Raw genomic sequence first — 244421 nt, forward strand, 5'->3', positions numbered from 1 at the left:
CACGCACGAGGGATTAACAACGCCTAACGTGCTGACACCTCAAGTCAGGCTGGAGCCAGCACAACCGCCGTCACTGATGCAATCACCGCTGGTGCTACGTAGATCACAGCGACGGACTCGACCGCCTGATAGACTTAACCTGTAAATATACTTGTTTTAAATATTGTCAGTCACTTCACCCCGCGGGACTCTTTTTTAAAAAAAGAAGGGGTGAATGTGGTAAACAATGTATATATATTGTAACTGGGTTAACTGTCTGGACACGCCCCTCTGCTGACTGCGCCTGTGACTCCTCCCACAGGGTCCTATAGAAAGGTGTTTCGCCTTCCCCCTCCCCCTCAGTCTGGGGGCAGACACTCACCGTGGAGGTCATATTGTACAGCGAATAAAAGCCTTTCGGTATTTTACCTACCTCAGTCTTTTGGAGTTATTGAAGGTGCTTCAAAACTGACCTACAATTCTCCTATTAGCTACTCATAAAGCAGCAAAGAGGAAAACACCTGCCTCTGGTTGAGAAATTTGGCCTCCTGCTTTCAGCAATAATCTTTTGTCATCTCTATGGCTTCACTTCCTTCTCTGCAAATTAACGCCAGTTTGGTTTCTCTCATTCTCAGTTCTAGTAAAGCATCTCAGTCTTGAAACTTTTACTCTGTTTCTGCTTCCACAGATACTGCCTGACCAGTGGAGTGTTTTGAGCATTTTCCATTTTAATACCATGAGGATGCCTGCTACTGATTTGACTTGTTTTTGCACAGTGGGTGGCATATTTTCCAGTCCTCAGGAAACCCAGTAACTGAGGGAGGTGAGGACACTTAAGGAAGGAAGAGGGATGATTTTATAGGAATCTTTTGTGCCAAGGAGGAGCAGAAGCAATTGTTTTTGCCATCTGCCCTTCTGCAAAGAACTCTCTCAATACGAAGAACACTGAATGTAGACCTGTATTATTGTAGAGATTTGCTGAGAACATCCACAAGGAAATGAATCTCCAGGTTGTAAATGGTGACATATATATACTCGATCATAAAATTTACTTTGAAATTTGAACTTTGAGCTTCCTCTTTATCAGAGGACAGAAAACAAGGGAAGTTCTGAGCAATGGACTTCCGAAGAATTACAGTGAATTTGTCAGAGGATTTTAAAATAATGGGTCATTTTCATACAGTTTAAATTAATGGAACTATTCATAACAGCAGACCAGATAACCTAAGGTGCCTGTCAAAAGAGCTAGAAATGACTAAGTAAATATTTCAGGGCTACTGCCCTGCACTTACTGGAATGTTTACAGAAGATTTAATGCTGAGATAACAGTTGAAAGATGGTAGTTCAATGCTGATTACTTTCTATTCTGACATTTCCAAACCCTCTGGCAAGTCTTGGCAGATGAAGTACATACACAGGACAGAAACATGCTACTTGATGGTTTGAATGGGATTAGTGGAATGGACATTACTGAATATAAAACTGACAATCACCAACATAAGAATTGTTACAAGATTTAAGACTGCACTGTGCCTTTTCAAACCCAATTGTAATTCAGGAATATTTAAATACATGAATCAAGGGTTAAGATTTATGTTCTAAGTGGCTTATTTAAGAACATATCAGGCAATATAAAGGTCACTGGGTCAGACAGCCCATGATAGTTTGACTGATAACCCTCTGGAATTTTGGCTCTGATAAACATTGGATCAAAATTCCACATTCCACATTCCGAAACAACAGGCTGTGCGGCTCAGGAAGCTGAATTAGGGATGTAATTACAAAGCAAATATAGGACAGTTAGTTGAATATAATGCTCTGTGAATATATTTGATCATACTTATGTAAATTAAGATACAATGAGAATTTGCACTTAAGCACCTTATTATACTCTGAATTAGATCTGGGCAGTTTATGAATTGATACAACATAAATGCATTACTTCAGTCTTTTCTACCAAATAATTTTGTGCAATCATCATTAAAATTCAACTGAATAGAGCAGCATGAATAAATGGTATAATTCATGTTTTCCATTAGTATAATTTCCCCCGTAATAGGTGATACTTCAAACAGGCTGATGTAATGCATGGTACAATTAACAAACAATGACACACACAAAATTAAAATAAATAAAATCTATTTCCCTACATTATATTAGTGACCACGTTTCAGAGTTACTTCACTGAGTAGAAAGTGCCACAGCCATTCTGTGTTTGTGAAATATACTGTTGTCACATGAACTAAGTCACCGGAGAGAAGTATTGATAGATATGAAGTAGTCCCTTTACTCGACAAAATCAGACACCACAGGCATCAGGTGGAGACCCTTTCTGAGGTAGAAGGTCTGCCTGACCCAACAATACACAACATTTTATATGCTAAAGATCAAAGGACAATTCCATATTTACAACACACACAAAATGCCGGAGGAACTCAGCAGCCCAGGCAGCATCTATGGAAGAAAGGAAGTAGTCGACGTTTCAGGCCGAGACCCTTTGGCAGAACTGGAAAAGAAGACGAGGAGTCAGAGTAAGAAGGTGGGAGGGAAGCAAGAACCACAAGGTGGTAGGTGATAGGTGAAGCCAGGAGTGGAGGAGGGGTGAGGTAAAGAGCTGGGAACTTGTTTCGTGTAAGAGATAGAGGGCTGGAGAAGGGGAATCTGATAGGAGAGGGTAGAAGGCCATGAAAGAAAGGGAAGGGGAGGAGCACCAGAGGGAGGTGATGGACAGGTAAGGAGATAAGGTGAGAGAGGGAAATGGGAATGGGAAGGAGGGGCGGAAAGACAATTACTAAAAGTTGGAGAAATCAATATTCATGCCATCAGGTTGGAAGCTACCCAGCCGGAATACAAGGTGCTGGTCCTCCAACCTGAGTGTGCCCTCATCGCGGCAGTAGAGGAGGCCAAGGACTGACATGTCAGAATGGGAATGGGAAGTTGAATTGAAATGGGTGGCCACTGGGAGATCCCACGGACTCACAGGTGAAGTGTTGCTTCACCTGGAAGGACTGCTTGGGACCCAGACTGGTAGTGAGGGAGGAGATGAAGGGGCAGCTGGTGTGGTACTTAGTCCACTTGATGCACAGTGCCGGGGGAGATCGGTGAGGAGAGATGAATGGAGAAGGGGGGTCATGTAGGGAGCGATCCCTGCAGAATGTGGGAAGTGGGGGGGGGGGAGAAAGATGTGCTTAGTGGTGGGATCACATTGGAGATGGTGGAAGTTATGGAGAATTATGTGCTGGATGTGAAGTCTTGTGGGTTGGTAGCTGAGGACAAGAGGAACCCTGTCCCTGATTTCCCCTCCTCTAGCCTTTTATCTCTTTCACCAATTGAGTTTCCACTCTTTACTTCACCCTTTCCCCTCTCCTGGCTTCACCTATCATCTACCACCTTGTACTTCTTCCTCCCCTCCCCCACCTTCTTACTCTGACTTCTCATCTTCTTTGTTCCAGTCCTGATAAAGGGTCTCGGCCTGAAATGTCGACAGTTCACTCTTTTCCACAGATCCTTCCTGACTGCTGAGCTCCTGCAGCATTTTGTGTGTGCTAATTGGATTTCCAGCACCGGCAGGTTTTCTCTTGTTTGTGATCCATATTTACAATGCTTCCATTAAACTACACACCACCCTTACAGCTCCCGCTTTGTTCCCACATGACAGACGCTCAAATGACACCCAGATAACGAATTTAATCAACATTGCCTGGTCTTCCAGTTAACTGTGATTCACAGTCCTCAGGAACCCATTGCTCAGAGCTGCATTTTGGATGTAATCCGCACTTCATATTCGGATCTGAAGACGGTGGCTGAAGTCAGTTGCTGAAGTTATTTGCTATATGTGCTAACGCCAAAAATCCTCTAACATATATGATTGCAAATCCTTCTACTCTTTCGATTAAGTCTGTTTGTCATCATGCAAAGGTGCCACAGTGGGCACAATCGTAGTGCAAATGCACCAGTTTGAAAAGTGAGTTGTACTTCATCTCAAACTCATATGGCTAATATCAAAAATAAAAGAATAAAAGTACATTGCAACAGGAGAAGAGCTTTAAAACAAAATTTTAAAAGTAAATAGTTTCAAAAATGCCCCTTATTAATTAAAGTGGTAAAGAGGCAAAACTTTGATTAATTTAACTGAGAATTTGTTTATCATAATGAATAAACATTCCAGGCTATAGAACTATCTCAACACTTACTTACTTAATACTATATAGAAAGAAGTATCTCACTCCACTACACCCATGCTGATTCCCATTGGACAATATGCAGTGCCGACTCAGCAAAGCACAAAATGTCTTCATGTCAAAGAGCTACATATGGGGTTCAGCCAAGTACAGCGCCCACACCAAGGTGAAGCTGTACCAGAGCTGTACGGGTCAGAATGCTGGCGCACGACAGAGAGCGACCCTGCCAGGCTGTCGTCATCCCACCCATGAGCCTTCAGAAGATCCTCCATATTTTCTGGCCAAGAAAGATCTACAACCATGTCCTCGTCCTTCAGTGTCATCGAGAGAACATGGCCACAACCATCATGAGGAAATGTTGAAGATGGATTGGGTATGTAATGAGTAGAAAGGCCAAAGCCACCATCAAGACAGCACTTCATTGGACCCCTGAAGGGAGGAGGAAGAGTAGGAGAACAAAGCTAACCTGGCACCATACTTTAGTGGCAGAAATGAAGGCTCTGAACCACACCTGGCTGGCCCACAGAGAAGATGGCCAAGAACGGACGGAGATAGTGGACCTCCATTGCTGCCCTAAACGCCAGTGGCATAACAGGCAATGAGAAAGTACTGTAAATGAGACTCCCATTGGAACTATTCCATTAGTCTGATTTTCCTTTTATTATCCTGCAACTTTGCAGTTTGTTTCTCCTCACATACCCATTGGTTCTTTGGTCACTGCCCTACACCAGGGTAACATACAGTAGCTAATTAACCTACCAGTTATCTTGGGATTTGAGGGTAACTGTAAACTCCACACACAGCACAGCCATGGTCAGGACAAAATGCAACTCACTGCAGCTGTGAGGTAGTTGCACTAACTGTAGAACTAATGCAAACATTAAAAGAATGAATTAGAAAATAAATAAATTATTTTTCTAGTAATATTAATAACCAGTTGCATAGGAAAAAAAAAGTAAAATACTTTTCGAAACATTTCAAAATAAACCTGTTAGTCTCTTGGCAGCCAGAAGAGGCAGCTTAAATGTTCAGATGTTGTGCTCTTCCGCCCTCTAGTGCTCATTTACAGCTTTTCCACTGGAGAGGGATGCATAGACAGTGATTTAGGAGCCTAATCAAAAAACATCAGACATCTTCTTATAGCAGGATAAACTCCCTTGTAGGCTAGAGAAAAATAAATTTTCTTTCAATATCTAAATATTAAAAAGGCCTCTCAAGTCAGTTCCACTGTCAAGTAAGTTCGTGCTGGTGTGATTGTAATCTAAACTCTTATGTCCCTATCCACCCACTCACCTTTCACCTTTCACGTCAATTATCTAGTATGACACTCTGCCATAAAAATATTTGAAGATGCTTTTACTGCATTTTGAATATGAGAGTCCCAAAGGTTCATTGCCCTCAGAGAGAAGAACTGACTTAATACTGGTCAGACCCCACTTGGAGTACTGTACTCAGTTCTGGTCACCTCACTACAGGAAGGACGTGAAAACCATAGAAAGGGTGCAGATGAGATTTACAAGGATGTTCCCTGGATTGGGGAGCATGCCTTATGAGAATAGGTTGAGTGAACTCAAGCCTTTTCTCCTTGGAGTGACGGAAGATGAGAGGTGACCTGATAGAGGTGTACAAGATAACGAGAGGCATTGATCGTGTGGATAGTCAGAGTCTTTTTCCCAGGGCTGAAATGGCTAGCACGAGAGGGCACAGTTTTAAGGTGCTTGGAAGTAGTTATAGAGGAGATGTCAAGGGTAAGTTTTTATGCAGAGAGTGGTGAGAGCATGGAATGGGCTGCCGGCAATTGTGGTGGAGGCGGATACGATAGGGTCTTTTACGAGACTCCTGGACAGATACGTGGAGCTCAGAAAAATAGAGGGCTATGGGTAACCCTAGGTAATTTCTAAGGTAAGGACTTTCTCGGCATAGCTTCGTGGGTTGAAGAGCCTGTATTGTGCTGTAGGGTTTCTATGTTTCTATGTTTCTATTAATACCTTTAGTGAACCAAAGAGTAGAACACTGAGAACTTCACGACCTCTATCCATTTAGCTGATAATATGGGAATTTCCACATTTCCTGACATAATAAATTTCACATTTTCCCACATTAAACTCCATTTGCCAAGTCTTGTATTCATAGCACTTTTGCAGTTCCCTTCACTTACTCTGCTACTTTACCTTTGTATCATCAGAAAATTTAGTAAGCGTACTTCCAGAACTTTACTGTAAGTAATTATTATAAATTGTAAAATGTAACACTAACACCAAGTCCAGTGGCATCTTGCCAACCAGAAAAAATACGCATCATTGTCTATGGTCTGGCTTGGTTATTAACTAGACTAGAATATATGTTGTGTGTGTGGGGTGGTGTTTTCCCTGGGTGTTTCAACTCTGTGCATTCCTTGTATGGAAATCAGCTCGATTCCAGTCAGAAGAGTAAGTGATATGACCAAATTAGAGACTGGTTTGATTGACCTTGGGGGCAGAAGAAGGTAAATGTGGGGATGTTAACCCACAGCCCTAGACATCTTTGTATTGGGAGGGAAGGGTCTAGCCTTGAGAAGGACTTTGGGTGGCTGGGGAAGAACATTACTGCTACTCCTGGTTTACAGCTAATCTATTACTACTAAAGCACTTATCTTTTATTCAAAGTAGTTCTCACTTCTCTGCAACTGCTGTGTTTCCCGAATGTAGGAAATCCAGCAAAGCATAATAAACGGGCTAAGTCAACCAGTCTTACTAAAATGGTTAAATTGACAACCCATTCTTCGGATATATTAAATACCCGTTCCTTACGCATCCTCTGTTGTACTCAAAAGTGAGCAGATTAGAACTGGATTCAAGATTCAGGCTGTTTTTATAAATCTGACCTCTGACCCAACTCCAATTTGTCCTTTCTTTGGAGTTACTCATCAAATACAATATCTTGCAGGGATCTTAGCATGTTCATAAATAAGCAATCAATCTTTCTCAGACAATTTACATAGATATATATTTTTGGAACAGGTATGTTGGGGTGATTCTGATTACATGGATTAACATGCTGAGAAATTAATCTCTGATCAATAGTGTAACATTGTGGCATAGTAGCGTAGTGGTTAGCACAATGGTTTACTGCAACGGTGATCTGGGTTCAATTCCCACCGCTGCCTTTAAGGAGTTTGTATGTTCTCCCTGTGACCGCATGGGTTTCCTCCTGGTGCTCTAGTTTCCTCCCACAGTCCAAAGATGAATCAGTTGGTGGGTTAATTAGTAAATTGTCCTGTGATTGGGCTAGGATTAAATTGGGGGAATGCTGGATGGTGTTAATTAGTCACTGTAAATTGTCCTGTGATTAGGCTAGGATTAAACTGGGGGAATGCTGGCTGGTGTTAATTAGTCATTGTAAATTGTCCTGTGATTGGGCTAGGATTAAACTGGGAGAATGCTGGCTGGTGTTAATTAGTCACTGTAAATTCTCCTGTGATTGGGCTAGGATTAAATTGGGGGAATGCTCGCTGGTGTTAATTAGTCACTGTAAATTGTCCTGTGATTGGGCTAGGATTAAACTGGGGGAATGCTGGCTGGTGTTAATTAGTCATTGTAAATTGTCCTGTGATTGGGCTAGGATTAAACTGGGGGAATGCTGGCTGGTGTGGCTCCAAGGTCTGCACGGTCTTATTCTGCCCTTATCTCAGTAAGGGCAAAATAAAAATAGTGGGGTTTCCTCCAAAGTTTGGTTCATTGAGAACAATGGATTACGATTTCAGAAGCAGAGGAAAAGATCGAATACTAGTATATGTTAGCAATGGAGAGTAAAGAGACGAAAGAAGGCCCTAAACAATCTGCCACGTTGGTATCCGTGCTCTGTGAAAACATCACCCCTCTCACTTGCCCCAACCCCCATATCCTTCTGTTTATTTCTTCTTCATGTATTCATGAAAGTTGCTATGCAACTATGTTAATTGAAACCCTTTCCTGAATTTTATCCTACTCTCAGAGAATCTTATACTTTTGATATTATAATGCTGTTTGTCCATTGTTTATTCCATTTCTGATCTGACAGATTCAGGCAATCTTTCAATAAGTATCTCCATAAGCTGTACGACATGGCTGTTCGTGAGAATGATGCCACTATAATTGTCAGCAGATTCTGCATCTGAATAATTCAACATGGTGGAAGCACACAGCAACCTGAGTATCTCCAGTGTCTTCTGTTTTCATTTCAGATTTCCAATGTTTGGCTTTTTTTTGGAATCTGTTCAATTGCTCTATTTTAAAAGATGATAACACAAAAGAATGTATCCTGATGTTCTGCTTAAATGCTAACCTACAGTTGATGTGTGATAAATTATTTCCTTGGTGGTGCTCTAGTGTATCTGGCGATAATTACAGCAATGGTCTTACGAAAGATTAAACCCACATTTTCATCAAATTCTTCCCTGAGAAGGCATGTCCTGCATATCCAAATTTTTAAGACTGAGCCATTACTATAACTTAATACTATTTCAGCTTGAAGGCATGCATGATACAGTATTTAAACAGTGCACTGAATTTGAATTTTCAGAGCTCTTACTAGAAGTAAGAGATTAATACTCTTAACGTAGTGTTGCATGACCTAAGACCCAATTATAGCTACAGACATGGCAATGGTCCTTTGAGCTTATTGCTAAGTGACCTGAATTGCCCTGAAACAAGGAGCTGATCAATTTGTATCTCTCTATCAGCATAAAGTGTAGAATAGGCCCTTCCAGCCCTTTGAGCCATACTGCCCAGCAATCCTCTGATTTAATCCTAGCCTAAAAACAGGACAATTTACAATGACCCATTAACCTACCAACCGGCAGGACTGAGGGAGGAAAAAGGAGCACCTGGAGGAGACCCACGAGGTCACAGCGGGAGCGTACAAACTCCTTACAGGCAGCGACGTGTATTGCAGCTGGGTCACCTGCACTGTAAAGTGTCATGCTAACCACTACACTGCCGTGCCCATTGGACATATATACACATTTTCAGTCTGAACGATGTTTGTGTACCATACAAGTATCAATTATGTGTATAACTCATAAAACTCACTTTAAAATTATTCACCTCTATATAATCTGATGGCTTTTATGGCAGTATTTGTCCATACTCAGACACTGAGTTGGAACTTGCTTTTTGTATGTATAAGATGTGGTTCATGTTCATGCAGTACATTCTGCCTGTCATAATGTCGTTATTGGACTGAAACGTGTGCACACACTTTTCCTGTTCATTACTGTACCTGGTCAATAGTGGGGTCAAGACATAGATTCCCTACAGATGCTTCATATGCAGTATGAAATTACACAAAACTATTTATTCATGAGGCCTACTTCTTCTATCATAGTACAGCAGTGGTGAAAACTCGCTCTGCTATAAAATCTATCCATCATTTTGAAATTCTAAATTACACCACATTGATCAAAGAAGATCACAACAGGGCTGATTGATTTACATATAAACGGATTGTGCTGGGGGTTTTGGTAAATAGTATTGTTTGCTTTACCGCACAATTCTCCCAAAAGTATTGTGATCAAATAGCACAAATGATTAAGCTATTTCAAGCGTAAGTTACAGCCACTGCAATTTCTTTGTGATAGCTTTAAAATTACTGCAATAAGCCCCACAAGAAAGGCTAAGCTGACTAAGTACATGGATTAATATCAATGTGATTTAGTTATTTAAATTTTGAGTGATTTATACAGTAGCTATAGACACAGGAACAGCAGCCATCCGATTTCTGAATGGACATTGAACCCATAAACACTACCTCAATACTTTTTTGCACTACTTATTTAATGTAACTATTGTATATAGATGTATGCATATACTGCAATTCACGGGTTTTACTATTATCTATCGCATTGTACTGCTACCGCAAGAACAATAAATTTCACAACATTTGCCGATGAGTTAAACGCTTTGCAATTTTGGATGATTTATGCAACATATATTTTCTTTTCATCTAAATATCTGGGAAATGACTGTTACCTGTTTCCTTTTGGATATTTAGTTGGACTATAATTAAAACACCTCCACTTTCTTAGAAGCTCACGTAGATTAGACATGTCACCAAGACTTTGTCAAATTCTACAGATACACAGAATCCTAATTGGTTGTATCCCAACTGGTTGTATCCCAACCTGGTGTGGAAACACCAGTGCTCAGGAATAAAAAAGGCTGCAGAAATGGTACATACAGTCGAGTCCATCGCAGCCAAAGCTCTCCGTATCATTAAATACATTTACATACAGCCAAGTCCATTACACACATCCAGCCGAGTCCATTTTATATACATACAGCCGAATCCATTACACATATACAGCCGAGTCCATTACACACATCCAGCTGACTCCAATACACACATACAGCTGAGTCCATTACATACATCCAGCCAAGTCCATTACACATATACAGCCAAGTCCATTACACATACCCAGTCGAGTCCATTAAACACATACAGCCGAGTCCATTACACACATCCAGCCGAGACCATTATGTACATACAGCCGAGTCCATTACACACATCCAGCCGAGTCCATTACACACATACACCCAAGCCCATTATAGCTAAAGCTCTCCATATTATTGAATACATTTACATGGATTCCTGCCACAAGAAAGCAGCATTAATCATCAAAGACCCTCTGCCATCCATGCCATGCCCTTTTCTCGCTACTACCATCAGGCAGGAAGTACAGAAGCTTTAGGATTCCCAGCCCTGGGTTCAGGAAGAGTTATTACCCTGCAATCATCAGGCCCCAGAACTGGCATTTATAAATTCCCTCACCACCAGTCTGATCTGATTCTACGACTTTAAAGGACGTTTTACAACTCATGTTCTCACGGATATTTTCATTTGCACAATTGGTCTTCTTTTGCACATTGGCTGTTTGTCAATCTTTCTTTATGTATAGTTTTTGCTAAAACCCTATTGTAGTTCTTTTTTCCTATGAACGTCTGCAAAAAAAATATATTTCAATGTAGTACATGGTAACATATATACAGACTTTGAAAATAAAGTTTATTTGAACTTTGAAAGCAAAAGTTACTTTTCTTTCTCCACTTTCAGGTTGAATTGAGAAATTCTTCACTCTTGAATGAGTTACCTGAATTCTAGCAATAGATCACCCTTCTCTCAATCTTCATGGTCCAAATATCAAAATTAGTTAATGGTTATGCTTTTCAAAACAGTTATGTAAATTGCATGCTGTTGAGACAGGTTAGTATTGTTTTAGTAACCAGTTTTGGATGTGATATTTTCAGACTGGCTCTGGGTCTCAATAGGAACATAATGCATCTGTTTGACTGGACACCCCATTCCTGTTGCTTAGAATTATTTATGACCATAACATTTCAATCAAAGAGAATGAAAAAGTGAGAACCTTCCCTTAATCCTCTACTTATCAACAGGGAAGTAATTTAATTGGAAAAGATGTGAGTTAGCCCATTGCCTGCAGTGAGGAAAGGTAGGAGACAGCTCTTGGCATACACAACACAGGACAGAGGATGTGCATGAGACTGGAAAATGAAGATGAGCCAGTGAATTCTCATCTTTCATTGTATGTATCAGGAGACCAATAATTAAAAATTGCTGGGAAGATGTTTTGTTCACTTGTTTTGCTCTCTGAAGGTATTTGATTTCTCTTCACATAGCTGGAACAGCAGAACGAGTCCCTGCACGTAGGTGGTCCAGGACAGGGTGCGTTTCGGTGCTCTGAGCTGGGCTCAGCACATAGAAGCAATTAGAAAGAAGGTCTCTACATTCGTAGAAGGTTAAGGAGACTTGGCATGTCACTGAACTCTCAAATTCCTACTGTTCAGAGTATCACGGCCAGTTACGTCATAGTCTGATGAAACAATTCAAATGTGTAAGAGCAGGGGAATTTGCATAGTAGCCTCAGCCCAATACATCATGGACACATCCCTCTCTGCCATTGTAATACACTCCAAGTGCCGGAGGAACTCAGTAGGTCAGGTAGCATCTATGGAAATGAACAGATGGTCAACATTGCGAACTGAGACCTTCCCTCAGGACTGAGAAGAAAGGGGGAAGAATATTCCTGATGATAGTATCTACGTGAAATCTTGGCTCAAGAACACAGCATCTATCTTCCCACCATTCAGACCATGCTACTGCCAGGCAGGAGATCAGAAGCCTGAAGTCCCATTATACCAGATTAAAGAACAAATACTTCTCTTCAACTATTTGTTTCTTGAACCAACCTGCATAACTCCAAATACTACCTCTGAATAGTAACACTTCCTGCTACAAAAGACTTTTTTGTTCTAATTGTGATCTTCTTTTTATAATTTTGTATAATTTAGGTTTATGATCTTTTCGTGACTGTTGTGTCTCTAATGCTACGTGCCTGTGATGTTGCTGCAAGCTGCTCATTGCACCACGGTGCACAAGTGCATGACAATAAACTTGACTTTCAAGTATGGAAAGGGCAGATCTTCCAACTGAGAAGTTGCATGAATCCTTTGCTTCCTTCATAACTCACTTCATTTTAATGTTCTCTAACTTCTTAAAGCAAATAAAATATGTATAACTAGACAATGTATAATATACTCAAAAGTTCAGCATATTAATATTTCTATGAAATAACAACATTCAAAGTTCAAACATCAAAGTAAATTTATGATCAAAGTACATCATACACTACTTTGATATTCACTTTTTTGCGGGCTTTCATAGTAAAAACAAAGAAACACAATAGAACCAACGAAAACCTGCACACAAAACAAACATCCAACATGCAAAAAACAACAAACTGTGCAGATGCAAAAATAAAAAAAATAATAATAATAAGTAACTCAACAATAAATATCAAGAAAATAAGATGAAGAATCTTTGAAAGTGAAACTATAGGATGTGAGAACAGTTCAGTGTTGGGGTGAGTGACGCTGAGTGAAGTTATCCTCTCTGGTCCAACAGCCTGATGGTTGAGAGGTAATATCCATTCCTGGACTTTGTTGCGTGGATCCTGAGGCTCCTGAACCTCCTTTCTGACGGCAGCAGTGAGAAGAGATCATGGCCTGGATGCTGGGGGTCCTTGCTGATGGACGATGCTTTCCTGCAACAACACTCATTGTTAATATGCTCTACGGTGAGGAGGAGGGCTTTACCCGTGATGGACCTGGCTGTATCCGCTACTTTTTGTAGGCTTTTCCTTTCAAGGGCGTTGGCGTTTCCATACCAGGCCGTGATGCAACCAGTCAATATACTCTCCACTGCACATCTACAGAAGTTTGTCAAAGTTTTAGACAAAATGCTGGATCTTCACAAACTTCTAAGAAAGTAAAGGCACTGCCGTGCCTTCTCTTTAATGGCACTGCCGTGCCTTCTCTTTAATGGCACTTACATGCTGAACCCAGGGCAGAGCTCTGAAATGATAACAGGTAATGATAAATGATTCTTTGTAATGCTTCCACATACTGTAATTCGAGAAGAAGTTATAGTTTTATTCAATAGTATCCAGTGGTACTTGGATCAATTTGGATTTATAGATTACTTTTCATGTCCTGGACCAAAAAAGTTTACTGTTAATCTTTCCACAGCTGTCTTGCCATGTATTTCCAAATTTTCAGTTTTTATTTCAGATTCCCAATATCTACAGTTTTTTTATATTTAAATTTACATTTGTATTTTCTATGTTATTGTTTTTACGTATTTTATCTGGGTCAAGAGAAATCAAAGGTCTGTGTGAATTTTGTACTTGCTATATCTTTTAAATATTTCCTTTGAGGAATTATCTAAATTGAGCATTTAATATCTAAACAAAGTCACTATATTAGGTCTTATCAATAATTGTTAATTTCACTAACTGAGGCCTACTGACGGTCAGGGTCAACAAAGGATATTGTGTGGTGGCTGTCTAGATGATACATAAGCCAGGCCAGTACAGTATGGAGAACAAGTCATTACCCATACAGCAGCCTCTCTCTCCATTCAGCTGATGAATTCAAAGGAATGGCAGAGATTGATACAGTTTGGCACCTGCAGCATTGCAGGAGTTGCTAGTCAGTGTTTAATTCAACCTAGGATGGCCTCAGGGATACCAGCTCTGAAATGTTCCTCAGAGTTTACTCCCAAAGTCTCCCCCATGAGTGGGTATAACCACGAGGAAGCGGAGGTTTGAGATCAGTGTTCTCCTTCCAGATGAGCTGCCAACCATGGCTGACGAGCTCCATCTGCCTGAATAAAGGTGTGGAATTTTCTGAAATAAAACCTTCCTCACCTGCCCAAACCATCAGATTAATACAGCCTTCCATAACACCTGTTACTGGTTTCATTTCCTCTTTCAAAAAGAACAGATGACTCTAAAATTAAGGCTATCTCTTGTGATTATTTAAGCAGCAACATGTTTAGATTTTGACACCCCTTTCTCATTTATCACAGCAATCTCTTGTGTTTTAAACAGTCAAAAATAACAGTTCATGCAAAAGGTTTGTTTGAAGATTTCATCAATTGGAGACAGCTCAATCAAAGACTTTAATGCAATTAAGTCAGGTGAAAAATTCCAGGTGTAAAGAGATAATCAGATGATATTATCAAGTTTATCTTACAATTCTTTTCTAGATACTACTAATAATCTAATAATACTACATGATTTTCCTGCTCTCCCGCATTAACTTTGCCTTACATTTTGAATCTTTTCTCATCAGCCTCATGTCAAAGTCACATTGTAATTAACATTAAACATTATGAACAACCATTCACACCCTTTTTATCCAATTACAATATGTTGTGATCAAAGTTATTGTTTTTAAAGCAATTTTCTGCTTATATTGATCACACTGTCAAACAGGACCTCTGTAAGAGGGCTGGAGATTCCCTTCTTAAATGGAGATTGAACCCATGAACACTACCTCACTTCCATTATTTCTCTTTCTTCACTATTTTTAATTTAACTATTTACTTACTGTAATTGATCTACTTATTTATTTTTTCCCTATATTATCATGTATTGCATTGTACTGCAGCTGCTAAGTTAACAAATTTCACAACATAAGCCGGTGATAACAAACCTGGTTCTGATATCCTGGAGCAGTTTGTACCCGAAATGTAGTCTTTAGACCTCAATTTACAGTATGTGACTATATTGTTGGTGTTTGATGGGTTTAACAAAACTGCACAAGGTAAATGTAAAATATTTTTATTTAATAAAATAGTATAAAAACAGTTATGTTTTATTATCCTGCTTGGTCATGTTTTTATCTATAAATTCATATTTATGATTTTTGCAAATAAATTTTAGATCAAAGGTGAAGTACTTAGCACAAGTTTAGATGCATTTTGGGAAAAATAATTTGGGAAAAAGTACTTAATGAAAATAATGTAAAAGGAGTGGTTTTAAAAAGCTGTTCTGTCATCAAAATCTAAAGAATTTTTACAGAGTGCTTCCTATAGTTCACTTACAGCTCAATTTAAGAACCATTGAAAACCGATCAAAATAAAATCTATATACAATGTTTCAGGTGTCTACATTAAGTTTCTGAGTAAATCAAATACTCGTCAAATTTGAAAAATAATCATAATAATTGAAAGTCTGTGCAATTAAGAAAACTGGTCAGTTTTGTTTCCCCAGCCAAGTAATTTTCACAGCTGGGGAGTATGGCCAGTTTCTCATATAATTTGACCAATTTTAATCTTAAACCAGTGCGAAAGATCATGTGAAAAATGATCATGAGTCGTTTTGCCTTCTGCTTATTTATCTTCTAAAGATCCCTGCTAACTTCCACTGGCTTAATCATATAGGAGAGACCTGGTAGAATTAGGCAGACAATGAATAAGGATCATTGCCAATTCTACTTATTTGTCTGCAATGCATTTAAAGCATACCAATGCTGATGAAGAGCAAGGTAAATCAATTTTAGCATACCTAAGCCACTTTCAGTAATTTTTCTCCAAAAATGTAATTTTACACAAATATATATATATATTAAAAGGTCACCATTCCTAGAGTTTGTAGATGGCACCGCCCTACTGTCTAGCTCTAACTAATGGATGCAAGAGAAATCACTCTTGATCGTTAGTTCCACCATGCCAAGTGTAGATAAAACGAACTTGATGAAGATAAACTGCTCCAGCAATAGACCCATAGTGATGAGAGATATAACCCTTGGTGAAGTTACTTCCTTTGTCTACCTTGGAAGTGTTGTGAGTGTATATGGTGGAACGGATGAGGATGTCAAAGCCAGGATCAACAAGGCCAGAGTAGTTTTCAACATCTTGAAGAAAGTGTGGACATCCAAAGTCATATCAAGGAAAACCAAATTCAGAATCTTCAACTCCAGTGTTAAATCAGTGCTCCTATATGGCTTTGAAATATGGAGCTCAACAATGAAGACACAACAAAAACTGCAGGCTTTCATCAACCAGGGCCTGAAAAGGAACCTAAACATCAGATGGACTGATGAACAAAGTAACCAACCAGACACTGTGGGAAAACACCAAACAGGAACCGATAGAGATACAAATACGTAAACAGACATGAAGATCGTTAGGCCTCTGCTTGAGGAAGCCAACCAACCACATCCACATCACCAGGCAGGTATTAAAATGGTTTCCCCAAAGAAAGAGGAGAAAAGGGACGTCCAAAGAGTACATGGAGGAGAGACGGCGAGGCTGAAATTATTTGACGGGGACATTCCTGGTCTACTGGCTCAGAACAGAGAGTCATGGAGACAGGAAGTCATTGATGGCCTATGTCCACTGGGAGCTAAGGGCCCAAAAGGAAGAACAATAGAAGGCTAATGAGGCAAAAGGCAAGCACCAAGAGAACTCTGTCCCTGTTCTGCCTGGGAAGAGAGATAGGGTGAGAGAAGCTCAAGAAATAGAGATGTGGGTGACAGATGAATATTCCGTCAAACACAATGCCGTGGGGGGGGGAGTGGCATTCTGGGGAAAGCCCTTTATCCTGATAAAGGAAGACATCTCCCTGTGGTCCCCTCCCCTACTGCTCCCATCTGCTCTCCCTGCCTTCCTTACTTAGTGTTATATCATATTCCATTACATGCGGCACCCACCTGTCAGGCCCCAGTTTCTGTCACTACTTTCACTGTTCACTCCACCTGTCACTACCTCTCACCTCAATCCACCCTATTACTTGCCATTCCTTCCCCTTGCTTTATCACTCTGGCCATCTCCCCTCTGCTCTATCAGTCCAAATGAGGAGCATCAACTCTCCATTCCCCACTATAAAGGCTGCTTGAACTGCTGGGTTCCTCTTATTCAATTTTAATTTTTATTTTCCAGTTTCCATCTGCTTATGTCACCTTAAAAATATGTTGTTCTGTCTATTTCTGAGGCCTCTTCACCCAGCCCTTCTATTACCCCGTTCCCTTCCCTTTCACTTCTATTCAACGGTTCAATTGAATATCAGAGAATGTATACTGTATACAACCTAGAACTCTTACTCTTTGCAGACATCCACCAAACAAAAAAAAACTCCCAAGAATGAATGACAGAAAGATGTTAGATCCCTAAACTTCTTCCAATTTGTTCTCGTACCCTCCTCCACTCACTCATCACAGACACACAGTTCCCACTTGTCCCTGTTCCCCTCTCAGCTCCCATCTGTCCACAACACCTCTCCTATATAGCTCCTGCTCCACATTTGTTTTGTATCAGACTCTATCTCTGCCCTTTATTCCCTCCATGTATCACCTTCCAATCCCTGTCACCAATTCCATTCTTCCCTCCTCCATCAGCCTATAACATTTCTTCACTTGCATCCACCTATCACGTGCCAGCTCTTGCCCACTGATATACCAGCTACCTCCCCTAAACACTTTCAGCTCAACACAAAACATCAACAGATCAGTTCCTTCTATAGAAGTTGCCTGGCCCTCTGAGAATCTCCAACTTCATCTTCAGTAACAGTTTTAAACTGGCAGGAAGCAAATGTAAGCGAGGTGTCAGGAATTTCTTTGTGTGCTCTGAAATTTTCAAAAAAGTGAAAGAAACACAAAAGAAAAGCTTTAAAAATTGCTTAACAGTTAGATAATCTGACAGGCACAAGTAATTTTATCTGCACAGATGAACTATGAATGATTCTGCAGCCAGAAAAATGCTGTTGCTAATCTGGCTTTTCCACCGGAAAGGTGAACAAACATCTTCCTTTCAGGAATTCCTTGATTCTTTTTGAGGCTAGGTGTTTATTATGTTCAAATTTGAAATATTCCTGGTTAATGAACACAATTGAGCTAACAGAGGTCTTAACAGACATCTCTAGTATGTCTCTGAAACAGTCGACTGTCCCTGCGGGGCTCAGGGCAATCACCATCATTTCAGTGCCAGGAGAATGATGGCCTTAACGATTACTGCCCAATGGCACTGACTCCAACAGGCATAAAGTCATTTGAGTGCTACAGAGCTGCTTAAGATCGTTATTGGCAAATCCACTAGTGAAATGCAGCAGAATATTTTAAGATGTGGAACTTTTTTAACAATGATTATTGCTACATAAAATGCCTGCTTATAAACATAAACAGAAAACAGGAAAGTTCATTAATCGTCTTAAAATTGTTTTAAAAACACAATGAAATAAATCAGACAGAGAAAACACATTCACTTTAACAATTTATTTAATTAACATAGTCTTCGATTGTTCTGAAAATCTAAGGATTAAAACAAACTAGTCATTTTATTTTTGAAAAGGCAAGATTAATCATGCTCAGTCATATTTCAAGTTCATTTAATGCCACGAATTCCACTAAAGTTAAACACCAAGCAAAAGGTTACACCTAGAATTATATCACGCACGTTACCAACATGACTAAAGCAGCACCATGCTGTCGGCCTCGCCAATAAATGCACAGCACGTCATATTGCCTTGCGCACAGCAGATTCAAACGTCACGGATTTTCTGAAAATTCGGGCTGAAACCTTTTTAACAAAGATCAGTATTTCACAGTCATAGTCATAGCCATAGTCATACTTTATTGATCCCGCGGGAAATTGGTTTTTGTTACAGTTGCACCATAAATAATAGAGTAATAGAACCATAAATAGTTAAATAGTAATATGTAAATTATGCCAGTAAATTATGAAATAAGTCCAGGACCAGCCTATCGTCTCAGGGTGTCTGACCCTCCAAGGGAGGAGTTGTAAAGTATGATGGCCACAGGCAGGAATGACTTCCTATGACGCTCAGTACTGCATCTCGGTGGGATGAGTCTCTGGCTGAATGTACTCCTGTGCCCACCCAGTACATTATGTAGTGGATGGGAGACATTGACCAAGATGGCCTGCAACTTGGACAGTATCCTCTTTTCAGACACCACCGTGAGAGAGTCCAGTTCCATCCCCACAACATCACTGGCCTTACGAATGAGTTTGTTGATTCTGTTGGTGTCTGCTACCCTCAGCCTGCTGCCCCAGCACACAACAGCAAAACATGATAGCACTGGCCACCACATTCTGACAGCCATTCAACTGCTCATACTGGAAACAAGCGATTATAAATAAGAGCTTTGATCAGCGACCAATCTGGATGTCAGATGTTTGAGGGAAACAGATTCACTCAGGTCCACTGGCCGAGTAGAAAAAGGAGCAGTGGGCTGCGGCAGCATAATAGAGCTTTGACCAGCCACCAGTCTGTGTTTGAGATTGATTAGCAGGAGCAAATTAAAGAAAAGCAGAGGCAGGCGCAAGGGCTATTTTCTGAGTGGACAGAATCAGAGTGGTGATCCTGAGGCTTCGGCGAAGAGAGGTTTCAAACAGAGAAAGCAAAGAAAAGCTTTCGGTTAAGACTTTTCCCCTTCCTTTTGTTAAATCTGCTCAGCTAGGATAGTACAGATGCCAGGAAGGATAGTGGAATGCTGCTCTTCTGGGATGTGGGAAGGCAGGGAGACCTCTAGTGTCCCTGATGATGGGAAGTGCATCCAGCTGCAACTTCTAACAATGCACTTTAAGGAGCTGGAACTGGAATTGGATGAACTCCTGTTTCATATCTTCAGGCTTCCTTATGTTGGGGGCCTTGCTGACCGGGCTTATTGAGGTAGAGAAAGCAGGAGGAATGATGCATCACTGCCTGGCTGCGAGCTGACTATCAGCCATTTTAGCAAGCTCCCCACGGTCCTTCTCAGGTGCATTAGCGAGGGTGATGTGAATTTGATCAGGCATTTGCTACATGAAAAGTTCATTACAAATAAATCAAGGATGGTGATTTCCCACGAGAGACAGCATGTGATCTATTAGCTCTGAAGGCCTAGCATTGCCAAGGCCGGGCAAGCAGAGCAGCTGTTTGGCGCGCTCAGACTCCGATAGTCCAGAAGGCAGTGAAAAGTGAGTTTTCAGCAATCGATAGTTATCGTGTTTGGGCGGGTGTTCCAGTAGACTCACCACCTTTGCAGCCGTGGAGTTACTGAGCGAAGCTACCACCTACTAGAATTTGCTGTCAGCGGTGGAGATTGCTCGCAGAGCAAACTTGTATGAACCAAGCGACAGCATTTTGCTCCCAAAACTCCAGCAGTTTTAAAGTGACTGCATTAGCCAACATGTTCAATAACTCTGGAATCATCCTAGAGCATTGGGGTCACCATGTAGGTTTTCACAATTAAAACAAAGTGAAGCATTTTATGTTTAATGAAACCAGTAACACATTTTATTGAACTCCAAAACCTAAACAGAGAAGAGCACTAAAAACTCCTTATGTAAGAAACATCACATCAGACCAGGTGCATAAAATGAAACCCCAACTCAATGTTGGTGGTTGTGAATTATGTACATTTCCCTTACAGAGTACCCCTGAGGCCATCTCCCTCAACAACAGGTATATCACTGTAGGGGGTGTAGACCTTGCAGAGGAAGGTCACAGTGGTCATGTCTCTGGCACTGAGTCAGGCTATATGAGTCAGAAGGAAAGTGGGGGAGAAGAAGCACACTGTAGTGATAGAGGATTCGTTAGTTAGGAGAATGGACAGGAGGTTCTGTGGGCAAGATTCCCAGATGGTATGTTGCATCCCCAACCCTAGGGTCTGGGATACCTTGGATTGAATTTTTAGCATTCTAAAGTGGGAGGGTGAACAGCCAGAAGTCTTGATCCATGTAGGTACCAAAGACAAGGGTAGGACGAGAGACGAGGTTCTGTATAGAGAGTTCAGGGAGTTAGGTGCTAAGTTAAAGGGCAGGACCTCCAGGGTCGTGATCTTAAGACTGCTATCCATGCCTCATGCTAGTGAGGTTAGAACTAGGAAGAATATACAGTTTAATACGTGGCTAACGAGTTGGTGTAGGAGGGAGGGCATAAGATTTTTGGATCATTGGGCTCTCTTCCATGGAAAGTGGGACCTGTACAGAGGGGACTGTTTGCACCTGAACTGGAGGGGGACTAATATCCTAGTGAGAAGGTTTGTTGGTGCTGCATAGTGGGGTTTAAACTAGAGTTGCAGGGGGATAGGAACTAGAGTTAGTAGAGAGGTTTTGGAGGCAAAAGTTTATTAAGACCTCAGACAAAGTTAAGAATCAAAAGGTTGAGCATGGTGTGACTAGTGTCCTGAACTGTGTATATTTCAATGCAAGAAGTATCGTAGGAAAGGCAGGTGAGCTCAGGGCATGGATCTACACCTGGAATTATGATGCTGTAGCCATTAGTGAGACTTGTTTGCAGGAAGGGCAGGACTGGCAACTCAGTGTTCTGGGGTTCTGTTGTTTTAGACATGACAGAGTGGGAAGGGTTAAAGGAGCAGGGGAGGCATTACTAGTCAGGGAAAATGTCATGGCAGTGTCCAACAGGATAGACTAGAAAACTCAACTTGTGCGGCGTTATGGGTGGAACTGAGAAATAAGAAAGTTATGGCCACGTTAATGCAGCTATATTGCAGACCACCCAAAAGTCCTAGGGATTTAGAGGAACAAATTTGTAGAGAGATCGCAGACTGTTGCAAGAAACACGAGGTTGTTATAGTAGGTGATTTTGACTTTCCACATATTTTGACTGGGAATCCCATACTGTAAAAGGACTAGATGGGATAGAGTTTGTGAAATGTGTTCAGGAAAGTTTCCTTCATTAGTACATAGAAGTCCCAATGAGAGAGCGTGCGATACTGGATCTGCTAATAGGGAATAAGACAGGGCAGGAGACACATGTTTGTGTAGGGGAATATTTTGCATCCAGTAACCACAATGCCATTAGTTTCAAAGTAAGTATGCAAAGAGATAGGTCTGGTCCGTGGGTTGAGATTCTGAATTGGAGAAAGGCCAATTTTGATGGTATCAGGAATGACCTGGCAAGTGTGGATTGGGACAGGCTGTTTTCTAGCAAAGATGTACTTAGAAAGTGGCAGGCCTTCAAAAAGGAAAGTTTGAGAGTACAAAGCTTGAATGTGCCTGTCAGAATAAAAGGTAATGTTAATAATTGTAGGTATCCTTGGTTTTCAAGAGATATTGAGGCCCTGGTTAAGAGAAAAAAGGAGGTGCATAGCAGGTGTAGGCAAGTAGGAACGGGTGAGGTGCTTATGGAGTATAAGAAATGCGAGAAAACACTTAGGAAGGAAATCAGGAAGGCTAAAAGAAGGCATGAAATTGCCCTAAAAGACAAGGTGAAGGAGAATTCTAAGGGATTCTACAGAAGTGTTAAGAGCTAAAGGATTGCGAGGGGCAAAATTGGTCCTCTGGAAGACCAGAATTGTAATCCATATGTGGAGCCTAAACAGATGGGGGAGATGTTAAATGCATTCTTTGCATTTACTCGGGAGATGGATACAGAGTCTATCAAAGCAGATCAACTTCATGGACTCTGTATAGATTACAGAGGAGGGGGCGTTTGCTACCCAAAGGAAATCAGAGTGGATAAATCCCCAGGGCCTGACAAGATGTTCGCTCAGACCCTATAGGAGGCAACTACCGAAATTGCCAGTCTGACATCTGTTGTGGGAAAGTTATTGGACGGTATTCTAAGGGACCGGGTATATAAGCATTTGGATAGACATGGATGGATTAAGTACAGTTAGCATGGCTTTATATGTGGTAGGTCATATCTAACCAATCTTATAGAGTTTTTCAAGGAAGTTACCAGGAAAGTGGATGAAGGCAAGGCAGTAGGTACTGTCACATGGACTTTAGAAAGGCATTTAACAAGGTCCCTCATGGGAGGCTGGTCAAGAAAGTTCAGTCACTGGACATTCAGGATGAGGAAGCAATTTGGATTAGACATTGGCTTTGTAGGAGAAGCCAGAGGGAGATAGTAGAAAGTTGCCTCTCTGACTGGCCTGTGACTTGTAGTGTGCTGCAGGGATCGGTGCTGGGTCCTTTATTGTTTGTCATCTATATCAATGATCTGGATGATAATATGAATTTAATGCAGAGTCTGAGGTTTTGCTTGTCAATAGGACCAACTAGGAGAGGTCTTACACAGTAGGGCATAAAGAAGTGTGGCAGCACAAAGGGATCTGGGAATACAGGTCCATAATTCATTGAAACTGGTGTCACATGTGGAGAGGGTCATAAAGAAAGCTTTCAACACATTGGTCTTCATAAATCAATGTATTGAGTACAGGAACTGGGATGTTATGTTGAAGTTGTATAAGATGTTGGTGAAGCCTTACCTGGAGTATTGTCTACAGTTTTGCCTGCCTACATGAAAGGCGCAAGCAAGTTTGAAAGAGTGCAGAAATTTACAAGGATGTTGCCGGGTCTGGAGGACACAAGTTTAAGGAAAGATTGAATAGGTTAGGACTTATTTAGAATGCAGAAGAATGAGAAGATATTTGATAGAGGTATACAAAATTATGAGGGGTATAGATAGGGTAAATGCGAGCAGGCTTTTTCCACCGAGGCTAGGTTGGACTACAACCAGAGGTCATGGCTTAAGAATGAAAGGTGAGAAGTTTAAGGGGAACATGAGGGGAAACTTCTTCACTCAGAGGATCATGAGAATGTGGAATGAGCTGCCAGCACAAGTGGTCTAGGTGAGCTTGATTTCAGCGTTTAAGAGAAATTTGGATAGGTACATGGATAGTAGGGATATGGAGGGATATGGTCCTGGTGCAGTTTAATACGAGTAGGCAGTTTAAGTGGTATCGGCATAAGCTAGATGGGCCGAAGTGCTTGTTTCTGTGCTGTACTGCTCTATGACCCTAATAATAATAAGAATCGGTTCACCAGGAGATCAAGACCTGCCCAGAAGGTGCCACCTCAGTACTCCAGAACTGATCTGAAAGCATGGCCCGAGAGCACATTCAGAGAGGTGGCTCCCTGCGATTACCGTATTAGTATTGATGAATAAGAGAGATTGGTGACTGTTTGCACAGAAAAATGCATTGAGGTCATTATCGTGATTAAACACTACATTGTCAGGCAAACCAGAAACCATGGCTGATTGCAGAAGTTCGTGTTCTGCTTCGGGATCAGAAAGATGCCTTCAGATCGGCAGACAGGGTGACTCTAAGGTCAGCAAGAGCCATGCTCTTCTGTGCTATCTGGAAGGCAAAGTGTGAGTACGCACTGAAAAACTAGGTACCCTTGTGACACCAGGGACTTGTGGCATTGGTGGCAAGATATACAAACCATAACCGATCACAGGTCTACCTTGTGCATCAACGACAGCGACACCTCCCTTCCTAATATGCTGAAAGCTTTCTATGCATGGTTTGACCAATTGAATGATGAGACATCGAGGAAAGCCTCCTCTCTTCCTGAGGAACAGGAGCCCTGTCTGGCCGCAGCTTAGGTGAGGAGGATCCTAGCTGGGGTAAACCCCTGCAAAACTTTGGGGTTAGACAACGTAACTGGTCAGATGCTGAGGGACTGTACAGCCCAGCTAACAGAGGTCCTAACAAACTTCTTTAATATCTATCTGCAACAGTCCACTGTCCTTGCAGGCTTCAAGGCAGACTCCACCACTCTGATGCCCGTGAGAGTGATGGTAACTGGCCTAAATGATTACCGCCCAGTGGTATGAGATTCAACAATCATGAAGTGCTTTGAGTTGCTGGTAATGGAGCGTATAAAATCCCAGCGTCCAACTTCATTGGATCCTTTCCAGTGTGCCTACCATTCGAACCAGTGCACTGATTACGTCCTTCTACTCCGACCTGTCCCACCTAGAAAACGATGCCTCATACACCAGGATGTTGTTCGTTGACCTCAGCTCAGCATTTAACACGGTCATCCCTCAGAGGGACTTAACACCCCTCTCTGTAACTGGATCTTGGACTTCTTGACGGAAAGACCTCAGTCAGTGCAAGTTGGCAGCAACATCTCAAGTTCCATCATGCTAAACACTGATGCCTGCCACCCAGGGCTGTGTGCTCAGCCCACTGCTGACTCACGACTGCACTGCCGGATTCAGCTCACACCACATCAAGTTCGCTTATGATACTACAGTGGTTGGCCTCATCAGTAACAAAGGTGAGTCAGCATAGAGAGAGAAGGTACAGGGGCTTGTTACATAGTGTGAAAACAACAACCTGAGTCTCAATGTGGATAAAACAAAAGAGATGATTGGGGATTTCAGGAAGGCACAGGTTGACAACACCCTTTTGCACATCAATGACTCTGCCATGGAGTGCAGAGCACAAAGTTCCTTGGTGTGCACGTAAAAGACCCTCTAATCTGGATCCACAACACTGCCTCACTAGTCAAGAAGGCTCAGCAGTGTCTACACTTTCTGAGGGAACTGAGGCTTGGAAAGCTCCCCACCCCCATTCTAACAATTTTCTTCAGGAGCACCATCAATATCTTGTCTGGCTGCATCGTGTGGTACGGAAGCTGCAAGGCATCGGACTGCAAGACCCCACAAAGAACAGTAAAAACTGCCAAGAGGATCACCGGAGTCTCCCTTCCCCCAATTTGTGACATTTACCAGAAGTGTTGCAGATGAAGGGACCAAAGCACTCTTGAAAATCCCAACCACCCATCCCACAATCTCTTTGACCCACTATCATCAGGGAGGAGGTACAGGAGCATCAGGACTAGGACTGGCAAACTGGGCAACAGCTTCTTCCCTCAGGCTCTGAGACTAATGAATACCCTGCCACCACCGAGGTCTCATATCTTGTTACTAGGACAGCCAGCTGTTTACTGTTTATATATATATATATATATAGGCACACTATTGCTTGACTTGTTCACTTCGTCCTATAAGTTAGTTTTCATTCAGTGCACCACTTTCAGCTGGCACATTCAGAAGTTAAACGTGAGGGAAAATCTACCCAATGGCAGACAGCCCTGCCACATAGCTCATTACTTAACAGAAAGGAACAAGTATTTTGTATAAGATGACTCTTTATTCTTTAACTGCTTTATTTCATCCTATTATCCAAAGGGAACAAAACACGGTCAATGATTCACTTTCTTGCTGTAGCTTGAGGTCGCAGTTCCTCTGCTCCATGTGCAAACGGGCAATTTTCAGTGCTTCGAGGGCATCCATCAGGGTGGTTTACAAAGAACCAGCAGAGACGAGTCTTAAATGTATCTAATATCATTTTCCTTGCACCTGATATCTGCTTTCTAGTTTGTTTCGCCTTTGTCCAATCTCGAATCTGAACCTGACCATGGATAACTATGTATTGGAGAAAGAATAAAAGTATTTTTGTACATTTTCAACATACATCAATCTATTTTGTGTTCCGGTTGACATGCTGAATATAAGTAAAGTCCTACATTGATAAATCATAGTTCTTTTGCATAAATGTACTGTCTGTTGGATTCAAAAAGAACTAAATATAGCATATTTAGAGGTCTAAGAAACTAAGTGACTAAGACTGAATCATAAACACGATAAATTCTGCAAATGCTGGAAATTTAAAGCAACAGACACAAAATGCTGGAGGAACTCAGCAGGTGTGGCACCATCTATGAAAAAGAATAAGCAGACGATGTTTCCGACTGAGACCCTTCTTCAATCCTGAAGTCCGATTATTATTCATTTCCATAGATGCTGCCTGACCCGCTGAGTTCCTCTGGCATTTTGTGTGATTGAATCAACCTCACTATTCAATGGCATCGTCGATGCTGAGCTCCCACTATCAATACCCTGGGAGTCCAGAGACACCACTGGAACTTACAGTAACAGAAAGACAATATCCTACACCATAGACCAAAAATATAAGAGATAGGACCAGAATTAGGCCATTTGGCCTATCAAATCTGCTCTGCCTTATTTTAGTTATTGATTACTTAAAACTGAAAAATGTATGAAACAAAAAACAACAAATACAGGCTGCAGAAGATCTGATTTACGGAAATCCAGTGTTACACAAATTCTCCTGGACTCTGCTCTCAGGCATAGTACTCAGATCTCTTCACCAGGGGTCAGTGCAGGAGCTACACATAGAGAAAGCCACTGCCTTCTCCAAACTCTTCTTTGCGTAAAGTAAAATGTTACAAACCTTGAGGCACCACTTGTTGGCACACAGTTTAATTAAACTGCCAATAACCTTCTTGCTGATTAACACTATAATACAAATGCAGGCCCCCCCCACTCCCCCGATGAGCTTTCTCACCACCAGGTCCCATCTGTTGACCCTGCAAGGAGGCCTTCACCTCCACCCCCCAACCCTACCCCTACTTCTAACCCTTCACCTCCACCTCCCAACCCTACCCCTACTTCTAACCCTTCCCTCCACCCTGAACCCTATCCTTACTTCTAACCCTTCCCTCCACACCCCAACCCTACCCTACTTCTAACCCTTCCCTCCACACCCCAACCCTCTACTTCTAACCCTTCCCTCCACACCCTAACCCTACCCTAGTTCTATCCCTTCCCTCCATTCCCCAACCCTACCCCTACTTCTAACCCTTCCCTCCATTCCCCAACCCTACCTCTACTTCTAACTCTACCCTCCACACCCCCACAAATTTGGTCTGCATACCCCGACTCACAGCATCCATTTCCTGCATTAAACCCCTCTAACATTAAGCATAAGTAATAACTTTACCACCTTTATAAACCTAAACTTCATAACGGATGTAATGATGAGGAAGATCCCAAAGTGTTGTACCTAGATAATGAAGGCATGGGCCAGAACAAAGTGACAGGGTTGTATGATAGTGAATCTCCAGTAATGAGATTTACAAACACAAGAGGTCTGCTCCGGGGTTCGGCTCTGAGGACTCATTTTGGGTCAGAATGCTTTCGTTTGCTTCAATTGTTTGCATGGCTTGTTTTTTTCCCCTTTCTTTTGCATATTGGATGTTGGTCTTTTTACGTTTTTTTTCCTTTTGGATTCTTTCGGGTCTCTTGCCTTGTGGCTACTTGTAAGCAAACAAATCTCAAGATTGTATAATTTATGCATTCTTTGATAACAAATATACTTTGAATCACCTTCACTCTGCCTGGGCTGCACTCAGACAAAGAACTGCCACAGATCCCTTGCTGGTAAAACTGCTGCCACCTACACCTACCTTCCCTAGTCTATTTCTTGCAAAGTACCTGCTAAGGTCTGCTGCAGTTAAAGATTTCACCTTACTACTTTTTGGAGCAATTGTTCATTTTTGACTTACAGAAAATTTGGTTTATGTATAGAGAACCCTTATTTAACCTGGCATGCCCATGTAGAGAGTTGTTGTTAGTGACTGGAGGAAATGGCTTTGATGGAGAGTCAATAAAAAAAAATCAATGGCATCCTTTCATTATGTGAGCAAATATGAGACTTGAACAAGGTTAGGAAGAGAATTAATAAAGCTGCAACCCATACCTTCAAATACCTGACAATTGTTTCTTAAGAGAGTCTTCAAACCACCACACTCATTTTTTAATCTCTGTAATACGCTGCTGCCTAGAAGATCTGCTACATCCTTCAGCGGCAGGCTTCCTGTGGTAAAACATACAGAGGCAGAAACTGAGAGGAAGCAAGAAATTCTTATCTTTATATGGTGTTAATCATGACTTATGCCATTGCAATAGGTGAAGTTTTGAAAACAGTCACTGTTATGTCTAAGGAGTCTAGGGGCCTAACTTACAAACAGAAAACTTGCAAAAGTAGCAAAAGAATAACATTACACAATGTATTTGGGGAATTAATATTGACAAAGGCATAAAGATCTGCCCAGTTTTTCTTCAGACAGGGAGATGGAAGTATTTTTCTTCAGTCCTGCATCCAAAAGACAATGTATCCAACAGTGCAGTGCCTCCCTGTATCACAAACGCACACCTCTGGAACAAGGCTCAAAGAACATTCCCACCCCAAAAAAACTGTTAATGGCAACCTGGGAAAGGCAGTTTGTTATTTAGGCCGTGATTAAAATTGGAACTATTTCCCTAAAGACGAGACAACAATGCCATCAGTTTAATGGTCTGCATTCTACTGTGACTTTCTTTACCAAATATCATGCATTTTGTGAAATTTCTCATGTGCAGCCATTTGCTCTTTGCACTTTTAAAGAGTCAGGAAACCAATCATAATATGCTACCGATTTAAAAACACTTGTAGCCTATATGAAGTAATCAATATTTAAAATACTATTTTCAATTAAAAACTTTTTCCATCCCAACTACATCCCACACATAACAGATGACGTTTACAAGACAATATACTGGCCTATCAGAAAGACAGAATTACCAGTTACTACAATGGTTGATGAATGAATTAAAGCAATAAAATGAATTACTGCAATAACCATCATTGGAATCTCTGTTATCCAGAAAATCCAACAGAATCAAAGCAATTATAGAACAGAATAATGCTTAAGAACACAAAGTCCTACCTCCCTTGTTCCAATATGCTGTGCTGTATTCAACATCACCGTTTGCACAGGGGTCCTGATTTGTCTTCAAAAGTGCTTTAGCGACTTGAAGCACAACACAATCGGTGAAATCCCTAGGCAAAGAAGCACAATTCCTAATTTTTTGCACTTTCTCCCTAGGTTGGAAACCAGCCAGCCACTTGCTGGATGCAAATGAATCATCTTCAGCCTTGGTATCTAGTACCACAGAATGCTCAACATTGGAACAATGTGACACATCATGAGTAAATAAAGGAATTGCCTCACTAAAATGATTATCTTCTGTTCTCAAAGGATATCTTTCTCTAATATACAGTGTTCGTTCTTTATCCAATCTTTCTTCATTAAATTCAGGATACGTTCTTTGATTACCAATCAAGCAAACCTACAAAAAAAAAATGCAAATCAGGTAATATTATTGCTTTTCCAACTTGAAAGACACAATGAACAAGCTGCTTTTAAGCCAATAAAAATCCAATCAGATTCAGAACAGTAAATTTCTAGTCGAAGAGTATGGGTTGAACCAATTACAAACTATACAAATATTAAGGCAAGAATATATTGCTTTAAACATTTTGCTTGGCATTACAATGAATAAGGCATATATTGATAATCCATTTCTAAAAATCTGTCTTCTGCAGAGCCTTTTGAGCAAGGTTTGAGGGTCCAAAATGTCAGCATAGGCTTTCATATTAGTACTTCATGCTGATTGACTCTATGATCAGTGCACTCTCCCCAGAACGCACACTTTTTGAAAACATGCAAAGTGTGTTAATGGCTTCACAAATATCTTGCTTGGTGTGACTTGTACATTCCAATCTTTTTATTTTTACTTCACTGTTGTGCCTTCAACTTTCAAGATCTTGAGCTCCAGAATTATTTTCTTAAGCCTCTTCACTCCTGCCCGTCACTCTTAAAAACTATCCCTTTTGGTCAAGATCTTTACTCATCTTCCCTAAATCTCCTCTTGTAATATTCTGTGAACTGCCTAGGGATGTCCATGTTTCAATAAAGACATTACAGAAATAGAGGTTACTTCTGTTGTAATATGATTCTGCAAAGGCATGCTCAACACTAATAGAACAAAAAATGGAGCATTACTATTGAAGTCTGAAATTTAAGACTTCTGTGAGTAATTGCTCTAAAATACACAAAATATTTTACTGTTTTTAAATTACAAACACAAATCCATAACATTTACAAAAAGGGAATAATATTTCTCCGTAAATAATTTAGTCTACCCAATTTTCTTGGTATTCTGTCAGATTACACATCATTTGTAAACAAAATGTTGGTAACAGGAACATTATAAAAGCAGTGCATGGGATCTCAACAGTTCATTACTAAAAGATTTGGACTGAAAACGTCAAATAATAGGAGGAATAGGCCACTTGGCCCCTCAAGCCTGCCCTGCTGTCCAATATGATCTGCCCTAGTCCTTATCATTTCCTCTGTGCCAGTCCAGTTCCACATAGCTTTCAATTCCCAGGTCTTTCAAGAATGTACTGCATCAATCTCCTCTTCAAATGCCCCCAGTGATCGAGCCCTCACAACCCTCATAAGATTTGCCACCAGCAGCAAGAAACAAATTCCTATGCAGCTCAGTTTTAAATGTCCATCCCCTTATCTTGTAACGATATCCACTCATTTGAGATTCTCTCACTAGTGGAAACACCTCAACATTTATCCATTATGCCCCCTTTGAATCACATTTCTGATCATCCTCATTCAGCAGGACTACAAAGAATAAAGATCTAATACTTTTTAGCCACTGACATGTTTAGACTCTGTCAATATCACCATAAACATATTTGAAAATACAGAGAGAAGGGGGCAAGCCTACAAGTAAATTAAACACAACTATTTAAAATATTGTTTTGAAATATTTTTGCAAAGTAATGTCCTTTAAGCTATTCAAAAAATTAATATTCTATTATTGTTTAACAGTGTTTGTTTTTAATTTCACAAATAATGTTAAAATACTGTATTTAATTACTATTCCAAATGTGCAAACAAAATTAATAAGAAACTCCCAGTCTTTATATGGCATTAGTGCAATTTTGAAACATGCATATCAATTCTTTGAGAACTTTTGAAAACAAGTTCACCGCAATCATTTTGTAAAGTTCATAAAAACTCATTGATAAAACACAAACACAGTAATTACTTAAAGCTCATCCTTACCCGTTTTGTAGATGGAATCCGAAGACAGTCCTCCTCAACTTTAAAACCACAAACAGAACCCACTTCTGTAATGAAATTCAAATACGCTCGATACTGCGTGTTTGTGGTTTCCCTTCGACAGTATTTTCCATAGAAATCATAGAAGCAACACGGCAGAACAAAGTAGCAGCATGAATAGGAGGACCTGCAGCAACAATTAACCAAACTCCTCTAAGCCTTATACTTCTGCAAATGTGTTGAACACATATCGTACGTACTAATTATTAGAAAATAGGTGCAGGAGTAGGCCATTCGGCCCTTCGAGCCTGCACCGCCATTCATTATGATCATGGCTGATCATCCAACTCAGAACCCTGCCCCAGTCTTCCCTCCATACCCCCTGACCCCCGTAGCCACAAGGGCCATATCTAACTCCCTCTTAAATATAGCCAATGAACTGGCCTCGACTGTTTCCTGTGGCAGAGAATTCCACAGATTCACCACTCTCTGTGTGAAGAAGTTTTTCCTAATCTCGGTCCTAAAAGGCTTCCCCTCTATCCTCAAACTGTGGTCCCTCGTTCTGGACTTCCCCAACATCGGGAATAATCTTCCTGCATCTAGCCTGTCCAATCCCTTTAGGATCTTATACGTTTCAATCAGATCCCCCTTCAATCTTCTAAATTCCAAAGAGTACAAGCCCAGTTCATCCAGTCTCTCTTCATATGAAAGTCCTGCCATCCCAGGAATCAATCTGGTGAACCTTCCTTGTATTCCCTCTATGGCAAGGATGTCTTTCCTCAGATTAGGGGACCAAAACTGCACACAATACTCCAGGTGTGGTCTCATCAAGGCCTTGTACAACTGCAGTAGTACCTCCCTGCTCCTGTACTCGAGTCCTCTCGCTATAAATGCCAGCATACCATTCGCCTTTTTCACCGTCTGCTGTACCTGCATGCCCACTTTCAATGACTGGTGTATAATGACACCCAGGTCTCGTTGCACCTCCCCTTTTCCTAATCGGCCAGCATTCAGATAATAATCTGTTTTCCTATTTTTGCCACCAAAGTGGATAACTTCACATTTATCCACATTAAATTGCATCTGCCATGAACTTGCCCACTCACCCAACCTATCCAAGTCACCCTGCATCCTCTTAGCATCCTCCTCACAGCTAACACTGCCACCCAGCTTCGTGTCATCTGCAAACTTGGAGATGCTGCATTTAATTCCCTCATCCAAGTCATTAATATATATTGTAAACAACTGGGGTCCCAGCACTGAGCCTTGCGGTACCCCACTAGTCACTGCCTGCCATTCTGAAAAGGTCCCGTTTATTCCCACTCTTTGCTTCCTGTCTGCTAACCAAGTGGCAACCAAATACTGGAACTGTTGGGCAGTTATTTGCAATTAAGTCCTTATCGTTAGTTAATTAGAGCAAACAGGGATATTACAGCAGAGCAGAACTTTGGGTGTTGAGTCAGTCAATACACATTCTCATAATCTGATTCTGTGAAAATTTCTTTGCACTAGAAAAAGATTACCAGAGAGTTAGACTAGAACTTTAAAAATAATTCTGATTTTATACACTACTAAAAGCAGTGTTTTTACAGCATAAATTACTGCAAAAATAAATTTATTTATTCATAAAAGAAAACACATTAATAATTTTTTAATAAAAAATACTGTATTCAGGGCTGAAAACGGCTGCTACAAGAGGGCACAGGTTTAAGGTGCTTGGGAGTAGGTACAGAGGAGATGTCAGGGGTAAGTCTTTTACGCAGAGAGTGGTGAGTGTGTGGAATGGGCTGCCGGCGACGGTGGTGGAGGCAGATAAGATAGGGTCTTTTAAGAGACTTTTGGATAGGTACATGGAGCTTAGAAAAATAGAGGGCTATAGGGTAACTCTAGTAATTTCTAAGGTAGGGACATGTTCGGCACAACTTTGTGGGTCGAAGGGCCTGTATCGTGCTGTAGGTTTTCTATGTTTCTAAAATGGATAGTTACCTTGCTGCAATAACAGGAATCCATGGTGTAAGCTCATCTGAATGGTTGCCAATTAGCCAATCCACATCAGGAAAAAGGAAATCTTCACTTGGAGTAAAGGTACGTTCCTATTAAAAAAGCAGCAATTTTTAAAAATTTCAATCGTTTTTTCAGCAACCACAATGATCTACTGTATGAATTTTGCATTGTTGTGTGACATTGGAGCTTTGTCTGCTACCATGGTGGAACCTGCTGGTTTTTCAAGATCAGTATCACTCAGTTTTGAGAGCTGCTCCAACCACCGATGCCTAACCGCGAGAAACAGGTGAAGTACAAATTAGTCAGAGTGGGCATAAGGCTTGAAAGTTGTTGGAGCTATACTCACTCAGGCAAGTGGAGATTATTTGGTAACATATCCAATTTGTCGGCGTTAAAATGGCTAAATTTCATCAAGGAGTGCGTTTCCACAAGATGTACAGTTGCTGACCCACCCTTACAGCTACAATATTTAGGTGGCCACTCTGAGTTTCTGATCAATGGTAACTCCCAGGGTATCGATAGTGGACAACTTGGCAATAATAATGTCACTGAAAGTTCAGGTAGTAGATTAAAAATCTCTCATTGGACATGCTAATTACCTGGCACTTTCACCGTGCAAATATACTTACCACTCTATCCATCTATGCTGAAATGTTATCTAAGTGTTCCCCATTAAGGCATTGTCGGGTTTGGTTGCTTAGGGGTTGCAAATATATGCAGTCACCTATGTTATATAGACCCTCCACCCCCATCAGCCGAGAATTGGAGGAACAGTTGTGTAGACAGATTATAGAAAAGTGTACAAAACAACATCATTTTCACAGCATTGATTGGAATTCCCTTAATACAAGTAGCTTAGATGGGGCAGGATTTCTTCAGGGTTTCAAAGCAAGGTTCTTGAAACAGTAGGTCGAGAGTCCATCTACGGGAGACAACATACTGGATGTAGATTTGAGAAATGATCCAGTCCAGGTGACAGACCTGATGGTAGGTGAACACCTTGAGAATAGTGACCACAACTCATTAGGGTCTTAAGATAGTTATGAATAAGGATAAAACTGTGTCTTGCAGGAAGGTACTAAGTTAGAACAGGACTACTTGCGATAGGATAAAACAGGAGCTAAGAGGTTGTTGGAGTAGACTGTACAATTGTTATTACTTTGTAGTTTAACTTTCTTGTGCTTGTTTATATTTTAATATAATTACCTATGAAATATATTTTGATCAGTGTATTTTTTCGTTGCAGTTGTGGGTATTGCATCATTTGAATAGGGACTATCTGGTTGGTTAACTATTAAATCTATAAATGTGTATGGTATTTATTGCTGTTAACAAATTGGTATAAGAAAGCTAAATCACGCTGCCTCAGCCTCTTCGGTACCTTCACCTTCTCTCACTCCTACGCTCTGCATTCATTACTCTTCTTCCCTAAACCCTTTGTTCTCTTAGACCTTAATAAACAACATAAGCAACAAGTTTTATGCCTCATTCTTGACTTCTGAAGAACTTCTGATCAAAAACATCAGCATCCAATAATTTTGCCATAGTCGCAGGATGGTTGTGAAGATATTAAATCTCAGAAGAATCCCAAACAAAGTGGGAATTTTTAGTGCTCAAATTTTAAGAAGAGGCAAGATCTTCTTCATTTTCCAAATCGTCTGAGAAAGTGCCTGGTTCTTGCTTCAATACACCATCTAGTATAAGACTAAGAGTGAAGGAAAACTGTAATACATTGCTATTCTGAAAAAAAATCAGAACGGCACTGAAATTAACATTGTGCTCAAATTAAATTTGTACAAGCTGGTGGAGTACCTAAGAAATCTTCTAATTGTAATCTGGTACTTAAAAAAACATTTAGATTGCAATCAGTGAAGAAAATGTTCTCATTTGTAAACCAAAAATACTAATTACAATCCTATAAAGTCTGATTACATTCCACAAAGTTATGACTACAATCCTGAAATAGAAGTCCAAATGCAAGCTTAAAATAAAAACCCATTGCAATCCTAAAACAATATTTCAATTATGACCCAAAGAAGGTAAGTTTGATCATAATCCTGTGATATATCGATTGAAATCCAATAATATTTTGACGCAATCAATGATATTTTGATCGCCGTCCAAGTGATAAAAAGTGTTACAAGAGATTGAATTAAGACAATGACCAAAATCATAAATCTTTCTACAAAAAAGTGAGAGTTTGACCTTCAGTAGTTACATATGAACAGACGACAGGTTTTGAGTTCTTACCTGAATAAAATATTTAAATTTGTTAAGATTATTGAAAAACTCTAGATGAGATATACTATCAATGTTGAGTCTATTAAGACTCAATTATGCATGTGATAAGATGCAGAGAATGCCTGAGGGAAAGGAAAAATTGGGAAATGTGAGTTAAAGATACAAACAGTGCTCAGTTGGATTGAAAGTGTGAACGACTGAAAAGGTTATCTGAGCAGGTGAAGAAATTTACTGATCAATTGGGAAAGGAGAAACGTAATAAACTACAAAAACAGTATGATAGAGACAGTAAAGTGTACAAAGAGCAAATAACTGAATGAGAGAAAAACAATGTGATAGGTGTGATTGAATCAAAGAGAAGAGTGCGGAGCTAAGAAGCAAACTGAAGCAGTATCAGTAAGCTCAGCAGGGACCATTAGTGATCAATTCTGCCACTGATGCTTCTTCTAGGGAAACAGTTGGAGAGACCTTCGAGACAGCCCTACCATCCAAACTCCAAGGAATTACAGCATGGACATGACACAGACCCAACAGCAGTCTCCAGTGAGTGATGAAACAATTGAATAGGCAGCTCTGTCACAGCTTGCTCCAATAAACACCAGAGAGTGAAGTCATGCAGAACTGAAGATGAAACCTATGAAAGGAGACAGATGGTTTTCCATCAAAGAGCCGAAACAGAAAAGATTGATAAATGGTCCAAGAAAGCTCCACATCCTTAAAAAAAAATGTAAGTTTGAAGACTTGGGGAGCAACTTCTTCATTTTAACCAACATATACAAACTGCACCCACTGATGGCAACCAAATTTTAACTACTATATTGCCTTTTCAGCAAATCAGACAGCTGACTTAGAGAGTTGATAACAACATGGGAGATAATAAACAAAATGTACAAGATGGTTGTAACGCTATTAAGAGGTAGTTGCAAGAGCAGGCTCCAATATAGAGTGACTGGAGGAAAGTGTAGGTTGCAAGCAAAAGATTTCTGAGGATACTTCTGAGGAATGCTATGGGACAGAGTGGTTAAGTTATTCAGGAGTTCCAGGAATAAATGAATACAACATTGAGGATGCTACATATTGTCCCTTGAAGTCAACTTTTATGGATGGCTTGAAACCAGATACTGCCAAAAGCTGACAAAAATGAATTGGAGTGAAGTTGGTGTTCCATAGAGTGAGCCAGCGGAATGAGATACCGCAATCTGAGTAGGATTATTACAGGCGGGTCAGTAACCTGCTAAACAATAGCCACAGACCATGGGTCAACAGCCACAGCTGTTGGTAAGTCAACAGCCAACACCTATTTGCCATGTGTATCGCAGCAATCTTAGTCTGAGCCACACCTCCGAGGCCAATCCCCTAAACAAAATGCCACTTTTGTGGTAGGAAAGGACACTGGGCTGGAAGTTGTTGATAGAGGAAGCATGATGGACAACAGGAACAGGAATTTAATGTGGAGCAGAGTTAAGTGCTATATGGGAAAGGAACATATTGTACAGGTAATTAATTTTCATTCTTACCTCAAGGTGTGTCTGTGGACCATACTTGTCCCATATCTTCCGCTTTCTCACATCTATACCTCTACCAGGGTGCTGAAAGGGAAACGTGCAATATTTTTATTCAAACATTATTGCTACTATCTTCTTTGCACAGTATTCTTTCCTTTTTTGACAACAAAATCCCAGAAATTGCAGCTACACATTTTAGCAACAAATTTCACAACTCATGCCAGTGATATTAAATCTGATTCTGATTTAAAATTTCGAAAATAGTATTGCATAGAGCAATACTTAGAACTTAAAAGTGGTCATTCACAACAATAGTTTTGTCATTGCAGACCTAAAGCAGTTTCAGGGAATTCTTATGTCTAGATAAATTTCAGAAATATGTAATTACAAAATCAGAATACAAGCATTAAGGGATTTCAGCTCCATTATATCTCTTATTTAGTCTCCTCGCCAATACATCATACCACTTCCAATAACATTCCAAAGCTCTGACTTTAACTTGTTCTCTCACAAATCTGAGGCACTACTGATCTTCTGCCATACACTTACAATTTCAGAAAATTCTGTAGCTTTCTACCTCTACAGAATAATTGTAAAAGCTGTTAAACTTTATAGTGCTTCTTGAAGTTCATTCTATATTTTCCAGTCAGAAGTATGTGCGGATAAATTGGCCCAGTGTGTTACAATTTTTTTTTACAAAAAGCAGTAAGATCAGCCAAGTCTTTCTCAATTGAAAGAAGGCTGCATATACATGATGGCTTGACTCAAAGATACATACTGAATGTGAATAAATTTACACAACAGAAGTTTTTATGCACACTGGGACCCAAAGTTACTAATCCCAGTGTTTTATAAGAATATTTTAAAAATCATTTTTGTTTATCAAGATACACATTTTACTGTTCTATCAATGAATTATTTTTAAATGTACACAGCAAAAACAAGAGTGACTTATCCAGCAGTTTTTCCAGCTGTCATGAGATTCTTACAGGATGAAATTTACAAATACAAGGCAATGCTGCTGCCAAACCTTTACCACCGAGGGTCAAACCAGCTTGAGAATGCAAATTAACAAAAGGCAGATTTGAGTGAAAATTCAATTAAAAATCACTACTAAGAAGAACCTCCAGGAGGACCACAACCTTGTCATGGTTTGGAGGCTTGCGTGCCTCAATGATCCAGACAGCTATGTTGGCTGGAGTCAGGGCTTTATGCTTTGGCTCTTGGCAGGGTCACCCATGCCAAACAGGTCAAAGGGTAGAGGCCAGACTAAGACTGTTCCACCAGTCCTCCAGGTTCAGGGGTTCAACTCAGGGCTAACAATCCTGTCTGGTTAAAAAAAAACTGTTACGTAAACAGGAATAAAGATTCCTTCTACATCTGAGTGTGATAGTATTCCTGAGTCTCCACCCAGAACTTGCATGACCGACAGTAGTGAAAACCAAGAGGAAGCTACTACCACGATGAAGGAATCCTTGAACATCGCCAGAGATGGAAGACCTTCATGTTTGCCCTAAGTGCCCATAATGTGCAGTAAGTACTGAGAGGAAATTCAGGCAATGCAATCCATATAGGAAACTTGTCCTGTTGAACTTAACAGTGAGATAGGTGGCAGAATACTATTTTTACATGTGACAGATTTTCACTATGCTTCCAATTTGTACATAATTAACATAGAAACATAGAAAATAAGTGCAGGAGTAGGCCATTCGGCCCTTCGAGCCTGCACCGCCATTCATTATGATCATGGCTGATCATCCAACTCAGAACACCGCCCCAGCCTTGCCTCCATACCCCCTGACCCCCGTAGCCACAAGGGCCATATCTAACTCCCTCTTAAATATAGCCAATGAACTGGCCTCAACTGTTTCCTGTGGCAGAGAATTCCACAGATTCACCACTCTCTGTGTGAAGAAGTTTTTCCTAATCTCGGTCCTAAAAGGCTTCCCCTCTATCCTCAAACTGTGACCCCTCGTTCTGGACTTCCCCAATATCGGGAATAATCTTCCTGCATCTAGCCTGTCCAATCCCTTTAGGATCTTATACGTTTCAATCAGATCCCCCCTCAATCTTCTAAATTCCAACGAGTACAAGCCCAGTTCATCCAGTCTTTCTTCATATGAAAGTCCTGCTATCCCAGGAATCAATCTGGTGAACCTTCTTTGTACTCCCTCTATGGCAAGGATGTCTTTCCTCAGATTAGGGGACCAAAACTGCACACAATACTCCAGGTGTGGTCTCACCAAGGCCTTGTACAACTGCAGTAGTACCTCCCTGCTCCTGTACTCGAATCCTCTCGCTATAAATGCCAGCATACCATTCGCCTTTTTCACCACCTGCTGTACCTGCATGCCCACTTTCAATGACTGGTGTATAATGACACCCAGGTCTCGTTGCACCTCCCCTTTTCCTAATCGGCCAGCATTCAGATAATAATCTGTTTTCCTATTTTTGCCACCAAAGTGGATAACTTCACATTTATCCACATTAAATTGCATCTGCCATGAACTTGCCCACTCACCCAACCTATCCAAGTCGCCCTGCATCCTCTTAGCATCCTCCTCACAGCTGACACTGCCACCCAGCTTCGTGTCATCCGCAAACTTGGAGATGCTGCATTTAATTCCCTCATCCAAGTCATTAATATATATTGTAAACAACTGGGGTCCCAGCACTGAGCTTTGCGGTACCCCACTAGTCACCGCCTGCCATTCTGAAAAGGTCCTGTTTATTCCCACTCTTTGCTTCCTGTCTGCTAACCAATTCTCCACCCACACCAATACCTTACCCCCAATACCGTGTGCTTTAAGTTTGCACACTAATCTCCTGTGTGGGACCTTGTCAAAAGCCTTTTGAAAATCCAAATATACCACATCCACTGGTTCTCCCCTATCCACTCTACTAGTTACATCCTCAAAAAATTCTATGAGATTCGTCAGACATGATTTTCCATTCACAAATCCATGCTGACTTTGTCCGATCATTTCACCGCTTTCCAAATGTACTGTTATCACATCCTTGATAACTGACTCCAGCAGTTTCCCCACCACCGACGTTAGGGTAACAGCAAGCATTGTTAGCCTTGTCACCTCATTTCACAGTAAAATGCAATCCATTAAATTCAGTTTCACCTGGTATAGCTTGTTTCTCAATTTAGCAAATCAATTGAAGAACGAGTATTAGTATGTGTGCATAAACTTGTCAATAGACTACAAGATTAGTGACTTAACCCCAACACTAAAATTTCCTTAATTGACAAAAGTAAAAATAATTTATTCTAAAATTATGTTTGCCCTAATTATATGCATGGAACTTCAGGAACTATAGTAATAATAGGAGGCTCTATTGTGTGTCTTATACAGCAAGATATCTTTAAATAATTTTCTGATACAGATATCAAATATTATTGGTTCAAATTCATTTACCCCTTCATTAGTCAAAATATGGACCAGTAATCCATTTCCACATCCCAAATCTATAAAGGACTGTTTGTCAGTCCGGCCTTTCTTAGCACGCTCATCTTCCCAAAGAATCTGAAATACAAGTTAACACCATTTCACTTTTTGGAGGGAAGTGAACTATATTTTAGTGAAAATAAATCAAAATACTAATGTAACATTTTATGCTGCTATCATATTACATATGGCAGTAGAGAATGTCTTATCATCACCAACACAGAAAAATCAATCAAATAAAGTTCAGGATCACTAAATTGTACAACTGGAGAGAGAAACCTATTCATCTCTCAAGCCCATTTTTACATCATATCAGATCATGGCTCACATGTACCTCATCTACTTAATCATCATTACTCCAAATCATTGGAGGTCTGTAAAAAGGTAAAAACTATGACTCAAGTCTTGAAAATTTCCATTTACTCAGCACTCACAACCTTGAGCAAGTGTTCCTTTTGGACCAAAATATTTCTTCCAAATCTCTAAATGCAACAGCTGAATTTTAACTATGTTCCTTTTGTTCTGGGCTTCGCATTAGATATACAAACCCTCTGGACTCATATTATTGAACTTATTATTTTAAACTTACAATATTCATCAGATCATTTCTCAACCATTGAAACATACTGCAAAATAAGTATCAGTTAATGGAATTTGAACAACAAATAATTTGCTGGAAGAACTCAGCAGGTTGAACAGCAAACAAGAAAAAGATCTGCAGATGCTGGAAATCCGAACAACACACCCAAAATGCTGGAGGAACTTAGCAGGCCACGCAGCATCTATGGAAAAAAGTACAGTCGACGTTTCGGGCTGAAACCCTTCAGCAGGACTAGAAAACGAAAGCTGGGGAGTAGATTTAATAGGTGGGTGCAGGAGAGAGGGAACCACCAGGTGATAGGTGAAACCTAGAGGGGGAGGGATGAAGTAAAGAGCTGGGAAGTTGATTGGTGAAAGAGACAGAAGGCCATGGAAGGAAGAAAAAGGGGGGGGGAGGAGCACCAGAAGGAGGCGATGGGTGGGCATGGAGATAAGGTGAGGGAGGGAAAAGGGGATGGAGAATGGTGAAAGAGAGGGTGGTGGGGGAGGGTTGGTTGGGGGCATTACCAGAAGTGCGAGAAATCGATGTTCATGCCATCAGGTTGGAGGCTAACCAAATGGAATATAAGGTGTTGTTCCTCCAACCTAAATGTGGAACAGCATCTGTGTGAGGAAAGGAACTGTCAACATTTTGGATCAAAGCATCAGTACAAATGTAGGATTTCATCCAATCTACTGATTTCTTCCAGCAGATTGTTTGTCACTCAAGGTCCCAGCATCTGCAGTCTTTTGCATCTCTACGGAAACTGACCGCAAAATTTAGCCATTCAGATATTTTGCAGTTTATTTCTTCTATCGCACTTATTTCCTTTGTATGTCAAGGCGCTCAAAAGTGAACACACGGTGTATGATGTAGATCTGAACAAGCTAGATATGACTGAAATATAGTAACTGTTCTTCCATAAGTTCATGTCTGACCTGACAGAGTATCAATGATGCTCTTTGAAAGGGCACAACCCTCCTCCTCCATTGCGATCACACCTCAAGGAGGAGTAACATTAAAGACCCTCCCCATTTGGGATATGGCCTCTTCGTGTTACTACCATCAGAGAGGAGCCTCAAGACCCACACTCAACGTTTAAAGAGCAGTTTCTTCCCCTCTGCTATCAGATTGCTTGAATGGTCCATGAACCAGTGGTAACAAACCTGTTTTGAAGTGTGAAATTATTTTAATCTCTGGTGAGTCATAGGAAAATAATGCAGTCTGATGAAGTACGGATGTCACATTATTTCACTTTTAATGGTGTCACAGGAAACTAAAATCAAGTCTGAGCTAAATACATTTCCCAAGGGCAAGATGAGTTAAAAGTAAACAGAAAAATGTGTATTTGCTGACAGAAGACCATAAGATATAGGAGTAGAATTAGGCCATTCTGCCTATCGGGTCTGTTCTGCTATTCGGTCATGGCTGAAAAATTTATTTATTGAGATGCAGTGAGGAACAGGCCATTCTGGCCCTTCGAGCCACACTGCCCAGCAATCCCGGATTTAACTCCAGCCTCATCATGGGATAATTACAGTGACCAATTAACCTACCAACCAGTACATCTTTCATCCCTCTCAACCTCATTTTCCTGCCTTATCCCTGTAACCTTTGATACCCAACTAATCAAGAACCTATCACTTCTGCTTTAAACATCTCCAATGATCTGACCTCCAGAGCCATCTGTGGCAATGAATTCCACAGATTCTCTATCCTCTGGCTGAAGAAATTCCTCCTCATCTCTATTCTGAATGGACGTCCCTCAATTCTGAAGCTTAACACAGTGCAGGAACCACACCTCCATTCATCCAAATAGGGGGGAATGACTGTGGCACCAACTATTAAGAAATATACATTTTTGAATTAAGTTCAATAATATTTTATTTTAATTAACTAATTTTTAACAGTTTCATGAAAATATCTCTACAATTACACCTACTTGCTTAACACTGCATATATTCTCTTCCATCCTTCAAAAGTTATCCTCATAGTAGGCTTTCCTTATACTTTGTATCGGTTTCATATGAAGACTCTCTGAGATTAAGCACAGGATTTTCTATCTGACTCCTAATCCTGACAAGCACCAATCCCTAGCACACACTAAGGTATACATTATTACTATCATTGAACACAATCCCCTCCAAGACCAAGATATCCAAGTTTATGAAATACAAAATATTACCTTACCAATAAGTATGCTGCAATGGCAACATCTTCATAGACATATTTTTCAGGATTTGTAACTTCAGGCCAGATCTAATTAAAATTGAAACAAAAATATGTTAGGCGGGTGCCAATACAAAGCAACTTTAAACACTTGATAGATAGGAGTACACAGGATGGACTTATGATGTGCTTGATGTTGTGTCAATTCTTCAACTAAGCCCAAATTGCCATGCAAAACTCGTTAATATAAGCCAAAAACAGAAAATTACCCCTGAAGCAGCACAAGTGATGAGCTTAAAAGATTCTTGATTGAACAGACCATTCTCCAGAATCTCTGAGGAGAGTGATTGCCAGAAAATTTGGCTTTGTGCAACATTGACTTTGGTTCACTGCCATTAACTCTATTGATGCATGAAAATCTGTGATCTGCTGTCAGCTGAAGCCACACATTTGCCTTACTCTGCTTTAATGCCAATGATATATCTTAATAATTGCTTTGAAAAAGTACTACAGTAATACAGCCTCTTGCTTCTTCTCTCTTATGAAAATGAACATTGATAATCATAACATTTTGTACTCTTATGTGCTACAAGAAGAGTTCAGAAATATAAATCTCAGAGCAACTTTCAGTGTCATTTCAATTGAGTTATGTTCAGGAGGAGCCTCTATCTCTATTTCTATTTCTATTAGACAGAACAGAGATTTCCAGAATGGAAGACTTCTTTATGTTGGTCTACAAATTTGATGACATGTAAGTACATGCAGTAAGAGGGCTTATCAATTGGCTCAGCTTGATTCAGGAAAAAAATACATATGTCTATATCACAAAGAGCTTCAAATCACAACAAGCAAAGTCTTTGGAGGGTTCATTCCCGAAGATATTTGTGTTTGCTTTTTTAAAATTTATAGTTCTAGATTTGGTATAGTTTATATAGAGCATCTTCTTAAAGTATATATGGTGAATTTCAGTTAATTGGGCCATCGGTTAATAAGGGCAGCCACTTATTTGTAACAACTCCTAACAAAAAACTAATCAAAGACATAGCCAGGATTCCCATTGTTTATTTGGGGCATTATGTCATTTAATTGGGGCAGGATTCTGTTGCCGAACAGCATCTAACTAGCATCAGATGCATACACTTGTGTGGCTGTTAAGGCACACCACCATGCTTAGAGGAACAGGTTTTAAATTGTGTCAATTGCATGCACTTGTGTTCTAAATTTCTGTCACTGATAGATGATGAGAAATAGGCAGTAAGACAATTCAGAACTGTTGCGCTCACTGCAGTTTCAAGCATTCAGGCTTGGAGATGCCAGAAAAGCTAGGAGTGAAACATAGAAACATAGAAACATAGAAAATAGGTGGAGTAGGCCATTCGGCCCTTCGAGCCTGCACCGCCATTTATTATGATCATGGCTGATCATCCAACTCAGAACACCGCCCCAGCCTTCCCTCCATACCCCGTGACCCCCGTAGCCACAAGGGCCATATCTAACTCCCTCTTAAATATAGCCAATGAACTGGCCTCAACTGCTTCCTGTGGCAGAGAATTCCACAGATTCACCACTCTCTGTGTGAAGAAGTTTTTCCTAATCTCGGTCCTAAAAGGCTTCCCCTCTATCCTCAAACTGTGACCCCTCGTTCTGGACTTCCCCAACATCGGGAACAATCTTCCTGCATCTAGCCTGTCCAATCCCTTTAGGATCTTATACGTTTCAATCAGATCCCCCCTCAATCTTCTAAATTCCAATGAGTACAAGCCCAGTTCATCCAGTCTTTCTTCATATGAAAGTCCTGCCATCCCAGGAATCAATCTGGTGAACCGTCTCTGTACTCCCTCTATGGCAAGGATGTCTTTCCTCAGATTAGGGGACCAAAACTGCACACAATACTCCAGGTGCGGTCTCACCAAGGCCTTGTACAACTGCAGTAGTACCTCCCTGCTCCTGTACTCAAATCCTCTCGCTATAAATGCCAGCATACCATTCGCCTTTTTCACCGCCTGCTGTACCTGCATGCCCACTTTCAATGACTGGTGTATAATGACACCCAGGTCACGTTGCACCTCCCCTTTTCCTAATCGGCCACCATTCAGATAATAATCTGTTTTCCTATTTTTGCCACCAAAGTGGATAACTTCACATTTATCCACATTAAATTGCATCTGCCATGAATTTGCCCACTCACCCAACCTATCCAAGTCACCCTGCACCCTCTTAGCATCCTCCTCACAGCTAACACTGCCACCCAGCTTCGTGTCATCCGCAAACTTGGAGATGCTGCATTTAATTCCCTCGTCCAAGTCATTAATATATATTGTAAACAACTGGGGTCCCAGCACTGAGCCTTGTGGTACCCCACTAGTCACCGCCTGCCATTCTGAAAAGGTCCTGTTTATTCCCACTCTTTGCTTCCTGTCTGCTAACCAACTCTCCACCCACTCCAATACCTTACCCCCAATACCGTGTGCTTTAAGTTTGCACACTAATCTCCTGTGTGGGACCTTGTCATAAGCCTTTTGAAAATCCAAATATACCACATCCACTGGTTCTCCCCTATCCACTCTACTAGTTACATCCTCAAAAAATACTATGAGATTCGTCAGACATGATTTTCCTTTCACAAATCCATGCTGACTTTGTCCGATGATTTCACCACTTTCCACATGTGCTGTTATCACATCCTTGATAACTGACTCCAGCAGTTTCCCCACCACCGACATTAGGCTAACCGGTCTATAATTCCCCGGTTTCTCTCTCCCTCCTTTTTTTTTTCCTTTTTTTTTTGAAAATGAAAGAATTTCACTACTTAGGAACTACAAAGAATTTGAAGGTCTTCACAATCATCTTGAGTGTTATAATGAAAATGAAGATCTGGGTGATGCAATTGCCAAAAATTGTAAGAAGGCAGTCCATTCATGGTGCTTGCACTGATTTTGTTCATTTACAACCAATCAAAAGAACACAGCAGCCTGGATCTGTTGATAACTATTAGGCATTAACACGGTTTCATAGTACTGTAGCAGTATTGACAGAGGTCTAATTTGATCTGTATTTCATTTAAATACATATTCTGTTACTCAGTTAACCATGTTTGTCTTTTTTTATACCGTTTTACCTACTGCTAATAAGGCCAAAATATACTTGTCTTGATGTACCCCAATTAACCGGAATCCACTGTACTGCATTTCTCATTGAATGAAGTGGCAAATGACAATACCCCACAAAATTAATTCAGGTAAACGCACACCAAGGTTATCATTATTTTAATTTTTTCCTCAGATTCGTACCTTGACTATTTCTTTGTATTTTGCTTTCAAATTATGGTAATATTCACTATATTTTTCCACAGAAATGAGAGAAAGTGTGTTCTTAAAATAACTCTTCTTGCTCTCTGTGGACCATCTCACAATCTTTGTAAGCAAAACATCTGTAAGCCATGTTGTTTTAGGATACAAAATCCCATCTGCATCCCATTCTTCAGGGTACAATATGGAAACGGAAACAGACCTTTAACACAGGGTTTAAAAAGAACTGTTAAGCATTACATAAACACTAAAAATAACAGTTTTAAAACAGAAACAATCCAAAAACTCTACAGATGCTTACTGAAACATAGGCAAGTGTCTAGATACAGTGAAAGTGGTGGAGAATAGATAGGGCAAAGGAAATATCTCTAGTAGACTAAAGGCAGGGCTGCTGCGAGGATAGGTTAATGGAACCAGTTTGAGGGCGTGTAAAATTGTGATGTACTACATTGAAAACCTACAGAACAATACCAGCCCTTCTGCCCACAAAGTTGTGCTGAACATGTCCCTACCTTAGAAATTACTAGGCTTACCTATAACCCTGTATTTTACTAAGCTCCCTATACCTATCTAAATGTCTCCTAAAAGACCCTATCGTATCCGCCTCCATCACCATTGCCGGCAGCCCATTCCACACACTCACCACTCTCTGAGTAAAAAACTTACCCCTGACATCTCCTCTGTACCTACTCCCCAGCACCTTAAACCTGTGTCCTCTTGTGGCAGCCATTTCAGCCCTGGGAAAAAGCCTCTGACTATCCACATGATCAACACCTCTCATCATCTTATACACCTCTATCAGGTCACCTCTCATCCTCTGTCGCTCCAAGGAGAAAAGGCCAAGTTCACTCAACCTATTCTCATAAGGCATGTTCCCCAATCCAGGCAACATCCTTTAAATCTCCTCTGCACCTACAATTAGCATGTTAATGGAAGGGGAAAAAAACTGAGTCGTTATCACAGAAGAGCAACTTACAGCAGTGTGGAGGATTGGTGAGATCTTGGGGTGCATGTCCATAGTACACTCAAAGCTACTACGCAGGTTGACAGTGTCGCTAAGAAGGCGTATGATGTGTTGGCCTTTGTCAACTGTGGGACTGAGTTCAAGAGCTGTGAGGTAATGTTACAGCTATACAAGACCTTAGCTAGACCCCACTTGTAGTGCTGGGTTCAGTTCTGATCACCTCATTACAGGAAGGATGTGGATGCTATTGAAAGGATGCAGAGGAGATTTACAAGGACGCTGCCTGGATTGGAGAGTATGCCTTATGAGAATAGATTGAGCGAACTTGGCCTTTTCTTTTTGGAGCGACAGAGGATGACAGGTGACCAGATAAAGGTGTATAAGATGATGAGAGGCATTGATCGTGTGCCTAGCCAGAGGCTCTTTCCCAGGGTTGAGATGGCTAGCATAAGGGGGCATAGTTTTAAGGTGCTTGGAAATAGGGACAAGGGGGATGTCACAGGCAAGTTTTTTTACACAGAGAGTGGTGGGTGCATGGGGGTGGACACAATAGGGTCTTTTAAGAGCCTCTTAGATAGGTACATGGAGCTTAGAAAAATAGAGGGCTACGCGGTAGGGAAATTCTAGGCAGCTTCTAGAGTAGATTACATGGTCGGCACAGCATTGTGGGCTGAGGGGCCTGTAACGTGCTGTAGATTTTCTATGTTCTAAATGGCCATCGCTGATACACTGTTACACAGATATCAAACGTGCACCAAAAACTTCCACCAGGATTGCTTGTCTCCCCTAAGTTGCTGATTAAATCTAAGTGTTTTTATCAATCTACCACTGGGATTACAGAAGATTGGTAACCCTCCTAGAAGCCTATCCTTCTCTAACAACTATCATACAGTGTACAGTTGCAAGAAAAAGTTGGTGAACCCTTTGGAATTACTTGTTTTTTTGCATTAATCAATCATAAAATGTGGTCTGATCTTCATCCAAGTCACAATAATAGAAAAACAAATCTGCCTAAAAAATAACACACACTTGTACTTCTTGTCAACACCGAGTACACCATTTAAACAACTACAGTCTTTGTTCAAAAAAGTATGCAAACCTCTGGGGTAACGCCGTCTACAAAAGCAATTTGGAGTCAGGTGTTCCAATCAAAGAGATGAGATTAGAGGTGTGGGTTGCAGAGGTGTCCTGCCCTATAAAAAAGTCAGGTTACTGGCTGAGCCTGTTCTTTAAGAAACATCTGCTTATGTGCATCATACCTCAATCAAAACAACTTTCAGGGGTCCTTAGAAGAATTGTAGAGACGTATGAAACTGGAAAAGACTATAACGGCATTTCTAAGGAACTGAGTGTTCGGACAAATGGAAGAAACTCAATACTGTTGCTGCTCTCCCTAGGGGTGGGTGCCCTGCAAAGATCACACCAAGGGCACAACGTGCAATGCTGAAGAAGGTGAAAAAGAACCCAAGGGTAACAGCAAAAGACACGCTGAAATCTTTAGAACTTACTAAATTGTCTGTTCATGTGTCCACCATAAGAAAAACACTGAACAAGAATGGTGTTCATAGGAGGAGACCACAGAGGAAACCATTGCTCTCCAAAAATAAAAATATTATGCATATCTCAAGTTTGCCTTGGATGGTCCACAATGCTTCTGGGACAGATGAGACAAAAATTTAACTTTTTGGCAGAACTGCACACCAGTATGTTTGGAAGAAAAAGGGCAATGCATACCAACATCAAAACCTCAATGGCCAAGTCAGAATCCAGACCTTAACCCAATTGAGGTGCTGTGGCATGATCTGAAGAGGGCTGTTCATGCAAGGTATCCCAGAAATACTGATAAACCGAAACAGTTTTGTCTGCAGGAACGGTCTAAAATTCCTCCTCACCATTGTGCAAGTCTGATCAGCAGTTACAGAAAACGTTTGGTGGAGGCTATTGCTGCTAAAGGAGGCTCTACCAGTTATTAAATTCAAGAGTTCACATATATTTTCCACCCTGGACTGTGAATGATTAAACAACGTGTTCAATAAAGAAATGCAAAGTACAATTGTTTGTGTGTTATTAGTATAGGCAGATGGTGTTTGTCTATCATTGTGACTTAGATGAAGATCACACATTTTATGAGTAATTAATGCAGAAATCTAGGTAATTGCAAAGGGTTCACAAACATTTTCTTAAATATTAAAATGTTTGGTTATGAACTAAAGCCGTATGGTACGTAGTCTTTCAAGGTGAAGTACAAAATGCAATACGAGCAGAACATGCGTAGGTCACACCAACCAACAAAGCCCAAGCCCAGGATACTCAAAATTAAACTATTAGCATATTCAGTTAACTTATTTAAACTATTTAAATGGTGTTGGTTGTAGTAACTAAAAAACAAGCATGAAGACCCAACTGTAGATACTAGATTCTGGAGTAACAAACAATCTGCTGGAGGAACTCAGTAGGTCAAGCAGTATCTGTTGGGGGGGTGGGGGGAGAGGGTGAGTATATTGCATAGGAATTGTTAAATTGCCGACGTTTCGGGTTGAAACTATACATCAAGCCTGAGAGGGAGATGATCAATATAAAAAAAGGAGTGGTAAGACAATGAAGTATGAGAGAATTGGTGGACTTAGAAGGGGTGAAAGATGACAGACATGTTGAACCAGGCAGGAAAGGTAGGGTGGATTTGGGAGACAATGGCAGCTGGACGATGATGGAGGCAAAGAGGGAGATAATGATGAGAGGAAGGTGGAGTGAGGTGGGACAAGCAGAGGGTGAAGACTGGACAGAGATACTGGAGTAAGAAGCAGGAACACAACTTGTTAGCAGTGCAGAAATCTGATAAGTAAAGGAGTGGGGCCTATGGGTGAACTGTGAGTATCTGGAACCAGGATGGTTGATGATGGGGGAGCTGGCCACTGCAGGCAGAGCACACGCACCTAGTCTGCACTTGGTCATGTTGATGTGGAGGGGCACTGAATGCAGTAGATGAAGTTGAAGGAGATGCACGTGAATGTTTACCTCATCTGGAAGGGTTGCTTAGGTAACTGGGTGGTAGTGAGCGGAAAGGTGTAAGAACAAGTGTTACCCATGGTAGCTGAGGTTGTTTTTGCCTCAGCTCAAACAAAAAGGCACAATACAGTTGTCGAGAATTAAGACAAGATTAAATGACTACCTGCGGAGGCCCAAGAGAATGCAGATGCTTGAATCTAGAAGGAAAATTTGCTGGAGAAACTCAACAGACATTTTTGTTACTGAAGAAACACTACTACCAAGGATATCTATTTTCAATAAAATGGTATTTTTAGCCTTTGACTTCCCTTTTTCTGCAGTTCTGCTGTCTGGCTGAGAACTCACCATGATGATTCACCTCCTTTAACTTGCTGAAGTTTAAATCTGTATATATTGCTCTTCCTGAAGGAACAACTTTTTGCAATCTGCCCATCTACTGGTATAAATGTTGCTGTGTTGTTTAGGAAATCTGCAGTTGAGAAAAACATACTAAAAAATGGTTCAAGAACAAAAATGTATGAATATTAAATCACTTCAAAAACTGTTTTTTTAGGTGGTGCATTCAGTTAGAAACCTTCTTGTTTCGAAGCATTACTTTATATCCAGTTCGTTTGTTCGTTAAGGGCCACATTGTATGATGTGGGCGATCATGGTCTTTTCGTAACCATGATTATTCTTGGCAAATTTTTCTACAGAAGCGGTTTGCCATTACGTTCTTCTGGGCAGCAACTTTACAAGACGGGGGACCCCAGCCATCATCAATACTCTTCAGTGATTGTCTGCCTGGCTTCACTGGTTGCAAAACTAGGACTTGTGATAGGCGTCAGCTGCTCATACCACCATCTACCACCTGCTCCCATAGCTTTGCACGACCCTGATCTGGTGGCAGGGGGCTAAGCAGGTGCTACACCTTGCCCAAGGGTGACCTGTCGGCTGGCAGAGGGAAGGAGCACCTTATACCTCCTTTGGTAGAGATGTATCTCCACCTTGCCACCCAATTCTGTTAACTATTCTTCTATAAAATAACTGGAGCCATTTCTGCCCAGTGAACCTCAAGCCATTTAAAAATGAATGTTGTTTAAAAAAAAACTTAGACTATACTAACTGATGTTAATAATAAAACAAAATGTTCTGAGTTTGGGATCAAAATACATTGCCTGAGTAATGGATAGAGCAAAAGGTTGCATCAATTCCCCACCATTTCTGTTGGAAAATTCACATAAACAGTCTGCTCCTGACCAGACATATCAGGGATAAATTTTCCATTGATTTCAATACGAAGATATGGTGCCAAAGAGTGTATACGCACTAAAAGGTTCAGTCTGCTGTGGTCCACAAATTCCCTGTGGAGGTACCACTCATGTCCAACTTGGAAACGATAGCTCAACAACTGTCTATTGCTGGGGATAATGAAATGGAACACACTGGGGCTATCTTCAAGCTGTACACTTTGATAGTAAATGAACCTTTGATTCTGAGGTAATGACAGCATAGTTCTCTTTCGGAACAGCTTAGTTACAGATTACTTACAAGACAAAAGACTCGAAGGGCATGAGGATTGTCTAGGAAAAAAAAATCCAATTTTGTCTAGGTGGCAGTGTAAAAGATCAATTGCAATTATTGAAACGGCAGGGCAGCCACAACTTGATTGGCCTATTACTTCCCTTATTCTCATGTTGCCTTAGTTAAGTTTAGGTGGGATGAATATGTCTGCAAGTCTAAGATGCCAAACATAACTGCATCATCGTCACATTATGCAAGCATTATTTCAGCACCCCGCAATTTAAAGGAGAAAACAAAATTTATTCTGAAGTAGAAAGGGATTCTAATGGGACAGACACCCCAGGGGATAAAGAACTGGTGAACCAGGTAATCAGGACAGCACAGCAGCCTTAGTGGTTAGCACAATGCTTTACAGTACCAACAGCTCAGGTTCAATTCCTGCCGCTCTCTGCAAGGAGTTTATACCTTCTCTCCGTGACCATGCGGGTTTCCTCTGGGTGCTCGTTTCCTTCCACACACCAAGGACCGGTTGGTTGGTCATTGCAAATTATCCTGCGATTGGGCTGGGGTTAAATTGGGTGTTGCTAGGCACTGCAGCCCAAAGGGCTGGAAAAGCTTCTTTCACAAACAAGAAATTTGTAGATGCTGGAATTCCAGAGCAACACACACAAAATGCTGGAGCAACTCAGCAGCCCAGGCAGCATCTATGGAAATGAATAAACAGTCGAAGTTCCACACTGCATCTCAATAAATAACCCAAGATGATGGTGGGCAAGACAGGCAATCTCTGGAATGAACTGAGAGTTTTACCTCATTCTGATTTTCCTTATGTGCTTATGTATAGAAACCATACAAGTTCGTGAAAATTTTATTTTTAAGATAATATGGATGAAAAGGGCCAGCTTGGATCGAGCTCGCTTACTCATTCAACCCAGAGGCTACCTGCAGTTTGACTGCTTGCTGATCCTGGTTACATGTTGACGGCTCAGAAAAAGAACCAACTGGTCACCAGCCTCAGTCCAAGACTTTCGTGGAGGTCTCCACGAGTCAGATGAGATGCAATACTACCTATCTGATGGACATTTAAGACTGGAGACTAATCTGATCAGTCTCCCAGGAAGGGTGGACGGAAGAATTAGCACAACTTCACTCTGAATTGCGCCCACAAGGGTAACTGCGAATCAATGGGGAGGGGGGAATTCAGGGAGGAGGCTGTTCGCTCTCCCTAGCCCAGTCCACTCTACCTTGGAGAACTATCTCACTGCCAGTTGCCACCCCGCCTTTGGGAATGACAGTCCGCAACAGCACCTTGATCCGCCCGACGCCGCGGGGTACAAGCTCGTCCAGCTCCGGGGCCACTCCAGCGCTCAACCCCGGCAGCAGCTCAGCCACCACCGGCCCCAGCCCCACAACTGCGCCGCCGCTAGAGCAGGAAACCTCCCGTTCAGCTTCCAGCCGACAACCGCTCAGCCGGCGGTTCACAACCTGCGGCTTCAGTGTCCACACATCGACCGCGGTCCAGAAGCCAGCCGGGACCGAGGCACCAGCTGAACCTAGCGACAGGGAACACTCCATCATCGGCGCCACACGAATTACGTACTTCCGCTCGCGCAGCCATGTGACATTGAGAGGAAACGCTAATTGGTGGTTACTCTGAGTTTACTGCACGCTGCGGGGCGGAAGATATTGGGCCATTACAACTGAGACTGTTCGCGCAGCCACGTGACAGTGGCGCAGCCTGTCGCAGGTGGGAGTATCACGTGACATCTGAGGGAAACGCTGATTGGTGGCTAGTCCGAGTTCCCTCCACACTGAGGGGCGGAAGAAGCTGAGCCATTACAGCTGTCACTGTGAGGTGCTGTGCGGTGAGTAAAGAAAAGGTTACTCAAGGGCGGAGGGGAGTGCCAAGCTGCCAGCCGGTGTTCTGTAGCATCCTGGAGAGAGCTGATGCTCTAGAACTGGGAGGACTGATCATTGCAGTGAAGGAATTACTTATGAAACCAGGTAGATGGGGGAAAAAAATATCAGCCATGACTGAATCGTAAATAAGAGAAAACCTGCAGATGCTGAAAATCCGAGCAACCCACACAAACGGCTGGAGGAACTCAGCAGACCAGGCAGCTTCTGTAGGAAAAAGTACAGTCGACGTTTCGGACCGAAACCCTTCGGCAGGACTGGGAAAAAAAAGCCGAAGAGTGGAGTTTAAAAGTGCGGGGGGTGGTGACAGGAGAGAGAAACACCAGGTGATAGGTGAAACCTGGAGGGGGAAGGATGAAGTAAAGAGCTGGAAAGTTGATTGTTGAAAAAAAACAGAAGGCTATGGAAGAAAGAAAAGGGGGTGTGGAGCACCAGAGGAAGGCGATGGGCGGGCAAGGTGATAAGGTGAGAGAGGGAAAAGGTGACAGGGAATGGTGAGGGGGGTGGGGGGGCATTACCGGCAGTTAGAGAAATCGATGTTCATGTCATCAGGTTGGAGGCTACCCAAACGGAATATAAGGTGTTCCAACATCCCGAGTGTGGCCTCATCACGACAATGGAGGAGACCAGGAAAGGACAAATGGGAATGGGAAGTGGAATTAAAATGGGTGGCCACTGGGAGATCCCACATTTTCTGGTGGACGGAGCATTGGTGCTCAGCGAAGCGGTCTCCCAAACTACGTTGGGTCTCACTGATATACAGGAGGCCACACTGGGAGCACCGGACACTGTATATGACCCCAACAGACTCGCAGGTGAAGTGTTTGGGGCCCTGGATGGTAGTGAGGGAGGAGGTGTAGCACTTGTACTTCCAAGGATAAACGCCAGGAGTGAGATCGTGGGGAAGGACGAATGGACAAGGGAGTCTTGTAGGGAGTGATCTGCAAGGAAAGCACAAAGTGTTGGGTGGTGGGGGGGAGGGAGATGATCTTGGTGGTGCAATCCTGTTGAAGATGGAATTTTCGGAGAATTATGTGCTGGACGTGGAGGCTGGTGGGGTGGTAGGTGAGGACAAGAGGAACCCTGTCGAGCTGTAGTCCATCTCTTCAAAGTTCGACATGTTGAGCATTCAGAGATGCTCTTTTGCACACCACTGTTGAAACGTGTGATTATTTTAAGTTGTTGTTGCCTTCCTACCAGCCTGAACCAGTCTGGCCATTCTCTGACCTCTCTCATTAGAGCACTTTTGGCCACAGAACTGCTGCTCACTCAATCTTTTTATAATTTCTTGCACCATTCCCTGTACGCTCTGGAGACTCGTGCATGAAAATCCCGGGAGATCAGCAGTTTCTGAGATGCTTAAACACCCCATTGGGCACCAACAATCAATCTCTCCACAGTCAAAGTCACTTGGATCACATTTCTTCCCCATTCTGTTTGCTCTGAACAACAACTGAACCTCTTGACCATGTCTGCGTGCTTTTATGCATTGAGTTGCTGCCTCGTGGTTAGATATTTGCAGTAAGGAGCAGTTGTACAAGTGTACCTAATACAGACCACTGTATGTATCGTAATTTCTTCTGGAATCGATGGTTGGGCCATTGTTTCTGCTTGTCTTTATCACTCAAAGGAACATGTATTAGCTGTAAATCTTGTAATTTTTCCCCCAAGTAGTAACCATTCCTATTCCATTCTGGTACCCCTACAACTTCACCCTTTTTCGATGAAAGTATTTCTCCACATCTCAGCCATATATGGATTATCCCATATCTGTAAACTCTAACTTTTATTTCCAAACTTTCACACCAATGTGAATATCATTGAGGTCAGTACCACGGTATTCTAAAGGAGTAGGCTGAGCAGACAAAAGTCATGGTACATATTAGTACCAATGACATAGATAGGAAAATGGAGGCTGTCCTGAGTATAGTGTGTTGGGTAGAAAGTTGAAAAGCAGGACCTCCAGAGTAGTAATCTCTGGATTGCTGCCTGTGCCACATGCCACTGAGGGCAAGACTAGGATAACTTAACAAACGAATTGGTGCAGTGGGTGGGGTTTCAGATTTCCGGATCATTGGGATCTCTTCTGGGGAAGGTGTGAACTGTACAAAAAAGGACTGGTTACACCTGAACCTGAGATGACTAACATCGTTGCGGGCAGGCATGTTAGAGCTGCTGGGGAGGGTTTGAACTAATTTGGCAGGGGGATGGGAACCGGACTGATGGGGTTGAGGATGGGGCAGTTGGTGCACAGCCAGATGCAGTGTGGTAGAGAGATTGGGAGGAAGGACATGCAGATAATAGGACAAAATTGCAGTCAGTGGGATGAGTTGAAGGGAAATCTACAACAACAACAGAAATATCAGTGTGGGTAGAAGTGAGAAGCAGGAAGGAAGCAATACTCATTTGGGAGTATCCTTGAGATGCCTCAATAGCAACAGAGAAACCGAGGAACAGATCAAGAGGCAGATTTTAGAACATCTAGTCAAAAAGAAGGAACTACTTCAGTTAAGGTTCCGGATGCAAGGATCAAATAGAACTCTTGAGAGTTGCAAGGTAGCCAGGAAGGAGCTGAAGAATAGATTTAGGAGAGTTAGAAGGTGGCATGAAAAAGCCTTGGTGAGTAGGGTTAAAAAACGGCAAGGCATTCTATACATATGTGACGAACAGGAGGGTGGCCAGAGGGTAGGACCAACCAGGGATAGAACAGGAAACATGCCTGGAGAAGGGAGGGAGGTACTTCATGAATGCTTTGCTTCAATATTCACTAGTAAGAGGGACCTTGATGTTTGTGAGGACAGTGTACTGGAACATGCTGGTGTTAAGAAAGAGGATTGGTAGAACTTTTTTAAAAAAAAAAACAGTACCATAGGAAAGTCTCCAGGGCCGGACTGGATTTAACCCAAGTTATTACAGGAAGCGAGGAATCAGAATCAGGTTTATTATCACCAGCATGTGTCATGAAATTTGTTAACTTAGCAGCAGCAGTTCAATGCAATACATGATAATATAGAAAGAAAAAAATTAAAAAGTAAATCAATTACAATAAGTATATATATATATATATATAATACATTAAAAATAGTGCAAAAGACAAATAATATAAAAAGGGTGAGGTGGTGCTCATGGGTTCAATGTCCATTTAGAAATCGTACAGAAGAGGGGAAGAAGCTGTTCCTGAATCGCGGAGTGTGTGCCTTCCTGTACCTCCTTCCTAATGGTAGCAGTGGTCCTGGGTGATGGGGGTCCTTAATGATGGACACTGCCTTTTTGAGGCATCACTGCTTGAAGATGTTTTGGATACTATGGAGGCTAGTACCCAAGATGGAGCTGACTAATTTTACAACCTTCTATAGCTTTCGGTCCTGTGCAGAGCTGCAGCCTGTCAGAATGCTCTCCACGGTGCATTTATAGAATTTTCTGAGTATTTTAGTTGACAAACCAAATTTCCTCAAACTCCTAATGAAATGTAGCTACTGTCTTGCCTTTGTCACCTTCAGGTTCAGCTAGCTGTGTTAATCCAGGGAAGATAGCCGCCGGCCCAGTCAAACTTGAGAAATCTTGTTTGTGTGGATGCTGTGTGATGTGTTCCCCTGTTACAAATCAGTACCACAAAATAACAAACAGTACACAATATGTGATTAAACAATTGAACTTTATAGTTCTTAATTTGACTGTAGGGTTAGTAAAGAAAAACTGCCCATTTTAATGAAACAGTGTAGTGTGTCTAATGTGCACATTGGAGCTCACGGTTTCCCGTCTGGTTCTTCTCCATCGATTTCCTCCAGGTGTCGTTGACTACCGACCCCATTCCAAGTCTGCTCAGTTCTGCAGTCTGGGACCTCTCCGTTCTGGCATCTTCCCTCTCCATCTTCTCTCGAACAAAAACCCGCAAATTCCCTTCTCTCAGGCACACAGGAAAGAAAAACACTCCCCTCATTGGCCAGTGCACGTTCCAAAGCACCTGTTATCTCTAGTCATAACTCAAACACTGCTGCTACAGAACAACCATTACATTAGCAGTAAAACCTTTCCCAGGGTGTTACACTCTCCCCTTCCCCCCCACCAAATTTAGTCATGTCCTCGTGACTTTGAGATAATTTGCCAGCCCTTCCTGCAAAACACAAAGTCCAACCCGGGTGTAAAAGTGAGTGACATAGCTCCCCAAAGCATTAGGGGCCACATTCTGTTCCCCCGGTGCTATATAGGCCAGCCATTCCGGTGGTGTCCTGATCCTGTGAGTCCTCTATACCCTCTCATCTACCTCTTCATGTTCCAACACTACTGGGGATACTTCTGGTCTACCTGGCGAGGCCTCCCCCAGCCTATCACTCATGCTTACCTGCAACTCGACCCCTCTGTCCCTGGCTAAGTCCCACTTCATACTCTTCCAAGGTGGACCCAAACACTATGAAGTCATCCAGATACACCAAAACCTCAAGCAAGTTCATATCCCCCACCGTCTTATCCGTGACCCACTGGAAGGTTGCTGGGGGTCCCGATATACCCTGGGGCATCCTTTTGAACTGGAAGAATCCCAGTGGACATATAAATGCCATCTTCTCTTTGTAGGCCTCACTCATGGGGATCTGGTAATATCCACTCCTCAAGTCCAGCACACTGAACCACTTTGCACCACTCACGCAGGCCAGTGCGTCTTCAATCCTCGAGACAGTATACTGGTCAGGGATGATGTGGCTGTTTAGAGTCCTATAGTCCACACACATCCATACCTTCCCATTCTTCTTTCTGGCACTACTATTGGGGATGCATAAGGGCTCTTGGACTAAGTGATGATCCCAGCTTCCTTCAACTTCCCAAATGCTGCCGAGTGCCTTCCACCTCTGCAGGGGCCAGTCGCCGTGACCTCTCTCTGAACAGGTAACTTGGTCACCCAGATAGTGTGACAAGTGTTCTTGGAACAACCCACATCAAACTCATCAGTCGAAAAGACACCTTCCAGCTTCAACATCTTCTCTATCAACCCGCAGGAACTGGGGAGTCCCCGAAGTTGAATGACTCAGCGGTCAACTTTCCCTCCTTTTCCAATATTTTCTCCCTGGCTTGTCTCACAGGGACATTAGATTACCGTCACCGGGAACAGATGCGCCAGGGGCATCCCCCGCTTGAAGGTGACCATTCTCTTCGTAGTGTTCCTGACAATAACTGCCATCCTGTTTGCCTATACAACCGAGGGCTTCTGCAGTTCAGGACTCACCAGTATCCCAGCAGGAAATCCTGACTACCTCTCGTGGATTTCTGGAGCGTCCGCTAAGAGGGCCTCACCCTCAGGCACTCCGGGAAATTTGGGGGACCCCATCACTCTCACTACTTCCCTGGGCTGTACCACCATTGACTTCGACTGGGAGAACCACACAGTCCCTCATTTAAATTCGGTATCCAGCCTAATGCAGCCATGCACTTCCTCAAAAGCAGCTTGAAACCCCAGGTGCATGGACAATGTTCCCAGAAAGCTCTCGCCAGCCTTCTCCTTGCAGGCCCCCATGAGCCTCCTCACCAGAGGAATGTTGGTCCCCACCAGGACTGACATGCCGCCCTTCTCAGTGGGGTCTGGACAACCAGCACTAATGTATCAAGGACCTCGGACACTCCCACATTGACCTCTGAAAACTCCAGCTTCACTGACAAATAACCGTCGTATGGATAATCACCAACACTGAGACCCCATGTCGATGGTAAATGCATCAGATACCGATTGTAAAATGAATGGTACAGCAAAGTGACCTGTGACCCGGTATGAAGTATGGCCCTAGCATAAATACCCTCTGTCCATAGCGATACACTGGAGCATGTCCCCACTAAGCCTTCAGGAATAGGGTCTTTCACTTTTGAGGGTTCTTTGGCATATTGCTGGGAACGTACTCCCCCAGAGACACGAGACTAGGGGGTACCAGGACCTGAGGCTCTCATACTCCTCCTCCCCTTTAGGGGTGGCTGTTATTCCACAGAATTGGAATACCATAGCTGGGACTTTGAACCTGGGTATTTTTCCATTTATTCGCCAGAGAGGTAAGAGTGGATACTAACTCAGAATTCTCACTCTTCCCTGGGGGACAGGAACTAATTGGACATTCCAAATCCAACCACTCCTTCTCCTCACTCCTCAGAAACGATAGAACCCTGCCTTTGAAGTCTCCACCCCCAGCCACGGGAAACTCTACTTGTATGCAGCCTGCTCTGCTCCCGTTACATCAGCGCTAGTCTGCAGTAAAAGGATCTCTGTGCCCACCATTTTATCAAACCTCTGCCCTACTCAACATGCATGCATTAGTTACCGGTAACCCCCGTGAATGCACACCACCGCTCCACCCCGGCAGCATCCATACTAGCACAGACTTAAACACACAACCCACTAGTTCAATGCTCAGGGCAACCACACAGCAGCCTACAAATTCAATCCCGGACGAGCCCCCACAATTGTAACCCTCAGGTTCAGTCAGAGGTGTTAATCCAGGGGGAGACAGCTTCCGGCCTGGCCAAACTTGAGAGATTTTGTTTGGGTGGATGCTGTGTGATGTGTTCTGCTGTTACAAACCAGTACCATGAAATAATGAACAGTACACAATATGCAATTAAACGATTGATCTTTATAATTCTTAATTTGACTATAGGGTTAGTAAAGAAAACAAAAAGAAAAAGGACCCATTTTAATGAAACAGTCTAATGTGCACTGTTTTCCTGTCTGGTCATTCTGCATTGATTTCCCCTGGTTGGCAACCCCCCACCCCATTCCAATTCCGCTCAGTCCTGCAGTCTACAACTTCTCTGTTCTGGCATCTTCTCCTGAACCAAAAGACCGTGAATTCCCTTCTATCAGGCACATAAGAAAGGAAAATACCTCCCCTCATTGGTCAGCGCACATCCCAAAGCCCCCGTTATCTCTAGTCATACCCAAACACTGCAGCTACAGAGAAACCATCGCATTAACGGTGAAACCTTTCCCAGAGTGTTACACTTTCTTTATAGCTGCATCGATATGTTGGGACCAGGTTAGATTCTCAGAGATCTTGACACCCAGGAACTTGAAATTGCTCACTCTCTCCACTTCTGATCCCTCTGAGGACTGGTTTGTGTTCCCTTGTCTTACCCTTTCTGAAGTCCACAGTTAGTTCTTTTGTCTTACTGACGTTGAGTGCAAGGTTGTTGCTGTGATACCACTCAACTAGCTGGTATGTCTCACTCCTGTATGCCCTCATCTCCACCTGAGATTCTACCAACAATGTTTGTATCATCAGCAAATTTATAGATGGTGTTTGAGCTATACTTAGCCACACAGTCATGGGTATAGAGTAATGGGCTAAGCACACACCCCTGAGGTGCACCAATGTTGACCATCAGTAGTGCAGATAATATCACCAATCTGCACAGATTGTGGTTTTCTGGTTCAAAAATCAAGGCTCCAATTGCAGAAGGAGGTACAGAGGCCCAGGTTTGGTAGCTTATCGATCAGGACTGTGGGAACGGCGGTGTTAAATGCTGAGATAAGCTATAGTCAATGAACAGCATCCTGACCTAGGTGTCTGTATCATCCAGGTGGGCTAAGGCTGTGTGGAGAGCCATTGAGATTGTATCTGCCATCGACCTATTGTGATAGGCAAACTGCAGTGGGTCCAGGTCCTTGCTGAGGCAGGAGTTCATTGTAGCCATGACCAACCTCTTAAAGCATTTCATCACTGTTGATGTGAGTGCTACTGGGCGATAGTGATTAAGGCAGCTCACGCTACTCTTCTTAGGCACTGGGATAATTGTTGCCTTTTTGAAATAGGTAGAAACTTCCAACCGTAGCAGTGAGAGGTTGAAAAATGGGCTTGAATACACCCTCCATTTAGTTGGCTCATCTAGTAGTGAAGCATCGCTGCCACTCATGCTACTGGGTTTCGCTTTGGAGGAAGTAATGTCCTACAAACCGTGCCAGGGTAGATGTGCATCCAATGTAGCCTCCAATCTCGCTTGGAATTATTTCTTCACTCTTGAAATAGCCCTCCACAAGTCACACCTGGTTTTCCTTCACAGGCCTGAGTCGCCAGACTTAAATGCTACAGATATAGCCCTCAGCAGACGGCGAACCTCCAGGTTCATCCACGGCTTTTGGTTTGGGAATGTACAGCAAGTGTCCGTAGGCACACACTCATCCACACAGGTTTTAATAAAGTTGGTAACAACTGCAGTATGCTCTTCCAGATTCTAAGATGAATCCCTGATTACAGTCCAGTCCACTGATTCAACGCAGTCCTGTAAGTGCTCCTGTGCTTTCTTTGTCCATACCTTCTTGGTCCTCACTACTGGTGCTGTCTCTGCCTATACTCAGGGAGTAGAAATGCAGCCAGGTGATCAGACACTGATGTGCGAGCTGGGAATAGCACAGTAGTCAGTGTAACAGTGGTCCAGTGTGTTGTTTCCTCTGGTACTGCAACTGATTTGTTGTTGTGCATATGGATTTGAATAAGCCACAGTAGGGGAATTCAGAAAGTCAGGAGACATGGGATTCAGGGAGCCCTGTCTAGGTATCAAATTGACTTGCTCGTAGGAGGCAGAAGCTGGTAGGAGATGGGGAGTATTTTGCCTGGAGACTGGTGACTTGTGGTGTTCCATTGGGATCTGTTCTGGGACTCCTGCCCTTTTATAAGTGACTGGATGAGAACATGGAAGGGTGGGTGACAGGAAGGTCGATGGAGTTGTGGATAGTGTGGAGGGTTGTTATAGGCTGCAATGGGATGTTGACAGGATGCAGAGCTGGACTGAGAAATGACGGGAGGAGTTCAATGCGGAAAAGCGTGAGGTGATTCATTTTGGAACTTGAAGGTAGAGTACAAGGCTAATGGCAGGATTCGTAGTGTGCAGGAACAGAGGGATCTTGGGGTTGACCTCCTTAGCTCCTTCAAAAGTACCACGCATGTTGATAAAAGGTGTATGGTGTGTGTTGACCCACATTATTCAAGGGATCGAGTTGAATTGACTTTATTACTTACAACCTTCATATACATGAGGAGTAAAAATCTTTACGTTATGTCTCTGTCTAAATGTGCAGTTTATAATGAATAGTATTACAACAGGACAGTTAATATAACATAGAAATACAGTTGTGACAGCATGAATTAATCAGTTTGATGGCCTGGTGGAAGAAGCTGTCATGGAGCCTGTTGGACCTGGCTTTTATGCTGCAGTACCATTTCCCGGATGGTAGCAGCTGGAACAGTTTATGGTTGGGGTGACTCTGGTCCTCAGGGATCCTTTGGGCCCTCTTTATGAAACTGTCTCTGTTAATGTCCTGAATAGTGGGAAGTTCGCATCTACAGATGCGCTGGGCTGTCCGCACCACTCTCTGCAGAGTCCTGTGATGGAGGGAAGTACAGTTCCCAAAGCAGGCAGTGATGTAGCAATTGTGCCCCTGTAGAAAGTTCCTACGATTTGGGGGCCCATACCACACTTCTTCAACCGTCTGAAGTGGAAGAGGCACTGTTATGCCTTTTCACCACACAGCTGGTATGTATAGAGTTCCAGAGTTGCAAGGTAATGTTGTGGCTCTATAAAATCCTGGTTAGTCCACGCTTGGAGTATTGTGTTCACTTCTGATCACCTCTTCAGAGGAAGGATATGGAAGCTTTAGAGAGGATGCAGAGGAGATTTACCAGGATGCTGTCCAGACTAGAGGGCGTACCTTATGAAACTAGGTGAGCAAGCTAGGAGTGAAGGAGGATGAGAGGTGACTTGGTGAGAGGCGACTTGGTGAGAGGCACAGACAGAGTGGCTAGCCAGAGATGTTTTCCCAGGGCAGAATTAGCTAATACAAGGGGGTTGGAGTAAAGTATTGGGCAGATGTCAGAGGTAAGCTTTTTACATAGAGATTGATGGGTGTGTGCAACACCCTGCCAGGGTTAGATTGTAAAGGTACAAAGGAGCATTTAAGAAACTCTTAGATAGCAAAATGGAAGGCATACAGATCAAATCGTTACACAGTGCATTGAGACAGAACAAGGTAAAGTAATGCAGAATGAAGTGTAACAACTACAGAGAAAGTACAGGTGAACAATAAGGCACAAGTTCTTAATGAAGTAGATTGTGAGGTAAGGTCCATCTTAACATGCTAGGGAACCATTTAATGTTCAAAATTCAAGGCATATTTATTCTCAAAGTATGTATACAGTGCTTATTGAAAAGTATTCACACCCCTCCCCCCTGGGAAGCTTTCATCTTTTATTGCTTTACAACATTGAACCACAGTGGATTTAACTTGGCTTTTTTGACACTGATCAATAGACAAGACTTGTGTGTCAAAGTGAAAACAAATTTCTACACTTTGGTCTAAATTGGTTACAAATATTAAACACAAAAATAATTGATTGCATAATCGCTCACCCCCTTCAAGTCAGTATTTTGCAGATGCACCTTGGGCAGCAATTACAGCCTTGAGTCTGTGTGGATAGGTCCCGAGAGGCTTTGCAATTTTTCCCCATTCTTCTTTACAAAACTGCTCAAGCTCTGTCAGATTGCATGGGAATTGTGAGTGAACAGCCCTTTTGAAGTACAGCCACAAATTCTCAGTTAGGTTGAGGTCTGGACTCTGACTTGGCCACTGCAGGTCATTAACTTTGTTGTTTTTAAGCCTTGCTGTGTGGCTTTGGCTTTATGCTTGGGGTCATTGTCTTTCTGGAAAAGAAATCTTCTCCCAAGTCGCAGTTCTCTTGCAGACTACATCAGGTTTCCCTCCAGGATTTCCCTGTATTTTGCTGCATTCATTTTAGCCTCTGCCTTCACGAGCCTTCTAGGGTCTGCTGTAGTGAAGCATCCCCACAGCATGATGTAGCCATGCTTCACAGTAGGGATGGTGCGTTTTTGATGATGTGCAATGTTTAGCTTATGCTTAGTCTGATGGCCAAAGAGCTCAATTTTGGTTTATAGAACCTTCCAGCTGACTTCAGAGTCTCCCACATGCCTTCTGGCAAACTCTAGCTGAGATTTCATGTGAGTTTTTTTTTCTAACAGTGGGTTTCTGTTTGCCACTGTCCCAGAAAGCTGCGACTGGTGAAGCAACTGGGCAACAGTTGATGTCTCTCTCATCTCAGCCACTGAAGCTTGGAACTCCTCCAGAGTTGTCACAGATCTTAGTGGCCTCCCTCACCAGTCCCCTTCTTGCACAGTCACTCAGTTTTTGAGGACGGCCTGCTCAAGGCAGACTTACAGCTGTGCCACATTCTTTCCATTTCTTGATGATTGACTTAACTGTACTCCAAGGGATATTCAGTGACTTGGAAATTTTCTTGTATCCATCTCCTGACTTTTCAATAACCTTTTCACAGAGTTGCTTGGAGTCTTCACAGTTCAGTTTTTGCCAGGGTTCTGACTCACCAGCAGTTGAACCTTCCAGATACAGGTGTATTTTTACTACAATGAATTGAAACACCTTGACTGCACACTGTGATCTTCACTTAACTAATTATGTAACTTATAAAACCAATTAGCTGCACCAGTGATGATTTGGTGCGTCATATTAAAGGGGGTGAATACTTATACAATTATTCATGTTGTGCTTTATATTTGTAATTAATTTAGATCACTTTGCAGAGATTTGTTTTCACTTTGACACAAAAGAGTCTTTTTCTGTTGATTGGTGTCATAAAAAACCAGGTTAAATCCACTGTGATTCAATGTTGTAAAACAAAAAAACATGGAAACTTCCAGATGGGGAGGAATACTTTTTATAAGCACTGTATGTCACCATGCACAACGCTGAGATTTGTTTTCTTGCAGGCATTTATGATAGAACAAAAGAAAACAACAGAATCATTGGAAAACTATACACAAACCAAGACTGACAAACAACTGTGCAAATACAAAACAAATAAATAAATTTTACCAAGAACATGAGTTGTAGAGTTCTTGAAAGTGAGTTCGTAGGTTGTTCCAAGTTCAATGTTCAAAGTAAATTTATTATCAAAGTACATATTTGTCACCAGCTACAACCCTGAGATTCATTTTCTTGTGGGCATACTCAGTAAGTGTGGTATTTGGCGTGATGAAACATGAAGGGACAATACCCTGTCAATGGCAAAGCGCTTAACAGTGTTGATGTGCGGAGGGATCTCGGGGTCCAAATCCATAATCAGAATCAGGTTCATTGTCACTGACAAGTGTCATGGAATTTATTGTTTAGCAACTGCAATACAATGCAAGACATGAAAATTACTATAAGTTACAAAATAGTGTAAGGGGGTTTCGACTTTTATATTACTGTGGAGGCTGATTAAAATGGCGTCTTTGTTATGTTAATCTGGGGAATGCGGCTTTGTTGTGTTAAACGCTGAGAAAGTTTGCGCTAGCAGCTTGTTTTTCTTTAGAGTGTGATAAGAGAGTGCTATTAACCAATTGGGATAGTTGTTAAGGTTTTGGTGTATTTGAAGATACTGTATACGCGGGGTTTTGGGGCAGAAGGCGGGAGAGCGAGACAGAGGATGGACGATGTGCTGTGAGTCCGCTAACGGGGTTGGACCCCGAGGAGGGCATTCGGCGAGGAGACGGAGACGGACTCGTGTGGAGCGTCTGGTCGACCACCGTTGTTGGTCCCAGGCGGCCGGTCGAGGTGGTCCGAGGGGGTCGCAGGGTGAAGAAGAAGGTCCTTGGGCTCCAACTGTTTTTGTGCACTAAGAGATTGAACTTTGATAAGTGTGGCGCCTTTTATTTTCCTTTTATATTTTATTCTCTCTTAATTATATAGTTCCAGTAATATCTATAAACTGTAAATCATTTAATTGCATCTGGTGTATTGGCTGTTATTTGGGTGGGGTGGGGTACCTCACACAGCATCCACACAAACGAATTACCCAGTTTGCCGGGGCCGAGGCTGTTTCCCCAGACGACAGCGAGCCGAGCGACCCTGAGGGTGGCAGGGGGGAGCTACAGTAAGTATATAGTTCAAAAGACAAAGAACAAGGTAGTGCTAATGGGTTCATTGACAATTCAGAAATCTGACAGCAGAGGGAAAGTAGTAGGTGAGTGTGGGTCTTCAGGCTCTTGTACCTCCCACCTGATGGTGGTAATACAAAGAGACGTGTCCCAAATGGTGAAAGATCTCTAATTAAGCCTGCCACCTTCTTGAGGCACCACCTCTTGAAGATGGGGAGGGTTGAGCCCTTCCTTGATGGAGCTGTGGTGGATCTTCAATGCTTTGCAGCCTCTTGCGATCCAATGCATTGGATCCTGTCACTGATTAGTTTGGTACAACATCATGAGAGGAAGGACCTGTTCTTGTGCTGTACTGTTCTGTGTTCTATGGCATTCTATTTACGTAATTAATTCATCCTTCTTATTGAAAATGCTCTACCCATTGAGATGTGAAATCTTTACCTTTGCCTTTCATTATTCTTCGAACCCTAAGCATTATTTTGCAGTGTAAATCAGTTTTGCCTTGGATTTCTCTGCCTTTCACTTCTGCTTCTCCACTTGTTGTTTCTGTCTCCCTGCATAGGTTCCCCTGCTTGTCCATTTTAGTTTTATCCCCCCAAAAACACTAGCACTTCGTCAAGGACATCAGTCTCATTCTTGCCTAGGGTCACCACATCCAGTTTGTACTGGCGCTGCATCTGTCTATGTCCCAGTAATATGAATCCCTCTTTTAGCCATGTAATGGATGCCATCCAATGTATTTATCTACTGTATTTAGTTGGTACTGATTTACTTCACAATAGTTTAAAACACACTTGGACAAGTTACATGGATAGGAAAGGATTAGACAGAGGAATAAAGGCCAAACAGGGAACAGGGGCAAATGGGATTAGTTTAGTTGGGCACATTGGTTGGCGTGGATCAGTTGGGTTGAAGATCCTTTTTCTGTGCTCTGTTGTTCTGACTGTATGACTAGCTGGCTCTTCACCCTCCTTCTCCGCAGTGTGCTGCAGCCATGCAAACGCATCCTCTTGACCCTTCGGAAGTCATGTTACCTGGTCACGGAAAGAACTGTCTGCTTGCCCTTATAAATTATTTCAGCATCCCTGGCATTCTTTTGACTCCCCCTCCCCACCCCCTTTCCTGAGCAGCAGATCTTCCTGTGAACCTGGTACTGCTGCCTTCCCCGGAAAGCCGTTAATCCCAATATCCAAAGCAGTATATCGTTCGGAGAGGAGACGACAACCGTGAGTTCCTGCACTACAATTCAGTCACCTTCTCCTTTCCTGCCTGTACACTCATAATCTGTGTTGACATGACATCTTTAACTAGGCTATTCACAAACATTTCAGCACCATGGATGCACCGCAGTGAATCCACCGACAGTTCCTGCTCTGTGATGCATTTACCCAGTAGGTGTAACTGATACATTTCCTGCACGTGTTGGAATTGCCCCTGACGGGAGGATTAGCACATGGGTATGAGCTGTCCTGCTGTGATTTGCCCTTTAATTACTTGGGATTAAATTAAAGGCCACTATTTACACTTGGGGCTTACCTTACTCAAAGTATTCCCCACACACTCATTGGACATTTTCAGTCCCTGTGCCATTTTTTCCACTTTGATTAAATTCTCCCTGGGCCTCAGTTCTAGCTGTTTTTGAACTTACCAGGTCTCTGTTCCAATTCCTCTCAAACTCTTCAACCCTCTTTTCCTACTCCTCCCACGCGCTGTCCAAGCCTTGTTTCTGCCCATTTAAGATTCCCTAAGTTTTTGGTTCCATCCTTTTTAAATCTCCTGCCTTCTGTCCAGCTCCGAGCCTCTCAGTTCTCCTTCTACCTCGGTCAATGGTATCATACTGAACTGTAACTTAACATTCGAGACACGAAAGGCTGCAGATGCTGAAACTTGCAACAACAAACAATCTGCTGGATGAAATCTGTGGGGCAAGCAGCATCTGTGGGAGGGAAGGAATTGTTTGCATAGAGTCACTGTATCATCACTGAGTTGTCCCTATGGCCACAGATGTCAGTCTACCCTCCTGACAGAGGGTAGCCTAAAGTGGAGTTTGATGGTGAGGTGTCACAGGTTATGGAGAGATGTCAGCAGAATGGGGTTGAGAGGGATAATAAATCAGCCATGATGGAATGGCGGAGCAGACTCGATGGGCTGAATGGCCTAATTCTGCTCCTACATCTTATGGTCTAACTGATATCCTTATGCAATTGTTCTCTCCAACCTGATGACATGAATATCAAATTCTCCTTCTGGTTTAAAAAAAAATTCCCTTCCCCTCTCTGACTGGTTCCCTCTTCTCACCTGCCCACTACTTCCCCCGGTTCCCCTCCTCCTTCCCATTCTCCTGTCGTTTATTCACCTCCCCCATCAGATTTCTACTTCTCCAGCCCTTTATCTTTCACTCCAATGTGGCTTCACCTGTCTCCTTCTAGCTAGCCTCCTACCATCCCCCCCACCTTTTTATTCTGGCATCTTCCCCCTTCCTTCTCAGTTCTGAAGAAGGGTCTCTGTCTGAAATGTCAACTATTTACTCTTTTCCGTAGATGCTGCCTGACCTGCTGAGTCCTGGCATTTTGTGTGCGTTGCTCTGGATTTCCAGCGTCTGCAGACTGTCTTGTGTTTGTGATTGTTCTCTCCTTCTTCCTTCTCTCCTGTGCATTTGAACCATTTATGATGTCACGCTTCTAGTTTTGCTGCACTTCACCTTCACCTATACCCATAAGGAATAATCTCTTAGCAAGATGTACTGAGAAGCCACCTGGACTACTCGCCTGTGCTCCTAGTGTGCCTGGCAATCATCTATTCCATTTCTCTCCGCACAGTCTCAAACTTTAGTCTGACCATCTCCGAAAGGTATAATCCACAAAATTCCCATCCTTGCGGATCTGCTGCAGTGTTTCACACTGCTGCTCCTGCTCCGAAACTCAAGAGTTCAAATTGTGGCAGTTAGAGGTACTTCTTATATGCGCAGTTGTCCACAATTTTTCACATGGCACAGGATGCACATTTTACTTGGCTGAGGTGCTCTGCCATGCCTAATCTTTACTGATAACAAATTTGTCAGAAAATAACTCTCTAGTTGCACACTGGTCAGCTGCCTCACCTCTGCCAGTGTTACTTTTGTATTGGTCCCAGTATTGAGTTGCCTGTATATGAACCTTGCTCATCAACCCAGCGTCACCAACACCTTCACTTCATGGTCCGTGCTCTCCAATGGCTGTTGTGCTCAAATAAAAATTTCTTCTGATAATACCTGTAGACGCAAACATTCGGATGGCTAAAAACTCCAATCAACAAATACAGTTTTCACAATAATCTATTGTTCTTGATGCTTTATCATATAGCATGAACTCAGCTGCATAATCTCTGCTTCCGTTTATTCTTGAGAGAGAGCATCTATCTTTGTGCCTCTGCATTCTCTCTCTTTTTGTTTTCTAGCTGACTCCCATTCCTCTCCCTGCATTTTTCCACATTTTGGCTGTCCCTTTCGAAGGTTTAATATCGTGCCCCAACTTTCCTTCCTGTGGAATATCTCCAAAGCCTTCAACAGTACATAACTGCTTTCAGTAGGTCTTGCTGAAAACCTACTGAACAAAGTCTAACGACAAGGTACTGGGCTGACATTAATAAATCTAAATATGCTGTTACTTCCCTCTCTAAATCTTCAGAGATATAGAATCAGCTTCACAGTTCAATGCAGGCTTGTCTTAAATCATTCAGCTCAACCTACGCTCTTCCCCAGAGCTCAACACTCGTCTTCTCCACCAACATTCTCTACGCCACTCTCAGTTAACATACCATGAGCTTTAATGACATGTTCTCAGTGAAATTGAGTATCTTTTGAAAATATAATGAAAGCAACCACTTGAGGGAGCAGTAGGCAGCACCTCGTTTTGTGCCCAGTCTCTTACGAAGTAGAATTCGAATCTCCAACCATTTGAATGCTCCCATACACTACTGCTGACAACCTTAGGAATCAGGTTTTATCACTGGTGGTCAAATATAATGAATGGAAATTTAAAGAGGTTGAGACACCAAATTTGCACATTTACATGACAATATGTGATTTCATGTTTGGACATTCCCAAGATCATTAATATTCTATCAAGACCAAGAAATCTAAGAAATCTTACTGATTCTACTATCTTCTAGTGTGATTAGTTAAATTCTGGTGAATTGTTTGCAACATGTTTTTGGGAGACCCAAGAAAAATAGGAGAAAGGCAGATTCTGAAAATGGTGTTCAAAGTTCTTGGCAGACAGCCTTGGATTCCTGTTTTTCATTACTAGTTTTATCTTTCAGTCAGGGTGTGTATGTGTAAAATTCATGCTATCTATAGGTTGAGTAATTTTGGAAAGATATTAAGCCTGCATAACTGGAACATTATTTGAAGTAAACAGTTTAATAGCAAATTGGATTACTGTGTGACTCTTAATCTAATTTGGAGAAGTAGATCTACAACTTCGGTTAAAAGCTGACGGGACCTGACACTGAGTGGGTTTGATTTTGGTCAGATCAAATGAATATGCTGATAAAGCATTTGCATTTCAATGAGTCAGGCATTGCACTGTGTCAGTCTGGCTGAGTTCTTCTTTTCCCTTGGCATTGCAGTATGTGATTAACATTTGAAATTATTGTATTTATAATGATAATTGGGTCAGGCATGGAAAACATATGTAATTGGGCTCAGATTGACCTGCATAAAATTAGGCTTTAATTTTACACTTAGATTAATTAGCAGCTAATTCTGAAGCCAGAGCCCTAACACACTTAAGTCAACACAGATAAACTGAAGAAAATTTACTCTATGCTGGCCGACACTGGAATCTTCATTAAACCCGAGCAATTAGCTGGAATATATTTAGAGACCTTCAAACCATAACACTGATTCATAGCTATACTTTTTAGAGGAATAAATGTTCTGTAAGCCTGCAGAAAGCAAGGTTGTACATGTCATCCAGAGCTTACTGACACCTGACTTACATTCAGCCCGCACATACAAAAACCGTTTTGGAGAACCTGCGAAATATTCAGGTTAAGAACCGTTCACAGGAACTGCTGTAATCTGCCATAAACCTTGATGATCTGTGGAGTGTGATCTGTAGCCATTCCCCTGAATAATAAGTTTACCGTCCTGGATACTGTTGGCGGGGACGACCGACCAGGTGTGAGCCACGGTGGCAGGGCCTCCGGCACTGAGTCTGACCCTGTGGTGCAGAAGGGTGAGACGGAGAAGAGGAGAGCTGTCGTCATTGGAGACTCTATAGGCAGGGGAGCAGACAGGAGATTTTGTGGACGTGAGAAGGACACCCGCATGGTTTGTTGCCTCCCGGGTGCCAGGGTCCGGGGTGTCTCTGACCGGGTGCACGACATCCTGGTGCGAGAGGGAAAGCAACCAGAAGTCGTGATACATGTTGGGACCAACGACATAGGCAGGAAGAGGGATGAGGTCCTGAAGTGTGAGTTTCGGGAATTAGGCAGAAGGCTGAAGAACAGGACCTCAAGGGTGACGTTCTCAGGATTGCTGCCAGTGCTATGTAACAGAGATGGTAAGAATTGGAGGGGATGGCAGTTGAATGCGTGGCTGAGGAGTTGGTGCAGGGAGCAGGGTTTTAGATTTTTGGATCATTGGGATCTCTTCTGGGGAAGGTGGGACCGGTATAGATTGGATGGGTTGCACCTGAACTCGAGGGGGAGCAATATCCTTGCAGGTAGGTTTGCTAGCATGGTTCGGGAGGGTTTAAACTAATTTGCGAGGGGGATGGGACCCAGAGCGATAGAGCAGTGAAGGAAGTGCATGGAGTAAAGCCAGATCTAACATACAGAGAGGCTTTGAGGAAAGAGAAGCAGAATAAGCGGTGTAAAGACAGTAAGGTAGAAGGGCTGAAATGTGTGTACCTTAATGCAAGAAGCATCAGGAACAAAGGTGATGAACTGAGAGCTTGGATACATACATGGAATTATGATGTAGTGGCCATTACAGAGACTTGGCTGGCACCAGGGCAGGAATGGACTCTCAATATTCCTGGATTTCAGTGCTTTAAAAGGGATAAAGAGGGCGGAAAAATGGGAGGAGTGGTGGCATTACTGGTCAGGGATACTATTACAGCTACAGAAAGGGTGGGTAATGTAACAGGATCCCCTTTTGAGTCAATATGGGTGGAAGTCAGGAACAGGAAGGGAGCAGTTACTCTACTGGGGGTATTCTATAGACCCCCTGGTAACAGCAGAGATACAGAGGAGCAGATTGGGAGGCAGATTTTGGAAAGGTGCAAAAATAACAGGGTTGTTATCATGGGTGACTTTAACTTCCCTAATATTGATTGGCACCTGATTAGTTCCAAGGGTTTAGGTGGGGCAGAATTTGTTAAGTGTCTCCAGGATGGATTCCTGTCACAGTATGTGGACAGGCCGACCAGGGGGAATGCCATACTAGATCTAGTACTAGGTAATGAACCGGGTCAGGTCACAGATCTCCTAGTGGGTGAGCATCTGGGGGGCAGTGACCACTGCTCCCTGGCCTTTATAATTATCATGGAAAAGGATAGGATCAAAGAGGACAGGAAAATTTTTAATTGGGGAAAGGCAAATTATGAGGCTATAAGGCTAGAACTTGCGGGTGTGAATTGGGATGATGTTTTTGCAGGGAAATGTACTATGGACATGTGGTCGATGTTTAGAGATCTCTTGCGGGATGTAAGGGATAAATTTGTCCAGGTGAAAAAGATAAAGAATGGTAGGGTGAAGGAACCATGGGTGACAAGTGAAGTGGAAAATCTAGTCAGGAGGAAGAAGACAGCATACATGAGGTTTAGGAAGCAAGGATCAGATGGGTCTATTGAGGAATATAGGGAAGCAAGAAAGGAGCTTAAGAAGGGGCTGAGAAGAGCAAGAAGGGGGCATGAGAAGGCCTTGGCGAGTAGGGTAAAGGAAAACCCCAAGGCATTCTTCAATTATGTGAAGAAAAAGAGGATGACAGGAGTGAAGGTAGGACCGATTAGAGATAAAAGGTGGGAAGATGTGCCTGGAGGCTGTGGAAGTGAGCGAGGTCCTCAATGAATACTTCTCTTCGGTATTCACCAATGAGAGGGAACTTGATGATGGTGAGGACAATATGAGTGAGGTTGATGTTCTGGAGCATGCTGATATTAAGGGAGAGGAGGTGTTGGAGTTGTTCAAATACATTAGGACAGATAAGTCCCCGGGGCCTGACAGAATATTCCCCAGGCTGTTCCACGAGGCAAGAGAAGAGATTGCTGAGCCTCTGGCTAGGATCTTTATGTCCTCGTTGTCCACGGGAATGGTACCGGAGGATTGGAGGGAGGCGAATGTTGTTCCCTTGTTCAAAAAAGGTAGTAGGGATAGTCCGGGTAATTATAGACCTGTGAGCCTTATGTCTGTGGTGGGAAAGCTGTTGGAAAAGATTCTTAGAGATAGGATCTATAGGCATTTAGAGAATCATGGTCTGATCAGGGACAGTCAGCATGGCTTTGTGAAGGGCAGATCGTGTCTAACAAGCCTGATAGAGTTCTTTGAGGAGGTGACCAGGCATATAGATGAGGGTAGTGCAGTGGATGTGATCTATATGGATTTTAATAAGGCATTTGACAGGGTTCCACACGGTAGGCTTATTCAGAAAGTTAGAGGGCATGGGATCCAGGGAAGTTTCGCCAGGTGGATTCAGAATTGGCTTGCCTGCAGAAAGCAGAGGGTGGTGGTGGAGGGAGTACATTCAGATTGGAGGATTGTGACTAGTGGTGTCCCACAAGGATCTGTTCTGGGACCTCTACTTTTCATGATTTTTATTAACGACCTGGATATGGGGGTAGAAGGGTGGGTTGGCAAGTTTGCAGACGACACAAAGGTTGGTGGTGTTGTAGATAGTGTAGAGGATTGTCAAAGATTGCAGAGAGACATTGATAGGATGCAGAAGTGGGCTGAGAAGTGGCAGATGGAGTTCAATCCAGAGAAGTGTGAGGTGGTACACTTTGGAAGGACAAACTCCAAGGCAGAGTACAAAGTAAATGGCAGGATACTTGGTAGTGTGGAGGAGCAGAGGGATCTCGGGGTACATGTCCACAGATCCCTGAAAGTTGCCTCACAGGTGGATAGGGTAGTTAAGAAAGCTTATGGGGTGTTAGCTTTCATAAGTCGAGGGATTGAGTTTAAGAGTCGCGATGTAATAATGCAGCTCTATAAAACTCTGTTTAGGCCACACTTGAAGTATTGTGTCCAGTTCTGGTCACCTCACTATAGGAAGGATGAAGCATTGGAAAGGGTACAGAGGAGATTTACCAGGATGCTGCCTGGTTTAGAAAGTATGCATTATGATCAGAGATTAAGGGAGCTAGGGCTTTACTCTTTGGAGAGAAGGAGGATGAGAGGAGACATGATAGAGGTGTACAAGATAATAAGAGGAATAGATAGAGTGAATAACTAGCGCCTCTTCCCCGGGGCACCACTGCTCAATACAAGAGGACATGGCTTTAAGGTAAGGGGTGGGAAGTTCAAGGGGGATGTTAGAGGAAGGTTATTTACTCAGAGAGTGGTTTGTGCGTGGAATGCTCTGCCTGAGTCAGTGGTGGAGGCAGATACACTCGTGAAGTTTAAGAGACTACTAGACAGGTATATGGAATCCAAGGTGGGGGCTTATATGGGAGGCAGGGTTTGAGGGTCGGCACAACATTGTGGGCCGAAGGGCCTGTACTGTGCTGTACTATTCTATGTTCTATTTTAAGCATTTATGATTTGATATAACTTTCTAACGCCACCTTCTAGTCACTCCTCGCTCAATGAAGAATGCAGTGGTGCACATCAAGAGCAGCATCAGATACAGCAAGCCCATCCTGGTGAAGTTCAGGACAGACCATGTGTGCTGAATAACAGATTTGTATTACGGACAGAGTAGTGTTACACCTGTAGACAGATTTGGAGCTTTGAAGTTTTGCCACACCATATCCGGTCATGAATAATAGTAGTTGGTAGCAATGTGGTTATGTTATTGATTAGCAGGCTGCAATCTGGATCATTGATGCAGAGACGTGAGTTTGAATCCAATCATGGCATCTGAGAAGCTTAAATCAAGTAACAAAATATTGGAAATAAAAACATGCACAATAAGTATAAATATACTGCAATAGATCACTATAGACACCAATCTGTTTGATCCACGTCTTTCAGAGGAGAAAACACATGAGATTATATGTCTGGCCTGTGTGTAATTTCAGAACTGTAGTTGATTCTGAATCACATCCTCACTTCAGGAATAATTAGAGATGAGCAATAATTGCCAGTACTGAGAATGCCATTCATATTCAGTGAACAAAGAAATGTTCAATGTGAGGAGCAAGCCCCAAGAACATCCCCTCATTCAGAACAATGACAGTGCCGGTATGTGCGTCGAACAGATGAGATTGAAGTATTTCCATCAATTAAATTGAATTGACTTTATTTCTTACATCCTTCACATACATGAGGAGTAAAAATCTTTACATCACGTATCCGTGTAAATGTGCAAGTTATAGTAATTTATAATAAATAGTACGTACAATTGGGTAGTCAGTGTAACATAGAAATACAGTTGTGTCAGCATGAATTAATCAGTCTGATGGCCTGGTGGAAGAAGCTGTCACAGAGCCTGTTTATGCTGTGGTACCATTTCCCAGACGGTAGAAGCTGCAGCAGTTTGTGGTTGGGGTAACTCGGGTCCCCAATTATCCTTCGGGCCCTTTTTACACACCTGTCACTGTAAATGTCCTAAGTAGTGGGAAATTCACATCTACAGATGCGGTAGGCTGTCTGCACCATTCTCTGCAGAGCCCTGAGATATCTGTCATAAAAGCATATTGAATGAACCAGCTTGACCTCTGTTTCTGATCTTTACTATTACTGAAGCCAGCCTTCAGTCAACCCTGGAAACAAGATATTGAAAATTAGGGGAATGTACTGAATATGGAAATGTTCCTGAGAACGCTTGTGATAAAGCTCTATTTTCTGCTCGAAGTGCATCTTGGCCTTCTCTAATATTCAAGGTTGCTCTGATAACCAGCAAGTAATGTCGTACAAGGCAAAACATGCTCCAGTAACAGAAAGTCTGACTACTTATCCTTTCTTGCATTACTGATGTCAAGTTTTTCACTGAGAGCACACTAGGGGGTTTGTCAGTGGCCAGAAACTTAGGAGGACCACAAAGATTAATACTGTGGTTGGGAGAGAGGTCTGGGAGAGTGATGTCCCTCCTGACTCCAAAGCATTTTGATCATCCTGAAGGCACAAATTAAGTGTGGAACGAAACGTCTCCACTTGCCTGGATGGGCGGCTCATGGACAATGCCAGGAAGAGCTGTGCCTTAAAGGACAATGCTGCTTGGCCAGCATCCCATCTAATTGTGACACATTGTGAACCATCTGGAAGGTGCACTGCAGTGATCCCAAACTACTATTGATTACAGTTCATAATTCTGAAATCCCTTACCGAAAAATGCTATCCAACTCACTGCCCAGGCAAGCAGCTCATCGCTATCCTCGTGGGCAACTGGGGGCAGGCAACAGATATTTGTCTTCTCAGCTACACTCAGGGATGCTTTGAAAAGAAAGTGTGAAAAGCTATTTGGCTGGGTCAGAGCAAACACTTTTTCATCCATGTGTTTATCTAAGGGTCTCTTAAATGTCCCTGATATATCTGCCTCATCCACCTCCCCTGGCAGCAAGTTACACACAACTATCACTCTCAGTGTTAAAAAAAAACTTTTCTAAGTCAAAGTACATTTGTTGTCAAAGTTTGTATGGAATATACAACCCTGAGATTCATTTTCCCTACAGCCAGCCACAAAACCAAGAAACACAATGGAACCCATTCAAAGAAAACATCAAACACCCAACACACAATAAAACGTGTAAATGGCAAAAAATGAGCAAAAAACATAGAATATAAAATATCAACATCAAACCATTGAAACAATCTGGGAATGTTCATAAAGTTTAGTTCAGTTCAATTTCTGTCTCTTTCGTTGAGTGTATGCCGCAGAGCCAGTCCATCCCAATCAAAATTAGACAACATAGCAATAAAAAAAAGAGACTAACCAGGCACCAGAAACACATCATAACATGAACTACAGAGCCCAATGCTTGTCCAACCTTGTGAAATGCTTCACTAAAGCCCATTTACACCACATCCACTGCTCTGCCTTCATCGATTTGTTTTGGCATTGCCTCAAATAATTCAATCAGGCTCATGAGGCATGACCTGCCCTCGCAAAGCCATGTTGACTATACCTAATGAGACTATGCTTCTCCAAGTACTTATAAATCCTATTTCTAAGAATATTTGAATTGAATTGACTTTATTTCTTACATCCTTCACATATGAGGAGTAAAAATCTTTACGTTATGTCTCCATCTAAATGTTTTCCGCCACTGACATAGACTCACTGCTCTATAATTTCCAGGGTTTCCTGAACAAAGGAATAGCGTTTGTCACCCTCCAGTCTTCTGATACTGCTCCTGTGGCCAGTGAAAATGCAAAGATCATTGCCAAAGGTGCAGCAATCTCTTCCTTTGCTTTCCATAGTAACTTTGGGTATAATCCATCCGGTCCTAGAGACTTAGCTATTGTCATGTTTTTCAAAAGTTCCAGCATGTCAGCATTAAAAGAAGAGGATGTTTTATGCTGCCTCGCATTCACCAGTGAGAGAGACATTGATGAATGCTGAAGCAAGGTATCCAATAAAGACCTGCTCTTCCTCTGACTCCTGGCACGTTTCCACTTTATCCCTGATCGGTCCTACCCTCAATATAATTCACTTACTGTTCTTCACAGCAACAGTATGTAGAAAGCCTTGGGTTTCTCCTTAATTCTACTCACCATGGCCTTTTCATGTCACCTTTTAACTCTCCTAAATCCATTCTTAAATTTCTTCCTCCTTGTCACTCTAGACTTCCTAAGTCTTAAATATGCTTTTCTTTCGCTTGACTGGATGGTTCACATGGCTGAAGTGCTCCCTAAACAAGCTCCACATGCATTTCCCTGATTACATCTGCTCCCACATTCCTATCAAATAGCGTCTTAATCACTCCCTCATCAACTAAATACCTTTCCAAACTGTCTGCTGCTAACCCTGTCCAAGGCTATGGTAAATGTCAGGAAGTTGTGGTCACTGCTCCAAAATGCACACCCGCCAAAAGATCTGACACCTGACCAGATTCATTGTCTAGGACCAGATCTTGTATGACCTCTCCTCTGGTCAATTTCTCTACATGTTGTGTCAGGAATCTTGTTGGCAATTTTGTGTTTTTTTTTCGTCTTTCCAAAATCTATCTCCCGATCTGTTCCTGTGTTGCTTTTGCTGTTGAGGAGTCTGAATAATACTCCCAAATGAGTGTTGCTCCTTTCCTGACATCCAACAACACTGACTCAGTAGACAATTCCTCCATGACGTCATCCATTTCTGCAGCTGTAATAAAATCCCTGGTCAGCAATGCCGCTCCCCAACTCTTTTTACCTCTTTCCCTGTCCCTTTTGAAATATCTAAACCCAGAACATCCAGCAGCCATTCCTGCGCTTGTGACAGCCAAGTCTCTGCAACATCATAGTTCCATGTTCTGATCCATACTGTAAGTTTATGACCTGTGTTCCTCATATTTCTTGCACGAAAATAGACACACACAAATCAATCCAATTGACTGCATTTACAGTTGAAGTCAGAAGTTTACATACACCTTAGCCAAATACATTTAAACTCCGTTTTTCACAATTCCTGACATTTAATCCTAGAAACCATTCCCTGTCTTAGGTCAGTTGGGATCACTGCTTTATTTTAAGAATGTGAAATGTCAAAATAATAGTAGAGAGAATGATTTATTTCAGCTTTTATTTCTTTCATCATTTTCCCCAGTGGGTCAGAAGTTTACATACACTTTGTTAGTATTTGGTAGCATTGCCTTTAAATTGTTTACCTTGGGTCAAACATTTTGGGTAGCTTTCCACAAGTTTCTCACAGTAAGTTGCTGGAATTTTGTTCCATTCCTCCAGACAGGTTTGTAACTGAGTCAGGTTTGTAGGCCTCCTTGCTCACACATGCTTTTTCGGCTCTGCCCACAAATTTTCTATTGGATTGAGGACAGGGCTGTGTGATGGCCACTCCAATACCTTGACTTTGTTGTCCTTAAGCAATTTTGCCACAGCTTTGGAGGTATGCTTGGGGTCATTGTCCATTTGGAAGACCCATTTGCGACTGAGCTTTAACTTCCTGGCTGATGTCTTGAGATGTTGCTTCAATATATCCACATAATTTTCCTTCCTCATGATGCCTTCTATTTTGTGAAGTACACCAGTCCCTCCTGCAGCAAAGCACCCCCACAACATGGTGCTGCCACCCCCATGCTTCACGGTTGGGATGGTGTTCTTCGGCTTGCAAGCCTCACCCTTTTTCCTCCAAACATAACGATGGTCATTTTGGCCAAACAGTTCAATTTTTGTTTCATCAGACCAGAGGAGATTTCTCCAAACAGTAAGATCTTTGTCCCCTTGTGCACTTGCAAACTGCAGACTGGCTTTTTTAAGGCGGTTTTGGAGCAATGGCTTCTTCCTTGCTGAGCAGCCTTTCAGGTTATGTCGATACCGGACTCATTTTACTGTGGATATAGATACTTGTCTACCTGTTTCCTCCAGCATCTTCACAAGATCCTTTGCTGTTGTTCTGGGATTGACTTGCACTTTTCATGCCAAAGTACGTTCATCTCTGGGAGACAGAATGCATCTCCTTCCTGAACGGTATGACGGCTGCATGGTCCCATGGTGTTTATACTTGCGTACTTTTGTTTGTACAGATGAACGTAGTACCTTCAGGCGTTTGGAAATTGCTCCCAAGGATGAACCAGACTTGACATCATTTTCTGACCTCAATCCGATAGAAAATTTGTGGGCAGAACTGAAAAAGTGTGTGCAAGCAAGGAGGCCTACAAACCTGACTCAATTACACCAGTTCTGTCTGGAGGAATAGAACAAAATTACCGTGAGAAGCTTGTGGAAGGCCACCCAAATGGTTTGACCCAATTTAAACAATTTAAAGGCAATGCTACCAAATACTAACAAAGTCTATGTAAACTTCTGACCCACTGGGAAAGTGAAAGAAATAAAAGCTGAAATAAATCATTCTCTGTACTATTATTCTGACATTTCACATTCTTAAAATAAAGTAGTGATCCTAACTGACCTAAGACAGGGAATGTTTTCTAGGATTAAATGTCAGGAATTGTGAAAAAATGAGTTCAAGTGTATTTGGCTAAGGTGTATGTAAACTTCTGACTTCAACTGTCTGCCCTATCCACTACCTATCCTTCCCCACAGTCACGTTACACTATCTTTACACCAACTGCTCCATCCTCTGACCTAACATTCTGATTTCTATCCCCCCTGTGAAACTAGTTTGATCCCTTCACAACAGCTCGAGTGAACCTTCCTGCAGGGATATTGGACCCCGCGAGTTCAGGCATAACTCATCCCTTTCTCTCAGATCACACCTTCCCTAGAAGAGAACCCAATGATCCTAAAATCTGAATACTTGCCCCTTACACTGATACCTCAGCGATGCATTCTTCTGCATATCATCCTATTCTTATCCTCACTGGCATCTAGCACAGGCAGCAATCCCAGGATTACTACCCCTGAAGTCCTGCTTTTCAGCTTTCTACCTGGCTCCCTATATTCTCCCTTCAGGACATCATCCCTTTTCCTACCTATGATGTTGAGTTCCATGACTTCTGGCTGCTCATCCTCCCGTTTAGAATGTCGTAGACCTGAATGGAGAGAATGTACCACGTGGGAGTCTCTTTCATGACTGGACAATCTTCTGTCTGTTCCCCTAATTATTAAATCCCCTATCACCACTGTTGTCCTCGTTTCCTCCTTCCGTTCTGAGCCACAGAGCCAGTCTCAGTGCCAGAGACCTGGTTGCTGCAGCTTTCCCCAGTAGGTTGTGTTCCCCTTCCAAACAACTGAATCTAAAGTGGAATACCTGCTATTGAAGGGAGTGGCCAAAGGGGTACTCTGCCTATCCCCTTTCCCTCTCCTGACTGGCTCACAGCTACCTGCCTCCTGCAACTTGGGAGTGACTTACCTCCCTGTCGCTCCTGTCAATGACCTTGTCAGTCATGCAGCTGCAGATCCAGGTCCCTAACACACCCTGTAGGGAGCTGCACCCAGACAGATTTCCCACATCCTGCATGAGGAGCACACCAGTGATATGGGATTCATTCTCACTACTGTAACCAGGCACTAATAAAAAATTGGAAAAGTGACAGAAATCTCAACCTAGCCTCTGCTTCTCTCTCCAAAGTCTCTTGAACAAACACCTCAGTTCCCTGCTCTAACTCTGTCCCACTCCAACAGCCACTCACACAACAGCTGTTTGCTTAAACCTAACTTCTTTTTATTGGTCCTTGCCGAGTGCCTAATTAACCAGTCTCTGCAGGAACTCCTGACAGGCCCCAGTCACTGGTAATAATTGAATGTCTCTGTATATGAACCAGCTTGGCTACATTTCAAAGAACAGTCATTAATGACACTTATTATTACCCAATTGTGGTGCACTAGATGCATAATGCCACCAACAATGTCAACGTAAAATTTTAATTTCTATTACAGTGATATTTTTATAAAGTGCTGGGTATAGTTAGCAGGTTAGGCCACATTGATGGGAAAAGAGTTAAAGTCTATGGTTCAGATCCCAAAACCCTTTGTCAGAACTTGGAAAGGAGACAAAAGAAGCTTTACAAACTACTTACCTGCGATGTTGCCTGTGCTTCTCTTTCCACACTATTTTCTCTTATGGTTTTAGATATCCAGAAACTTCATTTTTTAATGTAAGCGACATTAGTAGTGTTCTTCAAGCTAATACAAATATTGGGTCTAGCACTGTGTTTAACTTAAACACTCTTTAAAGCTCCAATATTATTATTTACTTCAAATTATTTGTTGTTGTAGACTGACACACCTTAAAGCAGAGATGAGTGCTACCAATCCTCCAGAAAGTGATACGAAGGAAGATACATTTGATTTTCTGCTGCCGGATTTTCCCAAAGGTCCACTGGATTTATATCGGAAAAGGACTTCGTTTAATTGGAAGGAATTGTCTGTGTTTTGGGAAGGAGAAGAGGTTATCAGAGTGAAGGTAAAAGGATCCCAAGTAATAATTCCTGATCACACTTTGTCATTGTGCAGGATCAATGGGCAGAAAGCCTGCAGTGTGAACCAAGAGAGAAGATGTGGGTGAAGGAGCATGAATTCTGCCCACGTGTGACTTTAATCTTTAATCACAGCATTTAGTATGTATCTCTATCCTTCTTTTACCCTGAAGTCAACATGGTGGTTAATTAACTGGACTGGTAATTGAAAGGTATCTGGAAAGTAGAGACCGAATAGCAACTGTGAATATACAAAAATATGGAATGGTACGTTGATCAAATCACAAACAAGAGAAAATCTGTAGATGCTGGGAATTCGAGCAACACACCCAAAATGCTGGAGGAACTCAGCATGCTGAATAACCTGGTTAGTTCCTTCAGCATTTTGTGCGTGTTGCTCTAGATTTACAGCATCTGCTCTCTGTCTTTGCATCAGCATCTTTATGATTTTTTTCTGCAACCTCTCTGGATTAGACCATAGGATAGAGGAGCAGAATTAGGCCCATCGAGTCTGTTCCGCCATTTCATCATGGCTAATCGAATTTTCCTCTCAGTCCCAATCTCCTGCCTTTGTGCCCTGACCACTCAAGAATATATCATATTCTGCCTTAAATATACATAAAGACTTGACTCCCACAGCTGACTGTGGCCAAGAATTCCACAGATTCACCACCCTCTGACTAAAGAAATTCCTCCTCATCTCCGTTCTAAAAGAACGCCTCTCTATTCAGAGGCTCTGTTCTCTGGCCTTAGACTCTCCCACCATAGGAAACATCCTCTCCACATCCACTCAATCAAGTCCTTTTACCATTCGATAGGCTTTAATGAGATCACCCCTCATTCTTCTGAATTCTAGTGAATACAGACCCAGAGCTCTTCATATGACAAGACATTTAATCCTGGAATCATTTTCAACCCTCTGAACCCTCTCCAGTTTCAGCACGTTCTTTCTAAGGGGCCCAAAACTGCTCAGAATACTCCAAGTGAAGCCTCACCAGTGCTTCATAAAGTTTCAATATTATATCCTTGTTTTATATTCTAGTCCTCTTGAAATAAATGCTAACATTGCATTTGCCTTCCTCACCACAGACTCAACCTGCAAATTAACCTTTAGGGAGTCCTACACAAGGGCTTCCAAGTCCCTTTGCACCTCAGTTTTTTGTATTTTCTCTCCATTTAGAAATAGTCAACCCTTTCATTTCTTGTACCAATGTGCATGAGCATACACTTACTGACACTGTATTCCATCTGCCATTTCTTTTCCCATTCTCCTAATCTGTCTAAATCCTTTTGTAGCTTCTCTACTTTCTCAAAACTACCTGCCCCTCCATCTATCTTCATATAATCTGCAAACTTTGCAACCAAGCCATCAATTCCATCATCTAAATCATTGACATATAAAAAGAATTGGTCCCAAAACAGACCCTTGTGGAACACCACTAGTCACTGGCAGCCAGTCAGAAAAGGCTCCTTTTATTCCCACTCTTTGACTCCTGCCAATCAGCCACTGCTTTATCCATGCCAGAATCTTTCCTGTAACATGATGGGCTTGTAGCTTGTTAAGCAGCCTCATGTGACACCTTGTCAAAGGCCTTCTGAAAATCCAAGTACACAACATCAACCGATTCTCCTTTGGCTATCCTGCTTATTACTACTTCAAATAATTCCAACAGATTTGTCAGGCAAGATTTTCCTTTGAGGAAACCATGCTGACTACAGCCTATTTTATCATGTGCCTCCAAGTACCCTGAGACCCCATCCTTAATAATTGACTCCAACATCATCCCAATCACTAACTGGCCTATAGTTTTCTTTCTTCTGCCTCTCTCCCTTCTTGAAGAGTGGAGTGACATTTGCAATTTTCCAGTGTTTGAGAATCTGAATTTATAGTAACTTCACCCACTTCATGCAACCTGACATCTGGAACTTCCACCATACTGCTAGTGTCTTTCACAGTGAAAACTAATGCACAATACTTATTCAGTTCATCTGCAATTTCATTGTCCCTTATTACTACCTCCAGCATAGTTTTTCATCGGTCCAATATCCACTCTCACCTCTCTTTTACACTTTATGTATCTCAACAAACTTTTGATATCCTCTTTAATATTATTGCCTAGCTTACTTTCGTATTCCATCTTTACCTTCTTAATGCCTTCTGTTGGTTTTTAAAAGCTTCCCAATCCTCTAGCTTCTCACTAATCTTTGCTGTATTATATGCCTTCTCTTTGGCTTTTATGTTGTCCTTGACTTCTATTGTTAGCCATGGTTATGTCATCTTTCCTTTAGAATACTTCTTTCTCTTTGGGATGCATATATATCCTGTGCCTTCCGAATTGCTTCCAGAAATTCCAGACATTGCTGCTCTGTTGTCATCTTTGCCAGTGTTCTTTTCCACTCAATTTTGGCCAACTCCTCTCTCATGCCTCTGTAATTCCCTTTACTCCACTGTAATACTGATACATCTGACTTTAGCTTCTCCTTCTCAAAGTTCAGGGTCATTTCGCACATATTATGATCACCTTCCCCTAAGGGTTCTTTTATCTTAAGCTTTCTAATCCATTCTGGTTCATTGCACAACACCCAGTCCAGAATAGCTGATCCCCTAGTGGGCTCAACCACGAGCTGTTCCAAAAAGACATCTTGTAGGCCCTCCAAAAATGCCCCTTCCTGTAATCCAGCACCAACCTGATTTTACTAATTAATCCCAAACACTGATTGGTCGCTGGTCAAAGTTCTATTGCGCTGCCGTGAACCACTCCTGCTTTTTATCCTCGGGCAGTGGGCCTGATGGAAGTCCCCTCCTCTCCAAACTTCTGATGTCCAGACTGGCTGCCGAGTCACTCTCTCAGGCTTAATCACGTCATTCCAATAGTGTGACTGCAGCCTAAGCAATGTTTTAGACAACTGTAACAAAGCATCCCAAATCTTGTACTTGGTGTCCTGACTGTTGAAAAGAAGCTTGCAAAATAACTTCTTACCCATAATGTTACTTTCAGAAAAATATGGAAAAAAACGTGCTTGTAACCAAAGATCTCTCAGTTCAACTACACTCCTCAGGGCCTTGCCATTCACTGTATATGCCCTGCCCCAGTTTAATTTCCTAAATGCATCACTTTGCACTTGTCTGAATTAAATTGCATCTGCCATTTCTTTGCTCACTTTTACATTTGATCAATATCCTGGATGTAACCTTGTTGGTTACAGCTGGACAACAGAGATGTCACCTGCAAACTCTAGGTCATCAAATTGCTGCCACATCATCCACCGGATCCCATTTCATTTTTCACTCGTCCATTTTATAATCCAGTCTATTGCCAACAGGAACAGGAAAGGAGCCGTCACCCCAGTGTTGAGATTAAAGCTGTCTGACAGTTTTGCCACGTGTATGACTTTGCATGACACGTTTTAGGAATTCTTGACGATATTGATAAATTTCTGTGGTATTCCATAATGTTTCATAAGCTCTCATTGGGAGTTTCTGTCTAAGCTATCGAAGGCTTTCTCTTTATTGAAAACTTGACACAGACAGAAGTATTCTATTCGATTGGCTCTTCAATGATTATTCTTAAGCTAGCTATCTGTTCTGTGCAGTAGCGATCTTTCCTAAACTAGAATGGTTGGGGGGTGGGAATCAAATTAAAGAGGCTAGGCGTGAGGAGGTTAGTTCACAACAGGGGGATGGGAACCAATGCAGAGAGACAGAGGGGTGTAAAGTGAGGGTAGAAGCAAAAAGTACTAAGGAGAAAAGTAAAAGTGGCAGGCCGACAAATCCAGGGCAAGCATTAAAAAGGGCTAAGAGAGTTGTAAAAGAGCGCCTGAAGGCTTTGTGTGTCAATGCAAGGAGCATTCGTAATAAGGTGGATGAATTGAAAGTGCAGATTGTTATTAATGATTATGATATAGTTGGGATCACAGAGACATGGCTCCAGGGTGACCAGGGATGGGAGCTCAACGTTCAGGGATATTCAATATTCAGGAGGGATAGACATGAAGGAAGGGGAGGTGGGGTGGCGTTGCTGGTTAAAGAAGAGATTAACGCAATAGAAAGGAAGGACATAAGCCAGGAAGATGTGGAATCGATATGGGTAGAGCTGCGTAACACTAAGGGGCAGAAGACGCTGGTGGGAGTTGTGTACAGGCCACCTAACAGTAGTAGTGAGGTCGGAGATGGTATTAAACAGGAAATTAGAAATGTGTGCAATAAAGGAACAGCAGTTATAATGGGTGACTTCAATCTACATGTAGATTGGGTGAACCAAATTGATGAAGGTGCTGAGGAAGAAGATTTCTTGGAATGTATGCGGGATGGTTTTTTGAACCAACATGTCGAGGAACCAACTAGAGAGCAGGCTATTCTGAACTGGGTTTTGAGCAATGAGGAAGGGTTAATTAGCAATCTTGTCGTGAGAGGCCCCTTGGGTAAGAGTGACCATAATATGGTGGAATTCTTCATTAAGATGGAGAGTGACAGAGTTAATTCAGAAACAAAGGTTCTGAACTTAAAGAGGGGTAACTTTGAAGGTATGAGACGTGAATTAGCTAAGATAGACTGGCAAATGACACTTAAAGGATTGACGGTGGATATGCAATGGCAAGCATTTAAAGGTTGCATGGATGAACTACAGTAATTGTTCATCCCAGTTTGGCAAAAGAATAAATCAAGGAAGGGTGTACACCTGTGGCTGACAAGATAAATTAGGGATAGTATCAATTCCAAAGAAGAAGCATACAAATTAGCCAGAGAAAGTGGCTCACCTGAGGACTGGGAGAAATTCAGAGTTCAGCAGAGGAGGACAAAGGGCTTAATTAGGAAAGGGAAAAAAGATTATGAGAGAAAACTGGCAGGGAACATAAAAACGGACTGTAAAAGCTTTTATAGATATGTAAAAAGGAAAAGACTGGTAAAGACAAATGTAGGTCCCCTGCAGACAGAAACAGGTGAATTGATTATGGGGAGCAAGGACATGGCAGACCAATTGAATGATTACTTTGGTTCTGTCTTCACTAAGGAGGACATAAATAATCTTCCAGAAATAGTAGGGGACAGAGGGTCCAGTGAGATGGAGGAACTGAGTGAAATACATGTTAGTAGGGAAGTGGTGTTAGGTAAATTGAAGGGATTGAAGGCAGATAAATCCTCAGGGCCAGATGGTCTGCATCCTAGAGTGCTTAAGGAAGTAGCCCAAGAAATAGTGGATGCTTTAGTGATAATTTTTCAAAATTCGTTAGATTCTGGACTAGTTCCTGAGGATTGGAGGGTGGCTAATGTAACTCCACTTTTTAAAAAAGGAGGGAGAGAGAAACCGGGGAATTATAGACCGGTTAGCTTAACGTCGGTGGTGGGGAAACTGCTGGAGTCAGTTATCAAGGATGTGATAACAGCACATTTGGAAAGCGGTGAAATGATCGGACAAAGTCAGCATGGATTTGTGAAAGGAAAATCATGTCTGACGAATCTCATAGAATTTTTTGAGGATGTAACTAGTAGAGTGGATAGGGGAGAACCAGTGGATGTGGTATATTTGGATTTTCAAAAGGCTTTTGACAAGGTCCCACACAGGAGATTAGTGTGCAAACTTAAAGCACACGGTATTGGGGGTAAGGTATTGGTGTGGGTGGAGAATTGGTTAGCAGACAGGAAGCAAAGAGTGGGAATAAACAGGACCTTTTCAGAATGGCAGGTGGTGACTAGTGGGGTACCGCAAGGCTCAGTGCTGGGACCCCAGTTGTTTACAATATATATTAATGACTTGGATGAGGGAATTAAATGCAGCATCTCCAAGTTTGCGGATGACACGAAGCTGGGTGGCAGTGTTAGCTGTGAGGAGGATGCTAAGAGGATGCAGGGTGACTTGGATAGGTTGGGTGAGTGGACAAGTTCATGGCAGATGCAATTTAATGTGGATAAATGTGAAGTTATCCACTTTGGTGGCAAAAATAGGAAAACAGATTATTATCTGAATGGTGGCCGATTAGGAAAAGGGAAGGTGCAACGAGACCTGGGTGTCATTATACACCAGTCATTGAAAGTGGGCATGCAGGTACAGCAGGCGGTGAAAAAGGCGAATGGTATGCTGGCATTTATAGCGAGAGGATTCGAGTACAGGAGCAGGGAGGTACTACTGCAGTTGTACAAGGCCTTGGTGAGACCACACCTGGAGTATTGTGTGCAGTTTCGGTCCCCTAATCTGAGGAAAGACATCCTTGCCATAGAGGGAGTACAAAGAAGGTTCACCAGATTGATTCCTGGGATGGCAGGACTTTCATATGAGGAAAGACTGGATGAACTGGGCTTGTACTCGTTGGAATTTAGAAGATTGAGGGGGGATCTGATTGAAACGTATAAGATCCTAAAGGGATTGGACAGGCTAGATGCAGGAAGATTGTTCCCGATGTTGGGGAAGTCCAGAACGAGGGGCCACAGTTTGAGGATAGAGGGGAAGCGTTTTAGGACCGAGATTAGGAAAAACTTCTTCACACAGAGAGTGGTGAATCTGTGGAATTCTCTGCCACAGGAAACAGTTGAGGCCAGTTCATTGGCTATATTTAAGAGGGAGTTAGATATGGCCCTTGTGGCTACGGGGATCAGGGGGTATGGAGGGAAGGCTGGAGCAGGGTTCTGAGTTGGATGATCAGCCATGATCATAATAAATGGTGGTGCAGGCTCGAAGGGCTGAATGGCCTACTCCTGCACCTATTTTCTATGTTTTCTAAAGCCTGCATGTTGCTCCCTTAATGTTGTGCCAACAGCTTGTTGAAGGCATTGCAAAATAATTCCACTTACCACCTTTCTGACCTCAGACATTAACAATATACCTGTACCTCGGTAGTTTTTACAAGCTCTTGATTAATTGGGAGTAAATGTTAATAAGCAGAGACATGTGGAACAAGCTGGGTTTGCATTGAAATGGTAAAAGAAACAACTAATTTTTTTCTAATCTGTTATATCTGCTATTACAGCTCGAATAATGTTAATTTTGTTCTCCTTTTTTCCATTAAACAGAAAAATATATTTAGAGCTCTAGAAAACGATCCACTTTTTGCTCATCAGTCTGAAGATCTCTCTGTGGAAAAATATCGAGAGCTGACTTTCCTTCGCTGCAAAAGACTGTTTGAATATGACTTTTGCACCTTAGTAGAAGCGTCACAAAACCCTCTGAGGTTTCTTGCATTTACTGAATGTTTAAATATGTATGACCTCTCGCTCGGGAGCATGAATACTCTAAATAGTCAGGTGAGTAGACTGGAATAATTTGTCATTCTGTATGTACAAGAATAAAAAGCATGGTTGCAGCTTTTTTTTAAAACCACATTGTGTCCAGAGGGAAAAATGACACAAGTTAATGCTTCAGCAAATGAGTTAAAGGAATGTCAGAGGTTGGCATTGTTATGGAGGGTGAAGTGGGCGTTCTTGTTATACAGAGGGTAAAGATTTAGGATCAAATTTGTCATTAATATCAGAAATACAAGGATCTGCTCAGTACAAAAGTAGGTGTGGAGGAATGTGAAATGGAATAGGTTTTCAGTAGTCAAGGACTAAGGTTGCCATAGCTAGGGGTGGTAGTAGGGATTATCTCCCACGACCTATAAAGTGCTCCAAATGGCGTGCGACTCTAATAGCCTCTGATAACCAAGTCCAACTCTTGGCCTTCACGTGTGGACTAGCTACTAGGCCCAGCAGAACTGTTTCCACTGACAAGAGAAGTGGCCAAGGGGGACCGCCGGCGCCTCGAAACCAGTGGCTTCGGGCAGGTGGGGCTCATCAGCCTTGGAGGGCTGTCCACCTACGAGAAGGAAAACTCTAATTTTAAAACTCCACTGCCTTGCGGCCATACCCACCCATAGGAAAGGCTTTGGGAGTAAACCCCGAGGAAGAAATCTGAAGCCTGGGTCCTTAAGAAAGATTGATGTTTACAAATTCACTCTGGCAACCTCAGTGACGCTGGTGCCAAGCTGTATCAGTGCTTGCCCTTCCCTTGGATTACATCAGTGACATGGAGAGGGGGGACCCCACTGAATAGGCAACAGCAGGTTCTTCAAATCTTCCTGCCCAGGCTTGCGCCCTGGAGAGGACACAGTCCTTCAACGGCACAAATCCATCATCCCCTGGGATCAACGACTGCCTACCACCGAGTCAAAGAGGGATGCAGAGGCTTAATCTTCATTCTTTAACTGCAGATCATCAAAGATTGAATCTTGGACAAGCAGTCTCACAACAGGCAGCAAATGGGTTGAAGGGGAGTGATGAGATAAGAAAAGCTGTAATTATGTTCGGCCATCCATTGTCCTAAGGATGTCCTGAATGCTTTCGTATCTAATGAAGTACTTTTCAAAAAACTCTATGGAGCTGGGAATTGTATAGCAAAGGATAAATATGTAAACCAATTACTGTTTCTAGGGTAAGAAGTATATGGGTAAATAGCTAAAGAGATGGAAAAGTTATCCCTTACAAAGAGGTACACAGTGAGTGAAATTGTATTGATTTGGAAGCTCCAGGGGTCTGTACTGAGATCCCTCGTAGTGAGTAAAATGTCTGGTCTCAATGCTGCTAGATGCATTTAAAAATGGTTTTATGTTATATCGGTTCATAGTAGGATTTAGTAGTCGGATCTATAGTTCATGTTATGATTTGTTCTGGTCACTCATTTTTTTGTTGTATTTTGTGCGATTTTGATTGGGCCGGCCTCCAGGTAACAAATGGTGCAGTGCTAGACTGAACTGAAGTGAGCTGCACTGAATATGCCAAGACACTTTTGATAACTTTTGCAAGTTGGTGTTTTATATTCTGTGTTTCTTGCTCATTCTTTTTGCCGTCTGCGTGATTTGTTTTTATTTGCACAAGGGGATGTTTTTATTTGCATATGGGGATGGGGGGTGGGTAGTTGATGTTTCTCTTTGAACAGGTTTCTCTGGTTTTCTTTGTTCCATGGCTATCTGTGAGAAGGTAAATCTCAGGGTTGTATATTGCACATACAGTATACTTTGTTACCAAATGTACTTCGAATTGTTTAACCTTTGGATTATTTTGACAATCTACTCATTTTAAATTAGGTTGTAACATTTATTTCTATCAAAAGAAGAAAATAAAATGAGAAATGATTTCTTCTGAACTGTGTTCTGACCAGCATCTGTTTAAATTTTAGTTGTTTTTAGGTACCATTGTTGGTGCGGGATCTAATAGACATCATCAATGGCTACAAAAAATAAGTGATATGGAGGTAATGTCTTCGATAATTACAAGTTAGTAATTTTCTGAGTGTGGCTGAGAGACCACAAGACATAGGAGCAGAATGATGCCATCTGCCCCATTGGCTCTGCCCTGCCATTCCATCATGGATGAATTATTACCATCTCTACCCCATTCTCCTGCCTTCTCCCGACACCCTTACTGACCAAGAAATGAAATGAGAGGGGAGTGGAAGAGGGTGAGAGAATGGAGGGAAAAGGAGGTGTGAAGAAAAGAGCTGAGGAACTGGAGGGAGAGAAGAGGATAGCAGCGGAGAAGGGGGGAAGAATAGAGATAATGGATGAAGAAAAGCGATGGAAGAAAGGAAAATGGAAAGAGTAAGGCTGAGAAAGAAAGGGAAGGTGACAAGATAGAGAAAATGGATTGGATAGGGTACGATGGGAGAGAGAAAAGGAATGCAGTAGTCATTCCCTCCAAAGTGAGGGGAACGGACAGGAGGTTCTGTCAGCCTGATAGAGATACCCGCATGGTGTGTAGCCTCCCAGGCGCCAGGGTATGGGATGTCTCGCATCGGATGCAGAGTATTCTGAAAGGAGAGGTTGAACAGCCAGAAGTCTTGATACACGTTGGTACCAATGACATAGGTAGAAAAAGGGAGACGGTCCTGAAGAGAGAATTCAGGGAGTTAGGTAGGAAGCTGAAAAGCATCCGAGGGTAATAATCTTGGAATTGCTGCCTGTGCCACGTGCTAGCGAGTGCAAGAATAGTGCATATTAATGTGTGGCTGAGAGACTGGTGTAGGAGGCAGGGCTTCAGGTTCCTGGATCACTGGGGCCCCTTCTCGGGGAGGTACGACTTGTACAAAAAGGATGGGTTACACCTGAACCCAAAGGGGTCCAATATCCTAGCAGGCAAGTTTAATAAAGCTGTTCAGGAGGGTTTAAACTAATTTGGCAGGGGGATGGGAACTGGAGTGATAGGGCTGAGGAAGAGAAAAACAGAAGTAAACCAAAGATAGCGTGCAACAGAGATTATAGAAAGGATAAGCAGGAGATGAGCCATAATCTCACAGCCAGTGGGATGTGTTGCAGGACAATAGAGGCGTGGTGCATTTAAAACAGAAAGCAACAAAAAATGGACTGGAAGTGTTATATTTGAATGCGTGCAGTATAAGAAATAAAATGGATGATCTTGAAATTCAGTTACAGATTGGCAAGTATGAGGTTATGGCCATCTCTGAAACTTGGCTAAAGGATGGCTGCCATTGGGAGCTGCACGTCCAAGGATATACGGTGTATTGGAAAGATAGGTTAGAAGGCAGAGAGGGTGGTGTGGCCCTGTGTATAAGAAATAATATTAAATCATTAGAAAAGGATGACATAGGATCAGAAGGCGTAGAGTCTCTGTGGGTTGAGTTAAGAAATGACAAGGGTAAAAGGACCCTAATGGCAGTTGTATACAGGCCTCCAAACAGCAGCCGGGATGTGGATTACAAAATACAGCAGGAGATAGAAAAGGCATGTCAGAAGGGCATGTCAAGATAATTGTTCGGGATTTTAATATGAAAGTGGATTGGGAAAACCAGGCCAGTACTGGACCTCAAGAGAAAGAATTTGTAGAATGTCTAAGGGATGGCTTTTTAGAACAGCTTGTTGTTGAGCCCACTGGGAGATCGGCTGTGCTGGATTGGGTGTTGTGCAATGATCCGGAGGTGATAACAGAGCTTAAGGTTAAGAAACTTTTAGGGAACAGTGATCACAATATGCTTGAATTCACATTGAAATTTGAGGAGGAGAAACTAAATTCCAATGTGTCGGTATTTCAGTGCAATAAAGGAAATCACAATGGCATGAGAGAGGAACTGGCCCAGGTTGACTGCTAAGAGACATTAGCAGGAAGGACAGCAGAGCAGCAATAGCTGAAGTTTCTACAAAGAATGAGGGAAGTGCAAGACAAGATATATTCCAAATAAGAAATTTTCAAAGGGACACTACCGTGGCTGACAAGTGAAGTCACAGCCAAAGTAAAAGCAAAAGAGAGGGCATACAAGGAAGCCAAAGCCAGTGGGAAGATAGAGGATTGGGAAGCTTGTAAAAACTTGCAGAAGGAAATTAAGAAGGTCATTAGGAAGGAAAAGATGAATTATTGAAAGGAAGCTGGCGACAAATATCAAAGAAGATACTAAAGAGAGTTGAGGGTAGATATAGGACCAATTGAAAATGACGCTGGAGATATTGTAATGAGAAACGCAGAGATGGCAGAGGAACTGAATGCATATTTTGCATCAGTCTTCACAGTGGAAGACATCTGCAGTATACAGAACGTTTAAGAATGTCGGGGAAGTGAAGTATGTGCAGTGAAAATTATGACTGAGAAGGTGCGCAGAAAGCTTAATGGTCTGAGAGTGGATAAATCTCCTGGACCTGATGGAATGCACCCTTGGGTTCTGAAGGAAGTAGCTGGAGAGATTGCGGAGGTATTAACAATGATCTTTCAAGAATTGATAGATTCTGGCATTGTACCGGATGACTGGAAAATTGCAAATGTTACTCTGCTATTTAAGAAGGGTGGAAGGTAGCAGAATGGAAACTCTAGACCTGTTAGCCTGACATCAGTGGTTGGGAAGTTGTTGGAATCGATTGTTAGGGATGAGATTACAGAGTACCTGGAGGTACATGACAAGATAGGCCAAAGCCAGTATGGTTTCCTGAAAGGAAAATCCTGCCTGACTAACCTATTGCAATTTTTTGAGGAAATTACAAGCAGAGTAGACAAAAGAGATGCAGTAGATGTGGTGTACTTGGATTTTCAGAAGGCCTTTGACAAGGTGCCACACATGAGGCTGCTTAGCAAGATAAGAGCCCATGTAATTACAGGGGAGTTACTTGCATGGGTGGAGCATTGGCTGATCGGCAGAAATCAGAGAGTGGGAATAAAGGGATCCTGTTCTGTCTGGCTGCTGGTTACCAGTGGAGTACCATAGGGATCGGTGTTGGGACCGCTGCTTTTTATGATATATGTCGGTGATTTGGACTGTGGGGTTAATGGATTTGTGGCTAAGTTTGCCGACGATACAAAGATAGGTAGAGGAACAGATAGCGCTAAGTAAACAGAGAGCCTACAGAGAGACTTAGATAGTTTAAGGGAATGGACAAAGAAGTGGCAAATGAAATGCAATGTTGGAAAGTGTATGGTCATGCACTTTGGTGGATGAAATAAATGGGCAGACTATTATTTAGATGGGGAGAGAATTCAAAATGCAGAGATGCAAAGAGACTTGGGAATCCTTGTGCAGGATACCCTGAGGGTTAACCTCCAGATTGAGTCGGTGGTGAAGAAGGCAAATGCAATGCTGGCATTAATTTCTAGAGGTATAGAATATAAAAGCAAGGATGTGATGTTGAGGCTCTATAAGGCGCTTGTGAGACCACACGGAGTATTGTGCGCAGTTTTGGGCTCCTTATTTCAGAGAGGATATAATGATATTGGAGAGGGTTCAGAGAGGATTCACGAGAATGATTCCAGGAATGAAAGGGTTACCGTATGAGTAACGTCTGGCAGCTCTTGGGCTGTATTCCCTGGAGTTCAGGAGAATGAAGGGGGGATCTCATAGAAACATTCTGTATGTTAAAAGGCCTGAACAGATTAGATATAGCAAAGTTATTTCCCATGGTAGGGGAGTCCAGGGCAAGAGGGCACGGCTTCAGAATTGAAGGACATCCATTTAGAACAGAGATGCAGAGAAATTACTGTAGTCAGAGGGTGATAAATCTGTGGAATTTGTTGCCATGGATGGCTGTGGAGGCCAAGTCATTGGGTGCATTTAAGGTAGCAATAGATAGGTTCTTGATTAGCCAGTGCATCAAAGGCAGGGGAGTGGGGATGACTGGAAGAATTGGATCAGCCCATGATTGAATGGAAGAGCAGACTCGATGAGCTGAATTGCCTACTTTCGCTCCTATGGTCTTGTGAGAGAAGTGGTGAAGGGGAAAGATGGGACCACCAAGAAAGTGAAAGAAAAAAGAGGATGAGTAAGAAAAAAGAGGGGAGTGAGGGAATTGTGGAGAGGGTGTGGGGGTGGAAGAGAGAGACAGAGACATTAAGAGAGAGAGAGAAAATGAAAGGAACAGAAGTACAAAGGAAGGAAATGGGAAGATTAAGTAAGGAAATAACATGAAGGAAAGGAGGGGAAAGAGAAGGCACCAGGATAGGAAGATAGAGGAAGCAGTAGCGAGAGAGATGGGGTCACGGCACGAGTGGCTGAGTAAAAAGAGTTAGAGTGACAGGAGAGACCATCCCTCTGCTCTACTTCTCCCTCTTCTCTCCCCTCTCTCTTTGTCTCTTACTCCACCCCCCTCCCCTGCCTGTTTCTGTACTCCTGTTTCCACATTCTTCTCTCTGTTTGATGTTTGGCAATAATTTTAAAATATTTTGTAACATATTATTGGTCACTTCATTACACATTGATCCTATAATTTATTTCTCATTGTACGTAGATATTTGGATGCTTTGCGTTGACAGAGTTGAGCCATGGCAGCAATACCAAAGCAATTAGAACAACAGCCAAATATGATCCCGCCACTCAGGTTTGTAGCTCCAAAGGTGATTGACTACGTGCTTCTCAAAGTACCTTGCTTCCATTAATTGACCATTCTGGGTTTTATCTTTTATGATGGTGAGAGGAGACCTGCAGTAAGTGCTGCTAAGCAGTCTCTAATTTAGAGTCCTGCCAAAACCCTCCATGAACTTTGGCGTTAATGGTTCCACCTTCTAGCTTCAGATCAACTTCGCCACACATGTGGTCATGAGAAGTTGCTCGGTGGCATCAGCAATGGATGCTTTAATTGGCTGAATTTCACGGGTATTGACAGTGGTTCCAAATTGAGAAAGTCCAAAATTTCATCTAATGTACTATGATATCAAGCACACTCAGACTTGCAGACTGATTGTTTCAATCCTTTGGCAAATACCAGTCTTGTTTAATTCTTCAGTATTTTGCTGGGGACTCACCACTCAGATTCCATTTCAATGGGGATTTTAGAGCTTTGGCCTGTGATGAAGAGGAGAAAGCAAGTTGCAATGTTTAATCATTGAACATTACCACATTTTGATGAATTATGTGGTTTATATATTTTAGATTATTTTAATTTTTCTATATTTTAAATAATTTATTTAAATTGTCTTTAATTGCCTGCCTGAAACTTGTGTAAAAAAAATACTAGAAGTGTTTACAACAAGCAAAGTTCCCAATAGACCTTGCCATTTGTCAGAGGTGTTTTGGAAACAGGATCTCCTCACTGTGCCCCCAGAGGCAGTACTGCTTTCAGCTCTCCCGGGTGGAACCAGCAAAGCTGCACCCTGACTTGATATGTTCAGCGCTGGGAAAACAGTCATCATCCATCCCAGACAAGGAGGCCAGCCATTGAGACCTGGCACAAGAAGTCACTTTTCTCATTTTTAAAATCTTTTTTATTAATTATTATTAAAGATCAACAGAAAATATATTAAGGTAATCAAGTCAACATGTCATATACAATGAAGAATCAAATTACCAAATAACTGATAGAAGTCACTTTTCTGACCTGTTCATAGAATTGAAGAATTGTGCAATTGTAAAGGATTAAACATACAGAGAATAATGCTATATTTTATCTTGAAGGGGTAGAGAGGTGAAAAAGAGAGTTATCTATATTAATAAATTATTACACTGTACTCACAATTTAGAATATTCATGGCCATCAGTGTCTTGTCATAGTGTACATATTTAAACAATCAGTAAATACAACAAACTTCGTGCATACAAGGCAAGAATATAGAACATAGAAATCTACAGCACATTACAGGTCCTTCGGCCCACAATATTGTGCCAGCCATGTAATCTACTCTAGAGACTGCCTACAATTTCTCTACCACATAGCCCTCTATTTTTCTAAGCTCCACGTACCTATCTAAGAGGCTCTTAAAAGACCCTATTGTATCCGCTTCCACCGCTGCTGCCGGCAGTGCATTCCACACACCCACCAATCTCTATCTGAGAAACTTACCCCTGACATCTGCTCAGTACCTATTTCCAAGCACCTTAAAACTGTGCCCCCTCGTGTTAGACATTTCAGCCCTGGGAAAAAGCCTCTGACTATCCACACGATCAATGCCTCTCGTCATCTTGTACACCTCTATCAGGTCACCTCTCAGCCACCATCGGTCCAAGGAGAAAAGGCCTTAAGTGCGCTCAACCTATTCTCATAAGATATGCCCTCCAGCCCAGGCAACATCCTTGTAAATCTCCGAAGAAACAGTGCAAAATTTTTGAATTGATGTTGACTACACTCAGTAGTGTTCATTTATTTCTTAAACCATAGCACCATTGCCACTTGTGGCCTCCTCAAATGATACACCCTTTTAGTGTTTGAGGGACTTCCCCATCCAACTCCACACCCCTCCCCCGATGTGATGGTGGATTGTGGTCCTTGCCCACAAAGCCTTAGTGCATCTCCCCCCCCCAACATACTTCTGCAGCCCAAAATATGCCAGTCCACAGCATTCCCTAACAGTCATCTCTGTGGTTCACCTACAAGCTTCGAGCTGTCCAAATGGCAACTTTCACCAGGTTGAAGACCTTACAGCAGTAGTTGACGTCTGTCTCAGTTCATGCCTCTGGAAAGAGCCCATAGGTCAGAGCCCAGCATTACACAGGTGCTGAGGAGGCACTGAAACAAGGTGCTATGCGTCCTTCCCCACACTCTCTTAGCACGTCCGTAACGAGGTGTATGACCATGTCTTCGCTCCCACAGCCACCCTGATGACAGCATGTGCTAGGGACAGTATGTTCTCTGTATAGGATGGATCTGACTGAGTTGGTGAGTTTTGGTGATGAGGCATTCTTGGAGGAGTTTTCTCAGGAGCCACCTCACAGTATTCATGGACTCCCTATACTGCATTGTCTGTAGGACATTCTGTGCTGACCACTGCCTGATGGACTTTGGTTGAAAGTGTTTGCTTGAACGGACTCCCACAAAGGACTGGGACGTTGCACAGCAGTGGGGCCAGACCTGTCCACTGCAACACCAGGGATAGATCCAACCTCAGCCATGTAGTGACACTTGGTGCCCATATACTTTGGATCCACGTACAGTCTGATGCAGCTACACACAAAGGTGATCGTCAGGTTGAGGACTACTCTGGGTACATCATTACTCCCATTCCAGGAGGACTTGTACATCGTGACCCATCCGATTCATGTCACCCTGAACCCCCAGATGAACTGGATGGCTTTGCTGGTTACCAAGGCAGAGGAAGAGGGAAACGAGCCATGCTTGCATCAGGTACTGCTGCCCTGAGAGCCTTTCGGACTTGATGACCAAGTTCTTCCCAGTTGTTGGCTGTGAATGTCACTTCCACAGACCAGATTTTTGATTGATCTTTCTAATCTGCTTCTGCCGATATGTGTTACACACCTCAGCCCTTTCAAACCAAATCCCCAGCATCCTCAGGTAGTCAGACCTGGCAGCAAAAGTGGCGTTTGTTCAGTCGGACCAGTTGCCAAAGAGCACCATCTCACTGTTACCACCACTGACACTGGCCCTCGAAGCCAACTCACACTGGTTGCAGATGCTGATCATTTGGCGAGCTGACCGTGGATCTGAGCAGAAGACAGTAACATTGACCACAGATAGGTTCTAAGTAACGTGCTTGTACTGCCTAGCAAAACACTTCTCTTCCTTCCTGATGGATTTGGCAAAGAGTTTTATACAATACACAAAAAAACACAGGGGAGTGATCAACCCTGCCTGACTCCAGACTTATCTGCCTCCTTCCTGTTGACTTAAATTACATAATAGATATCAGTGTAGAGCACTTGAATCCAATTTCCATTTCTCTCCTCAAAACCCACTGCCCAGGACATGGTGTATTCTCACTGCTGTCATCAGGAAGCAGGTACAGGAGCCTCAGGACTCGCAACATCAGGTTCAGAAAAGGTTATTACCCCTCAAGCATCAGGCTCTTGAACCAAAGGGGATAACTTCACTTGCCTCATCATTGAAATGTTCTCATGACCAATGGACTCAATTTCAAGGACTCTTCATCTCATGTTCACAATATCTATTGCTTGCTTGCTTCACTCTCTCTCTCTCTCTCTCTCTCTCCACCTTCCGTCCCGCTCTCACTTGTCCCCCTCTCTCCCACCCCTCCCCCTTTCTCCCCTCCCCCTTTCTCCCCCCCTTTCTCCCCTCCCCCTCTTCCCCTCCCCCTCTCCCCCTCCCCCTCTCTCCCCCTCCCCCTCTCCCCCCCTCCCCCTCTCCCCCCCTCCCCCTCTCCCCCTCTGTCCCCCTTCCCCCCCTCTCTCCCCTCCCCCCCTCTCTCCCCTCCCCCCTCTCTCCCCTCCCCCTCTCTCCCCCTCCCCCTCTCTCCCCCTCCCCCTCTCTCCCCCTCTCCTCCTCCCCCTCTCCCCCTCTTGGAGAGTATGTCCATCATATACATTGGGGATATCCTGTCGAAGACATTCTCCTGGTCCAGGCTGACCAGAAGAAGGCAGGCATCTACCCCTATGTATTGCATGGAGATGATGGGATCTCTGAGCAGCACAGGACTGTCAGAGATAGCTGTTATCTGCTTCTGGGTCAGAGGTATCATTGCTTTGAGTACCTGTAAGAATAAGAGAACCAGACAATGCTCCACCTGTCTGCTGCCTGTCATGCTTGTGCTCAAAGTTTGAAATAGTTAACTGTTTATAGTCTTGTCCATGCAGTTAATAATGTTCATTATAGGGAAAACTATACTTAACGGTTTAATATAGCTTTTCCAGTTACCTGAAAAAGTACAAAGATACAGAAGAAAGAATAGCAGCAAGGTGTAATTTACTGGACTCATTTACTCTCTGTATTTCTGGTCTTTAATGACTTAATCCTGGTAGGTATGGAGTTGAATCAGGATTGAATGGGAATAGACAAGTTCTCTAATAGACATATGTAATTCAGGTTAATGTTGTGACTTGTGTGAGGAACTCTACTTCCAGAAATGAAACTTCTGTGTTTATTGGAAATGTGTTAATTAATAAATACTGTATTTTGAATTGGCATTTTGGGAAATAGTTTAGCAACAATTTGAGGGTTTTCTTAATTTCCTTCCCTTAGGGTAATGGAGATAGTAGTTATGGTTTTGGATTTCTAAGTCACAATATCTACATTTGAGGATTTTGAAAATCATCTAGGATATTTACTGTAATCCATAAATTAAAATATTACTGAACTGGATAACCTGAATGAATCCTTTCCACTTGTAACTTACTCAGAGTCATGGTGGATTCTGTCATTCAGCTTTTTAAGCAGAAGATGAAGACTTTTGAACAGCAAGTAGTTTTTACATAGTGCCTAGCAGCTTCAAGACTTTAACCACTTAATCCAATGATTTAAGCAATTAATACAAAAAACTGTGAATTTTGACATCTTAGATTTAAGGCTTCATCTGACAGAGATTTGGTTTTATGGGGTAATTTTCTTTTTTATGGAAAATATACACAAATAATATTACCTTAAGACCAAGGGAATAATTAAAGCTTGAATACAGTTTTTTTAAGGTGCATTCTGGGGGTTTGCTGCACTTTGGGAAATAAAGCTTTAATTGAGAACAATACTTCTCTTAATATTCCCATAATACTGTTCTATTATATTTCTTATTTTTACTTCTGGTATCTCACATGAGCTCCCTTTTGTTCCTTTTTCTTTGTAGGAGGAAGTTTAACCTGAGGCTCTTGAATCTCTTGCTGAAATTGTTTCTTTTGATCTGATAGTTTCCAGTCCAGTTGTGCTAAATTTCTTCTTAGTCTAGTGAAATCAGACTACCCCAAAACTTTTATTCTTATTTTGTTTTCATTCTTTTCAAAAGTGAATTAAATCAAATTGAATTATGATCAGCACCACAAAAAACATTTGGGTGGATATCCCTTCTTTCCCTGAAACTGAATCCATAATTTCCTTTGCATTACCTCCTGTTAGGCTTTGGACTTGCTACATACTGGCTGAAAAGGTAGACCTGAATGCAACAAAATAATTGCATGTCCTTTGTTTCTTTTACTTTGAATGCATCCCAGTTAGGGGTAATTGTTCAAACTTCTTCACCTCCCCCTGCTCATTACTGTTCCATTGCTTTTTCAATCATTATATATTTGGTCGTCTGTCTCCCAGGGATCCACAGTGCACAGTATGGTTGCTTTTGTTTAGTTTGGTGGTTCAGTGCAGCCATGCTTGATCTTTTCTCAAATCTCTCACTGGTTCATAAAGTTACCCCCTTTTCAGCTTGAATTTAATCCAAAAACCTTGAAGCCATGAATGTTTACATAACAATCCTGCATTATAGACTTCGAGAGAGGGAAAACAGAGGTCCATGAGTCAGTTCTGATCAGAGGTGGAGAGGGTTAGCAACTTTAAATTCCTGGGTGTTACTATCTCAGACGACCTGTCCTGGGCCCAGCACGCAAGTGCAATTGTGAAGAAAGCACAGCAGCATCTCTACTTCCTTAGGAGTTTGTGGAGATTCTGTGTGACACCTAAAGTTTTGACAAACATCTATTGATGTGTCGTAGAGAATGTATTGACTGGCTGTGTCATGGCCTGGTATGGAAGAACCAATGTCTTGAATAGAAAATCCTACAAAAGGTAGTGCACTCAGCTTGGTACATTGCGAGCAAAGCCCTCCCAACCATTGAGCACATCTACATGAAACACTGTCATAGGAAACCACAGTCATCATCAGAAATCCTCACCACCCGTGTCATGCTCTTTCCTCACTGCTGCCATCAGGTAGAAGGTACAAAAGCCTCAGGGCTCGCACCACCAGGTTCAGGAGCAGCTTCTACCCCTCAACATCAGGTTCTTCAATAGAAAGGGATAACTACACTCACTTGCCCCATTATTGAAGTGTTCCCACAACCAATGATCTCACTTTAGGGACTCTGTATCTCATTATCTCTTGTTCTATTTATTTATTGCTGTTTATTTATATTTGCATTTGCACAGTTTGTTGTCTTCTGTACTCTGGTTGATCCTTCTTTGACCCTGTTATAGTGACTATTCTATAGATTTGCCGAGTATGCCCACAGGAAAATGAATCTCAGGGTTGTATATGGTGATATATATGTACTTTGATAATAAAAATTTACATTAAACGCTCCTAAGCCTTTTTTGGTAAGGTGTTTCCATGTGTTTATCAGTGTGTTCTGTTAATATTTCCATATAGTGATATCAATGCATTTAATTATATACCATATTTTTCGCAATAATTATAAAGTTTTCTAATGACTTGCTAGTCCAAGTTTTAAAAACTTCTGGCACAGTTACATCTGGCTCGTTATTCTGTTTCTGTTAGGAATTTATCATCAATTCTCCTGACTCTGAAGCAGCCAAATTCTGGGTTGGAAACATGGGGAAAAATGGCACACATGCTGTAGTATTTGCACAGCTTTATACGGCTGATGGAGTTTGTCATGGACTTCATGCTTTTATTGTTCAGGTAAGGCTTGTGTTTAACACTGAATCCCATTCATAATTGTTTTTATGAAGCATTTGTATGGGTTGGCGATAACATCTTCTTCTCGCTGACAATCAACACAGGCACACTTCAATGGTGCATGATGAACTCATTGTTCTTCTCTATGTTCATGATTGTGTGGCTAGACATAGCTCAAACAGCACCTATAAATTCGCCCATGACACCACACTTGTTGGCAGAATCTCTGAAGATCCCTGTGCTTGAATGGGGGGGAGGGGTGAAACCAAGTGAGGGGGAAGACCAGAAGATGGGGAAGGGGGATGAAGTAAGAAGCAGGGAGTTGATAGGTGGAAAAGGTAAAGGGCTGTAGAAGAAGGAATCTAATAGGAGAGGGCACTGGGCCATGGAAGAAAGGGAAATTGGGGCACCAGAAGGAGGTGACGGGCAAGTGAGGAGAATGGGGTAAGGGGAATATTAAAAGATTCAAAGTACATTTGTTATCAAGCTATGTATGCGGTATACAACCCCAAGGTTCAGCTTCCTCACAGACAACCACAAAACAAAACTATGGAACCTGTCCAAAGAAAAACATTAAACCCACCCCCCCCCATCTGAAAAAAGATCATGCAAACACAACAAAATGCCTGGACTCTTCCGATTTTGTGTTTTGTATTCTGTGTTTTTTTTCCTCAATTTTTTTGTTGTATTTACATCATTTTTTTCAGATGGGGGGGGTTGGTTTGATGTTTTTCTCAATATTCGTTATCTGAAAGCTGCCCTGATTCAAAACCACCCAAAATAGCAAAAAAAAAAAAGGAGGTACCAGAAACACATCATAACATGAACTACAGAGTGCAATCCTCAAACCACGTTGATTAAACCTTGTCCAAGACCTGCAACTCTGGCACCATCCTCCACCAGCGACAAGGGAGAGACCATTCAAACACAGGGACCTTCCTTCAGTAGCAGCGAGTGAGAGTGAGAGGGAGACTGTCACACACAGATACCCTCCTCCAGCAGCAGTGAGCAACACCCACTCGCCATCCACACAGTCCTCTGTGCTTTAATCAGTGAGAAATGGAATTGATCGTGGGCTTGAACCAGACTTCCTGGCTTTGACGCTGCATACTTCGCTTGAAACAACTCCAGAGAGAGCAAAGCGCCAGATCTCTTAATCAGCCAGGAAAACACACCACAGGCTCTAACAACAGCAGAGCCACTTTTGAAAGAAAAAGAAAATGTGAAAGAGGCAGTTTCATGAACCGTCTGGAAGCTGTCGCCCTTGGTTGTGTTGTTCACTAGCACCATCTTCTTCTGGATATGCTTAGTTGTAGGATTCCGTTGTAGAAAGTGGAAGTTATAGAGAACGACGTGCTGGATGCAGAAGCTGTTGCTGTGGCTTCCCAATGATATCTTCTCCCTGTCCAGCTTCATTCCTTACATCTAGACTTGAGCATCCACCTCAGATTTATGACAATTAAGCAAAAGAAGTTTTCTTGAGTGCAGTTTAGTAATTCTGAAGCTTCACAGTAACTATACTCCAGGGAATACCTGCATAATTAAAATTCAGCACGAATACTGCCTTAGTGTTAATTGTATTTAAGAATCAGAATTAGATTTAATATCACTCGCCTATATTATGAAATTTGTTAATTTGACGGCAGCAGTACAATGACATACAGATAAATAAATATAATCGTTAAGTTAAAGTAAGTAGTGCAAAAAATCAGTAATAAAAAAGTAATGAGGTTCAATGTCCGTTTAGAAATCAGATGGCAGCGTGGAAGAAGCTGTTCCTGAATCACTGAGTGTGTGCCATCAAGCTCCTGTGCCTCCTCTGATGGTAACAGAGTGAAGAGAGCATGTCCTGGGTGGTGGGATCCTTAATGATGGACACCACCTTCCTAAGGCACTGCTCCTTGAAGATGTCTTGGACTCTGGTACCCATGATGGAGCGGACTAATTTTACAAGTTTCTGCAACTTACTTTGATCTTGTGCAGTACCCCGCCCCCAACCAGATGGTGATGCAGCCTGTCAGAATGCTCTCCATGGTACATCTGTAGAAGCTTTTTAGTGTTTCAGTTGACAAACCAAATCTCCTCAAACTCCTAATGAAACATAGCTGCTGTCTTGCCTTCTTTACAGCTGGATCAATATGTTGGAACCAGGTTAGATCCTCTGAGGTTCTAACACCCAGGGACTTGAAATTGCTCATTCTCTCCACATCTGACCCCTCTGTGAGGATTGGTTTGTGTTCCCTTGTCTTACCCTTCCCAAAATCCACAATCAGCTCTTTGATCTTACTAACAAGGTACAAGGTTGTCACTGCGCACCACTCAACTGTCTGGTACATCTCAATCCTATACGCCCTTTTGTCATCATCTGAAATTCTGCCAACAATGGTTATATTATCAGCAAACTTATAGAGCTATGCCTAGCCACGTGGTCCAGTCATGGGTGTAGAGAGAGTAAATCAGCGAATTTATTAAAAATATTTCCACAGGTTTGCTCGTTGGTATCCCCATTGATTAGTTTGTGGTCAAGAACAAAAAAGGTGAAATTTAATGTTGTTTCAAATATCTGTTCAGTACATTGCCATTTTTCCCCTTAATATAGTCCATATAGTTTTGTTCAATTATCTTTCTAAAATATAATCCCTTTACACAGTTGTGAGTTGTTTCAGTAGCTCTCCCCCACCCCACCAACCCCTGCTCTCCTGTAAGCCATATCTTTGTAATCATCAAAACAAATGTCCATATCTTGCAGAAGATTATTAGAAATCAACAATTAGGATTCTGTCGTATTACTGTATTGGTAGTATAATGGAATTCTTATCATAGCTCTGGGAGGGAGAAGAGCGAAGAAGGACAGACCATGAGAGGTAAGTCCCTGTCACCCACAGTGAAGCAGAATGCTAGGTTCAGGAAAACAATTCATCCAAATGACTTGTATAAACAGCGGCCTACATTGCCTTTCAATCTCTTAGCCTGGTTTGAACTATAGCATTGAATAGTCATTTTATAATCCTTTAGTCAGTTTATTTCCATAGACTTTTCTTTTATTGTATTTAGATCAGAGACCCCAAGACACTGTTTTCAATACCTGGAATAATAGTTGGAGATATTGGAAAGAAGATAGGATTCAATGGTGTGGATAATGGGTAAAGTATTGGTTCTATTTTTTTTCCAGTTTTAATATGAATCAATTTTCTTGAACTCTTTACATTTTTTGTCATAATTAAAATGAAATAATTACAACAAACTGATCACTTAGCATGGACAGTCTCATTACTACTTCAACTTTATGACAAAAGGGCAAATATAACTCACAGAAATAAAAAATCAAAATAAATTTGGTCTGTGTCCATCAACTAATGTGCACTTCTCACTTAACCTATCCAAATTAAAATGTAAATATGTTTTAAGTAGCTGGAGAATTAATAATGATTTGTATCTGTATAACATTTTTAACCCAAGATGCAGCAATATACTAAGACAAGCATGGGGAATGATGTTACAAAGGAGATACAGGAGAAAGTGGTTTGTTTTTAAAGAGCAGGTGGCCCAAGACCTGAGAGTAAATGCAAGTTTAAGAAGAGTGAAGAGCCTGAGACAGGGAGAGCATAGGCAAGTTTGGAAAGAGCAGGACGTCTGACACAGTGAGAGTGGAAGCTGGTTTTGAAGGCGTGGGGGATCTGAGATAGATAGCACATCCAGAGATCTGACTTCAGTTGTAAAAAAGCAAGGACCTCCAAAGAGCTGTCAATGGCAAGGTGTGACATCACAGGAAAAGGTTGAGTGACTTTGCTGTCTGTTCAGATTGAGGAAGAGTTTTAAATCTGGATCATTAGTATATCAATAGGGTACATATTTAACATAATTAAATGTAATTTATTTCATTAAGTAGAACAGAGACAGCTGGGCAGCAATGTGCTACAATTACAAATTATGGGAACTGTTGGATTCCACTATTGTTTACCATAATATCTGCAGCAGGCTTGGCTGCCTAGAGAACTTTGGCTCAGGGTTAGTAAGCAGGAGTTTGAGCTTCAGATCCTGCAACATATCTCGAGGGAGAGTTACCTGGACACTCTGTTCAAAGAGTCATGATTTTAATTTGTATATTGAATGGACTAGTCTCCTCTTGAAATTAATGCTAACATTAAATTTGCCTTCTTTACCAATGACTCAGTCTGCAAGTGAACCTTTAGAGAATCATTTTCGAGGGCTTTCCCTTTGTATCTCCAATTGCTGAATGATCTATCTGTTTAGAACAGTGGTTCCCAACCATTTTTATGTCATGAGCCTCTACCATTAACCAAAGGGTTTGTGGACCCTAGATTGGGAACCCCTGATTTAGAAAAGGGTCCATGCCTTTAAACCATCTACCAAATATACTTTCCTACGCCGTATTTCATCTCCTACATCTGTGCCCATTCACCCAATCTGTCTATGTCCTCCTGCAGACTCCCTGCTTCCTCTGCACTACCTGCCCCTCCAACTATCTTTGTATCATCCACTAACTTGGCCACAAAACCATCAATTCAACCATCCAGATCATTAACATATAATGCAAAAGAAAGCAGCCCCAACACCTGCCCCCTGCGGCACACCACTAGTCACTGGAAGCCCACCAGAAAAGGCTCCCTTTATTCCCACAGTATTAAAGACTTGGAGAAGGGGACAGCATGCGAGGCATCCAAGATCACGTTTGATAGGAAAAGAGGTGGAAGGGCATGCTACATTAGGGTTACAGAGACTCTTCAACAGGATATAGTCTACTCACTCAGTCTTGGCAGATGAGTATAATGTGGGTAAATGTGAGTTCATGCGCTGTTGTTAAATGAAACATAGGACAGATAATTATATATGGAGAGAGATTGCAAGTAAGTGAAATATAGGGGGACCTAGGTATTCTTGAGCATGAAGCATGAAAAAGTTTGCATGCAAATGCAACGTGTGGCATTTCTTACAAGGGTCTTAAGCTTAGAAACAATGAAGGATGTTGGTGAGATATACTTAGGGATATAACAAACAACAAGTAACTCATAGTAAATAAGTAAGCATGTTTATTTTCCTTGCAGCAAGGGAAGATTAACACCACATAATAGCCAGTGATAGCTTCAAAAAAGCAGATAGCATAATCACTCCTTCATACACAAGTGTTATCTGCCTGTGCCAGTTCAAAGACAGGGTGCATTCTGTTAGTCTGCTTAATTAGTGTACTTAGCATTCTTCCAGAAACCAAATTCGCCTGTCTTTCTGCAGGTTGTCATGTACTCAAGGTTGCACAAACACTTATCAGCAAAGCACTCTGGTACAATACAGGTTCCATTTTGTTACAGACAAAAATGCTATTTTGTTACTACATTTCCACATTCCTGCCTTTTTGTCATTTCATGACAACATTACATTTTACCAAACACAGCAATTGAAATATGCATATATCTGTATATAAAGCAATGATGCACTTTCAAAACCCTACCAAAATTCCCTTTTCTTCCATCTACTTCAATGTGTACCCATTTATTTCTTTAATATCCTCTTCTTTGTCCTTTTATTTCTCACAAAAATCATAAAAGAATAACAGCCATTATTATACTAATAGTTAGACCATAATACAGAGCAGTTACCCACCAACCTCCCAAGGACCTAAATCACCACCACCCACCTCCCACCATTCCTTTGTTCAAGAAAGGAAGCGCGGATAACCCTGGGAGTTATACACCGGTGAGTCTTATGTCAATTTTGGGCAATCTAATGGAGAAGACCCTTAGAGACAGGATGTATAAGCATTGGAGAAGATTGATTAGGGGTAGTCAATGTGGCTTTGTGAGAGGCAGGTCGTGTCTCACGAGCCTGATTGAATTCTTTGAGGAAGTGACAAAACAAATTGATGAAAGTATTGCGGTGGATGTGTATGCAGATTTTATTAAAACATTTGACAAAGATCCCCATGGTGGTCAGGAAGCATGGGATCCAAGGAAAACTGGCTGTGTGTGGATTCAGAATTGACTTGCTCACTGAATGCAGAGGGTGGTAGGAGATGGAGAGTATTCTTTCTGGACGTCGGTGACCAGTGGTGCTCTGCAGAGATCTGTTCTTGGACCCCTGCTCTTTGTGATCATTATAAATGACTTGGATGAGGAAGTGGAAGTACGGGTTACTGAGTTTGCAGATGACCTAGAGGTTGGTGGTGTGATGGATAGTGTAGCAGGTTGTTGAGGAACATTGACAGGATGCAGAGGTGTATGGGGTGTCAGGGAGGGGTAGCACCTCTGATGGGGGAACATGTTGCATCCTTTTCAAGGCGGTTAGTCCACCTTTGGTCCCCACCTGGCACTCAGCTCTCACCTGTGGCTCCCCGTAGCTGTTTGCATGCGACAGTGGCCACACCCCGGGCAACGGCTTCGACAAACCAGCTAAACCAGGCGAGGGTAGCTGACGGGTCTCAAACCCTCGGTGAGATAGGGAGTTGTCTATCCCAGCATGTGAAGACAGACTCTGGCGGATTGAGCGGACGAGACCAATGGAAGGTCTAACGGGCAAGAAGGCAGTTTCTGCAAGTGTTGTGGAACGTGTAGAGTAGAACAAGACACAGAAGACGTCCTGGTCATCCACTGCGCCTAGTCCCATCTCCAGTCGTCTCGACTCTTGTCTTGCCACTGGATCCAGATGGGAAATGGGAAGAGAGAGTGAGGCTGACGCTGCGTAACTTTCCCTCACTTAAATCCAAATCATGCGCTAGTCTGGACACCATCATCATCATCATAATGGTGTCGAGGTTTTCATCGACGATGACAATGGATGAACAACAAGCAGGTTGTTGAGAGACATTGACAGGATGCAGAGCTGGGCTAAAAAGTGGCAGATGGAGTTCAATTTAGAGAAATGTGAAATGATTCACTTTGGAAGGTTGATCTTGAAGGCAGTGGACATGGGCCACAGATCCATCAGCATTGCTGTGCGAGTTGATAGGCTGGTTAAGATTGCATACAGTGCGTTGGAGTTCAAGAGCCACAGGGTAATGTTACAGCTCTATGAAAACCTGGTGAGACCACACTTGGAATATTGTGCTCCGTTCTGGTCACCATATTATAGGAAGGATGTGGATTATTTTTGAGAAGGTGCAGAGAGGAGTACCTGGATGATGCCTAGATTAGAAAGCGTGTCTTAAAAGGATGGGTTGAGTGAACTAGTGCTTTTCTCTTTGGAGAGGTGGATGAATGGTGACTTGATAGAAGTGTAGAAGTTGGTAAGAGACATAGATCAAGTTGTCAGCTAGTGATTTTTTTCCCAGGGTGGACATGGCTAATGCAATAGGACATAACGTTAACATGTTGGGAGGAAAAATACAGAGGGAATGTCAGAAGTAGTTTTTCTTTAACACACAGAATGGTAGGTGCTTGGAACACACTGCCAGGGCTGACGTTAGAGACATACGTAGATAGGCACGTAGGTGAAAGAATGGATGTCTATGTGGTCTATGTGGAAGGGAAGGGTTAGATTGAACTTTGAGTAGGTTAAAGTGTCTTCACATCATCATGGATTGTAGCTTTCTGACAGTATCTCTTTTATTTATGTTTTTTTAATTTAAAGAAGGTGAAGATGTAGATGCACTGAGTTGTCAAGCAAAATAGATTCGCATGACATTTACTTGTCAACATTCCCACAGTTAAAAAAAAATTGGACAGGTGTCACTTAACTTCACAGGTGTGGTACTTGTGAGGGCAGAGCTTCACAAAGAAACTATTGGAGTTAATGTTACAATGCTCAATATAACCCCCATCACCACCAGCATCATTCCAAATCACAACATATAAATGGTCCGGCCATTAGCTCTTTGCAAATTGCCAATAGGAATATATTTCTCGCTGAACCCCATTGAGGTATGATGCATGTCAGGTGAATTCTTCAAGTGAGAACACAGCTAAATATAGTGAACTGGGAGGAAACAAAGAGGAAAATGAGATTGGCAAAGATTTTAAAAGTCAATAAAATTACATTTAATATGAAAGAGAGCTCAAAAATCTTTTGTCTTTTGTATATATAGTAAAACTCCTAATAATCCAGCATCTAACTGTTCAGAAGTCCTGATAGTTGAGCATTTGACTCACTAGTCAGTTCAAATGTGAACTGGGGATCTGGAGAGTGGGTGGTGTTTTCAGCCTGAACCCTAATATGCCGGAATGATCGGCTGTGTTTTGAGTGATTAAGGAACCTGATCTAGATTGATTGTCTCCCAGATTGCTAAGGAAGTAAGGGTGCAGATAGTAGAAAGGCTTGCCATAAACTTCCAACTTTCCTTAGACATTGGCAAGGTAGCAGGTGGTTTAAAAACAGAAATTATGACATTCTTTATTAAGAAAGTTTATAAAGAAAATAGACAATAGCAATTACAGATTAGCTAGTTTCAAACAGTGAGGTATGAGGTTGTAGAATTAGTAATTAGCAACCAAGGTCAACAAACATTTTTGGAAATTTGTGTTAATGTCAAGACAGATTTGTAACATCTGGATTGTTTGATTTGCTAAATCTGGATTCTTTGATTTGCTTAATTATATCTTTTAATGAAGTAATAGAAAACATGATAATATTTGATCCCGTCTTGGGAAATGGGCAAGGGGTGGGGGAGTATTTTGCGATCAGTGACAATAACCCTGGTAGCTTCAGTATCTTGAAATATTGACTTTCCCTATAGTCAAAGTCCTATTGGGGCAGAGGTCCCCAAACTTTTTTTATGCTGTAGACCAAATACCATTAAGCAAGGGGTTCATGGGCCCCAGGCTGGGGAAGGCCGATATTGATGGAATCAGACAGGAACTCACAAAAGTTGACTGGGAGAGATTGTTTGTATGTGAAAGGACAACGGGCAAGTGGAAGGCTTTCGAAAATGAAAAGAGTTCAGATGAGCATGTTCCAAGGCCAACACAATTGGGGAATCTTAGTGAATGATAGATATTATGGTCCTGGTCAACAAAAAGCAGGCAAAGGTCATGTGTAAGTAGCTGCGATCGAGTGAGTCACATGAGGTGTATAAGGGATATAGGGGTATACTTAAGAAATAGATTAGGAGGGTCAAAATAAGCCAAGCAGCATCCCTGGCAGATAAGGTGAAGCTGAACCCTGAAAGAATATGAAGAGTAAAAGGGTATCTGGGGAAAGAGTGTGGCACCTATGTGTGGCACGGAACAAAATGGGCAAGGTCTCTCATGAATACTTACTGTACTTATTTACTTTGGAGAAGGGCATGGAAGCTAGTGGGTTCATGGGAAGGAACATGAGAACATGGTTAGTAAGTTTAATATCGTGGACATATCCACATCAACATTACAAAAGAGATGGTGGTGGAGATCTTGAAGCACATGAAGGTGGATACATCTCTGGGCCTTGACCAGGTGTTTCCCAGGATAGCATGGGAAGCAAGAGACAAGAATGCTAGGGCCTGGACACAGACTTTTATATCTTTGTTAGCCCAAAGGGAATAGCAGGAAGCAACTGTTGTGCCTTCATTTAAGAGAGGCAGCAGGAATAAGACCAGCAGCTACACGCTGGTGAGCCTTGTATCATTTGTGGTATAGGTATTGGAAAGGATTCTGAGTGAGAGGATTTGTAAAGGATAGTCAGCATGGCTCTATGTGTGGGAAACCATTTTTCACAAACTTTTGAATTTTCTTAAAGAGGAGACCAAGAAGATTGATTAGACCGGGGTGGTACACCTTGTCTGTGTGGATTTTGGTAAGATCTCTGATGAGATCCCTCATGGTAGTCTAGACAAGAAGGTTAGAAGAAATTGACTGCAGTGTGACCTAGCCAGTCGAATACAACACTGCCTTTGTGGTGAAGAAGAGGGGGCAGTGAGGATTTTTTTTTTCCTTATAGGAGGCTGGTGACCAGTACTGTGCAGCTGGAACTGGTGTTGGGTCTTCTGTTCTTCGTCATATTACTTATGATTCGGATGAGAATGTAGGCATGATTATTAAGCTTGCAGGTGACATCAAAATTGGTGGTATAATGGACAGTGAAGCGCGTTGTCTAAGGTTACAGATTCAGATCAACTGTGAAAGTGGACAAGGGAATGACTGATGAAATTTAAGTCAGACAAGTTTGAAGTGAAGAACTTTGGATATTTAAACCAGGACAGACATAAATGGTGGTTGGCCAGTCCCTGGGAGGTTGAACAGAGAGGTCGTAGGGAGCACAGGTGGACAGGGTGGTGAGGAAGGTGTGTAATGAGCTTGCCTTCATTGGCCAAAGCATTGAGTATAAGAATGGGGACGTCATGGTATAGTTGTACAGTATGTTGATTAGGTCCACACCCGGAGTATTGTGTGTAGTTCTGATCACCACACTACAGGGATAATATCCTCAGCAGCCAGAGGATCGTAGTTGTGTTAAGAACTACCTGCAAAGATCATATCTGTTACATTACATGTTGGGGACTGTAACAATTTGACAGATATCAATAAGGAATTGCTGTGTTGAAGTGTACATTAGTCCCATTGCAACATTACACCCAATAACATTACTGTGTAAAGCTGGCTGTTGCAACTCTGATCTTTATGTAACTACAAAAACAGGGTTCTGATAACCTGCAGTGCAGTTTCATTGTCCACAAGTGGTATAGGGCAACTTCTAGATCTTTGCCTTCAGTAAGCACAAAAAAATTAGTTTCTTTCCTTATGGTGAACAAAACTCCCCCGCCCCTCTATTCCTCACTCTGACTTTATCTTCATCTCACCTGCCTATTACTTCCCCCGGGACCCCTCCTCCTTCCCTTTCTCCTGTTGTCCACTCTCCTCTCCTATCTGATTATTTCACCTCCAGCTTTTGACCTTTCCCATCCACCTGGATTCACCCCCTCCCCATCTTGAAGAAAGGTCTGAGCCCAAAACATCAATTGTCTACTCTTTTCCATGTATACTGCCTAACCTGCTGAGTTCCTTCAACATTTTTGTGTGCGTGTTACTGTTTTTTGATCATTTTTAACATGCTCAATAGGAGTAATTGGATATGCTTGTGTTCGAAGAATGTGCTCATTTTTTTCTTCTTTATTGAGGAAGGCAATGCACAAGATACTGATGTTGTCTTTGACACTGCATTATCATGATCAGTGAAAACTGACCACCAGCAAGTCAAATGTCATTGTGCCTCTGAAGTAGAAATGCACATTGACAAAGAATATTAAATGTGTGCAAGTATTCCCCCCACTGGTTATACCCTCCTGTGCATATTCAGCTTTGATGTGCAGTTCTGAATATGAAGCTGATATTCAAGCACACTTTCATCACCAATGACAAATTTCTACCCTACTGTGCATCCTCCTCATAATCTGTTCATTCAGTGTAATGAAACATGTACAGATAAACATGACTTTTACATAATTATTCTCTTGGCATCCATTGGTGAAATATCTCTTTATAAAGTATCTTCCATTTAAGACCCAATCACTAACATTAAAACATCTGTTCAGCCAGTAGATGTTGTAGTGTTCCATGGACTATTGTTGGTGTTGTTGATAAGTTGCAGAATCTTAATTTTCTAACCATTGTACAAATATACACTGGATGTTATCATAGAACTCAAGCAAATTTACTGCATATGAGACTGTCCAGTGCATTGAGCCTGGTCAAGTTGACCTTACCTTTCTGCATTGTCTGTAACTTTGAAGATTATGGATTATCGTGTTTGCAAATAGCAAGAAATGCACAGAAAATAGAAATATCTATTCAATTAACAATAAATAGTCCTTTACCAAAATGCAAACAACAGGAATTCTGCAGATGCTGGAAATTCAAACAACACACATCAAAGTTGCTGGTGAACGCATGGTAGCATCTCTAGGAAGAGGTGCAGTCGACATTTCAGGCCGAGACCCTTCATCAGGACCTTTACCAAAATGTCTGTTTTATTGCTGAGGGAATTAGCAAATTTGCAAGTTGGCAGGAGGAAACAACATTTTAAGGATTTCTCTTTTCCCAAATTGAAGTATTGCACATGTTGGGTTATATTTGAGCGCTATCTTCCATCTTGCAATTATCATTAACGAAAATTTATGATGGTACAATTTTATTCATATAGAGAATTTTATTAATAATGTTTGGGTCCCTGGCCCTTACAGTGGTTTGTATTTGGTTACATGGAATATTAATTTCCAGATGTCTACTTTATTTCCCATTGAAGTGAACTGTTCTTGTAGAGTATTGCATCAAAGAAGCATGTCAAAAAGAATTTCACAATATTCAGTTCAACCTTCTGCAGGTAGTCATATACTACTTAGGGAAAATATTTTCAGCTTTACCATGTCCACCACATGTTTAGTTTCTGCCAGAAGAAATTGCTGTTTGCTCATATGCATTCAAATTCCTATGAATTTACTTTTTGAGATTTTGTAAATAATAAAATGTAATAAAATACCCATAAAATAGTGACTGGCTGCATCACTATTTGGTGGTGGGGTGGGGCTACTGCATAGGATTGAAGTAAGCTGCAGAGAATTGTAAAATTAGTCGGCTTCATCATGGGCACTAGCCTTCATGGTGTCCAGGACACTTTCAAGGGGCATGTGCCTCAGAAATGTGGCTTCCATCATTAAGGACCCCATCAACTAGGACATGCTCTCTTCTCATGGTTACCACTAGGGAGGAAATACAGAAGCCTAAAGACACACACTCAACAATTCAGAAGCTGCTTCTTCGCCTCTGCCATCTGATTTCTGAATGGACATTTAACCCAAGAACACAACCTCACTACAATATATACAGATATTATAGGTGAAGTCCAAGTTGGAAGGGTGAACGATTCACCCTACTACAAACTCTCAGAAATATTTTATTTGTTTTTTTAAATAAAGTTTATTTCTTTTTGTAAAACAGTAGTTTAGTGGGAACAGCAAATTTCTATTTTACCAATAACAATTCAGCAAACTTGTCATTGCACTGGGTAGGAATAATGTTCCAGATTGAATCCAATGTTGAAGTTGTAGTTAAAGGACTAATAAAATTTAGAATACCCATTATAAGTCATCCAAATAGACTTTTCCCATTTGAAAAAAAGAATGGCAGTTACTGCTTCACTTTGAAATTTTATAATGCAGAAAAATATAAACTTTGTTTTGGACTCTCGTGTGATACTAGTGAAATAATAAATTTTGTTTCATAAAAATGGACTAAGCTGCTGACTGGATGTTTCCAGCAAGATGTAAGGCTCACATGAAGTTCTTTATTATACCGTATATTTAGCACTCATTTGATACGATTTGACGAGGCAAATTCCTATTGGTTATAAATACAGTCATCTGTTTAAATAATGAACATAAAGTCAATTCTCATTCTGAACTTGCATTTCTTTGTGGAAATCCCAGGTTCAGTGCAGCTATAGTTTAACCAAGCAACTACTTTGCTGATTTATGCTGCCAGCTCCCTAAATCTAACAGGACAATGCAAACTCTTAAGATTTCTCTGCTCTTGGTTTTGAAAATCTGGCTGCCGAGCAGTAAATGAGTAGGTTGAAAGGCTTGCTGAAAGAATGGAAAGCAGACAGCTTTATTCTATCTGATTCAGGAAGTTTAAATGCTCAGAGTATGTATGTTTTTACTTTTTAAGGTAATAATTTTAGTCTTTTTTAAAATACTTTTGTTACTCACTGTGACACTCACAAGCATTCTATTTTACAGCAACCTGAGAGCAATGCTATCAAGGCTTTTATAGAAGTGTAGTCAGCCAGTTCTGCCTGCAGAATACATGTGTTGTATTTCTTTAGCCCTTGCTGGGTAGTTGGAAGCCAGCCTTTCAAGAGCAGACTGAATCCAGGTCCAGTCTGGAAGAAACAGAGTGGCCCCAGTGCAGTTACATGCAAAACTTATGCTCAGCACAAGATCCAGCCTTTTAGCTCTGGTTTTGACGAGCGTAAACTTTCTTTACACATTTTGGGAGAATTTTCCTGAATTGTGCAGTGAATTCCCAACTAATTACAGTGCAAGTAATGCTGACAATATAAGAGCTCACGGATTTTAATTCAGAATCTTTCATATGATTCTGTTTTAACAGATTTTGTCTGTTCAACAATGTTCGAATTCCTCGGGAAAATCTGCTCAACAGAAATGGAGATGTGACACCTGAAGGAAATTATGTAACTTCGTCGAAGGTGATTCCTATTAAATTAATTATAGTCTGTAGTTTGTTATATTTCCTCAGCTCATATTGGCTTTCATTAAAAGCATTGATAAAGCAATCATGGATGACCATAGCTCCAATTTTCCATCTGTTGGCTCTGGACATCTACTGTACTCTTTATCGTGCTTAAAAGTCTCTTTACAATCAAGAATGGTATTTTAATGAAGGGTTCTCCAGTACAACAGGTTACTACGGCCAGCGAGGCTCAGTGCTTACATAAATAGTCACTGCTAAAGAGATTAGTCCCTTCACTTGAGTCTTGACAGGCTAATGTACAGATATGGCTTTTACATCTGTTAATTTTTATAAAGTAAATTTTGGAAACTTCTTTTTTCAATGGCCATAAAGTTGTTTTATCTACAGTATGTTAGTATTCTTGTGGCTCTCAGTGTGTATTGAAAGCATTGAAATAATTAACAAAAATATGAAATTGTACTACTTTTGGTTTCGGCCCAAAAGTGTCATCTTTTCATTCCTCTCAATAGATGCTGCCTGACCTGCTAAGTTCCGGCAGCATTTTTGTATGTGTCACTGTAGAGAAATGCTGCTGCTTCTGTGTATTCCTTCATTTACACTATCTAATTGGAACAGCTATCACAATCCTCATGGTTCATTGGTTTGGTTATTTGTACAGCCAATTAGCTTTGCTTGTCCATTTTCATCACACCTTCCACCTTCCCTGGAGTAGCTATTCTAACAAGCCATTGCCACTGCCAGCAACCACGCACGGTTGTTATCTTGTGTGATACTACAGTCAGTCTAGTCACAACATTCCACAAAGTTGAAGAAATGTGTTCGATCCTTTATTAGTAACTAGCAAAACATTCCATCTTGAAGTGATGCAATTAAACATAATTAAGCGCATGTTAAACAAAGCTCAACTGTAACTAAGCAGATTTAAGCTGTCAACAAAATAAATGACATCCGTTGGTCACCAGCTCCAAACTAAGCTGCCCAGCACAAAGCAGGAATACGTAACCGCTTTTACCATGCACCCCCCTCTCCCATGTGACTGGTTACCATAGTAAACACACGTCAAAGAATACAATGCAGATCAAAAACAGATAGATGGCTCCTACTTTCCCCTTCTCTCTGGCTTTACTGTATTATTAACTTTTCTCATGGGCTCTTCTGCTTTCCTTTGAACAGCTTCAAATCAAGACACTGTGCAGGGTAACTTATTGGGATGAAACCTTAGCACCCGGAGGAAACCCACACCAGCACGGGGAGTACATACAAGCTCTTTACAGGCAGTGGTAGGAATTGAGCCCAGGTTGCTGGTATTGTAAAGCATTGTGTTGACCACTATGCTACCGTGCCACCCCAATAAATTTAAATTGACAATTTAAATTATTACCAATTAATAAGTTTTTCTTGAGGGTAGTTTATTTAATTTTATTTATTGATTCTATTTGGTAATAAGGGCGGAGTAGGCCTTTCCAGCCTTTCAAGCCAGGCCCCCTAGCAATCCCACAACCCCGATTAACCTTAACATAATCTCGGAACAATTTACACTGACCAATTAACCTATCTGTTTTGTCTTTGGACTGTGAAAGGAAATCAGATCACCCAGGGAAAACCCTTGCATTCCACTGTGAGGTCGTACAGAGACTCCATATTGAGTGGCACCCGAATTGAACTTTGAACTCTGGAACACCCCGAGCTGTAATAGCGCCACGCTACCCACTACGCTACCGTGGCAACCAATGACTTAAAAATTCTTCCAGAAACTGCCATAGTTGTTTATATTCCTTATTTTCATCAGGACTCTAGTCATCAGTTTGGAGGACTGTCTTTCGGTAGAGTGGGAGTAATGGGAGCGGCTGTTGCACATCTTAAGCTCAGCCTGACAATTGCTATTCGCTACTCGGCAGTACGTCGTCAATTTGGGCCGACGGATCATGAAGAAGTACCCGTGCTTGAATATCAAGTGCAGGTATGTGACATATAATAATATTGTATGTACATGACATGTAATATAAGTGCAGATATGTGACATAATAATATTATAGGTACATGACATGTAATATAAGTGCAGGTATGTGACATATAATAATATTGTATGTATATGTAACTCTCGGTTCGGCTAGCAGCTTAATCTAGGGGAACACAGCCCTCGGCCTGGCCAAACTTAAGAAATCTTGTTTGGGTGGATGCTGCGTGATGTGCCCCCGTTACAAATCAATACCATGAAATAACAAACAATACACAATATGCGATTAAATGATTGAGCTTTATAATTCTTAATTTGACCATATGGTTAGTAATGAAACAAAAAAAAGGGCCCATTCTCATGAAACAGTCTAATGCACAATGTTGGAGCTCATGGTTCCGTTCATCTGTTCCCCGTCGACCTCCTCTGAGTGTAGCCAACCTTCGGACCCTTGCTCCAAGTCCACTCTGTCCGGCGGTCTACCAACTCTCTCCATTCACGTCTTCTCTCCTCATTGCTCCTCGGCAAAAGACCACAAAATCTCTGCTCCCAGACCCACAAGAAAGATAACATCCCTTTCATTGGATAGCACACAATCCAAAACACCATTATCTCTGGTCATAACCCGAACATTGCTGCTGCAGAGAAATCATTAACTTAGCAGTGAAACATTACAGCGTGATACATATACGACATGTAATATAAGTGCAGGTAACTGACATATATATGACATTTATAAGTTATTGAGTAGCCATTAACTGCAACATAACCAGAAAAATTGTGCCGTAGAAAACGATTCATTTCCCTTAGTTATTTCTTATTTCATAGAATATTCCTAATTAAAAAATGCTAACTAAATGCAAGTTGATGTTATCTTTACCACTGTTACATGAAGAATATAACACGTAAAATACATGTTATTAAATTTACCTATTGGATTTGAGGTGTATCTCATAACTTTTCATTCAGTCAATGAATAACTGAGCTTCATTTGCTGGAAGCTGACTGCACTTTCGTGGACTTGTCCCTTTATATGTATTCATGAGTGCCACTGGGTCTGTATGTAGGTGTTCAAAGTTCAAAGTGCATTTATTATCAAAGTGTTTATAAATTATGCAATCTTGAGATGCGTCTCCTTACAGGCAGCCACAAAACAAGAAACCCAAAAGAACCTATTAAAAAAAGACCCACTGCGCACAGAGAGAAATAAAACACAGCTCATGCAAACAATAAAAGCAAGCAACAGCACTCAGAGCAAAAGTGAGTCGGCAGACACGAGGCCTGGAGCAGGCCCAGAGCCTCAGCCTCAATTCCTCACACAGTGAAGCAACAGTGAGGTTGCAGAGACGAAGCTCAGAGCAGCTGGATCCGGTCACAGTCTCAGCCTCAGTGCCACAGGGAGCAGAGTAAACGTCAGGGAGCAGCGAGCAGAACTGGCTCCACCTTGCCTCCGGCCCAGCACCCAACGCAGAGTTTAGATTGTCCAGGCATCGATGTGTTTGCCATTTCAAAGGCATATACCCTGTCACATTGTTTCATTACAAAGCATCATCGACAGGAAACTTGGGAAAATGACAGGAACTGCATTATTTCTTTAAGATCGGACAATACTCCAGTCGTTCATTTGGTCATCACTCACAGCATGGAGTGTGCCCTTCCAGCCCTTTGAGCCAGGCCGCTCAGCAATCCCCCAATTTAATCCAACCTAAACACAGGGCAATTTACAATGACCAGTTAACCTACCAACCAGTACCTCTTTGGAGGAAACCAGAGCACCCTGAGGTAACCCACATAGTTACGGGGAGAACATACAAGCTCCTCACAGGCTGCAGTGGGAATTGAACCCAGGTTACTGGTACTGTAAAGCATTGTGCTAGCCACTGCACTACCATGCTGCCCCAATAAATTTAAGTTATTGCCAATTTAGTAGACAGTAGTTTTTCTTGACTCATATATATTGAGTGAAATATTTTCTTCTATTTCAGCAATGGCGTCTTATTCCCTATCTGGCAGCCACCTATGCATTGGACTTCTTTGCCAAGTCACTTTTCATGACCTGCGTTGAATATCAAATGAAAAACTTGATGAAGTGCAAGAGTACGAAACAGGTGATTATTCAAAGTTCAAAGTAAATTTGTTATCAAGGTACATATATGTTACCATATACAACCCTGAGATTCACTTCCTTGTGGGCATTCACAGTCGATACAAAGAAACACCAGAGAATCAGTGAAAAACTGTTCAGAAGAAGATGGACAAACAACCAGTGTGCAAATACAAAAAGAAAAAAAGACAATAATAATAATAAATAAATAATGACTAAATATCATAAGCATGAGATAAAGAGTCCTGGAAAGTGAGCCCATAGGTTTGGGAACATGTCAATGATGGGGTGAGTGACGTTGAGTGAAGTTATCCCCTCTGGCTCAAGAGCCTGATGGTTGAGGGGTAATATCTGTTCCTGAACCTGGTGGTTTAAGTCTTGTGGCTTCTGTAGCTCCTTCCTGATGGTAGCAGTGAGAAGAGAGCATGGCCTGAATGGTGGGGATTCTGCGTTCCTTGTAGGTGTGCTCATTGGTGGGGAGGTCTTTACCATTGATAGACTGGCGTATATTCACTACTTTTTATAATCTTTTCCATTTCAAGATCATTGATGTTTCCATACGTGGCTATAATGCAACCAGTTATTACACTCTCCAGCACTTACCTATAGAAGTTTGTCAAAGTTTTGGTTGACATGCCGAATCTTCACAAACTTCTAAGAAGATAGAGGCACTGCTGTGCGCTTCATCGCTACTTCTATTTATTCATGCCTGTTCCTCCATTTGTTTGATCATAGCTGATTTCTTACCTCTGACTACTTTCTTGCATTAAACATCTCTCCTCAGTTGTTATGATCTCAAAAAGGTATTAATTAATGTTATATTTGTTGGGAATACATAACGTTCTTCAGAAGATTTCTAATTTCTAATGGTGATAAGAACAATGTTTAATTGCAAAAGCATTCAACACAGAACAGTACAGAACACCACTATTAAACTAGTAATTATATGCCTAACTAAAGTAACTACTCTGCCTAAAGAATTCAATATAACCCCCCCCCCCCACCCCATTCTCTGCAAGTTCCTGTGGTTAAGAGTCTCTAAACACACTCAGTGATGCAGGAACAGCTTCTTCCCCGCTGCCATCTGATTTCTGAATGGACATCAAGCCCATGAACACTACCTCACTTATTTTTGTTTTTGTTTTTGCACTATTTATTTAACTTTTTACTACATAATATATTCACTATAATTCAGTATTTTTCCTCTCTATTACTATGTATTGCATTGTACTGCTGCTCCAAAGACAACAGATTTCACAACATATGCCAGTGATATTAAACCTGATTCTGATTTAGATTCTTATACACCTCCATTGTACTTGCTTCAGCACCACTCCCCAGCAGCACGTTCCAGTCACCCACCACTGTCCGAAAAAAAACATTGCCTCATATATTTCCTTCCAACTTACCCCTTCTTGTCTTAAATGTGTGCCCTCTCGTATTAGACATTTCAATGCTGGGAAAAAGATACCGACCATCTATCCCTCACATGATCTTATAAATTTCTCTCAAGTCTCCCCTCAGCCTGTGCTGCTGCAGAGAAAACAACCCAAGTTTGTCTAATTTCTCCTCGTTGCACATGCATGTATACCACTCTGCAGAGCGTCATCAGTTTAGACCAACGGGTCATGAGGGAATAGCAATACTTGAGTGTCAAGTGCAGGTATATGACCATTGTAAATTATTATAGAATAGCCATCAACTGCAACATAATTGGTATAAATTTAGCTGCATATGTTTAGGGAGCTGTGGACTTGGATCCTAAGATTACTCTGTACACCAACACTTCTAGGGGCCCTGACCTTAAAAGTGTATTTTACAAAGACGACTGCGCTGCCCGAAAGAGCGCTATATGAGGTCATTCTTAGCCTCTACAATGAGTCAACCTAGCTGAGAAGTGATGAGCTCCTCCTATTAGACTGTTTGAGGCAACTTATTTTTTATTCTTTCTTACTTCTTTTCTAATATTGGTATATTTGTATGTCTGTGCATTTATAATGTTACTGTGACACTAATTTCCTTTGGGATCAATGAAGTACCTATCTATCTATCTATCTTATCCTTGTACATTTGATCTCCAAAAGTGCAACACCTCACATTTGGCTGGAGTAAGCTCCATCTGCCATGTCTCCACCCATACCTGCAAGTGATCTATATCCCGCTGTATCCTTTGGCGATCTTCTACACTGACCACAGCACCAGCCAATCTTTATATCATCTGCAAACCTATAACTCACCCGTTCACATTTTCATCCAGGTCATTTGTATCTATCACAAACAGCAGAGGTCCCAGCATGGATCACAGTGGAACACTGCTAGTTAGGGGCCTCCAGCCAGAATCAGTCTTATCAACTACTATCCCACGTCTCTAATAGGCAAGCTAATTCTGAATCCAAGTAGTCAAGTCACTGTGAATGACATGCATTATAACCTTCTGCATGAACCTACCATGAGGCACCTTGTCAAAAGCCTTAGTAAAGTCCATGTAGACACACGTCTACCTGTATCAGTCATCATCATCACTTATTTTGCATTTGGTTTAACAACCATACATTAGAGCTGGTTATGATAACTTGGGTAAATGAGAAAACTCCCTGGTCCTAGAGAGGTCACTTCAATAGCATACTGTACCTTGGAGCCATCTTCAAGCATATCTCCACTAAATGGGTGAATGACTTTGGATGTGTGAGTGACCAGAATTTATCATTGGAATTCTTCCAGGATAACAAAGTCGGAGGGTTTTTGTCAAACCAGCCAATCATCTGTGTGTCAACATAATTAAAGAAGACTACGTTATCAGAAGAAATACAGTACTTTCAGTACTTTCATTGTGAGGAAAAAGAGTGCAGCACTTCCAATGGTTCAGCATTTTATTCCTCGATAACAGCAGACATTTCCACTTGGTCTTAAAAATGAACTGGGAAATGTATAATTCCATTAACGTTCTGTTGATAACGATAAGGGTACTAACTACTGTTGGGAGCATCGCCTTAATTTTCTATTAGTCCACTGTCCACCATTATTTAAAGAGAATCAGAATCAAGTTTAATATCACTTGCTTGCATTGTGAAATTTGTTGTTTTGCGGCAGAAGTACTTTGCAATGCATAGGGAGACTGGACAGCTGATTTTCTTCTGGAAACTTTTTCCACCTTTACTTGTTGCCATTGAGTAAGTCATTGATATCATGGGCACAAGATGATGCAAGTAAATTCAGTCTGAAGTTCAATGACTTCCATTAATTTGGAACACTCTCCATTCAACAGTATCTATAACGCAGTTCGATATTGAGTCTTGTCAGGTCTCAAATATCAAAATTTACTGCTGCATTTTGCATAGTTTTGCTACCTAAAGAGAAGTTGGAAATTTAGAGGAAGATGAAAAAGTCTTACATAAATCTTTGGCAAAATACTTTCAGTATTTAGAAGAAGGAAGCTATAACTTCTTCAGATTGTTAGACAAAAACTAGGTGGACTATGGTAAAATATCTGGACTTATCTAAATGATAGAGCAGATTCTCTGCTAAAGTGATCCAGCTGCTCGGCATTTCTTGTTTAAAAAATCATAAGTGATTACACATTTGTCATGCTTTATCTTCAACTTTAATTTTTATAGGTCGAGGTCGGTAAAGAAATCCATGCATTGTCCTGTGCAGCTAAACCTCTCAGTTCATGGACAGCTCAGCATGGCACTCAGGAGTGCCGCGAAGCTTGTGGAGGTCATGGCTACCTTGCCAGTAAGTGCTAGGTTGGTGCTATTTGTCAAAAGCATCAAAACATATGGTGAAGTGCATTGTTTTACATCATATCAAATCAGCAAGGTTTGTCTGAGGTCATATGGTGCCAACATAGCGTGTCCACAACTGGCTGACCCAACCGTATGTCATTGGAATGTGGGAGGAAACTGGAGCACCCAGAGGCGACCCACACGGTCACGTGGAGAACATACAAACCCCTCACAGGCCGTGGCAGGAGCCAAACCCCAATCGGTAATCGCTGTAAAGCGATGCACTAAATGTCATACTATTGTGATGCCCCGATATATATTTGCTAACATACTTAATAAAATCTAAGCAATGATAACAATTCAGACTTGAAATTACTGATACAGTTTGGCAAATATATCTTCATATGAAATATTTCTAAATTATTTCTAAAAAGAGACTGAAGTATAATAGTGTAGTGATATAATTTATCTTCATATCTGATTTCCATTGCAGTAAATCGTCTTGGGGATGCTAGAAATGACAATGACCTCACCTGTACTGTTGAAGGTGACAATAATGTCTTACTACAGCAAACAAGTAACTACCTTCTTAGCTGGATGAAAGATAAACAACAAGGTTAGTTTCATGTAATATCTTACTCATTGATTGCCTTTAATCCTCATAAAATGTTTTTTTATTTATTGTGATGCAGTACAGAATAAGCCCTTCTGGCACTTCAAGCAGTGTCACCCAGCAACCCCTGATTTAACCCTAGCCCAATCACAGGACAATTTACAATAACCAATTAACCTACCAACCGGTATGTCTTTGGACTGTGGGAGGAAACCAGAACACACAGAGGAAACCCACGCAGTCACGGAGAGAACGTACAAACTTCTTCCCACCGCTGCTTTGGAAATGTATATGAAAACTCTTTAGATAACTTCTACATGTATTAAAATAGGAAGATAGTAATGATCTCCTGATCGCAGAAAATAAATGCAAGAAAGTGATGTTAGCCTAGAAATTCTGGAAAGCAGACTCTAGTTTGACAGTACAGCAGGGGGACCTGGGTGCAGCAGAAGGTAGCAGTGACAATGCACCATATGGTCTGGATGCAGGTCAGTGAGACTCAGCAGATTAATAGTTCAACACAGACTAGGTGGTTTGAAAAGCCTGTTTCTATGCTGTGGTTTTCTGTGACTATAGATAGATCAGAGGTGGTGCTTTTGTTTGCATCCAAAGTTTGGGGAAGATGGATTGATGATTACAGAAATGATGAGGCTAGTGAGGGTGTGGGAAGAGGGTTTGCAGATAGCCTCTATGGGGGGCTATGGCCTATATTGGGTTGGGAGAACTTAAGCCTCGGCTTCAGTAAGTCAGATGTTGGGAAGATGGTAGAGATATTATGGGGGGGGGGGGGCACAAGCAAAGCAATTGGAGAAAATCAAGTGATTAGCAGTTTGGGTGTGCTGGATATCCTGGAAGTTGACAGTAACATTTGAGCTCTTGGAGATACAACTCCATCTCTTTCCTCCCTGACCTTACTCCTTTGCCCATGATCAGCCCCTGTCTCAACCCTCCCTTTTTCCTCTGTGTACCAGTTATCTTCCCACTCCATTCTCAGCCCTAATGCAAGGTCACAACACAAAACATGGTTGGATTCTTTCTCTCCCACCAATACTGTTCGACCTACTAAGTTCCTCCAGCAGTTTGTTGTTTGGAGCACTTGAGCATTCCTATAGTGGATAGGAATGCTTGTGTTTGACAGTTCAATATAACACCAGCTCAAGCAGCCATTTTGTCATATTAGATTAGATTAGATTATGAGGACACACAGTCCTCTTTTATTGTCATTTAGTAATGCATGCATTAAGAAATGATACAATGTTCCTCCAGAAAGATATCGCAGAAAAAAAGACAAACCAAGACTTAAAAAACTGACAAAAAACACATAATTATAATATATAGTTACAACAGTGCAAAGCAATACCATAATTTGATGAAGAACAGACCAGGGGCATGGTAAAAAGAAGTCTCAAGGTCTCTCAAAAATCCCATCATCTCATGCAGACGGTAGAAGGAAGAGAAACTCTTTTCCTGCCATGAGCTTCCAGTGCCGCAAACTTGCCAATGCAGCATCCTGGAAGCACCTGACCACAGCCGAATCTTGAGTCCGTCCGAAAACTTCGAGCCTCTGACCACCCCTCCGACACTGGAGCACCAAGCACCATCTCTGCTGAGTGCTTTGAACCCGGCCCCAGCAACAGGCAATAGGCAAAGCCGAGGATTTGGGGCCTTCCCCTCCAGAGATTCTCAATCGCACAGTAGCAGCGACAGCGAAGCGGGCATTTCAGAAGTTTCTCCAGATGTTCCTCCATGCTTCTCATGTCTGTCTCCATCAAATCAGGATTGTGCATGGTACCTATTTGACAAATACAGATATCTTTTCGGAGCGGCCGCGCACGCTGCGTCGTGCCACCATCTTCTCCTCCCCTCCATATAAATCTGACTACATCTGAAACTGTACGTTGCCTAAAAACAAGAAAATTGGTCTGAGACACCACAAATGCTTCAGTGAGAGTAAAATTTGGGTAACATTTTGTTTATAAAAAGGGCTGCAGAGGGTTCTAGACCTAGCCAGTTTCATCACAAGCACATCATGGACATCTTCAAAGGGTGCTACCTCATCCACCATTAAGGACCCTCACCATTCCGGACATGCTAACGGAGAGGAGGTGCAGGAGCTTGAAGACCCACACTCAGTGTTCTAGGAACAGCTTCTTCCCTTCTGTCATCATATATCTGAATGATCCATGAATCACTATTCCTCTCTTGCACCATTCATTTATTTATTGTAACTTCTAGTAAGTTTTAGGCTTGCACAGTACTGATGCCATTAAACAACAAACTTTGTGACAAACATCAGTGATAATAAGTGCGATGAGTTCTGGCCTTTGATGTCTGAGAGCTCTAACGAATGTAAAAAAGAAGGGACCAGAAACCTGACAAGCTAGTGAGCAGTGGAAACAGAGGCACATATCGAAGAGAAAGGAGAAGGAAGTGACGAGCGAGGCAATGATAACCAGCTAGAGAGTTATCAGAAAGGGCAAGATGCAGCTACACAGTCAGCTTAAGGGAAAATAATGAGATGAAATTAAAGTGTCTTCATTTCAACTTTCAGAGTTGGATAAACTAATAGCACAATAGAAATAAACAAATTTGATCTGAAAGTCATTACCAGGGATAAATCCCCAGGCAGGGTCTTGGCCTAAAACTTTGACTATTTCTTTGCCTCCACGGGTGTTGCTTGACCTGATAAGACCTTCCAGCAGCTTATTTGTTGCCACAGGGACTAGGCTACTAGTCGACCAAAGTGTAAGATTGAATGTTCAGGGCTATTTGCCGTTTAGAAACTGTAGATAGAAAGAAAAAGAGATGCAGTAGCCGTGTTAATAAAGAATGAGGTCATTGCATGTGGAACTTCTTTCCAGTACCAATGCTGTTGTGATTCCTTTAAACCCTGATGTATAACGTGATCTTAAATGCTCCCTTAGTGGAGTATGTCTTCTAAACCCACAAAATAAGTAGAGATTGCTGCCTTTCCCCATGAAAACTATCCCCCTCTCTAGCCCCCTTCCCTCAGTACTCTCCCCATATGTTTAAGCCTGTGTGCTGGCCGAAGTTGGTTAGATCTTGAAATATAGTTGTGTCAAAGCCTCAGATCCACTCCATTGCTAGATTGTCAGTGTTGATGAGCTTGGACCAATCAAGACTAGTTTGCCTAATTCTTTGGAAAATCTTATTACTTTTTAGAGAATGTTGTCATCACATCTCCTTTGCAGTCTGTCAACTTTCTGGAAGATTTCAACGTTATTCTTGGTCAAAAATTCACATCAACGACAGCAGAGTGTCTGGATTCTTCAGGTGAGTTGCCAAGTTTGTGAAAGGCTTGATTTTCAACCATGTTTGTTTGGAGAAAGTAACTGCAGTGAATTTCTTTTTTTAATTAAAAATGACCATGTTCATTATTATTGATACCAACCCTTTATCTGTTCCACCCGACCCTCCCAGATTTGTAATTCATCTCCCCCTCACCCACCCACCCACCTACCCACCTACCTCTTCACCTGGCCTCATCACCCGCCAGCTGTGCTTCTTCCCCTCCTCCACCTCCTTATTCTGGCTTCTGCCCCCTTCCTTTTCAGTCCTGATGAAGGGTCTCAGCCTGAAACATCAACTGTTTATTCCCCTTCCTGTCTTGCTGAGTTCCTTCAACATTTATGAGGAAATCTGCGGGTGCTGGAAATTCAAGCAACACACACAAAATGCTGGTGAAACGCAGCAGGCCAGGCAGCATCTATAGGAAGAATTACAGTCGACGTTTCGGGCCGAGACCCTTCGTCAGGACTACCGAAAGAAGAGATCTCTTCTTTCAGTTAGTCCTGACCAAGGGTCAGGGCCTGAAACGTCAACTGTACTTCTTCTAATAGATGCTACCTGGCCTGCTGCGTTCACCAGCATTTTGTGTGTGTTCCTCCAGCATTTTGTGTGAGCTGCTTCATATTCAGTTTTCCAGTACTTGCAGAATTTGTGTTTGGATTATTCCTTGTGTTATTGATTTCACGTCTTTCACTCTTTCACTCTTGATTAGTGAAGGAGATGCAAAGTGCTTGACCATTTCCCCTCTTACTGATGTCAGCCGCTTTTGCTTTTGATAGCCTTACAGGATGCTGTTTGATAGGCCAGACAGTTAAACATTGGAATAGTCATGTCTCACCCAGCAAGTGCATAGCTAAGGAGTTCCTCAGTATATTACCTGATATAATGGCAGCGATAGATAACATTACTGAGCTAGAAGCAGATGGTGGAATAGACATGTGGCCAAAAGTTCATCTTAACTTCAAATGAGGAAATTAAGCCTCAGAATATAGCCACCAAGAGCAGTAGACTAGTTGGATTTCATGGTGAGCACTAAAATTTACGGTGGTTAATGGAAAGAAAGACTGGATATTGAACAAGTGTCAGTGGTTTTGGAGAACGGAGAGGGAGGGAAGGGAATTAGTGATTGCCAGTGTTAAGAACAGCAGTCAGGAGGTACAACTGGGTGTGGTTCATGTACATAGAAACATAGAAAAACTACAGCACAATACAGGCCCTTCGGCCCACAATGCTGTGATAAACATGTCCTGACTTCAGAAATGATCTAGGGTTACCCATAGCCCTCTGTTTTTCTAAGCTTCATGTACCTAACCAAGAGTCTCTTCAAAGAACCTATTATATCCGCCTCCACCACCGTCGCCAGCAGCCCATTCCACACACTCACCACTCTTCTGCGTAAAAAAAACTTACTCCTGACATCTCTATACCTACTTCCAAGCACCTTAAAACTGTGCCCTCTTGTGTTAGCCATTTCAGCCTTCGGAAAAAGCTTCTGACTATCCACATGATCAATGCCTCTCATCACCTTACACACCTCTATCAGGTCACCTCTCATCCTCTGTTGCTCCAAGGAGAAAAAGCCAAATTCACTCAACCTATTCTCATAAGGCAATCTCCCCAATGCAGGCAACGTTCTTGTAAATCACCTCTGCATCCTTTCTATGGTTTCCACATCCTTCCTGTAGTGGGGTGACCAGAATTGAACACAGTGCCCCAAGTGGGGTCTGACCAAGGTCCTATATAGCTGCAACATTACCTCTCGGCTCTTGAACTCAGTCCCACTATTGATGAAGGCCAATACACTGTATGCCTTCTTAACCATACAGTCAACCTGCACAGCAGCTTTGAGTGTCCCCAAGATCCCTCTGATCCTCCACACAGCCAAGAGTCTTACCATTAATACTATATTCTGCCATCATATTTGACCAACCAAAATGAACCACTTCACACTTATCAGGGTTGAATTCCATCCAATATTATAGGAGTTCATTCATATGAAGAGGTGAGGGACAGCCTATGTACATTTCAGGAATTACCCTCAGTTGTCGCACTGGGCTTTACAGCTGTGGAATTAGATTGAGAGAGAACTCTTTCATTGGTTCTGTTCTTTCACCTGTGTTTTGGAGGATATTACAGAACCACCATTGTTTGTATCTTTCCTGTGCCTTGAGGACCCACTGAAGGAGTTCAGGTCTCAGAGGCATAAAGATCACTACTACCCGTCTATAGGAGATTCCATAGTCAGAGGAACAGAGACAGGATACTGTGGGCATGATGGGTATGTTGTCTCACAGGTGCCAGAGTCAGGGATGTTTCGGATCAGGTCAACAGCATTTTTAAGGGGGAGGATGAGCAGCCAGAAGTCTTGGCACATATTGGCACCAATGACATAGGCAGGAAAGATGAGGGGGTCCTAAAGAGAGATTTTAGGGAGCCTGTTAGAAAGCTGAAAAACAGGACCTCCAGGGTAGTAATCTCTGGATTGTTGCCCATGCCAGTGATGGTAAAAATAGGTTAATTTGGCAGATGAATGTGTGGCTGAGGAACTGGTGCAGAGGGCAGGGATTCAGATTTGTGGATCATTGGACTTCTTCTGGGAAAGGCATGACTGTACAAAAAGGTTGGGTTACACTCGAACCCAAAGGGGACCAATTTCTATGCGGGCAGGTTTGCTCAAGCTGTTTGGGAGAGATTAAACAAATTTGGCAGGGGTTTGGGAACCGGAGTGATAGGTCTGATGATGATTTTGAACGTTACCTGACAGTATTTCTCTGGAAGGTGAATTAACTTGAATTCACTCATCAACATCCACAGAATCATGCTTAGTATCATGCCTGGAAGGAAATCTTGGGAAATATTTAGAAAAAAATAGTAAGAAAATAAAGTGAGAAGCAGGGTGAGAGTCAGTCAGTCATCTCCTTGAGAAATGATCAGACCACTTACTTCCAGAAAAGATTTGAGTCCTTTATTCGCATCGCACCCTCGGTGACTGCTTCCCTAGTGAATAATTTAGGATCCAAAATTTGCTGAGGGAAGTCATGTTTCATAGAACACAATAGCATCACTTGTCCAGTATAATTCTTTTTACTAATAAAACTTATTTTTGCATATCACTCCTGATATATGTGCTGATATTCTCCAAACAAATAAATAACTTGCTGCTGGTTTTGAAAACTTTCCAATAGCGTTTCATCACATTAATATGATGCTGAATTATTTTATGATTTTGTTGTATCCTGTCCGCAAGTACCTCAGAATCCTCTTTCCAGACAGCTGGAACCAACTGAGACGGCCATGCCCTTTCCTTTTCTTGCATAGAAGTATCTAATTAAATACACCAGAGCTGCTTCTAAATTCTAAATTTGTGATTGTACTGGGTCGTGGTCCTATGATGACTTTTACACATCATTATTTTAATGCTTCTAAAGTTAGTAGCCCAAAGTCTGCCAAAACCCAGCCCACAACAGAATTGCCTCCTCCAGTCTCTGCATGTGAAGGGCCAGTGTTCTTCCAGTGGTATGAGTGCAAGAAAAACAAAAATTAGTTAATTAAAGTCACCTTAAAGCTTGTAAAAATGATATCCAATTCCTATTTAGAGGAGTGCACGAGTCATCAATGTTGAAGCTAAAATTCCCCAACACAAACAGCAATTGAAAATAACCGTATTGTAAAGACTTTGTGCATTTCATTTTCATTTATAAGCACTTTCACAATTATCTGAAAGTTGATACAAAGCATCAGTTATTGGAAGGGAAGGCCCAAAAACTGCGCTAAGTACGAAGGATCATTTTAAAGGTGGAATGAAAGGTTGGGAGGTAGAAATGTAGTGATCAGGTTCAAGAGCTTATAAGGTACAATGGCTGAAGATGCAGCATGCACTGATGGATCAATTATTTTCAGCTGATTAAGAGACAAAAGTTTAAAGTGTGCAACTATTTTTCTTGAGTAGAAAAGGGCAAGACCTTCAAAAAATGTGAAAGTAAGGCTAAGAATATTAAGATTGAAATATAGATCAACAAGTTTACCGTGTAAATAAGCAAGCACATGACCACATTGTTTTTATTTGAGGTTAAGTTCAGCAAACTGGACAACTGGAGACCACAGTTCATTCATTCATCCATCATGCAACGTTAAGAACCACTCTAGTCATTTGCGATTTGTAGGGGCTGGACTTGTCTGTGGATACACAGGTGGCTGAAAAGGCCAAACCACACTAAGAATGTTCTTTGGCAGTGTGGACAAAAGATAGCAGCCACGTTAGGTTGGAGATTGCTGGCTCGGGCTTTCCTGGCCAGCCTACATCTCTCTCAGCTGCATTTGTCCTTTCTACCTCACACTGCACCCTTATGGAGGGAGAAACGCCACTCAATTCGATCCTGGGTTGGTGCCAAAGGCTTTTACAGTCAGGCCCCGTGTAGTGCTGATTTGTTACAGTGCAGTTATTCAATTCTATATTGAAATTTTTTTAAATGACATTCCGAAAACTTAAAACTTCTCAAGTGTGGCTGCCATTACAGTAGACATTCAATCAGCCAATGAGAGTGCTTTTCATACGCTCTGAGCCACTCACAGCCAATCACATATTAGTTCACACTCTGCTTCCCCTGCATGTGAAAATGTTCTTACTCCCTCACCAATTTATTCCATTTTTTTCACCCATAATGTCTGGAAAATGACCTGCAACTTCCAGTGAGGGTGGTACATCTAAGATGACTAGGAAAAGCCTTAGCATGGATGTGAAACTGCAAGTAATACAGTGTTTGGAAACTGGTGAGCATCAGGTTGATGTTGAAAAGCATTCTCATGGTGAAACCTTAATAACTAAGAGCTTTGAGAATTGGCAGAGCAATACATCCTGGGTAAATCTGAGGACATGGATAGAGAAGAGAAAATACCTGCAAGAGACCTCACTACAAAATTCCTCAGCACTAGCAGCACCTCAATCACACAAATCATGGACCAGTTCATCGATAATGACCCTGACTAGGGTGAAGCAATAAGGCAGAGACAGGTGTTCCTGACGCGATTTCCTGCTACCGAGAACTGCTTCATGAGAGGAAACCTAAGAAAAGGCAGTCAAAACTTGGAGCCTACTTGAAGAAGAGGCCAAAGTTGGAGGAGAGCCCACAGCATGGTCCTTTGTCTAAGATGTAACCAGCGCCCGCTTCGCTCCACTGCTGCAGCTGCCATGTGTTGCTGCTCCACTGATGCACAGCTTAGGCCTATTTCCATGTTTGTTACTCCATGAATTACTGTGTATACATAAAATAATATATATCTCAGGTTTGATTTTTTTCTTAATCAGGCACACATGTCCATAATGCTATAATGACCCCGCCTAGCGCTGCTTTACAAAGCGCTCCACCTCCGAGGAACACATCCTCAGTGTTGAGCGGGGTCTGAGTGTAACAAATTTTTCAGGGTGCCTCACAGCATTTCCTTTGGCCTCTGTAGTACGCTTTCTTTTCCGTAGTTTGCCCTGAAGCGGACTCTTGGGCAGCCGATGGTCTGGCATACGAGCTACACGGCCTGCCAGTGTAACTGGGACTGCATCAGGATGGTGTAGATCCTGGGCAGACCCACCTTGGTAAGTACCTCAGTGCCAGGGATTCTGCCTTGCCATTTAATGTTGAGGAGCTTTCTGAGGCAGACTGTGTAGAAATGTGAGCAACACATACAAAATGCTGGAGGAACTCAGCAGGCCAGGCAGCATCTGTGGGAAAAAGTACAGTCGACGTTTCGGGCTGAAACCCCTTGGCAGGACTGGAGAAAAAAGCTGAGGAGTAGATTTAAAAGGTGGGGGGAGGGGAGAGAGAAATGCCAAGTGATAGGTGAAACTTGCAGGGGGAGGGATGAAGCAAAGAGCTGGGAAGTTGATTGGTGAAAGAGACAGAAGGCCATGGAAGAAAGAAAAAAAATCGGGGGGGAGGAGCACCAGAGGGAGGCAATGGGGGCAAGGAGATAACATGAGAGAGGGACAAGGGGATAGAAAATGGTGAAGGGGGGAAGGAAGCTGTACTGGAACTTTAAGAAATCGATGTTCATGCCATCAGGTTGGAGGCTACCCAACCAGAATATAAGGTGTTGTCCCTCCAACCTAAGTGTGGCCTTATCCCAACAGTGGAGGAGGCCATGGATGGACATAACGGAATAGGATTAGGAAGTGGAATTAAAATGATTGGCTATTGGGTGATCCCGCTTGTTCTGGTGGACAGGCCATAGATGCTTGGTGAAGTGGTCTTCCAATCAGGAACACCAAACACAGTATTTGACCCCAACAGACTCACAGGTGAAGTGTCACCTCACCTGGAGGACTGTTTGGGGTCCTGAATAGTAGTGAGGGAGGAGGTGCAGGGGCAGGTGTAGCACTTGTTCCGCTTGCAAGGATAAGTGCCAGGAGGGAGATCGGTGGGGAGGAATGAATGGACAAGGGAGTCATATAGGGAGCGATCCTTGCAGAAAGTAGAAAGTTGGGGGCGGGGGAAGGGAAAGATATGTTTGGCGGTGGGATCCAGTTGGAGGGGGCGGAAATTTCGGAGAATTATGTGCTGGATGCAGAGGCTGGTGGGGTGGTAGTGTGGCGGGAGGATGGGGTAAGAGCAGATGTGCGTGAAATGGAAGAAATGCAGTTGAGGGCAGCGTTGATGGTGGAGGAAGGGAAGCCCCTTTTTTTTAAAAAGGCAGACATCTCCTTCATTCTAGAATGAAAAGCCTCATCCCGAGAGCAGATTCGGCAGAGTCAGAGGAATTGAGAGTAGGGGATGGCGATTTTACAAGTAGCAGCAGGGTCAAGATATGTGGAAATGGTTCAGTTTCTTGGCATGCCGTGGGTACACTGTCCATGTTTCACAGGCGTAAAGCAGAATGGGAAGAACTTTGGCCCAAGACACCTTCAGCTTTGTCTGTAGACTTATGCCTCTTCTGTACCAGGTGTTGGTATAAAGTCTGCCGAAGGTTACTCTTGCTTTGGCGATCCCAGCATTTACTTCATCATCAGTGACAATGTCCTGGGACAGTGTGCTGCCAAGACTCATGAACCTGGACACTGGGTTGAGCCTTTGACCACTGATTGTGATGTTTGGCTCAGCAGGTGATTTCCCTGGAACTGGCTGATGCATTACTTCAGTCTTCTTGGTGTTGATGGTAAGCGCAAAGTTGGTACACACATCAGAAAACTTGTCGAAACAGCACAGCTTCTCATCTTTTGTACCAGCATTGAGGACGTGGTCACTGGCTGGAAGGAAGTCTCTGATGATGTCTGTCAGAACCTTAGCTTTTGCTTGGAGCCTCCTGAGTTTGAACAGTTTCCATCGGTACAGAATCTGATGACAATGTCTACGTCACCGTCTCTGAAGCCTTCAGTCAACATGATGGAAAACATCCGACTGAATAGCATTGGTGCCAAGGTGCAGCCCTGGTTGACCCTGCTTGAGACAGGGAAGGGCCTGGATGTCTCACCATTTTCCTGATCTCTAGCGTGCATGCCATCATGGAATTTCTGCTCAATAGTGATGAATTTCCTTGGACATCCGTGCTTTACCATGATCTTTCACGGAGCCTGTCTGTGAACAGTGTCAAAAGGTCATGGTCAGATCGACATAGCAGGAGAACAGGTCAGCATTTTGCTTCTGACAGTTCTCTTCCAGCTGCCTTGCAGCAAACATCATATGGATAGTCCTGCGCTCTTTCTGGAATCCACATTGGCTCTCTGGTAGGAGTCCCTGGTTAAAGTGTGATGTGAGATGGCTGAGAAGAAGCCTGGTGAAGATCTGTGACAGGCAGCAAGGTCCAATACATGAGGCAGCTTACCAAGTTAAGAGCCCATGGTATTACAGGAAAGTTACAGGCATGGTCAGAGCATTGGCTGATTGGTAGGAGGCAGCGAGTGGGGATAAAAAGAACCTTGTCTGGTTGACTGCCAGTGCCTAGTGCTGTTTCGCAGAGGTCAATATTGCAACCACTTCGTTTTATACTGTATATCAGTGATTTAGATGATGGAATAGATGTCTTTGTTTCCAGGTTTGCAGGTGATAGGAAGATTGGTGGAGGGGCAGGTAGTGTTGATGAAACAGGTGAGCTCTAGAAGAACTTAGACAGATTAGGGGAATGGGCAAGAAAGTGGCAAATGGAAAATGCATGGTCATGCACTTTGGTAGTCCAAATAAATATGCAGATTATTCTCTAAACAGAGAAATTCAAAAATCTGAGATGCAAAGAGACTTAGGAGTCCTTGTGCAGAACATGCTAAAGGTTAACATGCAGGTAGAGTTTGTGGTGAGGAAGGCAAATGTAATGTTAGCACTCATTTCAAGAGGTCTTATATACAAGAGTAGAGATGTGAAGCTGAGGCTTTATAAGGCACTGGTGGAGTCTCACCTTGAGTACTGTGAACAGTTTTGGGCTCCTCATCTAAGAAAAAATGTGCTGGTATTGGAGAAGGTTCAGAGGAGGTTCACAAGGATGATTCCAGGAACGAAAGGGTTAACATATGAGGAACACTTGATGGCTCTGGGTCTGTACTCACCGGAATTCAGAAGGCTGAGGGAGGATCTCATTGAAACCTTTCGAATGTCAAAAGGCCTAGAAAGAGTAGATGTGGAAAGGATGTTTCCCATGGTGGGAAAGTCTAGGACAAGAGGGCACAGCCTCAGGATAGAGGGTTGTCCATTTGAAACAGAAATGTGGATAAATTTCTGAAGTCAGAGAATGGTGAATTTGTGGAATTTGTTACCACAAGTAGCTGTAGAGGTCAGGTTGGGTGTATTGAGATTGATAGGCTCTTGATTGGATACAGCATCAAAGGTTACGGGGAGAAGGCCGGGGAGTGGGTCTGAGGAAGGGAACAAAGGTTCAGCCATGATTGAAAGGCGGAGCAGACTCGGGCCAAACGGCCTAATTCAACTCCTATGTCTTATTGTCTTATGATATTCCCTGACAGTTATTGCAGGACTGTCAGTTTCCTTTTTGCTTATACAAGTGGGTGATGGATATGTCTTTAAATGTCTGTGGGATCATCTCTTGCTGCCACATGAGTTGGAAGAGCTGATGGAGCTTTCCTGTTAGCATTGCACCTCCTTCCTTGTAGGCCTCAGCTGGTATTGTGTCTGATCCAGGTGCTTTGCTACTACAGAGCTGATGTATCATTTTCTGGGTCTCGGCTAAGGTTGGTGGACCATCCAGTGCTTCATCGACAGTTACCTGGGGCAGGCGATTGGTGGCCTTATAGTCGAAGGATGATTCAGAACACTGTTAAAGTGCTCAGCCTATCTATGAAGAACTTTCTCTTTGTCTATATTCAGTGTGACCCCATCAGTACTAAGGAGAGAGGATGACTCTCATGATGTGGGACTGCGGTCTCATTTTAGTGCAGCATAAAAGTTCTTTCAATCATATCTGTCTGCATATGGATGGATCTCATCAGCTTTGTTGCTCAGCCGGGATAGTTTGCATCTGGCATAGTTTGTGATGTATGTGATGTATGTTATTGAAGGTGTCACTGGGTCACTGAGGAAAGCTTTGTGTAGATGATGTTTCTCATCCAGCACTTGTTTGATGTTGACATAGTTCTCATCAAACCAGTCATTGTGTTCTCTGGTAGCAGGCCCGGAATCTCTGTAGCTGTGTTGTAAATCAATAGGAGAGGATAGAAGACCATGGAAGAAAGAAAAGGGGGTGGAGTGCCAGAGGGAGGCGATGGGTAGGCAAGGACATAAAGTGAGGGGGAAATGGGGGTGGAGAATCGTGGAGGCGGGTGGGCGGGTAGGAGGCCATTGCCAGGAGTTTGGGAAATCGATCTTCGTGTCATCAGGTTGGAGGCTACCCAGACAGAATATAAGGTGTTGTTCCTCCAAGCTGGGTGTAGCCTGAGTGTTTCCCTCTGTGTCCTCTCACATCAGATACCCCCTTCTCCAACTCTGCATCTTTTTCACCAACTTCCCAGGTCTTTACTTCACCTTTCCCCCTCCTGGTTTCACCTATCACCTTGCGTTTCTCCCTCCCTCCCCCCACCTTTTAACTCTGACTCCTCACCTTTTATTCTCCAGTCCTGCTGAAGGGTCTCAGCCTGAAACGTCAACTGTACTCTTTTCCATAGATGTAGCCTGGCCTGCTGAGTTCCTCCAGCATTTTGTGTGTGTTGCTTGAATTATTTTGTATTCATCTGAGCATGTGGACACTGATCTATGGGTTTAACTAAGACATTTGTTGTGGAATAAAACTGTAGGATGTTAGAATCCCTGTTTTAAATGTTCCAATTCTGCATCTGAAATAATTATTATGGTCTGGTCATATGATAACCTCCCCCCCACCTACCCCGCAGAACAACGGTAGAATTTCCTGGTCCTTCTAGGCCAGGTGGAGGGGTGGAGGCAGGTTTAAACCCTCAGGTGTGGAAGTTGGAGAATAGTTATATTGGAAACTTAAGGACAAAGTGTGTTGAGGAGGAAGTCTCTCTGTATTTGTAAGTTTTTGTACATTTGTTTTCATTTGTCTATTTGTCAATACTTTTTCTTCACAACTTTTGGACAGGGGTTTGCTCTCTTTTCCACCTGGCACTAAATAAAACCCCTTTGCACTAATGTGCTGTTGAGGCTTACCGTCTGTTTTTTTTTTTCCGACTGGTGACTCTCGGTACACTTACCCACACCTGATACTGAGGTATGGCAGAGGCATTTACGCAGGTACATAAACAGGCAGGGGACCAGGGAAGTTGTGGGAATATGGATCTTGTGCAGACAGACAGACTTATAGAGTCATAGAAAAGTACAGGCCAAACAAACCCTTCAGCCCATCTAGTCCATGCCGAACCACTTAAGCTGTCTATTGCAGCGGAACTATAGCTCTCCATACCCTTACCATCCGTATGCCCATCTAAACTTCACTTAAGCTTTCAAATCGAGCTCGGATGCACCACTTGCGCTGGCAGCTTGTTCCGCACTCTCGCAACCCTCTAAGTGAAGGTTCCCCCTCAGGTTCCCTTAAATTTCAACCTTTCACCCTTAACCTATGATCTCTAGTTGTAGTCCCACCCAACCTCAATGGAAAATGCCTGCCTTGCATTTACCCTATCTATACACCTCATAATTTTGTCCTAATCTATTCAATCTTTCCTTATAACTCAGGTCCTTCAGGACCGGCAACATCCTTGTAAATGTTCTCTATTTTTAGTTTAATGTGGCAACACAATCATTGCAGGCACAAAGAACCGAATGGCCTGTTCCTGTGTTGTAGTATGTCCTAAACGTGCCTTCTTCCAGTTTAAATGGAGTGCAGGCATTCGGTCTGCTCTACAGGATTATGTCTGTCATAGAAGCACCACAGCGAAAGTTTCTTGGAGTGAGAGGGCTCCTTCCAAAAGTGAAAGGGACTGACTAGAGAATGCTTCTGTTGTGTGAAATTCAGATGAACGAGAGATGGTCTCATTTGTTGTTGAGAGGTTGTCTTGCTTGCCAGAAAATTTAAAACAAGGGGGCTTGATCTCAGGAAAAGGGGTCAGTCATTCGGGTTTGAAGTGAAGAGGAATTTTATCACTTGGGACTGGAAATCCTTAGAGTTTTGCATCTCAGAGAATTGTGGGTGCTCGACTATTGAGCACGTTCAAGACTCAGACCAACATATTTTTGTAATCCATGGATCCAAGTAATCGAGTGTCAGGCAGGAATGTAAAGTTAAGGAAAATATCTATGACGACCTATGGAATGGTAGAGAAGTCTTTATATATACGTGTATATTCTAATGTTCTTTTTGTTTTTAAGCAAATGAGAGCAAGGAAGGCCAACATGAAGCAATTGTCTTTACTGTACAGCCTGCTGGTCGGGAGATGAGTATGTTTCCTGGGAATCTGATGTTCTTGTCCATCTGTCATGTTAGTTTCACAAATATCTAAATGTCTATACAGTGTCAGTAATACTTAGCAGTACTACTAAGTAATACTAAGTAATACTTAGTAACACTCAGTTTCATGTAGTTATTTATCTGGAAACATGGTGAATTTATTTAACGTCATCACTTTTGATGTTCTATTCTTGATTCTGCCACTGAGAGATAGTTTGTTAAAAAAAAAAACCTTTAAAGTCCCCCATTTTTAAAAGAAAACCTTCTCCCTCTGAAGTCACTGCCCTCCACTCCCTCCACACCAATCCCAACCTTACCATCAAACCCGCAGACAAAGGGGGTGCTGACACAATGTGACAGACTGACCTTTCCCTTGCTGAGGCCAGGCATCAACTCTCACATGCCTCCTCTTATTTACCCCTTGAAAAGGACCCCACGCCGGACTATCAGAAAGCTGTCTCCAACACCATCACTGGCTAATCAACTCTAGAGAACTCCCATCCAAGGCCACCAATCTCACAGCTTCCTTACCCACACTGAGCTCCTACCCAAGATCCACAAATGCGATTGTCCAGGTAGGTCCATTGCCTCTGCCACTCCTTCCCCACTGACAGAACTTGTGTCCTCAAGCCTCGAGTCCAGTCTATCGCCTTGGTTCCGACCTTTCCCAACTACATCTGCAATACTTCTCATGCTGTCGATCTCCACACGAACTTCAAACTCCCTGGCCCTGAACCCCTTATTTTCACCATGGATGTCCAGTCTCTACACACTGCTATCTGCCATCGAGGAGCCTCTAATGCTCTCCACTTCTTTCTCTGTAAAAGAATCAAGCAGTTTCTCTCCACCACTACTCTCCTTTGTCTGGCAGAAATGGTCCTCGCCCAACAATTTCTCTTACGGCTCCTCCCACTTTCTCCACACCTGAGCATTAGCCGAGGGGCCCAGCTCTGCCTGCCTTTTTATTGGCCAGATGGAACAGTCCACATTCCAAGCTTTCCCTGGTCATGCGCCTCTACTCTTCCTCCGCTACATTGATCACTGCATTGGTGCTACTTCATGCTGAGCTCATCAATATCATCAACCTTGCTCCCAATTTATAAGAACGTAAGAAATAGGAGCAGGAGTAGGTCATCTGATCCATCGAACCCGCTCCACCATCCATAAGATCATGGGTGATCTGGCCACGGACTCACCTCCAATACCTGCCTTTTCCCCATAACCCTTAATTCCCCTACTATGCAAAAATCTATCCAACCTTGTCTTAATTATATTTACTGAGCTAGCCTCCACTGCTTCATTGGGCAGAGAATTCCACAGATTCACCACTCTTTGGGAAAAGCAGTTCCTCCTCATCTCCGTCTTAAATCTACTGCTCCGAATCTTGAGGCTATGTCTCCTAGTTCTAGTCTCACCTACCAGTGGGAACAGCTTTCCTGCCTCTATGTTATCTATCCCTTTCATAATTTTATATGATTTTATAAGATCTCCTCTCATTCTTCTGAAATTCCAGCCAGTACAGTCCCAGCTGACTCAATCTCTCCTCATAGCCTAACCCCTACATCTCTGGAATCAACCTGGTGAACCTTTTCTGTACCGCCTTCAAAGCCGGCATATCTTTCCTGAAGTAAGGAGACCAGAACTGCACACAGTTCTCCAGGAGCAGTCTCACCAGTACTCTGTACAGTTGCAACACAACCTCCTTGCTCTTAAATTCAATCGCTCTAGCAATGAAGGCCAACGTTCCATAGAAACCATAGAAACCACAGCACAGAAACGGGCCCTTTGGCCCTTCTTGGCTGTGCCGAACCATTTTCTGCCTAGTCCCACTGACCTGCACACGGACCATATCCCTCCATACACCTCCCATCCATGTATCTGTCCAATTTATTCTTAAATGTTAAAAAAGAACCCGCATTTACCACCTCGTCTGGCAGCTCATTTCATACTCCCACCACTCTCTGTGTGAAGAAGCTCCCCCTAATGTTCCCTTTAAACTTTTCCCCCCTCACCCTTAACTCATGTCCTCTGGTTTTTTTCTCCCCTTGCCTCAGTGGAAAAAGCCTGCTTGCATTCACTCTATCTATACCCATCATAATTTTATATACTTCTATCAAATCTGCCCTCATTCTTCTACGCTCCAGGGAATAAAGTCCTAACCTATTCAACCTTTCTCTGTAACTGAGTTTCTCAAGTCCCGGCAACTTCCTTGTAAACCTTCTCTGCACTCTTTCAACCTTATTTATATCCTTCCTGTAATTTGGTGACCAAAACTGAACACAATACTCCAGATTCGGCTTCACCAATGATTTATACAACCTCATCATAACATTCCAGCTCTTATACTCAATACTTCGATTAATAAAGGCCAATGTACCAAAAGATCTCTTTACGACCCTATATACCTGTGACGACACTTTTAGGGAATTTTGTATCTGTATTCCCAGATCCCTCTGTTCCACTGCACTCCTCAGTGCCTTACTATTAACCCTGTATGTTCTACGTTGGTTTGTCCTTCCAACGTGCAATACCTCACACTTGTCAGTATTAAACTCCATCTGCCATTTTTCAGCCCATTTTTCCAGCTGGTCCAAGTCCCTCTGCAGGCTCTGAAAACCTTCCTCACTGTCTACTACACCTCCAATCTTTGTATCATCAGCAAACTCGCTGATCCAATTTACCACATTATCATCCAGATCATTGATATAGATGACAAATAACAATGGACCCAGCACTGATCCCTGTGGCACACCACTAGTCACAGGCCTCCACTCGGAGAAGCAATTCTCTACCACCACTCTCTGGCTTCTTCCATCGAGCCAATGTCTAATCCAATTTACCACCTCTCCATGTATACCTAGCGACTGAATTTTCCTAACTAACCTCCCATGCGGGACCTTGTCAAAGGCCTTACTGAAGTCCATGTAGACAACATCCACTGCCTTCCCCTCATCCACTTTCCTGGTAACCTCCTCGAAAAACTCCAACAGATTAGTCAAACATGACCTACCACGCACAAAGCCATGTTGACTCTCCCTAATAAGCCCCTGTCTATCCAAATGCTTGTAGATTCTGTCTCTTAGTACTCCCTCCAATAACTTACCTACTACTGACGTTAAACTCACCGGCCTATAATTTCCCGGGTTACTTTTCGATCCTTTTTTAAACAACGGAACAACATGAGCCATTCTCCAATCCTCCAGCACTTCAGCCGTAGACAGCGACATTTTAAATATTTCTGCCAGGGCCCCTGCAATTTCAACACTAGTCTCCTTCAAGGTCCGAGGGAACACTCTGTCAGGTCCCGGGGATTTATCCACTTTAATTTTCCTCAAGACAGCAAGCACCTCCTCCTTTTCAATCTGTACAGTTTCCATGGTCTCACTACTTGATTCCCTCAATTCCATAGATTTCATGCCAGCTTCCTTAGTAAATACAGACGCAAAAAACCTATTTAAGATCTCCCCCATTTCCTTTGGTTCCGCACAAAGCCGACCACTCTGATCTTCAAGAGGACCAATTTTATCCCTTACAATCCTTTTGCTCGTAATATACTTGTAAAAGCTCTTTGGATTATCCTTCACTTTGACTGCCAAGGCAACCCCATGTCTTCTTTTAGCCCTCCTGATTTCTTTCTTAAGTATTTTCTTGCACTTCTTATACTCCTCAAGCACCTGATTTACCCCCTGTTTCCTATACATTTCATACAACTCCCTCTTCTTCTTTATCAGAGTTGCAATATCCCTTGAGAACCAAGGTTCCTTATTCCTATTCAATTTGCCTTTAATCCTGACAGGAACTTACAAACTCTGCACTCTCAAAATTTCCCCTTTGAAGGCTTCCCACCTACCAATCACATCTTTGCCAGAGAACAACCTGTCCCAATCCACGCTTTTTAGATCCTTTCTCATTTCTTCAAATTTGGCCTTCTTCCAGTTCAGAACCTCAACCCTAGGACCAGATCTATCCTTGTCCATGATCAAATTGAAACTAATGGTGTTATGGTCACTGGAACCAAAGTGCTCCCCTACACAGACTTCTGTCACTTGCCCTAATTCGTTTCCTAACAGGAGATCCAATATTGTATCCCCTCTAGTTGGTCCCTGTATATATTGATTTAGAAAACTTCCCTGAACACATTTTACAAACTCTAAACCATCTAGACCCCTAACAGTATGGGAGTCCCAATCAACGTATGGAAAATTAAAATCCCCTACCACCACAAATTTATGTTTCCTGCAGTTGCCTGCTATCTCTCTGCTGATTTGCTCTTCCAAGTCTCGTTGACTATTGGGTGGTCTGTAATACAATCCCACTAATGTGGCCATACCTTTCCTGTTTCTCAGCTCCACCCACAAGGACTCAGTAGACAAGCCTTCTAATCTGTCCTGCCTGAGCACTGCTGTAATATTTTCCCTAACAAGCAATGCTACTCCCCCATCTTTCATTCCTCTGCCTCGATCACATCTGAAACATCGGAACCCTGGAATATTAAGCTGCCAGTCCTGCCCCTCCTGTAGCCAAGTTTCACTAATTGCTACAACATCATAATTCCACGCGTCAATCCACGCCCTCAACTCATCCGCCTTCCCCGCAATACTCCTAGCATTGAAATATATACACCTCAGAAGATTTTTACCACCACTCACAACCTTTCTATCAGCGGATTTGCTTAAACTTTCAACATCATTTATTTTCATCCCAGCTACACTGTCAGCTCTGGCAGTCTGGTTCCCATCCCCCTGCAAATCTAGTTTAAAGCCTCCCCAATAGCCCTAACAAACCTCCCTAAAAGGATATTGGTCCCCTTGTAGTTCAAGTGTAACCCATCTCTCTCGTACGGGTCCCACCTGCCCCAGAAGAGGTCCCAATGATCCTGAAATCTGAAACCCTGCCCCCTACACCAGTTCCTCAGCCACTTGTTCCTCCTCCAGAGCATCCTATTCCTACCCTCACTGGCACCTAGCACAGGTAGCAATCCTGAGATTACCACCCTCGAGGTCCTGCTTTTCAACTTCCTACCAACCTCTCTATACTTACTCTCCAGGACCTCCTCACTTTTCCTTGCTATGTCATTGGTACCGATGTGCACCACGACATCTGGCTGATCACCCTCCCACTTCAGAATGTCATGCAATCGATCAGAGACATCCTTGACCCTGGCACCCGGGAGGCAACAAACCATCCTGAACTCTCTGTCACGAACACAGAACCTCCTATCTGCACCTCTAACTATCGAGTCCCCTATCACTACCGCTCTCCTCTTTCTCCCTCCTCCCTTCTGCACTGCAGAACCAGACTCAGTGCCAGAGATCCGACTACTGCAGCTAGTCCCAGGTAAGTCATCCCCCCCAACAGTATCCAATGCGGTATACTTGTTGTTGAGGGGAATGGCCACAGGGGAACCCTGCTCTGCCTGCCCTTTCCCCTTCCCTTTTTCCATTTGCCTTCTTAATAGCCTGACTTCCACCCGGCCCTTAAGTTCACTTGGTCCATCTCTGACACCTCTCTCCTCTTTCTCGATCTCTCTGTTTACATCTCTGGAGACGAGTTTTTAACCAACATCTTTGATGAACCTACTGATTTCCACAGCTATCATGACTATCCCTCTCCCTCCCTGCCTCCAGTAAAATTGCTATTCCCTTTCCTCAGTTCCTTCTTATCCACCGCATCTGTTCCCAGGATGAGGCTTTCCTTTCCAGACATCCGAGGTGCCCTCCTCCATCAAAGAATGCTGTTTCCTTTCCTCCACCATTGATGCTGCCTTCACCTGCAGCTCCTCCATTTCCTGGACATCCACGCTCACCCTATCTTCCTGTCACCTTAACAGTGATAGAGTTCCTCTTGTCCTTTCCTACCACACCATGAGCCTCTTCATCCAACACGTCATTCCCTGCAACTTCCACCATCTCCAAAGAGATCCCACCACCAAACTTATCTTTGCCACCTCTCCCTTCTTTACGCTTTCCATAAGAATCACTCCCTCTGAGATTCCCTTGTTCATTCGTCCCTCCCCACTAATCTTCCTCCCGGCATTTATCTCTGCAAGTGGTCTAAGTGCTACACCTGCCCATTCACTTCCTCCCTCACCTCTATTCAGGGCCCCAAGCAGTCGTTCCAACGTTTCATGTGCAAATCTGCTGGTGTCGTCTATTGTATGCAGTGCTCCAATGCAGCCTCCTCAACTGTGGTGAGACCCCTCGTAAATTGGGGTCCTCCGCACCTCTGAACCATCCGCCTAAAGTGAAATTTCCTTTTTAACTCTGATTCCCATTCTCAGTCCATGGAGTCCCTCAGGGTGGAAGAGCAATACCTTATATTCCATCTGGGTAGACTCCAACCCAGTGACATAAATACCAATTTCTCCTTTCAGGGGTAAAAAAGAGATTCCCTCCCCCTGTCCTCTTCTATTCCCCACTCTGGCCCCTTCCTTCTTCTCACCTCCATAACACCTGCCCGTGGTGTCCCCCTTCCCTTTCTCCTTTGGTCCACTCTCCTCTCAGCCCAAAACATTGATTCTTTTTTCATTTCCATGGATGCTGCTTGGCCTGCTGAGTTCTTCCAGCATTTTGAGTTTATAGCGTTGGATTTCCAGCATCTGCTGGATTTCTTGTGTTTTAAAAAAGAAAGACCCGTTTTTTAAAGAAGAATTTTGATATTGCTTTCCCTTTTGCTTTACCCAGTATGATCAGAATGAAGAAGGACAAGAGGAAATGGGTGACAAAGACTAATATTCCCATGCTATGGTTCGGTGTTGATCCTCTCAAAAAAAAATTGAGAACTAAAAGTTGAATTTTGTCAGATAATCAAAAGCTTTCAGTCAAATAGTTTAACGTTAAAGTGATAGCAGTAAACAATGAGACCATTTTTGGAAAGTGCTCTGTGATACAATTATGCTACAGCTGTACAAGCAACCAGATTAAACAATGCCCAAGTAACCTTCACAACTGTATGAGAGAAGTCTTATTTGGACAGCTGAAGTTGGGTGTGTAGGGTCTTATTTTCCCAACCTCATGAACTTTCTGTCCATTTGGAACATTTTTCTACTTGACACCGTAATGTTGACATCTCAAGTCATCGGACATTAAAGTCAGAGGAAATCTTTAATGGATACCAGCAAACAAGAGTTCGTAACACCATGAAACGTTAGCACAATATTTTTTGAAGCTTTCCAATTTCACAGTTGTGATGTCAACAGGACAATGACTTCCTTGCCCTGACCCATTTCTCTTGCTTTTCAAGCTTCTCTTCCTAGCACATTCTTCTAATTTGTCTCTGATTCATTTCCCTCTTCACCTTTCTCAGTGACCTTCTGCAATTGTCTCTTTGAGAGCTTTGTGACCTGTTCTCTTCAATTTCAGTATATTTTGTTTAGTTGTTTGCCAAGTTGTATTTAATAACAGAGCATATCTTTGTCATCACATGGTTTCTATTGTGAAATTATATTCCAGGCCTAGGATCAAAAAAAGAGAATAAAAATGTGATGAATGTAATTGTACAATAATAATTGCTACCCGATGGGGTAGTTTTTAGCCAGCACACACACCAAGAATTCAATAACACATTCAGGATTTTCATTGCACAGAGCAAAAGGCTTAAAGAGGTCATTAGGCAGTCAGAAGGCATTAGGCAGTCAGATTGTTATTTTTCAGTCCCTGGTGGCCAAGACATTGTACTAAAACAGCAACCTCATCAAAACTGTCTTGAAAATTTTTACTAACTTTTTTCTAATTAACATGCATCACTCTTAAAAATCCTCATTGCATAGAGCATGTAAGAAAATTAATGTGAAAGGAATTGCCTTTTATGGAGATATTTTTGTAAAACTATAATGGAGTACAGTCCAATTGATTAAACCATTTATTATTACAGATTCTACTTGGCATGAATAGGTTAGAAACAGGTCACTTGGCCCATTTCATCTGCATCGTTCATGCTCCTATAAGCCACCTCCCTCCGGCTGCCATCCAGCCCTACTGCAGACTTCCCATTTATTTATACAGATTGCCTCTAATCCATGCTACTCAGCTAATATTTACTTGTGCTCCAAGCCCAAAAAGGAGGACTGACAAACACCCAGTGTGCAGAGAGAGAGGAAAGAGCAAACCATACCAACGGTAAAAGTAGACAAATAGCATTTAGAGCGAAAGTGAGCCTTCAGACACGAAGTCCAGAGCAGCTCCTGTAGGCCTCAGCTTCAGCCTCAGTGTAGCAGAGAGCAGGGTAAATGTCAGAGAGCCTCGAGCAGAACCGGCCCGATCCTCACCTCTGGTCCCGACACCCGGCCTTTTCAATCCATGTGGCCCGGCATTTAGATCGTCCAAACATCGGGTTGTTCTTTGCTCTAGGGCTTGGCTCGGGTCACATCGACATGCTCCGGGCCTGTAGCCTGCCACCACATTTCGGCCTGTACCTGGCCTTTCCAAATTGGCCTAGCACTTAAGTCAATCAAACCTCGTTCTCGATTTAGGTGGATGGGCCCCAAATCTGCCTCTCCTCTGCTCTGACTTTGCTTCCCTCCAATCGCCTCGAATGTGCCTCGACCTCACCCCGAGAACATTCAACAATGCAACAATATTCAAATTAGATCGCCAAATTCATGTCCAATCTCTTCGTAATTTTTTTCGGAAATTGCACCATCTTGGATCGCAAGACCCTGCAGCGGATAGTGAGGTCAGCTGAGAAGATCATCGGGGTCTCTCTTCCCACCATTAGAAACATTAACACTACAGACTGCATCCGTAAAGCAAACAGCATTATGAAGGACCTCACGCACCCCTCATATAAACTCTTCTCCCTCCTGCCATCTGGCAAAAGGCACCGAAGTATTCGGGCTCTCACAACCAGACTATGTAACAGTTTCTTCCTCCAAGTCATCAGACTCCTCAATACCCAGAGCCTGGACTGACACCAACTTACTGTCCTCTACTGTGCCTATTGTCTTGTTTATTATTTATTGTAATGCCTGCACTGTTTTGTGAACTTTATGCAGTCCTGGGTAGGTTTGTCGTCCAGTGTAGTTTTGTGTTGTTTTACGTAGTTCAGTGTAGTTTTTGTATTGTTTCATGTAGCACCACACCATAGTCCTGAAAAACATTGTCTCATTTTTACTGTGTACTGTACCAGCAGTTATGGTCGAAATGACAATAAAAAGTGACTTGACTTGAATGAGAAAGTGGAGGGATGGGTTAGCAAATTTGCTGATGACATAAGGGTTGGAGGTGTTGTGGATAGTGTGGAGGGCTGTCAGAGGTTACAGCGGGACATTGATAGGGTGCAGAAATGGGCTGAGAAGTGGCAGATGGAGTTCAACCCAGATAAGTGTGATGTGGTTCATTTTGGTAGGTCAAATATGATGGCAGAATATAATATTAATGGTAAGACTCCTGGCAGTGTAGAGGATCGGAGGGATCTTGGGGTCTGTGTCCATAGGACACTCAAAGCTGCTGCACAGGTTGACTCTGTGGTTAAGAAGGTATACAGTGCATTGGCCTTGATCAACCGTGGGATTGAGTTCAAGAGCCGAGAGGTAATGTTGCAGCTATATAGGACCCTGGTCAGACCCCACTTGTTGTACTGTGCTCATTTCTGGTCACCTCACTACAGGAAGAATGTGGAAGTTATAGAAAGGGTGCAGAGGAGATTTACAAGGATGTTGCCTGGATTGGGGAGCATGCCTTACAAAAACAGGCTGAGTGAACTTGGTCTTTTCTCCTTGGAGCGACAGAGGATGAGAGGTGACCTGATAGAGGTGTATAAGATGATGAGAGGCATTGATCGTGTGGATAGTCAGAGGCTTCGATCGTGTGGATAGTCAGAGGCTTCTTCCCAGGCTGAAATGGCTAGCATGAGAGGACACAGTTTTAAGGTGTTGGGGAGTAGATACAGAGGAGATGTCGGGGTATGTTTTTTACGCACAGCGAGTGGTGAGTGTGTGGAATGGGCTGCCGGCAACGGTCGTGGAGGCGGATACAATAGGGTCTTTTAAGAGGCTCCTGGATAAGTACATGGAACTTAGAAAAATAGAGGGTTATGGGTAACCCCAGGTAATTTCTAAAGTAAGTACATGTCCGGCTCAGAATTGGGGGCTGAAGGGACTGTATTGTACTGTAGGTTTTCTATGTTTTCTATTCTTGTTTCTTAATATGATATTATACTTTATTATTTTCTTCCTCCGTGTTACCTATTAATATTTCATTACCTCCATATATATGTTGCATGTTTCACTTGCTTGTATATCAGTAGAAACATGGATGAATTTCAGTGTTTTAACCTTTTTGTTTTCCACATTTACTCACTAAATTAATAGAAACTATTTCAGTTTTGTAGTTTTGCACAAGTACATCATAGACGTTCCATTGAAATGGCCCACAATGTTCTGATTATAATTAAAATAACAATCAAGAGTGGCATCCGTTATAAAGAGTATTGGGGACATGTCCTCTTCTCATTAATACTGTCATGGAGCAGATACAGGAGATGAAGACCCACATTCAATGTTTTTGGAACAGTTTCTTCACCTCTGCCATCAGATTTCTGGACATTCTGTGAACACTACTTCACCATTCTTTTACACTATTTCTTACTGCCCATTGCACCACTGGAATTTAGGGCAGCAGTGAAGGTCCTCCATCTCTGGTGGTGGTCAGGGCTTCCTTCATCGTGTCAGTAGCTTCCTCTCTGTTTTCATTATTGTCGGCCATGCAAGTCCCGGGTGGAGATTCAGGAATACCGCCACACTCAAATTCTTCACTGTCGTTTCCATAACAATTTTGTTTTACCAGTCAAGGTTTTTGGCCCTGAGCTGAACCCCCAAATTTGGGGGATTGGTGGACCACCCTTAGTCTGGCCTCTACCCTTTGACCTGTTTGGTATGGATGACCTGGCATAAAGCCCTGACTACAGCCAGCATAGCTCTCTGGGTCACTGAGGCACATAAGCCCCCAAACCACAACAAGGTTGTGGTCCTCCTGGAGGTTTGGTCTATTAATTTATATACTGTATATTTTTTTTGCAACTTATAGTAATCTGTTATGCCTGCATTGCACTACTATAAAAACAACACATTTCTTTACTAATGTCAGTGACTGATTCGGATTCTGAAAATAATCACAAATACTGTAACAGATCGCACCAATTTAAACCATTTATTTTCATGTTCAAGATTCTCTTGCAGGAATTCCATTCTTTTTCCCCTCCACCCTCACAATCTGCCCTTTATCCACACTCTTCTTTCTCTGGTTCTCCATCTCCTTCCCTTCATTCCATGGTCTACTGCCCCCTCATATCAGAATCAGGTTTAATATCTCTGGCACATGTCGTGAAATTTGTTAACTTTACGGCAGCAGTACAATGCAATACATGATAAATAAACATAGAGAAAAATCTGAGTTGCGTTACATGTGTGATAATATATATATATCTACTAAATAGTTAAGTTGAAATAAGTATTGCAAAATTTGCAGAAAGAAAGAAGTACTGAGGTATTCTTCATGGGTTCAATGTCCATTTAGAAATCAGATGGCAGAGGGGGAGAAGCTGTTCCTGAATCGCTGAGGGTGTGCCTGTCCTTAATGATGGATGCTGCCTTTCTAAGGCACCTCTCCTTGCAGATGTCTTAGATTTTATGCAGGTTGGTACCCATGATGGAGCTGAGTAATTTTAAAAGTTTCTGCAGCTTATTTCGATCTTGTGCAGTAGCCCCCCACCCCCATAACAGATGGTGATGCAGCCAGATTTTCTTCTTCCTCAGCCCTTTGTCCCTTTCACCCACCACCTCCCAGCTTCTCACATCATTCACTTTCCTTCCCCCCGCCCACCTTCCCTTCTCCTCACCTGGATTCACCTGTCATCCACAAGCCCGTGCTCCTGTATCTCACCTGATCCTTTTATTCTGGCCTTAGGCCACTTCCCAATTTGATGAAGGGTCTCAGTCCAAAGCATCATCTTTTCATTTTTCTCTATGAATGTACCCTCACCTGCTGAGTTCCTCCAGCACTTTGTGTGTGTTGCTCATGTTTCTAACAGTTCTGCTAATTAATAAATTATCCACATGTTTTGGTAGGTCTCTCTCTCTCTCTTTCTGTTGACCTGTCTCTCTCTGTCTTTCAACTACTGTCTTAAATTATTCCTTATCCATCTATCCTGATAACAATGCATTTTGGAGAAAATATCCCAAGAACAATCATTGCACTGATTGTGTTGTCAGCAGTCAAAATGAATGATTAATGCTAAATCAACGACGGGTTTGGAGGAATACCTTCAAAGATTCAAAGTTCATTTATTAACTAAGTATGATGCAGTATTCAACCTTTGGATTTGTCTTACACAAAACAAAGAAAAGCATGCAACCCGTTCAAAGAAAAACATCAAACCCTGCCCCTATGCACAAAAAGATGCAAAGATTCAAGATTCAAAGATTCAAAAAACTTTATTGTCATTCTAACCATACATCAGCTCTGCAGGGCAGAATGAGACAGCGTTCCTCAGGGACAGTGCAATCATAACATAACAAATGCAACACTAAATAATAAACATAACAATAAATAGTAAAACACAACAGCCATATGTCAGTTAAATCAGTTATAAGTGAAAAAAAACAAATTGCACAAATGGCAAAGGAAATGAGTGAAAAGCACAGAAAACCAAACTACAAAGTCGTTGAAACAGGCCAGTTCAATGTGGTGCTGTGTGCCATTTACTGACCGTAGGCCGCAGAGCCAAGCCGCCCCGATCAAAATCGCACAAAATGGCCACGAGAAAAGGAGCAACCAGAAACCAGCAACACGTCATCACGTGAACTACAGAGTCCCATCCACAAAAGGAGAAAAGAAAAGTAAAGAGACAAAGTGGCTTTGGATGGGTCTTAATAATGAGAGTTATCACTATTAGTGGTACAGCAATTAAATTCATGATAATCAAGAACCCAACATTGGACGAGCACAGAAGTTTTAAAGTTAGAAAATATTGGCATTGTAGAGAGATTTAAAAATAAAGATGTGAATTTTAAAATCATGTGTTGTTTAAATACTGGAGGTCAATGTGGAATGAGTGGTTAGGGAACTGTGTTTGCAATGAGGACCAAAGAAAATGCTCTGTGCATTTAACCCAGAACGCCCAGTCATAATATTTTCAACAAGCAAAGCGAATAAAGGGAACCACGAATGACTGAAGAAAATTGTACATATTAAAACAACCATAACTTCATCAAACTTGTTAGGATCCATTGAAGGTTAAAATGTAATTTCCTTTTTTCAATCAGATTGACACATGAGTGCTTACTCAGTGCTGCCTGGACCTGGGTGTTGTGTGGGAGTAGTCTACACTTTCTCCCCATGAACACATTCGACTTCACTGGGTGCTGTGGTTTCCTCCCTTTTCCCAAACATCAACTGATAGGTTAATTGGTTTCTACAAGTTACCTCTAAGTAGAGGTAAATGGCTAAAGAATAAGAGGATATTGACAAACGAGAAAATCTGAAGATGCTGAAAATCCAAGGCAATGTACACAAAGTACTGGAGGAACTCAATAGGCCAGGCAGCATCTGTCGCATCAGTGTTGTGGGCCAAGACCCTTCATTAGGACTGGAAAAGAAGATGAGAAGTCAGAGTAAGAAGGTAGGGGGAGGGGAGGGAGTTGATACGGGATTCAGAATAAGTTGCAGAGATATAGGCAGTTAAGAAAAGGGGATAGTTCAATCAAACTTGCTGATTAAAGCAGCGAGGAAGATTGAAATCAATGAGAAGGAGGGCAGAGGGTGAGTGGGTGTTCAGTACCATCTGTCTGGGAGTGATCTCTCTCGCCCTCTCTCCCCCTCGTGTGCGCGCTCTCTCTCTCGCTCGCCCTCACTCTCACCCTCTCTCCCCTTCGCGTGTGCTCTCTCTCCCCCCTCATGCACGATCTCTCGCTCTCTCTCTGTCTCTTTCTCTCGCTCTCTCGCCCTCTTGCACTCTCCCTTGCCCTCTTGGTCACTGCTTCCAAAGGAAAAGTGCCTACATGTGATCGGTCTCTCTCTCTCTCTCACTCACTCATGCTCGCTGCTTCCAGAGGAAGGTGCCTGCATTTGATTGATATCTCTCTCTCTCTCTCTCTCTCTCTCTCTCTCTCTCTCTCTCATTTCTCTCCCTCCCCTCTGCCGGAGGGAAGCTGCCAGTGTGTTGGGGTTGGGTCTTGGCTAGGTTTAATCGATGCTGTTTGTGTACTAGACTCTGTAGTTCAGGTTATGTGTTTCTGGCTCTGGTTGCTGTTTTTATTGTTACTTTGTGGGATTTTGATCAGGGTGGGCTGGCTCTGCAGCCTTCAGTCAACAAACAACACAACATTAGATCAAACTGAACTTGGCTGAAGCTGAGCGCTCCTGGACTGTTTCATTGACTTTGTGGTTTGATGTTATACTTCGTGTTTTTCACTCGTTTGTTTTTGCTGTTTGCTCAATTTGTTCTTTTTTTTTTGCACGTTGGGGGTTTAATGCACTGTGCAGCACCGTGAGGATCATGTTTTTTGCTTTCTTGAGAGCCTTCAATACCATACAGCTCTCATTGCTGGGGGAAAAGCTCCAGTCAATGTATCCTGGATAATGAACTACCTGACTGGCAGACCACAGTTTGTGCAGCTTCACAGCTGTGTGTCAGACATGGCTAAAAGCAGCACTGGGGCCCTACAGGGAACTGCATTGGCTCCCTTTTTGTTTACCCTGTATCCCTCAGACTTTAGATACAACACTGTGTCATGTCATCTGCAGAAATTCTCTGATGACTCAACAATAGTTGGGTGTATAATGGGAGGATGAATACAGGGCCCTATATTCAAAGGAGGACTTTGGCAAATGGTGAAGGATGAATCATTTGCAGCTCAGCATCAGTAAGACAAAGGAGATGGTGATGGACTTTAGGAAGGCTAAGCTTGCACTGCTCCCTGTTACTATTGATGGTGAGGCCATGAGTGTGGATGATAAACTTCAGTGGAGCACCAACACAGAGGCTGTGTACAAGAAGGGCCAGAGTTGCCTTTACTTCCTGAGGAGACTGAGGTCCTTTGGAGTATGTAGGCCTCTCCTTCACATGTTCTACCAGTCAGTTGTCACCAGTACAATCTTCTATGCAGTGGTGCGCTGGGGCAATGGCACCAACACAGGCGATGTTAACAGGCTCAATAAACTGATTAGAAAAGCTGTCTCTGTTATAAGAGTCAAATTAGACATACTGGAGGCTGTGGTAGAACAAAGGACCCTACAGAAAATCCTGGCAATTCTGGACAATGTTTCTCACCCTCTGCATGTCACCTTGGCTGAACAGAGGAGCAATTTTACTAACAGACTAAGACAACTGTGCTGCTCCAAAGAGCACTGTATAAGGTCATTCTTACCCTCGGCCATTAGGTTCTGCAATGAGTCAATCTATAACCAGTGAAGTGATGACTCTCCCCCCCCCCCCCCCCGTTAGAATGTTTGAGATAATTTATCATTTATTCTTTTTTACTTCTCTTCTAATATTTGTATATCTGTGGACTTGTACTGCTACTGTGACACTGTAATTTCCTTTGGGAGCAATAAACTTTCTAACTATCTAATGTTTAACTTTGAATGGGTTCCAATGGTTTTCTTTGTTTCGAGACTGTCTGTGGGGAGATGAATCTCAGGCCTGTATGCTGCATACTTTGATAATAAACATACGTTGAAGTCCTGAAGAAGGGTCCTGACCCAAACATCAACTGTTTACTCTTTTCCATAGATGCTACCTGACCTGCTGAGTTCCTCCAGCATTTTGAGTGTGTTGCAATATACAGGGGTACTTTGAATCTTTGAACTGCTCTGTTGGGAATAATAGTAAATCTGTGAGATTGAATAGCCGATCCGTGTGTCATAGGAAATAAGCAAATAGCATATTCATGTCTGTTATTGGTTAGAGCTTTCATCACCCCAGGATCACTGGTTGCTCACCCCTGGGTCACTCTTCCTTTCAGTGGGACCCAGGCACAGTCCTTAGCAGTTCTTTTAACCCTCATTACTTCTACTTGCAATGATGGCATTATGTTTATTTTGTTAGATGAGATGTATAATTGATATTAAATTAACTATATGCTCAGTTTGTTGTGTTTCTAATCAAAACGCTAATTTTCATGGCACTTGTACCCTGTGTGCATGCCCATGACAATTAACTTGACCGTGACACAGCTGCCCCAGCAGAGCCTACTTTGATATCAGGTAAGACCCCCCACATTAACTCGCCAAAGCCGGGTTTGTCAATGAAGGTTTGGAAAACTACTTTGATATCAGGTGAGACCCCCCACATTAACTCGCCAAAGCTGGGTTTGTCAATGAAGGTTTGGAAAACTACTTTGATATCAGGTGAGACCCCCCACATTAACTCGCCAAAGCTGGGTTTGTCAATGAAGGTTTGGAAAAGCCTCTGATAGGATATCTGTTTGAGGGAAAAGCAAAATAAGGAAGTATATGTGGCTTTGTTTTAGTTGGTGAATGTGAGGGAGGGAGCAAAGCTGAAAAAAATATCAATGTCCATCTGTCAGTCTGTTTGGAGGGAAGATAAACTGGAGGTGAATCGTCAGAATCATTTCAATATCACCGGCATATGCCGTGAAATTCGTTGTCTTTGCAGCAGGACAAAGCAATACATAATAAAAGAGGGGGAAACCTTGAATTAAACATTAAATAAGTAGTGAAGAATTAGAAATAAAAGTGGTGAGGTAGTCTTCAAGGGTTCAATGTCCATTCAGAAATCAGATGGCAGAGGGGAAGAATCTGTTTCTGAATCACTGAGTGGGTGCCTTCAGGCTTTCTACGTCAGGATGCTGTTCATCGACTATAGCTCAGCATTTAATACCATCATTCCCACAACCCTGATTGAGAAGTTGCAGAACCTGGGCCTCTGTACCTCCCTCTGCAATTGGATCCTCGACTTCCTAGCCAGAAGACCACAATCTGTGCAGATTGGTGATAACATATCCTCCTTGCTGATGATCAACACTGGTGCACCTCAAGGGTGTGTGCTCAGCCCACTGCTCTACACTCTATATTGTTACATGCTCAAGGAGATCTGTTTTTTTTTGTGAGAATGATGTAATGGTCTTTTGGAGGTCACCTGATGTGATTTTCCCGCCGATGTGAGGTCACGTGATGACATGTGCCCCGTGACTATATAAGTGTCGAGCCAGGTGACGCAGGGGTTTTCTTTTAGTTTATAGATTTCCAGGTAGAACGTGCTGTATCTCCGTTTCTGTTGCGTGTTTGGTTTTGGTGACGCAGTTTCATTTTTAAAATGGAGTATGCGTTCTGTTGCAAAATACCATATTATTTGGACTGGAAATTTTTGCTAGATGTGTTGATTGACTCAATTCCAGCATTCGAAGGGAGAGTGAAGAAATTACCGAAGTTACAGGATCGAAGGATCAAGAGGAGTCGGCATCGTTTGGCAGTTTAATAAAGGGTCGACCTTATTGAGTCTTCGTTGGAGGAGTAGCTACCTGTATCGAGATAACTCTCGCCAAAAAGAGAAAGGAGTTCATGCAAAAAGGGGCTCTCTCTCTCTAAAGGAATTTAAAGTCAGTTAATTTAAACTGTTTATTTTCGGCATCGTGAATCCTGTGGACAGAACCAGCAGTAAAGTTGCGTCTGTGAAGAAATCCGTCTCCAGAGAAGTCCCTCCCAATTGAACGGTAAATCTGATGGACTTTCGAAGTTGTCGCTTTAAGAACTATATCTGACTGTATCGTTTTAAGAACTGTTTTCACATTTGATGCTTTAAGAACCAGAGCCGAGTGGCGAGTTGGTGAACGGCTGCATACCTGTTAACTTCCGGTTAAAGTTTTTGTTTGTTTTTTTTTCCTTATCGTTTATCTGTGTTTAATAAATGTTTGGTTGTTTTTATATAACCTGTCTCGATTGATATTCATTGTTGCCGTTTACGTAACAATATACACATGACTGTGTGGCTAGGCATAGCTCAAATGCCATCTATAAATTTGCTGATGATACAACCATTATTGGTAGAATCCCAGGTGGTGACAAGAGGGTGTACAAGAGTGAGATATGCCAACTAGTGGAGTGGTGCCACAGCAACAACCTGGCACTCAACGTCAATAAGATGAAAGAGCTGATTGTGGACTTCGGGAAGGGTAAGATGAAGGAACACGTACCAATCATCAGAGAGGGATCAGAAGTGGAGAGGGTGAGCAGCTTCAAGTTCCTGGGTGTCAAGATCTCTGAGGATCTAACCTGGTCCCAACATAACGATGTAGTTATAAAGAAGGCAAGACAGCAGCTATACTTCATTAGGCGTTTGAAGAGATTTGGCATGTCAATAAGTACACTCAAAAACTTCTATAGTCGTACCGTGGAGAGCATTCTGACAGGCTACATCACTGTCTGGTATTGGGGGTTGGGGGAGGGGCTACTGCACAGGACCGGAAGAAGCTGTAGAGGGTTGTAAATCTAGTCAGCTCCATCTTGGGTACTAGCCTACAAAGTACCCAGAACATCTTTAGGGAACGGTGTCTAAGAAAGGTAGTGTCCATTATTAAGGACCTCCAGCACCCAGAGCATGCCCTTTTCTCACTGTTACCATCAGGTAGGAGATACAGAAGCCTGAAGACACACACTCAGCGATTCAGGAACAGCTTCTTCCCCTCTGCCATCCAATTCCTGAATGGACTTTGAATCTTTGGACACTATCTCACCTTTTTAATACAGTATTTCTGGTTTTTTGCATTTTTTTGATCTATTTAATATATGTATGCTGTAATTATTATTTTTTTCTAGATTATGTATTGCATTGAACTGCTGCTGCTGTTAACAAATTTCACGTCACATGCCAGTGATAATAAACCTGATTCTGATTATGATATCTGATTCTGTACCTCCTTCCCGATGGTAACAATGAGAACAAGGCATAACCTGGGTCATGGGGGTCCTTAATGACAGGTGAATCCTTTTTGAGGTACTGCTCCTTGAAGATGCCCTGGATGCTATGGAGGCTGGTGCCCACCATGGAGCTGACTAATTATTTTTAACCAAGAGATGTGAGTAGCTGGTGTTGAGAGTAGAGTTCCCACTTTCATTTATCTTATAAGGTTATGTCATTTCTAAATCTGCTTTATTTCTTGGTAGAATCATATAGCACGGAAACAGACCATTGAGCCCAACTTGTCTGTGGCAACCAGTGGGCGCCTTCCTTAGTCACCCCATTGCTCAGCCCTCCTCTGCCTAAGCAGTTCATCTTAGAACTTCTTAAATGCTGCTAAGAACCCATCTTCGAACCACCTCTTGGATAGTGCACTCTGGTGCATTTTGCTCTCTAGGTGAAGAAGATCCCACTCATAACCATCGACCGGGTGCCACTCCTGCGCATCAGTTCTTGCCTGTCGCTCTGAATGACCTCGGGGGCCCCCTGACACGTGGAACCTCTCTCCTGTTGGGAATCTGCCCCGTACCTATATCCAGAGCCCTACTGGGGAACCTGGGAGCACACTTCCTTCACTCTCCTATCTCTTTCATCCATTTTCCAATCCTGAATACCGTTTAACAGTTGCTTTAGTGGTGCGTAGGAGTGTGAGTATTGTATGGTTCCTTTAAGCTGCACTGCTAAATGCTGGCAACTGCACAACTTTGTTTTAGATGGTTGACATATGAGAACATATAAGCAATAAAAAATGCTTGCACTTTTGTAAGAGGATTGAGAAGGGATTTGTGAGCCTTTCGCCGCATTCTCAAACAGCATTAATGCCACAGTTATTAATATAACAAAACTGGAGCAGAAGATTTTCTGGGCCAATAAATACTCACAAACGATGGGGGAAAAAGGGATCTATTTGCAGAGACATGGTAATGCATATGCATTTTAATGTTTTAAATATGTTTATGCTATTGAAATGCATAGTAATGAAAATATTTCTTTCCCCTGTGGTCGTACTTCATGCTTTGCACTGCTGGTCTGAGACAAGTTGGAAATAGATATCTTGAGTTTTAAGGTCCCCTGTGGTGAAGTGTTTAAGTTTCATTCAGATGACATCAGTTTCAACTTGACTAAAATCTCTTAGGGTCTATTTGAATGCTCTCAACACATCAGTCGTTGGTTGGTGAGCAGTGCGAGGTTTAAAAAGAGTATAGGGCCTTTTGGAACTTTTCGGTGGGCTGCAATGATAATGACCTCCGAGGCTCTTGGCAGGGACCAGTAAAAAGAAGTGAGGTGTAACTGGAGCAGCCATTATGGAGAGGCTTTTGTGTGAGTGATGCGTGGCCAATTGGTTAGGGCATTAGGCTCACGATCTGAAGGTCATGGGTTCGAGTCTCAACCAAGGCAGCGTGTTGTGTCTTTGAGCAAGGCACTTAACCACACACTGCTCCAGTCCACCCAGCTGAAAATGGGTACCGGCAAATGCTGGGGGTTAACCTCGCGATAGGCTGGTGTCCTATCGGGGGGGGGGGGGGGGGGGGGGGGGAGGGGTAGTCTCGTATTCTTAGTCACTTCACGCCACAGATACCAGCATAAGCACCGGCCTGATGGGCCACAAGGCTCAGGACAGACTTCAACTTTAACTTTTTGTGTGAGTGGACATTGTCGGGGTGGCCAGGCTTTGGTTCAGCAGGCGCAGGTGAGAACTTAAGTCTGAGAAGTTAGAAGTATAACAGGTGTAGTCAAGATGGTAGCTCAGGAAGTGAAATGCCCCTCCTGTGAGATACCTGACAGACTCCCTGATGACTACATCTGCGGGAAGTGTATCCAGCTACAGCTCCTGACCAACAAGGTCAAGGAGCTGGAGCAGGAGCTGGAAGTACTCAGGACCATCGAGGAGGCTGAAAACCGTAGAGATGACACATTTAGTGAGATGGTCACAGCCTGAGTGCAGGCTTCAAACAGTAGGTGGGTGACCACTAGGAGAAGTAAGAGGAGTAAGCTGTTGGCCATTCCGCTGAGCAACCGGTATACCTCTTTGGACACTGCAGGGGGAGGTGACCTATCAGGATACAGCAGCAGCAGCCAGGCGTTGAGGCTCAGCAGAGAAGGGTAAAGTCAGGCAGAACGGTGGTGATAGGAGACTCAATAGTTAGGGGGACATAAGATTGGAAGATGGAGAACCCTTGTGGGTAAAGTTAAAAAATTGCAAGGGTGTAACGACCCTGATGGGAGTCATGTACAAGACTCCAGACAGTAGCCAGGATGTGGGCTATAAGTTACAATGGGAGATAGAAAAGGCATGTAAAAGGGGCAATGCTGCGATACACATAGGATTTCAATATACAGGTAGATGGGGAAAATCAGGTTGGTGCTGGATCCCAAGAGAAGGGATCTGTAAAATGCCTTGGAGGTGTTCATTTTTACAGAAGCTTGTTGTTGAGCCCACCAGAGGAAAGGAAATTCTGGGTTGGGTGCAGTGGAATGGACCAAAATTGATTAAGGAACTTAAGGTAAAGGAACTCTTATGAGACAGTGATTTAATATGATAGAATTCACCCTGCAGTTCGAGAGATCAAAGATAAAGTCAAATGTATTGCAGTGGAGTAAAGGGGGTTACAGAGGGATGAGCAAGTTGCTGGCCAAAGTTGATTGTTAGAGAACACTAGCAGGAATAACAGCAGAACAGCAATGGTTGGGGTTTCTGAGGGCAATTCGGAAGGTGTAGGATAGATATATCTCAAAAATGATGAAGTATTCTAAAGAGAGGATAAGGCAGCTGTAGCTGACAAGGGAAGTCAAAGGCAGAATAAAAGCAAAAGAGAGGGCATACAGTTGAAGTCAGAAGTTTACATACGCCTTAGCCAAATACATTTAAACACAGTTTTTCACAATTCCTGACATTTAATCCTAGAAAACATTCCCTGTCTTAGGTCAGTTAGGATCACTATTTTAAGAATGTGAAATGTCAGAATAATAGTAGAGAGAATGATTTATTTCAGCTGTTATTTCTTTCCTCACTTTCCCAGTGGGTCAGAAGTTTACATACACTTTGTTAGTATTTGGTAGCATTGCCTTTAAATTGTTTAACTTGGGTCAAACGTTTTGGGTAGCCTTCCACAAGCTTCTCACAGCAAGTTGCTGGAATTTTGTTCCATTCCTCCAGACAGAACTAGTGTAATTGAGTCAGGTTTGTAGGCCTCCTTGCTCGCACATGCTTTTTCGGTTCTGGATATATTGAAGCAACATCTCAAGACATCAGCCAGGAAGTTAAAGCTCAGTCACAAATGGGTCTTCCAAATGGACAATGAGCTCAAGCATACCTCCAAAGTTGTGGCAAAATTGCTTAAGGACAACAAAGTCAAGGTATTGAAGTGGCCATCACACAGCCCTGACCTGAATCTGATAGAAAATTTGTGGGCAGAACTGAAAAAGCATGTGCGAGCAAGGAGGCCTACAAACCTGACTCAGTTACACCAGTTCTGGCTGGAGGAATGGAACAAAATTTCAGCAACTTACTGTGAGAAGCTTGTGGAAGGCTACCCAAAACGTTTGACCCAAGTTAAACAATTTAAAGGCAATGCTACCAAATACTAACAAAGTATATGTAAACTTCTGACCCACTGGGAAAGTGATGAAAAAAATAAAAGCTGAAATAAATCATTCTCTCTACTATTATTCTGACATTTTACATTCTTAAAATAAAGTAGTGATCCTAACTGACCTAAAACAGGGAATGTTTTCTAGGATTAAATGTCAGGAATTGTGAAAAACTGAGTTTAAATGTATTTGGCTAAGGTGTATGTAAACTTCTGACTTCAACTGTATATAGCAAGTATTAGCGGGAAGTTAGAGAATTGGGAAGCTTTTAAAAAGAATAAAAGAAGGCAACTAAAAAAAGCTTGAGGAAAGAAAAGGTGAAATATGAAGGTAAGCTAGCCAATAATATAAAACAGGACACCGAAAGATTTTCCAGATATACAGTACAAAGGGTAAAAGAGAGATGAGAGTAGATATCAGACTGCTGGAAAGTGACCCTTGGAGAGGTAATAATGGGGCAGAAGAAAATTGCAGACAAACTTAATAAGTATTTTGCGTCACTCTTCACTGTGGAAGACATGAACAGAAATTCAAAACTGTTGGGATGGGAGTAAGTGTAGTTACTCTTACTAAGGAGGTGGTGTTTCGGAAGCTGAAAGGTCTGAGGGTAAATAAGTCATCTGGGTCAGTTGGACTACACCCCAGGGTTCAGAAAGCTGTAGCTGAAGAGATTGTGGAGTTACTAGTAATGAAATTTCAAGAATCTCGTGATTCTGGAATGGTTCCAGACGACTGGAAGATTGCAAATGTCACTCCACTCTTCAACAAGGGCGGGAAGCAGAAGAAAGGAAATTATAGGCCAGTTAGCCTGATTTCGCTGGTTAGAAGATGTTGGAGTCCATTGTTAAGGATGAGGTTTTGGGGTACTGGAAAGCATGTGATAATGTAGGTCAAAATCATCATAGTTTCCTTAAGGCGAAATCTTGCCTGACAAATCTGTTGGAATTCTTTGAGGAAATAACAGGCAGGATAGACAAAGGAGAGTCAGTATGTTGCTTACTTTGTTTCTCAGAAGGCCTTTGACAAGGTGCCTCACATGTGGCTGCTTGACAAGATATGAGTCCCTGGTATTACAGGAAGGATGCAGCATGGATTGAAGATTGGCTGACTGACAGGAGGCAAGGAGTAGGAATAAATGAACCTGATTGGGTTGGCTGTTGGTGATGTGGTGTTCCACAGTGTTTGGTGTTGGGACTGCTTCTTTTCACACTATATGTCATCGATTTGGATGACAGAATTGATGAGTTTGTGGCCAGGTTGGCAGACTATACAAAGATAGGTGCAGAGGCAGGTAGAGTTGAGGGAGCAGAGTGTCTGCACAATGACTTGGACAGATTAGCAGAATGGACAAGGAAGTGGCAGGTAGAATTTAGTGTAGGGAAGTGTATGGCCATGCAGTTTGGTAGAAGGAATAATGGTATAGAGTATTTTCTAACCAGGAAGAAAATACAAAAAAACAGAGGTACAACAGGACATGGGAGTCCTTGTACAGGATTCCCTAAGGTTTAACTTGCAAGTGGAGTTGATGGTAAGGAAGGCGAATGCAATGTTATCATTAATTTCGAGAGGATTAGGATACACAAACAAGGATGTGATCCTGAGGCATTAAGGGCATTGGTCGACTGCACCTGGTGTATTGTGAGCAGTTTTGGCTCTTTATCTAAGAAAAGATGTGCTGGCATTGGAGAGGGTCCAGAAGAGATTCACAAGAATGATTCCGGAAATGAATGGATTAATGTATGAGGAGCGTTTGATGGCTCTGGGCCTGTAGTTACTGGAGTTTAGAAGAATGAAGGGGAATCTCATTGAAATCTATCGAACATTGAATGGCCAAAAATACTAGATGTGGAGAGGATGTTTCCTATAGTGAGTGAGTCTCAGATCAGAGGGCACAGCCTCGGAATAGAGAGGTGTCAATTTCGAACAGAGATGAGAAGTAATTTCTTTAGCCAGAGAGTGTTGAATCTGTAGAATTCATTGCACAGACAGATGTGGAGGCCAAGTCATTGAGTATATTTAAAGAGATGGTTGATAAGTTCTTGGTTACTCAGGGTGCCAAAGGTTATGGGAAGAAGGCCAGAGGAGATATACCTCAGGCAACTGTGGGCGGCGAGGGAGGAGATTGTTGAGCCTCTGGCAATGATCTTTGCATCATCAATGGCAATGCAAGAATTTCCAGAGGATTGCAGAATATAGTATTAATGGTAAGACTCCTGGCAGCGTGGAGGATCAGAGTGAACTTGGGGTCCATGTCCATAGGACACTCAAAGCTGCTGTGCAGGTTGACTGTGTGGTTAAGGCGGCATACGGTGCATTGGCCTTCATCAACTGTGGGATTGTGTTCAAGAGCCAAGAGGTAATGTTACAGCTATATAGGACCTGGTGAGACCCCATTTGTGCTCAGTTCTGGTAATCACACTACAGGAAGGATGTGGAAACCATAGAAAGGGTGCAGAGGAGATCTATAAGGATGTTGCCTGGATTGGGGAGATTGCCTTATGAGAATAGGTTGAGTGAACTTGGCCTTTTCTCCTTGGAGCAATGGAAGATGAGAGGTGTCCTGATAGAGGTATATAAGATGATGAGAGGCATTGATTGTGTGGATAGTCAGAGGCTTTTTCCCAGGGCTGAAACAGCTAAAATGACAGGGCACAGTTTTAAGGTGCTTGGAAGTAGGTACAGAGGAGATGTCAGGGGTAAGTATTTTACGCAGAGAGTGGTGAGTGCATGGAATAGGCTGCCAGTGGTGGTGGTGGAGGCGGATACGATAGAGTCTTTTAAGAGACTCGTGGACAGGTACATGGAGTTTGGAAAAATAGAGGGCTATGGATAACCCTAGGTAATTTCTAAAGTACGTACATGTTCAGCACAGCTTTGTGGGCTGAAGGGCCTGTATTGTGCTGTAGGTTTTCTATGTTTCTAAGGCAGGAGAATGGGATTGAGAAGGATAATAAATCAGCTTTGATGGAATAACAGCGCAGACTCTGTGGGCCAAATAGCCTAATTCTGCTCCTTTGTCTTATAGTCTTATTTTATCATGTTGCTGTTACAGAAATTGTGCACACTATTCCTATTCCTCATTTGCCTCAGTCCAGCAGGTTTATATAATTAATACAGTAAATACCATAAGTGAGCTATTGCCATCCTTTAGATGTTTTAAGGAGGAAATAGTTGTCTTAGACTCTGCCAACAGCCCAGGTATAGTCAAGTGCTTTAGCTAGTGCTGAGGAAGAACTCACACATCCTGCAAACTGTCTTAAATACATCATAAATATTTTTGTGTAATGTTAGCAACTAAGATGTTCACTTCTGCAGCTTTAGATATCTGCACAGGTTGGGTCTGATACCATGTCTCTGCAGCTTCTGTTTTACGTCTTGATTATGGACCTTCTAAACTGAAACATAAGAGACAGAAAGATTATGCAGAAAGGTGAAGTGTCTCTACCTTTAAAATACTGACAAGCCAAGAGGGGATGATGTAACAGGCCACCTCAGTAATGTTGCAATTATCTCTGGACAGCTGTCCACTGTAGAAATACACGGCACTAGTTGTTTTTGCCTTTAAGCTTATCTCCTTGGTACAAATGTGTTCCTTCGGTATGTGGACTTGTGAACTAACATCATGAGGATTAGATCATCAAGACTCCAAGGCATTATGAACACATTACTTGTCTCTGCCTCTGATTTATCGATGGCTTCTCATTCCGCTTTTGGTCAATTCAACAATGGTGAAACGAGTAGTGAATTCACAGACTTAATATAATTGTAGAAACATGTAACCTTCTTGGGTTCTTTGTGCCCACCCAGTTTTATGGAGGAAGTTTTATGCCTGTTGTTAGTAACATTGTTTGGATTGATCTGATGAAAGTTTGATATGAGAAACCAAATACCTGAGGCCTCACCTTCTACTACTTTATGATGAATAAAATGTTATTTGAATTAAAAAGGATAAGATTGGGTATTGTAAATTTTGTCACAATGCTGTTGTTGGACAGATACCAACATTGGCAAGGAAAGAGAAGAGAAATAGCAGATGAGCAGAGTATTAGGACAATTCCTTTGGGTGGCAACATCAGCGTGTTTATAAAGTATGTACTTATCGTTTCTAATGAAATTGTATGCATGTGCATAAAGGCATTTTAAATTTTAGTGAAGTACTTCACTTGTCTTTTTTTTAAAAAACTCTTTAAGGTAACATATACTTCAAAAATTGGCAATTGAAGACCAAAAGTTGCAAGGAAACAAATTACAACTGAAAGCCGAAGCGGTCTCTGAAGAGATTAAGAAAAAGTTATACAAAATAGTTAAATTTAGTACTAAATCAAAGGCTTGTACTGTATGCAGATGATCAGTGAGGTGCTGCTCTTCGAGTGTACTTTGGGCTTCACTGAAAGCTCAGTGACAGAAATGTCCAAATGGGGCAGACACCTCACCAATTTCATTAGGGATTTTAATCTTGCCGTTCAGGACGGGAAGCTGTTTCCTTCTTAATAGTTTTCTTTTATGTTCATAAGTATTTCCCGAAACATTTCTGTGTATTTTTATCTTATGTATTTAATTAACTTATCCAGAAAGAATTTTTTCACAAGTTTTTAGAAGTCTCTGCATGTTTTCGAGCTATTTAAAATTAATTTTAAAAACTGCACAAAAAGTGTTGCCGTCTACCAAAACCGTTCTACCAAAGCCACACCATTCGGCTAGTTACCAGGCTTAGCTACCCGTACATTCAAGGGTTCAAAAGATCATAAGGTTCATCCCTTGGCATTTGGAAGTGAGTGTGGGTCTGTGGGTAGCATAGAGAACACTTTTGTGCAATAGAGCAGGTCCAGCAAAATCTGCCCCATTAACTTTTAATACATTGATTAGCAATGGCCTGTCTACATTCTGATCTTGAAGTGTGGCCATGAGCTCTCCAGTGTAAGTGCCCTCCTTGCCTCTTAGACAAAAACTATATTTTAGATTTGGAGTAAATAATCTTTATTTGTGCTTTAAAATATTGTCTGCCTTCTTTCAATTCAGATGGTGAGACTGAAACTTACAGTGGGAGTCCTCGACAGTACCATTTTTTTTAGATAGTCAGGACTATCTGTTTTGTGCTAATCTTACAAGCTCCCCACAATTTAAAGATAGAACTCTATCATGTGTGGAAGTGCAAACTCATGTCAGCAGTTTGCAGCAATATGAAAAAGTATTTTCTGTATGGAGAAGCAATAAATCGCCTTGTCTTAAATAACAGTTAAAGTTGAAAAGCAAATTAAAACTGCAGACGCTGGGAATCTGAACTACTTGAAATACTTAGCAGATCAGCCAGCATCAATGGAGAGAGAAACAGCTAACGTTTTAGGCCAGTAAGCCATCATTGGAATGAAGTTATCATGAGATGTATCATATGTTCTCAGTAAAGGAGGACTGGACAGCACATTTTCACATACAATTTAACAGGTTTGATCTTGGCCTTTTGTGCTCATTGTTGCTTAGAAATTCTGGTGATACTTAATGAGCCAGAAAAGCTAAAAGTCACCTAACGAAAAAGTCATTCAAAGTCACGCCCCATTATAAGACTTTGTTAGGTATAGTAACTATGATTTTCAGAATATCTTATTCATCACTTTCTGGTGCGCGGTCGTCAAAGTTTCAAACAAACTGTCATTGGGTGACCAAAATACTCTTCAATATTAAAATCAGTCTGTTTAGTTCTAAGTGTTTGTCAAAGAAATAATTTTCTGAATTTTAGGCTATGTTTATGTTTACAATTCTATTCTACTCATTTTTTATTTACTTTATCAACTTAAAGCCACAAATAGAAAGGTTGTGGGTGGTGGTAATAATCTTCTGGGGTGTATATATTTCAATGCTAGGAGTATTGCGGGGAAGGCAGACGAGTTGAGGGCGTGGATTGACACATGGAATTATGACGTTATGGCAATACAGGAAAGGTATGGCCACATTAGTGGGGTTGTATTACAGACCACCCAATAGTCAGCGAGAATTAGAGGAGCAAATCTGCAGAGAGATAGCAGGCAACTGCAGGAAACATAAAGTTGTGGTGGTAGGGGATTTTAATTTTCCACATATTGATTGGGACTCCCATACTGTTAGGGGTCTAGATGGGTTAGAGTTTGTAGAATGTGTTCAGGAAAGTTTTCTAAATCAATATATAGAGGTACCAACTAGAGGGGATGCAATATTAGATCTCCTATTAGGAAATGAGTTAGGAAAAGTGACGGAAGTGTGTGTAGGGGAGCACTTTGGTTTCAGTGATCATAACACCATTAGTTTCAACTTGATCATGGATAAAAGTAGATCTGGTCCTAAGGTTGAGGTTCTAAACTGGAAGAAGGCCAAATTTGAAGAAATGAGAAAGGATCTAAAAAGCGTGGATTGGGACAGGTTGTTCTCTGGCAAGGATGTGATCAGTAAGTGGGAAGCCTTCAAAGGAGAAATTTTGAGAGTGCAGAGCTTGTATGTTCCTGTCAGGATTAAAGGCAAAGTGAATAAGAATAAGGAACCTTGGTTCTCAAGGGATATTGCAACTCTGATAAAGAAGAAGAGAGAGTTGTATGACATGTATAGGAAACAGGGAGTAAATAAGGTGCTTGAGGAGTATAAAAAGTGCAAGAAAATACTTAAGAAGGAAATCAGGAGGGCTAAAAGAAGACATGAGGTTGCCTTGGCAGTCAAAGTGAAGGATAGTCCAAAGAGCTTTTACAGGTATATTAAGAGTGAAAGGATTGTAAGGGATAAAATTGCTCCTCTTGAAGATCAGAGTCGTCGACTATGTGCGGAACCGAAAAAAGTGGGGGAGATCTTAAATGGGTTTTTTGTGTCTTTATTTACTAAGGAACCCGGCATGAAGTCTATGGAATTAAGGGAAACAAGTAGTGAAATCTTGGAAACTGTACAGATTGAAAAGGAGGAGGTGCTTGCTATCTTGAGGCAAATTAAAGTGGATAAATCCCCAGGACCTGACAGGGTATTCCCTCGGACCTTGAAGGAGACTAGTGTTGAAATTGCAGGGGCCCTGGCAAATATATTTAAAATGTCGGTGTCTACTGGTAAAGTGCCGGAGGATTGAAGAATGGCTCACGTTGTTCCGTTGTTTAAAAAAGGATCGAAAAGTAATCCGGGAAATTATAGGCCAGTAAGTTTGACATCGGTAGTGGAGGGAGTACTAAGAGACACAATCTACAAGCAATTGGATAGACAGGTACTGATTAGGGAGAGTCAACATGGCTTTGTGCGTGGTAGGTCATGTTTGACCAATCTATTGGAGTTTTTCGAGGAGGTTACCAGGAAAGTGGATGAGGGGAAGGCAGTGGATGTTGTCTACATGGACTTCAGTAAGGCCTTTGACAAGGTCCCGCATGGGAGGTTAGTTAGGAAAATTCAGTCACTAGGTATACATGGAGAGGTGGTAAATTGAATTAGACATTGGCTCAATGGAAGAAGCCAAAGAGTGGTAGCAGAGGATTGCTTCTCAGAGTGGAAGCCTGTGACTAGTGGTGTGCCACAGGGATCAGTGCTGGGTCCATTGTTATTTGTCATCTATATCAATGATCTGGATGATAATGTGGTAAAATGGATCAGCAAATTTGCTGATGATACAAAGATTGGAGGTGTAGTGGACAGTCAGGAAGGTTTTCAAAGCTTGCAGAGGGATTTGGACCAGCTGGAAAAATGGGCTGAAAAATGGCAGGTGGAGTTTAATACAGACAAGTGTGAGGTATTGCAGTTTGGAAGGACAAACCAAGGTAGAACATACTGGGTAAATGGTAAGGCACTGAGGAGTGCAGTAGAACAGAGGGATCAGGGAATACAGATACAAAATTTCCTAAAAGTGGCGTCATAGGTAGATAGGGTCGTAAGGAGAGCTTTTGGTACATTGGCCTTTATTAATCAAAGTATTGAGTATAAGAGCTGGAATGTTATGATGTGGTTGTATAAGGCATTGGTGATGCCGAATCTGGAGTATTGTGTTCAGTTTTGGTCACCAAATTACAGGAAGGATATTAATAGGGTTGAAAGAGTGCAGAGAAGGTTTACAAGGCTGTTGCTGGGACTTGAGAAACTCAGTTACAGAGAAAGGTTGAATAGATTAAGACTTTATTCCCTGGAGCGTAGAAGAATAAGGGGAGATTTGATAGAGGTATATAAAATTATGATGGGTATAGATAGAGTGAATGCAAGCAGGCTTTTTTCACTGAGGCAAGGGGAGAAAAAAACCAGAGGACATGGGTTAAGGGTGAAGGGGGAAAATTTTAAAGGGAACATTGAGGGGGTGGTCTTCTTCACACAGAGAGTGGTGGGAGTGTGTGGAATGTGCTGCCAGACAAAGTGGTACATGCAGGTTCTTTTGTAACATTTAAGAATAAATTGGACAGATACACGGATGGGAGGTGTATGGAGGGATATGGCCCGTGTGCAGGTCAGTGGGACTAGGCAGAAAATGGTTCGGCACAGCCAAGAAGGGCCAAAAGGACTGTTTCTGTGCTGTAGTTTTTCTATGGTTTCTATGGTTTCTAAATAAAGATCAAAATGGAGCTAATGTAGCTTAAACGTGTTTCAGAGTTTGTTAATCACATTCAAATTGGTCTTCATCCATTCTTAAAGCACTAAACTGACGCTATATTTAGCCTTAAAGGCTATGTGTGGCCCAGGCAAAGGTTGTTATAGTGGTGACATTTCCCCTTATCATATTGTTTGTTTATTTTTTTATTGATTGATTAGTCCCTTCCAGTCCTTTGAGCTGTGCCACCAAGCAATCCCCCGATTTAATCCCAGCCTAATCACAGGACAATTTACGATGACTGATTAAACTACCAACCGGTACATCTTTGGACTGTGGGAGGAAACTGGAGCACCCGGAGGAAACCCATACAGTCACAGGGAGAACATACAAACTCCTTACAGGGAGCATTGGGGGCTGAACCCAGATCATCTGTACTGTAAAGCATTGTGTTAACCACCATGCTACCATGCCACCCTTATTGTGATTTTTCACCAATGTTATTTTTATTAAAACACTGCCTTAATGCTTCCTAATGGCTGCAGTATGTTTAACTCGCAACATTTGCGAACTGAACTCGAGGAAGCAAAGCAAACGGTTACGGTATGTTTTCCATGCAGACATTGTATAATACCTTAAGGATAATGGAGACAAAGGGAAACCATGGAGAGGAAATGGGGACAGTGTGGATTTGCGGGATTAGGCATGTGACGGCCTGGCCTGATAGGCTGTCATGCCAGAAATGTCACTGTGAGGCACAAGACCTATAAGGAACCAGTGACTGAAACATCTTGCTCTGAAGTGAAATCTCTAGTCTACTTGTGATCTCTCAGTGTTGCCCGTGTACACAGTGCAGGGCAGAAATGTGGTTGTGGCGGAACCCTTGGCAGGAACCTTTTAGCTTGCGTCTGGAAGGTGACCTGCTGAAGAAATTGGTGCCCCTTCTGTTGTCCCTCATTGTTGGTACAATTTCTGTCACGAAGGCACGCATGATTGTTGTCTACATTGATGTCATCAAGTGTGAAAGTAAAGCTAAGTAAACAGCATCTTCACTTAGACAAATAATGCCACGCTGGAGGTCTCCCAGTCCCTTAAACAATAAGCAGGATTTACACTGGATATGGGCACATAAATATTAAAACATTCATAAATACTCATTGCACATACTTAATTACCCCTTCAATAGAACGGATTGCTCGGCCATTTTTAGAAAGCATTTTAAAGAGAACCACATTTACATGAGTGTGGAGTTACGTTGTGGCCTGGTTGAGAAAAGGGTGATGCATCTTTGTCCCTGAAGGTCACTAGCAAACCAGCCAGGTTTTAATGATGACTTTAAAAACAAGAAAGTCTGCAGGATGCTGGAAATCCAAAGCAAAGCACATAAAATGCTGGAGGAACTCAGCAGGTCATGCAGCATCCATGGAAATGAAAGAAAAAACAACTGGCATTTCAGGACTGGAAAGGAAAAGGGAATGACAATTTAATGACAACTTGGTAGTCTTGTGGTCATCATTGCCAACAATCGCTGTTTTTTCAATTCCATTGGATTTACTAAGCGAATCAAATTCCACAGCTGCTATATTGGGATATGTGCTTTTTTTTAGATTATTGGTTGGGATCTCCAGTAACAACTATTGCACCACCACCACCATATACTTTCACTTACCTACTTTGTGGCATCATTGATAATATTTCATCCAGGAAACAGAGTTTAAGCATCAGCTTCTTTCCCTTTTAATATTTTCCTTAATGTATATGGAGGTAAGAGAAATGGGGAGAAATTAGTTTAAAATGAGTGGAATAGTTATTATTAAATCAATACTTGCTCAAACAAAAGATGATTATTCTAACCAGAGATCAAACTATTGGGTTATGTAAAACATAATTCAGTCTAAAAGGGAAGAGTCAATACACTGATTGCAACATTGCTTCTCATCTCTGATACACATACAAGCAAATTATGACTGCTTCTTAATGTCCATGATTGCAACTGAATTGACCAACTCAGTTCTGCCTCAACAGTGAAAGAAAATGCATCAAACGTAACAGAAGGCAAAGACACACTCTTGAATCAGAGAGCAGAAAATTAGAAATGTCAAAATGAAAGTGTGCAGTGGGTTACTTCACTCTTAATTGGAGCATTTAAGATATATTCTATGATCATTTCTAGCGGACAGCCCTTCGTGTATATTCTTGCAGAGTCTACTTTAAGCTTTGCTGGAATTTAGTTTAAAACCATTGTGTCACTCTGTCACTCTACACTGGGGATTCCCAGTCTGGGATCTGTCGATCCCTCGGTTAATGATGGGGGCGGGGGGGGGGGGGGCGGGTCCATGGCATAAAAAAGTTGGGAACCCCTGCTCCACACTTAGAAAATATCTAAAGTAAGGAATTATGGAAGAAAATTATAGTTCAAGCTCCAATGAAGGAAAGCCAGGCCTTCACTGGGGAATGTTGTTTCCTAAATGATTTACACTTTTCTTTCAGTTGCATTGGCGGCATACAAATGGCTAGTCTGCTATCTATTACGCGAGAGCTGCATAAAACTAGATGATGAAAGGAATTCAGGAAAATCGGACTTTGAGTGCAGAAACAACTGTCAGGTAAATGATTCTCAGGAGCAAATTATTAAAGTGATTAGTCCAGAACTGTGGTTTGGTAATTGTTAAACATTATCGCATCTATTTATTGTTTGATTGCTCTTACATATTGATTGATGTTATCATCTGCTACTCAACCACAGTATTATCCAGCAATCAGTAAAATTGTCAGTTGTTAATATTCACAGAACAGTTTCATGTTATGCAGCAATATGCAATCATGTCGTGAAAAAATACTTCCTTTAGATGAAAATCATGGAGTAATAAGGAATGGAAAAAGGCCCTTAGACTCAGCTCAACTGTGTCAACTATGGTGCCCACCAAACTAGTTGTATTTGGCCAATACCCCTCTAAACTCCTCTATGTACTTATCCAGTTTTACTCTACCTGCCTCAACTACTCTCTCTGGAAGCTCCTCACATGGTAGAGGGTGGGGGGTGGAGTTCAGTGGTTCTGCTGGCACGGGCGGAGGTGGGGGAGGTTGATGCTGCTTGTGCGAAGGAGGGGGCTTTGTTGCATCAGATTTCTTTGTTTTGTGGATGTCTGTGAAGAGGATGAATTTCAGGTTGTTTACTGTATAGATACTCTGATATTAAGTGTACCTTTGAATATTATTCCTATAGCTGCCTCACCCCCTCCCTCCATCCCTCAACCACTCTCTCTCTCTGTACCTGCTTCACCCCCTCCCTCCCTCCATTCCTCAACTACTCTCTCTATACCTGCCTCACCCCCTCCGCCCTCCATTCCTCAACCACTCTCTCTCTCTCTGTACCTGCCTCACCCCCTCCCTCCCTCCATCCTTCAACCACTCTCTCTCTGTACCTGCCTCACCCCCTCCCTCCCTCCATTCCTCAACCACTCTCTGGAAGCTCATTTCATAAACGTACCACTCCCTGCATGAAGAAGTTGCCCCTCAATTTCTTTCAAATTTTTCACCTCTCACCTTAAGCCTCTTCCCTGTGCCCTTTCCCTTGGAAAAAACAGAGTGCGTTCACCCTTTCTCTGTCCCTTATAATTTCATGTACCTCTGTGTACATTCTTTGTGCACTTTCTCTGGTGTCTGTTCTCATTAAGATGTGGAAATGGTTCATATTTTCATCATAGGTTGGTAGTGGAGTTTTGTTGTGCAAAAGTAAGCCCTTTCTCTGATGTGCTTTAGTGAATGAGGTGATCACAATGAAATTCAGCACCACCTTCAGTGCACCAAAACATACCTTGGCCTCCCGAGGAAAGCACATTTGAAGAACCTGGCACAAGATTTATGGGCTAATGTGCAACCATGATGCATCTGTGCCATGGAGTAGTGACAGGAGACACAGCAAAGCACTGGAGAAATAACACCGGTGCTATCTCCGCATAACCTTTAAATCCATTGTGAAAATAAATGAACTATAATTTACACCTTCTTCCAAGTCAATTCTCACAGCAACTCCATGGTATCTGCAGATAAACAAAAGAGAAGACTCGGCGGTGTTCTCAAAGTTTCTTTGAAATAGCGTAACATCAATACTCGTTTTGGGAATTCCTGGTCTGTAACCCTTCAAATGAAAGATAAGCATTCAGGATGTGATTGACAGTCCATTTGTCAGGAGTCCAGAGTTCAGAGGCCCAGCATAGCTAATGGAAGATGGGCACCACTTCCAAACCAATCCATCTGCCCATCCATTCAAGGACTTCCTGTGTGTGTCTGCAGGTCCCACCTCAGTTTAATCAGCTTCTGCAGAACCCCAGGAAATGATTGGGAGCAATTCCTCCACAATCTTGAAAGAGAACCCGAGGAAAGGATTTATTGTTATTCAGTCCAAAAATCATTTTAAGTGCAGGATTTAAATACAAGTGTGCCAGGTAAACTTTCAAGGTGATCCACAAGTTATTACACAGTTCACAAAGAACATTCATGCCCAAGCTTGGCGTAGCAGCTAGGTCGTTGAAGGAATTCATCGTTGATCATTTGCACCTTTGTGCAAGTATATTGGCAGCTGACTGGACTTTGCACAAGAGATTTTGCAGATCATGCAGATCCAGAGCAACACACACAGAATGCTGGAGGAACTTAGTAGATCAGGCAGCGTCTGTGGAAAAGAATAAACAGTCGATATTTCAGGCTGAGACCCTTCATCAGCACTGGAAAGGAAGGGAGAAGATGCCTGAATAATAAAGTGGGGTGGGAGGGGAGGATGGATAACTAGCTAGAAGGTGATAGGTAAAGCCGGGTGGGAGAGGAGAGTGGACTATGGGAGAAAGGGAAAGAGGAGGGGCACCAGGGGAGGTGAAGGGCAGTTGGGGAGAAGAGATTAGAGGCCAGGGTGGGGAATAGAAGAAGAGGGAAGGAGTGAGTTGTTGATGTAGAAAGGAGGCTTGCACTATTGGTTCAGTAACATGAGTTTTAAACTCAGCAAAACAGCCGAGAATTTCTGGTGGAAGAAGCTGTCCTGGAGCCTTGTTTTTGCGGCATTGAAGGAGATGCTGTTTTCTTGACACCACTGTGTCAGAAAGATAACTTCTTCCCTGTAGGCCACCTCATTACTGTTTGAGATGAGGCCAATCAATGTAGTGTCATCAGCAAATTTAATTAGCAGATTAGAGCTGTGGGTGGCGACGCAGTCATGGGCATACAGGAAGTAAAGGAGGGGACTTGGTACACAGCCCTGAGGGTCACCTGTGTTGAGGGGCAGAGGTGAAGGAGCCCACTCTTACCACCTGCCGGTGATCTGACGGCAAGTCCAGGATCCAGCTGCACAAGGCAGGGTGAATGCTGATGTCTCTGAGTTTCTTGTCGAGCCTGAGGAAGGAATTATGGTGTTGAACGCTGAACTGTAGGCCAAGAATAGCATTCTCACATTAACATCCTTCTTCTCCAGATGTGTAAGGACAGTGTGTAGAGCTGTGGTTATTGCGTCGTCTGTCGATCGGTTGTGTCGGTGGGCAAATTGTAGGGGGTCCAGTTTGGGTGGTAGCATGCTGCAGATGAAGTCCTTGACCAGCCTCTCAAAGCATTTGCTTATTATTTATCTCATTACTCAGGGAATTGGACTTCCAGTTCACCTTACATAAATGTATATACCTTACTGAGATATTACCACATTCACTTTTCCTCTGAGGAAAACGTGTCCAGCTGGGGCAATCCTTCCTCTTAGCTAAGTCTCTACAGGTCATGCTACATCTTCATAAATCCGATCAACAACTTTCCCACTGTAAACATGTCCTTCCTGTAGTGTGGCCCTGCAAGTATTTATAAAGTTATAGTGTGACCTTCCTACTAGTGCATTCCACGCTTTGGCCAGTGACGACAAATTTCTTAACCAGTTTGACTACGAATCTGTCTACCTTCAAGGATCTGTGCTCATGCATTCCAAGGTCTGTCTATTCTTCAACACATTTTGTATCCTACCATTTAAATATATACTCTGTTTCCTCATTTGATTTTTCCACACTTATCCTTCACTGTATCAAAGTAACATTTTTACATATATCCTGTAACCTGTTTATTGATGTCTTGTTCCTCCCTCATCGGCAGCATGGTATCACCTGCAGTCAAGTTCTGTGTTGAGATGGAAACTTATCCTGCTGCTTTTCAAGCAGACGCTGGTGTTTTTGTGTGAGTATTCAAAGAGCTCGGCAAGTTGTTGAACAATATATTACAAAATTTACTGAATCATTAATGACTGGAGTATTTTTCCTTGCTGAGGTGCAAGCAGGAGAATTGTTCTCTGAAGACCCTTAGTGGATATGCTCTCCTTCTGAGAGACCTTCTCCTCTCTTTCCTTCCTCTCGTGCAGTGAAGGTTCATCCTGCTTTTCGTGTCCCCTGTTGTATTCCACGAAATGTCCACCAAAGCATCTATATCTGGTAGCAACTGTATTCTGCAAAGGTCATGGTTTGGACCATCTCCTTCAGCTATTGTCATGTAATTCTGTGAAGATTTTAGCAAAAAAGCACCAAGCACTAACTGGCCTGAGGTAAAAATCATTCAGCAGCGATCAACAATTACACATAAATTTTCAGAAACACATTAATATCTAGTGTCCAAAGTACAGGCACCACATAACTCAGCTTTGCAGCTCCCTGTCTCATTCCTTTTAACAAGAGCCTTACTTTACAAACTCCATGCAAAACCATATTTGGTCTTGTTATCTGGAGCCTGTCTATTTGTGTGTTTCCACTCAGAAGTCTCTGGGCAGTTGTAGGAACAATGACAGACGGGTCCTATCATTTTCTGCGATGTATCAGAATGCATCTAGGACTTTATACAAGTCAAAAATACTCAATAGCCATTTATAAATAATTAAACAACTTGTTTTTTTTAATTTTAAAATTACTTCAGGATTCCCTCACATCTTCATCTACCTGAATTAGATGCAGGAGTTTATTTTACAGACTGTGTACCTTGGACCAGGGGGTCCAGATGCTCAGGCCCACATGTGGGAAGATCTCAGATATATCTCATTATGCTTTTGCCATGGTGCCTTGAATAATTTGTTCTGCTGTGTTATTGAACTTGAACTCATGGCAGACAAATACATACTTCCATCTAGTGGTTTTGAAACATTTAATCCATCTTGTTATCTGTCTGCAGCTCTGTGTTTCTTTCCATTAGTTCATGAATTTTGAACATTATCAGCTCAAGTATGATTTTAATATATCTAGAAGGGTGGTAAGGGCCACTTTCTTTTTTTGAAGCATTGCAAGAATTATAGTGAATGTGCGACTACAACTAGTGTGTTTAAGAATATGCACCCAGAAACTCTCCCATATATCCAAGTGTGATTGTGTACTTTACCAGTATTTGCATTTCCACGCATCTCCCGACCTTATCCCTCCAGGTAGTAACGCTTATATGCTGCTGAAGGATGGCTGATGAGGTCATCAGTGAACCTGAAAGCCACAGTCGTTGAAGAAGTGAATACTTAAGCCGACAAATGGGATGAACAAAAAGAAATCTTTAACCTTGTATTGTACACATAAATTACACAGATGAATTTTCCTAATGTTTTGATGTACTGTCCCTTTCCTGTTGAAGTCCTGCCCATCAAATAATTAAATTGTGAACTTCCCCAGCAAGTTTTGCAAATCTGATAGTACCATCAAAAATTGGATCAAAAGATCACAGTTACACAGAAGGCAGTCACCATAGGAGACTTAACAGGTCCTTGTGTTGGGTTTTGCAATTCTAAAACTTAAAACTAATTGAAAGAAAATCAAGGGAGCCCAAGGGACGAGTGTAAACTTCGTTTTTACTTTTAGCGATGTGGTGGTGTAGTGACATATGCCATTCATGTACTTTCCAGTCATGCCATCCACTCCATAATGGATTATTTAAACAAAGAATGCTTAATCATATATATTATATATATATATATGCAGTATAATAGATAATATATCTATGATACAGACATCCATAGCATAGTAAATTTTTAAGTTATCCCATTCAGGCCTAAAGATTTAATGGCTGTGGAGAATTTCTTTCTCTTTGGGAGTAATAACTTTCCTGACAAAGAGAGTCGCCTGCGGCAGTAAAGGAATCTCAGGGTCTGGGGCCTCTTCTGTGGTGGTTGTGGGAGTTGACTTTGGGGCTGCAGAGTAAGGTTCTGACAGCCCAAAATGCCCTTCTTCTCTAACAATTGACTCTGCACTCCTCAACTGATTGATGTGTCATCTCCACATGACATCAAGCACAATCTCCACTTGTGCAGGAGAGTGGAACAGTTCTATCCTTAATCTTGCCAAGTACCCACTGTACCTCTGTACCCCCTCAGCAACACCGCTTGACCAGGAGTGAAACATCGGACCTCCTTGTTTGAGGAGCACTCAGCTTGTCTCAGCACTTTGTCCTCCATATTCCTTCTGAGACTGGGATTGTGAGATCCAAGCATGAGTGCAAGGGTTGTTGGTTGTGGAGCGTGCTGCATTGTGAAATGCAAGGAGGAAACTGGTGAGCTTCTGATTCAGTGTCAGCACTTCTATGATTAGTTGTCCCCTTACAATTCTGTCCTTCAAGAAACAGAGCCCATCTCTGCATTCATGCCGCTGTTATTAGTGAAACACACTTCTGTGGATTGAAAATGGACACCAGTAGATGTTGGTCATCAGTAATGACGATGAACTCTCTCCCATATAAATACTGGTTGAAACATCTTACACACCAAACCAGACTTGAGACCTCACTGTCAACCTGTGTGTAAGTTTTCTCTGCAGTGGTAAGGGAATGTAATGCACAAAGCCTATGAGGTGTTCACTTCCATCACAGGCAAGCTTCACTGAATGATGTGAATCATTATGTGTGAGTTCAGCGCCTGGCATCACCATTTCCTTTATCCTTTGGATAGACACCTCACACTGCTTTGTCCATTGCCATTTCTTTCCGATCTGTAGTAATGAGTTCAAGGGGTGGAGCACTAGTCAAGTTTTGCAGGAACCTGCTATAGTAATTGAAGTATCCTAAAAAGGACTACAACTGTAACAGCCTTGCAGCATCCACCATTGCTTGAATTTTTCTAGCCTGCTTGTGCATCAATAAGGTGACCACAGTATGTGATGCTTGGTTTAAAGATCTCGCACTTGTTGTGCTGTGCTTTGAGCTCTGAATCTTCGAATCTTTTTAAGACTGTCGTAAGAATTTGGAGACGTTCCTTGTCATCCTTACTGGTAACAGTGATGTCATCCAGGTAACACTGTCCAGACAGACTTGCAGCACCTGGTCCATAGCTTTATGTCAGAGTGTAGGTTAGGTGTAGATGCTACCCCTCACAGACCCACTCTTGGCTGCTGGGACCACTGGCATTTGCCCATGGGCTCCACTCAACCTTGGAAAGAATTCCTTCAGCCTCCATGTGATCCAGCTCACTGGATACCTTATCATGAATGGTAAAAGGAACTGGACCGGCTTTGTAAAACTTTGGTGTGGCATTTTCATTTAACGCTATCTTACCCTTCATATGTTTGAGTTTTCCAACGCCATCCTTGAACACTGCTGTGGCAGCATCCAGTACCTTTCTGAATTCACTGTCAGTTGACTCAGTAGCAAAGGATGTGGCATGCCAATGGTACAGGGATCTCCAATCAAGTTGTCACAACCTATCATGGCCCCACAATGCTGCTCCTCCTGTTTTTACCACATACAAGCCCGATGTGGCTTGTTGGTTGTTGCATTTCACTGTTACGAATTGGAGTTATTTTTCTTCACTTTAAGTTCATAGTTGGGTATCTGCAGGCTTTAGTTCAGTATCTTTGAAATGTCATTCAAATACATTTTGTGGAATGACTAAAATAGCCAAGCCAGTGTCCAATTCCATTATAATTAATTTCCCATTCATTTTGGTGTAAGCTATATTGCTTGCATGCTGTTAGGTTTCATGTTTAAATCTCAAGGCTATTCAGTCCTGTGTCACTCTCATCATTATCAGATTTTTCATCAACATCATGCAGACTACTGCTCTTTTTGAAACTGCAACTCGACTTTTTATCTTTTTTTTTTCCCTGTGCAGTCCACTTATTCTTGTCTGTCCAACACGCTCTTGGTACGTGCCCTACCTTGTTGCATTTTCTGCAAGTTTCACCTTTGAGCCTGCATTGGTTTGGTGTAAGTGAGCCCCTGTCACAACGTTAACAGAATTTATTCAGCCAGGCCGATTTTTGTTTAAGACGTTGCAATTTTGTTCACACTCACTTTCATTCCTGACTGCAACTCATTTGTATCTCTGTCTGCTGTTCCATTGATACAGCAGTTTCAACTGCTCTTTTCATTGTAAGTTGTGCTTCAGTTAGCAGCCATTTTGAATGTTTTCTTGTAGGGTTCCACAAACTAAATGATCTCATAGTACATCACTAAGCCCATCACCAAACTGACACTGCTCAGCCTGTACCTCTTCCTATAGATGCTGCTTTGCCTGCTGCATTCACCAGCAATTTTTATGTGTTCTGCTCAGCCAACTTCTTCAATTCATCACTGAGATGGACTCTCCTTCCTTTTGATTCCACTTATGAAACCCAAAGCATTCTGCAGTCAGCAATGGTTTTGGTTCTAAATGTTCCTGCATTACTTCCATGACGTCAGCAAAGCTGATTTCAGCCGGTTTGGTTGGAGCACTTGAATTTCTAAGCAAACTATACACCTTTAAAACCAACACACTCAACAAAACTGACATTCACTTTTCATTAGCTATTTCATTTGCTTCAAACTACTGCTCAATCTGCTCAGTATACTATATCCAGTTATCTCTTGTGCAGTCAAACGCATCTGTTTTCCTTGTAGCCAGCCATTTCTGCATTTTTTTATTTATTATCACTCAGTACTCACTGTTCAGGAACCTGTGAATTTGTCTGCCTCTTGCCTTTTTTTTAAACTGGACTGTCTCCGTGACCTTGTTGCAGTGTACAAATTTTTAAGGGGCTTGACAAGAAGAGCAGATGCAGAGCTGATGTCTCCCTTATTAAGGTGTCTAGTACCAAGGATCATATCCACAACATAAAGTTTCAGCTTTTCAGGGCAGTGAGGGGGAGAAATATGTTCATCAGTCTTTAGAATTTTCTATCCATAAGCAACACTGGGCTCAATCAATGAGTATATTGAGAGATAAATGGATTTTTAGATACTAAAGGAACCAAAGGACTTGCCATTAGTTTGGCTGGTGACAGCCCAGTAAAAGATAAATAATGATCTTATTAAATAGGAAAGCAGACACAAAGGTTTGAAAGGCCTACTCCAACCTCGATTTATTATGTTGTATTCATTTCCATGGGACGTTCTCTCCATCAGTCACTTTCTGCTACGGTTCATCATAAGACCATAAGATATAGGAGCAGAAGTAGGCTATTCGGCCCATCAAGTCTGCTCCGCCATTCAATCATGGGCTGTTCCAATTCTTCCAGTCATCCCCACTCCCCTGCTTTCACCCCATACCCTATGATACCCTGGCTAATCAAGAACCTATCTATCTCTGCCTTAAATGCACCCAATGACTTGGCCTTCACAGCCACACGTGGCAACAAATTTCACAGATTTATCAGCCTCTGACTGAAGTAATTTCTCCACATCTCAGTTCTAAAAGGACAACCTTCAATTCTGAAGTCCTGCCCTCTTGTCCTGGAATCCCCTACCATGGGAAATAACTTTGCCATATCTAGTCTGTTTAGGCCTTTTAACATTTGGAATGTTTCTATGAGATTCCCCCCTCATTCTCCTGAACTCCAGGGAATACAGCCCAAGAGCTGCCAGACGTTCCTCATACGGTAACCCTTTCATTCCTGGAATCATTCTAGTGAATCTTCTCTGAACCCTCTCCAATTTCAGTTTATTCCTTCTTAAATAAGGAGCCCAAAACTGCACACACTACTCCAAGTGTGGTCTCACAAGTGCTTTATAGAGCCTCAGCATCACATCCCTGCTCTTATATTCTATACCTCTAGAAATGAATGCCAACATTGCATTTGCCTTCTTCACTACCGACTCAATGTGGAGGTTAACCTTTAGGGTATCTTGCACAAGGATTCCCAAGTCCTTTTGCATCTGTGCATTTTGAATTCTCTGCCCATCTAAATAATAGTCTGCCCGTTTATTTCTTCCACCAAAGTGCATGACCGTACACTTCCAACATTGTATTTCATTTGCCACTTCTTTGCCCATTCCCCTAAACTATGTAAGTCTCTCTGCAGGCTCTCTGTTTTCTCAACACTAACCGCTCCTCCACCTATCTTTGTATCATCTGCAAATTTAGCCACAAATCCATTAATCCCATAGTCCAAATCATTGACATACGTCGTAAAAAGCAGTAGTCCCAATACTGACCCCTGTGGAACTCCACTGGTAACCAGCAGCCAGCCAGAATAGGATCCCTTTATTCCCGCTCTCTGTTTTCTGCTGACCAGGCAATTCTCCACCCACACTTGTAACTTCCCTGTAATTCCATGGGCTCTTATCTTGCTAAGTAGCCTTATGTGCAACACCTTGTCAAATGCCTTCTGAAAATCCAAGTACACCACGCCTACTGCAAACCCTTTGTGTACCCTGCTTGCAGTTTCCTCAAAGAATTGCAGTAGGTTTGTCAGGCAGGATTCTCCTTTCAGGAAACCATGCTGGCTTTGGCCTATCTTGTCATGTGCCTCCAGGTACTCCGTAATCGCACCCTTAACAATCAATTCCAACAACTTCCCAACCACTGATGTCAGGCTAACAGGTCTATAGTTTCCTTTCTGCTGCCTCCCACCCTTCTTAAATAGCGGAGTAACATTTGCAATTTTCCAGTCATTCGGTACAATGCCAGAATCTATCGATTTCTTGAAAGATCATCGTTAATGCCTCCGCCATCTCTCCAGAGTGGTGTTTCTTCCCAGAAGCTTTCCCCACATCTAATGAGGTCATTGACTGCTATTAGTAAAATAGCAAACAAAGTTAGATCAAAAGGCCTTTGACAACGTGCCGCACATGGGGCTGCTAAACAAGGTTAAGAGCCCATGACATCACAGGAAATATGTCATCGTGGCCTGAAGGCAAAGAGTGGGTGTAAAGGAGGCCTATTCCGGTTAGTTGTTGGTAACTAGTGATGTTCTGCAAGGGTCGGTGTTAGATCCTTGAAGCATTATATGTTAATGACCTGGATGTTGGAATTGATGGCTTTGTGAGCAAGGTGGAAGTTGATTGTTTCCAAACAATACGTTGAGAAGGCAGGTGTATGGGGTTGATGGGATCCGGGATCAGCCATGATGGAATGGCAGACCAGATACTATGGTCTGAATGGCCTAATTCTGCTGCTATGTCTTATGGTCTTATGAACCCTCTCTAATGCCAGTACATCCTTTCTTAAATATGAGGCCAAATACTGCTCACAACACTCCATATATGGTCTGATCAGTGCCTTATAAAGTCTAAGCATTATATCCTTGTTTTCATTTTTTTTTGGCGTGTGCCTGCGTGCGTGCAAGTCTGTGCGTGTGAGTACACAAACAGTACACGGATAGGTGGATGGGCAGGTATGCTGAGGAAGCAGGGAGTGAGCAAAAGGACCTGGAGAAATTAGAGGAATGAAGATATAAGAGTGTAGGGAAATGTATGGTCGTGCCCTTTGATAGAAGGAATAAAGGCAGAGACCAGGGTTCCCTACCTTTTTTATGCTATGGACCAATACTATTAAGCAAGGGATCTGTAGACCCCCAGGTTGGGAACATCTGGTGTAGACTATTTTCTAAATGGAGAACAGGTTCAGAAATTGGAGGTACAAAGGGACTTGGGAGTCCTAAGGTTATATTGCAGGTTGATTAAGTAGCAAGGAAGGCTAATGCAATGTCAGTGTTCATTTCCAGAATGTGAAAGCAAGGAGCCGGCTGGTGGCGCAATGACATCGGCATCTCACCCGGGAACGGAGGTTCCCGGGTTTGAAACTAGTCGGGCCCGCCCCCGATTGCGCTTTCCATCTGAGGCGGGTTGAGTGTCGAGATCGCAACTCAACCTCGTAAAATAAAGGGAAAATACTGCCATAATGTCTGTGTGAGGAGTGGCGCGCCACACAGTCTCTCTCTCGCTCAGCATCTTTTAAAAAAAAGCCATGAAAAATCCATCATCACAAACGCACACGCAAGCAGACTCACACGCACACGCACAGACTTGCACTCACGCAGGCACACGCCAAAAAAAAAATGAAAACAAGGATATATTGCTTAGACTTTATAAGGTACTGGCCAGACCATATATGGAGTGTTGTGAGCAGTAATTGGCCTCATATTTAAGAAAGGATGTACTGGCATTAGAGAGGGTCCATAAGACCATAAGACATAGCAGCAGAATTAGGCCATTCAGACCCTAGTATCTGGTCTGCCATTCCATCATGGCTGATCCCGGATCCCATCAACCCCATACACCTGCCTTCTCAACGTATCCTTTCTGACCCTGACCTATCAGGAAACAATCAACTTCCACCTTAAATATACCCATGGACTTGGCCTCCAACGCATTCTGTGGCAGGGATTCACTACTCTCTGGCTAAAAAAATTCCTCCTTACTCCTGTTCTAAAAGTTTGCCCCTCATTTTTGAGGCTGTGCCCTCCAGTTCTGTCAAAGATTGCAGAGAGATATTGATAAGATGCAGAAGTGGGCTGAGAAGTGGCAGATGGAGTTCAACCTGGAGAAGTGTGAGGTGGTACACTTTGGAAGGACAAACTCCAAGGCAGAGTACAAAGTAAATGGCAGGATACTTGGTACTGTGGAGGAGCAGAGGGATCTGGGGGTACATGTCCACAGATCCCTGAAAGTTGCCTCACAGGTGGATAGGGTAGTTAAGAAAGCTTATGGGGTGTTAGCTTTCATAAATCGAGGGATTGAGTTTAAGAGTCGCGATGCAATGATGCAGCTCTATAAAACTCTGGTTAGGCCACACTTGGAGTACTGTGTTCAGTTCTGGTCACTTCACTATAGGAAGGACGTGGAAGCATTGGAAAGGGTACAGAGGAGATTTACCAGGATGCTGCCTGGTTTAGAAAGTATGCATTATGATCAGAGGTTAAGGGAGCTAGGGCTTTACTCTTTGGAGAGAAGGAGGATGAGAGGAGACATGATAGAGGTGTACAAGATAATAAGAGGAATAGATAGAGTGACACACATCAAAGTTGCTGGTGAACGCAGCAGGCCAGGCAGCATCTGTAGGAAGAGGTGCAGTCGACGTTTCAGGCCGAGACCCTTCGTCAGGACTAACTGAAGGAAGAGTGAGTAAGGGACTTGAAAGTTGGAGGGGGAGGGGGAGATCCAAAATGATAGGAGAAGACAGGAGGGGGAGGGATGGAGCCAAGAGCTGGACAGGTGATACGAGAGGATCATGGGACAGGAGGTCCAGGAAGAAACATGGGGGGGGGGGGGGACCAGAGGATGGGCAAGGGGTATATTCAGAGGGACAGAGGGAGAAAAAGGAGAGTGAGAGAAAGAATGTGTGTATAAAAATAACAGATGGGGTACGAGGGGGAGGGGGCCTCAACGGAAGTTAGAGAAGTCGATGTTCATGCCATCAGGTTGGAGGCTACCCAGACGGAATATAAGGTGTTGTTCCTCCAACCTGAGTGTGGCTTCATCTTTACAGTAGAGGAGGCCGTGGATAGATATGTCAGAATGGGAATGGGATGTGGAATTAAAATGTGTGGCCACTGGGAGATCCTGCTTTCTCTGGCGGACAGAGCGTAGATGTTCAGCAAAGCGGTCTCCCAGTCTGCGTCGGGTCTCGCCAATATATAAAAGGCCACATCGGGAGCACCGGACGCAGTATATCACCCCAGTCGACTCACAGGTGAAGTGTTGCCTCACCTGGAAGGACTGTTTGGGGCCCTGAATGGTGGTAAGGGAGGAAGTGTAAGGGCATGTGTAGCACTTGTTCCACTTACACGGATAAGTGCCAGGAGGGAGATCAGTGGGGAGGGATGGGGGAGACGAATGGACAAGGGAGTTGCGTAGGGAACGATCCCTGCGGAAAGCAGAGAGAGTGGGGGAGGGAAAGATGTGCTTAGTGGTGGGATTCCGTTGGAGGTGGCGGAAGTTACGGAGAATAATATGTTGGACCCGGAGGCTGGTGGGGTGGTAGGTGAGGACCAGGGGAACCCTATTCCTAGTGGAGTGGCGGGAGGATGGAGTGAGAGCAGATGTACATGAAATGGGGGAGATGCGTTTAAGAGCAGAGTTGATAGTGGAGGAAGGGAAGCCCTTTTCTTTAAAAAAGGAAGGCATCTCCTTCGTCCTAGAATGAAAAGCCTCATCCTGAGAGCAGATGCGATGGAGACGGAGGAATTGCGAGAAGGGGGTGGCATTTTTGCAAGAGACAGGGTGAGAAGAGGAATAGTCCAGATAGCTGTGAGAGTCAGTAGGCTTATAGTAGACATCAGTGGATAAGCTGTCTCCAGAGATAGAGTGGATAGCCAGTGCCTCTTCCCCAGGGCACCACTGCTCAATACAAGAGGACATGGCTTTAAGGTAAGGGGTGGGAAGTTCAAGGGGGATATTAGAGGAAGGTTTTTTTACTCAGGGAGTGGTTGGTGCGTGGAATGCACTGCCTGAGTCAGTGGTGGAGGCAGATACACTAGTGAATTTTAAGAGACTACTAGACAGGTATATGGAGGAATTTAAGGTGGGGGCTTATATGGGAGGCAAGGTTTGAGGGTCGGCACAACATTGTGGGCCGAAGGGCCTGTACTGTGCTGTACTATTCTATGTTCTATGTTCTATACCCTCACACCCCCCCCCACCCCCGTAGGAAACATCCTCTCCACATCTACCATATCTGGTCCTTCCAACATTCGGTAGGTTTCAATGAGATTCCCATGCATTCTTCTACGTTCCAGTGAGCACAAAACCAAAGCTGCCTCATATGCTAATCTCTTCCTTCCTGGAATCATCCTCGTGAACCTCCTCTGGACTCTCTCCAATGACAACACATCCTTTCTGAGATATGGGGCCAAAATCTGTTGACAGTACTCTGAGTGCACCATGACTAGTGTCTTATAAAGGCTCAGCATTATCTCCTTGGTTTTATATTCTATTCCTCTTGAAATAAATGCCAACATTGCATTTGCCTTCATTACCATAGACTCAACCTGTAAATTAACCTTCTGGGAGTCTTGCACGAGGACTCCTAAGTCCCTCTGCACCTCTGATGTTTGAGCCATCTCGTCCCCATTTAGATAATAGTCCGCACTATTGTTCCTTTTACCAAGATGCATTATCATACATTTCTCAAAAGGAGGTTCACTAAAATGATCTTGTGATTATTAAAGGGTTAACATATGCATGGGGAGCACTTGATGGCTCTGAGCCTGTACTCACGGGAGTTTAGAAGAATGAGGGTGGATCTGATAGAGGCTTACCGAGTGTTTGAAGGCCTGGAGATGCAGAAGTCCGTTACAATAGTGGCATATCCTCAGAACAGAAGGATGTCTCTTTAGAACAGAGATGAAGAGGAATTTTTTTGACTAGATGGTGGTGAATCTGTGGAATTCATTGCCACAGACAACTGTGGTGGCTAAGTCATTGGATATATTTAAAGTGAAGGTTGATAGGTTACTGATTAGTAACTGTATCACAGGTTATTGGGAAAGGCAGAGAATAGAGTTGAAAGGGAAGATAATATTACACCATGATTAAATGGAGGAGCAGGCTCAGTAGGCCAAATGGCCTAATTCTACTCATTTGTTGCATGGTTCTAACCCATGGTCCTAACTTTTTTACCTGAATAAAACCAAGTGCAAAGCTTGCAAAAGTAGCTAACGTAGGTGATTTACATTTTCATGTTGTATAAGTCCACCAAATCAGTCATTCCAGTGTATTAAATGTCGGATTACCTGCAGCCCTGATCCCTGATTGAATAGTCCTAGTCTGTAGTTAAGATACTGTTGCTGTCTATGGTAGCATGAGTTTCTCAGCAAGGGTGTAACTGGTCTTCTGTTGGTGTCATCTAGTCAAGTTCATGTGCAGTCCCATGTGCCGTCGCTCATCTCCTACCCCTTCCTTCAGTCTCCTGTCATCCACTGCTGTTTATCATCACTCTCCCTACCTCCTCCTCTCCTCAGGCTGACCTGCTCCTTGCCAGTCTGTGAATAAATGATGTGGCAGCTACCTATTGAATCACTCAGGTCAAATTTAACATTTCTTGAAGGGAAGACACCATTATAGTAACTTTTTAAAGCAAGAATTTAACTTTTTTTTCTTTTGTGGCATCTACATTTTCACATTAGGGCGAACAGTAGTGCAATTTTTGTTCACCAAAAATGGATCCAATCAAATTTAGAGGTGTGCATACGCTTAAGAGAAGTTTGGACAGGTACTCAGATGGTAGGGGTATTGAGGGCTATGGTCCGAGTGCAGTTCAATGGGAGTAGGCAGTTTAACTGGTTTGGCATGGGCCAAAGGGCTGTACTTTTCTATGACTCAATGACTGCTTTGGCTCAGTCATGATTGATGACTTCATCCAACTAATGAAATGGGGATTGTTGCTTTGGAGTTTATTAAGCCAATATGACACCAAAATGGAAGAACTGAGACCCATGACTCAGACATTAAGTAGAAATTTAAAAAGATAATTACTGAATACATATTTTTATTTCAGCCCAAACAAGATGAATATTTTAATGCAGTCTCAACATCAACTGCAGCCAGTTTCATACCAGTACAATGGGTTAAATATTTGACTTCACTATGGTGTTTGCTGCTATGCAACACAACACACACATATTTCCATTTTCAATGGCTGGGTTAACATTCTCCTCAGAACTTTTTCCTTGTGAGGTCAGAGGAAAAGAATGAATCAATTCAGCTGTTGCTCACAATGCAACAGAAAGATGGCCAAAAGGAATCTGTTAATAGTTGGATGATGTATAGCGATGATGTTTTGAAAAATGTCCTACCTTTGTAAGTTTTATAGCACATATGATGTATATATTAGCTGGAGACATAATTGGAATAATTGGATTTAAAGTTTAGATTTGAATCTATATTTTAGCTTTGGACAATATCACTGCTGTTTCCTATTCATGTGGCTTTACTTTTTTGATGGTAAATTCCATTGTAGAAGTCTCATTATCAGAATGCCTTTTTGATAGATTGAATGTTAGGGTTAGGGGTAGGGTTAGGGGTAGAGTTAGGATTAGGTTGAGAGTATGTGGTCAGTGGGCAAATCAGCCCTCTTGTGCTTTTTGATCTCCTCACTTGAGATTCAATTTCGCGCAACCCTGCAACTTTCATCTGGCCCACACCTTCATTAACCAGGTCCAACACTTGCCTTTCTTGGATCTTGCCCCTCCTGACAAAGGTAATTGGATTTGTGGGGGTGTGGCCAGGGTTAGTCGGGGTATGCCTACGGTTTGTGGGGGTGTGGGGGGGGATAATCAGGATGTGCCTAGGGTTTGTGGGGGTGTGTGCCCCCTTGGACGTTAGGATTAGGTTTGAGTGTTGGGCTGGTGGATGTATATGTGTGACTGGGAGAGGTATGGCTGCCGAGTTTTGAGTAGTCAGGTATGAGATGCTATGGCGGATAGGCTCATGTGGTGAAGCCAGGTTAATCTGGCCCTCGCATTAGGGTTAGGGTTAGGGCTAGGTTTAGGGTTAGGATTAGGGCTAGGGCTGGGGTTAGGGTTTGTGTTAGGGTTAGGGTTAGGGTTAGGTTTAGGGTTAGGGCTTGGGTTAAGACTAGTGCCAGGGTTAGGATGCGAGTATGCGGGCAGTGGGCAAAATATCCCTCTAGTGTTTGTGGATCTCGTACTGGAGATGCAGTATCACTTTACCCTGCCACTTTGTTCTTGGCCCACGTCATCATCATCTCGGTCCCCAACTTTCCTTTACTGAGATCTTCCTCCTCTTCAACCTCCATTCTGGAGTTTAAGTTACAATAGTGGAGTTATTGCCTATGGATAGTGTTTGGATTTGGGGTCTTTTTTATAGGGACTGTGTGCTGTGATCTGGGGGTTGTGCGGTAGCTAATTGAGGGGTGTTGTGGGGAGGGACATGCCCGGGGGTAGAGTTAGGTAATGGGGGTTGAGGATTCACGACGAAGGGAGGTGGGGTGGGGTGGCAATTGGCATTGCGGGGGTGGGGGTGTCCCTTGCAGAAGGGGGGAGGGCTGAAATAGGAGCCTAGCTGCTGGTGATATTGGGCGAGTTTGGCCCCTTGATGGGGTAAGGGCTTGGGTTTATGGGGGTGTGTAGCAGGGTTGGAGATGTTAGGTTTAGGGGTTGGGTAAAGGACTGTTATATAAGCCCTTTAGTGTGGTGTGGTTTGGGTTATTTGGGGTGCTGTCCGGTTTAGTTGGGGTGCGCGGTCCATTGGAAATTAGGGTCAGGGTTAGGGTCAGGGCTGGGGTTAGGATGCGAGTATGCGGGCAGTGGGAATTTGGCCCCTTGCTGGCGTGAGGGTTTGGGTTTATGGGGGTGTGTAGCAGGGTTGGAGGTGTTAGGTTTACTGGTAGGGCAAAGGACTATTATATAAGCCCTTTAGTGTGGTGTGGTTTGGGTTATTTGGGATGCTGACCGGTTTAGTTGGGGTGCGCGGTCCCTTGGAAATTAGGGTTAGTTTTTAGTTGAGGTGTGTGGTCCTCCGGATGTTAGGATTAGGTTGGGGGGGTAGGGTTGAGGGGGGTCCGCTGGGCGGCGGGAGGTATAACTGGTGATGTGGGGTGAGTTTGCCCCTCTGGCGAGAAGAGGATCTGTGTTTATGGGGTGTGAAGATGTTAGGTTTCAGGGCAGGGTCATGTGCTGGGGATGTATTCTTCCCTATGGGGGAAGCTGGGAAGTTGGGGCAAGTGCTGAGTCTGGATTAAATCGGTCGTTATGCGTCTGATCTTCCTAGTGGTTATCTCCTGTAGCGTTATAATTTCTAGTTTTACTCCTCTCTACTTGGGGAATTAGGTTCTGTTCTGAGGCCTAGTTGTTAGGCTCTATTTCCAAAGTAAGACGAACCTTTCCTATTTAATGGTCCCCTGTCTTAACTTGTTTCAGGGTGGGTGACTGAAGGGGATCTTCCCCTTCTTCCCTACTCTAATTTTCTCAATTTTTTTAAAATTACGGGGTGCAGTTTTGGCCCTTCGGTGAGTACATTTTATGTTGCTGGCCTGGTTTTTTAGGCCTCGTTTAGGCCGTTTGGGAAATGCGTCTGTAGTCTTTCAATCCATCTCCTCTCTGCTCTTTTTCTTTGGAGGTTTGACCAGTTTATGTTGGTCTCCAGGCCCAGGATTGCTAAGGAGTACATTCCATGCTCCAGGAAGTGCCTACTAACTGGTCTGTTTTGGTTTCCTCTTGTGATATTACATAGAAAATAGGTGCAGGAGTAGGCCATTCGGCCCTTCGAGCCTGCACTGCCATTTATTATGATCATGGCTGATCATCCAACTCAGAACCCTGCACCAGCCTTCCCTCCATACCCCCTGATCCCCGTAGCCACAAGGGCCATATCTAACTCCCTCTTAAATATAGCCAATGAACTGGCCTCAACTGTTTCCTGTGGCAGAGAATTCCACAGATTCACCACTCTCTGTGTGAAGAAGTTTTTCCTAATCTCGGTCCTAAAAGGCTTCCCCTTTATCCTCAAACTGTGACCCCTCGTTCTGGACTTCCCCAACATCGGGAACAACCTTCCTGCATCTAGCCTGGCCAATCCCTTTAGGATTTTATACATTTCAATCAGATCCCCCCTCAATCTTCTAAATTCCAACGAGTACAAGCCCAGTTCATCCAGTCTTTCTTCATATGAAAGTCCTGCCATCCCAGGAATCAATCTGGTGAACCTTCTTTGTACTCCCTCTATGGCAAGGATGTCTTTCCTCAGATTAGGGGACCAAAACTGCACACAATACTCCAGGTGTGGTCTCACCAAGGCCTTGTACAACTGCAGTAGTACCTCCCTGCTCCTGTACTCGAATCCTCTCGCTATAAATGCCAGCATACCATTCGCCTTTTTCACCACCTGCTGTACCTGCATGCCCACTTTCAATGACTGGTGTATAATGACACCCAGGTCTCGTTGCACCTCCCCTTTTCCTAATCGGCCACCATTCAAATAATAATCTGTTTTCCTATTTTTGCCACCAAAGTGGATAACTTCACATTTATCCACATTAAATTGCATCTGCCATGAATTTGCCCACTCACCCAACCTATCCAAGACACCCTGCGTCCTCTTAGCATCCTCCTCACAGCTAACACTGCCGCCCAGCTTCGTGTCATCCGCAAACTTGGAGATGCTGCATTTAATTCCCTCATCCAAGTCATTAATATATATTGTAAACAACTGGGGTCCCAGCACTGAGCCTTCTGAGGTGTCCTGTGAGTCTGGTTCTCAGGCTGTTGCCTGTCTCCCCTATGTATATGGTATGGCATTGTTTACACTGAATTGCATATACTACATTCTTTTGTTCGCAAGTTATCCTCTGCTCTATCTCAGCCCACTTCCCTGTAGCTCTGCTGTGTATGCTTTTTGAAATTCTGATGTATATGCACGCCCTGCAGTTTCCCACCTGGCAGTTTGGCGCTGTTCGTACTTTGGTACTGACTAGTATGTCTTTTTAAGTTTCTACCCCTTTTGAAGGCTGAAACTATGGTGTATTGTCCCAGTGTCCCCCCTTCCTCCTTTAGATTTTCAAAGTGTGTTTTGACTGTCTTGTGGATATTCACTGCCATCCCACTGTAACCTGTTATCAAGGGTAGTTTCTGTGTTGTGTTGTCCCGTGGTCGAGGATTTGTGATATTTTTTAAAAAGTCAGATTTGATGTGTCTGAGTCTCCGTCTGCTGTAGCCCCTGTGTCTAAGTGCAGAGAAGAGGATAGTAGTGGCTTAGTGGAAGTCCTCTGCCCTGGTGCAAATGTGGTGAAACCGGGTCAGCTGTCCTTTGACAATGCCTCTGAAGGTGTGTTTGGGATGGTGGCTCCCTGTGTGTAGGAGGGTGTGTGTGTCTGTGGTTTTAAAGAATACTTTGGTGGCTAGTTTCTGGCTGCCATTTTCTGGTGCTTGTTTAAATACCGTAGTGTCCAGGAAGTCAATTTTCTCCCTATCTGTTGCGGCCTTAACCTTAATGGATGGATGATGAGTGTTTAGGATTTGAATAAATTCCTCTAATTCTACCTCCGAGTGTGTCCACACTCCCCAGATGTTATCCAGGTATCTATAGAGACACATGGGTTTCTTGGGGAACTTTGGATGAAAAATTTCCTCCCATTTTGCCATGTATAGGCTGGAGCAAACTTCTTTCCCATCGCTGTGCCCTTGACTTGTAAGTAGAATTCATTATTGAATTCAAAGTCATTTTTATTTAGGCTGAGGTGAAGGAGTTCTATCAAGGCCTCGTCTGGTCTCTCTAGCTGAGGGTTCTCCCGAAGGGTATCCCTCACTGCCTCTATACCCCTGTCCGTTTCTATATTGGTGTACAGGTTTTCAATGTCCATGGTGAAGAGTATGGCCTCAGGGGGCACTGACATGGAATTGACTATCCGGACAAAGTGGTACGTGTCCTTGATGTAGCTGGAGTGTTTCTGCGATAGTGGGTTAAGGAAGGCATCAATGTATTCTGCTATCCTGTATGACTCACTGCCGCAGTCCGACACGATGGGCCTGCCGGGTGGTATTTCTCCCGGAACAGTCCATGAGTCTGGGTTCTTGTGTATTTTGGGGAGGATATAGAACTTTCTTGCTCGTGGCTCTATCCCTGTCAGGTACTCCACCTGCTTCTTCCCGAGGTAACTAGTCCTTTTTAGTTCTCGCAGAATGTTCCTGATTTCTGAGTGTGTTTCCCAGTATATGGGTTCCTTTAGTTTAGTGTAGTGCTCCGTGTTGTTTAATTGCCTGTGTGCCTCAAATAGATATTGCTGTTTGTCCATGATCACTATGCTGCTCCCTTTATCTGCTGGTTTGATAACAATATCCATATTTTCCCCCAATTCCTTCAGGGCTGCTCTCTCCTTCCTAGTTAGATTGGGTTTATCCTGTACTTCTCTCTCCCTCTCCATTATCTCATCCAGTGTGCTCTCAAATTGTAGGACCACTTCTTACCTGCATCTCCTCTTGGGCATCCAGTCTGAGGGTGGGGTGAAAGGGGTCTTTCTACATTCTGTCTCCCCAAAAAAGTCAACGAGTACCACTCTCCTGTAGAACTTATCCATGTCCCCCTCAATCTGCTGCTTATGGAGTTTTGGAGTCGGTACAAAAGTGAGGCCCCTGTTCAGAACCTTTTGCTGGGTTTCTGTAGGGATGAGTGTACGGGAGAGGTTCACGATGGTCTCTCCCAGTCATGGACCCTGCCTCTCTCGGCTTTGTCTCCACTCTAGTTTAAAGACTGCATCCACCTCTTGACTATGGTCAAGGCTGTGTTTTCTGTCCAATGGATGTGGTCTGTGTCTACCTTAAACTGCCTCGCTGGGATTGCAGGGATATAATTCTTAGTTTTAATAACCTCATTTAGTTGCCCCAGGGTTGGTTGTTCTGCCTCTGTCAAACAGTGGCTAAAGTTCAGCTCTGGCACCCAGATACTGGCATTGGGAAATTTTATATGGGCCATTCTTAATAATTGCTGAAGCTGTTTAGTCGCTGTTGCTGGTTGATGTGACCTATTGTTTATTCCAAAGGAAAGGATAACCTTCTTAGTTTCCAGTTGTGGTTCTAACTTTGTCAAGATAGCAGTGGCATGGGTGAATTTGGCTCCCGGAAAGCTGTCCAATTGAACATCCTTATTAGGACATCTTTTGATCCTGGAAATGTTAGAGTCGCCTATAATTAGTATAGGTTTAAGGGGCCTTAGTTCCCAAGTTACATTTTTCTGTTTAGAGTGAGGATGCCTCATTATTTCACCCTCCTGGTTGTTGCAAATAGAGGTTACCTGTCCTCTTGTTTGTCCCATGTCCTCCGACTCTCGGGCTGTGTGGTTCCCTGGGGTGGAAGACTTGCTCGGTCCTCGTGTACTGGCTCCCCTTGTCTGTGTGCCCATCCGCACTGGTGTGGGGTGGGGTGCTGATTCCTCGGAGTCTTGGGTCGGGGAGGCCGTGGGGGCAGCGGGCTGGGGCTCCCCTGCTCCTAGGTTGGATTGCATCTTCTCCGAGGGGCTCATGGGTGGGGAGGGGCTCACCTGGCGTCTTCTCTGTTCCTGTGACTGGGGCAGTGGGGCCGCATCAGCGTCGAGTGGGTTAACTAGCTCCAGCGCCCTCCGGGTTAGGGTTAGGGCTACGGCTATGGGTAGGGGTAGGTCTCAGGCTAGGGGTAGGGCTATGGCTAGGGGTAAGGTTAGGGTTGGGGTTAGTGTTTGGGTTAGGGTTAGGGTTAGGATGTGAGTATGCGGGCAGTGGGCAAAATATCCCTCTAGTGTTTGTGGATCTCGTACTGGAGATGCAGTATCACTTTACCCTGCCACTTTGTTCTTGGCCCACGTCATCATCATCTCGGTCCCCAACTTTCCTTTACTGGGATCTTCCTCCTCTTCAACCTCCATTCTGGAGTTTAAGTTACAATAGTGGAGTTATTGCCTATGGATAGTGTTTGGATTTGGGGTCTTTTTTATAGGGACTGTGTGCTGTGATCTGGGGGTTGTGCGGTAGCTCATTGAGGGGTGTTGTGGGGAGGGACATGCCCGGGGGTAGAGTTAGGTAATGGGGGTTGAGGATTCAAGGCGGGTGGGGTGGCAATTGGCATTGCGGGTGTGGAGGTCTCCCCTGCAGTAGGGGGGAGGGCTGAAATAGGAGCCTAGCTGCTGGTGATATTGGGCGAGTTTGGCCCCCTGATGGGGTAAGGGCTTGGGTTTATGGGGGTGTGTAACAGGGTTGGAGATGTTAGGTTTAGGGGTAGGGTAAAGGACTGTTATATAAGCCCTTTAGTGTGGTGTGGTTTGGGTTATTTAGGGTTAGGGTTAGGGCTAGGCTTAGGGCTAGGGCTACGGCTAGGGGTAGGTCTAGGGCTAGGGCTAGGTCTAGGGCTAGGGGTAGGGCTAGTGTTAGGGTTAGGTTTAGGGTTAGGGTTAGGGCTAGGTCTGGGTTTAGGGCACGCATTAGGGGGCCCTAATGCCCCCTAAGCATTAGGGCATTAATGCTTTCTTTTGACTTCCTCATCTACCAGGCACATGCACAGCTATAGTTCCATCTATTCACCAATTACCCTTCGACATCAGAACTTACCTGAAGCCAGTCACTATCCATGTGACCTAGTTCTCTCAGGTGTATTCTAGTCCTGGTTCATTTCTACTTGACCTTTCTCCTCTATCCATTGTCAACCCAAACAAAAGTCATGGGTATTTTTTAATTGTTATAACAGGAAATTTAGGATTTATTTGTAAAACTGTCCAAAGTATTAGAAAAAATTTAACTTTTAGAAATACTTTAAGAGCAATTTGCTGCAGGACATTGGACAGCTTCCAACCAGGATTAATTCAATATAGGCTATGTGCAGTTTATAAAGCTGTTATTCAGGTGGCTAGACATAGCAGTTCAATTTAAAATGACATTATTTCTGAGAACAGCAATATTAAATGAAAGGGTAATAAGCTATCCTTGGGACCTCTTAAAGTAATGGACTGGCTGAAGGCCAAGCAGATTAACAGTGCAAACTTGCACTGCAGGAACAGAAAGGTTATGAAAAAACTATGGTAACATCCTGAATGAACTCCACTCTCAGCAAATCTCGAGAAAGGAGGAAATTAGCAAGCAGTAAGTCTGTAGCTGATGCAAGACATCTAATATAAAACAGTTAGTAATGATAAACTAGAGAAAATCTGCAGATGCTGGAAATCCAAGCAACACACATAAAATGCTGGAGAAACTCAGCAGGCCAGGCAGCAGCTATGGAAGAAATTACAGTCGATGCTTTGGGCTGAAACCTGAAGTCCTGCCAAAGGGTTTTGGCCCAATACATCGACTGTACATTTTTTCCATAGTTGGTGCCTGGCCTGCTGAGTTCTTCCAGCATTTTGTGTGTGTCATTGGGAATTATATAAAGTATTTATGGACAAAGCTCAAATTAATAGTATAATTTGTCCTATTCTTCACTTATCATCTTAGAATGGTGAAAGTAAGATCATCAATTTATATATCCCACTTCTCTTCTTCTCTTTGGCCAAACCTAGTCATTAATTTTAAGGACACTGTAAATTATACAAATGACTCGAGGAGAGACATTTTTTTCATTTTGTTTATGCCATTCTGCAAGATTATAAGATATGGAGATCTTACTTTGATCTGCATGTTTTCTGAAAGCAACATTTTGTTCTTAATTGAATTTGGGCTCCATTTATCCGTTTGTCTCCTCTTGCTTTTTATTTGGTGGATATTCATCCTGCATCCCTCGCGTGTGGCTTCGCTAGTAAGCCCGGTAGCACCGTTTCTGCTGATGGGAGAAGGGACAAAGGTGAGTTACTGTCACCTTAAAACCAGCCCTTCTGGCAGATGGGGCTCATCAGCCATGGTTGGCTGCTCATCTAGGAAAAGGAAAACTCTGATCTTAAACCTCAGCTGCCTTACGGTTATACCCACTCATGGGGAAGGCTTCAGCAGTAAACCCCGAAGAAAAGTCTGGAGCTGAAGTACCTAAGGCCATCCTATGTTGAGTTCAATCCCGACTGTCAACTCCTGCGATGCTGCTGGTGCCGAACGATATCAGTCTCTGCCATTCCTTTGGATTCATTAGCTTCATGGAGATGGGGAGCCTGCTACGTGGGCAACAGCTTTGTCTAAATTTTGTACTGCCCTGACTTGAGTATCACATAGAAATTAGGTTGACCCTGACAACTGGAGGGGCTCATCTGGCATACAGTCTACATGTGCTCTTTAATAAATCATTAATCACATCATTTGCTTTTCCCAATGGTCCCACCCAGCACATAATTGTTGGCTCAGATCAGTGCCGATTGCTGATTGCATCGCCTCTGATCTGGGCCGTCAATTACGTGTTGGGCAGCACCTAATTAATTAGCATGTTTATTTCAGCATTTTTCTTAAAGATATGCTGTGTGCATCCCGGCTACGGCTGCATTTTCCATGAATCGATATCTGTCCGCAGCCTGAGTGTTGGGGTGGTGGGACACTGGGGTATCATCTCGTCGTCTGTTTCCAGTAGAGCAGGCAGCTCATCTTCTCCTATGACTGCCGGCCTTGATGTCAAAGGTCAAGGTTCGTCGTCTGCTGTGGCTGATGTGGAAAGCTTGCTTGATTGCTGAGCCTTGCGCATTTTTCTATCATACAGTTCTTTGTAAGCACTCAAACTATCCTGCATATGCCCTAAACCTACGTACCCTTTCAAAATTAAAGTCGTACTTTATCATAATCATTCGGTTTCGATTGTTATCCTTTCCTCCTCCAATTGCATCAGCTCTACATCTATCAGTTCTTGGTCATGGGATGCCAAAACCTCTTCAACATCATCTTCATCAGCTTCCACAAGCCAAACTCACATTGTCCTTACTTCGTTCACCACGATCAAAATGTTTAATTATGTCTAGTTTTTACACTAAGTGTAACACCCTTACGAGCTCTTTCAGGCTTTTCCGATACCATAGAACTCATCTTGCAAACGGCTGCTCACAGGCAAGTGTTTAAGCAATGCCGGCGAGAATGCTGTTCCGAATCCGGGGGAGAGCTGCTACTCGGGGCGCACGCTGCCTTTTATCGCGCGCTGATTTTTTTTAATTGGGCGCTACTTTTTTCGTAACAGTGAAAACACCTTCTGTTAGCGAAAACAGCATACTAATGTAGGTCTTTCGTAACAGTGAGGTTTCATAAAGCGAACGTTCGAAAAGCAGGGGACACCTGTACAATGTTTCTCCGGAGTGATATCACAGAAAACAAGACAGACCAAAGACTAACACTGACAAAACTACATAATTATAACATATAGTTACAGCAGTGCAAAGCAATACCATAATTTGATAAAGAACAGACCATGGGCACTGTAAAAAAAAGTTCTCAAAAGTCCTGAGTCGATCGACTCCCGAGTCCCCGATAGCAGGTGGCAAAAGGGAGAAACTCCCTGCCATAAACCTCCAAGCAGCATCAACTTGCTGATACCTTGGAAGCAGCCGACCCCAGCCGAACCTGAGTCCATCCGTCCGAAAACTCCGAGCTTCCGAGCAGCCTCTCCGATACCGCCTCCCGAGCGCCATCCTCTACCGATCGCCTTCGACCTCTCCCTGGCCGCTGAAACACGCAAAGCCGAGTTTTTCGGGGCCTTCTGCTCCAGAGATTCCGGTTACCACACAGTAGCAGCGGCAGTGAAGCGGGCATTTCAGAAGTTTTCCAGATGTTCCGCTGTGCTCTCACGTCTGTCTCCATCAAATCAGGATTGTGCACGATCCCCTGCTTGACAAGTAACAGATATTCATCACCGAAGTGGCCGCACGCGCTGTCGTCGCGCTGCCATCTTCTCCCCCCTCCCGGGAGGAATTACCCTATTGGATGAGGTGAAGCAGAATTCCAAGGTCTTCTGCAAATACAGTACTGTGCAAAAGTCTTAGTAACATTTACATAGCTAGGGTGCCTAAGACTTTTGCACAGTACTGTATTTGTTAATGTGGAGTAGAGAGCGAGTTTGTGGATTTAGTTGTAGCAAAGGATGTTGGGACTGATGGAGATGAAACACTGCAGGAGGGGTGTGGGACAGGTGGCAGAGAAGGAGTGCCAGGGTGGGGATGGCATGGGTGCAGGACACACCCAGCCCTGAGACACCAGGCAAGGTCACTGGATTCTACATAGTTGGTTTATTGATCACTGTAGAATGTCTCTCTGGTGCTCCCACTCTCTTTCCTCTCCCTTTGCCTTTTCCCAACCACGATTCCCCTGTCCCTGATCCATTCCCTCTCAATCCACAATAGGGACCCATATCAGAATCAGGTTGATCATCACTCACATGTGTCATGAAACTTGTTTTCCTTTGTTGCAGAAGTACGGTGCAAGACATAAAGTTACCACAGCACTCTGCAAAAGTCTTAGGCACCCCAGCTATATATGTGTGCCTAAGACTTTTGCACAGTTCTGTATATTAAGAGCAGAAGGATAGCTAGGGACAAAATTGGTCCATGTGGTCATCTATGCATGGAGCCAAAAGAGATGGCGGAGATCTTAAATGGATTCTTTGCATCTGTACTTACTCTGGAGATGGGCACCAAGTCCGTAGAGCTGAGGCATAACAGTGCTGAGGCCATGAACCATGTCCAGATTACAGAGGAAGAGGTGTTTGCTGTCTTGACGCAAATTAGGGTAGATAAATCCCCAGGGCCTGACAAGATGTTCCCTTGGACCCTGTGGGAGGCAAGTGCAGAAATTGCAGGGGCCCTGGCAGAGGTATTTAAAACGTCCTTGGCCATGAGTATGGTGTCAAAAGACTGGAGGATACCTAATGTTGTTCCATTGTTCAAAAAAGGCTCCAAAAATAAGCTGGGAAATTATAGGCCAGTGAGCCTGACCCCATTGGTGGATAAATTATTGGAAAATATTCTAAGGTACAGAACAGTAAATACTTGGAAAGACAGGGCCTAAGTAGCTTTGTGCTGGTAGATCTATGTCTAACCAATCCTGTGTAGTTTCTCAAGGAGTATACCAGGAAGGCTGATGAAAGCACGGTAGTAGATGTTGTGTACATGGACTTTAACAAGGTCTTTGACAAAGTCCCTCATGGGAGTCTGGTCAGGAACGATTAATTGCTTGGCGAATTGGATTCAACATTGACTGCGCGGGAGAAGTGGTAATAGATGGTTGTCTCTCTGTCAGGAGGCTGTGGCTAGTGATGTGATGCAGTGATCAGTGCAAGTGTGGAGCGAGCTTCCAGCAGAAATGGTGGATGCAAGTTTGATGGCAACATTTAAAAGCCTTTTGGATAAGTACATGGATGGGAGGGGTAGGATCCCGGTGCAGATCAATGAGACTAGGCAGAATAACAGTTTGGCATGGACTAGATGGCAAGTTTTGTTGGGCTGAATGGTCTATTTTTGTCAAAATTTTTCTAATGTTCCGTGCTGTAGTGCTCTGTGACTCTATGTCACAGCCACCAGTACCCAGAGACCCTTGTATTTCCACTTCTGCCCTGGTAAATGACCCAAACATCACTGCCCTCTCTTGAATACTTTAGCGGTAACAATCATATAGAAAACTGTCCTTTCATATTCTTTTCCTGAAGCTAAGACAAAAGTCACCTTGTTATCCAACAGTGAACATTTGTTTTCAATAAGTATGATTTCCCAATACATCCATCGATTTCCAGCTGACTAAAGAGAGATTCCTGGAACGCAAGTGTGCATATGCATGTGAATATCCAACATTCATGAATCAAACATTTAATTAGATATAATCAAATTCTGGAAGGACTGACCTCCAACAGTTTTTCTTTTGTTTATTGCCTATTACCCAGCCATACTGTCTGGATGTCTGACTGTCATGCTAATTGCATGCAGGTCTTTAGATTCATTCTCTCCTTCTCCTCCTCCTCTGCATTTGTTTACCTGGAGGCTGGATATGATTGTAAGGATTTTATTTACAATGTGGAACAGGCCCTTCCAGCCCTTTGAGCCACACTGCCCAGTAATCCCCTGATGAGCCTGGTCACAGGATCATTTACAATCACCAGTTAACCTACCAACCAGTACGTCTTTGGACCGTCAGAGGATATCGGAGCACCCCGAGAAAAAAACCCCACACGGTCACAGGGAGATTGTACAAACTCCTTACAGGTAGTGGCAGGAATTGGACCCAGGTTACTGGCACTGTAAAGTGTTGTGCTAGGTTGCGAAGAACACAAAATCTTCAGACCTGCTGGAATTAGTATTGCAGGCTCGTTCATGCATGAATATGCCAGTGGTCTTCTATATCAGATTTTTTTTCTGCTAAGTGCCAATTACTGAACAGATGGGTTGATGGGTTTCACACTAGAGTTCAGAGTCATGTGGTTAGTGAAAAGTCTTTGTCACATAGAAGTCATCTTCGAGTTTGTCCTGTAGCCTCAAATGCAGATGCGAAGCTGAACTGATGACAGGCGAAGGGTATCTCTGCTCCTAGGGTGCGGAACATTAACCATGTGACGGACTTTGTATGGTCACATCATTACTGACTGAGGGAGTGGAATCTTACAACACGACCTGGATTAACATGTAGATAAGAGTTTCTGCAGCTGCTAGAAACACTGACATTATGCTGGAGGAGATCAGTAGGTCAGGCAGCATCTGTGGAGAGGAACAGGCAGGCCTGATGAAGGGTCTCAGCCTGAAAGGTGAACTGTCTATTCCTTTCCATCGACACAGCCTGGCCTGCTGAGGTCCTCCAGCATACTGCATGTGTTAATCTGACTAACCTGTCCCTAAAATATGACGCATAGTATATATTCCGTTAGAGCCTTCATGGAGAAGCCTGGAGTGTCCGGTAACGACTGTGTTTGTTCTTACTGCTGGTTCCTGTCTGTGGTTCTCCATGGATTGTCACCTTGTCGTGGTGGAGAAGTTTGTGTGGTCCTGTGATCCTGAGAGCAATGCCGTCTGGAGCTGTGCTGCTGGTAGGGTCACCCATGGCGGTAAGGTCGAGGGTGAGGTCCCTGACAAAGAACAATCCAACCAAGACCTCAATGGCGGAACAGACGGACGAAATTACTTTGAACTCAACGGCTGTGAAGGCGGATGAAGGCTGCAACAAATCCATCAGCTCCAATCGTTGTGGTTTCCATGCCATTGGAATCAGTTGGTTGATTTTTGAAGTATCGTGTGCTTCTTGGAGTGCAACATCAAGTGCACGTTAAACAAATACACGCACAGGCATCTTTGCTCTGTGGGCCACTTCTTCAGAACGAAGACCATCATCCTCGACCTCGAGGGATAGCCATGACAAGGTTCCTGTCCAGAAAGAATGGGATATGTTCAGAATAAGCCTTGAGTAAGGCTGATCTGTAGAAGTCAAGGTCACCATGACCTTCCAAAGGCCAACAGGGAAAGAACATTTGCTGTCTCATTAGACGTGGCTGAAGCAGGTATCACATCTCAGTGAAGACCTTTTCTGAAACACGGATGTCCTTGCACATTCTTGAATAAAGTATGACAGGAAATCTCCTCCCTTGACCCTGGATGAACATGGTCTCCTTCTGGGAATCCTTTTCTACCTCCAGCCAAAATACTGAGTGTATTACTGCTGAATTTTACATCCTCTCCGGTCACATTTGGTTTCCTGACACTTCATTGTGGAAGAATTTTACATAATGTTGACCCTTGTCTATAAACAGCTTGAATTGGTTTGTCATCTGTTTTACTTAAATTGTTCTTTCCTGTTGTATTTTAAGTTTGTGTACCCTTTAACCTTTAGGATCAAAGTGCATCATTAACTTACCATCAAAGTGCAAATATGTCACCTTGAGATCCATTTCCTTGCGGACATTCCCTGTAAACGCAATCGAATCAATGAAACCTGCACACAAGATGGATCAAAATTCCTTGAAAGTGATTCCATAGGTTGTGGGAACAGTTCAGTGTTGGAGTGAGTGAAGTTAAGTGTAGTTATCCCCTCTGGTCCAAGTTCCTGATGGTTGAGGGGTAATAACTTATTAGAGAATTATGTATTCTTTAGATGATAATGGGATTCAGGAAGTATCTGATAAAAACCAGATAATCTCAGCAGATACAAAGCATTATCAGGGTAATCATTCTGAGACAGTGTGCATCACCAGGCTACATTTTTCTCTACTCAAACATCTGTCAAACATTTTTAAAAATTAATACCTCTCATCATATCACATTCCCAATGTATATCACTTTCCTAGTGGGTAGCAATCATGAGGATATATATTTACAACTGACTTTCAATATCTAGATCTAGAAAGTGCCATAGACCCAGAGATAGAGCACAGAAACAAGCCATTTGGCCCATCAAGTGAGTACCAGCCATCATTCACCCATTTGCGCTAATGCTATTTTGCTTAATATCTCTCTGTGTTCCCATCAATTTCCCCCAGGTTCTACCACATACCTACACGCTAAGGGCTACTTACAGTGACCAATTACCCAATTACTACATGTCATTTGGATATTCTTTTACCCAAGCAGTACAGGAAAATTAGCCTCACTGTTTATTCAGTTGTAAAGCTTGTAGCCTCCATAGACCGCACAATTGAAATTGAAAATAGTTAAGTACTGTACCTTGAATCAGGCCTTCATGATGCATTTTGAGTTCTAATATATTGTCAATACATTGGGAATCAGCTTTCCTTCGGCTAACTGGGAGAGTCCTGCCCACAACTGTGCAGTCTGTGTGAAGAGTTGCCGACAATAGCAGCCCATCAGTGAGTCTGCGAGCAGAGATTGCTCCAACTTCAACTGAGCAAGTGAACATGTAACCAAGTGGGAAAGTTTGCTACAACTGCCTCTTCGTCCACAAGTGCCTTTGACTGAATTTGTCACATCTCCTCTCACATACCAATATGTTGGATTGAGTTTCACTTTATCGTCCCTTTGAAAGGTCTGCACCAATGTAGCCACGTACCTCTACATCTGCAATTTAGCAAATGCAAAATATCATGAATGCTGGGTATCCATCATCAGAGACCCCAGCCCTCCAGAACACACCTTCTCCATACTCTTTTCATCAGGCCCGTGGTATAAGATCCTGGAGGTTCAAGAACACCTGCCATCATGAAAAGCTGTCACAATGACATTTCTTGTTCTTTCTCTCAACTTATGTTAACTTGTATATATAATATACTGTGATGTTGCTACAAAAAGCGGATTTTCAAAGATTCAAAGTCTCTATCGAAGTATCTATGCCGTATACAACCCTAGGATCTATCTTCCCCACAGACAGCCACGAACCAAAGAAAACCATGGATCCCGTTCAAAGAAAAACATCAACCCTGCCCCCCCACCCCACCAAGCACAGTTCAGTGTTCATTATCTGCAGGCCGCCCCGATTCAAAATCACCCAAATTAACAACAAAAATAAAGCAACCAGAAACCAGAAACACATTATAACATGAACCAGAGTCCAATCCACAGACCGCGTCTATACCTGTCTCATGTATGCCTACATCAATGTTGAAACTAGAAACACACACATGAACTAGAACATTTGAGGACAGGAGAGAAACTGATTCAGTATAGCCGTGCTAATGATGTGAAACATTAACACTCTTAAGTATGTATCTAACAAAGACATTCCTGTTCTATTTCACATTTCCAGCATCACTTTACTTTTGAATAATTATTTAGTTCGGTCCCAGGCAACACAATACTACCACGCGTGGAGCTGCTACCTCTTGCAAACCTGAGATAAATACTGACCTCCAGTGCTCTTTGTGTGGAGTTTGCACGTCTTCCCTGTAACTACTTGGTCCACGTGCTCAGGTTTCCTCTCGTGTCCCTAATATAAAAGCAAGGATGTAATGCTGAGGCTTTTTAAGGCACTGGGGAGGCCTTACTTTGGACCCCTTATCTAAAAAAGGATGTGCTAATACAAGGGAGAGTTCAAAGGAGTTTCCCGAAAATTATTCTGGGATTGACAGGCTTGTCATATGAGGAGCATTGATGACTCTGGGCCTGCACTCACTGGAATTCAGGAGAATGGGAGGGGGCGAGATCTCATTGAAATCTATCAAATGGTGAAAGGTCTCAATAGAGTGGATGTGGAGAGGATGTTTCCTATGGTAGGAGAGCCTAATGCAGAGGACACAGCCTCAGAATAGAAGGATGTCCATTTGGAATGGCGATGAGGAAGAATTTCTTTAGCCAGAGAGTGGTGAACCTGTGGAATTTGTTGCCACAAGCGGCTGTGGAGGCCAAGTCATTGGGTATATTTAAGGCAGAGGCTGATAGAGTCTTGATTAGTCAGGGTATGAAGGGATACGGGTAGAAGGAACGAGATTGGGACTGAGAAGAAAAATAGGATCAGCCATGATGAAATGGTGGAGCAGACTTGATGGGCTGAATGGCCTCATTCTGCTCCTATATCTTATGGCTTATGGACAGGTTGGAAAACCTTTGGAAATTTTCCCTCGCTTATAGCTGAGTGAAGGAGTGACATAGAGTTGAGGGGAATAAAATGCAATTACTGTAGATGGATGGTGAACAGTCTGCATGGATGTGTTGGGCCTGAGTTCCTGTATCCTTCCTGTGTGATGCCATGATTCTATATGCACTTCCGGGAATGTCTTGAAGAGTTTCTGTGGCAGGATTGCTTTATCATGTTTCCATAGTTTCCAGTTACATTACATTTGTTGCTGAAACCTCGTCCAAAATTCACTTTCACAGTCCAATCTCATTCTCGCCCATCCATTCTCCTAACTCAGGCTGACACTAGCCCATGCTCCACCCAGTGCAATTTAAAACTTATATAGAACAGATTATTCCAAGTCGTGGCAATTTAAAATATTAACTCTGCATTGACGCTGCCAGAATGACTGAATATGCTCAGCAATTTCTGCTTGGTTTTGCATTTTACCCTTTGTGATGGTACTAACAAAACTTTTTTTATTAACAACAGAAGAGATATTAGCCACAGCTCTGGTATATAAAACTTGCTGTATATCAGAGTTAATAAAAATGTCTATTTGTTGGCTGGAATAATGTTGCTTTTCGTTGTAACTTGAGTTAAGAAGCAGCCAACGAAGTAACTCTGGTTGCTGAAGGTGGAAAGGAACCAACAGCTATGATGAATTATAGTAGTCATTATGGGGAAACTAGATCCAGCCAAGAATGAGTAACAAGAAAAACGCATAAAGCAAGGAAACTGAAAGCTCTTCTAGAACCTAAATTTCAGCATCAGCAACAGCTTACACTCTGGAAAACTTGCAAACACACTTGCTGCTCTGGAAAGTGTCCTCTGTCAATGCACTAATTAAATTAATCTAACTTCTTTATTCTACTCTCATATGAATCCATTGTCTTTCGCCCCTCTAGGTGTATTATTGTAGATCACTGGCAATAGCCTTCATCGAGCACAGCGTGTTGCAAAAGTTCCATGATTTTGTTCATAGTACCAGCACCCCAGTTCATTTACAGCCTGTGTTGAAACAGCTGGCATCCTTATATGGTCTTTGGTCTCTTACCAAACACGTAGCGGTCCTATACCAAGGTGAGTTTTACTGGAAACGCCTCTTTAGACTACTTTCATATGCCCACGTTTACCACGGAATTTGCTTTGATAAAGTTCTCAAGATGCAATTGTTCTGTAATAATGCAGATATCTCGATATGTATGTATTGTTTCAGACATGATTGTGAACAGCTGAGAGTACCGTTTCACTGTGGATTTTAACTGTTCCTTCCCAGTAACCTTTCATGTTTCATCATCAGAATGTTGGTGCTGCCAGAAATGTTGTCATCATTTTAAGATATTACAGTTTAGGGTGAAATTCTGCAACTTTTTCATCATGCTGCACAGAAGAAATGGAAATCTTACTCTTGAAAGATGCAAGTTTTTGTTCAAAATAGGAATAAAAGGGTCTTTTTTTCATTTATAATCCCAGTGGGTGGTTCAGCACAGGCAATCTGTGAAAATATTTCTGAGTGTTTATTGTAGAACATTAAATCCGTTTAAAGCAGAAAGTTCTGTAAGTGCTTTATACAACCTGTCCTTTATAGTTCATTATAAGTGTAAATTTGCCACTTGCGTGGAACTTTTGTTTACCATATGTCAGGATCACAATGGAAACAAGGCATTTGTAAATTATTAGTATCTACAGCTTTTACCTCAAAGTACAGTAAACTGATGCTATAATTTGCAACAGCTAATCAGGTCAATTCACTGTTTATGCACAGGGGGATATTTCTCAGGTGACAAGCCCGCAAAGAGTGTGCAGAATTCTGTTTTAAACCTCTGCGCTCAGGTAAGTTGTGAGCATGATATGAACAGGTTGAAGTGTCTGCACCCATTTCTGATGGAATCTTGGCCCGCCAAGGAGCTGTGCTAGGCACCTTCATTCACGTTTCACCCATTTTAATATAGGAGAGATCACTTGTCTCAAATGGGTATCCCTGTTGAATCTTGGAACCTCTGCACTGTGGATATTAGAACCAATGTCCCTGTTTGACAATGGCAGCAGCAGCCCAGTAGCATTTAGGGTCTGAATAGGCTGCTCACAGGCAAGGAGGAGCCATCCCCCAACTCTGCTTTGCACATCCTTTCTCACACTTCCCATCAGTTTCCCTCAGTATCACCTTCACCCTCCATTTTCTGCCATTGGCTGCTCCCACCCACTACAAATTTTCCAGCTGCCGCACAGAGAGTGTTCAATGGCTCTATCAAGCTTCTCAATGGATAGCACTTGAATGAGGTAGCAGTTACAGGCTCGGGGGACAGCTGATTTCTGCTTGTATAAATGAAATTCAGGTGTTAAGTGGGAGAAGATCACTGTGTCAGCAGCTTCATAAAACAAGGATATCAGTTTAACAACTTGGCATTACGGCAAACCACTGTGCACCAGAACTGCATGAAATACAGTTTCTACGTACGAGTATCTTCCTCTAGAACTTGACTTCTTCCATGTACTGGCTGTTAGGTTCCTTGGTGAAATACTGTATATTGGCATAAAATAAATCCACTTCCAAACAGGCATTGGCTGATGAGAAAAATAAAATCTATCCAAAATTAATCGTACTCGAGCATTCACGAGCTGGAAAAATGCCACACTAGAAAGAGAAATGTTCTTTGAAACTGAAATAGTGATGTAACTTTTTGGTGCAAAAATGATGAAGCCACCTTTTGTATCTTAACGGTGATACACGTAACCAATTATCTTTGAAATGCTGAACCAGGTGTTGCATACCCAAATTGCCGTGATAAGATTTCTGTTGATCAGCTGGAAGAAGCAGGAGTTTACTTTTCTCTGTATAATTTCATAATTATGAAAAAATCAGAATAACGATTAGATACAACACTGTGTCATGTCATCTGCAGAAGTTCTCTGATGACTTAGCAATAGTTGGGTGTATGAAGGGAGGACGGGAGGATGAATACAGGGCCCTGGTGGAGGAATTCATCAAATAGTGCAAGCTGAATCATCTGCAGCTCAACATCAGTAAGACAAAGGAGAAGCTGATGGACTTTAAGAAGACCAAGCCTGCACTACTCCCTGTTAGTATTGATGGTGAGGAAGTGGATGTGGTGAGGACCTACAAGTACCCGGTTGACAGACTTAAGTAGAACACCAACACAGAGGCTGTGTACAAGAAGGGCCAGGGTCACCTCTACTTCCTGAGGCCTCTCCTTCACATGTTCTACCAGTCTGTTGTCACCAGTACAGTCTTCTATGCATTGGTGTGCTGGGTCAATGGCATCAACGCAGGTGATGCCAACAGGCTCAATGAGCTGATTAGAAAGGCTGTCTCTGTGATAGGAGTCAAACTGGACACACTGGAGGCTGTGGTAGAACAAAGGACCCCACGGAAAATCCTGGCAATTCTGGACAATGTTTCTCATCCTCCAATGCCACCTTGGCTGAACAGAGGAGCATTTTTAGTCATAGACTAACAACTACGCTGCTCCAAAGAGCACTATATGAGGTCATTCTTACCCTTGGCCATTAGGCTCTACAATGAGTCAACCTATAGCTGGGGAAGTGACCCTCTCCTGTTAGACTTTTCATTATTCTTCTTACTTCTCTTCTAATATGTGTATATTTGTGCACTTGTAATGCTACTGTGACACTGTAATTTCCTTTGAGATCAATGAAGTATCTATCTATCCAACTATGCTTGTGCAAGGTGGAAGAGTTATACATTCACAATTAATAATTATAATGCATTGTAATAAATATTTGGTGCAAAATACTGAGCAAGTACTGTACTCCTGAATATAAAAAATACTATTAAAAAATGGACCAATGAAGATCAAAATAAACCTTTGTTTTCCTTTCATGCTTAGAGCAATATCCAGTTCAATTGTTATTTCACAGTAAAAGTAAGATTGAAAGTATGACTATTGAATATGTTAATTATTTGTGTTAAAATAGCTGAAGGATGATACGGTGGCATTAGTAGATGTCCTTGCCCCGCCTAACTTTATTCTGAATTCGCCAATTGGAAAAGCAGATGGAGAGGTAAAGCCAGATTTGTTTTTTATTTTGCTCTCTTAGTTACAGTAGTTTGTGTTTTTCTTTATTGCACCTTTATATTTCTGAGTGTGCTATTACGAAGAAAGACCTGAAATAAGGTTTATCATATTGCAAGGCACCTGCTGTTGTGCTGTTTACTGAACAATTTCAGATGTATGAGCAACACTACTCACAACACAGAGAGAGAACAGAGCAGTGAAACGTATCTTTATTGAGCATTCGAGACCACAGTTTTAAGACGAGTTCTAAAACTGTGAGTATAAGGTTCACAAGGAGGTTAATACTTGTGGCAATTTCCCAGCTACAGCAAAGGCTTTTTCAGGTTTACTTTGAACTTTGCATGAATATTATTTTGTGTAATAATATATAAAACAAAAAACAATCCCTTGCATTTTGATATCTACAACCTGAAGTGCCCCATTTTCCCAATCCCAGTTTGCTGGCTTCACTGCACTTCTTCAGTATGCCAAATTAATCAGCAGGGAGCCTCTCAGCCTTTGTGCAAGTCATCTGATACTGTTGATCTGTCAGTCTTTAGGTCTGTGAGCTTCTCTAAAACTTTCTACCTTGGGGTTGGATTTTTTTTTAAAAGTTCTCCCTTATTTAAAATTAGCCCATCTTTTGTCCTAGGTATAGTATATTTGCAGTTTCCTCAGTGTGATACAAAAAAATTGATTCAACCCACTGGCCATTTCTTTGTTTCCTGTTACTGATTCACCAGCCTCTCTCTCTGCAGGCCTCACACTATAACTATAACTATAACTCTTCAGGCCTCACACTATAACTTAACTGTAAATATGGTCATCACTTGCTGATCACCACTACAAAAGTCAAGGACTGATCATCATTTGTTTATGCATAGTTTGTGTGAAATCATCTTAAACAAAACAGTTATTATAGTTCCATCTCATACTATGCTTTAGTTTCTTTTCATGGAGAATCAGCAGCCAACACAATATTTCAATGCTTTTTACGTACCTGAGTCAGTAAGCTTCATATTTATTTATTGAGACACATCACGGAGTAGGTCCTTCTGGCCCTTTGAGCCGTGCTGCCCAGCAACTCCCAATATATAATCCTTATCCAATCACAAGACAATTTACAATGACCAATTACCCTATATCTTTGGACTGTGGGAGGAAACCAGATTACCTGGAGGAAACCCACACAATCTTGGGGAGAATGTATAAACTCCTTACCGGCATCTGCGGGAATTGAACCCTGGTCACTGATACTGTATAAGCTTACCACCCTAATTACATAGAGGATATGCAGTAGATACATCTGCCAATATTTGAGACCATTAAAAGCCACAGATTTAGGTTTTCCTGGATTGAATAAAGCACTGAATAGGATTTACATATTCCCTCATGTGCTCCCTTTATGTTATGAATTTATGCAAGATTTTCTCTCTAGCAAAACTAGTCCTAAATAATTATTATTCAGCCCATCAAGTTTGTTCCAGTCTGCAGAGAGTTCTCTCCTGTCCCATTGCCCCACTTACTTCCCGGTAACATCTTATCTCAAACACCCATCCACTGTTCCATGATTCACCTCCCACCTATCGACATAAGGAGTAACCTGAAGTAGCAACTAATCCATCAGTCAGTCCGTCTTTCGGACGTGAGGGGAAACCAGAGGATCCCGGGTAGACTCGGACATGCTAACCCCAGGCCTCACTGGAAGTCAGCATTAATCCCAGGTGTCAGGAGCTAGGCAACTTATTGCTGTGACAGTTTGCCACCCAATTAATAAACCACAAATTAGTATATTTGCCATTATCTGCTGGTTCACTCTGAAGTTTTCAATCTTGTAAAGTATGGATAAATTTGCTTTTTCTGTCTGTTCAGATTTATAAGAACCTGTGGGCAGCAGTTCTTCAAGGCAAGAATGCACTTGAGAGACCACGGTGGTGGGCCGAATTTTGTTCCAATAAGCCTTCTGTTGGAAGCTTGAAGTCCAAACTCTAATAAATCTTTCATTAAAAACACGCATCAATAAACCAAAGCATAGTGTGACATCATGATTATCATTTCACATGATAAGTCTGTGATTAATTGATTACATTCATAGAAGATTTATATGAGTAATGAAACAAAGAGTACATTGTGCAATAACTACTCCATAAGACCCCAAGATATAGGAGCAGACATTGGACATTTAGTCCATTGAATCTGCTCTGCCATTTCATCATGGATAATCCAATTTCCTTCTCAGCCTTCTCCCCATGATCCTTCACGCCATGACTAGTCAAGAATCTATCAATTTCTGCCTTAAATATATATAAAGACTTGGCCTCCACAGCTGCCTACTCCTCAGGGAAAAGACTGCAAGGCTTGGCAGTATCAATTTGTAAACTTCTCAACCTTACATTGGTTGTAAAAGAAAAAAAATTCTATTGTGAAGTGTTGTTGTTCAGGTGAGATGTAAATTAGTTCTTAGGTTAAGTTGGGTATCTGGGATCCCTTAGCAATGCGTAAGGAATGGGAAAAGGTTGACTACTGCATTCAGATTAGTTGCTGCAGTTTTCTAATTAATGTTAACTGAGTGGCTTTGAAGTACGTTAGGATCTCACACCCAGAATATTTTGGGAACTTTATGCTCTGGTGGGAAGTATGTGAACAGTAATTGTTGCAAAGTAATGCAAGTCTGTTCTTTTGCATTTTCAAACAACCTCAATATTTGTAACCATTGCTAACATGAAGATCAAGAATATTGTCATTTAAAGAGCAAATCTAACTGCATTTTCCTATTGTAAACCATTTTATATTTGTTTTTCTGTTTGATTTTGGATTTGTGGTAAACCTTTACAAAGCTTGTACTTTGTGTGCTAAACATACTACAACAATTTGAGGGGGACCAATATTCTTGAAGGACCAGTTTACTAGAGCTGCTGAGAGTGGTTTAAGCTAATATGGCAGGGGGATGGGAACCGGGATGATAGAGATGAGGATGAGCCAGCAAGTTTACAAGTAGCTGATGGGTGTAACATGAATGTAAGGAAGGACAAGCCAATGATTGGATAAAAACACAGTCAGAGCAAAGGGTTAAATTGTACCACAGAGGCAAAATTCAAAGGCACGAAGAATGCAGAACTGAAGGTGCTGTATTTAAATGCCTGTAGCATTCTGAATAAGGTGGAATAACTCATGGTGCAATTGGAGATTGATTGATATAACGTTGTGAACATCATTGAGTTGTGGCTGAAAGAAGACCACTTTTGGGAGCTTAGTCAGGTCAGGTCACAGATCTCTCAGTGGGTGAGCATCTGGGGGACAGTGACCACCGCCCCCTGGCCTTCAGCATTATCATGGAAAAGGATAGAATCAGAGAGGACAGGAACATTTTTAATTGGGGAAAGGCAAATTATGAGGCTATAAGGCTAGAACTTGTGGGTGTGAATTGGGATGATGTTTTTGCAGGGAAATGTACTATGGACATGTGGTCGATGTTTAGAGATCTCTTGCGGGATGTAAGAGATAAATTTGTCGCGGTGAGGAAGATAAAGAATGGTAGGGTGAAGGAGCCATGGGTGATTAGTAAGGTGGAAGATCTAGTCAGGTTGAAGAAGGCAGCATACATGAGGTTTAGGAAGCAAGGATCAGATGGGTCTATTGAGGAATATAGGGAAGCAAGAAAGGAGCTTAAGAAGGGGCTGAGAAGAGCAAGAAGGGGGCATGAGAAGGCCTTGGCGAGTAGGGTAAAGGAAAACCCCAAGGCATTCTTCAATTATGTGAAGAAAAAAAGGAGGACAGGAGTGAAGGTAGGACCGATTAGAGATAAAGGTGGGAAGATGTGCCTGGAGGCTGTGGAAGTGAGCGAGGCCCTCAATGAATACTTCTCTTCGGTATTCACCAATGAGAGGGAACTTGATGATGGTGAGGACAATATGAGTGAGGTTGATGTTCTGGAGCATGTTGATATTAAGGGAGAGGAGGTGTTGGAGTTGTTAAAACGCATTAGGACAGATAAGTCCCGGGGGCCTGGCGGAATATTCCCCGGGCTGCTCCATGAGGTGAGAGAAGAGATTGCTGAGCCTCTGGCTAGGATCTTTATGTCCTCGTCCACGGGAATGGTACCGGAAGATTGGAGGGAGGCGAATGTTGTTCCCTTGTTCAAAAAAGGTAGTAGGGATAGTCCGGGTAATTATAGACCAGTGAGCCTCATGTCTGTGGTGGGAAAGCTGTTGGAAAAGATTCTTAGAGATAGGATCTATAGGCATTTAGAGAATCATGGTCTGATCAGGGACAGTCAGCATGGCTTTGCGAAGGGCAGATCGTGTCAAACAAGCCTGATAGAGTTCTTTGAGGAGGTGACCAGGCATATAGATGAGGGTAGTGCAGTGGATGTGATCTATATGGATTTTAGTAAGGCATTTGACAAGGTTCCACACAGTAGGCTTATTCAGAAAGTTAGAAGGCATGGGATCCAGGGAAGTTTGGCTAGGTGGATTCAAAATTGGCTTGCCTGCAGAAGGCAGAGGGTGGTGGTGGAGGGAGAACATTCAGATTGGAGGATTATGACTAGTGGTGTCCCACAAGGATCTGTTCTGGGACCTCTACTTTTCGTGATTTTTATTAACGACCTGGATGTGGGGGTAGAAGGGTGTGTTGCAAGTTTGCAGATGACACAAAGGTTGGTGATGTTGTAGATAGTGTAAAGGATTGTCAAAGATTGCAGAGAGACATTGATAGGATGCAGAAGTGGGCTGAGAAGTGACAGATGAAGTTCAACCGGGAGAAGTAAGAGGTGGTAGACTTTGGAAGGACAAACTCCAAGGCAGAGTACAAAGTAAATGGCAGGATACTTGGTAGTGTGGAGGAGTAGAGGGATCTCGGGGTACATGTCCACAGATCCCTGAAAGTTGCCTCACAGGTGGATAGGGTAGTTAAGAAAGCTTATGGGGTGTTAGCTTTCATAAATCGAGGGATAGAGTTTAAGAGTTGCGATGTAATGATGCAGCTTATAAAACTCTGGTTAGGCCACACTTGGAGTACTGTGTCCAGTTCTGGTCGCCTCACTATAGGAATGATATGGAAGCATTGGAAAGGGTACAGAGGAGATTTACCAGGATGCTGCCTGGCTTAGAGAGTATGCATTATGATCAGAGATTAAGGGAGCTAGGGCTTTACTCTTTGGAGAGAAGGAGGATGAGAGGAGACATGATAGAGGTGTACAAGATAACAAGATAGAGTGGATAGCCAGCACCTCTTCCCCAGGGCACCACTGCACAATACAAGAGGACATGGCTTTAAGGTAAGGGGTGGGAAGTTCAAGGGGGATATTAGAGGAAGGTTTTTCACTCGGAGAGTGGTTGGTGCATGGAGTGCACTGCCTGAGTCAGTGGTGGAGGCAGATACACTAGTGAAGCTTAAGAGACTACTAGACAGGTATATGGAGGAATTTAAGGTGGGGGCTTATGTGGGAGGCAGGGTTTGAGGGTCGGCACAACATTGTGGGCCGAAGGGCCTGTACTGTGCTGTACTATTCTATGTTCTATGTTCTGTGTTCTATGTTAATATCAAAGGATATACTTTGTATCAAAAGGACAGACAGGAAGGCATAAGCGGTGGTGTGGCTTTGTTGGTAAGAGGTGGAATTACGTCTTTAGAAAGAAGTGACAGGGTCAGAGAATGTTGAAACTTTGTGGGAGGAGTTAAGAAACTGCAATGGCGAAAAAAAAAACATTGTGGGAATCATATATAGGCCTCCAAATAGTACCAAGATGTGGGGTTGAGATTGCAAACGGAGCTGAAAAAGGCAGGTAATAAGGGTAATGACACAATAGTAATGGGGGACTTCAATATGCAAGGGGATTGGGAAGATCAGGTTAATGTCAGATCGCGAGAGAGGGAGTTTGTTGAATGCCTGTGAGATGGCTTTTTAGAGCAGCTTGAGCTTGAGCCTACTCTGGGAGAGGCTAGTTTAGATTGGGATTTGTGTATTAGGGAGCTTAATGTAAAGGAACCCTGAGGAAGCAGTGATTATAATAGGATTGAATTCATACTGCAATTTGAGATGGAGAAGCATGTCACATGTATCAGTATTGCAGTGGAATAAAGGGAATTACAGAGGCATGAGAGAGGAGCTTACTTAGGTGGATTGGAGGAGGATACTGACAGAGCAGAAATGACTGAAGTTTCTGGGGATAGTTCATAAGGCGCAGGATAGATATGTCACACAGAAATCGAAGTTCTCAAATGGCAGGGGTAGCAAACCGTGGCTGACAAGGGAAGTTAAGGACTGCATAAGAGCCAAGGAAAGGGCAAATAAAGTAGCAAACGTGAGTGAGAAGTTGGATGATTGGGAAGCTTTTAAAATCCAACAAAAGGCAACTAAAAAAGTTGTAACAAGGGAAAATATGAAATATGAGGGCAAACTAGCCAGTAATATTAAGCAGGATACCAAAAGTTTTTTCAGTTATATGAAGAGTGAAAAGGGAGGTGAGTGTTAATGTTGGACCACTGGAAAATGATGCTGGTGAGGTAGTAACAGGGGACAAAGAAATGACAGATGAACTTACTAAGTACCTTGTATCTGTCTTCACTGTGGAAGACACTAGCAGTGTGCCAGGGGTCTGTGAGTGTCAGGGGGCAGGAGTGAGTGCCATTGCTATTACAAAGGAAAATGTGCTAGGCAAACTCAAAGGTCTTAAGGTAGATAGGTCACCTGGGCCAGATGGACTACATCCCAGAGCCCTGAGAGAGGTTGCTGAAGAGATGACTGATACATTGGTCATGATCTTTCAACAATCACTTGATTCTGGCATGGTCCCGGAGGACTAGAAGATTGCAAATGTCACTCCACTCTTTAAGAAGGGAGGAAGGCAAAAGAAAAGAAATTATAGGCCGTTAGGCTAACATCCGTGGTTGGGAAAGTGTTGGAGTCTATCATTAAGGATGAGGTTTTGGGGTACTTGAAGACCAATGATAAAATAAGTCAAAATCAGCATGGTTTCTGTAATGGGAAATCTTGCCTGACAAATCTGTTAGGCGTTCTTCAAGGAAGTAGCAAGCAGGGTGGACAAAGGAGAGTCAGTGCATGTCATTTACTTGGATTTTCAGAAGGCATTTGATAAGGTGCCTCAGATGAGGCTGCTTAACAAGATAAAATCCTATGGTGTTACAGGAAAGATACAGGCATGAATAGAGGAATGGCTGACAGGCAGGAGGCAGCAAGTGGGAATAAAAGGGGCCTTTTCTGGTTGGCTGCCATTGTCTAGTGGTGTTCCTGTGAGGTCAGTATTGGGACCAGTACTTTTCACATTGTTTGTCAATGATTTGGGTAATGGAATTGATGGCTTTGTAGCAAAGTTTGTGGATGATACAAAGATGGGTGGAGGGGTAGGTAGTGCTGTGGAAGTAATGCAGAACTTAGACAAATTAAAAGAATGGGCAAAAAAAGTGGCAGATGGAACACAGTTTGGAAAATGTATGATAATGCATTTTGGAAAAAAGAAGAAAAGTGCAAACTATTATCTAAATGGGAAAAAAATTCAAACATCAGAAGTGCAAAGGGACTTCAGAGTCCTCCTGCAAGACTCCCAGAAAGTTAATTCTCAGGTTAAGTCTGGTAAAAGAAGGCAAATACAATGTTGGCATTTATTTCAAGGGAATAGAATATAAAAGTAAGGAGATAATGCTGAGGCTTTATAAGACAATAGTCAGGCTGCAGTTGGAGTATTGTCAACAGTTTTGGGCTCCATTTCTCAGAAAGGATGTGTTGTCATTGGAGATTATGGGAATGAAGGGGTTAACATATGAGGAGCGTTTGGCAGCTTTGAGCCTATACTCACTGGAATTTAGAAGAATGCAAAGGGATCTCAGTAAAATCAACCGAATGTTGAAAGGACTAGATAGGGTGGATGTGGAGAGGATGTTTCCTGTGGAGGGGGTATCCAGAACTAGAGGGTACAGCCTCAGAATTGAGAAGTGACCTTTGAGAACAGAGGTAAGGTGGATTTTTTTTTTAGTTCGACAGTAGTGAATCTGTAGAATGCTCTGCCACGGACTGAGGTGGAGGCCAAGTCCATGGGCATATTAAATGCGAAAGTTGATCATTTCCTGATCGGTCAGAGTATCAAAGGATATGGCAAGAAGGCAGGTGTATGAGGTTCAGTGGGATCCAGGATCAGCCATGAAGGAATGGCGGTGCTGACTTGATGGGCTGAATGGCTGAACGCTGCTCTATGTCTTATGGTTTGCTGGTTTTTAACACTTACTGGGAGTGACAAACAAAGGGTTATTATTATTTTGTTAAAGCAATAGTGTGCTATTCTGTTAGATATTATCATTGTTGGTTTAATATGCTTATTAAAGAATATACTTCTATTAAACTAGTTGGAAACTAAATGATTGTTATGTGATCTATATGATTGTTACAAAATTCAAAATAAAAGTCTCTCATATCAAGTCAAGTTTATTGTCATTTACCTGTATACCGCCAAACGAGACAACATTTCTCCAGACCAGGTTTAAAGCACAGTAGTACACATAACCCACAATAAGTGAGGAAAGTAAGAATTGATCTATTAATGAATTATGCATAGATAAACAAAGTGAAATGCATAAATTAAATATTGTAGGATACAACACAAATGTAACCCTCAGGTTTGGCTGGCAGCGTTAGTCTAGGGGAAGACAGTCTTCAGCCCTGCCAAACTTGTGAAATCTCGTTTGTGTGAGTGCTGCGTGATGTTTTCCTGTTACGAATCGGTACCCTTAATTTGACTACAGGGTTAGTAAAGAAAACAAAAAGAAAAAGCTGCATTTTAATGAAACAGTCTAATGTTTCACGACTTTCCTATCCATTCGTTCTCCATCGATTTCCCCCGGGCGTTGTCAACTCCTGACCTCTTTCAATGTTCACTCCGTCCTGCAGTCCACGACCTCTCCATTCTGGCATCTTCTCTCTCCATCTTCCACCAAACAAAAGCCTGCGAATCCCTCACTCTCAGGCACACAAGAAAGAAAATCACTCCCCTCATTGGATGCTGCACATTCCAAAGCCCCTGTTATCTCTAGTCATAACCCAAACACTGCAGCTACAGAGAAACCATTACACTAGCAGTGAAACCTTCCCCAGGGTGTTACACGAATTATCCAGTGACACTTCAAATGTGATGCAGCATGAAGTTCAGAGGCCTAATGGCTTGAGGGAAGACACTGTTTGCGGACCTGACCGTTCTTGTTTTTGTCGGAGTCTCCTGCCTGATGGTAGAAAGTCAAAGAGGATGCTAGATGGATGGGTGGGATCCTTGATAATACCAAGGGCTCTGCGTATGCAGTTCTCCTGATAAATGTCCCCACTGGATGGTAGGGAGACCCCTATGACCCTCTCAGCCGTTCTCACAGTCCCTTGTGGGGACTAACAGTCTGATGCTCTGCTGCTCTCATACCAGCTGGAGATGCAGCTTGTCAGGATGCTCTCAATGGTGCTCCTCTGAAATTCAGTTGTAGTGGGGGGGGGGGGAGCCCTGCTTCCCACCCCCCCACCCTCCAATCATAGCAGGTAGTCCCCTAGTTAAACAAGGGATCCAATTGCTGAAAACTTCCTGTAAGTCAGAAATGTCCTTTTTCTATAACTACCCATCCTCCAGGTTGAGAACCTTTCAATGTATGTATTTGTGTGTGTGTGCGTGTGTGTTTGGTACTGCCCTTTTCCCCAAAGTTATCCTTTCTTTAAGACCTGTATAACTGCACCAGCATTAAAGCTGGCAACTTCATACTGTGGTGGAGTACCTGCTTCCAAGAATAGGTTTGCTTAGCACTCCACTCCATCTCTGCTAACCGAAAGTGGACAGATGAGGTGTTTGACATGGTTATAATTTTAAACAACAATCACCCATTTTGGTTTATGAGTAATTTGTGAGAACTTTCTGAAAACTGTTCAGAGATCCCAAATCAGCTGGTTCCTTTTTCATGTTCTTCTACTCCAATGCATTGGTTAATTTTAAATTATTTAGAGATACAGTGGGGAATAGGCCCTTCTGACCCTTCAAACATGCCAGTCAGACATCCCCTATTTAACCACAGGACAATTTACAATAGCCAATTAACCTAGTAACCAGTACACCTTTGAACTTTGGGTGGAAACAGGAGCACCCGGCAAAAACCCACGCATTCCCCAGGGAGGAGGTACAGACTCCTTACGGATGGCGTCTGCATTGATCTCTGAACTCCTATGACCTGAGCCGTAATAGCTAACTGCTACGCTACCATGGCAACCACGATTTAATTGAATAAACCCATGCTGCCTCTGCACAATAGTAATCTATTTTCTCAGTGTTCTTTTACCAATTTTCAGCCTTTTCCCCACTATTGATGTCAGTCTAAATGTTCAGTAGCTGCCTTTAGTTCCTTCTATAACTCTCCCCATCCTTTAAATATTGGGGTTATGTATTCTACCTTCCAATTGCTGGGAACTGTTCAAACACATCAGGAATCTTTGAAGATTTTGACCATAAGACATTGGAGCAGAATTAGGCCATTCGGCCCTTCAGTTCTGCTCCACCATTCCATCATGACAGACATCTTTATTCCTTCTACCAAAGTGCATGACCTGACACTTCCCTACCCTGTATTCCAACTGCTGCTTCTTTGCCTGTTCTCCTAATCTGTCTAAATCTTCCTGCAGACTCTCTGCTTCCTCAGCATTACCTGCCCCTCCACCTACCTTCATATTATCCGCAAACCTGATCACAAATCCATCAATTCCGTCATCCAAATCAGTAACATTTAACATAAAAAGCAGTACTCCCAATACCAATCTCTGCACAATACCACTAGTCACCGGCAGCTAATGAGAATAGGCCCCTTTATTCTGACTGTTTGCCTGCTGACAGTCAACCAGTCCTCGATCCGTGCTGGTATCTTTGCTACATTGCCATGGGCTTGAATATTGTCTGGCAGCCTCTTGTGTGGCACCTTGTCAAAGACCTTCTGAATATCTAGGTAAACAAAATGCACTGACTCTACACTACACCCATTTCAATTAAAAACCCTGGTATAAGACCATAAGACATAGGAGCAGAAGTAGGCCATTCAGTCCATTGAGTCTGCTCTGCCATTCGATCATGGGCTGATCCAAGTCTTTCAGTCATCCCCACTCCCCTGCCTTCTCCCCATACCCTTTGATGCCCTGGCTAATCAAGAACCTATCCATCTCTGCCTTAAATACACCCATTGACTTGGCCTCCACAGCCACTCGTGGCAACAAATTCCACAGATTTACTACCGTCTGACTACAGTAATTTCTCTGCATCTCTGTTCTAAATGCACGTCCTTCAGTCCTGAAGTCGTGCCCTCTTGTCCTAGAATTCTCTACCATGGGAAATAACTTTGCCATATCTAATCTGTTCAGGCCTTTCAACATCCGGAATGTTTCTATGAGATTCCTCCCTCATTTTCCTGAACCCCAAGGAATACAGCACAGGAGCTGCCAGATGTTCCTCATACGGCAACCCTTTCATTCCTGGAATCATTCTTGTGAATCTTCTCTGAATGCTCTCCAATGTCAGTATATCCTTTCTAAAATAAGGAGCCCAAAACTGCACACAATATTCCAAGTGTAGTCTCACAAGTGCCTTATAGAGCCTCTACATCAGATCCCTGCTCTTGTATTCCATTCCTCTAGAAATGAATGCCAACATTGCATTCACCTTCTTCTCCACTGACTCAACCTGGAGGTTAACCTTTAGGGTATCCTGCACAAGGACTCCCAAGTCCCTTTGCATTTCTGCATTTTGAATTCTCTGCCCATCTAAGTAATAGTCTGCCTGTTTACTTCTTCCATCAAAGTGCATGACCATACACTTTCCAATATTGTGTTACATTTGCCACTTCTTTGCCATTCCCCTAAACTATCTAAGTCTTTCTGCAGACTCTCTGTTTCCTCAACACTACCCGCTCCTCCACCTATCTTTGTATCATCTGCAAATTTAGCCACAAATCCATTAATCCGATAGTCCAAATCATTGACATACATTGTAAAAAGCAGCGGTCCCAACACTGACTCCTGTGGAACTCCACTGGTAACCGGCAGCCAGCCAGAATAGGGTCCCTTTATTCCCACTCTCAGTTTTCTGCCGATCAGCCAATGCTCCACCCATGCGAGTAACTCCCCTGTATGTAAGGCATTCAATCCTGGAAATAAAAATCATAACCTGCAGGTGATGGAAATCTGAGATAAAAACAGAAATAGCTGAAAACACTCAGCCAACATGTTGCATGTAGTTGTAGTTTGTGAGTTTTGATTTATTCAGATTTAACCCTGGTCTCATATTGAAGCAAATCACTTCCAATTTTTATATTAAATTCTATCATGTTATATTCAATATTCCCTAGAGACCCATCAATTAGTAGGTTATTAATATACACATCTAGATCTGAATAGCCTGTTCTCTGATGTGTTTCTCAATGGGTTTCAATAGGTACATTTAATGTCAGAGAAATTAAATGTACCTATTGAATTTCTACATACTGGAATTCTCTATCTTCGCAAACATCCACAAAAACAGATGAGTGCCCCAATAGAATGAATGATAGTTAAAATGTTAGAACCCCAAAGCCCCCCCCGCAGCTCCCCCCTCCTATGCACAGACAGCAACGAGACAACAACCCTTCCCACCCCCCACCAGCAAAAAAGCATCGGCACCCTCCACTGAGTGCTCAAGCGTGCAGCAAAGCATCAATAAAGATACAGACTTACAGTACACTAAAGACTACTTGTTCACCTGGTAATTTGACATACCACAGGCTCTCTCTTGCCCTAATAAGGGAAAAAGAGATGTCCCCGTTTCACAGTGAGAGGGGAGACATAACAAGCAACTTGCTGATTACAACGTTTGAAGTCTGTGGCATCGCTTCTTCCGATCTCCAAGCCCAGAGAGTCAGCCCAAAAAGGCACAGCTCTCCAGACACACAACCCCCGGCAGCGAACCCGCTGCTCCCGATATTCCATCTTTTCCCATGACGCTTCACTCAGTGGCACCGGCCAAGAATCAGCCCAACCCCAGAGCCACAAAATCCCAGAACCCTATAGGCATGCTCGCCTTTCAGGCTGTGTCCTTGGGATATCAAGGACATAGTGACCTTCTCAAGATCGTGACCGAGACTGTCACTATTAATCCCCTCCATAGATACTGCCTGACCTGCTGAGTTCCTCCAGCATTTTGTGTGTTACTGTTATATTGGTTTGCCTAGTATGTATGTATAGTGTTACGTACCCCGTAACTGGGTTGCCAAACCAGCAGAAATGGATCACTCAGTTGGAGTCTGGATTACTAGAACTAAGAAAGTTTTATTAAAGAAACAAGCAACACAGTAATCGAAAGGATAATAAATGCAACAGTTCAGCAATGATAAACACACGTGCACAGAGTTAAGATAACAGGATCAATCAAGCTCTATCGTTGTCTAGGGGTAAATGACCAATTTCAAAGTGACACAAAGTCCAGTTCAATTTAGTTCAGTTCGCAGTAATCGTTGCCATGGCGATGGACAATGTGGGGGGAGGGAGAGAGAGAACAAGAACAAATGATCATTCAGAACGGCTTCCACTCACAGACCGGCGATATTGCTCACAAGCAGCTTCCGGGCGGGTCCTTTGTGATGTCACCTGGGGTCACCGACTGTGACCCCTCCTCCAGATGCGGTCAATCCTCTGCAGTGAACCCGGCACCCAAGCGAGGGTTCCCGCTGATCGTACCTATCCACCCTGTGCGTTTGTGGCCCGGTACTTCCCACCGACTTGTGAGAGATGCACCGCTTCCAGGATCTCGTTACCTCAAGTGTCGTGTGTGTCGCCTTAGTGAACCTGTCCCTTTTTATCCCCCTGCTGGGGTATCGCCTATCCATCACTTCAAACAGTTCAGGGTTCAAAGGGGGAGCCGCTCTTGACAATACCCAGACTGATGGCTCCTTCATTAACATCTCCAAATGCTGCTTCATTGTTCCTTATCTCTCCCTCCCCTGAGGACAGGTGGCAGACCAACTGCTAATGCCACTGGTGCTAGCCCAGGCCAGCAAACATCTTAATTTATGTGTATTCTCATCACACTTCCCCCCTTTAAGGATTTTTACCGGGAGGTAAAAATTACAAACATGAATACATTATTTGATACACACACAAATATACATCTTTATCAGGCTAACACAGCGAGTTTGAAGTTGTCAACACCTTGACAGACAGTCATCACATTTTCTGTTCCTTTTATATGTGTTATTAATAATCCCTTAGACCAGGCTCCAATTTAGCAAACTTCATAGTGGCCAAAAACACTAATGAATTTCGATCAATGTAACCTCTCATTTGGTTTTGTCCCAGACCACAATAACAAGGGTCGTCCCATTCCGACTTAGTTTTCTCTCACAAGGGTTTAGTAGGAGGGAGGAGGGGTAATGACCGCAGAGTTATTGCAAAACTTCCTACAGTACCCCACCATCTCCCAGAGCCTTCTGAGGGCCCTCTTGTCTGTCGGGGTTGGGAGGTCAGCGATAGCCTGCACTGTAGCTTTCATCGCTGCCAGCTGCCCCTGTGTCACCCCAATTCCCAGCTAAGTGACCTTCGCGTGGCGGAACTCATTTTTTTCAAGGTTCACTATCAAGCTGGCTTCAGACAGCCGTATTAAATTGCCAATACACACCTCTGTGTTCATCAGCCCTTTAGTCACTGAATTACTCATTATATATGGTTGTTGTTTACTAGGCTGACCTATTGTAACAGACATCACCCAACGTCCCAGTTCTTTGCATCGCCTCGGGACAATCAAACACACGGGTGCGAGTCGTTTAATTACTTCTCCTAAAGAGCTGCTTTGTTCGGGGATTAAGGGAGAGACCTTATCAGTAGACCTGGCCAAAACAATAGCCTTCTCCCATCTGATCGATCCCATACTAATCTTTTCAAAATGGTTTTTTACTCTTATCAGGGTGCCCCTAGCTTCATTGCTTTCCACGCTAACACCGACTAGGTTTGTTAGCATATCAAAAGCCTGTGACCGTCTCAGTTCGCGTCGGTCATGATCAATAACATCCTTTCCATTGGGCAGCCGGTAAACCTCTTTCATGATTCCACCAACTGTTTCCTCAGGCACCGCAAAATGTTCACCGGGGGGTACCTCGTGGGCCATGTTAAAAACCTCATCCCCATATCTCTTTTGCACCACCCCCCATTCCTCATCTGCAGGCACGGTACTTGGTCTCCCTTTCTTCCTTAGCACTTCCTCTTCCGCACAGTAGCCTACTAGTTCCCTTGTCAAGTCTGTGTCAGAGAGAGCTGTCTCTGCCGAAACCATCAGCCCCTCGTCTCACTCCCGCGTCTGCACAAATTCTTTCCTGGCTACTGCTACGTCTGTCCCAGCTCCCCCACTACCTCTTGTCTCACTACACTCCTCCTTTTCATTTTCTACCCCCTTCTCGTACAAGGTTGGCAGAAACGTTTCAGCTAAATTTACCACCTCAGCTAAATTCATTACTGCAGCCCCATAATGAACCTGTGAGTCCATGGGCGGGGCCTCACTGCTGGCAGGCTGACCTGTCAATCTCACGATTGGGAACACAATTCCCCCGGCGATGTCGTTACCGAGCAAGACTTCCACGCCCTTCATCGGTAATTCGGACCTCACCCCAATCGTGACTAGTCCAGAGACCAGGTTGCTTTGTAAGTGTATCTGGTGCAAAGGGACTGACTCTGTCCCTTCCCCAACACCTTTGACCTCTACCTCCCCAGTCTGGGTCTCTGAGCTAAACTCTAATACACTCTTCAGTATTAGTGACTGACACGCTCCCGTGTCTCTCCAGATCCGCACTGGAACTGGTTTTAACCCCTCCTTCACTGACACCAATCCGGCCGAGATAAACCTCTCGTGCCCTTCCTGAACTTTGGCAGACCTGTTCTTCCCTAGCGGTTCGCTTAACAGCTCAATACAGCCATTCAAAATCGCTGTCTTCCCTTTTCCCGTCTCCTTCTTTGGGGCAAAGCACCTGGACGCAAAGTGTCCGACTTTCCCGCAATTATAACAGACGACCCCAGGAGACTTCCTGCCAGACTGCTCCCGGTCTACCTTATCCTTCTCACTAGTCCCCGGCTTACTTTCTGACTTTTCCGGCGGACTCTCCCCGCCGTCCTGACTACCCTTCTGGTAGCCTTTACTCAGGGCAAACTTCATTTTATGCGTCAACGCATACTCATCCGCTAACTTAGCAGTTGCGGCTAACGTGGCTGCCTCCTTCTCATCTAGGTAGGGTCTCATACCCTCAGGGACACAACCTTTAAACTGCTCAATCAGGATCAACTGTAGCAGTCTGTCATAATCCCCCTCTACCCCCTTCGAGGTGCACCAATGCTCACAATATGTCTGCATCTCACGGGCAAACTCCAAATACGTGCGGTCCCACTGCTTCCTCGCATTCCGGAACCTCTGCCGGTATGCCTCCGGGACCAACTCATAAATCCTGAGGATGGCCTCTTTCACCACCTCATACCTCTGGGCATCTTCCGCAGACAAAACTGAGTAAGCTTCTTGGGCTTTCCCTTTCAGTACACTCTGAAGCAAAACCACCCACTTATCCCTCGGCCAGTCCTGACTTATAGCCACTTTCTCAAAATGGAGAAAGTACCGATCCACGTCGGTATCGTCAAATGGGGGAACCAGCCTAACCTCCTGGGTCGCCCGGAACCCTCCACCTTGGTTCGGCACGAGCCCCTGCTCGGCTCTTATCTTTAACTTCTCCAGCTCAAATTCCCTTTCCCTCTGTTTCTCCTCTTGCTGCAACTGTCTCTCTCTCTCTTTCTCTTCTCTCTCCAACTGTCTCTCTCTCTCTTGCCTTTCTACCTCTCTCTCCTTTTCTTCTCGCTCCAACTGTCGTACCCGGAACTCGTGCTCGAGTCTTAGTTTTTCAAGCTGCACCTGTACCGCGTCTCCAGCAGATTTTTCAATAGACACCACCCCCAGCTCGCGTTGGGGAAACACACCTTTAGATACATAGTGCTCTACGATATCTCTGTGTATCTCCTCTCTCCTCATTGTCGACCTCCCCTTAGCAAGGTTCAACCGGTTAGCCACAGCTACCAATTCCGCTTTCCTGGCATCCTCTAATGCCTCCAAGGTCGGCGCCTTTATAAATTCCTCAGCCTCCATTTCTGCTGTTTGTCTTTTCTTTCTTTCGGGAATTTTAACCCAATCAATTTACTCCGTCCCAAATTTAGCGTTCAAAATCACGGATGAGAACCCCACTTATGTTACGTAACCCGTAACTGGGCTGCCAAACCAGCGGAAATAGATTACTCAATTGGAGTCTGGATTACTAGAACTAAGAAAGTTTTATTAAAGAAACAAGCAACACAGTAATCGAAAGGATAATAAATGCAACAGTTCAGCAATGATAAACACACATGTGCACAGAATTAAGATAACAGGATCAATCAAGCTCTATCGTTGTCTAGGGGTAAATGACCAATTTCAAAGTGACACAAAGTCCAGTTCAATTTAGTTCAGTTCGCAGTAATCGTTGCCATGGCGATGGACAATGTGGGGGGAGGGAGAGAGAGAACGTGAACGAATGATCATTCAGAACGGTTTCCACTCACAGACCGGCGATATTGCTCACAAGCAGCTTCCGGGCGGGTCCTTTGTGATGTCACCTGGGGTCACCGACTGTGACCCCTCCTCCAGATGCGGTCGATCCTCTGCAGTGAACCCGGCACCCAAGCGAGGGTGGACACACAGCGGGTTCCTGCTGATCGTACCTTTCCACCCTGTGCGTTTGTGGCCCGGTACTTCCCACCAACTCGTGAGAGGCGCACTGCTTCCAGGGTCTCGTTACCTCAGGTGTCGTGTGTGTGCTGCCTTAGCGAACCTGTCCCTTTTTATCCCCCTGCTGGGGTATCGCCTCTCCATCACTTCAAGCAGTTCAGGGTTCAAAGGGGGAGCCGCTCTTGACAATACCCAGACTGATGGCTCCTTCATTAACATCTCCAAATGCTGCTTCATTGTTCCTTATCTCTCCCTCCCCTGAGGACAGGTGGCAGACCAACTGCTGATGCCACTGGTGCAAGCCCAGGCCAGCAAACATCTTAACTTATGTGTATTCTCATCACAATAGGAATGTTCCCCATGCAAATATCCTTCTTATTTACACTTCTACTGTATTCCTCAACTACTGTATATTGCATGTAGCTTAGCACATAGAACAAAGAACAGTACAGCACAGGAACAGGCCCTGTGGCCCGCAATATTGTGCTGAACCAGCTAAAAAGCTAATCAAAAACACTCAAACTCTAATCCCTCCTACCTACACCATGTCCACATCCCTCCATCTTCCTCACATCCATGTACCTATCAAAACACTTCCTAAAAACCTCTAATGTATTTGCTTCTACCACCATACCAGGCAACGCACTCTAACTAAAACAAACTTACCCTCACACCTGGCCAAGTACTTAAGACCTGTGCTGATAAACTGGCTGGTGTGTCCACCAATATCTTTAACCTCTCACTTCTGTAGTCCAAGTTACCCACCTGCTTTAATTATACCAGTGCCTAAGAAGAACTTGGTGACCTGTCTCCATGACTATGTTCAGTAGCAGTTAGATCCACTGTGATGAAATACTTTGAGAGGCTGGTGATGAAACATATCAACTCCTGTCTGAGAAGTGACTTGGATTTCCTCCAGTTTGCCCACCAGCACAGCTATGCCATTTCACTGGCTCTTCACTCAATCCTGGAACATCTGGACAACAAAGATGCATACATCAGGATGTTCTTTATTGATTACAGCTCAGCCATTGATACTATCGTCCCCTCAAAACTAATCAATATCCTTCAAAACCTTGGCCTCAATACCTCCTTTTGCAGTTGGATCCTTGACTTCCTCCCTTGCAGACCCCAGTCAGTTCAGATTGGCAACAACTTCTCCTTCTCAATCTCCATCAGCACAGGTGAACCACACAGCTGTGTGCTTAGCCCCCTGCTCTACTCACTTTACACTTATGACTATGAGGCTAAGCACAGCTCCACAGCTATACTTAAGTTTGCTGACATCAACACTGTTGTTGCCAAATCCAAGATGGTGACGAATCAGAATATAGGAGAGAGATATAAAATTCAGGCTGAGTGGTACCACAACAACAACCTCTCCCTCAATGTTGGCAAGGCAAAGGAGCTGATTATTGACTTCAGAAGGAGGAAACCAGAGGTTTATGAGCCGACCTCATTGGGGGATCAGAGGTGGAGTGGGTCAGCAACTTTATGTTCCTTAGAGTTATCATTTCAGAGGATCTGTTGTGAGCCCACAGCATTTTGAAGAGGGAGGAAAAGCAGTCAGATGTCCTGGTACATACTGGTACCAATGACATAGGAAGGAAAAGCAAAGAGGTCCTGAAGAGAGAATTTAGAGAGCTAGGTAGAAAGCTGAGGAGCAGGACATCCCGAGGAGTAATTTCCAAATTGCTGCCTGTGCCACACGCCAGTGAGGATAGAAACAGGATGATCTGGCAGATTAATGTCGGGCTGAGAAGCTGGTGCAGATGCAGGGGCAGAGCTTCAGATTCTTGGGTCATTGGGTTTACTTCAGGGTACTTTAGTACTATGACCTGTATTAAAGTGTCATGTTGTTCCTGAACCCGAGGGGGACCAATATTCTCACAGGCAGGTTTGTTAGAGTTGTTGGAGAGGGTTTAAACTAATTTGGCAGGGCGTAGGAACCAGAGAGAAGAGACTCAGGTTAGGAAGGATGGTAAAAAAGCAAAGATAGCGTGAGTCAGACTGTCAGCAAGAACAGGCAGGATGATAGGACATAATTGCAGCCAGCAGGGTGGGTATCAGTACATTAGGGGTGCAGAATCAAAAGGAGTAGCAAATGCAGCACTCAAAGTGTTATATCTCAATGCACGGAGAATGAGAAATAAAGTGGATGATCTTTTTGCACTTTTACAGATTGTCAGGTATGATGTTGTGGCCGTCATTGAATCATGGCTGAAGGATGGTTGTAGTTGGGACCTGAATGTCCAAGGTTACAGCATTATCAGAGGGACAGGAAGGTTGGCAGAGGGCATGGCGAGGCTCTGCTGGTAAAGAATGGCATCAAATCAGTAGAAAGATGTGACATAGGATCAGAAGCTATTGAATCCTTGTGGGCTGAGTTAAGAAACTGCAAGGGTAAAGGGACATTGATGGCACTTATATACAGACCTCCCAACAGTATCTGGGAGGTGGACCACAGATTACAACAGGAAATAGAAAATGCGAGCCAAAAGGGCAATGTTATGATAGTCATGGGAGATTTCAACATGCAGGTTGATTGGGAAAATCAGGTTGGAAATGGATCCCAAGAGAGTGAGTCTGTTGAATGTCTACGAGATGGCTTTTTAGAACAGTTTGTTGTTGAGCCTACTAGGGAAACAGCTTTACTGGATTGGGTATTATGTAATGAACTGGAGGTGATTAGGGAGCTTAAGGCAAAAGAACACTTAGGAGACCATGATCACAATGTGACTGAGATCATCTTGAAATTCGATAGAGAGAAAGTAAAGTCTGACAAAGCATTATTTCAGTGTGGTAAAGGAAATTACAGTGGTATGAGAGAGGAGCTGGCCAAAGTAAATTGGAAGGAGATGCTGGCAGAGCATGAGCTTCTGGGAGAAAATGAGGAAGGTGCAGAATAAATGTATTCCAAAAACAAAGAAATACTCAAATGGCAGAATAGTTCAACCGTGGCTGACAAGGGAAATCAAAGCTAATGTAAAAGCAAAAGAGGGGGTGCAAAAATTACTGAGAAGACAGAGGATTGGGAAGCTTTTAAAACCCTACTGAAAGAATCATTAGGAGGAAAAAGATGAAATATGAAAGCAAGCTAACAAACAATATCAAAGTGGATAGTAAAAGATTTTTCAATTATGTAAAAAATAAAAGAGAGATGAGAGTGGATATAAGACCACTAGAAAATGAGGCTGGAGAAGTACTAACAGGGGCCAATGAGAAAGCAGATGAACTAAATGAGTATTTTGCATCAGTCTTCACTACAGAAGACACTAGCAGTTTGCCTGATGTTGTAGTGAGTGAAGGAAGAGAAGTGGGTGCAGTTACTATTACAAGAGAGGGTGTGCTCAAAAAGTTGAAAGGCCTAAAGGTACATAAGTCACCTGGACCAGATGAACTGCACCCTAGGGTTCTGAAAGAGGTAGCAGTAGAGATTGCGGAGGCATTATTAATGATCTTTCAAAAATCATTGGACTCTGGCATGGTGCCAGAGGACAGGAAAATTGTAATGTTACTCCACTGTTTAAGAAAGGAGGAAGGCAGCAGAAAGGAAATTATAGACCAGTTAGCCTGATCTCAGTGGTTGGGAAGATGTTGGAGTCAATTGTTAAGGATGAGCTTGTGGAGTACCTGGTGATACAGAACAAGACAGGACAAAGTTTGAGCAACACACATCAAAGTTGCTGATGAACGCAGCAGGCCAGGCAGCATCTGTAGGAAGAGGTGCAGTTGACGTTTCAGGCCGAGACCCTTCGTCAGGACTAACTGAAGGAAGAGTGAGTAAGGGATTTGAAAGTTGGAGGGGGAGGGGGAGATCCAAAATGATAGGAGAAGACAGGAGGGGGAGGGATGGAGCCAAGAGCTGGACAGGTGATTGGCAAAAGGGGATACGAGAGGATCATGGGACAGGAGGTCCGGGAAGAAAGACAAGGGGGGGGGGGACCCAGAGGATGGGCAAGAGGTATATTCAGAGGGACAGAGGGAGAAAAAAGAGAGTGAGAGAAAGAATGTGTGCATAAAAATGAGTAACAGATGGGATACGAGGGGGAGGTGGGGCCTTAGTGGAAGTTAGAGAAGTCGATGTTCATGCCATCAGGTTGAAAGCTACCCAGACGGAATATAAGGTGTTGTTCCTCCAACCTGAGTGTGGCTTCATCTTTACAGTAGAGGAGGCCGTGGATGGACATGTCAGAATGGGAATGGGATGTGGAATTAAAATGTGTGGCCACTGGGAGATCCTGCTTTCTCTGGCGGACAGAGCGTAGATGTTCAGCAAAGCGGTCTCCCAGTCTGCGTCGAGTCTCACCAATATATAAAAGGCCACATCGGGAGCACCGGACGCAGTATATCACCCCAGTCGACTCACAGGTGAAGTGTTGGCTCACCTGGAAGGACTGTTTGGGGCCCTGAATGGTGGTAAGGGAGGAAGTGTAAGGGCATGTGTAGCACTTGTTCCGCTTACACGGATAAGTGCCAGGAGGGAGATCAGTGGGGAGGGATGGGGCGGATGAATGGACAAGGGAGTTGTGTAGGGAGCGATCCCTGCGGAATGCAGAGAGGGAGGGGAGGGAAAGATGTGCTTAGTGGTGGGATCCCGTTGGAGGTGGCGGAAGTTACGGAGAATAATATGTTGGACCCGGAGGCTGGTGGGGTGGTAGGTGAGGACCAGGGGAGCCCTATTCCTAGTGGGGTGGCGAGAGGATGGAGTGAGAGCAGATGTACGTGAAATGGGGGAGATGCGTTTAAGAGCAGAGTTGATAGTGGAGGAAGGGAAGCCCCTTTCTTTAAAAAAAGAAGACATCTCCCTCGTCCTAGAATGAAAAGCCTCATCCTGAGAGCAGATGCGGCGGAGACGGAAGAATTGCGAGAAGGAGATGGTGTTTTTGCAAGAGACAGGGTGAGAAGAGGAATAGTCCAGATAGCTGTGAGAGTCAGTAGGCTTATAGTAGACATCAGTGGATAAGCTGTCTCCAGAGACAGAGACAGAAAGATCTAGAAAGGGGAGGGAGGTGTTGGAAATGGACCAGGTAAACTTGAGGGCAGGGTGAAAGTTGGAGGCAAAGTTAATAAAGTCAACGAGTTCTGCATGCTTGCAGGAAGCAGCGCCATCTTTCTCTCACTCTCCTTTTTTTCCCTCTGTCCCTCTGAATATACCTCTTGCCCATCCTCTGGGTCCCCCCCCCTTGTCTTTCTTCCCGGACCTCCTGTCCCATGATCCTCTCGTATCCCCTTTTGCCAATCACCTGTCCAGCTCTTGGCTCCATCCCTCCCCCTCCTGTCTTCTCCTATCATTTTGGATCTCCCCCTCCCCCTCCAACTTTCAAATCCCTTACTCACTCTTCCTTCAGTTAGTCCTGATGAAGGGTCTCGGCCTGAAACGTCGACTGCACCTCTTCCTACAGATGCTGCCTGGCCTGCTGCGTTCACCAGCAACTTTGATGTGTGTTGCTTGAATTTCCAGCATCTGCAGAATTCCTGTTGTTCAGAACAAAGTTTGCATGGTTTCCTTAAGGGAAAGTCCTGCCTGACAAACCTGTTGGAATTCTTGAAGGAGGTTACACGTTATAAAGAGGATGCAGTGGATGTTGTATATGTGGACTTTCAGAATGCCTTTGACAAGGCGCCACACATGAGGCTGCTTACCAAGTTAAGAGCCCATGGCATTACAGGAAAGTTATTCACATGGTTAGAACATTGGTAGGAGGCAGCGAGTGAGAATAAAAGGATCTTTTCCTGGTTGGCAGCCAGTGACTAGTGGTGTTCCACAGAGGTCAGTATTGGGACCGTTTCGTTTTATGCTGTATATCAATGATTTAGATGATGGAATAGATGGCTTTGTTGCCAAGTTTGCAGATGATACAAAGATTGGTGTAAGGACAGGTAGCATTAAGGAAACAGGTAGGCTGCAGAAGGATGTAGGCAGATTAGGAGAATGGGTAAGTAAGTGGCAAATGAAATACAATGTTGGAAAATACATGGTCAAGCACTTTGATAGTAGAAATAAATATGTGGACTATTTTCTATATAGGGAGAAAATCCAAAAATCTGAGATGCAAATTGACTTAGGAGTTCTTCTACAGAACTCCCTAAACATTAACTTGCAGGTAGAATCAGTGGTGAGGAAGGCAAACGTAATGTTAGCATTCATTTCAAGAGGTCTAGAATACAAGAGCAGGAATGTGATGCCGATGCTTTATAAGCACAGGTGAAGTCTCACCTTGGGAATTGTGAACAGTTTTGGGCTCCTCATCTAAGAAAAGATGTGCTGGCATTATGGGTGGTTCAGAGGAGGTTCACACAGATGATTCTGGGAATGAAGGTGTTATCATACAAGGAACGTTTGATGGCTCTGGGTCTGACTCACTGGAATTTAGGATGAGCGGGGAATCTCGTTGAAACCTTCGAATGTTGAACGGCCTCAACAGAGTAGATATGGAAAGGATGTTTCCCATGGTGGGGAGTCTAGGACAATAGGGCACAGCCTTGGGATAGAGGGGCATACATTTAAAACAGAGATGGAGAAATTTCTTAAGCCAGAGGTGGTGAATTTGTGGAATTTATTACCACAGGCAGCTGTGGAGGCCATGTCATTGGGCATATTTAAGGCAGAGATTGATAGGTTCTCGATTGAACGCAGCATCAAACATCATGGGGAGAAGGCCGGGGAGTGGAGCTGACGAGAGGCATAAAGGATTAGCCCTGATTGAATGGCAGAACAGACTCAATGGGCTAAATGGCCTAATTCTGCTCCTTTGTCTTATGGTCTTACAAGTACCATTACGAAAAAAGCAAGGCAGTGTCTTTACTTCCTTAGCAGTTTGTGAAGACTCTGCATGTCATCTAAAACTTTGACGAACTCCTATTGATGTGTGCTGGAGAATATATTGACCTCTTGCATCACAGCCTGGTATGGAAACACCAATGCTATGAACGGAAAATCAGACAGAAAGTAGACGGTATGGCCCAGTCCATCACAGGCAATGCCCTCCCCACCACTGAGCTCATCTACATGTGGTGCTGCTACCATCAGGAAGAAGGTACAGGAGTCTCAGAACCCACACCACCAGGCTCAGGAATAGTTATTACCCCTCAACCATCAGGCTCTTGAACCTCTGGGGATAACTTCACTCAACTTCACCCCCATCACTGAACTGTTCCCACAACCTATGGACTCATTTTCAAGGACTCTTCATCTCATGTTCTCAATATTTATTGCTTATGTATTTATTATTGTTATTTCTTTCTTTTGCATTTGCCTAGTTGTCTTTACACACTAGTTATTTGTGGGTACAGTCTTCCATTGGTTCTATTATGCTTCACGGATTTACTGAGTGTGCCCACATGAAAATGAATCTCAGGTTTGTATATGGTGACTTGTTTGTAATTTGCTAATAAATTTTCTTTGAGCTTTGAGCCCAATCTCCTTTTGCATTTTGCCTTTCTCTTCCAAGATTCAAGACTAAAGTTTGTTTCTTGTCATTCTTCAGTACAGGAGTGTAAAGGAGACCAAAATGTTTGTAACTCCAGATCTGATGCAGCACAAAAAAAATCCCATAAGCACAAAGAGTACAATTTTAAAAAAGCACACACAATAAATATAAAAGAATTCCCATAAAATACAACTTCAAGTGTGGCTGTACATACAGAAGATTAGCTTACATAGACTGATGTATGTGCTTGAAGTGTCACTAGGTGAAGGAGCGTGTGTACAGAAGGTGACTGACAAGGACTGATAAAGTGACAAAGTGACTTTTCACAAGAGAAACTCTTCTAGGTACAGGAGGGCATATGAAACCACCACTGGACAATCACTGTGTCAGTGTAGGTGTGAGGTGTGGAGTGTAAGCGTGGAATGACAATGAATAGGGATGACGAGTGTTGTGGGGCTGTGGAGAGGAGCGAATGATGTGTATGTAGTGTGGTGGAGCGGGTTAATCATCGATGCACGTGTTGATCACCTGATGGCTTGGGAGAGGTAACTGTTTTTGAGGCTGGTGGTCCTGGTGTGGATGCTGTGTAGCTTCTTCCCTGATGGAAGTGGGACAAACAGGTCATGAGCAAAGTGGGTTGGTGTGACGTGTTGGGTGGTTTTAACTAACCACTGTAGAGTCTTCCTTCATGATATTGCTAGCCTTTTTCCAGCACCTTTCTGTGCAAAAGTCTTAGGTGTATATACATATATATAGACTTTTGCACAGTACTGTATATTGGTTGAAATGGGAAGGCGGCTGGGAAACAGAAATAAGAGTACTTAGCTTTGTTTAAGCTCAGGAGTAGCAACTGTTATCTGGTACTGGAAAGACATAATATACAGAACTGTGCATATACTGTATGTGTCTAAGACTTCTGCATAGTACTGCATGTCCTTGATGACGAGTAGACTGATGCCAGTGATGTGCTGGGTGGTTTTAACTAACCGTTGTAGGGTCTCCCTGTCTGCACTGTGCAGTGTCATACCACAGAGGGATGCAGCACGTTTCAATGCCTTCAACTGCGCATCTGGAGAAGGTCATGGATACTGATGTGTGTAGGCTTACTCTTTACAGCCTCCTCAGAAAATGGAAGTGTCGGTGAGCTCTCTTGAATGCGAAGGATGTGTTCAGGGACCATGAGAGGCTGTGCAAGATATGCACTCCCATCAGGCTTCCTCTGCTGTGCCTCCAATGTAGAGAAGGATGTTAAGGGTACAGGTTTCATGAAGTCAATAACCATCTCCTTTGTCTTGTTGATATTGACCAAGAGTTTATTTGCTTGCTACCAGGCCTTGAGCTCTTCCACCTCCTCTCTGTAGAACGTCTCATCGTCGTTGGTGAATAGCCCCACCACGGTCGTGTCATTAGTGAGCGTGACAGTGTGATTGCTCGGGTGTTCACCCGAGCATTCATGTGTGAGCAGAGCGTACAACAGTGAGCTCAGCGCACCACCCTGCAGGGTGGGGGGCACCTATGTTGACCATATTGATTTTTCAGGGTCTTTCAGTTCACTCCACATCCTAAAAACTTGCTTGTTAGTAACTTAAATGTCCAATGTAATTCACTATAGTCTAGTTGGTTAAGTATTTCAGATAATTTAATTACAGGTTTTGCTCACTCTGCAAGCACAGCTCTACAATGGATATTAGTTCACACCCACCATTGTCTGTTTTTACCACTGACACACCTATGGTAGGGATGCTCTACTGATTTAGATAAGGAGCCTTCAGCCTTGTCTTGCTACCATCTTTCCCAGCTCCAGTTCAGTTGGGAAATATACCTTTTCATTGTATTCTTCACTTCCCACAAAACTCTCTTTATCATTATCCTTTTAACAAATCTGCACTTTGTCTTTTATTTAAGATTTCTAATTTGCCCCTCACCAGAACCCACCATGTTTCACTACTTAGTTTAAAGCCTTACTGACAGAGTGTTTCTTCACTCACCAGAGCAATGGATTTGACACATTTCCCGCAAAACCACATCACAAACAAACATCTCCCACTTTCCTCAGCACTGGTGCCATCACCCTGTTAAGGGGCATTCTGGAATTATGGAATGCAGCAAATATTAATTTCAACAGCAACCAGTCTTCAGATCTGAATGTGGATTGCAGATTGAATTTAAAATGCAGCTCAGAACAATGGTGTAGACTGAGGTCGATTGCAAACCGGGAAACCCCTCTTCGACCTGAGATATGTGCATATGCATGAATGCAGATAGTGGTGATTAACATTCTATCTCGGGTCTTTGGAGTGTTGTTCTGAGGACTTAGGTGTTTGAAAATTATACGTCACTTAAATGAAGCATCGTCAACCCAAAGTACTGTGGCAAGCAATGTCATTGTAACCATTGAAACTGTATTGAGTTACCATTGTCCTGAAGAGTATAAAAATGTGATGTACTGTACTTTGAGTTTAGGAGCCTCTCCTTTCAAGTGTGTCTCCAGAATGATGCCTGCTTGTTGTGTTGAATAAAGACTTCAATATCACCAGCTTCAGTGTCTCTCCGGTGGCTTCATTCACAGTCACAACACACCCCACGAACTTAAACCCCACACCAGTGTCTGACTCGTGCATTTCTGTATCTGAATAATTTGCCCCGTACAAATATGCATGTGGCATGGGTCCAGTCCAAAACTTGTTAGCTTTGTGATTCTACTTCTATGGATGCTACACATTTCTTTGCCTTTTCATGTCACAGACCACAACAACTGAACCTTTCCCTCCATTGACATTGACATAACAAATGTTCCTTTCACCCCAATTTCAAGAAGATATCGTTAACCTTGGTATCATACAAGCAACACAACATTTGCCACGTGATATAGTTGCAGAGATCGTAGAATATAGAAGAGTATACTACAGACAATCCATTCAGTCCACTAGATCCATACTGACCGCACTGACATGTTAAACTAATCCCATCCACCTGTGCATGGTCCACATCCCTTCATTCCCTGACTGCCTTAAACATTCTTGTCATACTTGCTTCCACCAGCTCCCATGGCAGACTGTTCCAAACACCTACTATTTCCTTTGCAAATAAACTCATGCCTTGTAAATCTTCTTTAAACCTTCCTCCTTTTATCTTAAACCCATGCCCTTAAATATTTGATGTTTTCCACCCTGGGAAAGATACTCCGACTGTCAACCTGTCCTCGTCTCTCATAATTTTGTAAAATTCTGTCAGGTTGCTCCTCAGCCTCTGACACTCCATAGAAAGCAATAAATATTTGTCCAACCTCTCCTTATGCCTAATACCCTCTCCTCTCGGCAACATCCTGGCAAGCCTCTTTTTCACCTTCTCCAAAGTTTCCACAACCTTCCTATAATGCAGAGACCAGAACTGAACACAATACTCCAAGTGTCCCGAACAAAAGTTCTAGGCAGCTGCAACAGACTTCCCAGCGTTTATATTCAATACCCCAACAGCACAAGGCAAGCATCTACATTCACCTCTTTTATACCCCATTACTTGTGTTATCATGTTCAAGGAGCCATGAACTTGCAATCCCCTAAATATACTATATACCTGTTACCACCACAATTCTTTTCACTCCCCAACATGAATGGTTCCTTACACCACAATGCCCCGATCACTAAGCTTATCCATCAGAGATCATAGCATTGTTCTCTCATCCACAGGCACCAAAAACCTCTTACCTTTCTGACAAGTGTGAGGACTGATGTTGCACCAGCACTACCTCCTGAGTCCCTATACCAGCCTCAAATAGCCATCCCCTTGACGACCAGTGATTAATCGCAGGTGTGGCTACGCTCTGGAACCGGAATCCAGGTAAAATTCTACCTCCCCGATGAATCACAAAGGTCATTACATATTAATTTATTTCTCTCTAATTGGTATTTAGTCTTGCAGTTGGTGGCAAGATTATTCAAGACTCTTGTGTCCCACAAGGCTCCTACTCTCGCCACCTTACGCACAAACTGCATGGCAGACTCTCCTCCAACCGCACCCACCAATTTGTAGGTGGTGTCACTCTAGTGGGCCCTATCTCAAATAACCACGGGTCGGAGACCAAGAAGGAGACAGAGAGCTCAGTGACATGGTGTCATGATGACAGCCATTCAATGACAAAACAAAAGAGCTGGTCATTGAGTTCATGATGGGGGTGTGGTGCACGTGCTGCCTACATCAATGGTGTTGAGGTTGAGAGCTCCCAGTTCCTACAAGTGAACATTATCAATAGCCTGCCCTGGTCCAACCACATTAATGCCATGACCAAGAAAGCTCACCAACATCTCTACTTCCTGAGCAGGCTAAATAAATTTGTATGTCCCCATTGAATCTAACCTATTTTTATTAATGCACCACAGAGGGCACACTGATTGGATGCATAAAGGCTTGGTATGGCAACTACTCTGCACATCACTGCAGGAAACTGCAGAGAATTGCTCGGCATATCACATGAAAATTATTCGAAGATGCAGCATGCAAGAGAATTCCTAGAAGCGTGGTTTTCCATGAACAATTCTATCATCAAACACATAGACATTGATCCTATTTATGAGCCAATGTGGGCAAAATTCCCCACCACAACACGTGAAGTTCGTCACACAGCCAATCAGCAATGAGATCTCCTCCCCACATCACAACAAAGTTTCTGAAATGACTGATTGAGCTGATTGAGAAGTATATAAAGGCTAAGTATTCAGAGGACACACCACAATTGACAGTGCATTGACAATGTCTTCTCATGTAGTGATGAAACGTTTGCAAGTAAGTTGCAAAGATCGGAGAACAGCTCAACCCAAACATCGCATGAACTATTGTACTGTTCCCAATCTTGGTTCTCTTGGTATTTGTATATGTAATCTGTTTGAAATGGTGTAGTTTTGTATATCTACAATGCTGTTCCAAAGTAATTAGTTTTTAAAAATGTGTATGTACCAGATATGATGAAACTTTAGCAAACTCCCCAAGGCCATCAGGTTACCCATTTGTTCCTCAGCAAAAGTGCCACTTCCACCTGAACCCCCCCAGGTTTATAAACAACCAAATCTTTACCTAAAATTTAATAAGGTAAAACTGCTTTCTCTATCTTGCTGCATCCAAATCTTCCCAGTGTAGCAGTTAGCACAATTGATTTTCAATGCCAGTGATCACCATTCAGGGTTCGATTCCCACCACTGACTGTAAGGAGTTTGTACGTTCTCCTTGAGACTCTGTGGGTTTCCTCCCATGTTACAAAGATGTACATTTGGTGTTAGTAAGTTTTGGGCATCCTTTGTTGGTGCAAGAAGTGCGGTGAAACCTTGCGGGCTGCCCAGAGTAATCAAATCCTTGCTGATTTGATTTGACACATATGGTGTATTTTACTGTACATGTGACAAACAAATCTCATCTTTTCTATTTTCTATGACAATTGCTTTAAGAATTAGAAGATTCATTAAGTACCCAGAATTTGACTTGCTTGATTCTCATATATCAACATAAAGGGGCAAATCAAGTTGTATAAGATAAAATTAGATTACAAACTGGCCAACATTTTCTACCTTACTGGTTTTGGTGTCTACAGTTTTCAGCCAGGCAGCTGAACCATCGTAAAATTTCATATGAATGAACTCTTACAGCCAGCAGACTTGAAATTATATTAAATATTGACCCATGATTGACCTCAGCAAACATGACAACACAGGAACTGCCTACATACATTCCCAGACTTCACAGCATTTCGGATGAATGTGGTGCAGTCAAGAGAATTAAAGAATGCAACAACCAGCCTTTTAACCACATTTTAAATACTTTGTTTGAATTGTAATATCATATTGCAAACTGTTAGACAACCTGCTTGGGAAGTCTAAAGAAACTATAAGAGGAGCTGCTTTAAAACAAGAGGAGTGAACTGAGGTCAGAAGACTCTCAGCTGACACTTGGTGCTGATGAAACAAGGCAAATGATCATTGTGTCCAGTGCTCCCAATGCAGCCTCTCCTACCCACTCA

At 42.8% G+C, this 244421-nt stretch overlaps 2 protein-coding genes across 5 annotated transcripts; one reads left to right on the plus strand and one right to left on the minus strand.

Annotated features, from left to right (window-relative positions):
* Positions 1 to 26375: 26375 nt before the first annotated feature.
* trmt44 (tRNA methyltransferase 44 homolog) lies at positions 26376 to 54354 on the minus strand. 2 transcript variants are annotated; one of them, XM_072255942.1, is made up of 11 exons: positions 53995 to 54354; positions 51593 to 51716; positions 47260 to 47479; positions 43991 to 44059; positions 41191 to 41298; positions 37778 to 37849; positions 34002 to 34108; positions 32019 to 32202; positions 29817 to 30219; positions 28808 to 28924; positions 26376 to 26670 (listed from the first exon to the last, which is right to left on the minus strand). In XM_072255942.1, the coding sequence occupies exons 1-11, from the start codon at positions 54326 to 54328 to the stop codon at positions 26456 to 26458; spliced, it is 1953 nt and encodes a 650-aa protein (XP_072112043.1). In that variant the 5' UTR covers positions 54329 to 54354; the 3' UTR covers positions 26376 to 26455. The 2 variants fall into 2 exon arrangements, with proteins under 2 accessions (XP_072112043.1, XP_072112044.1); XM_072255943.1 differs by lacking the exon at positions 41191 to 41298.
* A 209-nt stretch (positions 54355 to 54563) lies between these two features.
* On the plus strand, positions 54564 to 221621 carry acox3 (acyl-CoA oxidase 3, pristanoyl). 3 transcript variants are annotated; one of them, XM_072255944.1, is made up of 18 exons: positions 54564 to 54615; positions 83567 to 83753; positions 90773 to 91003; positions 92913 to 92987; positions 97453 to 97542; positions 104318 to 104461; positions 107513 to 107601; positions 118489 to 118585; positions 120380 to 120550; positions 122533 to 122655; positions 126266 to 126386; positions 126870 to 126992; positions 130173 to 130283; positions 175633 to 175748; positions 210073 to 210247; positions 210933 to 211000; positions 213125 to 213211; positions 215077 to 221620. In XM_072255944.1, exons 2-18 carry the CDS (start codon positions 83589 to 83591, stop codon positions 215194 to 215196), a joined length of 2106 nt encoding a protein of 701 aa, XP_072112045.1. In that variant the 5' UTR covers positions 54564 to 54615; positions 83567 to 83588; the 3' UTR covers positions 215197 to 221620. The 3 variants fall into 3 exon arrangements, with proteins under 3 accessions (XP_072112045.1, XP_072112047.1, XP_072112046.1); XM_072255945.1 differs by lacking the exon at positions 54564 to 54615 and adding an exon at positions 62876 to 62922 and having other exon boundaries at positions 215077 to 221621; XM_072255946.1 differs by lacking the exons at positions 175633 to 175748; positions 210073 to 210247; positions 210933 to 211000; positions 213125 to 213211; positions 215077 to 221620 and adding exons at positions 142052 to 142161; positions 148814 to 149582.
* The last annotated feature ends 22800 nt before the right edge of the window (positions 221622 to 244421 follow it).

This window comes from Mobula birostris, chromosome 4 (genome assembly GCF_030028105.1).
Source record: "Mobula birostris isolate sMobBir1 chromosome 4, sMobBir1.hap1, whole genome shotgun sequence".
In the NCBI taxonomy this organism is placed as follows: Eukaryota; Metazoa; Chordata; class Chondrichthyes; order Myliobatiformes; family Myliobatidae; genus Mobula; species Mobula birostris.

Coding starts and splice junctions, on each gene's coding strand:
- trmt44 (XM_072255942.1), bottom strand. CDS start 54,328: ATGATGGAGTGTTCCCTGTCGCTAGGTTCAGCTGGTGCCTCGGTCCCG. Junction 47,480..51,592: donor AAAGGAGGTGAATCATCATG/GTGAGTTCTCAG, acceptor CCTGTGTTAAAG/GTCTGTTTCCGTTTCCATAT. Junction 32,203..34,001: donor ATTCCTGTTATTGCAGCAAG/GTAACTATCCAT, acceptor TTGTTGCTGCAG/GTCCTCCTATTCATGCTGCT.
- acox3 (XM_072255944.1), top strand. CDS start 83,589: ATGAGTGCTACCAATCCTCCAGAAAGTGATACGAAGGAAGATACATTT. Junction 92,988..97,452: donor AAAAAATAAGTGATATGGAG/GTAATGTCTTCG, acceptor CATTGTACGTAG/ATATTTGGATGCTTTGCGTT. Junction 175,749..210,072: donor AGTGCAGAAACAACTGTCAG/GTAAATGATTCT, acceptor TCGCCCCTCTAG/GTGTATTATTGTAGATCACT.